Source organism: Bombina bombina, chromosome 2 (genome assembly GCF_027579735.1).
Source record: "Bombina bombina isolate aBomBom1 chromosome 2, aBomBom1.pri, whole genome shotgun sequence".
Classification (NCBI taxonomy): Eukaryota; Metazoa; Chordata; class Amphibia; order Anura; family Bombinatoridae; genus Bombina; species Bombina bombina.
This window is the reverse complement of record NC_069500.1, coordinates 100002586-100290943: the sequence shown is the minus strand read 5'-3', so window position 1 is coordinate 100290943 and position 288358 is coordinate 100002586. Positions and strand designations below refer to the sequence as shown.

The following is a 288358-nucleotide window of genomic DNA, read 5'->3' as shown; positions in this document are numbered from 1 at the left end:
GAAAGCAGGGATTTTCACAAGGTTGATAAAGCTTTTTGGGATAAGTTGAAAGTTAAATTAATCAAATATAATGGCAAGAACCTCGTGATTGCAGGTGACTTCAATATGACAATGGGCCTACAGCTCAATAGGTTTATCGTATACAAGGTAGAGTAGATAATAGATCCACTCAGGTTCTTAAACACTTAATTTCTAATTTAAATCTCCATGATATCTGGCGACTACAAAACCCAGATCAAATGGTTTTTTCTTGCGAGTCCAAAACTCACGGTTACTTCTCGCGGATAGATTTGTTTCTTCTTTCAGGCGCTCTTTTTCGTCAAAATATAATATCAGACATCAAGAATATTGTTATCTCTGGACATGCGGTCATATCCCTACAATTATCTCTAGATAGGTATTCTTGTCCCAGGTTTTCAAAAATTTTCTTTCCTAAATACTTGGTAAATAATGTCCACTTCTCAAACTGGTTAATTGACAAATGGCATCAATAGTCAGCTATTAATAAGGCATATAAAGCAAGACCTGAAATTTTAAGAAGGTGAAATCTTGACTTACCTGTGTAAGTAGAAAAAGAAATCCAAAGCTAGAGAAATACAACTTGCAAATCAAGTCCGAAACAGTTATGAAGCCTATATAGCAACTCCAATTAAAAGTAAATGGGAAGAATACCTCAGGCTTTGACAAGAGAGGGATCTTTTCCTAAAATATAGAACTTCCCAATAGGACTTAAAACAAAAGGCTACATTTTCTGGTAGGTTTGGTAAGTCCGCCAAGTATCGGGCAATTTTAATTAAGAATAGACAAACCAATAACGCAGTTAAATCGTTGAGGAAAGATGACAGGATAATCACAGACCTTAAGGATATCAGGAAAGCTTTCTTTGATCATTATAAAGATATCTATACTAAAGACAATATAAAATCTCCAGAATAAAAATCTTTTTTGGACTAAACTTACAACTCCTAAAATCTCCCACCAAGACCTTGAGGAACTAAATTGGCCTATTTCACGGGAAGAAGTTTCCAGACATATTAAAATAAGTAAGAAGTAGCCAGAATCCTTGCACTCAAATGGATAGGTCTGGGTAAGTGCCAAAAAAACCAACCAGCACCAAATAGCAATAAAAACGCTCCTTTATTAGATAGCACATAAAAGGCATACACGCCAACACAGAGTACAGGTCAAACGCGTTTCGTAGTTCTCACTTCCTCAGTGACCTCTAGCCAAACCTGTAAACTTACCCTTAATAAAGGCAATAGCCACTCCCCTAATACAGGTGTTAAAGGTAAGTCAGGTGAAGCAAAGAAAAGGAGGGTGATTCATTTCAAACAATAAATCATGAATGAGCAAATGTAAATACAGAATATACAGAGAGATATTACACAAAAATAATAATAATAATAGTAAATATAGCTGAAATTATATGGGGTTAAGGATATACTCTATGAGTCAATTAGCTGACTTAAGTTAATTTAAAGAGGTTCTTTTTCCTTTTGAATCACCTATGAAGCCATAAAAGCTCAACATATATATATAAAATATCTAGTAGAATTCCAAAAGATACCTAGTAAATAATAAAGCCTGATGTTAAATGTGATTATTGTATTACCAACACAGAACTATTGTTTAGCATACCATTATAGACCTATAACTTTTTAGTAAGCAAGATGAAACTTAGGTTTCAATAATGACTTCTCCACTATTACATTTTGCCAGGTTTTGCAAGGCAATGGAATTATAGTTAGTTTGCTAAACTCCAACCATTGTATAAATTCAATCCACATAAAGTTTAATGTCCCAATCCGAGTTTAACCCTCTAGGGACCCTGGTATTCAGTTGGAAAATCCAATATACCTCTTTGACTCAGGAGTTTTAATCTATTGCCTCCTCTTAATGGTCTTTTCACATGCTGAATGCCCTGAAAGCATAGTAATTTACTATTGCCATTGTGTTCAGTCTTGAAATGTAAGGCAACTGGAGTGTCCGAGTCCTCATCACTGATGGATCTCAGATGCTCCAGGAACCTTGTTTTGAGGGGTCTGGTCGTCTGGCCAACATATTTAATGTTACATTGTTTGCACGTGAGTAAATATATCACGTAGGATGTATTACAATTTATGTATTCTTTTATCTGAAACGATTTTTCATTATCTGTGGATTTAAAAGTATCCCCCAGCGTGGCATAGGTGCACGAAGTGCATCTTCTACTGCCACAGTGGAAGAAACCTTTCTTCAGAGTTAACTAGTTTTCCCTGGTAACTGTAGGAAGCATAGATGGGGAAAGAATGTTGGCCAAAGTTCTAGATTTTCTTGTTACAAATTTACATCCCCCTTCCACTATCTTATCCATGGTGTCATCTACCCTAAGTATGGGGAGGGATTTCTTGATTATTTGACAAATATTGTCATATTCTTTACTATAGGCCGTAATGAATACTGGTTTCTGTTGATAGTTAACCCTTCTCTGAGTTTTATATGTGCTATTTGGTGCTGGTTCATTTTTTTTTGGCACTTACCCAGACCTATCCATTTGAGTGCAAGGATTCTAGCTACTTCTTATCTTGTTATTTTCTCAGGGAATCTGGTGAAATTTCCCTGTATCGTCTGTTTGCACCTGTTGAACCGGAACTTTCCCTTCTGGCCACAGCTCCCGTGGGGAGCGCTGAAGAGGGAACACAGAGCGGTGCTGCAGAGACAGCAGTAAAGACAACGCGGCACATCGGGTGAGTGCATCCACATACTACACGGAAGCGTTTACCGAAGGAATTTGCATATTAAAATAAGTAAATTAAATAAAGCTCCAGATCCTGACCATCTAATTGCAGAAATCTATAAGATTTGTATAGATCACATTTCAGTAAACTTAGTTGATTTGTATAATCTGTATTTTGTTAAAAATGAAAAGCACTCACAATACTTCAAATTCTATAATTACTCTGATTCCTAAAAAAATATCCCTTCATAACAACGATTACAAACTTTTAATGTCTATCATCGCAGATAGACTCAAAAAACATTTGGGTTTACTAATCCATGAAGATCAGACCGGTTTCATGACATTAGATTATTTCTGGAATCAAAGTAAGAGAAAGGGTAAAAGTTATAAATCGGACCTTGCTATTTTATCGGTTGATGCTAAAAAAGCATTTGATCCAATTGGGTGGGATCATCTTTTTTTCTTCCTTAGAAGCCTTTGGTTACCAGGGGAATTTTCTTAACCCGATAAAAACTTTATACAAAAATCCAGTAGCAAATCTTTTTATTAATTATGAATTTACAGACAAGGTTGCCCACTATCACCTCTGCTTTTTAATTTAGCTCTTGAACCATTTGCAATTCTTCTTCGTGAGGAACTAGCAGGTATTCTAGTGGGACAGGTTAAAACAGTATTTAGCCTTGTTAGGTTTATGACCTGTTATTATTTTTAAGTAATACAGAATAATCTAAACAATTTTTTGCATTAGCAGAGCAATTTGGCTCATTTTCTGGCTATAAAATTATTCTCTAAAATTTGAGATTCTATGGATTACAAATTGTAAATCTCCAGACTCCCCATGCCCATTTAAAATTGTAGATACAATAAATTATTTAGGGTTTAAGATAAATAAGAATCCAACCAAATGGTACAAGCTTAACTTTGCCCCTTTCTTTACTAATTACAATAAAAATTTAAAATTTAATTTACCAATTAAAACTATATTCTTTCCCCAGATTCTATATCTCCTACAGAATCTTCCACTTATTATTTATGCTAAAGATTTAGTTTTCTTTAATCGAGTTTCGGACCAATTTTTATGACAACAAAAGAGAATACATCTTTCTCTTGATAAATTGACTACACATCTCAATGCTGGCGGCCTTGCATTCCCTAACCTTAGATTTGATAATTTAGCTGCACTGGTTAAGTTTGTGGTGGACTGGATAACAGAGAAAGAACAAGTATCTAGTTTAAAATTAGAATCCACAATGGTGGCACCTTTTTCCCTGCAGGCAAAAATTCACTGCTCCAAAAACAGTATACCTAATCAAATCTTTAGTCTGTCTATATTCAAGTACCCTGTTATGGCATGGCACTATTACTGTAGGGATCTTCACATTAACAATCAATTATCTAAATCGTTGCCTATCGTAGGTAACCCAAAATTCATACCAGGACTTTCCTCCTCTTTCTTTAACCAGTAGGCCCTTTTCTAGGTCTTAAATACGTGTTTCAAGTTATGTATGAGGGTCTAGAATATATCAAATCCTTTAGGGTACTTTGTCTGGAGTGCTTTCTCCACAAACATGTTTTTTTCGTATTTACAACTGACACATTACCTTACTGAGTTAATGACAAAAATGGGGACTAGGAGATCTGGAATCTGCTAAAAGGCTCTATAAGCAAGGGAAACACTCCATCTCATGCCTCTATAATGTCTTGATAAATGGCCTGGATCAAAAATATTTGTATATGCTTCCTTATCATTGGGGAAAAGACTTTCCTTTGATCTCTTTGGAAGTGATACAGAAAAGTTTTGGGCTGCAAGGAATGCCTTTTTAAATCGGTTGCATGGAGAGAATCCCATTGTAAACTTGCAAATGAGATATCTGACCACCTTCCAGATAAGTAAATGGTTTCCAAATAACCCTAGTAAATGTCCCAAATGTAGTAATATTCAAGCAAATGTAGTCCACTGTTTTTGGTTATGCCCAAGAATCAAGCAATTCTGGGCTGAAATTAACTTCTGGTTGAAGACAGCATTGGATCAAGAAATGTAATCAGATTGCCAAGATATATATTTTTTTTATGTAATCCAGACAGATATAGGAATTCTATAACTATTTACATGTTTATTCTAGCAGGGCAAAACCGGGTTCTTTCCAATTGGAAGGCTAAGAGAGCTCCCTCCTTTGTATCATTCAAGAAAACAATTTAAAAATGAATAACTTTGGAAGCACTTTCGTTTCCCAATTGCTCTGATAAAAACTATTTGCATAAATGGGAATGTATTATTATAACCTATCTGCTGGAAGTTCAGCTACAATCGATTGCTGCTTTAAAAAAATCAAACATAGTTAACCTCCTGATCCTGACCTTTGGAGCGGGCTAGTAGCTGGGGGGGGAGGTAAATCGAGAGATTTCTAGATTTTTTAAAAAAAAAATTCAGTTCTTGTCTGTTTGATTGTATGATATATGAAGCTATTACTCTAAAATCTGGGCGGGAACAGATGCAACTGCATGTTTTATTTTAATAGCTATGCATGTTTTGTTTTCTGGTATTACCTACTGTTGTAAACATTTAGGGTTTTGGTATATATGAATACAAAGCGGTTCTCTATAATCCCACCAAGATTAAGAGGGCTGATTAAATAAATATATATATATTTTTTTTTATTTATTTTTTCCCTAGCTCTATTGATAAAAATAAACCAAATATTAATTTCATCTTCTTTAAAAATAACAATCTAAATACAGCATAATTTAGATCTTGTTAATATGCAGATTTGACTGATATAACCTGTTGTATAAGTAACACAGGTTTTTTCTGTAATTGTGTTTGTTACACCATGATGTGTTGCTATATGACAAATGTAAGTCTGTTTGTTATACTTTTTTCTTTATTGAGTGTTGAATAATAAAATAAAAAACCTCAAGAGAACTATTGCTAGGCAGATATTGCTATGTATGTATTATAGCTTAATCAAGCGACCTGGTACAATAATGTATATATTATTAGCTTTATAACATATTTAAACCAAGGTTTGCAAGCTGGCCAACTAGGGTTTAACAACACGCATATTGTTAAACATATAAAAGCAAATGTTCAGTGTGATGTAAAAAAACTAATAATAAAAAGTATATCTACCGTATCATAATCACTCTGAGAATCTCCAAAAGTAGGGAATTCCTCAATATCATCATCTTTTTTGCCTTCCGTTTCCTCTTTCACAATCATTTCAAAGAGGTGTCGGTAAACTGTATAAAATCCCTAATAAAAAAAAAAAAAAAAAAAAAAAAAAAAAGAGTTAGGATTAGTACAAATGCTTTAAAAGTGATCATCAAATAATGTATTCTGCCATTTGGCATAACTCTCAGAATGATTGAGAGAGCAGTCTAACTGTTGAATGCCGCAAATTGAGAAGGTGTGAGTGATTTTTATTTTTTGTTACACTCCCTCATAAAACAATTTATGCCTACATAAGTGTGAGGTTTGCAGAATCTTCATAGTTTAAATGCTGATAACCATGTATAACCATACTGTTGGCTACGTGTTTTACAGGAAAGCACTTCAATATAACACCATATGGTCTAACAGTTTAGTATGTAACAAAGGGGCAATATGGTCTATACAGTTTAGTATGCAACAAAGGGGCAATATGGTCTATACAGTTTAGTATGTAACAAAGGGGCAATATGGTCTATACAGTTTAGTATGCAACAAAGGGGCAATATGGTCTATACAGTTTAGTATGTAACAAAGGGACAATATGGTCTATAGAGTTTAGTATGTTATAAAGGGACAATATGGTCTATAGAGTTTAGTATGTTATAAAGGGGCAATATGGTCTATACAGTTTAGTATGTAACAAAGGGACAATATGGTCTATAGAGTTTAGTATGTTATAAAGGGACAATATGGTCTATACAGTTTAGTATGCAACAAAGGGACAATATGGTCTATACAGTTTAGTATGTAACAAAGGGACAATATGGTCTATACAGTTTAGTATGTAACAAAGGGGCAATATGGTCTATACAGTTTAGTATGTAACAAAGGGGCAATATGGTCTATACAGTTTAGTATGTAACAAAGGGGCAATATGGTCTATACAGTTTAGTATGTAACAAAGGGGCAATATGGTCTATACAGTTTAGTATGTAACAAAGGGGCAATATGGTCTATACAGTTTAGTATGCAACAAACGGGCAATATGGTCTATACAGTTTAGTATGTAACAAAGGGACAATATGGTCTATAGAGTTTAGTATGTTATAAAGGGACAATATGGTCTATACAGTTTAGTATGTAACAAAGGGACAATATGATCTATAGAGTTTAGTATGTTATAAAGGGACAATATGGTCTATACAGTTTAGTATGTAACAAAGGGGCAATATGGTCTATACAGTTTAGTATGTAACAAAGGGGCAATATGGTCTATACAGTTTAGTATGTAACAAAAGGACAATAAAGTCTACCAAGAGAAATAAGCAAATTTAATTTAGTAAAAGAAATACAATTGAAAATGATCTTACATTGCTCTATCTGAATCAAAGAGTTTTAATTTTGACTTTACGCCCCTTTAAATAGAAAAGCCTATAATCAATTAATTAAAAGAGATAATTTATATGAACAATGGGTTGTGTTTTAGCTCTAACTACTGCATTACATTCTACAAACAAACTCTTTACACATCACAGCCCTTATAAATACTGTTGTTGTTTTTTTTACCTTTTCATCATCTCCATATCCAGAGTAACAAGTCACAGTAAAATACTGGAGCAGATCCAAGCTGTCATCCTGGTATTCCCCATCTACACCTCCTTTCAAAAGGGCATCCCTGTGGTTATCATACCTGAAAAGCAATTATAGATCTACTTACAGGGAGAGACTAGGTGTACTGGATTAAGAACCATATACTAAATATGTTACAGAAGAGAAGTATCTTTATACTTAAAGGATTTACCATCACTAAAAATAAAGTGGACTTTCAGTGATCACTTAATAAAAAAAGGGTGCTAAACTCACCATTTCTGTGCCACAGCTCCTCGCTTAAGTCAGTGCCTCCAGTCGCACACGGCACAGCACTCTTCTCTCAATGAGGTGACGTTTTCACCTCTAAACCAATAGCCGTGTGTGTCATCTGACACTGTTCTGTATGCTAGCACGGCTGTTGGTTTAGAGGTGGAAACATCACCTAATTTAGTAAAGAGCGCTGACATTAGTGAGGTGCCGCAGCACAGATAGGGTGAGTTTAGCACTCTTTTTTTACTGTTATCACTGAAAGTCCACTTTATTTCTAGTGATGGCAAACCCTAGCGTTGCTTACTGTGAGAGCATACTGAGAGAGACTCAACAGTGTTTACAATAATGTTTCTAATAATGTTATAGATACGCTCCTAAGTCTACCAAGAAGGTAAATTTGTTAAAAAGAAAAAATCCAATATACAACTTATTAATAGTACACTATCTGACTCAATACTAATTTTCAATTGTTATCTCAGAAACAGATAAGGAAGCCAGATAGGGAAAGATATGTAGGGGGTTAGCGTTGAGAAGTCAGCAGCGTGCATTTCCAGCTCTAAGAATGATAAAATACATGATTTTCAGAGATAAATTACATGAAAAGGGGACAAAATAATGTCTATATGATATGGTCAAGTGATGAACTTCCACCCAAGATGGAACTGAAGTCTCATAACCAGCAGCTAATGGCTCTAAAGATTGTGAGTTGAAAGGCACATTAGTGTCCAAGTGACAGCATCTGAGAACAGCATTCTATAGTTCAATTAATATTTACGCATCAGGATTTTTCCCTAAGTGTTTAAAATCACACTGGCAGAAGTATAAATCAGAGGACCAACTGTGTAATAAACCGAAAACAGTAACTCACCATGCTCTTTCCTGAGGATCGCTAAGCACATCATAGGCTGCTTGGATTAATTTAAACTGTTCTGCAGCTTCCTCTGAGTTGTCTAAGTTCTTATCTGTAAAATAAATCTACAAAGCTCAGTAAACAAAAAAAAAATTGTATTTAAATTTACATTCATAAAGATGTATTACCCTAGAAAAACTAGGAGCACTATGCTAAACCTTTAGAAAACAGAACCAAAACAATAGCATAGTTATACATTACCTAAAGCTGATGTGGATAAACAATTAAGAAACATCTAAAATCAGGGATTAATAAATATATATGAAACTTAGGAGCCAAACAAAATATTGATGAGCCAGATATCCATAAAAAGTCAGGGAAGAGATATATATAGATATATATATATATATATATATATATATATATATATATATATATATATATATATATATATATATATATATATATATATATATATATATATATATATATATACACACACATACATGCATACATTTATATACCCTTAAAGTGAAGGTGAATTTTCATGTGAAAGTGCCCAGTTTTCATTCATGAAAATTGACAAAGCACCGTATTTTAAAAATACTTACCTTTTTCTTCTGAAACGCCGGATCGTCGTTCTGAAACGATGCCCCGCCTGCTTCTTCCTGGTTTACTTACCCAGCAATGACGAAATCTGCTTCTTCCAATCACGGCATTGCCTCAGGCAATGATTACCCCGGGGGGAAGCCATGATTGGAGGATGTCGGAATTGTCATTGCTGACGTATGAAGAGGCTTGCGACGGGCTGGTGAAGCACTGGAGCGGCTTCAAGAAGAAAAGGTAAGTATATTAAAAAAAACTGCTGAAATGTCAATTTTCATGAATGAAAGTGCCCTTGTTTTTAATAGTTGTTTTTAAAAACCGAGCACTTTCACATGAAAATTGACCTTCACTTTAAACATGGTGAACACAAGACCTATATTTATCCCCCAACCATTGGTACTTAAAACAATAATCCAAAAAAAGAAATAATTTTGTATCATTTGTATAAAAAGCAAGGCTGTTACAAATTATTATAAACCAAGAGCCGTGGTTCCTAAAATTATAGTTCTTATCTATAACTGTTTATAACTTAGGACCTTACATTGCTGTTTTTTCAATTAAGGATATAAAGAGAAATAAGAAAAATCGATAAACAGGAGTAAATTAGAAATTTGCTTAAAATTGCATGCTCTATCTGAACCATGAAAGAAAAAATTGGTTTTCATATCCCTTTAGGGACATGAGGTGGGGTTGAAATTTCATTAAGCCTTTTGTACTCCAAAAATTATCTAAGCTACCTTTTGCCCTTCTTGATTTTCTGAGGCTGTTAACAGTTATCTTCCTGTGTTCAGGACAGACCTGATGCTCATATCTTATCTATGTGCGTTCAATTGTCAAGGGGAACATGACACTGTTTTCTATTGCCTGCCTTACTGTGCCCAAGAGAGACGCAAGACAATATGTATTATCTATTTGTGACAAGGCAGAATAAAGGGATGATCTCTATTACCTTCAGGGGACAAGAAACTAATTGCTAATACTTTCATGTGACCAGAGATGCGAGGCAACTCTGGAGTAGAAGTTAAGCTGGGCTTCCATTACTTCCCACCTCTGAGTTTAAACTTGATGCTGCAACATATGATTAGAGTAGATGTGAGATTTTATTGCATTACTGGGATTGCAATATGATGTTGCAGTCTATTGCCTTCTTCTAATTGGGTAAATGTGAAGCTGTCTACCATCTTCCAATGAGTGAAGCTGTGCTCTACTGCTTCATTGTGACAGAAGGAAAAAAAAGACTTTATTTTATTGAGTCCCTATGATTGGTATAAGTGTGAGGCTATGGTCTATTTCCTCCTTTTAGACATGAAGAGATGTGAGGTTATTGTCTCCCTGTGACTGGGACAGATGCCAGGTTGCTGTCCATCACTTCTAAAAGACTAGGGGTAGAGATGTGGGGCTGCTGTCTGATGCCTTAGTATCCCTGGGTAGATGTAGAGATGTGTTTTATTGTCTCCCCATGCCTGTGGTAGATGTGGGGCTGCTGTCTGATGCCTTAGTATCCCTGGGTAGATGTAGAGATGTGTTTTATTGTCTCCCCATGCCTGTGGTAGATGTGGGGCTGCTGTCTGATGCCTTAGTATCCCTGGGTAAATGTAGAGTTGTGTTTTATTGTCTCCCCATGCCTGTGGTAGATGTGGGGCTGCTGTCTGATGCCTTAGTATCCCTGGGTAGATGTAGAGATGTGTTTTATTGTCTCCCCATGCCTGTGGTAGATGTGGAGCTGTTGTCTGATGCCTTAGTATCCCTGGGTAGATGTAGAGATGTGCTTTATTGTCTCCCCATGCCTGTGGTAGATGTGGAGCTGTTGTCTATTACCACCCAATGACTGGGATAGATGTGGGGTTGTTGTGTTTTGATTACCTATGATGAAGGAACGTGTTAAAATCTACTGCCATTCTATAACCAGAGTAGATGTCAGACTGTTGATTATAATCTCACTATATGGATAGATTATTGCATATTGACTTCTTACCACTAAAGGAACTTGTAAATCTCTAAAAAGTGGACAAGATGTGAGATTGCAATCTATTCTGTTCTTATGACCGAGGTAGATGTCAGGCTTAGGTAAACATGAGGCTGTTGTTTATTGCCTCCACGTCAGTGATAGTTGTGAGGTTGCGGTTTGTTAGGTGAGCGGACAGTCAATAGGTTAACGCGATAATAGTATCTTCCTTTCGCTTACCCGGGTGCCACCTCAGGGCCAGCTTCCTGTAGGCCTTCTTGAGATCATCGTCAGTGCATTCCCTGCGAACACCGAGCATCTCATAGTGACACTTCATAGCTGAAACCCTGAAGCCGGTTGACCCAGCACACGTGCATAGGGCACCCGGAAGAGAACACACTAGGCGGAACTCTAGTGACGAAACTTGCCCCCTTCCTGACACCAGCACTGTTACCAAGACAATCACAGCTTCCTGGTGTCGTCTTGGACGTAGTGACGTAAAACGTACATACTCAGCTCTCCAGACGTGTGTCAGGACGCAGGCGTGGGTAGGTAGTGCTAAAAGAAACTGCGCTAGAGAACGTTATCATTGCTCTGTTGCTTGCAAATAATCTCGTGCTTAGATATAAAGGGGTTTAAACACATAGTTCAAGTCAGCTCCAGAGTAGCAATGCACTGCTGGGAGCAATGACAAGAGGAAAATGTGTGTAGCCAACAATCACCAGCTAGCCTCCCAGTAGTGCATTACCGCTCTTGAGCCTAACAGTGTTTTTCAGAAAAGGGTACCAAGAGAAAAAACAAACTAATTTTGATAATAGAAAAGTCTCTTAAAATTGTATGTTATACTCATGAAAGTTTTATTTTGACTTTCATGCCCATTTAAAGGACATCAAATTCAGCATTGCATTTCTGCCTTTGCTTAGTTCACAAGCTCATTTTTTTTGATTCAGTGATAACTTTCCTAACACGTTGGGGTTGCACCTCAATCATTTAGAAACCTTAAAGTGATGGTAAATCCTGGCGTTTGTGAAACTCTAGGATTTACCAGTGGAACAAATAAAGGGGACTTCCAGTCATGAAGTATAAAATACTTCATGTTGAAAGTTCCTTTATTCTGAAGCGTTCACCGCACTAAACTTCTCATGCCACCCACGGAAGAACACTTTTTTGCTGTGAGGTGACATTTCCACCTCTTAGCCAATAGCTGTGCGGGCCAGCTGGCGTCATGCCAGATAGCTAGCACGGTATTGGCTAAGATCACCTCACAGCAAAATAACATTCTGCCGTGGGCGGCATGAGGAGCTCAGTGCGGCGAATATTTCAGACAAATAAAGGAACTTTAAGCATGAAGTATTTTATATTCCATTGGTAAATCCTAGTGTTTCACAAAACCTTGGATTTAGTTTGTAAGGTTATTTTTTGCAGTAATGTATAGATTACTCTCCCAGCTCTCTTGTCTTCTACCTCCCCTTTAATGGTCACCACCATCTTAGGTAGTGGCAGACAGTCTGCCAGTAAGCATTTTAGTTTTTTTTGTTTTTTTTTAATAATATATTTATTTATTTCTGTCCTGTAGGGGACCCCCCACTCACTGCATGCCACCATATTTGTTACGGGCAATTTGTCTTTTTTTGCTTAATTTTTAAAATATTTTATTTAATTTTTTCTGTAGTGTTTTGGCACCCCTTCCCCTCCAAGATAGTTTTCTGTAGTGTAGGGCCCCCTTCCTCCCCTCCAGCTTTATTTGCCATCGTGTAGGGCCCCATCCCTCCATCTCCCCGGCCTCACATTTTTTTATGTAGCATAGGGAATCCCGCTCCATCACTCCCACCACCCACTTGCCTTGATCATTTCCCACCTGCCACTATCCCAGCCCTTTACCCACGGCAGTATCAGATACAGGCAGTGACATTGCCTGTATCGAATCTGGCGTCATATGGTAACGGTGCACATTCAGTGCTCCATATGGCTTCTGCCCCCCTAGTTGCGGTTCCCACAGTTTTTGGATTTAGGTACGTCAACACAATACGTCCATTTGGCACATGGGGTTAAAGGGAAAGTGTACCCTAATTTTTTCTCCCCTTTTGTTTCCTCGTAATTATCCGTTTTACCTGCTGGAGTGTACTGTTTACTTATATATCTTATTTACCTTTATATCAGCATTTGAGATAGCTGCGTTTGCCTGTCATATCCCTACCTATACTGAACGTTTCTATACTTAAAGGGACAGTAAACACCTTTAGATTTGCATATAACATGTTTAGTAATGCAGGGCTCGACAAACCCTGGAGCCTGGGAGCCACTGGCTCCTAGAATTTTACCCCTGACTCCTAACCTTTTGGGTTATTCTCCATATATCTATATACAAATACCACTGTCTGGCTCCTAACATTTTAAGTCTCTCTCTCTCTCATATTCTTACTGGCTCTTACATTTTTAACAGATTTGCCGACCCCTGTAGTAATGTATAATGAAACAACTTTGCAATATAATTTCATTATTTATTTTCCCCTATTTCATGTAAAATAGATCTGAAAATTAAGCAATTTTAATTCTAATTTCTAAGAAGTTACACTGCACCCTGCTGACTTCTCAAGCCTAAGTCTGCTATATAGCTTTCCCTAATTGGCTTTATGTAATAAATGCTAAACTATGCACTCTATACGAACATTATAGCTGGGGCTAACCTTGTAGTCTGCCGACTACAGACCAGATTGGTTTCTCCAAATGGCAAATAGTGGGTAGAGTTTGGCTATTGATAAATAATGGCAGTAAAAATTATGTTAATGTGTTTTAAAAACATTAAGACTTGGCTGATATGTTGCTCTATAGCAACACAGCATAAATGTATTGTAATTAAAAGGTGTTTACTGTCCCTTTAAGTATAGGCTATAAAAAAGCTGTGTAAACGTAGCCACCAGAAGAGATTACACTCCCAGTGGTGGTTAGGATTGATAAGTAATACAATTTTATTTTTCAACCGTTCTCTCTAATTACTGGGCTTTGGTAGACAGACAGAGATAATATAAAGAAGCATGTGTGTGAACAGAAATAAATAAATACACATAATACAAATAATAAAACCAGCTATTTCATTTAAAAATAAACCTAAATAATCATTTTTCTCGTGTTTTATACTTTGCAGCTGATATAACAAACCATTGGAAGCACATCAAGGGAAAACAATTTTACAGTACACTGTGCTTTTCAGTAATCAGCCAAATGCACTGGTTGATGCCATGCATTTAATGTTTCTTTAAAGGGAAATGAAACAAAGAATGTGTATAAAACGTAATACTATTAGTAAATGTTTTAAGCGCTAGTATAATTGCTGAATGAACAATGACCCAAAAACACATAATCTCACCTGGTTCTAAGCCAATTTAAATGTACCTTTCATTTATTTTTTATTGAGAGGCATATTACTAATAGTTCTATGTGATCAGCACAACCTGTAGTATTATTATTATTATAATACTTTATTTATAAAGCGCCAATATATTCTGCAGAACTGTACTTTATATTTATGTCTCTATTTGTGTCTCTGATCAAACAGGTCTTAAACATGCCTTTCCTGACACAAATAGAATCTGAGGAGGATCAGTATGTTTTCACTTGCAGCTTGGACAATGTAAGGAACCTTTCAAATATCCTAAAGGCCATTCATTTTAAGGACCATGCTTCTTGTTTTGCCACTAATAATGGACTCAAAGTCACGGTTGAAAATTCAAAGTGTCTTCAAGCAAATGCCTTCATCCAGGTAATACTGCTTAGTCTTATGCAACCTTATTTAACACTGCTTAGTCTTATACTACTTTATTTAACACTGCTTAGTCTTATACTACTTTATTTAACACTGCTTAGTCTTATGCTACCTTATTTAACACTGCTTAGTCTTATGCTACCTTATTTAACACTGCTTAGTCTTATGCTACCGTATTTAACACTGCTTAGTCTTATGCTACCTTATTTAGCACTTCTTAGTCTTATGCTACCTTATTTAATAATGCTTAGTCTTATGCTACCTTATTTAACACTGCTTAGTCTTATGCTCCCGTATTTAACACTGCTTAGTCTTATGCTACCTTATTTAGCACTTCTTAGTCTTATGCTACCTTATTTAACACTGCTTAGTCTTATGCTACCTTATTTAGCACTTCTTAGTCTTATGCTACCTTATTTAATAATGCTTAGTCTTATGCTACCTTATTTAACACTGCTTAGTCTTATGCTACCGTATTTAACACTGCTTAGTCTTATGCTACCTTATTTAGCACTTCTTAGTCTTATGCTACCTTATTTAACACTGCTTAGTCTTATGCTACCTTATTTAGCACTTCTTAGTCTTATGCTAGCTTATTTAATAATGCTTAGTCTTATGCTACCTTACTTAACACTGCTTAGTCTTATGCTACATTATTTAACACTGCTTAGTCTTATGCTACATTATTTAACACTGCTTAGTCTTATGCTACCTTATTTAACACTGCTTAGTCTTATGCTACCTTATTAATTCCGCACATGTTGTATTGCAGAGCTCGGTGATCTGTACTGATGTTTTCTAACAGTTTTAGGCCATTCTACATATTTATATACAAAAACTCGTGGTGATTGATATCAGTTTCTCATGTTCTAGTTTCACAAACCAATTAAACGTATATGATTCAGATAGAGCATGCAATTTTAAACAACTTTCCAATTTACTTCTCTGATCAAATTCACTGTATTCTCTTGGTATCCTTTGGTGACTAAAAGGTGATTAGGTACCTGGTTAGGTGTTGTGGAATGGATTAAATAGCGAGTTTGGCCTTTAAGCCAGGCAGCTGTTTTGTAGATTAGTAAACCTATTCTCCTGGATAAGTACGATTTTTGGATATTTTCCAGCCCTGGTTATAGATAATCTACTACTTTTCTGTTAATCTGTTTTACTTATATACAATTCTTTTTTTATAGTAATTAGGATATTACCACTGGGTATGAAAATATTTTTTTATATATAATGTAATTTCCATTTAAATATTTTTAAACAAACTTTAATTTTCAGAAGATATTTTATTAAAAAAAAAAAAGCTGTATATTCAAAACTTCTACTGCATGTTTTTTTTTCTGTAATGATCTTTGAAATATTATGCATTCCCTACGCTACCTACAGGGACTAGATGATGGAATTATCCAGATATTGTGTATTGAGGAATGCTGTAGTGAGTATTAAATCTCCCTTTAGAGCAGCCTCTGATTGGCCACAACAAATGAGACCAGGAACACAAATTCCATTGAGTTTTTCCCTGGACTGTTCCGAAATGGCAAATCCTTGCAAGTTCTTTTAACAAAATGACAAATTTTTAATGCTTTTAAAACATATTTTATATGTGATCATAAAAATAATTCAATGTCCTTTTAACTATGATAGTTTGTATCTTCATGTACATCAGGCTGGAATCTTTCAAGAATTCAATGTAAATGAGGAATCTGTTGTGTTTCGGATCAACCTGACTGTTCTTCTGGACTGTTTAACAATTTTTGGTGCAAGCTCAGTTCCAGGTATGAAATCACATCCCCAAAATACATATTTTTTTCTGAAATATATCCTGGTTTGTAAACTGTTTGTGTGCAAAAGATGCAAAATACTATGATACTCCAGATATTCATTTCTGAATGTTTCAAGGCCACATAGAACACAGATAAAGCATTTAGTGCCAATAAACCCATAGAGCGCAGGCATCCAGCACCGCTCACCCTTGTATAGATACAGCACAGTGATCCAGCTCAGCTCACCCTTGTATAGATACAGCACAGTGATCCAGCGCAGCTCACCCTTTTATAGATACAGCACAGTGATCCAGCACAGTGATCCAGCACAGCTCACCCTTGTATAGATACAGCACAGTGATCCAGCACCACTCACCCTTGTATAGATACAGCACAGTGATCCAGCACAGCTCACCCTTGTATAGATACAGCACAGTGATCCAGCACCGCTCACCCTTGTATAGATACAGCACAGTGATCCAGCACAGTGATCCAGCACAGCTCACCCTTGTATAGATACAGCACAGTTATCCAGCACCGCTCACCGTTGTATAGATACAGCACAGCTCACCCTTGTATAGATACAGCACAGTGATCCAGCACCGCACACCCTTGTATAGATACAGCACAGCTCACCCTTGTATAGATACAGCACAGTGATCCAGCACAGCTCACCCTTGTATAGATACAGCACAGTGATCCAGCACAGCTCACCCTTGTATAGATACAGCACAGTGATCCAGCGCAGCTCACCCTTGTATAGATACAGCACAGTGATACAGCACAGCTCACCCTTGTATAGATACAGCACAGTGATCCAGCACAGTGATCCAGCACAGCTCACCCTTGTATAGATACAGCACAGTTATCCAGCACCGCTCACCGTTGTATAGATACAGCACAGCTCACCCTTGTATAGATACAGCACAGTGATCCAGCACCGCACACCCTTGTATAGATACAGCACAGCTCACCCTTGTATAGATACAGCACAGTGATCCAGCACAGCTCACCCTTGTATAGATACAGCACAGTGATCCAGCACAGCTCACCCTTGTATAGATACAGCACAGTGATCCAGCGCAGCTCACCCTTGTATAGATACAGCACAGTGATACAGCACAGCTCACCCTTGTATAGATACAGCACAGTGATCCAGCACCGCTCACCCTTGTATAGATACAGCACCGCTCACCCTTGTATAGATACAGCACAGTGATCCAGCACAGCTCACCCTTTTATAGATACAGCACAGTGATCCAGCACAGCTCACCCTTTTATAGATACAGCACAGTGATCCAGCACAGCTCACCCTTGTATAGATACAGCACAGTGATCCAGCACAGCTCACCCTTGTATAGATACAGCACAGTGATCCAGCACAGCTCACCCTTGTATAGATACAGCACAGTGATCCAGCACAGCTCACCCTTGTATAGATACAGCACAGTGATCCAGCGCAGCTCACCCTTGTATAGATACAGCACAGTGATCCAGCACCGCTCACCGTTGTATAGATACAGCACAGCTCACCCTTGTATAGATACAGCACAGTGATCCAGCACAGCTCACCCTTGTATAGATACAGCACAGTGATCCAGCACAGCTCACCCTTGTATAGATACAGCACAATGATCCAGCACAGCTCACCCTTGTATAGATACAGCACAGTGATCCAGCACAGCTCACCCTTGTATAGATACAGCTCACCCTTCTATAGATACAGCACAGTGATCCAGCGCAGCTCACCCTTGTGTAGATACAGCACAGTGATCCAGCACAGCTCACCCTTGTATAGATACAGCACAGTGATCCAGCACAGCTCACCCTTGTATAGATACAGCACAGTGATCCAGCGCAGCTCACACTTGTATAGATACAGCTCACCCTTGTATAGATACAGCACAGTGATCCAGCGCAGCTCACACTTGTATAGATACAGCTCACCCTTGTATAGATACAGCACAGTGATCCAGCGCAGCTCACCCTTGTATAGATACAGCTCACCCTTGTATAGATCCAGCACAGTGATCCAGCACAGCTCACCCTTGTATAGATCCAGCACAGTGATCCAGCGCAGCTCACCCTTGTATAGATACAGCTCACCCTTGTATAGAAAACGTGTGTGTGGTAGACCGAGCGCTAGTATTTTACAGCCTTATGCTCACTGGCAAAAGTCCCCTAGTGGACTTGGGATGTGACTACAATTGTGTGATATAGTGAGCGCTGGGAAGCTTAAAAGGACTGTGAGGTATGGATATGTTAAAAATGGAATGTATTTATTACAGTTAATATACAATGAAAATACAATATAATACATACAAATTAAAAAGCTTCTAAAATTCTTCCTAAAATCTCTATGGATCCATGAGATATAAGTCTTAAGGATATAGTGTTACCTATATCTGTGGTGTTGGAACAAATATTACGTTAGCTCCGACAACAGTCTAAGACCATAGTATTATGGTCTATAAAGTGCAGTTTAAGCACAGATATTTACAAACAGCAGATGTGACGTAAATGGCCAAAATTGGCGTAGTACAATGTCAATAATACAGATGTCAACAATACAGATGCAGTATAAAAGTATAAGTGATAGAAATACAATATAAATAAAAGTGTAGGAGAAATCCAATTGTGTAAAAATGGAAATAAAATTTGTTGAAAAAATGAAGAAATTTATGTCTCTCAAATAGTTTCTTAAAAAATGTCTCTTTGGAAAATCACAGTGTTCCAAAAAAAAAAAAATATATATATATATATATCAGAGTGTTCCACAAAAATTGCAAAAGTGTTCCACAAAAATTGTAAAAAATGAATCCACAAATAAATATCAAAGTGTTCAAAAAATATGGTGGGTAAGTGCGTTCAAAGAAATCCTATATGATTAACTTCCAAAATAAACTCCAATAGCTGTGGTAGACATGAAGGAGATTATAAGAATGCAGAATATAAAAAATATATAAAAAATGTAGAATATAAAAATGCAGAAGAAAAAAAAGTACAATAATGTGGCGCAGCTCACCCGTTTATAGATACAGCACAGTGATCCAGCTCAGCTCACCCTTGTATAGATACAGCACAGTGATCCAGCTCAGCTCACCCTTGTATAGATACAGCACAGTGATCCAGCTCAGCTCACCCTTGTATAGATACAGCACAGTGATCCAGCGCAGCTCACCCTTTTATAGATACAGCACAGTGATCCAGCACAGTGATCCAGCACAGCTCACCCTTGTATAGATACAGCACAGTGATCCAGCACCGCTCACCCTTGTATAGATACAGCACAGTGATCCAGCACAGCTCACCCTTGTATAGATACAGCACAGTGATCCAGCACCGCTCACCCTTGTATAGATACAGCACAGTGATCCAGCACAGTGATCCAGCACAGCTCACCCTTGTATAGATACAGCACAGTGATCCAGCACCGCTCACCGTTGTATAGATACAGCACAGCTCACCCTTGTATAGATACAGCACAGTGATCCAGCACCGCACACCCTTGTATAGATACAGCACAGCTCACCCTTGTATAGATACAGCACAGTGATCCAGCACAGCTCACCCTTGTATAGATACAGCACAGTGATCCAGCACAGCTCACCCTTGTATAGATACAGCACAGTGATCCAGCACAGCTCACCCTTGTATAGATACAGCACAGTGATCCAGCGCAGCTCACCCTTGTATAGATACAGCACAGTGATACAGCACAGCTCACCCTTGTATAGATACAGCACAGTGATCCAGCACAGCTCACCCTTGTATAGATACAGCACAGTGATCCAGCGCAGCTCACACTTGTATAGATACAGCTCACCCTTGTATAGATACAGCACAGTGATCCAGCGCAGCTCACACTTGTATAGATACAGCTCACCCTTGTATAGATACAGCACAGTGATCCAGCGCAGCTCACACTTGTATAGATACAGCTCACCCTTGTATAGATACAGCACAGTGATCCAGCGCAGCTCACCCTTGTATAGATACAGCTCACCCTTGTATAGATCCAGCACAGTGATCCAGCACAGCTCACCCTTGTATAGATCCAGCACAGTGATCCAGCGCAGCTCACCCTTGTATAGATACAGCTCACCCTTGTATAGAAAACGTGTGTGTGGTAGACCGAGCGCTAGTATTTTACAGCCTTATGCTCACTGGCAAAAGTCCCCTAGTGGACTTGGGATGTGACTACAATTGTGTGATATAGTGAGCGCTGGGAAGCTTAAAAGGACTGTGAGGTATGGATATGTTAAAAATGGAATGTATTTATTACAGTTAATATACAATGAAAATACAATATAATACATACAAATTAAAAAGCTTCTAAAATTCTTCCTAAAATCTCTATGGATCCATGAGATATAAGTCTTAAGGATATAGTGTTACCTATATCTGTGGTGTTGGAACAAATATTACGTTAGCTCCGACAACAGTCTAAGACCATAGTATTATGGTCTATAAAGTGCAGTTTAAGCACAGATATTTACAAACAGCAGATGTGACGTAAATGGCCAAAATTGGCGTAGTACAATGTCAATAATACAGATGTCAACAATACAGATGCAGTATAAAAGTATAAGTGATAGAAATACAATATAAATAAAAGTGTAGGAGAAATCCAATTGTGTAAAAATGGAAATAAAATTTGTTGAAAAAATGAAGAAATTTATGTCTCTCAAATAGTTTCTTAAAAAATGTCTCTTTGGAAAATCACAGTGTTCCAAAAAAAAAAAAAATATATATATATATATATCAGAGTGTTCCACAAAAATTGCAAAAGTGTTCCACAAAAATTGTAAAAAATGAATCCACAAATAAATATCAAAGTGTTCAAAAAATATGGTGGGTAAGTGCGTTCAAAGAAATCCTATATGATTAACTTCCAAAATAAACTCCAATAGCTGTGGTAGACATGAAGGAGATTATAAGAATGCAGAATATAAAAAATATATAAAAAATGTAGAATATAAAAATGCAGAAGAAAAAAAAGTACAATAATGTGGAGCAGCTCACCCTTGTATAGATACAGCACAGTGATCCAGCTCAGCTCACCCTTGTATAGATACAGCACAGTGATCCAGCGCAGCTCACCCTTTTATAGATACAGCACAGTGATCCAGCACAGTGATCCAGTACAGCTCACCCTTGTATAGATACAGCACAGTGATCCAGCACCGCTCACCCTTGTATAGATACAGCACAGTGATCCAGCACAGCTCACCCTTGTATAGATACAGCACAGTGATCCAGCACAGCTCACCCTTGTATAGATACAGCACAGTGATCCAGCACCGCTCACCCTTGTATAGATACAGCACAGTGATCCAGCTCAGCTCACCCTTGTATAGATACAGCACAGTGATCCAGCGCAGCTCACCCTTTTATAGATACAGCACAGTGATCCAGCACAGTGATCCAGCACAGCTCACCCTTGTATAGATACAGCACAGTGATCCAGCACCGCTCACCCTTGTATAGATACAGCACAGTGATCCAGCACAGCTCACCCTTGTATAGATACAGCACAGTTATCCAGCACCGCTCACCCTTGTATAGATACAGCACAGTGATCCAGCACAGCTCACCCTTGTATAGATACAGCACAGTGATCCAGCACCGCTCACCGTTGTATAGATACAGCACCGCTCACCGTTGTATAGATACAGCACAGCTCACCCTTGTATAGATACAGCACAGTGATCCAGCACCGCACACCCTTGTATAGATACAGCACAGCTCACCCTTGTATAGATACAGCACAGTGATCCAGCACAGCTCACCCTTGTATAGATACAGCACAGTGATCCAGCACAGCTCACCCTTGTATAGATACAGCACAGTGATACAGCACAGCTCACCCTTGTATAGATACAGCACAGTGATACAGCACAGCTCACCCTTGTATAGATACAGCACAGTGATCCAGCACAGCTCACCCTTGTATAGATACAGCACAGTGATCCAGCACCGCTCACCCTTGTATAGATACAGCACCGCTCACCCTTGTATAGATACAGCACCGCTCACCCTTGTGTAGATACAGCACAGTGATCCAGCACAGCTCACCCTTTTATAGATACAGCACAGTGATCCAGCACAACTCACCCTTGTATAGATACAGCACAATGATCCAGCACAGCTCACCCTTGTATAGATACAGCACAGTGATCCAGCACAGCTCACCCTTGTATAGATACAGCTCACCCTTCTATAGATACAGCACAGTGATCCAGCGCAGCTCACCCTTGTGTAGATACAGCACAGTGATCCAGCACAGCTCACCCTTGTGTAGATACAGCACAGTGATCCAGCACAGCTCACCCTTGTATAGATACAGCACAGTGATCCAGCACCGCTCACCCTTGTATAGATACAGCACAGTGATCCAGCACAGCTCACCCTTGTATAGATACAGCACAGTGATCCAGCACCGCTCACCCTTGTATAGATACAGCACAGTGATCCAGCACAGTGATCCAGCACAGCTCACCCTTGTATAGATACAGCACAGTGATCCAGCACCGCTCACCGTTGTATAGATACAGCACAGCTCACCCTTGTATAGATACAGCACAGTGATCCAGCACCGCACACCCTTGTATAGATACAGCACAGCTCACCCTTGTATAGATACAGCACAGTGATCCAGCACAGCTCACCCTTGTATAGATACAGCACAGTGATCCAGCACAGCTCACCCTTGTATAGATACAGCACAGTGATCCAGCACAGCTCACCCTTGTATAGATACAGCACAGTGATCCAGCGCAGCTCACCCTTGTATAGATACAGCACAGTGATACAGCACAGCTCACCCTTGTATAGATACAGCACAGTGATACAGCACAGCTCACCCTTGTATAGATACAGCACAGTGATACAGCACAGCTCACCCTTGTATAGATACAGCACAGTGATCCAGCACAGCTCACCCTTGTATAGATACAGCTCACCCTTGTATAGATACAGCACAGTGATCCAGCGCAGCTCACACTTGTATAGATACAGCTCACCCTTGTATAGATACAGCACAGTGATCCAGCGCAGCTCACCCTTGTATAGATACAGCTCACCCTTGTATAGATCCAGCACAGTGATCCAGCACAGCTCACCCTTGTATAGATCCAGCACAGTGATCCAGCGCAGCTCACCCTTGTATAGATACAGCTCACCCTTGTATAGAAAACGTGTGTGTGGTAGACCGAGCGCTAGTATTTTACAGCCTTATGCTCACTGGCAAAAGTCCCCTAGTGGACTTGGGATGTGACTACAATTGTGTGATATAGTGAGCGCTGGGAAGCTTAAAAGGACTGTGAGGTATGGATATGTTAAAAATGGAATGTATTTATTACAGTTAATATACAATGAAAATACAATATAATACATACAAATTAAAAAGCTTCTAAAATTCTTCCTAAAATCTCTATGGATCCATGAGATATAAGTCTTAAGGATATAGTGTTACCTATATCTGTGGTGTTGGAACAAATATTACGTTAGCTCCGACAACAGTCTAAGACCATAGTATTATGGTCTATAAAGTGCAGTTTAAGCACAGATATTTACAAACAGCAGATGTGACGTAAATGGCCAAAATTGGCGTAGTACAATGTCAATAATACAGATGTCAACAATACAGATGCAGTATAAAAGTATAAGTGATAGAAATACAATATAAATAAAAGTGTAGGAGAAATCCAATTGTGTAAAAATGGAAATAAAATTTGTTGAAAAAATGAAGAAATTTATGTCTCTCAAATAGTTTCTTAAAAAATGTCTCTTTGGAAAATCACAGTGTTCCAAAAAAAAAAAAAATATATATATATATATATCAGAGTGTTCCACAAAAATTGCAAAAGTGTTCCACAAAAATTGTAAAAAATGAATCCACAAATAAATATCAAAGTGTTCAAAAAATATGGTGGGTAAGTGCGTTCAAAGAAATCCTATATGATTAACTTCCAAAATAAACTCCAATAGCTGTGGTAGACATGAAGGAGATTATAAGAATGCAGAATATAAAAAATATATAAAAAATGTAGAATATAAAAATGCAGAAGAAAAAAAAGTACAATAATGTGGAGCAGCTCACCCTTGTATAGATACAGCACAGTGATCCAGCTCAGCTCACCCTTGTATAGATACAGCACAGTGATCCAGCGCAGCTCACCCTTTTATAGATACAGCACAGTGATCCAGCACAGTGATCCAGCACAGCTCACCCTTGTATAGATACAGCACAGTGATCCAGCACCGCTCACCCTTGTATAGATACAGCACAGTGATCCAGCACAGCTCACCCTTGTATAGATACAGCACAGTGATCCAGCACAGCTCACCCTTGTATAGATACAGCACAGTGATCCAGCACCGCTCACCCTTGTATAGATACAGCACAGTGATCCAGCTCAGCTCACCCTTGTATAGATACAGCACAGTGATCCAGCGCAGCTCACCCTTTTATAGATACAGCACAGTGATCCAGCACAGTGATCCAGCACAGCTCACCCTTGTATAGATACAGCACAGTGATCCAGCACCGCTCACCCTTGTATAGATACAGCACAGTGATCCAGCACAGCTCACCCTTGTATAGATACAGCACAGTTATCCAGCACCGCTCACCCTTGTATAGATACAGCACAGTGATCCAGCACAGTGATCCAGCACAGCTCACCCTTGTATAGATACAGCACAGTGATCCAGCACCGCTCACCGTTGTATAGATACAGCACAGCTCACCCTTGTATAGATACAGCACAGTGATCCAGCACCGCACACCCTTGTATAGATACAGCACAGCTCACCCTTGTATAGATACAGCACAGTGATCCAGCACAGCTCACCCTTGTATAGATACAGCACAGTGATCCAGCACAGCTCACCCTTGTATAGATACAGCACAGTGATACAGCACAGCTCACCCTTGTATAGATACAGCACAGTGATACAGCACAGCTCACCCTTGTATAGATACAGCACAGTGATACAGCACAGCTCACCCTTGTATAGATACAGCACAGTGATCCAGCACCGCTCACCCTTGTATAGATACAGCACAGTGATCCAGCACCGCTCACCCTTGTATAGATACAGCACCGCTCACCCTTGTGTAGATACAGCACAGTGATCCAGCACAGCTCACCCTTTTATAGATACAGCACAGTGATCCAGCACAACTCACCCTTGTATAGATACAGCACAATGATCCAGCACAGCTCACCCTTGTATAGATACAGCACAGTGATCCAGCACAGCTCACCCTTGTATAGATACAGCTCACCCTTCTATAGATACAGCACAGTGATCCAGCGCAGCTCACCCTTGTGTAGATACAGCACAGTGATCCAGCACAGCTCACCCTTGTATAGATACAGCACAGTGATCCAGCACAGCTCACCCTTGTATAGATACAGCACAGTGATCCAGCGCAGCTCACACTTGTATAGATACAGCTCACCCTTGTATAGATACAGCACAGTGATCCAGCGCAGCTCACACTTGTATAGATACAGCTCACCCTTGTATAGATACAGCACAGTGATCCAGCGCAGCTCACCCTTGTATAGATACAGCTCACCCTTGTATAGATCCAGCACAGTGATCCAGCACAGCTCACCCTTGTATAGATCCAGCACAGTGATCCAGCGCAGCTCACCCTTGTATAGATACAGCTCACCCTTGTATAGAAAACGTGTGTGTGGTAGACCGAGCGCTAGTATTTTACAGCCTTATGCTCACTGGCAAAAGTCCCCTAGTGGACTTGGGATGTGACTACAATTGTGTGATATAGTGAGCGCTGGGAAGCTTAAAAGGACTGTGAGGTATGGATATGTTAAAAATGGAATGTATTTATTACAGTTAATATACAATGAAAATACAATATAATACATACAAATTAAAAAGCTTCTAAAATTCTTCCTAAAATCTCTATGGATCCATGAGATATAAGTCTTAAGGATATAGTGTTACCTATATCTGTGGTGTTGGAACAAATATTACGTTAGCTCCGACAACAGTCTAAGACCATAGTATTATGGTCTATAAAGTGCAGTTTAAGCACAGATATTTACAAACAGCAGATGTGACGTAAATGGCCAAAATTGGCGTAGTACAATGTCAATAATACAGATGTCAACAATACAGATGCAGTATAAAAGTATAAGTGATATAAATACAATATAAATAAAAGTGTAGGAGAAATCCAATTGTGTAAAAATGGAAATAAAATTTGTTGAAAAAATGAAGAAATTTATGTCTCTCAAATAGTTTCTTAAAAAATGTCTCTTTGGAAAATCACAGTGTTCCAAAAAAAAAAAAAAATATATATATATATATATATATATATATATATATATATATATATATATATATATATATCAGAGTGTTCCACAAAAATTGCAAAAGTGTTCCACAAAAATTGTAAAAAATGAATCCACAAATAAATATCAAAGTGTTCAAAAAATATGGTGGGTAAGTGCGTTCAAAGAAATCCTATATGATTAACTTCCAAAATAAACTCCAATAGCTGTGGTAGACATGAAGGAGATTATAAGAATGCAGAATATAAAAAATATATAAAAAATGTAGAATATAAAAATGCAGAAGAAAAAAAAGTACAATAATGTGGCGCAGCTCACCCTTGTATAGATACAGCACAGTGATCCAGCACAGCTCACCCTTGTATAGATACAGCACAGTGATACAGCACAGCTCACCCTTGTATAGATACAGCACAGTGATTCAGCACAGCTCACCCTTGTATAGATACAGCACAGTGATCCAGCACAGCTCACCCTTGTATAGATACAGCACAGTGATCCAGCACAGCTCACCCTTGTATAGATACAGCACAGTGATCCAGCACAGCTCACCCTTGTATAGATACAGCACAGTGATCCAGCACAGCTCACCCTTGTATAGATACAGCACAGTGATCCAGCACAGCTCACCCTTGTATAGATACAGCACAATGATCCAGCACAGCTCACCCTTGTATAGATACAGCACAATGATCCAGCACAGCTCACTCTTGTATAGATACAGCACAGTGATCCAGCGCAGCTCACCCTTGTATAGATACAGCTCACCCTTGTATAGATCCAGCGCAGTGATCCAGCACAGCTCACCCTTGTATAGATACAGCTCACCCTTGTATAGATACAGCACAGTGATCCAGCACCGCTCACCCTTGTATAGATACAGCACAGTGATCCAGCACCGCTCACCCTTGTATAGATACAGCACAGTGATCCAGCACCGCTCACCCTTGTATAGATACAGCACAGTGATCCAGCACCGCTCACCCTTGTATAGATACACTACAGTGATCCAGCACCGCTCACACTTGTATAGATACACTACAGTGATCCAGCACCGCTCACACTTGTATAGATACAGCTCACCCTTGTATAGATACAGCACAGTGATCCAGCGCAGCTCACACTTGTATAGATACAGCACAGTGATCCAGCACAGCTCACCCTTGTATAGATACAGCACAGTGATCCAGCACCGCTCACCCTTGTATAGATACAGCTCACCCTTGTATAGATACAGCACAGTGATCCAGCACCGCTCACCCTTGTATAGATACAGCACAGTGATCCAGCACCGCTCACCCTTGTATAGATACACTACAGTGATCCAGCACCGCTCACACTTGTATAGATACACTACAGTGATCCAGCACCGCTCACACTTGTATAGATACACTACAGTGATCCAGCACCGCTCACACTTGTATAGATACAGCTCACCCTTGTATAGATACAGCACAGTGATCCAGCACAGCTCACCCTTGTATAGATACAGCACAGTGATCCAGCACAGCTCACCCTTGTATAGATACAGCACAGTGATACAGCACAGCTCACCCTTGTATAGATACAGCACAATGATCCAGCACAGCTCACACTTGTATAGATACAGCACAGTGATCCAGCACAGCTCACCCTTGTATAGATACAGCACAGTGATCCAGCACAGCTCACCCTTGTATAGATACAGCACAGTGATCCAGCACAGCTCACCCTTGTATAGATACAGCACAGCTCACCCTTGTATAGATCCAGCACAGTGATCCAGCGCAGCTCACCCTTGTATAGATACAGCTCACCCTTGTATAGATACAGCACAGTGATCCAGCACAGCTCACCCTTGTATAGATACAGCTCACCCTTGTATAGATACAGCACAGTGATCCAGCACAGCTCACCCTTGTATAGATACAGCACAGCTCACCCTTGTATAGATCCAGCACAGTGATCCAGCACAGCTCACCCTTGTATAGATACAGCACAGTGATCCAGCACAGCTCACCCTTGTATAGATACAGCACAGTGATCCAGCACAGCTCATCCTTGTATAGATACAGCACAGTGATCCAGCACAGCTCACCCTTGTATAGATACAGCACAGTGATCCAGCACAGCTCACCCTTGTATAGATACAGCACAGTGATCCAGCACAGCTCACCCTTGTATAGATACAGCACAGTGTAGGTAAATGTGCCAAAGAGGAAAGAACTCCCACAAGCATAAGTATCAATATTCTTGAATGGCAAAATGTTGCAAATAATATAGGCTGAGATAAAACACTATGCACAAGCACCTTTATAAAACAATTGTAGAAAATGTATTGGATATGTGTTAAAAGTCCACACAGAAACTGTGTATATACACACTCACGGATAACTGAAAGACAAGGATAGGGGTGACGTCATCTGACGCGTTTCATGCCGGTTGGCGCTTTTCTGAAACTGTCACAATGGCATTATGCTGTCATGCTTGGGGTTCAATGACATTAGTTCTTTTAGAGCACTTAGGGAAAGTGTTTTTATGCACTTTTGTGTTCATGTCTAATGCAGATTAAACCTATTCCTTTCCTAGTGACAGCCACCGCACTGAAGCTGTGTTACCATGGGTATGGCCACCCTCTCACATTGTTTCTAGAAGAAGGAGGGGTGGTAACAGTTTGCAAAATAAACACTCAGGAACCTGAGGAGACACTGGACTTTGATTTCTGCAGCACCAATGTTGTCAACAAAATAATCCTGCAGTCAGAAGGGCTCAGAGAGGCGTTTGCAGAATTGGACATGACCAGCGATTTCCTACAGATCACTATGTCTCCAGACAGACCCTATTTCAGGTATCTGTTGTTCTTCTATAGACTTCTTTGGCTGTAGATAGCGGAAGTGCTTTAGCATTATTATAATAATTTGCGATGTTTTTCTTTTTTTTTTAAGTGCTGGTTTTAAACTAAAATTATATATAAAGTGGATTTATCTCAGTATATGGAAATAACAAAAATTAGACTAGGTACAATGTTTTGTATTCACAGCACAATCTGGTTAAAGGCAGCAGCATCCCTAGTAGACTATCTCGTAATAAATTTGTATTGAATTATTCTTGAATTTTGAAAAGAGATATTACGTTTAGTATCTCTTTAGCATAGTTCCACAATACCATTAAAATTTGTGTAGCTTTAGTTCATTATAAAAAATAAAATAACACCTGATTTTGAAGCTATTATCTGTTCTTTTGCTATGACTTTTTATTTTAATTATACAAGGACAGTAATACGATGTCATCTGATAGTACAATTGCTAGTATTTATGTGAGGGAGACTGCACTTGTGCACAGCACATCAGCCTCATGAACCTTTAATAATAGTGTGTTCTATTTTTTGTAACATTTTATTATTTTACATATACTCAATAGTAACTATGTGTTAGTCCAGCTGGAAAAATACCATTACACCAGCACCAAACGAGCAGAAGAATTTCATAACATAACATTCTTATGGGAAGAATATATAAATACCTAATAGCAATCTACTCCCTTATACACTTTGACCAATTGACCACAGAACAATAACTTCACACGCAACTTCTCTACACCTAGAATGTAATCATACCGACAAAGTAGAGTTAACCTATAACAATCTGGAGGAGGTCATTGTTACTTTCAGTTATCTTCACTTGTTATTTTCACTACTATTTTAACCCATAGATAACTTTCAATTTTGAGTGTTGGCTGATTGGCATCTGTCACCTAATCCAACAGTAATAGTTAACCTCGAGTCTTACAGATACGAGCCTAAATGTGTAACTGTAACAAACTTTCATTTATTGTAACAATTGATGTAAATTTGAAATTTTATGTTTCTCTATGTATATCTTGGAAATATCTCAATAAAAGAATAAAAAAAAAGAAAGAAAAAAAAGTAACTATGTGTTAGATCCCTACAGGGGTAAAAATATATGCAATGTCATACTCAAGAGCCACAATGTATTGCCACTCCTGAGCAGGACATGACTGGTAAACCAATCAGGAGCAGCATACACACGTAACCACCAATCAGCATATAAATGTATCCGCAAATAACTTGTCTTGTCCTCCTCAGGGCTGGCTTAGGCTATCACCTGTTGCACAAAGTAACCAGTGAACATTCATACAATAATACATGCTATTATTGCATTAGAATGTCTCTTTAACCAAATCGAGCATATTGGCTCTAAATGTTCATTCATACGTACTTTCCACTTGCTTTTCTAGATTGTCCACATTCGGAAATGCAGGAAGTGCTCATCTAGATTACCCCAAAGATTCAGATCTGATAGAAGCGTTCCACTGCAGTCAGACTCAGACAAACAGGTAATGTGGGGCTGAGTAGTTATTTTGTGTTGGATGGGAGTTATTGTAACCGCACAGTATGACTACAACACAATAGTGCAAATAGCAGCATCTGGTTAATACATGGGGGTAGAAAATAAAGCAAGAAATATAATACTCTCCTACTAAGTCTCCAATCCTGTTTCTGTAAACTTCATAGTCCAAAACAGGGGAACACTCAGTCTTCACTGGCGCTTATAAGAAAGCTGTGGTGCAATGAACACCAGTATCCAATTTACAGCTTCATTCATTTCTACCGGTTCAATGCTCCTCGTGAAGGTAACAAATAACTGTAGCTTAATTTAAGAATATGCTTTATTGAATGTAAAAGTCTTGTTCAGAATTCAGATTACTTCAATGCGTTTCAGTGTAACAACTATCTTTCTCAAGGGTGTAAAATGATAAAAAGGTGTCAAGATCCCTGTTTTGGATTAAGGAGATAATCTAAACTATAACTAATAATATAATATATAATTATTTTCTTTTTTATGAGACTTGTAGCACAGAATATGCAGTTTGAAAGGGCTTTTGTTTTGTATAAATAATGCTAAAATCAAATAGGGAAAAGCCTTAAAGGGCTAATGAAGTCCAAATTAAACGTTCATGATTCAGATAGGACATGTCATTTGAAACAACTTTCTAATTTACTTTTATCATCAAATTTCTTTGTTCTCTTGTTGTTCTTAGTTGAAAGCTAAACCTATGTAGTCTCATATACTAATTTCCAAACCCGTGAAGGCCGCCTCTCATCTGAATACATTTGACAGTTTTTTACAGCTAGAGGGCGTTAGTTTATGTGTTTCATATAGATCACTCTGTGCTCATGCATGTGAAGTTATTTAAGAGTCTGCACTAATTGGGTAAAATGCAATTCTGTCAAAATACCAGATATGAGGGGGCAGTCAGCAGATGCCTAGATACAAGGTAATTACAGAGGTAAAAAGTATATTTCTATAACAGTGTTAGTTATGCAAAACTGGGGAATGGTGAATAAAGGGATTATCTATCTTTTTAAACAATAACATTTTTGGTGTTTACTATCCCTTTAAAGTCAATGGTGATTTAAGATTGCTCTATGTTAGGCTGTTGAATGGGTATTGTCCTTGTCACAGTGATCTAATGTGCCTACAATGACCTGCTCAAAGCATTTAGAAATTGCAGCGGACAAGTAAAAAAAATTCCCTATCTTTAACATCACTTTTCTCCTCTGACTAGTAAACTTTAGTGATATATTTTAACCATTGCGTATAAAACCTTACATTCTTAATGGGATTTGAAACACAATTTTTTTTTTAATGATTCAGAAAAAGCATGAAATTTAAAGCAATTTTCGAATTTACTCCTATTATCAATTGTTCTTCGTTCTCTTGGTATCTTTATTTGAAAAGGCAGGAATGTAAGCTTAGGAGCCGTCCCATTTTTTGTTCAGCACCTGGGTAGTGCTTGCTTATTGGTGGCTACATTTATGATTTAAAAATTACTGTTTTATTTGTGTTAATAGCATCAAGAGGGCTAATCATCATAGTTTAGTATCATGCTGGCAACAAATGAATTTAATATATGTGGAACATGTAACATGTTTATAGATAAGGTGTAGTATAATTGTCTCTGTCTCTTCACAGTTTAATTAAATCTTAATTTTCAGAATGTGTGTGTAAGAATGATGTAACGTTTTAGATAAATATGTAGAAGATATAATTTAACACTAGTCTATGTAGTGTATTGATGGCATTTAGTTAAATACAGATTAATAGTTCCCGTTAACCCCTAATATTCATTTTATTTTTTATTTTTAGTGTTTGCAGAGTACAGTATTTTCACATACACTAAATGGGACATTTCTTAGTTTACCTTAGTGATACTAAGTGCATCTGGAAAGTCACAAGTGAATGATATATTTCTCTTTATTATATGATACGTAACCTTTTTTTTTTCTTCCAATCAGATATAAAATCTCTCTGCTGAAGCCATCAACAAAAGCACTTGCATTGTCCTGTAAAGTGTCTATCAGGACAGACAACAGAGGTTTCCTTTCCTTGCAATACATGATCAGGAACGAGGACGGACAGATCTGTTTTGTTGAATATTACTGCTGCCCTGATGAAGAGGTGGACACTGCAGATACATAGACTTTATAGTGGACACTTTGTAAGCAGTTTATGGCCACAGATGCAAGAAATGAACTCACATTAAAAAAAAAAATTATTTCACTAAACTATAGAATAAACTGGTCAATTTTGGAAGCAGTAAATCCTATTGGTCAAACTAGTTACATCATCTACTGCATAAGAAAACATTCACTCTACTTTATAATGACCGGCTTACAATGTTGCAATGTTAAATGAGTATTTTCAGGGGCGAGCTACTGAGTAGTATCTCATAGATGTCTGATTTTCTCAGTCCCATTTCTTACAACTGACTATAAAGTAAAAAAGAATGAACTATGTACTGCAATGTTGTCTCTGTCATATAATATTTTTGTATTCCTATTTTTATGTTTTTGTACGTAGCTGTGAATAAAAATGTTTACGATAAGAGACTTTTATTCATTAAATAAATCTTAAATAAACAGACCATTACAAAGTAATTAATATGCATAAATCCCCTTTAATCCTTGAAGATGGAATTTCTTTTTAAAGGGAAATATTACTTAATTATTTAGAGCATGTAATTTTACCCTACTGTGTATTAAAGCGCTGCAAAGGTATTAAACACACAGTAAAAGTGCTATTTGGGACCTGCAGAGCACTGCTGGTCTCAAGCGGAAGCCACTACATCCAATCATCAGCGCTAGTCACACGACTCAGCTGATGATTGGATTCAGCAGAGCACTGCTGGTCCCGAGCAGCACTTTTACTGTGTATTTAACCCTTTTGTAGAGGTTAAACACACAGTAGTGTAGGGTCGTTAGTCTTGAATTGACATCCTCTCATCTGACAACCTGTCCACTCAACCCTTTTCCTTCACAATGTCTTCCCTTTCTATCTGCTTCTTTAACTCCTGCCCTAACTCATCACTTTAACCAGTCTCTCACCACTGGTATACATTCTGATACATTCAAGCTACGTTAATCACGCCAATCTTAAAAAAGCCCTTGCTTGACCTCACCACCCCTGTTATCAGCCAGTCTGCATACTTCCCTTTTGCTGCCATATTATTAGAACTATTATTCTATAATCACCTAACAAATTATCTGCTGCTTTCAACACAGTTAACCATCCTCTCCTCTTACAAATACTACGTTCTTTTGGTCCTAGACTTAGCCCTCCTGGTTTGCTTCCTATCGCTCAAACCGCTCATTTACAGCATATCCTCTGATCCTTTACCTCTTTCAGTAGGAATACCACAAAGCTCTTTCTTGGGTTGCTTGCCTTTTTCTATCTAAACATCTTTCCTTGGACAATATATATTAGATATGCAATATATTTGTTTGTCAAATGAATACCGAATATGGCTGTGGGTAGCAGCATTTGTCTATTTTCGGTGCTGGATATATTAGCGTTAAAGTTCCCTCTCTCACCTCCAAGACTTTGCATGCACTGCTCCTGTCCTCTGCAACTCTCTAACCCATTCAGTAGGACTGTATTCAACCTTGTATAGTTTCAGGTGCTCTTTGAAACCTGCCTATTCAGCGAAGCTTACCGTATCTCCTGTAACTGTTTTTCATCCTAACTAAAATAAATATTGAACTGCCTTGACTTGTGGCTGCAACTACAATCCACATGACCAGCTACCCAAACCTTATGTCTCTGCATCCTCAACCTATAGACCATAAGCTCTTCAGAGCAGGGCTCTTGTCGTCCTATACTATTTTTGTTTAGTCTGTTATGTATTTGTATCTTACACAAATCTTTGTTATTGTATGCCCCCTTCCTTTGTACCCAGCGCTAAGTAATTTTGCGTTATTATACAAAAAGATTATAATGATAACAATCTGGCCTCATAATCTGTTGATTTTTTTTGAGCCGATATAAATATCTTGAGGGCTATATCTGTATTATCAAAACTTTCCTGGTGTGGTAGGCCATAACCCCCCCCCCCCCATTCCCTGTACGTGGGGTAAGCAATGTATTTTCACTGCCTAATCCAATCTGTGATATACCTTTAAATCTCCACTTCACAAGCACTTCCTTCCTATTTAAGGAAGCACTCTAGCCTCATTCTGGGCCTGAAAATTGAAGTTATTTCGTCACAGTTCACTTTGACTCCTGTGAAATAACTTTGCTCTTAGACTTTACTAGGTCTTTCAGGTCCTTAAGCTCATTTCTTACTATATGCGCTGCATATTCTGTTGCTGCCTTTACTCTACCGGAACCAGCCTCCCGGATTACTACGCTTACCGGAACTACTTACTTCAGACGCCGAAGTCGCGCTTACACTGAGCGGTCACCGGAGCTCAAACTGCCTGCCTGTCAGCTCCTCAAAGCTCTCCCATACCCACGCTGCTTCAACCTCCCTGCTCACAAGCTAAGTACCGCTCTCCACGCACAAATACTTACCTCAATATTTCTGCAACTATCCTGCATACGTTTGCTTCTGTGTATATAAACCTGTCATCTGGAAAAGTACTTATGAATCGTATTTGGGATAAATGAGAGTGTGTCTGGACTGTATATATTTTATTGATTGCTTGTGTGAGTGCGTGAAAACCTTGCTTAAACATAAAGCAACAACTTTGCCTTGGATATTACTGAACTGCCATATGAGTAATTTAACCCATTTATTACTCACATATTCTCTGAGGTTTTCCTTGTTATATCATTCTTATATCAGTGCCTTTTCCACATTTTCTTATGTGTTATTGCAAGATATAGTTTCATATATATTAAATCAATTACTAAACTAAAGCCTCACCTTATATAACAAGTTGAATAAGTGATTTCTTCTTGCTTATTATAAGAAAAGAGCAACAAAACCTTTATTTTTGTCATATATATTTGTATTCAGCATTAAAAGTGATTGTGAGTATCACAGAATTTTCAGGCCACATAAACTATAAGGACATAACCTCTAATAATAAAAATGGATCCCAGTGAAATAAAGAATGAAATCACTAATATCAATCAAAAATTGGAATACTTAGCTAGGGCTTTAACTGAATTACAAACTGAAAACACGGCACTTAAAACACTAGTTAAAGAATGTTTACCTGTGAAAAGTTTAGACACACCTGAACCACACATTAATTACCCACAAACCTTCACTGGTAAACGAAGTGAATATAGAGACTTCAAAAATGCTTGTAATCTACTTTTCTCACTTAGGCCTAAGACCTATCATTCTGAAAGAATCAAAGTGTGCACCACTATCTCTTTCCTCCAGGGGGAGCCCCGCTCATGGGCTAATAGATTTTTTGAGAATAACCATCCAATTCTTTATTCTTTGGAAGAATTTTTTCTAGCAATGACATCCTTATATGAGGACTCTCACACCCAGATCACTGCAGAAACAAAATTAAGATCTCTAAAACAAGGAAAAAGGAACGTAGAAGAATACATCACTGAGTTCCAAATGTGGATTGATGATTCCAAGTGGAATGAAATAAGCTTAAAGAACCAATTCAGATTGGGACTTTCTGAAGCCTTAAAAGATGAGTTGTCCCGCTTGGAGATGCCTGAATCTTTAAACGGTCTCATAAAATTGAGTACAACTCTGGATCGTAGACTGCGTGAAAGGAAGGCTGAAAGGGCTTCTTCTGATGGAACACCGCAACGTTCATATCCTTACACTCCAATCCAGGAAAAGGGTACATCAAATCAAACTCCAATGGAGATTGGAGCTATAAGGGGACCCCTTACACCCGAAGAAAAGGCCAGGCGTAAATCTGAAAACCTTTGTTTATATTGTGGGCAAAAGGAACATTCCGTCTCAAATTGCCCAAATCTTCTAAGGCAAAAAAAGGGTAAGATGCATATAAAGCATAATATTTTACTGCTAGCACAAAACCCTCAACTGACTGTTGATCTTTCTTTACAGTGGGATCGGAAAAACGTACGATCTAAAGCGTTGATCGATTCTGGGGCAGCCGGAAATTATATTGATATTTCTTTTGTTAAATTAAATAAAATCCCTATTGTTTGCAAGGCACACCCAGTATCTGTTAAACTCATTGACGGCACACACATACAACATGGTCCCATTACACATCAAACAATACCACTTTTAGTGACTACTGATAAAGGTCATACTGAATATCTGTCCTTTGATTTAATTACTATCCACATGCATACTCTTATTTTAGGATTTTCTTGGCTACACAAACATAATCCCAGCATTTACTGGTCAAACACACAGGTAACTTTAGAATCACCATTCTGCTTAAATACCTGTTATCCATTTCAGCTAATCTCAACCATAGAAAAAGAACTACCAGAAATTTATCAGGATCTGGCAGAGGTGTTTGACTTAAAAGAAGCAGAAAATCTCCCTCCTCATAAGGAGTTTGACTGTCCTATTGATATAATACCAGGGTCTCAAATACCTCACGGTAAAATATACCCATTATCACAAGAAGAGTTAACTTACTTACGCTCTTATCTCGACGACAACCTCAGAAAGGGTTTTATATCACATTCAACATCACCAGCATCAGCTGGAATGTTTCTAGTACGTAATAAAGACAGTACTATAAGACCTATCATTGATTATAGAGCATTAAATGAAATAACCATTAAAAACAGATATCCTCTACCACTTATACCTGAATTACTAGAACGATTGAATGAAGCAACTATCTATTCCAAACTTGACCTTAAGGGGGCTTATAACCTCATACGTATGAAAGAAGGTCAAGAATGGAAAACCGCCTTTAGAACCCGTTACGGGCTTTTCCAATATAATGTGATGCCGTTTGGTCTGAGCAATGCTCCCGCAACCTTTCAGCATTTTATTAATGAAATTTTCCATGATCTGATGGACATTTGTGTTATCATATACTTAGATGACATCTTGATATATTCCAAATCTCCCTCTGAACACGAAAAGCACGTAAGATGGGTACTTACTCGTCTAAAGGAACACAAATTATATGCAAAATTAGAAAAATGCGTGTTCCATGTTTCTAAGATAAAATTCTTAGGTTATATACTCACTCCAAATAAAATACAAATGGATCCTGAAAAGTTATCTGCTATTATTGATTGGCCTATTCCCACCACTGTAAAATCACTACAACGCTTCATTGGTTTCGCCAATTTTTACCGGAAGTTTATTAAAAATTTCTCTTCAATAGTCAGACCACTAACCCAATCAACCAGTGTTAATCAAAAATTCAAGTGGTCTGACAAAGCACAAGAAACTTTTGATACTCTTAAAGAACTATTCACTACTGCTCCAATACTATCGCTCCCCAATTTTGAAGCTCAATTCCAACTCAAAGTGGATGCCTCAAACACAGGCATAGGAGCAGTACTTTCTCAAAAACAAGGTGATGATGGTGAAATTCACCCAATCGCTTTTTTCTCCAGAACATTAACTAGTGCTGAAGGTAACTATAGTGTGGGTGATAAGGAACTTCTGGCTATAAAGAGTGCTCTAGAACAATGGAGACACCTCTTAGAAGGATCAAAGCTTCCCTTCATAATATTTGCTGACCATAAGAATCTTGAATATTTGAAGAAGAACAAAACTTTGACAGCCAGACAAGCAAGATGGTCATTATTCTTAGACCGCTTGAACTTTATCATCACTTACAAACCAGGAAGTCAAAATACGAAAGCTGATGCTTTATCTAGAATATCAGAAACTTTACCCCATGATCCACCTAATTATACCATCTCACCTGAAAAGTTCATTGGTGTCCTCACACCTATAGAACAAGAAGTACATAATGCCTTAAAAGAAGATACAATACCTCACCAGTATTGTTCCAAAGACCCTCAATCCGGCCTATACTATCATAACAATCAATTATATGTACCTGAGAGTATCAGATCATCAGTCCTCTCACACACCCATGATGATATCATTTCTGGACATCCGGAAATCCAAAAAACCATTGACCTCACCCGACGTAATTTCTGGTGGCCAGGTATGAATAAATACATCTATGAATATGTATCCGGGTGCGAGAATTGTGCTTGAAACAAATTAGTTCACAAAAGACCAATTGGTTTACTCACACCTCTGCCTATCCCGGATAAACCATGGAGTACCATAGCAATGGATTTCATTGTTGAATTACCTCCTTCACAACAAAATAACACGATCATGGTAATAGTGGATCATTTAACCAGACTAGCTCATTTCATCCCTCTCAAGGGATTACCTACAGCTATGACAACTGCTAGAGTTTTTCTTGACCAAGTAGTTAGATTACATGGTTTACCGACCAACATAGTTACCGACAGGGGAACCCAGTTTACTTCCTCTTTCTGGAGATCTCTATGTAAACTGTTAAAGATTGATCATCGTTATACGACTGCTTTCCATCCCCAGACAAATGGACTAACAGAGAGACTGAATCAGACCATAGAACAATTCTTACGTTGTTATATATCACATCTTCAAGATGACTGGTCAGTTTATCTCCCCATGGCTGAATTCACATATAACAATTCATTAAGCGCCTCTATCAAAACATCCCCCTTCCACCCAAACACTATATCTCTCTCTAGTAAAGCAGTAAATTCCCCTGTAGCTACAGAATTTACATCCAATCTCCAAGAAAGACTAAATGTACTGAAGTTACATCTGAAGGAAGCAAAAAATTATCAAAAAAGATATTATGATCTAACTCATAGACAAGGCCCTGATTACAAGATTGGGGACTTAGTACTCCTTTCAACTAGGAATCTCAAACTTCATGTTCCAAGCAAAAAACTTGCTAATCAGTTTTTGGGTCCTTTCCCAATCGAACAAGTGATCAATTCCAATGTGGTAAAACTTAAATTGCCTACAGATTATAAGATTCATCCATCTTTTCATATCTCTTTGTTGAAACCATATCCTGTCAAAGTTCGCACTTCTGACTCTCCCCCACCTCCTGTTATGGTGGATAATCAAGAGGAATTTGAGGTAGAATCCATACTAGACTCTAGGATAAATAGACATAAATTGGAATATCTCATTAAATGGAAAGGTTATGGCCCAGAAGATAATTCCTGGCTCATTTATTCTGCAGTTCATTCACCCCAGTTGGTCAGGGCTTTCCATAGGAAATACCCCCTCAAACCACATCTGGAATCCCCAGGGTGATTCCCTGAGGGGGGGGACATGTGATATACCTTTAAATCTGCACTTCACAAGCACTTCCTTCCTATTTAAGGAAGCACTCTAGCCTCATTCTGGGCCTGAAAATTGAAGTTATTTCTTCACAGTTCACTTTGACTCCTGTGAAATAACTTTGCTCTTAGACTTTACTAGGTCTTTTAGGTCCTTAAGCTCATTTCTTACTATATGCTCTGCATATTCTGTTGCTGCCTTTACTCTCTACCGGAACCAGCCTCCCGGATTACTACGCTTACCGGAACTACTTACTTCAGACGCCGAAGTCGCGCTTACACTGAGCGGTCACCGGAGCTCAAACTGCCTGCCTGTCAGCTCCTCAAAGCTCTCCCATACCCACGCTGCTTCAACCTCCCTGCTCACAAGCTAAGTACCGCTCTCCACGCACAAATACTTACCTCAATATTTCTGCAACTATCCTGCATACGTTTGCTTCTGTGTATATAAACCTGTCATCTGGAAAAGTACTTATGAATCGTATTTGGGATAAATGAGAGTGTGTCTGGACTGTATATATTTTATTGATTGCTTGTGTGAGTGCGTGAAAACCTTGCTTAAACATAAAGCAACAACTTTGCCTTGGATATTACTGAACTGCCATATGAGTAATTTAACCCATTTATTACTCACATATTCTCTGAGGTTTTCCTTGTTATATCATTCTTATATCAGTGCCTTTTCCACATTTTCTTATGTGTTATTGCAAGATATAGTTTCATATATATTAAATCAATTACTAAACTAAAGCCTCACCTTATATAACAAGTTGAATAAGTGATTTCTTCTTGCTTATTATAAGAAAAGAGCAACAAAACCTTTATTTTTGTCATATATATTTGTATTCACCATTAAAAGTGATTGTGAGTATCACACAATCTAAGTATTAGTGACAAAGGGTCATAATGGAGATGGAGGATTTAATTACATAAGTTTCCTATCTCTTGAGACAATACTGATGCTGATTCATGGAAGAGATACAGGAGGCATTTAGACCTACCTAGCCCACTTTGACTGGGACAATGATGGGGACAGCATCAGGAAGCAAAATTTTACCCCGTAAAGCATTGGAGGCAAGTAACAACCTAAGCAGCCTGTATAATAATGGTTCACACAACATAAGTACCGCAAAACCAGTTACCCAGCCTGAGAAAGGAGCCTCTTATACAAGAATTCAAGGTTATTATTACGTTGATGCAGTAAATGTTTTGAGCATAGATCTATGTCCTTCTTGTGTTAAAGTGGAGCCTGAAAAATTATATTCTTTAGGGATTAATCAACTTTCATATAAACTGGAGGACCTAAACTATATCCCTGACCCTTTTGCTACTTAAACAACACCAAACAGGCTCCGGAAAGAAGCAATGGTTGTCAAAATTCTTCTAGATCAGTCAGCAATTTTTCTGGATCAGTCAGCAACTGGACCTGCCGTAACCCCTGGGGTAACTTACTCTCTCAGTGGTCAACTACAATTTCACTTGACTGTACAAATTTGTCTTACTGGCATCAGCTAAAAGTAGCATTCCTTTATTGGCCCTTCATCAAGTGCCTTGCTTCAATACAATTTCCTGTTTAAACTTTTAAAAAGACAACCCCTTGGTCTGATATATTATGCAATTTGTTATTATTTTTAACTTCTAATGCAACAAGGAGTTCTGCTGGCTAACTTTGTTTTATGAAAGGGCAGATCTTTATATTCATTTGCATTTTATTAGCTTGAAACCATGTCACCAGCAGTTAGAATATAAATATAACAGTCCAGGTTGCAAGTAGCCTATTTTTTTTATGCAAGTTCTCATTTTTACCCTTCATTGACCTATACGATTTGGCACAGTAAAGAGTTTCCTATATTTCACCAATGTTTTATGTGGTCAGTCTCTCAATAACACTAGCAATGGGTTGTAGTTTCACAAATACATTAGGCTATGACAATATATAATTTATAAGCAATATGTTCTTGGATGTGATAGATGTCTATGATTTGGCTATTTTTAAAGTATTAGACATATGTTAACAACACATAGCACTGTGGAATTTGTTGGTGCTCTACAATTAAATGATGATAATAATAAATGTTTCCAATTTATGTTTGAAGATCTATGTCTGTGTCACACTACTCGAGTAATGTCAAAGTCAGAAATACCCAGAGACTGAGGTAGGATAGAGATAAACCACACAGAGGGCTCTGGACAAGTCCTGGCAAAGACTGGACAAGTAGAGTGCAGAATAAACAATAGCACAGTATCTGAAAAAGGGACTTCTCCAATCAAGATGAGGAAGACAACAGAATTCGGAAGCAGAAGGATAGAAGAACCAAGGACTGTGGAAATGTCGATACCAGACCAGGATCCAGACCAAATTTGCCAGAAAACAAAATGGAGTTAGAGTAGCCAAGGTCAGTGTCCAATCCATATTCAGAAAGCGAGAAACCTTGATAATCACAAAGGAAACAGGATACTATACTTGTTAGGTGTTATTTTCAGGGGGGAGTGTATCAGTCAGCACTTGGCCTGGATCATACACTGTCACCTGGAAATGAATGGGTTACTTGATGGGATATCCCAGAGAACAGGAATCAGACCACACAGCAATCAGTATAACATCTGTTCTGTTTATTAGAAGATGCACAACACTTCTTATAGGCAATAATTACAGCATATTTCATGAACAAAAGAAGCTTATTAAAATAATTGGGTAAGGGGGGGCGGAGTTAGCCACTGAACTGTGCAGACGTGCATGTGCTGAGCTCCTGAGCCCTAAAACCATAAAACGCTATATAAGGATTTATTTTTTGGGTTCCTTTGCCCAACTTGCTATCAGTAGCACTGTGGACACTAAATAGGGGCAAAATATTATACCCAAATTGACCTTTTGGGCTCCCCTACGCAGAAACTCTCTGCTGCACCGCTGCGGTACACAGACCAGCCTTTCACCGCTCATTGCCGAACTTGCCAGAGAGGTACCCCGAGTGAGACTGCCGACTCCCTTACCACCCAGACCAACTGGCCTGCCTCTCGTGCCACTAACGCCACGTACCACCAGCAACGGACAGACTTCTAACTGGTCCCGCAGCTAGTGCGGCAGCTCTCCACCTACTCCGGAGGGTCGGGGCTCCGCTCCGGAGTAACAGCTCAACCCGCCTTAGCCTGCCCAGCCTCTGATAGAGCCTCATCCTACCGCATCACTCCGGAGGGTCGGGGATCCGCTCCGGAGTGCTTCGCTGCTGTTCTCTCCCACGCGAGTGGGGCTGCCCGGCATTTGGGAGCTCTCCTGAACTACCTCTGAAATACCTGAAATTACCGGACCTGTGGTTGACCGCTATACTGACCATCCTTACCTCCCGGTGGGTCCGGTGACCCTGAAGATCTGTCAGATTTCTGTGGTCCCTGGGGACCAACCGCAATCCTTTTCCAGCAGGCCTTAAGAAAAGGCGCGAAGACCCGCCATCTTGGGGCCCTCTCACCTTTACGGCTCCTCCGCAGAGTGCCCGGCGGTTTACACGGCTCACGGCCCCTGAGATATACTATCCATCAGCTTTTTCATAAGTGCCCCACTGCAAGACCGGGTAAGAACTAGCTTGCTCAGCTGACATCCTTCTCTATCTCCTCTGATCCCGGTGAGTAGCCAGCATACATGTAACTTTGTCACACGGCAGCAGATACAATAAGAAGCACCCCTGTTATAGAGACTTTTCTCTCAACCATTCCTTCCCAAAGAAAGTAACTTTGTTGGGACTTACTCATTACCCACGCTAAACGGAACTTACATCTGCCACACATTTCATACTGATTGCTTGCTGGGAAAAGTTGTACTCTCACATACACCTAAGGCCACACTTTATGCAGAAGAACTTCCAACTATCAGTGTATTGTTGTTGTTCATTTATTGCTGCTGCGTCAGCACAGGTGTCCTTGAGCATCAGCTTAAGGTGGAGTGTTATTTTAATCTGCCTAACAACCTTAATCCTTTTCAGGCCCTCAGACATCGTAGATATACTGGGCACACAAAATTGCAACTAATCGCTGCTCTGCCTTACCGCTTGCCTAACTGCTATTTTTCCTTACAGGTTGCTCTCCTCATAATTAATTTGTATTGTGTTTAGATATATACGTATAGCTGAGCTAGAGAAATCCCTCAAGACTCACCCTTTCCGGCCTGGCTTGTCCAGGCTGGTCACCTCCACTTCCCTTTTCCCCTTCCCTTGGGTCGTATCCCTCTTCCCCGAGTCGAGAGGGAATATTGATTTCTGGTGCAGTTAGCCCCACAACATTGCTGATGGAGTAGTGTATGCTAACTACCCCTCATAGCAGCACAGGCCACAACAATTCTGTTTTGATGTAAAATATCCTTTAACTATGTAGGTAGCTCCTTGATGCCGTGACCCCAGTCAGCCTGATTTAAGCAGACCACTATAGTGCTATCACTATCCTCAATTTTGCTGAATGTCCATGCAGAGCCGAAAAATGCCCCAAACTTTCAAAAGAAAACAAAAGCCCTCTAATACACCTAAACGTACAGTGGTGGATCATTTCAGTAAACCCCTCTCTAGTTCCCTAGCTGGCACAGATGAAGAACTCACAGATGTCAGTGATTCTGCTGAAACCCCTAATGAGACTGCCCTGCTCCAATCAGTGGGGCGATCCCTACGCACTGGTCAAGAGGTTAACAACAACCTTATGGATTCTATTACCACACTCTTGGCCTCTCACCACGACTCCCTCTCTAAGAAATTCGAGAAGAGCCATGCAGATCTGAAACGTGATATAGCTTCTATTGGAGAACGCACTGACACCATTGAACGTAAGCAAGAAGATTTAATGATTGACCATACCAACCTGCTTGGCTACTCTCAGTGCCTAGCTGAACAAATTTCCGATCTAGAGGTCAAGCTAGCCGACCTCGAAGACCGCACCCGACGCAATAACATCCGAGTGAAGGGTATTCCGGAGTCTGTCCTCCCTCAGGACCTAGACAAATACCTACGAGAGTTTTTCACCACTATTGTTGGCCCAGAGGAAGGTCAGGAAATGCTGATTGATAGGGCACACAGGGCACTGAGACCCAGGTCAGCAGAAGGAGATAAGCCGAGAGAGGTTGTAGCGCGGCTACACTATTACACCTTTAGAGATAAACTACTCCGAGCATTAGTAGGTGGCAGAAACCTCCCAGAACAGTACTCTGACCTACAAGTCTATCAAGACCTCTCCCCACACACTCTCCAACTAAGGCGCCACTATCAGCCCTACACTAGATTGTTGAGAGACAAAGCCATAAAATATAGATGGGGATTTCCTGTTAAGCTTCACGTCACTAAGGATGGCCACCAATATACAGTATCCACTCCACAACAAGCTAGAGAACTCATGCAGAGGTGGGAATTGTTACCACCAGATCCGCCTGGAGATCATCACGACAAAGATCCCACCAGAGGACTGAGAGCCTCGGCCCCTGAGTGGCGGCCCCTTCCCCAGAGACTAAACAACACCCAGAAGAAACATCAACAGCGATCGGGCCAGACCCCGTCTACCAGTAGTGCCACTGATGAGCCTCACATAACTTAAGATCCCCTTTACTAAGCTCTTCCTCCCGCACCCTGTGTAGGGAGTTACTGCACTTTCCTTTGAGAGTTTAGATATCCCCTCTAGGGGCTATCTTCCCCCTCTAAAGCCACCTTCACGACTGCTCATGGATAATTTCAGCAAAATTTTGTTTATCAGGTTTCTCTACCTTCATATTTCAATTACTACCTTAGAGTGTCAAAATGATATCATTGCTATTGATTGTGGATTGTTCCCTATTTTGATAATATATTCAAACATACTGACATTTTAGAGAGTTTGCTTTCCCTAAGCTTTGCTCTATCCGCAAGTTGACTGCCACGCATCGTAGGCGATGTGGGGCCTGGGGTGTAATTAGACGAAGCTTGACTATAATTTAGTCGTATCACCACCTAACTTCGTCCTCCCCATGCTCCCCTCGCCACGCTGAAGTGTCACCCAAGTGTTGATCTGTTGGGATACTACCCCTGCGTTGATTGTTATGTATTTACAGTTTTACCAACCGGTTCAAAAGTAACGTAATTTGCTATTATTCAGGATGTCTTTACCGCCACTGTTTATGGCTTTTTCGCCATTCCCAAATGCATATTCAGAGGTCCTGAGAACTTTGTAATGTCACTATTGTTTGTTTTTCTTTTTTTGTCATTTTATGTTTCCTTTCTCTAGGAATTTTGCTCTTGTCATCTGAGGGCTGCCACACACTATGGGTGGTGGGGAATGCGGGGGGTGATCAGACGAATTTGGACTTCGATCCACCGTTTGTTACTATCTGACTTCGTCCTCCCCGCCCTCCCTTCACCACGTTATAGGGTCTTGCATGAGCTCCATTCTTATCATATTACCTTTACCAATGATTGTTATTTGTTTATAGTTTGATTGCCATGTTTAGGTATATTGAATTTCACCAATGCTCGACCTATCTTGAGTTATGTATTTACTATGCTTGAGCCATCACACACTCCAAGTAATAAGATTTATTAGACACCGGTAGAAGAACCCCAATGTTAGTTTAGATCAGAAGCACGAGCCACAAATGGCTGACTGGGGTTAGGCCTCACACTTGGCCTCCCCCCCCACCTTGATAGTTGTGTTTCCTTGCTATCACTAGCAAGAGCACTCATTGAGATAGTGTAATATACACATCACACTAAGTCTTGACAGTCTTTTTGACACTATACATTACCCTTAAGTAGGAGAGCGAAGCTTATCTTCCTTTCAACACCTTATCTACCTCCTTCCCCACAACTACTCCCCCTCCTGCAACCTGCTTTTCCCTCCTTATCCCCCCTCCCTTCCCCTTTACCCAAAAGAGACCTCTACTCTGCGAACCCTATGGCTCCTATCACTATAGCCACCCTGAATGTCCAGGGCTTAAATTCCCCTACTAAGCGAAGTCTCCTGTCCAATTTTTTGAATGCCCATAGATTACACATTGTTTTTCTCCAAGAGACACACTGGAATAAAGAACTTAGACCTTATCGTAACCCAGCTCACTATCCCATATGTGAAACTGCATCTTTCACTGAAAAAAAAAGAGGAGTAGCGATCCTACTTCACAGAGATGTCTGCTGTACTACGGAGTACATAGAACGCGACCCCGAAGGTAGATATCTGATTTTGATTTGTACCCTAAATGGTATCTTATATACCCTGGCTTCAATCTATACCCCAAACGTTAAGCAGATACCCTTTCTGAGAAAGTTTCTAAGGAGATTGAGTGAAGTTAGGAGAGGCCACCTGTTGATAGGAGGGGACCTGAATTTGGTTTGGGACCCCATCTTAGACAAAAAGACTCCTAAAGCTTATCCTACTGACCGCAACCTTAATACTCAATCCAATGCACTGCGCAAGCTCATGTACCAACATGGTCTCTACGACATCTGGCGCTGCCTCGCCCCAACTGACAGGGACTACACCCATCACTCTAAACCACACAACTCCTACTCCAGGATTGATTACTTGCTTTGTGACTCCTGGACGTTAGACCAATTCTGCACCCCACGTATACGACCGTGCCCATGGTCTGACCATGATTTGGTAAGTGTTGGATGCTTGGAGTTGCGCCCCCCCGACAGTAGGCCCTCCTGGAAACTCCCAGACCACTTTCTCTCTGAAACAGAAATTCCTCAAATTATTGAGACCGTCTCAGACTTTCTAAGACTCAACGACACGGGCGACACAAGTCAGGAAATACTGTGGGCCTCATTTAAAGCCTATCTTAGGGGTCACTTTATTAAAATGAGCTCAATCCAGAAGGCTAAAAACAAACTCCCCCTTGCAAAATTATATGCTGAATTGAGGCAAACCGAATTGAGTAACAAAAATGCTCCTTTGCCTACCCTAGCTGAACAGATAGGTTCCATCAGAGAACAAATCAACAAGAGAGAGCAGCTTCGGGTCCAAGCCAATCTAGTGAGACTTAAACAGTTATATTTCTACAAAGGGAATAGAGCTGACAGGTTACTTGCCCGTAAACTTCGAGACCGTGCGGTTCAAGCTAGAATCCCCCGGATAACCACACCTGCGGGCGTAGTTCGTTCTCCAAAAGCCATAGGGAAGGCATTTGCTGCCTATTACACATCCCTATACAATTTAAAAAATGAATCCTCAAGGATTGAGGTAGACAGACTGGCTATCCAGCAGTTCCTGGCAAAATTAAACCTCCCTTCTTTGAATGTAGAATCAGTTGATGATCTACTCGCCCCGTTCGACATAGAGGAGGTAAAGGCGGCTATCCTCGCTTTGAAGCCTCATAAAGCACCTGGCCCCGATGGGTTCACGGGTCTATTCTACCGTAATCTTGTCCACCTCTTATCCCCGGTTCTACTACGCCTCTACCAGGAAGTTGCAGAAACTGGAACTTTCCTTCCCGAATACCTGGAGGCTAGCATTCTGGCCATTCCCAAAGATGGGAAAGATCCCTCGTTCTGCGAGAGCTACAGACCAATTTCGCTAATTAATGTCGACGTCAAGGTCTATGCCAAAGTCTTGGCAACTAGATTTGGAAAACATCTACCCTCACTTATCCATTTGGACCAAGTGGGATTTATCCAGGGCAGGCAAGGTACTGATAACACCCGTAGACTCCTAAATATATTTATGGAAGCAGCTGATATGGAATTGCCCCTCCTCACCCTGTCCCTGGACGCAGAAAAAGCGTTTGACAGGGTGAGGTGGGAATACATGTTCTGCACTATGGAGCGTTTTGGGCTCCCCAGAGTGTTCCAGACTGCTGTCGCAGCCCTCTACACCTGCCCGATGGCGGTGGTTAAAGGATTGGGTTTCTGTTCACCTAAATTTCCCATTAGCAACGGGACCAGGCAGGGGTGCCCCCTGTCCCCGCTTCTTTTCGCCCTAGTTATGGAGCCGCTAGCAGAGGCAATTAGGGAAAATATAGGAGTCCAAGGCCTTCAGATACATGATACCCTGCAGAAGGTAGCGCTTTTCGCCGATGACCTCACCCTCTTCTTAACAAACCCGCTAGACTCTTTGCCCCCTCTCCTTGAAATTATTGATACCTTTGGTAAAATATCAAACTACAAAATTAATGTCGCTAAAACAGAGGCCTACACGATATTTGTTGGAGAGAAGGAACAGAGACATCTTAGGAGGTCTTATTCATTTAAGTGGTCTACGATCGGTATCAAACACTTAGGGATATTTCTGTCCCATGTAAAGGACACAGTGATACAGGAGAATTATGCAACTCTACTAAAGAGATTAGACCCTAAGCTGAAGTCTAAGAAATACGAGGAAATCTCATGGATGGGCAGAATAGCTGCCCTTAAAATGATGATCCTCCCCAAATTAACCTACATCATGAGGTGCATCCCCATCCCAGTCCCAGAACGGATCTTACGTGGTTTCCAAACCTTATTCAACTCATATGTTTGGGAAGGCAAGAGACCGAGAGTAGCGGCAGCCACGTTGCAGGCCCCAGTAACCAGAGGTGGACTGGGCCTACCTAACGTTCAGCTATATCATCAGGCGGCCATGCTTACGCATGTCTCAGCGTGGGGGCCTACCTTACCTCCTACTAGGTGGAGGGAACTAGAACAAGCTTCCCTCCCGGCATACATTGATCTTTCAGACCTACTCTGGGTCCCCCAACATTTAGCTACTCGAATACCAGTCTCAAACCAGCTTATCAAAGGTTGCCAAACAACTTGGTTCCAACTGAGACACAACCAATTGATAGCCCCGCATCCGTCCCCCATTCATCCTGTCCTGTCACTCCTACGGGAACTACCTAATGTCAAGCTAGCTCTCTGGAGAACCCATGAGATTGCCTCCCTGGGTGACTTTTACCAGAATGAAACCCTCCTCACAAACCAAGATATGATAGCCAGATTTGGCATCCCTCGTCAGCTAGACTTTGACCTCACGAGACTTAGATCTCTTATGAAGGCTTGGGGATTTCTGACTGACAAGATTAGGACCCCCACCATCTGGGAGATAAGATGGAAAACTAACCAACAACTATACAAACCCCTGACTGCTCACTACCAATCTCTTCTAGGGCTCCCTACCCTTGTAAAGACAAGGCATATGATCTCCTGGGAAACTGAATTGGGCTTGACCTTCACTCCGTTGGACTGGTCTAGGGCTATACAACTAACCAAAGCTGCTCTCCATTGTGTCACTCTATACGAACTTTACTTCAAGATCATTACCAGATGGCACCTGGTGCCGACCAAGCTTCGCACTATATACCCTAGCCACTCTCCCCTGTGTTGGAGAGAATGTGGCGAGATTGGCACACCACTACATGTGTGGTGGTCGTGTGATCGACTGAGACCGCTCTGGTCTAAGACCTCTGCGATTTGCGCAGCACTGGAGCTCCCGACACCTGATGCCCCGAGCCTAGCCCTTTTACATATAGGGATAAAAAAGATTCCGAAGTATAAGAGATATCTGTTGGTCTACCTGCTGACATCTGTAAAGATGCTGATAGCCAGAAACTGGAAGAAACAACAGCCCCCACGATGGCAAGCAGTGGTTGACCATTTGCAATACATCAAATCAATGGAAGACTATGTCTTCCGCATACACAACCAATCTGCTATCTTTAGTCAGATATGGGAACCTTGGGAAACACTCCTTAAATTGGCTACGTAGCTCCCCCCTCCCTTGGCCATTGTTGGCCTGTTCTGGCTGGGTCCCTAGTCGTCCTGCGGGATGTGCCCCGCTGTTACTGAGCTGAGATACCAAGACACAAAATTTCCCCCCCCCCTCCCACCTCTGATTCCTTCTCTTTCCCCTACCCCCCCCCCCTTTTCATGTGAGGTTATATAGAGTAGATCCTCGCTCTCCACCTATCATACATATTTATTATGAACACCTATTAGTTTTCGCATATGACTGTCAGACATCTTAAGTATGGCATACACTGCAATACTTTAATTAAAATATGAAACTTTAATGGTTCCTTAGAATGACCAAAACATCACAACAGATTTATTCGGCACGCATTAGGCAATATCTTTATTATGTTCATGAGTTTTATCCTAGATGCATTGTTCCTGATTGTAACTCATTCCTCCTCTACTTGACAGCGTGTAACCTCATTTCGATTTATGTCAAATGCTATTTATGTTGTTTTTTGGTTTATGTACCCTACTTATCAATAAAAACTTATTTAAATAAAAATAATTGGGTAAAAGAGGAATGTTAAGGAGTATTTCTAGAAAAATAATAAAAGGAAATCTGGGCGCACAACTCAGCCCAAAGCAAGGCCATTTGGGCATCTTACATAGATAACAGGCTTCCAGGTGCATCGCCAGGAACATTCACAAGGCCATTCTAGCTATGCAAGTCTCACTAACATCAGTATATTTCTCACTGCATAATAAACTGTTATAATAAACCATTCTTAGACAAAATGGATGCCCAAGACAAAATGGCAACTAAGACAAGATGGCCTTGGTAATGCTAACATATCCTAACATACCACCCTTTTATTCTAACAGAATAACATAAAATAGAAAAGCACAGAAAATTTGTAAATCCTTTAACAACAATATAAGCCTAATACTTTGGTATAACATGAATCTATGTGAGAATACTGTAGAGAAATGTATTCACATTTACTGCTATAATTTTATAGGCCAATAGGGCACAATTTGTCACTGCACATAAGTATGGCCCCTCCAATACTCTCCGTCTACCTCCCAGCATCCTCAAACTACTGGTCTATCTGCACAAAGACCCAACCAGCCCCCTATCTACCCCCAAACAACGCTGCATCTTTGTTTCTCAACCTGCATAGCTAGCACCCCCCAATATTTCCAACAGTTTCCTGCTCTGTACACTCTCCACAGTGAAGCATGACATGGGAACAGCTCAAGTGTCTCTGGGTGGCCTCTGATCACTTTAAGAACAGTCTTTGTCCTCTTAGAGCTCCACCTTTCTCAGACACTTCTTCAATACCATGCTTCAATACCATAGTCCATTTGAAGTAGGGGTGCTTATCCAGTGTTCTTCTGTAGGTAGATGCTGGAAGTCTGATGTTTTTTTCATGGGGTAGACAAGGAAAGCCAGTGGATCCCCATAGCAAGCAGACACTTGAGTCAGAAGGAGTCTAAGAAGGAAACAAAACAGCACAAGATGAGCACACACCCTGATACAATCACAATCATGTCCAAATAAAACTTTTTTCACCTTTTTGTAAGCATCACCATTCCTTTAATAGCTTAACTTATCCTATGTCATTTAAAACCAGGAAAACATTGTGGATATATAATACAAATTAAATACATTGAAACTTTTACAGAGAATAACTCACAGCTTCTCTATACAATTTAAATGATACTTCATGAATACTGAGCAAGTAAAAACTGCTAGACTTCATCAAGAGGCTGTATGGCTATGCTAAGTAACTTATGCTAAGGCCGGCCCTGCAACCAAAATGAAAGTCAATAAAAATATTTTCTTTAAAATTAATTTCTTCACACTTTTTCTTTGAATTACTAAAAATAAAATAACCTAGTGTTGCTTTATTCTTCAAAGCTACTATCTGTAATGTTTATAATTCTCCAACTATGATCTTAATAGTCAGCAGTCTCGTCTAATATTAACACTGCTAGTTTACTAATTATTTTATGCAAACTAAATTCTCTCACACTCCTGTATGAGGAAAGAATACAATCATAACATTAAAACTACAAAATCTTTTAAAGGTAAACACATCTTTATGGTAAGATAATTCCTTTAATTGAAAAACATCTGGAATTACAAAAGTCAAATTGCAGATACCATACCAATTAATAAAGGGAAAAAATAAATTTGCTTACATAACACAGATCCAATAAGAGCAATTGTAGGTAGAAAATATACCATCAATATAACTATAATTATGCTACTCCCTAAAAACATGGGTGAGCCTTCTGTGTTCTACAATGGTGAAGGGTCTAGAATATTCTGATATATTGCAGCATTATCTTTAAACTATACAGGTGCAAACATATTCTCTATACTCAGTGGGCAATTCAATAGGTTACAATACTGCAAGGTTTAGAGTTACACTTATCTAGAGGGTTACTTTGTTTAAGTACATAAACTACAATGTGTACTAATACAAATAAGGCATACTTTTCTGCAGACAAAACTATATGACTTCTTATAACTAATATGATCAACAAAAATAACACAGTTACAAGAGAATACAAAACAAGCAATATAAGTAAACAAGTTAAAACAATACTCCCCTAATTTAACTGTGGATGACTCTGTAACAGCGTAACAGGTCCTCAATTCCAACAGGCAAGGCATAGTCCAGAGAAGGATAGTCTTTATGTTCTGAAGACACATAGGAAAAAGTCATAGATTACCCAGAGTCCAGTTCTGGGGCTGGTACCAGCATGCAAAGCAAAGAATGGATTCAAAGATAGTTCAGCTACTTTTACTGCAGTATGGTGGTTAAAACAAACTTGACAAAAGGTCTATTATCTTCTTTTTTTTCTTTTCTTCACCTAGTCACCAAGCATTTCTTTATTTAAAGGAACACTGAACCCAAATTTTTACTTTTGTGATTCAGATAGAGCATACAATTTTAAACAACTTTCTAATTTACTCCTATTATCAATTTTTCTTCGTCCTCTTGCTCTCTTTATTTGAAAAAGAAGGCATCTTAGCTATTTATTGGTTCAGAACCATGGAAAGCACTTGTTTATTGGTAGGTGAATTTACCCACCAATCAGCAAGAACAACACAGTGTGTTCACCAAAAATGGGCCGGCATCTAAACTTACATTCTTGCATTTCAAATAAAGATACCAAGAGAATGCAAATAATTTGATAATAGGAGTAAATTAGAAAGTTGCTTAAAATTGCATGCTCTATCTGAATCACGATAGAAAACATTTGTGTTCAGTGTCCCATTAAAAGGTTTACTTGCATTCAATCTTTCAATCTTTTGGAGAGTTTTTGCTCTCTGGATACAGCTTCATGATCTCATCCTGCAAATACAAATATTGTGTTAAGAACAAAATAGAAAAATAAAAACATTTTAGGTTAATTGTCTTACCTAAAACAATCACCCAAATCACATAAAGATACTCATCAATACTTCCCCCTTTGTTCGCGTGAAACACCCTATGTGTCACGCAAACACAATATAACAGCAAACTAAAAGACAATTCATGCACTCCGTAGTATACTATTCTTAACATCAGGCAAAATCAAATACACCTCAATATTCAATATTTCATTCATACAGCACCCTTCCAAACACATTCACTAAAAATAAAAACATAACATTCTCTTAGAAAACACTTAAAACCAACTATCCATTCCACAAAACAAAACATTAACAGCCGGCACAAACTTTTAACAACCAAAATCAACCTGAAATTCAACACATATACTTACATTCACTGAAACACAGCACTAGCAAAACACTACAAATAATTACAATTCTATAACAACTTTCTATGCCCTAGATTTGCAAATTCTACCACAATACTATGAGATCACACTAATAATGCAATCACTTCAGAAGATCAATAATCTCTAGTTGCATATTTACAAATAAAATCCCTAACCATAACTTTACAAAGGAACACACTACATATAAGTACTATATTCTGGGAAAGGTCAGATAATAATGGAACAGCCACTGTTCTATATAGCCCCTGCTTGCATGCACAGTGCAAACCCACTATTAAATAAATCATGTTTGTCACAAATAATTTGTGAAAAGATTTTAATAAATACACAATTATTTGATTTAATTTATTTTTTATATAATTTGATATTCACTATTTTGCAGCTCTCTGACTAAATATAACAATTGTATACAACAACGAACTTTCTAAAAAGAATAATAATAATTTACACTAATAGATTAAAAGGACAGTTTGTCCAAAAATGTCCCCTTTAAATTGTTCTTAATAATCCATCTCACCTGATGGAGTGCCTTTAATTGTTTACAAATAGCTCAGTTTTCCAGACAAATATGAGATAAGGACAATGAGATATGTTATAACCTGAAATTTAACCCATTGTAATAGGCTGTGATTTAAAAGCCCAAAAGCAACTACTTCATATATACAAATAAACCTGAAAATACAATTTCTCCTACTTTTTTTTATAGTACACAGCTGAAATAACAAATCATTGAACTGTCCCTTTAAGGACTGACCATTTATAACATGTATATTACATATATATATATATAACCTAGCTATGATTAAGACGCTTATTTACCATTAAAATTCTACTTCTTTACTGTATCATAACCTGCATATTTAAATGAGAGCCATCACAGCATAAATAATATTACACAGTAATATGTTACCCATTTATATTAAAACTTCTACTGAATTAATCTACTTGCAACAGAAACAGACCCAAATACTTTAGATAAATTTAATAGCATACAGCGTATAGTCTTTTCTATTCTCCTGTTTTAACTCCTTGCATAAATCTTACATTACGCCCACAACATACTTGAATCAACCTGTTAATCTTTTTCATTTACCAGAACATGACTGAAAGTCACACAAACATCCGCACATTTACAAATCCCTTAATTAGTTCACTTGCAAAAACAATATATTTCTCTTGTAAGGTGTATCCAGTCCACGGGTTCATCCATTACTTGTGGGATATTCTCCTTCCCAACAGGAAGCTGCAAGAGGACACCCACAGCAGAGCTGTCTATATAGCTCCTCCCCTAACTGCCACCCCAGTCATTCTCTTGCAGCTCTCGACAAGATAGGAAGTATCAAGAGATATGTGGTGACTTAGTGTAGTTTTACCTTCAATCAAAAGTTTATTATTTTTAAACGGTACCGGCGTTGTACTGTTTTACTCTCAGGCAGAAATTAGAAGAAGAGTTCTGCCTGGAGGTTGATGATCTTAGCGGTTTGTAACTAAGGTTGCTGTTCTCACACATAACTGAAGAGTATGGGACAACTTCAGTTGGGGGAACGGTCTGCAGATTACCTGCTTTGAGGTATGTTCAGTATATTTATTTCTAGAAAGATGAATGAGTTCTAGAAAATGCTGACAGAGCCTTGTGTATTTGAGGTAAGCCTGATGCAGTGATTTAACAGCGACTGGGATCATGCTTACAAAACAGGGTAATACTCTTATTACTTAGTGACAGTTAAACGTTTACATGAATTAAAAAATAGGACGTTTTTTCTCTGAGGGAGATAACTCTTTATTTGGGGCCTAGTTTCCACATGGCTAATCAGATACTCCTAGGAGTATTTTCTTAAGGCCCCTCTGGCATCCAGTACATGGTGGGTGGGGCCTATTTTAGCGCTCTAAATGCGCAGTTTTAATTCAGACTGAGACATCCAGCTTCCCTAGAGGAGTCCTCTGGCACCTGAGGACCATTATAAGGGGTTTATTTCTGCACAAAATCATACTTGAGGGCAGGTAGGATCCTCAGCAGAGCTGTGGCAGGGTGCTTAACTGTCTTGTAACGTTTTTTAACGTTTTTAAATCCGTTTTGGGACCTAAGGGGTTAATCTTCCATTTGCAAGTGGGTGCAATGTTGCTTTAGTCCCTTACACACACTGTAAAAATTTCAAAGACTTTACTATATTTTTACACTGTTTTGCAGTTTAAGCGTTAGTTTTTTTCTCTTAAAGGCACAGTAACGTTTTTGTTTAATTGCTGTTTCACCTTTATTAAAGTGTTTTCCAAGCTTGCTTGTCTCATTACTAGTCAGTTAAACATGTCTGACATAGAGGAAACTCCTTGTTCAATATGTTTAGAAGCCATGGTGGAACCCCCTCTTAGAATGTGTACCAAATGTACTGAAATTTCTATAAACTATAAAGACCATATTATGGCGCTTAAAAATTTATCTCCAGGGGATTCTCTGACTGAAAAAAGGGAGATTATGCCATCTAGCTCTCCCCATGTGTCAGAACCTATAACTCCCGCTCAAGTGACGCCAAGTACATCTAGCGCGTCTAATTCTTTTACCTTACAGGACATGGCGGCAGTTATGAATGCTACCCTCACAGAGGTATTTTCCAAACTGCCAGGGTTACAAGGAAAGCGAGACAGCTCTGGGGCTAGAACTAATACAGAGCTTTCTGACGCTTTAATGCCTGTGTCCGATATACCCTCACAATACTCAGAAGCCGAGGCAGGTGAGCTTCTATCTGTGGGCGACATTTCAGACTCAGGGAAGGCGTTGCTTCAGTCTGATTCTGAAATGACAGCGTTTAAATTTAAGCTTGAACACCTCCGCTTATTGCTTAGGGAGGTTTTAGCGAATCTGGATGATTGTGACCCCATTGTTGTTCCAGAGAAATTGTGTAAAATGGACAAATACTTTGCAGTGCCTGTTTACACTGATGTTTTTCCAGTCCCTAAGAGGTTTTCGGAAATTATTACTAAGGAATGGGATAGACCAGGTGTGCTGTTCTCTCCCCCTCCTGCTTTCAAAAAGATGTTTCCCATAGATGCCGCGGTACGGGACTCGTGGCAGACGGTCCCTAAGGTGGAGGGAGCAGTCTCTACCCTAGCTAAGCGTACAACTATCCCCGTCGAGGACAGTTGTGCTTTCCTAGATCCTATGGATAAAAAATTGGAGGGTCTACTTAAGAAAATTTTTATTCATCAAGGTTTTATTCTCCAGCCTCTTGCATGCATAGCCCCAGTTACTGCTGCAGCCGCTTTTTGGTTCGAGTCTCTTGAGGAGGCTCTGCAGGTGGAGACTCCGCTAGACGACATTCTAGACAGGATTAAAGCTCTTAAATTAGCTAATTCCTTTATTTCTGACGCCGTTTTTCAGTTAACCAAACTAACGGCTAAGAATTCAGCTTTTGCCATTTTGGCGCGTAGGGCGCTATGGCTTAAGTCCTGGTCAGCAGACGTTACTTCAAAGTCTAAGCTTCTTAACATCCCCTTCAAGGGACAGACCCTATTCGGGCCCGGTCTGAAGGAGATCATTTCTGATATTACTGGAGGAAAAGGTCACGCCCTTCCTCAGGATAGGTCCAATAAGAGGACCAAACAGAATAATTTTCGTTCCTTTCGAAACTTCAATAGTGGCGCAGCCTCAGTTTCCTCTAATGCAAAACAAGAGGGAAATTTCGCCCAGTCCAAACAAGTCTGGAGATCTAACCAGGCTTGGAACAAGGGGAAGCAGGCCAAGAAACCTGCGGCTGCCTCTTAGACAGCATGAAGGAGTAGGCCTCGATCCAGGACCGGATCTAGTAGGGGGCAGACTTTCTCTCTTCGCCCAGGCTTGGGCAAGAGATGTCCAGGATCCCTGGGCGCCAGAGATTGTTTCCCAGGGATATCTTCTGGAATTCAAAGGTTCATCTCCAAAGGGGAGATTTCATCTCTCACAACTATCTGTAAACCAGATAAAAAGACAGGCATTCTTACGTTGCGTTCAAGACCTACTGGTTATGGGAGTGATCCACCCAGTTCCAAGAGAGGAACAGGGGCTGGGTTTTTATTCAAACCTGTTTATAGTTCCCAAAAAAGAGGGAACTTTCAGACCTATCTTGGATCTCAAGATCCTAAACAAATTTCTCAGGGTTCCATCCTTCAAGATGGAGACAATCCGAACCATCCTCCCTATGATCCAGGAGGGTCAATATATGACTACCGTGGACTTAAAGGATGCTTATCTCTACATTCCGATTCACAGAGATCATCATCAGTTCCTCAGGTTCGCCTTCCTAGACAGGCATTACCAGTTTGTGGCTCTTCCCTTTGGGTTTGCCGCGGCACCAAGAATCTTTATGAAGGTTCTAGGGTCCCTTCTGGCGGCTCTAAGGCCGCGGGGCATAGCGGTAGCCCCTTACCTAGACGACATTCTGATTCAGGCGTCGACTTTTCAAATTGCCAAGTCCCATAGGACATTGTTCTGGCCTTTCTGAGGTCTCACGGGTGGAAAGTGAACATAGAAAAGAGTTCTCTCTCTCCTCTCACAAGAGTTTCCTTCCTAGGAACTCTGATAGATTCAGTAGAAATGAAATTTTTTCTGACAGAAGTCAGGATATCAAAACTTCTAACTTCTTGCCGTGCTCTTCATTCCACTTCTCGGCCATCAGTGGCTCAGTGTATGGAAATGATCGGCCTAATGGTAGCGGCAATGGACATAGTTCCGTTTGCCCGCCTACATCTCAGACCACTGCAACTTTGCATGCTCAACCAGTGGAATGGGGACTACACAGATTTGTCTCCTCTGTTAAATCTGGATCAAGAGACCAGGGATTCTCTTCTCTGGTGGTTATCTCGGGTCCATCTGTCCAGGGGAATGAGTTTCCACAGGCCAGAGTGGAATATAGTGACGACAGATGCCAGCCTTCTGAGCTGGGGCGCAGTCTGGAACTCCCTGAAGGCTCAGGGTTTGTGGACTCAGGAGGAAACCCTCCTTCTGATAAACATTCTGGAACTAAGAGCGATATTCAATGCTCTTCAGGCTTGGCCTCAACTAGCTGCGGCCAAGTTCATCAGATTTCAGTCGGACAATATCATGACTGTAGCCTATATCAACTATCAGGGGTGAACAAGGAGTCCCCTGGCAATGATGGAGGTTTCCAAGATAATTCTATGGGCAGAGGTTCACTCTTGCCATCTCTCAGCTATCCATATCCCAGGAGTAGAGAACTGGGAGGCGGATTTTCTAAGTCGGCAGACTTTTCATCCGGGGGAGTGGGAGCTCCATCCGGAGGTATTTGCCCAGCTGATTCAACTTTGGGGCAAACCAGAACTGGATCTGATGGCGTCTCGTCAAAACGCCAAGCTTCCTTGTTACGGGTCCAGGTCAAGGGATCCCCAGGCAGCTAGATGCTAGATGCTCTAGCAGTGCCCTGGTCCTTCAACGTGGCTTATGTGTTTCCACCGTTTCCTCTCCTCCCTCGTCTGATTGCCAAGATCAAGCAGGAGAGAGCTTCGGTGATTTTTATAGCACCTGCGTGGCCACGCAGGACTTGGTATGCGGATCTGGTGGACATGTCATCCTCTCCACCATGGACTCTGCCGCTGAGGCAGGACCTTCTACTCCAAGGTCCATTCAAACATCCAAATCTAATTTCTCTGCATCTGACTGCTTGGAGATTGAACTCTTGATTTTATCAAAACATGGTTTCTCCGAGTCGGTCATTGATACCTTGATTCAGGCTCGAAAGCCTGTCACCAGGAAAATCTATCATAAGATATGGTGTAAATATCTTCATTGGTGTGAATCCAAGGGTTACTCATGGAGTAAGGTCAGGATTCCTAGGATACTATCTTTTCTCCAAGAAGGATTGGAGAAGGGATTGTCAGCTAGTTCCTTAAAGGGACAGATTTCTGCTCTGTCTATTCTTCTGCACAAGCGCCTGGCAGATGTTCCAGACGTTCAGGCGTTTTGTCAGGCTTTAGTTAGAATCAAGCCTGTGTTTAAACCTATTGCTCCGCCATGGAGTTTAAATTTAGTTCTTAAAGTTCTTCAAGGGGTTCCGTTTGAACCCTTGCATTCCATAGATATCAAGCTTTTATCTTGGAAAGTTCTGTTTTTAGTAGCTATCTCTTCGGCTCAAAGAATTTCAGAGTAATCTGCCTTGCAGTGTGATTCCCCTTATCTGATCTTCCATGCAGATAAGGTAGTTTTGCGTACCAAACCTGGGTTTCTTCCTAAGGTAGTATCTAATAGGAATATCAATCAGGAAATTGTTGTTTCGTCACTGTGTCCTAATCCTTCTTCAAAGAAGGAACGTCTGTTACACAATCTTGACGTGGTTCGTGCTTTAAAGTTTTATTTGCAAGCTACTAAGGATTTTCGTCAAACATCTGCATTGTTTGTCGTCTACTCTGGAAAGAGGAGAAGCCAAAAGGCTTCGGCAACTTCTCTTTCTTTTTTGCTGAGAAGCATAATCCGTTTAGCTTATGAGACTGCTGGCCGCAGCCTCCTCAAAGAATTACAGCTCATTCTACTAGAGCGGTAGCTTCCACATGGGCTTTTAAACATGAGGCCTCTGTTGAACAGATTTGTAAGGCGGCGACTTGGTCTTCGCTTCATACTTTTTCTAAATTCTACAAATTTGATACTTTTGCTTCCTCGGGGGCTATTTTTGGGAGAAAGGTCTTGCAGGCAGTGGTGCCTTCTGTTTAAGTGCCTGCCTTGTCTCTCCCTTCATCCGTGTCCTAAAGCTTTGGTATTGGTATCCCACAAGTAATGGATGAACCCGTGGACTGGATACACCTTACAAGAGAAAACAAAATTTATGCTTACCTGATAAATTTCTTTCTCTTGTGGTGTATCCAGTCCACGGCCCACCCTGTCACTTTAAGGCAGGTGTTTTTTATTTTTAAACTACAGTCACCACTGCACCCTATAGTTTCTCCTTTTTCTTGCTTGTCTTTGGTCGAATGACTGGGGGTGGCAGTTAGGGGAGGAGCTATATAGACAGCTCTGCTGTTGGTGTCCTCTTGCAGCTTCCTGTTGGGAAGGAGAATATCCCACAAGTAATGGATGAACCCGTGGACTGGATACACCACAAGAGAAATAAATTTATCAGGTAAGCATAAGTTTTGTTTTATATGCCGCAACAGGTGGACAGTCTTTATTTGCATAAAACAAATATCACTTAAAACTAAAAAATGGTATTAATAACACACATACTTAAGAACATACATATGACTTTAAATCAAGTTACAACAATAACACTTTAAAATACCTCATTACAACGTCCAATTTCTTAGCTAAGAAACTAGCCTGAATAATTACCATTCAGAAAGAAAAATGCACCAAGGTCATTTTTACAGCGATACACACACAAGCTCATATCAACTTGCAGACCATAAATTCACTCCCAACCTTTATTCTAAAGCAATTTCAACATACATCAAACTTTTAGTGACAGAGAAAACACATTAACATTCTCTCTCTTTCAGGAAAACATATATTTCATAACATACCAAAATCATTTAGGAATACAATAAGATTAACTTTCCACCAAATTTAAAATGTATCTGAAAGTGTCCGAATTTGCAAGGAATGGCCATTTTCCCAACAGATTGAGACATAAACAAATTTTAAGCAGGATAATACATCCTCAGATCTTTTGGTGTAGAGTAAATCTAAGTAAGTCATACAAGACACAGTGAGAAGTGACAGACCAACACTTATTACACAGCACTGGCTCCCCCTTTCTCTACTCATAACTTTTCTGAATGCAGGAGAAAACTTCAGCATGCACAGCTCCCTGCCTTGAAATGAAACTGTTAACATCTTTGTAGACATTAAATATGTAATAACATTCTCCTTTTCTCTGTACATTATTTAAGGCAGCCAGCTCAGCTCAGCACAGCACAGCACAAATGATATGGCAGTAAAAGCAAAGCGATCAAGCAAAAAGTGACTGCTACAACTTGTGGTAGCAGGTCGGCTGTCCATTATAGCTTTTGAATGGAAATGTGCTTCATAATGCGCCGTAGCACTAGAACCAACTGGCCCTAGAAGAATAAAAACATAACTTTAATGTGGCTAAATATTGTATAAACTAAGAATAGTAGTTTTAGTATCTATTTCGCTAACTGCAACTATGGGGGCTGGGGCAATTATCACATCAGTATGCAGATTAGAGGGACTGATATGGGTTTAAACAAGCAGGTGTCCCAATACTATTATGCATGTCCTGGTAGATAAATTCTTTGGAAATTGCCACCAATTCACAGGGCCCCATTCCAGAAAAGGGGAAAAAAACAGGTGCCATCACGCCAGGTGGCGTATGGAGATCTGTTCATGTAATTCGATCACTGCTCACAGGTGTGTTTCTAGTTGAGGTCTTGCTTCTTTTATGATAGGAAACCTGACTCCATTCTTGTCGCTGTGTTCTTGCTTCCTGAGGTGGACGAGAGATGTCCTGAATAGAGGGCAATGTTGGGGGCCTGATACCCAGTTGAGAACAGAATGGTTCTAAGTCCTCCAGTGATTTATAAGTTACAGTAACATTATCCTTAACCACCTTAAGGCAAAAGGGGAAACCCCAACGGTATGGAATTTTGAGTTCTCTTAAGTGCAGTGTAAGAGGTCTAGCCTCCCTTCTCTTGGATAAGGTCATTTGGCTCAGGTCCGCAAAAAATTGTAAGGCATGGCCTACAAATGTTATAGGTGCCTGTTTCCTGGCTGCCGAAATATATTTTCTTTTTCCTTAAAATTTGTAAACTTCAATATAATATCTCGAGGTGGAGCAGATTCTTTTGGGAGAGGCCTTAGGGCTCGGTGATATCTATCCAGCTGATATTCGGTGCCATTGCCATCTTGATCTCCGTTATTTGTGAGATTATGAAACAACTTTTGAAGAAAAGGCAACAGGTCAGCAGATTTGATGGATTCAGGAACTCCTCGGATTCTGATATTTTGGCGCCGGCCCCTGTTATCCAGGTCCTCGACCTGATCTTGCAGTTGCTGGATAATGTTAAAGTTATAGGTAGTGTGTTGAATTTGCTGGTCTAGCAGTCTATCTGTGCTCTCAAGGCCTTCCTCCAAGTGTTCTATTCTGTTCCCTATCCACTAATTTCTTTTTTAACCTCAGACAAGCTTGATTTAATCATTAAGCTCACTTGAGATATAAAGTTAGAAAAATCCTCCTTTGATGGGAGGGCTAGTATGTCTGCTTTAGTGAGAATAGTGTTTTCCTCTGACACTGCTCCCGTTTCAAGATGTAATGGAGGTGATTTGGATGGTGAGGGAGGTGTGCTTGTTATAGGGTTCTCCATAGCTTTGAAAAAGGAGTGCACTTTAGGTGTAGCTGCTGATGCTCCTTTACTGGGTCTGTCAGTTCTGGCCCCTTTCCTAGAAGCCATGTATGAGCAGAATGTGGTCACAATTAGCAATGTTCAGCAAATCAGGAATTCAGAGGAACAACAATTGCACCTTGCTGTTTGTTATAGGGGGTAGGTCTGTGGTTGATAGCGGCCCCTGTGCGGTTGAGCCAGAGAGAAAGGCCTCTGCTTAACTTGTCAGCTCTAAGAGAGATCCACGTGGGTATGTGCTTAAAATGGCGCCTAGTTATAATATAAAACTTGTCAGGTGTGTTCAAATCCCCACACTGTGGTATTACGACATAGATCTCTTGTGAATATTTTAATCTGCTAATGAGCCTGCTGATTATGGTTGGGTTTAGACTATAGTGAATGGCGAGTTGGGGGTGTCTTGAGCTCGCCCTCTTTAAGGCCAATTCAGTATGGTATACTGTACATATAATAATAATGTAATGTATTTTTATCCCTTTAGAAAAATTTTTTTTTGTATATTTATTAAACCAAAAATGTCCCAATGTTTTCACATTTCGGGAGCTCAGGGTTGGAACAGTATAAAGTCATGGCTTTCTAATATCTCAAATATAAAAACATACTGAACATTTACTTTCCTCTTACTTAATTACTATGCTTCAATATCCAAACCAACACTCCAAAAGTTAAAAGAATCATCGATAGAAGAGAGAGAAACCTTAATACAAGATGTAAACATAGTCATAGACATGCATTAACATCACCTGAATATAAATAATGCCAAGTACAATCTAATTGCCTTATTTTAATGACTTTATTAACCCCCTTAGAAAAGGCTCTATATACAGTTTAATTAATAAAGTACTATGACAAATTTTGAACATTATAATATCTCAACGTTATAATATCATATGTGATCTGTAAGACAGGTTTCAAATTAAATTAATGACGCTACAGATAGTACGTAAAATATGTAATCATGGGCTAATGGTGAACCTCATTTAAGAGACACCCAACTCACCCAACCGTTAATTTAACTACATTTTTCCATTTGAGATTAATACCGTTAGCATTAAAAAGACATGAAAATTATAATTAAACTTTCATGATTCAGACTTAGGATGTAATTTTTAACAACTTTCCATTGCTGGTATTCTTCGTTGACGAGCATACCTAGGTAGGCTCAGAAGCGTGGGCGTTTGAACACTATTTGACATCTGTGTTTGCTTAAAGGGACACTGAACCCAATTTTTTTCTTTCGTGATTCAGATAGAGCATGCTATTTTAAGCAACTTTCTAATTTACTCCTATTATCAATTTTTCTTCATTCACTTGCTATCTTTATTTGAAAAAGAAGGCATCTAAGCTTGTTTTTTGTTTTAGGACTCTGGACAGCACTTTTTTATTGGTGGATGAATTTATCCACCAATCAGCAAGAATAACCCAGGTTATTCATCAAAAATGGGCCGGCATCTAAACTTACATTCTTGCATTTCAAATAAAGATACCAAGAGAAGGAAGAAAATTTGATAATAGGAGCAAATTAGAAAGTTGCTTAAAATTTCATGCTCTATCTGAATCACGAAAGAAAAAATTTGGGTTCAGTGTCCCTTTAACATGATATGCTCTTTAATAAATAATACCAAGAGAATTATGTAAATTTGATAATAGAAGTAAATAGCAAAATTGTTTAAAAAGAAATTAATTGAATTGTGAAACTTTAATTTTGATTGTTTTGTCCCTTTAATAGCTGTATACTGGGGTGTCACTGGGGTGTCAGAATAGTAGCCCTGTTGGTATATGAAACACTATCTGGGAATATTATCTGTGTCATAATGTTCTTTATTTCCTTATTTAAGAATATAATCTTGTGATTGGAAATAAACAACATTTATGAGTTACAGGTAAAGTATATTTATCTTATAAATCTTGCTAATAGAGCATCTGTTTTGACTGCTTATTTACTAAGTAATGTATAGTATTGGGACCCCGGTCCCTCATCTCCACCACTGACTGTCTATGTGGTCAAGCCTGGGAGGAAAGCCAGATTATCATGCAAAGAAAAGAATCAAGTCCACTCAATTAATTCTACGTGACTTTCCCTGGGCAATTAAAGTATCCTTAAACAATAAATAATTCAAAATCTCAGCTAGGAGAGAGTGGAAATATGCACGTGAAAGGGGAAAAATAACTCTCTAGTACAGGGGTGTCAAACTAATTTGAGTCATGGGCCATTTTCCATACAAGTGCACCTACATAGCTTGACATTGCTAACCAAAACAGTGGCAGAACTTCAGATTTCTGCAAATCATTCTGAAATGTATATACAATATTTTTTCACAGCAGACAGAGAAAGTGGGAGAGACAGAAAGAGGGGGACACAGAGAGAGGGGAAAACAGAGAGACACCACTGAAGGGGAGGAGAGATCACTGAAGGGGGAGAGACACCAGTGGAGGGGGGAGATCACTGAAGGGGCGAGATCACTAATGGGGGCAGAAATAACTGAAGGGGGGAGATCACTAACGGGGTAGAAATCACTGAAGGGGGAGATCACTAAAGGGGGGAGAAATCACAGAAGGGGGGAATGTTCACTGAAGGGGGGGAGACACCACTGAAGGGGGGAGATCACTAAAGGGGGAAGAAATCACGGAAGGGGGGAGGGCCACCACTGAAGGGGGGGTGTTCACTGAAGGGGGAGACACCACTGATGGAGGGGAATGTTCACGGAAGGGGGGGAGACACAACTGAGGGGGAAGGAGACACCACTGAAAGGGGGGATGTTCACTGAAGGTGGAGAGATACCACTGAAGGGGGGAATGTTCACTGAAGGGGGAGAGACACCACTGAAGGGGGGAATGTTCACTAAAGGGGGAGAGACACCGCTGAAGGGGGGAATGTTCACTGAAGGGGGAGAATACACCACTGAAGGTGGGGAATGTTCACTGAAGGGGGAGATACACCACTGAAGGTGGGGAATGTTCACTGAATGGGGAGATACACCACTGAAAGGGGGAGATCACTAATGAAGGAACGCAATGTCCACTGAAGGGGAAGAGATCACTAAAACCAAAACAGTGGCAGAACTTCAGATTTCTGCAAATCATTCTGAAATTTATATACAATAATGTTTCACAGCAGACAGAGAAAGAGGGAGAGACAGAGAGAGGGGGAGACAGAAAGAGGGGGAAACAGAGAGACCCCACTGGAGGGGATAAGAGATCAGTGAAGGGGGGAGACGAGACACCACTGGAGGGGGGAGATCACTAACGGGAGGAGAAATCACTGAAGGGGGAAGTTCACTAAAGGGGCGAGAAATCACAGAAGGAGGGAATGTTTACTGAAGTGGGGGTGACACCACTAAAGAGGGGGACACACCACTAAAGGAGGGGAATGTTCATGAAAGGGAGGAGAGACACCACTGAAGGGGGAGAGACAACAATGGGGGGATGTTCATTGAAGGGGGGAGAGACACCACTGAGGGGGGGTGTTCATTAAAGGGGGGGAGAGAAACCACTGAAGGGGGGATGATTACTCTCTAGTACAGGGGTGTCAAACTAATTTGAGTCATGGGCCATTTTCCATACAAGTGCACCTACATAGCTTGACATTGCTAACCAAAACAGTGGCAGAACTTCAGATTTCTGCAAATCATTCTGAAATGTATATACAATATTTTTTCACAGCAGACAGAGAAAGTGGGAGAGACAGAAAGAGGGGGACACAGAGAGAGGGGAAAACAGAGAGACACCACTGAAGGGGAGGAGAGATCACTGAAGGGGGAGAGACACCAGTGGAGGGGGGAGATCACTGAAGGGGCGAGATCACTAATGGGGGCAGAAATAACTGAAGGGGGGAGATCACTAACGGGGGAGAAATCACTGAAGGGGGAGATCACTAAAGGGGGGAGAAATCACAGAAGGGGGGAATGTTCACTGAAGGGGGGGAGACACCACTGAAGGGGGGAGATCACTAAAGGGGGAAGAAATCACGGAAGGGGGGAGGGCCACCACTGAAGGGGGGGTGTTCACTGAAGGGGGAGACACCACTGATGGAGGGGAATGTTCACGGAAGGGGGGGAGACACAACTGAGGGGGAAGGAGACACCACTGAAAGGGGGGATGTTCACTGAAGGTGGAGAGATACCACTGAAGGGGGGAATGTTCACTGAAGGGGGAGAGACACCACTGAAGGGGGGAATGTTCACTAAAGGGGGAGAGACACCACTGAAGGGGGGAATGTTCACTGAAGGGGGAGAATACACCACTGAAGGTGGGGAATGTTCACTGAAGGGGGAGATACACCACTGAAGGTGGGGAATGTTCACTGAATGGGGAGATACACCACTGAAGGGGGGAGATCACTAATGAAGGAACGCAATGTCCACTGAAGGGGAAGAGATCACTAAAACCAAAACAGTGGCAGAACTTCAGATTTCTGCAAATCATTCTGAAATTTATATACAATAATGTTTCACAGCAGACAGAGAAAGAGGGAGAGACAGAGAGAGGGGGAGACAGAAAGAGGGGGAAACAGAGAGACCCCACTGGAGGGGATAAGAGATCAGTGAAGGGGGGAGACGAGACACCACTGGAGGGGGGAGATCACTAACGGGAGGAGAAATCACTGAAGGGGGAAGTTCACTAAAGGGGCGAGAAATCACAGAAGGAGGGAATGTTTACTGAAGTGGGGGAGACACCACTAAAGAGGGGGACACACCACTAAAGGAGGGGAATGTTCATGAAAGGGAGGAGAGACACCACTGAAGGGGGAGAGACAACAATGGGGGGATGTTCATTGAAGGGGGGAGAGACACCACTGAGGGGGGGTGTTCATTAAAGGGGGGGAGAGAAACCACTGAAGGGGGGATGATTACTGAAAGGGGAGAGACACCACTGAAGGGGAGGGATGTTCACTGAAGGGGAGAGACACCACTGAAGGGGGAGAGACACCACTGAAGGGGGGGAGATCATTGCTGAAGGGGGGCAATGTCCACTGAAGGGGGAGAGAGATCAGTAAAACCAAAACAGCGGCAGAACTTCAGATTTCTGCAAATCATTCTGAAATTGATATACAATAATTTTTCACAGCAGACAGAGAAAGGGGGAGAGACATAGAGAGGGGGAGACAGAGAGAGGGGAAACAGAGAGACACCACTGAAGGGGGAGAGACACCACTGGAGGAGAGGATGGATCACTGAAGGGGGAGAGACACCACTGAAGGGGGAGAGACAACAATGGGGGGATGTTCATTGAAGGGGGGAGAGACACCACTGAAGGGGGGATGATTACTCTCTAGTACAGGGGTGTCAAACTAATTTGAGTCATGGGCCATTTTCCATACAAGTGCACCTACATAGCTTGACATTGCTAACCAAAACAGTGGCAGAACTTCAGATTTCTGCAAATCATTCTGAAATGTATATACAATATTTTTTCACAGCAGACAGAGAAAGTGGGAGAGACAGAAAGAGGGGGACACAGAGAGAGGGGAAAACAGAGAGACACCACTGAAGGGGAGGAGAGATCACTGAAGGGGGAGAGACACCAGTGGAGGGGGGAGATCACTGAAGGGGCGAGATCACTAATGGGGGCAGAAATAACTGAAGGGGGGAGATCACTAACGGGGGAGAAATCACTGAAGGGGGAGATCACTAAAGGGGGGAGAAATCACAGAAGGGGGGAATGTTCACTGAAGGGGGGGAGACACCACTGAAGGGGGGAGATCACTAAAGGGGGAAGAAATCACGGAAGGGGGGAGGGCCACCACTGAAGGGGGGGTGTTCACTGAAGGGGGAGACACCACTGATGGAGGGGAATGTTCACGGAAGGGGGGGAGACACAACTGAGGGGGAAGGAGACACCACTGAAAGGGGGGATGTTCACTGAAGGTGGAGAGATACCACTGAAGGGGGGAATGTTCACTGAAGGGGGAGAGACACCACTGAAGGGGGGAATGTTCACTAAAGGGGGAGAGACACCACTGAAGGGGGGAATGTTCACTGAAGGGGGAGAATACACCACTGAAGGTGGGGAATGTTCACTGAAGGGGGAGATACACCACTGAAGGTGGGGAATGTTCACTGAATGGGGAGATACACCACTGAAGGGGGGAGATCACTAATGAAGGAACGCAATGTCCACTGAAGGGGAAGAGATCACTAAAACCAAAACAGTGGCAGAACTTCAGATTTCTGCAAATCATTCTGAAATTTATATACAATAATGTTTCACAGCAGACAGAGAAAGAGGGAGAGACAGAGAGAGGGGGAGACAGAAAGAGGGGGAAACAGAGAGACCCCACTGGAGGGGATAAGAGATCAGTGAAGGGGGGAGACGAGACACCACTGGAGGGGGGAGATCACTAACGGGAGGAGAAATCACTGAAGGGGGAAGTTCACTAAAGGGGCGAGAAATCACAGAAGGAGGGAATGTTTACTGAAGTGGGGGAGACACCACTAAAGAGGGGGACACACCACTAAAGGAGGGGAATGTTCATGAAAGGGAGGAGAGACACCACTGAAGGGGGAGAGACAACAATGGGGGGATGTTCATTGAAGGGGGGAGAGACACCACTGAGGGGGGGTGTTCATTAAAGGGGGGGAGAGAAACCACTGAAGGGGGGATGATTACTGAAAGGGGAGAGACACCACTGAAGGGGAGGGATGTTCACTGAAGGGGAGAGACACCACTGAAGGGGGAGAGACACCACTGAAGGGGGGGAGATCATTGCTGAAGGGGGGCAATGTCCACTGAAGGGGGAGAGAGATCAGTAAAACCAAAACAGCGGCAGAACTTCAGATTTCTGCAAATCATTCTGAAATTGATATACAATAATTTTTCACAGCAGACAGAGAAAGGGGGAGAGACATAGAGAGGGGGAGACAGAGAGAGGGGAAACAGAGAGACACCACTGAAGGGGGAGAGACACCACTGGAGGAGAGGATGGATCACTGAAGGGGGAGAGACACCAATGGAGGGGGGAGATCACTGAAGGGGGTAGAAATAACTGAAGGGGGGAGATCACTAACGGGGGAGAAATCACTGAAGGGGGAGATCACTAAAGGGGGGAGAAATCACAGAAGGGGGGAATGTTCACTTAAGGGGGGGGGGAGACACCACTGATGTGGGGGTGTTCATTGAAGGGGGGAGAGACACCACTGATGGGGGGAATGTTCACTGAAGGGGGAGAGACACCACTGAAGGGGGAGATCACTACTGAAGGGGAACAATTCCACTAAAGGAGGAGAGAGATTACTAAAACCAAAACAGTGGCAGAACTTCAGATTTCTGCAAATTATTCTAATATTGATATACAATAATATTTCACAGCAGACAGAGAAAGGGGGAGAGACAGAGAGGGGGAGATAGAGAGAGGGGGGAACAGAGAGACACCACTAAAGGGGGGAGAGACACCACTGGAGGGGAGGAGAGATCACTGAAGGGAGGAGAGACACCACTGGAGGTGGGAGATCACTAACGGGGGGAGAAATCACTGAAGGGGGGGTTAACTAATGGGGGGGGAATAACTGAAGTGGGGAGTTCACTAAAGGGGGGAGAAATCACAGAAGGAGGGAATGTTCACTGGAGTGGGGGAGACACCACTGAAGATCGGAAGTTCACTGAAGGGGGGGAGAGACACCAATGAAGGGGGGATGGTCACTGAAGGGGGGGATAGTCACTGAAGGGGGAGAGACACCACTGAAGGGAGAGAATGTTCACTGAAGAGGGGGGGGGGGGCACCACTGAAGGAGGGGAATGTTCATGGAAGGGGGAGAGACACCACTGAGGGGGGGATGTTCATTGAAGGGGGGGAGAGACACCACTGAAGGGGAGGAATGTTCACTGAAGGGGGAGAGACACCACTGAGGGGGGATGTTCATTGAAGGGGGGGAGAGACACCACTGAAGGGGGGATGGTCACTGAAGGGGGAGAGACACCACTGAAGGGGGGGAATGTTCACTGAAGGGGGAGAGACACCACTGAAGGGGGGGAATGTTCACTGAAGGGGGGAGACACCACTGAAGGAGGAGAATGTTCACAGAAGGGAATGAGACACCACTGACAGGGGGGTGTTCATTGAAGGGGGGAAGAGACACCACTGAAGCAGGGGGGTGGTTACTGAAGGGGGAGAGACACCACTAAAGGGGAGGGATGTTCACTGAAGGGGGAAGATCACTAACGGGGGAGAAATCACAGAAAGGGGGGAATGTTCACTGAAGAGGGGGGGGGGGAAACACCACTGAAGGGGGGAAGTTCACTGAATGACGGGAGAGACACCACTGAAGGGGTGGATGGTCACTGAAGGGGGAGAGACACCACTGAAGGGGGGGCACCACTGAAGGAGGAGAATGTTTACAGAAGGGGAAGAGATACCACTGATGGGGGGTGTTCATTGAAGGGGGGGGGCACCATTGAAGGGGGGATGGTCACTGAAGGGGGAGAGGCACCACTAAAGGGGAGGGATGATCACTGAAGTGGGGGAGAGACACCACTGAAGGGTGGAATGTTCATTTAAGGGGGAGAGACACCATTGAAAGGGGCAATGTTCACTAAAGGGGGAGAGACATCACTGAATGGGGGGGATGTTCACTGAAGGGGGGAGAGATTCCACTGAAGGGGGAGAAACACCACTGAAGAGGGGGGGGTGTTTACTGAAGGGGAAGAGACACCACTGAAAGGAGAAATGTTCACAGAAAGGTAGAGACACCAATGAAGGGGGGGACCCCACTGAAATAGGAGAATGTTCACAGACGGGGGAGAGACACCACTGAAGGGGGGATGGTCACTGAAGTAGGGGAAACACCACTAAAGGGGAGGGGATGTTGACTGAAGGGGGGAATGTTCATTTAAGGGGGAGAGACACCACTGAAGGGGGGAATGTTCACTGAAGGTGGAGAGACACCACTGAATGGGGGGGATGTTCACTGAAAGGGGGGAGATACACCACTGAAGGGGGGGAATATTCACTGAAGGGGGAGAAACACCACTGAAGGGGGGGGTGTTTACTGAAGGGGGAGAGACACCACTGAAGGGGGGGATTGTTCACTGAAAGGAGGAAGGCACCACTGAAGGAGGAGAATGTTCACAGAAGGGGGAGAGACACCACTGGCGGGGGTGTTCATTGAAGTGGGGGAGAGACACCACTGAAGGGGGGATGGTCACTGAAGGGGGAGAGACACCACTAAAGGGGGGAATGTTCACTGAAGGGGGAGAGACACCACTGAAGGGGGGGATCACTATTGAAGGGGGGCAATGTCCACTGAAGGGGGAGAGAGATCACTAAAGGGGAGGGGAGACCACTCAGTAGGCTCCTACCCTTGTGAGCTACGGCCCAGGCCAGTACAGAGGTAGTCTTACTTGCTTGCAGATGGTACTCCTGCAGTCTGCACTTCACTGGCTCAGTAATGGCAGCGAGTAGCCTGGTTGTAATGGCGCCTTTTTCTGGGTTGGTGGAGCATCAGCACGCACAATATGCACTCCACCAACCCTTCCCCCAGCCACTAATCTGCGCACTCCTATCGCATACGTGCGCTACACACCATCCCCTCCACCCAGCTTCAACACTAGCATGCGCTACACCAACCGATCCCCCAGTCTCTGGAGTCTGGACATTAGTGCATACATGCACTCAACCAACCCTGCATTCCTGTAGTGGCGGCGCCGAACGTTAGTTTGACACCCCTGCTCTAGTACATGGATCATAAAGGGACATTAAAGGGTCATAATAGTCAGAAAATGACATGATCTAATTTGTTAGATACTGTAATTTTAAGAATATCGACATTACACTACCGTGTGTTTAACCCCCACAAAGAGGTTCAATACACAGTAAAAGTTCTGCTCAGGACCCGCAGAGCACTTCTGGTCTGGAGCAGATACCAAAGTTGACCCAATCAGCAGCGCTACTCCCACAACTCAGGTGTGTAACTAGCATTGCTGCTTGGATCAGTGGTGTTTTAAAGGGATATGAAACCCAAATGTTTTCTTTCATGATTCAGATAGAGTATGTGATTTTAAATAACTTTCTAATTTACTTCTATTATCAAGACTTCTATTATGAAGGGGGAGATCACTACTGAAGGGGAACAATTCCACTAAAGGGGGAGAGAGATTACTAAAACCAAAACAGTGGCAGAACTTCAGATTTCTGCAAATTATTCTAATATTGATATACAATAATATTTCACAGCAGACAGAGAAAGGGGGAGAGACAGAGAGGGGGAGATAGAGAGAGGGGGGAACAGAGAGACACCACTAAAGGGGGGAGAGACACCACTGGAGGGGAGGAGAGATCACTGAAGGGAGGAGAGACACCACTGGAGGTGGGAGATCACTAACGGGGGGAGAAATCACTGAAGGGGGGGTTAACTAATGGGGGGGGAATAACTGAAGTGGGGAGTTCACTAAAGGGGGGAGAAATCACAGAAGGGGGGAATGTTCACTGGAGTGGGGGAGACACCACTGAAGATCGGAAGTTCACTGAAGGGGGGGAGAGACACCAATGAAGGGGGGATGGTCACTGAAGGGGGGGATAGTCACTGAAGGGGGAGAGACACCACTGAAGGGAGAGAATGTTCACTGAAGAGGGGGGGGCACCACTGAAGGAGGGGAATGTTCATGGAAGGGGGAGAGACACCACTGAGGGGGGGATGTTTATTGAAGGGGGGGAGAGACACCACTGAAGGGGAGGAATGTTCACTGAAGGGGGAGAGACACCACTGAAGGGGGGGAATGTTCACTGAAGGGGGAGAGACACCACTGAAGGGGGGGAATGTTCACTGAAGGGGGGAGACACCACTGAAGGAGGAGAATGTTCACGGAAGGGAATGAGACACCACTGACAGGGGGGTGTTCATTGAAGGGGGGAAGAGACACCACTGAAGCAGGGGGGTGGTTACTGAAGGGGGAGAGACACCACTAAAGGGGAGGGATGTTCACTGAAGGGGGAAGATCACTAACGGGGGAGAAATCACAGAAAGGGGGGAATGTTCACTGAAGAGGGGGGAAACACCACTGAAGGGGGGAAGTTCACTGAATGACGGGAGAGACACCACTGAAGGGGTGGATGGTCACTGAAGGGGGAGAGACACCACTGAAGGGGGGATTGTTCACTGAAGGGGGGGCACCACTGAAGGAGGAGAATGTTTACAGAAGGGGGAGAGATACCACTGATGGGGGGTGTTCATTGAAGGGGGGGGAGACACCATTGAAGGGGGGATGGTCACTGAAGGGGGAGAGGCACCACTAAAGGGGAGGGATGATCACTGAAGTGGGGGAGAGACACCACTGAAGGGTGGAATGTTCATTTAAGGGGGAGAGACACCACTGAAAGGGGCAATGTTCACTAAAGGGGGAGAGACATCACTGAATGGGGGGGATGTTCACTGAAGGGGGGAGAGATTCCACTGAAGGGGAGTGTGATGATAGCAGGATGTGATGTCACTAGCATGTGGGCGGGGCTTAGGTCCGGTGTCTGTGTCGCAGTTAGTTTAGTACAATCAACCTGTCTGGATGTGTATTGCTATGCTCTGTAATAAAATAGAGTTGTACCATCATTGCTGTGTCCTGCATATGTCCTGCATCTCATGACATGGTGTCAGAAGTTCTGGACTACGCTTCTGTTTCTGATGATGACGATGTCAAAGTTTACCCCACCTGAGCCTTTTGACTTTTCTCAGCCTGCAGCTTGGCCCACATGGCGTCAGCGGTTTCAGCGCTTCAGGATTGCATCCAAACTGAACAAGGAGAGTGGTGAAGTACAAGTTAATTCTCTTTTATACTCTATGGGGAAAGATGTAGAGCCAGTGTTCAATGCTTTTACTTTCCAAGAAGGGGAAGAAGTTAACTTTGATATAGTTATGGATAAACTCAGTGCCCACTTTGTGCCCAAAAGAAATGTGATTCATGAGAGAGCTTGTTTTCACAAACGTAATCAGCGTGTGGGAGAATCTGTGGAGTCATTTTTGCGCAGCCTGTATGAATTAGCTGAATTCTGTGAGTTTGGTGTTGCTAAAGAAGAGCAAATCAGAGACAGAATAGTTATTGGAATTGCAGATGCTGAAGTCTCCCTGAAGCTGCAGTTAGAGCCTGATTTAACATTAGACGGGGCTATTAGGATGGCCCGCCAGAGTGAACTGGTGAAACAGCAAAGTGCTGATCTGAGGTCTGAGAGTATTGTGGATGAAGTACAACAGTCTAGGAAAATTGCTAGTGAAAGGCACAGTGTGAGCGGTAGATCTAAAGTACTGGAAAGGCCTAGAAGTGGATGGGCGCAACATGGCCGATGCACACGGTGCTACCGGGCTCATGATCAGAGTGCTATATGCCCGGCCAGAGATAAAAGATGCAGAAAATGTAACAGAATAGGCCATTTTGAAGTGGTGTGTAAAACGGAATACATTAAGGAGATGCAGGTGGACAGTGACCAGGAGGGTCAGGAAGTGTCTTTTGTGGGGTCTGTTGTGGAACGGACAAGCTCAGAGGAAGATTGGAAAGTTACCTTTACTGTAATGGGAGCCAATGTTGATTTTAAGATTGACACAGGAGCAGATATCACTGTAATGTCTTTTGCTGAATTTATGAGACTGCCTCGACAGCCCCAGCTGGCGAAGGTTACTACAAATGTTCATAGTCCTGGTGGCCGCATTGATTGTGTGGGGAAATTTCTTGCCAGCTGTGAGTACAAACAAAGGAAGTTCACCATGTGGGTGCATGTGATCCGAGGTCAGTGTGTTAACAGTTTATTGAGCAGAAAAGCAGCCTGTGACTTGGGCCTCGTGGCCAGAGTGAATGAGATCTCTGAAGATATGTTTGGCGAGTTGGGCCTACTGAGCTGCAAACCTGTCCGTATAGCACTTAAAAGTGACGCAGTCCCGTACAGTATTTCTACTCCTCGTAGAATTCCGTTCCCGCTCATGCCTCAAGTGGAGAAAGAGCTCATGCGCATGAAGTCTATGGGGGTTATTGAAGAGGTTGTTGAGGCAACTGATTGGTGTGCCCCCATTGTTCCAGTTGCAAAGAAAAACGGAAAGGTGCGCATCTGTGTGGACCTGAAAAGGTTGAATGAGGCAGTGAAGAGGGAGAGATTTGTGCTGCCGACACTGGAAGATATAGCCCCGAAGTTGGCTGGGGCGAAGTTCTTTTCCACATTAGACGCTTCTAGCGGCTTTTGGCAGATCCCCCTGGATCCAAAGTGCCGCAAACTGACTACCTTTATCACTCCGGTAGGTCGGTTCTGTTTCTGCAGACTTCCCTTTGGGATATCCTCCGCTCCTGAGATCTTTCAGAGGGAAATGAGTTCTCTCCTGAGTGGCCACGTGGGCACAGCAGTCGTCATGGACGACATTCTAGTGTATGGGTCTACAGTGGAGGAGCATGATCAGCGTTTGAGTTGTGTGCTGCAGGCTATCAAAGAGTCTGGGCTGAAGCTGAATAAAGAAAAATGTCATTTTAGGAAAACTGAATTATGCTACTTTGGGCATATCATCAACGGGGATGGCATCAAGCCGGACCCCGAGAAAATTCGGGCTATCGAACAGATGAAAAGCCCTTCTGATGTACATGAGCTGAGACAGATATTGGGCCTAGTAAATTACGTGGGCAAGTTTCTTCCAGATTTATCTACAGTTTTGCACCCTATCACAGAGTTGCTTAAGAAAGATGTTGCCTGGGTCTGGGGACCCTCACAAGAAAAAGCGTTCCTGCATGCTAAGTCCCTGCTGGGGTCTGCCCCAGTGCTGGGGTTCTACGACCCTTCAAAAAAGACTGTGGTTAGTGCTGATGCAAGCAGTTATGGGTTGGGGGCTGCACTCCTGCAGCTGAATGACAACAAACTACAGCCCATCGCCTACTGTTCCCGCACACTGACGGCTGCGGAGTCAAAATACGCTCAAATTGAGAAAGAGTGCCTGGCTGCAGTTTGGGCCTGTGAGCGCTTTCAGCGTTATCTAGTGGGTTTGGAGAAATTTAGTCTGGAAACTGACCACAAACCGCTAGTCCCTCTTATCAATTCTTATGACATCGACAAAACACCCTTGAGATGCCAGAGACTTTTAATGAGACTGCTCAGGTTCAATGTTCAGTGCATGTGCCGGGGAAGCAGCTGGTTGTGGCAGATACACTGTCCAGGCTCCCGCTGGCTGCTGCTGAAGAATCCTCTACAGAATCGGATGTAAAAGTGTATGTTGATTCAGTTCTGGCCTCTAAGTCCATTTCTTCAAGGAAACTGGAAGAGATAAAGAAAGAGACATATTTGGACACAGATCTGCAAGAAGTTATAAGGTACATAAGAGATGGCTGGCCCGAGAGCCGGGCAGCCTGGATGTCTTTAAATGCTTACCAGCCAGAGAGGTCACAGCTCACGGAGCTGGAGGGGTTGGTGCTGTTCCAAGACCGTATTGTAATTCCTGTCAGCATGAGGAAGGAGATGTTAAACAGGATTCACGATGGCCACTTAGGCATTACAAAGTGCAGAGAAAGAGCAGCTACAGCTGTGTGGTGGCCTGGGATCAGCTCCGACATTGCAAATCACGTGTCTAAATGTGCCTTTTGCCGGGAACGCCGGCCTACTCAGAGAAGGGAGCCCTTAATGTCTACTCCGCTGCCTGCGGGGCCGTGGCAGAAAATAGCTGCTGATTTGTGCGAACTGCACGGGAAAAAGTTTCTTGTTGTTATCGACTACTATTCCAGGTATTTGGAAATAGCACCCCTGAATGATATCACAAGTCAGGCCGTTATCATTCGCCTGAAGAGCTTGTTCGCCCGCTGGGGCATTCCAATGGAGCTGGTGAGTGATAATGGCATGCAGTTCGCTTCTACAGAGTTCAGTGCTTTCAGCAGGGAATATGATTTTGTACATTCCACGTCAAGTCCACATTATCCGCAGGCCAACGGAATGGCTGAAAGGGCAGTTCAAACAACAAAATTCATTCTAAAGCAATCTGAACCGTACCTAGCCCTCTTGTCATACAGGGCGACGCCCATTCAAGCCACCGGGTTTAGCCCGGCACAGCTGATGCTAGGACGCCAGATTCGCACCACTTTACCCTCAGTGGGTGTCTTCAAGCCGCCTGGCCCTGTTCCTCGGGACGAAGTCCTTAGGAGGGATGAAGAGGCCAAAAAGGGTTATCGTTTCTTCTACGACAGGAGACATTCTGTCAGGCCTTTACAGGAACTGAAAGCGGGCCAAAGTGTCAGAATTAAACTGGATGATGAGAAGAAATGGAAGACGCCTGCTACGGTAGTGGGCCGCTCTCCAGAACCAAGGTCTTACGCAGTCCTTACAGAGGGAGGGACGGTTACACGCCGTAACCGAAGACATCTTCAGCCTGTACCTGAGAGTCTGGAACCGGATACCTCAGTACCACCGCCGGTGGGATCTCCTGTTCTAAGAGAGGTGCCTTCCCCTCAGCAAGATCATAGCGGGGATATATCTTTGCCTCCAGCAGACTCTTGTTCACCATCTTCTGTATCAGAGGACAGTTCATGCAAAGTTACATCAAGCGGAAGAGTGGTGAGGCTTCCGGCCCGATACAGGGACTGACTTTAGCTAGAACAGTGACCGGAAGTATGGGCAGAATAATCCCATGGTCACTGTGGACTAGGGTAGTCTACCCCGATGTCCAAGTCAGGATGTAATTTATTTGTTCATGTTTTCTAATCTATCTGTTTCTATAATGTTCTAAAACAAAATGTTGTTGTATACCCTGTTGGTGTACCTTGTTATTTAATATATGCAAATGTATGCTTTGCCTTTGAAAAAGGGGAAGATGTGATGATAGCAGGATGTGATGTCACTAGCATGTGGGCGGGGCTTAGGTCCGGTGTCTGTGTCGCAGTTAGTTTAGTACAATCAACCTGTCTGGATGTGTATTGCTATGCTCTGTAATAAAATAGAGTTGTACCATCATTGCTGTGTCCTGCATATGTCCTGCATCTCATGACAGGGAGAAACACCACTGAAGAGGGGGGGGGGTGTTTACTGAAGGGGAAGAGACACCACTGAAAGGAGAAATGTTCACAGAAAGGTAGAGACACCAATGAAGGGGGGGACCCCACTGAAATAGGAGAATGTTCACAGACGGGGGAGAGACACCACTGAAGGGGGGATGGTCACTGAAGTAGGGGAAACACCACTAAAGGGGAGGGGATGTTGACTGAAGGGGGGAATGTTCATTTAAGGGGGAGAGACACCACTGAAGGGGGGAATGTTCACTGAAGGTGGAGAGACACCACTGAATGGGGGGGATGTTCACTGAAAGGGGGGAGATACACCACTGAAGGGGGGGAATATTCACTGAAGGGGGAGAAACACCACTGAAGGGGGGGGGTGTTTACTGAAGGGGGAGAGACACCACTGAAGGGGGGGGATTGTTCACTGAAAGGAGGAAGGCACCACTGAAGGAGGAGAATGTTCACAGAAGGGGGAGAGACACCACTGGCGGGGGGTGTTCATTGAAGTGGGGGAGAGACACCACTGAAGGGGGGATGGTCACTGAAGGGGGAGAGACACCACTAAAGGGGGGAATGTTCACTGAAGGGGGAGAGACACCACTGAAGGGGGGGATCACTATTGAAGGGGGGCAATGTCCACTGAAGGGGGAGAGAGATCACTAAAGGGGAGGGGAGACCACTCAGTAGGCTCCTACCCTTGTGAGCTACGGCCCAGGCCAGTACAGAGGTAGTCTTACTTGCTTGCAGATGGTACTCCTGCAGTCTGCACTTCACTGGCTCAGTAATGGCAGCGAGTAGCCTGGTTGTAATGGCGCCTTTTTCTGGGTTGGTGGAGCATCAGCACGCACAATATGCACTCCACCAACCCTTCCCCCAGCCACTAATCTGCGCACTCCTATCGCATACGTGCGCTACACACCATCCCCTCCACCCAGCTTCAACACTAGCATGCGCTACACCAACCGATCCCCCAGTCTCTGGAGTCTGGACATTAGTGCATACATGCACTCAACCAACCCTGCATTCCTGTAGTGGCGGCGCCGAACGTTAGTTTGACACCCCTGCTCTAGTACATGGATCATAAAGGGACATTAAAGGGTCATAATAGTCAGAAAATGACATGATCTAATTTGTTAGATACTGTAATTTTAAGAATATCGACATTACACTACCGTGTGTTTAACCCCCACAAAGAGGTTCAATACACAGTAAAAGTTCTGCTCAGGACCCGCAGAGCACTTCTGGTCTGGAGCAGATACCAAAGTTGACCCAATCAGCAGCGCTACTCCCACAACTCAGGTGTGTAACTAGCATTGCTGCTTGGATCAGTGGTGTTTTAAAGGGATATGAAACCCAAATGTTTTCTTTCATGATTCAGATAGAGTATGTGATTTTAAATAACTTTCTAATTTACTTCTATTATCAATTTTTCTTTGCTTTCTTTGTATCTTTTGTTGAAAAGTAGTGACGTAAGCTTAGGAGCATTTCTGAAGCACTGTAGTATTGCAGCAGTTTTGTAACAATGTTTTCCACTAGCAAGAACACTAGAGGGCAGCACTATTTCCTGTCATGTAGTGCTCCAGATGCCTACCTAGGTATCTCTTCAACACAGAATACTATGGGAACAAAGCAAATTTTATAATAGAAGTAAATTGGAAACTTTTTAAAAAAAATGATGCTCTGTCTGAATCACAAAATATTTGTTTGGGCCAGCACTGCACCATGTGTACTAACGGCACTTCTGTGTGTTTGCAGGGGTTAAATACACAGTAGTGTAGGGTTGATAGTCTTATGTCATTTTTAGACTATTATTGCCCTTTAAAGTTTAAAAACCTATTGCTTTTGTGTGAAAATGTGTGATTTGTGTAACATTCTCTACAGAAACCAAAGAGCAAGTTTTGTAATTTAGGATTTTTATAAATACAATATTCCTTTCCCTTCTTATAATGTGAAGTCCAATATTCTTACTTTAGCAGAGAAAAGAAGGATAGTGTTTAAAATGTAATTTTAGGGTTAAAATAGTAAACTAATTTTTATAATTACAACATTCTAGACTTCAAAGACCAATGTAATTATGTGAGCATTTTAGTGTCCAATTTACTTTGGAAATAAATATTTTCATTCACCAGCAGGGGGCGACAACATAGCAAACAACTTGTAGTAATAGAGTTGGGAATTGAGTGGCTAGTTAGTATGCTGTAGACCATAGAGTTGCAGTTTCGTGAGTAGATTGTCTTCTCACACACACTTCCGGTAAGTGAGAAACATGGGTGCGTACCGGAGAAAACGTGGTTCGGCTAGGGAGCCTATGGTCGTTAGCAAGAAGGCCAAGCTACAGCCAGAGGAGAGAGCTGCGGGAACCGGAGAGGAGTATAGCGTTCCACCGCCTGTGTCTGAGGTATTTTATATAGTGTGATCTGTGCACACAGACAGCCAACCTGGTATATAATGTGATCTGTTCACCCAGACAGCCAGCCTGGTATATAATGTGATCTGTGCCCACAGACAGCCAGCCTGGTATATAATGTGATCTGTGCCCACAGACAGACAGCCTGGTATATCATGTGATCTGTGCCCACAGACAGACAGCCTGGTATATAATGTGATCTGTGCCCACAGACAGACAGCCTGGTATATAATGTGATCTGTGCCCACAGACAGACAGCGTGGTATATAATGCGATCTGTGCCCACAGACAGCCTGGTATATAATGTGATCTGTGCCCACAGACAGCCTGGTATATAATGTGATCTGTGCCCACAGACAGACAGCCTGGTATATCATGTGATCTGTGCCCACAGACAGACAGCCTGGTATATCATGTGATCTGTGCCCACAGACAGACAGCCTGGTATATAATGTGATCTGTGCCCACAGACAGACAGCCTGGTATATAATGTGATCTGTGCCCACAGACAGACAGCCTGGTATATTATGTGATCTGTTCACCCAGACAGCCAGCCTGGTATATAATGTGATCTGTGCCCACAGACAGCCAGCCTGGTATATAATGTGATCTGTGCCCAGACAGCCAGCCTGGTATATAATGTGATCTGTGCCCACAGACAGCCAGCCTGGTATATCATGTGATCTGTGCCCACAGCCAGCCAGCCTGGTATATCATGTGATCTGTGCCCACAGCCAGCCAGCCTGGTATATCATGTGATCTGTGCCCACAGCCAGCCAGCCTGGTATATTATCATGTGATCTGTGCCCACAGACAGCCAGCCTGATATATTATCATGTGATCTGTGCCCACAGACAGCCAGCCTGGTATATTATAATGTGATCTGTGCCCACAGACAGCCAGCCTGGTATATTATAATGTGATCTGTGCCCACAGACAGCCAGCCTGGTATATTATAATGTGATCTGTGCCCACAGACAGACAGCCTGGTATATTATAATGTGATCTGTGCCCACAGACAGCCAGCCTGGTATATAATGTGATCTGTGCCCATACAGCCAGCCTGGTATATTATAATGTGATCTGTGCCCATACAGCCAGCCTGGTATATTATAATGTGATCTGTGCACACAGCCAGCCTGGTATATTATAATGTGATCTGTGCCCATACAGCCAGCCTGGTATATAATGTGATCTGTGCCCATACAGCCAGCCTGGTATATTATCATGTGATCTGTGCCCACAGACAGCCAGCCTGGTATATTATCATGTGATCTGTGCCCACAGACAGCCAGCCTGGTATATTATCATGTGATCTGTGCCCACAGACAGCCAGCCTGGTATATTATAATGTGATCTGTGCCCACAGACAGCCAGCCTGGTATATTATAATGTGATCTGTGCCCACAGCAAACTAGTTCAGGAGTGAGCAGGATTTATCAAAGCAATTCTAAAATTGTTCCTATAAATCTGTGCCCACAGACCCGGTACATAGCGTGATCTATGCCCACAGACCCGGTATATAGCGTGATCTGTGCCCACAGACCCGGTATATAGCGTGATCTGTGCCCACAGACCACCAACCTGGTATATAGCGTGATCTGTGCCCACAGACCACCAACCCGGTATATAGCGTGATCTGTGCCCACAGACCACCAACCCGGTATATAGCGTGATCTGTGCCCACAGACCACCAACCCGGTATATAGCGTGATCTGTGCCCACAGACCACCAACCCGGTATATAGCGTGATCTGTGCCCACAGACCACCAACCCGGTATATAGCGTGATCTGTGCCCACAGACCACCAACCCGGTATATAGCGTGATCTGTGCCCACAGACCACCAACCCGGTATATAGCGTGATCTGTGCCCACAGCAAACTAGTTCAGGAGTGAGCAGGATTTATCAAAGCAATTCTAAAATTGTTCCTATAAATCTGCATACTACTGAATCCTCTGATTTAATCCTCTGGTTCGCAGAAGTTCAATAGCTTTGCATATCCATATCACTTCATCTCATCTGAAGACAATTAGGGAGATATGTGGCAGGGTTAATCTTGTGAAGTTTTCAGTGTGCACTTACAGTTCTCACAACTTGAAAACCTACAATTTTCAGACTCTGATTACAGGAAAAGGGGACAAAGTATAAAATTAAAGTATATTACAAAATTGTTTTACTATGTATTATTAAACATTTTATATTACACAACTAAAAGTGGTCTTGCAAGCATAAAAATTCAAATATTTGTTTTAGCTTTCTTTCAGAGCAGGATTTGACAAATTACTTGAGGTAGGAATCCCTGGCTTCTATAATTCTGAGTTTTGCTCCTCTTATGTGTACAGTCATTTGCAGAACTATTCCATTGCTTCTAATAAATGTATGGCCGAGTCTTCAGTACTGGTTGCAGTTAAAGGGACAGTATACTGTAAAATTAGTTTTTCCCTTAATGTATTTACAATTGCTTTTTTTACCAACTGCAGAGTAAAAAATGTATGAAAATTAGCTTTTTAAGGCTTATTTCTGTATATTAAAGCTCTGATTTTGTGTTTTGAAGCCACAGCCTAATAAAATAGGTTGAGCTTGTAGGTATAATCAGATCTCATTACTGTATCACATTGTGCACATATACCTGCTTCTTTATCTTATATATGTCCTTAAAACAATCACCAATACTTTGAGAGAACAATGGAAAATCAACATTTTATTACCTTATCTCTGCTTTATCACACTGGGAGTGTAATTTCTTCTGCTGGCTGTGTTTACAAAGCTTATCTATAGCTGGTACGCGCGGCCACAAACTTTCAGAATAGGTGGGGATACCACATGCTAAATTAACTATTTCAAATGCCAATATAAGGGTAAAGGAGCTACTTGTAAACAATTTAATACACTCCAGCAGATAAAGTGGATCATTGGGAACAAATTAGAGGGGAGAAAATTTTTGAGTAAACTGTCCCTTTAAGTTTCAATACATTAGCTGATCCTTGTTTTAGAGTTAAAAAAAAATCACTCCTGTGGTTACCTCCTTATAGTCATATTGATTAAAGCAGCCACATTAGTCCAGTGATTAAAGGGACATTGTACACTAGATTTTTTTTTTTGCATAAATGTTTTGTAGATTATTTATATAACCCATAAAGCCCCAAAGTTTTAGGATACCGACGTATACCTACTCCAGCTTGCTTCTGCTTGTGTAAAGAGTCTGTTCATATGCAAAGGAAGGGGGAGTGTCTGCTTTTTCCCACTTGCAGTGGGTGTTCAAGTAACCTTTTAAACAGACCTAAACTGGAAGCTTCCAAGTAAGTTTTTAAACGGTTTTATACTGGATTTTTATATCAGTATATGGGGGGAATTGCAATTTTTTTTAATTTAAAAACGCGATTGCGATTTAATCGCGATTTTATTAAAAATTACTATAACACCTTAATTTTTAAATAAAACCTTTATTTAACACTACAGAATCTTACTGTACATGTTTCTCAATGTCCAGTACACTCTTGGAGCATAAAAATACAAACCAAAAAATTGTTTTTTTTTTGTTTTTTTTAAAAAGAGTCAGTAAGGCTCTTTAAAGTTTTTGGACAATACCCACTTTATTGCTCACAACTTTTGAGCTGTCCCACCGCCACACCACTCCCAGATGACTCCCACACACTCTTCAATCTATTCCAAAATGGCAGTTTTCGCGGGCATTCTCAGGTCCGCCTACGGCTGCACACTGGTCCGCCTCTCATCCTCCCTCTCCGCCTCCGTTTTCATGACGATCTAAATATTTATTTATTTTTTAATTTGCGTACTGTTGCGTTTTTTAAACCTCCGCGTTTAATCGCTGTTTAAAACCGCATCCACGATTAATCGTGCAGCCCTAGTGCATATTCTTTATAGTAGGGTCTATTACATGCACTTACAGGGAGTGCAGAATTATTAGGCAAATGAGTATTTTGACCACATCATCCTCTTTATGCATGTTGTCTTACTCCAAGCTGTATAGGCTTGAAAGCCTACTACCAATTAAGCATATTAGGTGATGTGCATCTCTGTAATGAGAAGGGGTGTGGTCTAATGACATCAACACCCTATATCAGGTGTGCATAATTATTAGGCAACTTCCTTTCCTTTGGCAAAATGGGTCAAAAGAAGGACTTGACAGGCTCAGAAAAGTAAAAAAAAGTGAGATATCTTGCAGAGGGATGCAGCACTCTTAAAATTGCAAAGCTTCTGAAGCGTGATCATCGAACAATCAAGCGTTTCATTCAAAATAGTCAACAGGGTCGCAAGAAGCGTGTGGAAAAACCAAGGCGCAAAATAACTGCCCATGAACTGAGAAAAGTCAAGCGTGCAGCTGCCAAGATGCCACTTGCCACCAGTTTGGCCATTTTTCAGAGTTGCAACATCACTGGAGTGCCCAAAAGCACAAGGTGTGCAATACTCAGAAACATGGCCAAGGTAAGAAAGGCTGAAAGACGACCACCACTGAACAAGACACACAAGCTGAAACATCAAGACTGGGCCAAGAAATATCTCAAGACTGATTTTTCTAAGGTTTTATGGACTGATGAAATGAGAGTGAGTCTTGATGGGCCAGATGGATGGGCCCGTGGCTGGATTGGTAAAGGGCAGAGAGCTCCAGTCCGACTCAGACGCCAGCAAGGTGGAGGTGGAGTACTGGTTTGGGCTGGTATCATCAAAGATGAGCTTGTGGGGCCTTTTCGGGTTGAGGATGGAGTCAAGCTCAACTCCCAGTCCTACTGCCAGTTTCTGGAAGACACCTTCTTCAAGCAGTGGCACAGGAAGAAGTCTGCATCCTTCAAGAAAAACATGATTTTCATGCAGGACAATGCTCCATCACACGCGTCCAAGTACTCCACAGCGTGAATGGCAAGAAAGGGTATAAAAGAAGAAAATCTAATGACATGGCCTCCTTGTTCACCTGATCTAAACCCCATTGAGAACCTGTGGTCCATCATCAAATGTGAGATTTACAAGGAGGGAAAACAGTACGCCTCTCTGAACAGTGTCTGGGAGGCTGTGGTTGCTGCTGCACGCAATGTTGATGGTGGACAGATCAAAACACTGACAGAATCCATGGATGGCAGGCTTTTGAGTGTCCTTGCAAAGAAAGGTGGCTATATTGGTCACTGATTTGTTTTTGTTTTGTTTTTGAATGTCAGAAATGTATATTTGTGAATGTTGAGATGTTATATTGGTTTCACTGGTAAAAATAAATAATTGAAATGGGTATATATTTGTTTTTTGTTAAGTTGCCTAATAATTATGCACAGTAATAGTCACCTGCACACACAGATATCCCCCTAAAATAGCTAAAACTAAAAACAAACTAAAAACTACTTCCAAAACGATTCAGCTTTGATATTAATGAGTTTTTTGGGTTCATTGAGAACATGGTTGTTGTTCAATAATAAAATTAATCCTCAAAAATACAACTTGCCTAATAATTCTGCACTCCCTGTATATAAAAATTGGTGTATACTGTCCCTTTAAAATGCCAAAGTAGCAAAAGCGCTTTTTTCCCCTCTAAACGGTGAATTCAAAAATAATGCGCCTTTGAGATTCTCCTTTCTTGGATTTGTGATAATCTACAACTTCCATCCTATTGTTCAGTATTGCTTCGTACCTAGGAAAATAGCTTTCAGTCTTATTTTTTTTTTAATGTATTCGTTCAATAACAATTTAGTACCACTAACTGCACGACACTTGTTTTTATACGGAAATATAAAGTATAGATTAATTTTATGTATACGAAGATCACCTGTGACATGGTTAGTTTGACCACGCTTTAATACTATGTTGTAACATTTTAATTGTCTCTTCATTTTTCTACACATGGCCATATGTATAAAATGATCTATTACCGTGTAGTATAAAACAAAGTTCACTAAATTACTTTTTATCATAACCCGCAGGGCAAATGGAAGAACAAGGAGAGAGTGCTCATTTTTTCCTCCCGCGGCATCAATTTTCGCACAAGGCATTTGATGCAAGATTTAAGAACATTAATGCCACACTCTAAAGCAGGTACGATTTTTGCTGTAGTCAGTTTTGCATTAAATAAAAATAGAGTATTTGTAAAGCTAATCTGTTCTGCAGATTTGCATAGTGAGTTAGTTACATTGCAGTAAGATGTTACAGTATGTTTGCACCCCAAGTATAATAGGTTACTATATACAAAATATAGATTTGTGCTCCTCATTTTGTCTTATTTCATTCTCTCTTATTTCATTCTCTCATTTGCAGATACTAAAATGGACCGTAAAGATAAGCTTTTTGTGATAAATGAGGTAAGAATTGTAATTCATTTAATATCATTTACCAATTCATTTTTTCAGAAAAACTTCACTTTTATTGTCTAATGTAAGATGTGTATTGTTACGTCATTTAAAGGGACAGTATACACTAATTTTTTATATAACTGCATGTAATAGACACTACTATAAAGAATAAGATGCACAGATACTGATATAAAAATCCAGTATAAAAATGTTTAAAAACTTACTTAGAACCTCTTAGTTTAGCTCTGTTGAAAAGGTAGCTGGAAAGCCCACTGCAAGTGGGAAATAAGACACTCCCCCCTCCCCCTTCTTTTGCATATGAAAAGACCCTTTACATAAACAGGAGCAAGCTGGAGAAGGTAGCTGACGGTATTCAAATAATACTTTGGGGCTTGGTTAGGAGTCTGAAAATCAGAGCAATGTTATTTAAAAATAAGCAAAACTATACATTTATTTAAAAAAAAAACTTTATGGGCTATATAAATCATCTACAAAACATTTATGCAAAGAAAAAAATGTGTATAATGTCCCTTTAATGACCTCCTTTCTCTGTGTTGATAGTATATCCATTAGTCTTTAATCATATATTTGAGGTGGATAATTACTCCTATTATTAATTTTTTCTTCATTCTCTTGCTATCTTTATTTAAAAAGCAGGAATGTGATGCACAGGAGCCGGCCCATTTTTGGTTGAGAACCTGGGTTATGCTTGCTTATTGGTGGGTAAATGTAAGCCTCCAATAAGCAAGTGCTATCCATGGTGCTGAACCTAAGATGGTCTGGGTGCTAAGATTTACATTCCTGCTTTTAAAATAAAGATATCAATAGAACAAAGATAAAATTAGTAAATTAGAAAGTTGATTAAAATTGTATGCTCTATCTAAATCAGGAAAGAAACAATTTGGGTTCAGTGTCCCTTTAAATAAAAACGGGGGTTCATGTTCCTTTAAGAGGAAACGTTGAGGGGAGGGGGAATAATGATTATTAACCTCTGCACTGTTTTTGAGGTGCAATCTAGTATGTAAAATATAGCTAGTTGTTAAGAAAGCAAAATTATTTTCTACAAAGAGGAGTTACAGTGTAAAGACTATAACATAAAGTAAGCTTTAGTTCTATATTGTTTAGAATAATTTGTAGGTTAAATGCAGTTAATGTAGATCTAGATAAGCCAATGTTACTCTTGCAGATTTATTTAGATATAGAGAACCAGCACCCCCCCACCCCCTCAATTACCAGGTCAAGATCATTATCAGGTTTCATTATGCAGACGTGATTATTCAGTTGTGAATATACAGAAGTATACTTGCTTAGATAGTTGAGTGGTCTGGCTTTGGAAGATGTCAGTCTAGTGTGGGTCTCTGACTGGCTAACGTCTTTCTTTGTGTCATCAGATTAGCCTTGTTTTGCTTGGGATGACGGTGAATTCTCTCTCTCTCTGGTTTGTGGATCCTGTATTTTATATATGTCTTGTAGTCATGTTGCTGATCGATTAGAGACAAGTATCCCAGCGCCAGTGAGTTGTGTATCCTCTGTTGATCAAGGCTAATTAAACCATAAGATTTAGTTGAACATAATTACCACAAATTATGGTCAGACATCCACAAATCTTTACAAAATTGGTCTTCCAAAACATTGTCATGGAGGGGATGAATACAAGCAATTTAAATATACAATCTTACCTAAAAATCCTCCTGTATTATGTAAGCAGTACCTATTCCCCTGTCACCAACTTTATCTTCATTAACTCCAAAAAAGTATTAATAACTTTTGAGGAATAGGCAGGAATTAGATCAGGTAGCAGGAGCAGTATTTTAATCTTGGCTTAAATTCGCACAAATCCAACATTTTTTACACACCTCACCTAACAAAGATGACCTACTTAGGACCTCAACAGAATTTGAGAAATGGTACTTGTTGGAGGCTCCAATGAGAAGATCCTTAGCATTATCCAGGCGTCTCTTGAGTGGACTCCATGGGAGGACTTTGTCTACAAGTTTTTGGAATGGGGTGCTGGGTGATAACTTGGAAGTGAAAACTTGGTATAAAATTTACTGTAGGACACAAAAATCCTCAGTATCGCCTCGGATGTTAAAAATACTTTTGCAGTGGTTTTTAACAACAACCCATATTTACCCAGGTCAAGAGGGCCTTTGTTGGAGGAACTGTAGGGAGAGGGGGTATTTGACACATTTGATGGAGTTGTCAGTTTCTACGTCCTTTATGTCGAGAAGAGGCTTTGGGAAGACTTTATTTGGCACTCAATTCATTTTACAGCCCAAACAATTATAAACCTATATGCTCCTGCAAAAACTCTGATTAGCAATCTTTCAAATAGTTATCAATCGTGCAAAATCCTTGATTGTTAGATCGTGGAGAGATGTCCAAGTCCCTACCAGAGAGAGATTCATTAATTTTAGGAGGTAGGGTTGCCACCTCAGCCATGTTTCCTGGACACTTATGAGTTATACATGCTGCAGGGTATGTAGGTAGGAACATGAATTTCACTGCTGGACAGCTCACAAATAGTGACACTGAACAGCACTATTCTTGTTGCTCTCTGCAAACCCTGCAGCATGTATAACTCATAAGTGTCCAGGAATTAATGGCTGAGGTGGCAACCCTATTTAGAAGGTTATGGTTATAAAAGACCAAATATCAACTTTTTTCTAAATGAAATTTTTTATTGGGATCAATTCAAATCTACTTATACACTTCTTTTCCCACCCTTCCATTACTAACCTCTCCTTTATACTCCCCCTTTTTACTTAGACGTTTAATCCCTCATATTCATATATATCGTATATCTTTCACTTTCATTCCTTAGATCCAGATTAAAGTAGAAATAGGGCTTAATTCTTTTAAATAAATACCTTAGTTATAACATCCTGTTATTACCTGGATATGAAACTGACTTTTTAAAGCAATGTCTTTTGTGACCTGAAGATTAAATTGCTTCTTTTTTTGGTTTATATACTTAAAGGGATAGTAAAGCCATTTTTTTCTTTCATGCTTCAGATATGGGCATGCAATTTTAAACAACTTTATAATTTACTCCTATCATCAATTTTTCATCATTCTCTTAGTATCTTTATTTGAAAAAGCAGAAATGTAAGCTTAAAAGCCAGCCCACTTTTGATTCAGCACCCTGAATAGTGCTTGCTGATTGGTGGCTACATTTACTCACAAATCAGCAAGAGCTACCCAGGTGCTGAACCAAAAATGCGCCGGCTCCTAAGCTTAACATTCCAGCTTTTCAAATAAAGATACAAAGAGTATTAAGAAAAATTGATAATAGAAGTAAATTAGAAAGTTGCTTAAAATTACATGCTCTATCTGAATCAAGAGATCATTTATTTTTTTTAATCCCTTTTAAGACTTTTAAAGAGTTTTGTTTGCCATGACGTTATCTGAACTTGATGTATGATTATAATCTTTTTCTGAGTTTGATTTTACATTAATAAAGTTTAATTGAGGGGGGAAAACAAAAAAAAAATAATAATTAACTGACCTTCCAACCTTTGTTATGTGTAATCAACTATTAGCTGGTGTTTGTATGATATCAAGTAGAATACATTTCTTTGTACTTGAAAGCCAGTAAAAAGTACTTTAAAGTTTATTTATTTTATCTACACACAACATGGAAGGTATCCACTTTCATTGATCACAAACTAAAGCCTATCGTCATTACAAATTACCTTTATGTATTAACACTATTCAACTGTATTTATCTGAATTCTTATTGGTCTAGTACCTTCTTGGAAGGTGTTTAGGGATATAAACGTGTTTTCCTATTCTCTTCAGGTTTGTGAAATGAAAAACTGCAACAAATGCATCTATTTCGAAGCCAAGAAAAAGCAGGATCTATACATGTGGTTTGTATATCTTTCTGTTTTTATATTTCACTTCCGGTTGAGAGATAGAAAAAAAGTGTTTGATATAAAATAAATGATCTATTGGGCAGCTGTATTACTACAACTCCCATGGTTCTTGGATAAACTAAAAGTGATGTCACTTCCTTTTATGGATGAATGGAAGTTCCTCCACCAAATTACTATATAAAGAGGGTACAAATAACAGCTAACTAATCTTGAGAAAGGCCTAATACTAGGCTGTAACAAGTTGACTATTAGCTGTTTTTTGTTTTTTATATATTCCTTTTTTTTGTATTTTGGCATTTTTTATTGTTGCATTTACAACTGTGTTCAGTCTGTATTTTTGATTATCTACTGTATATACATTTTGGAATCTGGATCCATTATAGGGATTTGTTTGTAGAATACTTTGTCTATTTAATTACAATTTTACACAGTCTACTTAAAAATGTTTTATTGTTTAAAAGAAAATATTTATTATCACCCATTCCCCAGTTATGCATAACCAACAGTTATATTAATATACTTTTTACCTCTGATTACTTATATTTAAGCCTCTGCAGACTGCCCTTTATCTCAGGGCTTTTTACAATCTTGTATTTTAGTAAATTGGTGCTGGTTCTTATATAACCATTATCATTCTCCACAGGAGAGAGCACAATATTTATATGGGACACATGAACTAGCACTGTCTGTTGTGCAAGATAGAAAAAGCACTGAGATAAGGGGAGCCGGGAGGGGCTTAGAAACGGGCAAAAGGAGAGGTTATAAAGTATCAATTCGACTGTCCCTTTTAATTATGTGATTGTTTTATCTGTTACTATAGCACTTACGATGTTAGCACTACAGTTTAGTTTTTTTGTTTTTCTCCTGTTACTTGTTTTAGACTGTGAGTTAGGAGTCTAACAGTTGAGTTTGTGCTTTTTGTAGGTGTGTGCTTAGTCTTACCTTCTATTGCAATATTTCAAATGTCTCCCTTGTTGAAACTTATCTGCTTTCTATTAGAGCATGCTGAGGTATGCTCTGGAGCGTGCTTGTGTTTCTAAACTATATATTTATATTTATTTATATTTGTTGCTGGCTCTACTGCTTATGCACATGCACACTTTCTTTGTATAGTATGACAAATATCTGTATAGAACATCTTTTTAATATCGGATCCTTTCTTTTTAGGTTATCAAATTCTCCTAATGGACCATCAGCAAAGTTCTTGGTTCAGAATCGTAAGTTAATTAAAGATTATTTAAATTGTAAAAATCCACTGGAACATGTGCAGTGTCTGCTGATACGGATATATAACACAACTGCTTATCAGCGCTAGTTGCACGACTCTGCTGTGTAACTAGCGCTGCTGATTAGATCAGAAGCAGTGCTCTGCAGGTCCCGAGCGGTACTTCTACTGTGTTCAACCACTTTGCGCCACCCCTTTTGTTGTAGGCTTCTCTTGAAGTACTTGCCCGCTCTTACCACGTTTTTATTGTTTTAGTTCATACACTGGCAGAACTGAAGATGACAGGAAACTGCTTAAAAGGATCTCGTCCTATTCTCTCATTTGACCCGGTCAGTATATTCATTCTCTGTATCTGTCTTTGTTGGCTATTTATGGTTTTTCAAAACCTCTAAATATGTCATGCATAGCTTATCATGTAATTGTATTTTAATAAGGTAGGGTGGTCAATATGCCTTAAACTCTGTTTAAAGAGCCTTGATACTGTTTTAGAATATAAATCATATTTAGATTTATCAGATAAAGGACCAATACACTAGAATATGCTTTACTTTGAGGAAGACTTGGAACCTAAAGCATTATATTTAACCCCTTAACGACCGAGGACGTGCAGGGTACGTCCTCAGAAAAAAGGCAGTTAATGCCTGAGAACGTACCCTGCACGTCCTCGGTTTGGAAAGCAGCTGGAAGCGATCCTGATCACTTCCAGCTGCTTTCCGGTTATTGCAGGATGCCTCAATATCGAGGCATCCTGCAATAACAATTTTTACCCCTCCGGTGCAGAGAGAGCCACTCTGTGGCCCTCTCTACACCGGACATCGATGGCCGCAATCGTTGGTGGGTGGGAGCTGCAGTGGGAGGCGGGTGGGCGGCCATCGATGGTTGCTGACACACAGAGGGGGGCGGGATCGGGGGCGGCAAAGTCAGGGGCGCGCACAGACACGCGCGCGTGCACGGGGGGCGGCGGGCGCGTGCACGGGGAGGGAGCGGGTGGGAACCACTTACACTACACTATGTAAGTGGGAGGAAGAGGGGGAATACATGCCCCAAAAAAAGTAATCTAAGGGATCTGGGAGGGGGTGGGGGTAGGGGTTGGTCGTGGGGAAGCTACACTACAGAAAACCATAGAAAAATAAAATAAAAAACAGAAAATATATTGTAAACTGGGTACTGGCAGACAGCTGCCAGTACCCAAGATGGCCCCCAATAATGCAGAGGGGGGGTTAGAGAGCTGTTTTGGGGGGGATCAGGGAGGTTGGGGGCTAAGGGGGGATCCTACAAAGCATATGTAAATATGCTAAAGATTTTTTTTTATTTTTTTTTAAAAAAAAAACACGTTTATTTTAGTACTGGCAGACTTTCTGCCAGTACTTAAGATGGCGGGGACAATTGTGGGGTGGGGGAGGGAAGGGAGCTGTTTGGGAGGGATCAGGGGGTCTGATGTGTCAGGTGGGAGGCTGATCTCTACACTAAAGCTAAAATTAACCCTGCAAGCTCCCTACAAACTACCTAATTAACCCCTTCACTGCTAGCCATAATACACGTGTGATGCGCAGCAGCACTTAGCGGCCTTCTAATTACCAAAAAGCAACGCCAAAGTCATGTATGTCTGCTATTTCTGAACAAAGGGGATCCCAGAGAAGCATTTACAATTATTTGTGCCATAATTGCACATGCTGTTTGTAAATAATTTCAGTGAGAAACCTAAAATTGTGAAAAATTTAGCGTTTTTTTTAATTTGATCGCATTTGGCGGTGAAATGGTGGCATGAAATATACCAAAATGGGCCTAGATCAATACTTGGGGTTGTCTACTACACTACACTGAAGCTAAAATTAACCCTAGAAGCTCCCTACATGCTCCCTAATTAACCCCTTCACTGCTGGGCATAATACATGTGTGGTGCGCAGTCGCATTTAGCAGCCTTCTAATTAGTAAAAAGCAAAACCAAAGCCATATATGTCTGCTATTTATGAACAAAGGGGATCCCAGAGAAGCATTTACAACCATGTATGCTATAATTGCATAAGTTTTTTGTAAATAATTTCAGTGAGAAACCTAAAGTTTGTGAAAAAGTTAACAATTTTTTTTATTTGATCGCATTTGGCGGTGAAACGGTGGCATGAAATATATCAAAATGGGCCTAGATCAATACTTTGGGATGTCTTCTAAAAAAAAATGTATACATGTCAATGGATATTCAGGGATTCCTGAAAGATATCAGTGTTCTAATGTAACTAGCGCTAATTTTGAAAAAAAGTGGTTTGGAAATAGCAAAGTGCTACTTGTATTTATGGCCCTATAACTTGCAAAGAACATGTAAACATTGGGTATTTCTAAACTCAGGACAAAATTTAGAAACTATTTAGCATGGTTTTTTTTTGGTGGTTGTAGATGTATAAAAGATTTTGGGGGTCAAAGTTAGAAAAAGTGTGTTTTTTTCCATTTTTTCCTCATATTTTATAATTTTTTTTATAGTAAATTATAAGATATGATGAAAATAATGGTATATTTTGAAAGTCTATTTAATGGCGAGAAAAACGGTATATAATATGTGTGGGTACATTAAATGAGTAAGGGGAAAATTACAGCTAAACACAAACACCGTAGAAATGTAAAAATAGCCTTGGTCCCAAACGGACAGAAAATGGAAAAGTGCTGTGGTCATTAAGGGGTTAAAGAGATAGTTTAGTCAAATTTGAAATTCAGATAGGGCATGGAATTTTAAACAGCTTTCTAATTTACTTTTATCATCAAATTTGTTTTGTTCTCTTGGTATTCTTTGTTGAAAGCTAAACCTAGGTAGGCTCATATGCTAATGTCGAAGCCACTGAAGGCCGCCTCTTATCTCAGTGCGTTTTGACAGCTTTTACACAGCTAGACAGCGCTATTTCACGTGTGCCATATAGATAACATTGTGATCACTCCCGTGCAGTTATTTATGAGTCAACACTGATTGGCTAAAATGCAAGTCAAGGGGGCAGTCTGCAGAGGCTTAGATGGTAATCACAGAGGTAAAAAATGTATTAATATAACAGTGTTGTTTATACAAAGCTGGGGACTGGGTAATAAAGGGATTATCTTTTTAAACAACATTTTTGGAGTAGACTGTCCCTTTAATATAATATACAATGTACTGGTAGTAGCTCTGATCATATTGGCTACTTTTTTTTAATGTTCACAGCTGTATATTAAAAATTTTGAATGGTACCTCCCATTTTTCAGTAAATTACATTCTATAGATAATCGTTGTTACTATGCTGTCCAATGTGCCTAATGTTTCTGTCAGTGCAACATACACAGATTCATTTGTGCCTCCTGAGCTAGTTTTATGAAGTCACATCAAGCCATAGTTACGTAAAAATTTGTTTTTCAGGTCTTTGATCAGGAACCTCAGTATGCTCTATTAAAAGAGCTCATTACACAGGTAATTAGATTTGTGTTAAATGTATTTGCTTAAATATGTTCTCAATCTCAACTATGTTCATCCTGAAACTGTTAATATCTTAAAACAGATTTTTGGAACCCCCAGATATCACCCTAAAAGTCAACCTTTTGTGGATCACGTATTCACTTTCTCAATAGCAGACAACAGGATCTGGTTTAGAAATTATCAGGTGAGTAAAGTAATGCTTGTAGACACTTAGTACAAGTTATTCTGTATAAAATGGTTGCTAGGTGATTTATTGGATTAACAATGTGTAGTCTACAATAATTTCTTTTGTATAACCTCTTGTGTTTCATCATTGTGCCAGCAAAAGTGTGTGAACTGAATACATTCCTCTGATGTGCTTAGTACCCAATAGTGCATTGCTGACTTTATATAGTTATATGGAAACAACATTGCAATAACAAAAATACCATAACACAAGTATTTTCTTTTGCCACTTTTAAGTCACTTTAACTGGGCAGTAAACCAACAAAATAATGTTCTATAATTCTACAACAAAGTATTACAGAGCTATTTTACTACGAAGTTCAGTTTTGCAGCACGCCACTCCTGGCTCTACTGAGAGGGTCTGTTTTTTTTTTTTTTTTTCTTATCGCATCACGGCACGCTTTCTGGTCACAACGGGCCCGCGTCGTGCCATTAAACTGAATGTAACTCAGTCTGGTAACGGGAGCGAGCTACATTCAGTTTAATGGCGTGACCAGACAGCGTACCCGCGATGCGCTTAGAAAAAAACAGACCTGCTCAGTAGAGTCAGGAGCGGCATTCTGCAAAACTGAACTTGGTAGTAAAATAGCTCTAATACTTTGTTGTATAAAGTTGGCGCTCAGCTAATGTTACATAATTCTGCACTGTGTGCAGAATTTTATATAACATTATTTTGTTGGTTTACTGCCAATTTAACTATTTAATTGCAATTTAACTTTTGGTAAACCTTTATATACCTGTCTGTTTGCAAGAATAATTATAAAATGTAATCTTTATAAGCACATTTTTAGAGATGACTTTCGAATTATTGCAGTTATCAGTTGCCATTCATTTATACGTATATATAAGTTATGCGGTATGATAAACAAAGTACTGCATGAGATATATATATATATATATATATATATATAAGTTATGCGGTAAGATAAACAAAGTGCTGCATGACATATATATACGTCCTATTGGGTTAAGGAGTAACAGCCTCACTTAGTCATATGTGATTAAAAATCTATAATGGGCTTGAAACATTGTTCCTTCTATTGTTTGATCCTCACACCTATATTGCAATAAAGTTCATATTATTGATGCAGCTCAGTTTGTCTGCTTTTTATTTATAAAACTTCAGTATTTTGAAGTTAATAGTATAACGGGTGATTTGGACGCTGTCCTTATATTTTTCTAATTGACAGATTATAGAAGAAGATGGTTCTCTTGTGGAAATTGGACCTCGTTTTGTTTTGAATTTAATTAAGATTTTCCAGGGAAGCTTTGGAGGACCAACATTATATGAGAACCCCAGATATCAGTCACCTAACATGGTACAGTATTTATTATTTTCTTGGAAATATAAAATCTATAAAAATATGCCGCTGAATTCAATAGAACATCTCATTAAAGAGATATTATAATCAAATGTGCATGAGTGTATTTCACCTTTGATTAGAAGCCATTTTGCAATACATTTATATTGGCAAAAATGTTTCTAGTAAAGACTACATCTGTGATATCAAAGTATTAAATTAGAATTGACTTAAATGTATTTTAAGCATTTGTAAATTGCTAATAGTACAGTCTTCCCCATGAAATTAACTCTCTATGATCTTCTGATGAGGTTTTCTAACATGCTCCACGGAACATAACTTATAAGATTAATTAAATACAAAATGTTTTTTTACCTGATAAATTAATTTCATGGTGGTGAGAGTCGACGAGCTATTACTGGGATTTAACTCCTGGCCACTAGAAGAAGGCAAAGAGGGCCTAATCTCTAAGAGCACTTAATCCATCACAACTCTCTGGTATTGTAGTCTGACGTATAGCCAAGACAAGTGGGTAAGGAAAGGACAAAGTAGGGAAAATAAGTTGCAAACTAGAACTTCCGACAGAACGATTTAGTGTAGTTGGGAGCATACTGAATTGTAACTTTGATCCCAGATCTGTTATAGACAGCTGCATTGTCACAGAGTCTATAATGACTCTTAGAAAAGAGACTTTTGATAAATGAGAAAGAACTCTTAAATTAATTCTTCATCCATGTCTGCTTAGAAAACAGTAGACTGTTGGTATGAAATACAGCTTTTGGAAAAAATGGAGCCTGAACCAATATGTCATTGAGGTGTAGAGCCACTGAACTACAGGAGTTCTTCTTACAAAAAGAAGTCCCTATAACCTTTGTAAAAATTCTGGGAGCTGTATGTAGACCAAATTGAAGATCCACGAACAGAAAATGTATTGTCCTGAAAGGTGATTCTTAGAAACTGGAGATGGTCTAGGAAGAAGATGGAATGCATCCTTCAAATGTTGAAATAAATTGATCCTTTTTAATAAGGGATAGTATTGTCCAGATTGTTACTAATTTGAAAATAGGAACTCTGAGAAATTTGTTTAAAGTCATTAAGTTCAGAATTGGTCCACAAATTCCCTCTTTCTTGGGAGTAATGGAAAAGGATGGGATAAATTCCTTGGCCTTGTTCCAAAATTTAATCTACAGCTTATAAAATTTGTGAAGTCTATTGAAACATCAGACAGAACACACCTTTCCTTAACGAGATATGAAACTCAATTTATTTCATCATTCAGATAGAGCATGCAATTTGAAGCAACTTTATTCCTATTATCAATTTTTCTCGGTTTTCTATGTATCTTTATTTGAAAAGCAGGAATGTGAGCTTTGGATCTCGGCCCATTTTTGGTTCAGCGTCTGGGTAGCGCTTGCTGATTGGTGGCTAAATGTGATTCAGGAATTACAAGGCTGAACCGGTAATAATTCTGCAAAATAGAAAATAAGTGTGCATACTTGGAAGCAGCATAGCCACCAAAGCTACAGAGTGACAATCCTTTAAAACCTGGAGCAAAATCTAAAGCACTCCCCTGTTATGGAGGAAACCGAAGGAGTGATGATTCCTTTAGAGGCAAGAGTAGCATTAGACTGTTACCTAATGTGACCCATTCAGGAATTGCAAAGCAGCAATTATAGAAAATGCAATTGTTATCAGTGGATCTACTCTCTAAAGGATAGTGTAAGGTAGTGGGGACAAATGTCAGTATGCTCCATGAAAGCACACACACAAAATAAATAAAGACAACCACAATTGTTTTTTTTTATTATATTTTTTTTTACTGTAAATGAAACTAAAAGAGTAAACAAATTGTCATGAAACAATGTAACTGGCACTTTGTAGAATAAAGTCTCAGACAGATAATCTTGGGCCATAAGTATTAAATGGAAAACCCTCCTTGCGTCATAATAGTGAATTATAGTAATGTACTTCATAAAAATCTAGCCCGGCATAAAAATGAATCAAAATATCTTACCCTTTAGTAATAAGACATTTGAAAAATGGGAATAGCCCTGTTACTAACTATATAAGTTAGTGCACAAAAAACATAAAATACCCATAGACTCGCTCTCACTTTGCCAAACGGTTAAATCATTTTTACTGTGTGTATAATAGAGGTTATAAGGTTGCATTGAGATGTAACTCCCTGGTGAATTCACTGAATATTAAATAGCATGTATTACCACATAATAATGTTTCCATAATTACTAGACTAAGTATGAAAACTGTAAGTAATAAAGGTAGAATGTATTTACTAATAGCCTGTGGGCTATGTGAGTGCAAGAAATGGCTGCACTTACATCAGATGCACCCACTCCAGCGTTCACACTGGCTGTAGAAAAGACTGCTTCCAGTAGAGAGCCCATCCAGCGATGTGTATGTCACAACAGAGGATCTATGTGTGGAGTATATTAGACGCAAGAGGAGGAGGCTAAGAGACCATTCCCCATGACACCTGTGGTAGGCTTGGGACTAACTCCTCACTGGGTGTAATTGTGCCTCTGCCCAATATTCCAATCTCCCCTCAGTCTCTCAGTAGCAGCTCTCTGAGGGTGAAAATGGGCCTGAAATCGGTCTGAGGACCCTTCTCAACAAAGAATCTGGAACACCTCAATTCTTCACCTTCCTCCTGTGAGGCAAAGAAAAGACTAGAATACCAGAGAGGTGGGAGTGATTAAGTGCTTTTAGAACTTTGGGATATGGCCAGGAGTTAAATCCCAGGAGTAATGGCTCGTGGACTCTTACCACCTTATGAAAGAAAAGACGATGTCAAAGCAACTGTAATTTTTTTGTTCTCCCCTTAACGTTTCCAGTGCTTTGTTATCCCAGCTGCAGAGTATTAAATGTACTAGAAATTGATTTATTCTTGCAATCAAAATAGCTGTTTTTGGGCTTTGAAACCATCACCTATAATGAAAATGTCAGCAACTATTTGCCTTTGTGTAGTGAAAGAGGTAAGATAAGCATATCTGCTCTTTCTGCAGGCTCAGGTCATTTGAATTGGCCTGTTCTTGAGTAAAATGGGATGTGGTTTCAATTAACAAAAGCAGCTGCTTCGATTGCAATAATAAGCTTTAAAGTGATGGTAAAGTTAGCTTCAAGTCGATGAAGTATATCATTATGCGTGACAAATAAATATAAGGTTCATTCATCATTTTCTATATATTGTAAGAATAATAACGTAATTACCTTTATAAAGTTATTTCATAACGTTAGTTAATTCAACCCGTATATATTTTTTTTTCCCCCCCCCTTGATCACGTTTTTTTTAAGCCAATTGATTTTCTGGCCGTTAGGCGGCCGTCATTCGTCATCCGCCCCTATATTTATCTGCGCGTGCGCTAGTTACTTATTCTAAACCTAGATAAACAGGCTCGCTCCAGTTTTGCGCATGCATATTAATTCTAGCTTGTTAACCATTTATTCATCATCTGCATAATATACGGATCGCATGCGCAGTGAAAAAAGCCTCGGCGAATAGCGCATACGCATTGGAAGTTTGACTCGTGAACAAGCTTTTTAGAGGGGTGGAGAGTGTGGGTGGGACCTCTGAAGAGCTCAATACTTGAGGAAGATGGAAGTATGGTTTGGGAGGAGTCAGGAGACGAATGGTATGAAATTTCAACTAAACTTTTTTTGCAGAAATAAATCGATAATTGCCAAAAAAACTTAGCGACTACATTAAGGAGAGATTCATAAATGCTAGGTTGTCTTCATAACAGCATCATTTTACCTTCACTTTAAGGATTCATTTCTTGCCTACTTTGTTTTTTTTTATACAAAAAGGAAAAATTGAAGGGAAAATGATTTCTTCACCGCATACCTGACATTTGTTTAATTTGTAATGAATATGCATACCAGACGGAAAAGGCTAGGCATGTAAAAGGAGAATAAACCCAAATAACAAATGGGAAAGTTTGGTCAATGCATTGTTTAGTGCAATATATTGTCACTCAAATATATAAATTGTGCATGTGCATCAGTTATCTTTTCTCTGTGTTCTAATTGGCATAAGGTAATATTTTGTTTCAAATGAATAATTTGACTTAAAGTGATTGTAAACTTTACTGAATTAAAGGCCATTATTAACAGGGGTATTTTAATTCATTACTTTACAACAACGTTTTTTTTTTTTAAATACCTTTGCGTTATGGTAAACGTGTGCCCGCATCTCCTGCTGTATTTAGCATATGGATGACGAATCTGGCTTCCTGCAATCGTTGCCTGCCCCACGAGCTGGGCGACAAAGGGGGCATAGAACGATTGGAGGAAGCTGGATTTGTCATCAATCTTCTAAAGAAAGCAGGAGATGCGGGCGGAGGATCGGCATTATGTTTACCATAACACGAAGGTAAGTATTTTAAAAAAAATAAGCGTCTTCGTAAACTTCAATGAATTAAAGTGCCCCTGTTTTTAATGGCCTTTTAATTCATTAAAGTTTACAATCACTTTAATATGTTTGAAAAAGTTTATTTTACCGCAAAAGGTAGAATTATGCTTTTTCTGTTAACGAGTACGGAGTTTTTGTGTGTTTTTTTTTCTTTCCTATGGCATGGAGAGTCCACAATTTCATTCCAATTACTAGTGGGATATTTAACTCCTGGCCAGCAGGAGGCAGCAAAGAGCAACCCAGCAGAGCTGTTAAGTGTCACTTCCCTTACCCATAACCCCCAGTCATTCTCTTTGCCTTTATCACGGGAGGATGTGCAACAATGGTGTCTAAAGATATTAATCCTTTAATGGGTACTTTTCCCTGCACTCAAGGATGGGGGCTATGCTGTGTCCATGTCAATCTCTTTAGTAAGAGTAATGGTGGCTTTTAGCAGTTAGACGGCAAAGTAGTCTTTGCTTAACTTCTAACATTATTGCTACCCCTATATAGAAAACCAGGGTTGGTTACTCTGTTTTTTTTCTTTGACTGCAGGTCCCTATCAGAGATTGCTGACTCTGTCACACTTGAAGTTGGTGAGAAGAATGAAGACTTTTAACCGTGACTCCCTGTAGCCCTGCTCCCATGGCTTGTAATTAAATTTGGCATTAAAGTGATGGTAAATTTTTTGCTATATAAACATACATTCTTATAGCTTAAGTCATAACTTTCTAAATCGCTATGTTTTTTGTTTTTTTTGGTTATCTAAAATGTTTGATTATAATTTTTATTAGAATTTACTAACGTCATGGGTCTTTGCTCCACCCACGGCATTCCTTCCTGATCAGACGTAGAGAGCGTTACCGCCCGCTCTTTACGTCGCTCTATGGGCATCTCTTTCTTCAACCTCAGCTTTGCGCATGCGTTACATTCTTTATACAATACTCTGTAACATGTATTGCATGCGCATAGATAACGTGGGCGTGTTTGGTTATATCTGTGTCACCGACTGGCCTGGATTTAAAAAAAACCCACAAAAAACGTGACTTCAGAAAATCAAAGGCGGCAGTTGCACGGGTGGACGAACGGAGGTGAAATCAACAAAATATTTACAAATACAGACCAATTGTGGCAGTTTCATCAATTAAACAAGTTATTTTTTAATTTTCTATTATAGGATCGCATGTTCACTTCAGGGTTCCTTCCTCCTCCCTAATCTAGATTCTCTGAATCTTGTCTCTCTGGTGTAGCTTAGTGGCTAGCTCTTCTGCCTAGGAGGCAGAAGGTTGGAAAATCAAATGCACCCTCGGTTGGTGGCCCTTTTGTGTTGTGACTTGTTTCAGTGTACTTGGAAATAATTTGCAGGTTCCCTTCTAGAACAGATTTAGACTGCTTGAACCTAGTCTTCGTCTGGCTTTGTTATTTTCTGATAAGGTTATTTATACTATGCTTCAGGCTCGTAAGCCTGTTTCTTGTAACATTTACCATCAGGTTTGGAGTATATCCCTGTATTGGTGCGAATCAAAGGGTTTTCTCTTGAAGTTGGTTGAGAGTTCCTTGCAGTCTGTCCTTTCTTCAGGAGGGTCTGGAGAAGGGTTTATCAGTCAGTTCTCTGAAGGGTCAGATTTCTGCACAAATGTCTGGCAGATCTGCCAAATGTTCAATCCTTTGTTCAGGCCCTGGTCAGAATCAGGCCTGTGTTTAAACCTATTGCTCCTCCATGGAGCCTTAACCTTGTCCTTAGAGTTTTGCAGCAGGCTCCATTTGAGCCTATGCATTTGTTTGATATTAGGTGGTTACTGTTGAAGGTTTTGCTTCTAGTTGTTATATTTTCTGCTCGCAGAGCTTCTTTTCTTACAACTCTGCAGTGTGATTTTCCCTTACCCTATTTTTCATGTGGCTAAGGCGGTTCTTTGTACTATATTGGGGTCTTTTTCCCAAAGTGGTATCGGATCGCAACTTCAATCACGGTATTGTTGTTCCTTCCTTTTGCCAAATTCCTTCTTCTAAGAAGGAACGTCTGTTACTTAACCTGGATTTTGTACGTGTTTTTAAATCTCTTCCACCCTGTTTGTTGTTTTTCACTGGTAAGCCTTAGGGCCAGAAGGCCTCTTCTCTTTCTCCTTGGTTGAGAAGTGTTATCCGGTTAGCTTATGAATCTGCTGGATAACAGCTTCTTGAGAGAATTACGGCTCTTTCTGCTAGAGCTGTCTCCTCTTCCTGGGCTTTCTAAAGTGGTTTTTCTGTGGAGCAGATTTGCAATGTACCCAGATGGTCCTCTTTGCATACGTTTTACAACTTCTACAAAATGTGATACTTTTGCCTCGGCTGAGGCTTCCTTTGGGAGAAAAGTTCTTTTGAGCGGTGGTGCCTTCTGTTTAGGTCTGCCTGTCTTGTTCTCCCTCCCTTTCATTCTGTGTCCTCTAGCTTGGGTATTGGTTCCCACTAGTAATTTGAATGAAATCGCGGACTCTCCATGCCATAGGAAAGAAAACAAAATTTATGCTTACCTGATAAATTTCTTTCCGGGCATGGAGAGTCTACGACCTGCTTTTATTTAATTTTAAGACAGAAGTTGTTTTGTACAAACCTCAGGCACCTCTCTACCCTTGTGTTATCTTCTCTTTCCGTTTCCTTCGGCCGAATGACTGGGGGGTTATTGGTAAGGGAAGTGACACTTAACAGCTCTGCTGGGTTGCTCTTTGCCTCCTCCTGCTGGCCAGGAGTTGAATATCCCACTAGTAATTGGAATGACATTGTGGACTCTCCATGCCCGGAAAGAAATACATCTATAAGGTAAGCATACATTTTTGTATTTTTGTTCGTTTTTTAAGTTAACTAAATGTTGTGGTAGGGCCAGATAGCACCATTTGTTACTTGGATTTTGTGTAGAAGACTTATATAGGCAGTAAGCAGTAAATCATATTAAATCTGGGTTCTGAATATTCTAATCATTTGGAGACACTGCTGAAAAAAAATCAGGAAACCCAATGTTATTTCTACAGCCCCCACATTCTTTGCTAATGTTTATGGTAATCATTTTTAATCTTATTTTGCTAACTTAGCATCGCCGCATGATCCGGTTGGCTACAGCTGCAAAGGTCAAAGAAAAACAGAAGATGAAGGAGTTGCAGAAGATAAAGAAGACTGAGGAGAAAGAGATTCTCCCCCGCGATCCCACATCAGAAGTCTTCCAAACCCCAGCTGAGGAGAAACCCCAAATCATTGAAATGGAACCACCTCCACAAAAACCCAGTGTTAAGAAGAAAGGCAAAATGTTTAAACGGCACAGAATGGTGCAGAAAAAAGTTTGAACTGTGGGGGTTTGGGAATGTTTTATTTAGCTTTCAAGAAAGAAAGGTTATGTTTGTTTTATTACAATCATTAAAACTGATCTTTTCCACTTGCTTTGTCCAACAAGAAATCCTTCTACAATCTGCGTTGGCGTCAGGTAAATGTCATGACTGCAGCTTGTTTGTTTAACCGTTTATATACAGCAACTGCTGTCCATTTTGTGTATAATGTTCACAGATTTTTCCATATGTGTAAAAGTAAATCATTCTCAAGTAATAACACGCTAGTCCATGTTTCTGTGGTTTAATATTAAAATCAGTCATTTGAAAAACTTGTGTACTAAATAGGGCAAATTGAAAACTAGAATCGGTAATGTGTGGTTAGTTGTATGTAGTTTACGCTGGAGACTAAAAATATTTAACCCCATTCCTGCCCAGACTTATTTGTCTACATCCCGGAGGCTGGGACTGTTAAAAGTGTATCTTCCGAGTCTGCAGCCTCCCTCGACCACCTTGATTCTAAAAGCCATTCGCTGGAAACTGCCTATGTTAAAAACAGGTACTTATACCGGACAACTTCAGGAGACCTAAGCATTCACGTCATCCGCTCCTTGTATCATACTGGACTGCCCTTATTACTGATGTGACACAAGATCACCAGGACTTTACTATAGCATATATCGTTATGCTCACAAAATCTTGCGGTTAAGAGACAAGGATACTCTGCAGTACAAGCCGTTTAGCAGAAAGTAGTAAAAGACCCAAATATGGTAGTATGTTTAGACATTGCTGGCTTAGAATCAAACTTATACGGACTGGTTGATGTTTTTTTTGTAAATTAAAATGTATTATATCATATTCTTTAATTGTTTGAAACCTATAGTTTATATGTTTTGGGCTAAACAGCACATTAAGAAAAGTTTGTTTCTCAAAATGGTGGCCCAATTGTTAGAAGTCCTGGTTCCAGAACTCAACTCTTGTATTCCAGTCAAACCTATACTCCATACCATTATATCTCAGTAGGCTAGGGACTATAGATGTGAAGTAACAATCATCTAACACATATACAGTATAATTTTCAATAGAAAGTCTGTTGCATGTAGGGTTAGACTTAGATTTAGGGGTTAATAAATTTAGTGTTGGGGCGGCAGATTAGGGGTTAATAAATGTAGGTAGGTGGCGGCGATGTTAGGGGCGGAAGATTACGGGTTAATTAACTAGTGTTTGCGAGGCAGGAGTGCGGCGCTTTAGGGGTTAATATGTTTATAGTGGCGGCGATGTCGGGAGCGGCAGATTAGGGGTTAATAATTTTATTTTAGTGTTTGCGATGCTGGAGGGCCTTGGTTTAGGGGTTAATAGGTAGTTTATGGGTGTTAGTGTACTTATTAACACTTTAGTTATGAGTTTTAAGCGACAGCTTTGTAGTGTAAATAAAACTCATAACTTCTGACTTTAGAATGCGGTACGAATCTTGACGGGATAGGGTGTACCGCTCACTTTTTGGCCTCCCAGGACAAGCTTGTAATACTGGTGCTATGGAAGTCTCATTGAAAAAAGACTATACGCAATTTTCCTAAGTTAATTTGCGGTAAGGCCAAAAAAGTGTGCGGTGCCCCTAAATCTGCAAGACTCGAAAAAGCAGCGTTATGAGGCTTAAAACGCTGCTTTTTTACTCATAACGCAAGACTCGTAATCTAGCCGATATTGTTGTAAAGTGTAACATGAACCCTCATTGCTTATCTGTATGTACTTTCTTATGTTCTCAATAAAAAAAAATTGAAATCACACGATAGCATGATAGAACGCGTGATTTAAATTTTTACTTATTTGTTTACATTGAACCTTTGATGGAATCGTGTCAGGGGGAAGTGCCTATGACACTAGGCAGCCCCTCCAGCCTGCAATCCCATTCAGGAAGTGCCTGTGGCTTCAGTACAGCCAAACGGCTAGGACGTTCTATGACGTCCTAAGGGTGCTAAAGTCCAGAGCAGTTAGAACGGCATAGAACATCCTAAGCGAGGGAAGTGGTTAAACGGACATTATTCACTGTATTTATACATAATTACCTAGTATATAACAGCATTGGGTAAGATCCACATAAAACACAATTTTAAAATCATTTAAAGGACCTTAAAGTCTTTCCCCATTGCAAATAGTTAAAGGGACACTGAACCCAAATTTTTCTTTCGTGTTTCAGATAGAGCATGAAATTTTAAGCACCTTTCCAATTTACTCCTATTATTTTTTTTCATTCTCTTGGTATCTTTATTTGAAATACAAGAATGTAAGTTTAGATGCCGGCCCATTTTTTGTGAACAACCTGGGTTGTTCTTGCTGACTGGTGGATAAATTCATCCACCTATAAAAAAGTGCTGTCCAGAGTCTGAACTAATAAAAAAGATGCCTTTTTCAAATAAAGATAGCAAGAGAACGAAGAAAGATTGATAATAGGAGTAAATTAGAAAGTTGCTTCAAATTGCATGCTCTATCTGAATCATGTCCCTTTAATAAACTGTGCACATTTTGCTAACAAACTACTTGTAAACCTTGGTGAGTGTTTATATCTCTTGACTGTGGCCAGTTAGGGCTAGCTGTAAATGTGTTTTCTTTGTTTTTCTAAGCAATCACTTTGTAGCATGTAGCTGATTCAGGCAATCCAGTCTCTCTCTTCCAGCTTCTCTACGGAGTATAGGGCAAGTTTTACAGCTAAAGCAATGTGTTTAAAGCAAAATGATGTGTAATGCAATGTTCTTTATTTTCATTAAATCATTTTAATTAGCCTTACTGTCTGCAGATTCAAGCATGGATTGGCTCCTTCAATAAAGGCAAGTGGTGGGTGGAGCTTGGCTATTGAAAAACACATGCAGCAAATGAGATGTTTATTTGTTTGAAACATTCTTAGACGTGTCTGATATGTTCTATAGCAACACAACATCCATGTCTTGTAATTACAAGGTTTTCTTTTTTTATGACATGATGAGTCCACGGATCATCTTAATTACTAATGGAATATTCACCTCCTGATCAGCAGGAGACGTCAAAGAGCACCACAGCAGAGCTGTTAAATAGCTCCTCCCTTCCATCCCACTCCAGTCATTCTCTTTGCCTACGTTAGTGATAGGAAGTGGTAAAGTGAGGTGTTGGATAAGATTCTTCAATCAAGAGTTTATTATTTTTAATTGGTGGCTTTAGAGCAATGTGAACTTGTGGGACATAATTCTCACTGCACATCCCATGTATTTCATGCTGCCCTATATCCTATAGTCTGAGGTGAAGATTACTCAGCACTTTATTTCTCCACAGGTCGATGTGAGGGAGAGGACCTCTCAAGCTTGTGAGCTGTCAGGCAGACTTTCAAGGTAAGTGCTAACTTTAATACTTTCTGGGGACATAAAAACACTCAGAAGTGAGCACTACATTACTGAACAATCACATAATCAAGGGCTAAGATAACAAATAGGGCTCTTTATTGTGATGGAACACGTAAACTCTTCTAGATGGAGAGGACTATTGGCAGCTATTTTTATGCAGGCACTGGGGCAGGACAGGAGACAATGTTAGTTTATGGCTCTGAGGGTATCTCCCGGCGGTTTTAACGTAGAAATATACCGACTGGTAGATGGTTCCGTTATTGGCTACGCCCACGTTGGGCGGATCTTAGTGCTGCGCGCCACTTTCTCTGCGCTTAGATTGTGAGACTCAGGAATCCATCTCGGGTGATTATAGTCATCTGCCCTAATAAGGAACAGCGTTAGCGCATAGACAGGCTTTGCTAGAACCGGAGGAACGGTTCAAGGATCACAGGTTCCTAAGATTTGCCTTTCTGGACAAGCTCTTCCAGTTTGTGGCTCTTCCTTTTGGTCTTGCCACAGCTCCCAGAATTTTCATAACTTTCTTGGGAACCATAATAGATTCTGTATCAATGAAGATTTTTCTGACAGAAGTCAGGAAATCAAAGATTATCGATACTTGCCTAGTCCTTCAGTCCACTCCTCGGCCATCAATGGCTCTGTACATGGAGGTAATCGGGCTGATGGTGGCGGCAATGGACATCATCCTGTTTTGCTCGGTTCCACCTCAGACCTCTGCAGTTAAGCATGTTCAGGCAATGGAACAGAGATTATGCAGATTTGTCTCCTCGAATACTACTGGAACAGGAGACAAGGGATTCTCTTCAATGGTGGTTGTCTCTGGATCATCTCTCCCAGGGAGCCTGCTTCCGCAGACCATCCTGGGTGATCGTGACAACAGACACCAGCCTTCTAGGATGGGGAGCAGTCTGGGGCTCCCTAAAGGCTTGGAGTTTGGTCTGAGTCTGTTCTTCCTATAAACATTCTGGAGCTGAGAGCGATCTTCAATGCTCTTCTGGCCTGGCCCCAGTTTATCAGGTTCCAGTCGGACAACATAACTTCAGTGTCTTACATCAGGGAGGAATGAGGAGTTCTTGAGCAGACAGACCTTTCATCCCGAGGAGTGGGAACTCCATCCGGAAGTGTTTTCCAGGCTGATTCTCAAGTGAGGTCAGCCGGAATTAGATCTCATGGCATCTCATCAGAATGCCAGGCTCCCGAGATACGGATCGAGGTCCAGGGACTCCCAGGCGGAAATGATAGATGCTTTGGTTGTTCCTTGGACCTTCAGTCTAGCATACCTATTTCCTCCATTTGCTCTTCCTCGAGTCATTGCTTGAATCAAGCAGGAGAGGGCATCAGTGATCCTAATGCACCAACTTGGCCTCGCAGGATTTGGTATGCAGATCTGGTGGACATGTCATCTCTGCCACCTTGGAGACTTCCGTTGAGGAAGGACCTTTTAATTCAAGGGCCCTTCCTTCAACCAAATCTAATTTCTCTGAAGCTGACTGCTTGGAGATTGAACGCTTAATTTTATCCAAGTGGGGCTTTTCTGAATCGGTCATTGAGACCATGATTCAGGCTCGTATGCCTGTAACTAGAAAGATTTACCATAAGATATGGTGTAAATATCTATATTGTTGTGAGTCCAAGGGCTACTCATGGAGTAGAGTTAGGATTCCTAGAATGTTATCTTTTCTTCAAGAGGGTTTGGAGAAAGGATTATCAACAAGTTCCTTAAAGAGTCAAATATCTGCCTTATCCATTTTGTTACACAAACATCTGGCAGATGTTCCAGATGTACAATCATTTTGTCAGACCTTGGTCAGGATCAGACCTATGTTCAAGCCAGTTCTCCACAGTGGAGTTTGAATTTAGTTCTTAAAGTTCTTCAAGGGGCTCCGTTTGAGCCTATGCATTCCTTTGATATTAAATTGTTATCTTGGAAAGTTTTATTTCTTGTTGCTATTTCTTCTGCTCACAGAGTGTCAGAGCTCTCGGCATTGCAGTATGAGTTCCCTTACCTTATTTTTCATTCTGATAAGGTAGTTTTATGTACTAAATTAGGATTTCTTCCTAAGGTTGTTTCTGATCGGAACATTAATCAGGAGATTGTTGTTCCTTCTTTGTGTCCTAATCCTTCGTCTCAGAAAGGACGACTTCTGCACAAGTTGGACGTGGTCTGTGCTTTAAAGTTTTACCTGCAGGCGACTAAGGACTTTTGTCAGTCTTCTTCTTTGTTTGTGATTTTCTCAGGAACACGTAAGGGACAGAAAGCTACGGCTACTTCTTTCTCTTTGGCTGAAGAGTATCATACGTTTTGTATATGAAACTGCTGGACAGCAGCCTCCAGAGAGAGTTACAGCTCATTCCACGAGGGCCGTTTCTTCCTCATGGGCATTCAGGAATGAGGCTTCTGTGGAACAGATTTGCAAGGCTGCAACTGGGTCCTCTCTTCACACTTTTTCAGTTCTATAAATTTGACACTTTTGCTTCGGCTGAGGCCGCTTTTGGGGGAGAGGTTCTTCAAGCAGTGGTGCCTTCCGTTTAGGTTCCCTGTCTTGTCCCTCCCGTATTATCTGTGTACTCTAGCTTGGGTATTGAATCCCATTAGTAATTAAGATGATCTGTGGACTCATCGTGTCATAAAAAAGAAAAGAAAATGTTATGCTTACCTGATAAATGTATTTATTTTTTACCATGATGAGTCCACGGCCTGCCCTTTTCTTGTAGACAGGTTGTGGGTTATTGTAAACTTCAGACACCTCTGCACTTTAGTTTTTCCTTTGTTTCCTTAACTTCGGTCGAATGACTGGAGTGGGAGGGAAGGGAGGAGCTATTTAACAGCTCTACTGTGGTGCTCTTTGCCGCCTTCTGCTGACCAGGAGGTGAATATCCCATTAGTAATTAAGATGATCCGTGGACTCATCGTGTCAAATAAGAAAGAAATTTATCAGGTAAGCATAAATTTTCTTTTTATTGTCCATTTTATAAGGACATAAACATTTTAAATTTTTTTCTTTGCAAATCAAAACGGCAAATAAATATGATTTAATGTGGGGGGGTTGTTAGTTTAAATTGATAATGAAAAAACTAAATGTATGTTTGTGTGCAAGTGATGTTCAGTGATCAGAATCTCTAGCAGCTGTATTCGCCTTCACCAGTAAGAACAAAAAGTAGGTTTATTAACCACAGGAATTACATGCATTGAAAAGTGTGTATTTTTTTTAATGGAACATACAAAAATGACATTAATATAATCACACTGCCACTACAAACCTCATACAATCTAAACTACAGTGGTAAATTTCAACATCAGTAATCAAATGATTTATAAAGCCAGACAGTCATTTTGATAAAACTAGTGATACTGAAATGTGTTATAGAGAGAGAATATATTTGTTATTCAGGCATGTAAGACCTGACCTTGTAAACTAGTGGCAAGCATAACATTGAATTAAAGGGGCCAAACCCTCTGGCAAGTGGGGGGCTACTGCTTCTAATAGAGATACATTTTCATTATGAAGTTATTGGTTTAACATAAAATATCTGCAGCAAAGGGAGATTTTATAAAAATCTATGCCCTCTCACTGTTCTGTTCTAGCCTGCACTGCACCATTGCCCCTTATTCTAGGCTGGAGAGTGTTGGTGTGAGATCACGTACGCCCCCCGCCTCCAGTTGCCGTGACACAACATGGCAGTCTCATTTAAAGGTTGTGGTGTTTTCTGCAGCAGCGCCTGACCTACAAAAAAACAAGATCAGTGTTATACATGAACTATTAGCCTAAAATAGGGATTCCCAACTAGGATGTCGTATACGGTTTGAAATGGTTTGTGGGATCTTTCTTTATAAGGCCTTTAGCTATATACCTTTTCTAATAATGCTTATTTATATTCCTTACTTAAACATAAATTGATCTAGTTGCACTACATTAAAAGGATATTGTAGTGTGAAAATGAGTTGCTCTAATTGTAATTGTGGAACTTTGCAGAGGTTAAATACATAGGTAAAGTCCCTCACAATACAGCTGGTGATTGGAAGGGTTTTGTGACTGCTGTTATTTGGGTCACTAGATGTCTTCTTGGGACCAGGAGTTCTTTGCGACTCTTAAGCGCATATAGTTCCATAAGGAAGTAGTGCTAGTGAATTACAGTCTGTCATTTTGGCACTACATTGTCCCTTGATGAAATGTTTTAATGTCATTGGCATCTAACCAAATTACAGTCAAGACATTTAAATATAAACTAAGGGCGTCTTAAAGCAAAAGAAAAAAAGAGTGAAAACAGTTCTCTTTTATAAATTAATTGGGATTTTGTCCATAAAAACTCAAATGTAGAACATTTTAGTAGATAATGGGATACACAAGTGTGTGTTATTTTATTTTGAGGTAGCATAACAATGAAACTTACTTTTGTAATTTGTGGAGAATGTTCTGAGTTCCTTTAGTTTTACTGTGCTGTGATCCGTAAACTGCACTCTGGATCTCCAAGCACTAAAAAAAAAGTTTTTTTTTTTTATCACAGGTGGTGCAAAATAAATGTTTAGTTGTTTTAAATAAAAATATATATATATACCGCAGTCATGTAAAACAAGATATTTCAGAATAGAAGACACAATTACCTGTATATTCTACAACTCTCAAGAAACATGTTTCATGGCTCAGTCTCATCTTACTAACTTAAGTTCTCAACCTGCATTCGGCCCTCTACTGAGCATGGGCAAGAATTTGACTTACTGTTCAGTGAATGCTGTGTGTGGTATGTGTGTGTATATGTATGTATATATATATATATATATATATATATATATATATATATATATATATATATATATATATATATATATATATATAATGCAGCATTCTCTATATTTTAGTGTGTTATACTTTTCTTTCTTTTTTTTTATTGATGAAATATATATCTGTGTGTATGTGAAGAGGAGGTATTTTCATCATTGCCACAGGATTTTTGCAGTAAAAGTCCTACTGAGCATGGGCTGACTAGCTAGTGTATGTCTCCTAGCAACCACTTAGAAAGGGGAAGGTCCTCCCTTGTTTTTGTGTAGAGGCCACAGCCTCCCAGAGGGGCTGTAACGAGAAGTAATTGACACTACACAAATTAAGTTTAAAAGAAAAAAAAAGAGAAATTGGGTAAAATTATTTTTAAAATTATAATACATATTGCAATGCTTTCTATTAAGTATTACCCAGTGCTTAGTATTTTTTTATTACAACAATGAAACAGATTGTTTTATATCCATTTTAAATAAAGAGGGCCTCTCCCACAATGGTCAGTATTCTTTAAGGAAGATATCGTGATAGACTAACCAGAAATGTGAATTGTTTTCTAAAGGCGAAGATAAGGTTTCTTGCAAGAATAAAGAAAAAAAAAGATTGTATCTGGAAAGGGGATTCATTTGGGGACCCAACTTTTCGGTGAAGATCCCAGAAGTCTTATGCTGGGCAGTTGTCACCATAAGGAATGTACAAAGAAGGGATTTCTTGTGTATGGGTGCCCATGGGAAGATCCTTATGTTAGAACAAGCAATTATGGAGATAGACACGTTTTGTGGGAAATAGGAGCTGGCGGTGAAGGGGATGGGTCACAAGTGGTTAGGAACAAATGAGGTGGCAGCGTAGTGTGTACTGCGACAGTGGAAGAGTTTATGCTGGTATCAGTATGACTGCTGTGTTCATTTGCAACCAGCACAACATTTAATACTAGTTCTTATCGGCTTTACCTACACTAATATGACCTTGTGTGTAAAAAATACAGATGTTTCAAGATATGCAAACTTAAAGGGACATTCGGTCAAAATTTAAATGCACATAGATTAATTACATCTTTGAATAGAAACATATTTGTGCTATAATGCTGTGCTTGTGCAGTGTTTAAAATGCTGGTGCACGGTGCATACTTAAATACACTTTTGAAAAAGCTATAACTTTTTTTTGTAGCATTTTTACTAATTCATGTATATTACAAAAATACTTCTATTCAAAACTGAAATGCATCCATGTGGATTCCAATTTTGGCTAGAATGTCCCTTTAAGAATTACACACAAATGGAAAAGTAGATCTCCAACCAGATTATCAGGAATTTTGAAATCCACCTTACATCAGGTATTCCCACTCATTTTGGAGAAAAGACACAATCTCTACAGCAGCTCTAACGATCAAAATATAATTAAAAAAAGACAAAGGAAAAATTCTATAAAATATATTGGAAAATGTAATGTAAAATTAGTATTGACACTGTTTTACTAATCCTAAAGTTGTGTACACATCATCCAAACCAAAATGAATACAATTTAATTTACAAGAAATTAAATGTTACCTTCTTCAACAGTTGGCAGCCTTTTAGTATCTTCCCATCTGAAAGGCATATGCTGCCCATTATACTAAATATCTCAGCCACTATTTCGTTGAATTCTGTCTCAGAGCTCACTGCTCTATGTAGCTGTGTATAAGCTTCCTGTGAAAGACACGTAATAGAGATGAGTCTCACATTGCCACTGGAATACTATATAATATTTAGAAGAGTTTGAATCTTTGAAATCATATTAACTTTTACATAAAGTCATTATTATTATCAGGTACAGGTGGCCCTCGTTTTACAACGGTTCAATTTACACCGTTTCAGAATAACAACCTTTTTTTCCAGTCATGTGACTGCTATTGAAAAGCATTGAGAAGCAGTGCATTTATTAAAATAGCAAGTAGGTGGAGCTGTCTGCTGGTGTTGCAGCAAAGCCAAGCAAGCTGAAATTAATCAGTTTAACCAGACCTGAGCTATCGAGCAGATTTCAAAGGAACAAGATCTTCCTGTCTATAAATCAGTCCAGATTGGAATGCATAGAAAGAACTGTTTGCAGAAAAATGCAAGTGAAGTCTGTGTTGTGTGATTATTTTATTATGTTTATAATGCTGTTTAGCAAATGTTTTTGTTAATTTAAATTAGTTTAATTATAAATTCTGTGTTGTGTGATTATTTTATTAGGTCTATAATGCTGTTTAGCATTTAAAGTCTTCATTTCAAAGCTTTAAAAATAATGTATGAGGTGTTACTTATGACAATTTTGAGAGGGGCCTGGAACCTAACTCCCTCACTTCCCATTGACTTACATTATAAACTGGGTTTCAATTTACAATGGTTTCGATTTACAACCATTACTTCTGGAACCTAACCCCGGCGTAAACTGAGGGCTACCTGTATTTGTAGAGCGCCAACAGATTCTGCAGCGCTATAAACATAGGCGGCATACAGGATAACATTTATAGGGATCAAATGGGTAGAGGGCCGTGCCGAGAGTTTCACTGTTGTAGTCGGCTCTTATGAAGGTGATCTGCAAACAGCTGGGCTCATAGGCTTACATTCTAAGGGGTTCAAGGGGAAAGCAATGTAGTTAGGAAAAGTTAGTGTAGGTTGTATACATCCCTGAACAGTAGAGTCTTTAGGGAGCGCTATAAAGTGAATATTAAAGTTGCAGCTTTCATAAAATCAAGACAAATGTAGCTTTTCCCCTTTAACCCTTTGAGTGCTAATGACGGCTTTGAGCCGTCACAGAGTTTCTCATTCTGGTGCTAATGACGGCTCAGAGCCGTCATGAGCACTCTCCCACCTTGAGGGAGATCTGGGGGCTCCTTACTGCTTCTACCCCGGCGATTGTGCCTGTAGAGTGACAGGCATCGCCGGGGCTTCACGTGATGCGCGGTGACGTCACAAGCAATTACGTGATGACGTCACCGCGCAACTTTATTTATACTTAACAATGTTAAGTATAGGAGGAGGGGGCATGCTACTTAGAAGCCTGTATCTCGGGCATCTAAGCAGCTACAGACCCACTGTTGGAAAGGTAATCGCCTAACCTTTTCAACAGTGTAAGTCTTGGGGTCTGTAAAAAAAAATAAAAAAGTTAAAAAAAATGTTTTCAAAAATAAAAAAAATAAAAGAAAATATTAGCACCCAGGTGGGAAATGACTTAGCAGCCAAAGGGTTAATACAATTTTGTAACCAAAAATAAATTGACAAAGGAATGGAAAATTCCTGCATTAAAATAATTTAAAAAAGCAATGAAACAACATTGTTATATATGTATTATTTATTTTGTCCCCCTTTCATGTAATTTAACTCTGTTGTGGATTTCCCAAGATCTCAGAACTTGAAAGGCACCCTACTGACGTTACAAGGCTAACTCTGCTACACATAGCTTTATCAGAACACAACTGCAAAACAATGCACTTTATACTAACATTATGACAGTGGCTAGCCTAGTGGTCTGTGGACTAAAGCCCAGATAGGCTCCTCCAAATAAGTCAAATAGTGGCTGGAGTTTGCCTATTGAATAATAATTGCAGTTAATTTGTTCTAAAAATGTTGACTTGGCTGATATGTTATTTTATATCAACACAACAGAAATGTCTTGTGTTTACTGTTCCTTTAACTTAAAGGAACGGTGTACAGTAAAAACGAGTTTCTCCTTAATGTGCTCCAGCTGCAGAATTTAAAATGTATTAGAAAATCTTTATTTTTTTTTTTTTGATATATGAAATGGCTGCTTTTTCTATTTGAAACCATAACCCAATACAATGGGTTGAGCTTGTCTAATTATATACACAAAGTCTTTCTTATCTTATTTATCACTGTTTAAACCAAATACATAGAAAAAACAAAACAAATGGATAATTAACATTTTAGAACCTTTCTGTCACAGCCCCCACTAGTAGCATTATTTCATCTAAAACTTCTTGTTTATATAAGTTTTTTGTAACCAGTGTTACAGAAATGCTTAGTATACTATAGGGGGATACAATGGACAACATCAGCTATTTCAAATGAGAAAATAAAGATAAAGGAGTCATTTGTAAACAATTAACTACACTCCAGTCTATAAAAAGGATAATTGGGGACACAAAGGGTAAAACATATTAGAGTACACTGTCCCTTTAACACACAGTGATCTTTATCAATATCCATTTTATTCTACTTTTCTTTAAAGAAGTGTGCAACTTAAACCCTGATAAAAGGGCATTTTGCTTTTGCCTTCTCTAGGGAGCGTGGGACAAAGCTCAATTTGTACACAAAAATATATATAAATCATTGTTGGTTGATTTGGCTGTGTGCTTAAAGGGACAGTCTAGTCAAAATTAAAATTTGTTCCTTGGGTATTCTTTGTTGACAGCTAAACCTAGGTAGGCTCATATGCTAATTTCTAAGCCCTTGAAGGCTGCCTCTTATCTCAGTGCATATTGACATTTTTTTTTTTTTTACAGACAGTGCTAGTTCTTTTTTAGACATATAGATAACATTGTGCTCACTCCCGTGGAGTTATTTATGAGTCTGTACTGGTTGGTTAAAATGCAAGTATGTCAAAAGAACTGAAATAAGGGGGCAGTCTGCAGAGGCTTTGATACAAGGTAATTACAGAGGTAAAAAGTATATTAATATAATCGTGTTAGTTAAAGGGACAGTCTAGGCCAAAATAAACTTTCATGAATCAGATAGAGCATGTAATTTAAACAATTTTCCAATTTACTTTTAGCATCAATTTTGCTTTGTTCTCTTGGTATTCTTAGTTGAAAGCTTAACTTAGTTTAAAGCTTTTCGTAGACCTTGAAGGCCACCTCTTTTCAGAATGCATTTTAACAGTTTTTCACCACTAGAGGGTGTTAGTTCATGTATTTCATATAGATAACACTGTGCTCGTGCATGTGAAGTTATCTGGGAGCAGGCACTGATTGGCTAAACTGCAAGTCTGTCAAAAGAACTGAAATAAGGGGGCAGTCTGCAAAGGTTTAGATACAAGATAATCACAGAGGTTAAAAGTATATTCATATAACTGTGTTGGTTATGCAAAACTGGGGAATGGGTAATAAAGGGATTATCTATCTTTTAAAACAATAAAAATTCTGGTGTTGACTGTCCCTTTAAAGGGACAGTATACACTCATTTTCATATAACTGCATGTAATAGACACTACTATAAAAAATAAGATGCACAGATACTGATATAAAAATCCAGAATAAAACTGTTTAAAAACTTACTTAGAAGCTGTCAGTTTGGCTATGTTGAAAAGGTAGCTGGAAAGCTCACTGCAAGTGGCAAATAAGACACTCCCCCCTCCCCCTTCTTTTGCATATGAAAAGACCCTTTACACAAACAGCAGCAAGCTGGAGAAGGTAGCTGACAGTATTCACAAAAAACTTTGGGGCTTGGTTAGGAGTCTGAAAATCAGAGCAATGTTATTTAAAAATAAGCAAAACTATACATTTATTTAAAAAAAAACTTTATGGGCTATATAAATAAATCATCTACAAGACATTTATGCAAAGAAAAAATGAGTGTATAATGTCCCTTTAAGCAAAACTGGGGAAAGGGTAATAAAGGGATAATCTATCCTTTTAAACAATACAATTCCTGTAGTAGACTGTCCCTTTAAGACCATTTTGTTAAATGGTGAAATTCTCCATCTTTAGATTTTTTATATTCTGAGCTTTTCAGTTTCCCTGTTTACCTGACCAGAGTGTTGTTCTGCACTGAAGAGAAGCAGCCCCACTGTACATACTGGGTTGTTTAGGTGATTAGCTATGTTGCCCTTGAGCCAATCCCAACCTTTGGAACTAAAACCAGGAAGTTCAACCATACCCTAAGATATTTAACCACACAGGTTTGGGTAAATGAAGATGTCTACATGCTCAGATTTGTGGAGAATATGCAGAAAGGTTATATTTTATAGGAAGTGGAAAGATACTTTTATAAATGCCTGCAACTTTTTTAAAGGGATGTTAAACAGTCTGTTGTTGTAATAAAAAAAGCACTACGCAGTGTCTAATACTTAATAGAAATCGTTGCAATATGTATTATTAATCTATTTAAATGGATTTTACCTTATATTTTTTTACACTACATTTGTGCTTCCTGTCACAGCCCTACAAGGAGGAGGAGGCCTTTGCAGGAAGTTTTATCTTAGCCTGATGTCATAAGACTTCTAGGCTTGTGAATAGACTAAATAACAGGGAGTCAGATTTGCTCGTGCCCACAACTGACAGAATAAAAACTTTGGTTTTGAAAATTCTCTGCTCTTACAACACCGGGGGCAGAGGCTACAACTGAGAATTTGTAAGTGCTAATTTTGCAAGAAAACAAGTAAGTTTGTTTCTACCAAAGGAGTACTGTTTAATATCCCTTTTAAGTTGCCATTGGCCTCTTCTTAGTTTTCTTGATGACCTTTTTCTTTACCAATATAATTTGATGTGATCCTCTTATGTTTTTAATATCCTGTTTGTTTCATATGTTTTCACTTCATGTTCCTCCTTATAGTGTTCCATAATATGAAATGCCTTGTCCCTCTCCAGATATAGAGACATGTAAATAATGACATTAAGGGGATATTAAAAAGCAAATGCATGCTAGACATAATGATGTATTCAAAGCAAAGAGTAGCCTTAGAATAATATGTAGATACAATTACATTAGTTGTTAATATTGAAGTGTAATGGGCATTGCCATGTTTGAACTAGTTTTCTATTTATCTTTGTGCAAACAAAGCTAAGTGCAATCCCTTTTTTGGACAGTCTCTTTTATTGCCTGTTTTATTTATGTCCCTAACTGTCAACTTAAGGGACAACTGAATAAAATTAATAATGGAAACATATTTCACATTTTTCTTTCACTACACATAATTAGGAACATCTTATTTGCAATCTCACAATGTTTTATATCCCTTTAAAGGGATTACTGGAAGGCTTGTGCTCTGAAAAAAAAGCTGAAGGGCTTCCATCTAGACCGCAAAATGCATTTATGAACTTGTAAAACTTTATCCTCCTTTGGCTTCCAGTACCACTTTTATGCTGACATCTCTCCATCTTTACTTAACCAGATTACCAACTGTCTCTCTGCAATTTTCTCTGCAAAGTCAAGCTCTCCAAAACTGAGCTGCTTCTCATTCCCTCCTTTTTGAGACATCCAGCCCCTTACATTTCTCTGACGATTGCAGATTCTATTCTCAACACCGCACCCCCAGGTCTGTTGGCTTGAATCTGAACTCACATATATACAAGTGCCGTGCACACCTACGCAACATCTCCAGAATCCAAACCTTCCTTGCTCAAGAAACTACAAAAATAATTCCATTATTTTGTCACGCATTGACTACTGCTATCTACCAAATACTCCCCGACATATCCTCTTTAATCAACCTCTGACCTACGCCTCTCCACTCCTATCGTGTCCCCCTCTTGCTGCCAAGACTTTGCTGCTCCTGTCTTCTGGAACTCTACCCCGCTCCATCAGACTGTCTCCAACCTTGTATAGCTTCAGGCCCTCTTTGAAAACCCACCTATTCAGAGAGGCTTTCCATCTCTCCTCTGCATTTCATCCTGACCAAAATAAATCTTAACGTGCCTTGACTCACTGCTGCTACTATAATCCGTGTAATAAGCTACCCCAAGCCTTATGTATCTGCACCCTCAACCTGTAGAGTATAAGCTCTTCAGAGCAGGGCCCTATTCCTCCTGTCCTAAATCTGTATAGTCTGTTATGTTTTTGTATCTTATCAATAACCCTTGTCATTGCATACCCCTATCTCTGTACCCAGCACTACAGAATACACCTCACATTTTTCAGTTTTGTAAGGTTTCCAAAGACCGATGCACATTTCAAAATTTGGCCAATTAAATTAATCATATGCAAAGCTCTAATAATCAGGATTATAATAGATAACAGACTCATTGAACTGTCAGTATAATTACTTGATAGTGGAAGACAAGAAAATCCACAATATTCTCTCACCTCTTTGTCTCCAATCTGAATGAGCCATTTACTGTATTCCACACATGTACTAAGTGTTTGAGAGTCATCTGGTCCCAGTACGGTTTGGTAAATACCAAGACTTTCTTTAAAATATTTGTCTGCTTCATCTGTTAACAAGAATTGAACATAAATGCAATATTTAGTGTGGTTTAAACTTAGACCTGTGCATTTGTTAGTACTCAAATGCGGAAGAAGGCAGGCGCTCTTGGCATTTAACTCTTTTCAGATCCTGAAAACTCTTTTTCAGACCTAAGAGTGTTTAATTTTCACAAGAATAAATCCGGCAACGAAAAGAGCTAAATGTCATGAGTGTCAGCCTTCTTCTGCATTCAGACCCTAATGAAGGGTCCGAAATGCACATTTCATGTTTAAATAAGTGCGGCGCTATTTAATGCTCCCGCTCGAGCATTAACTGCGTCAGAAGTAAGCTTTTTGTGTGTGTCGGGTTGCGCTCATATTATAAGTTGAAAATAAACTGTTTTCGCTTGCACGCTAACCCGACGAGCACAAAAAGCTAAACTTAGAATATAGCACGCTCAATAACCTATTCCCCATAGAAGTCAATGGAGCAAAAAAGTTGAAAAAACATAATTTATGCTTACCTGATAAATTCCTTTCTTCTGTTGTGTGATCAGTCCACGGGTCATCATTACTTCTGGGATATTATCTGCTCCCCTACAGGAAGTGCAAGAGGATTCACCCAGCAGAGTTGCTATATAGCTCCTCCCCTCTACGTCACCTCCAGTCATTCGACCAAAGACCAACGAGAAAGGAGAAGCCAAGGGTGTAGTGGTGACTGAATTATAATTTAAAAAAAAAAAAAATATTTACCTGCCTTAAAAAACAGGGCGGGCCGTGGACTGATCACACAACAGAAGAAAGGAATTTATCAGGTAAGCATAAATTATGTTTTCTTCTGTTATGTGTGATCAGTCCACGGGTCATCATTACTTCTGGGATACCAATACCAAAGCAAAAGTACACGGATGACGGGAGGGATAGGCAGGCTCATTATACAGAAGGAACCACTGCCTGAAGAACCTTTCTCCCAAAAATAGCCTCCGAAGAAGCAAAAGTGTCAAATTTGTAAAATTTGGAAAAAGTATGAAGCGAAGACCAAGTTGCAGCCTTGCAAATCTGTTCAACAGAGGCCTCATTCTTAAAGGCCCAAGTGGAAGCCACAGCTCTAGTGGAATGAGCTGTAATTCTTTCAGGAGGCTGCTGTCCAGCAGTCTCATAGGCTAAACGTATTATGCTACGAAGCCAAAAAGAGAGAGAGGTAGCAGAAGCTTTTTGACCTCTCCTCTGTCCAGAATAAACGACAAACAGGGAAGAAGTTTGGCGAAAATCTTTAGTTGCCTGCAAGTAGAACTTGAGGGCACGAACTACATCCAGATTGTGTAGAAGACGTTCCTTCTTTGAAGAAGGATTTGGACACAAGGATGGAACAACAATCTCTTGATTGATATTCCTGTTAGAAACAACCTTAGGTAAGAACCCAGGTTTAGTACGCAGAACTACCTTGTCTGAGTGAAAGATCAGATAAGGAGAATCACAATGTAGGGCTGATAACTCAGAGACTCTTCGAGCCGAGGAAATAGCCATTAAAAATAGAACTTTCCAAGATAACAATTTTATATCAATGGAATGAAGGGGTTCAAACGGAACACCCTGTAAAACGTTAAGAACTAAGTTTAAACTCCATGGCGGAGCAACAGTTTGAAACACAGGCTTGATCCTAGCTAAAGCCTGACAAAAGGCCTGGATGTCTGAATTTTCTGACAGACGCCTGTGTAACAAGATGGACAGAGCTGAGATCTGTCCCTTTAATGAGCTAGCCGATAAACCCTTTTCTAAACCTTCTTGTAGAAAAGACAATATCCTAGGAATCCTAACCTTACTCCAGGAGTAATCTTTGGATTCACACCAGTATAGGTATTTACGCCATATTTTATGGTAAATCTTTCTGGTAACAGGCTTCCTAGCCTGTATCAGGGTATCAATAACCGACTCAGAAAAACCACGTTTTGATAAAATCAAGCGTTCAATTTCCAAGCAGTCAGCTTCAGAGAAGTTAGACTTTGATGTTTGAATGGACCCTGAATCAGAAGGTCCTGTCTTAGAGGTAGAGACCAAGGCGGACAGGATGACATGTCCACTAGATCTGCATACCAAGTCCTGCGCGGCCATGCAGGCGCTATTAGAATCACTGATGCTCTCTCCTGTTTGATTTTGGCAATCAATCGAGGAAGCAGCGGGAAGGGTGGAAACACATAAGCCATCCTGAAGTTCCAAGGTGCTGTCAAAGCATCTATCAGAACCGCTCCCGGATCCCTGGATCTGGATCCGTAGCGAGGAAGTTTGGCGTTCTGGCGAGACGCCATGAGATCTATCTCTGGTTTGCCCCAACGTCGAAGTATTTGGGCAAAGACCTCCGGATGAAGTTCCCACTCCCCCGGATGAAGAGTCTGGCGACTCAAGAAATCCGCCTCCCAGTTCTCCACTCCCGGGATGTGGATTGCTGACAGGTGGCAAGAGTGAGACTCTGCCCAGCGAATTATCTTTGATACTTCTATCATTGCTAGGGAGCTTCTTGTCCCTCCCTGATGGTTGATGTAAGCTACAGTCGTGATGTTGTCCGACTGAAACCTGATGAACCCCCGAGTCTTTAACTGGGGCCAAGCTAGAAGGGCATTGAGAACTGCTCTCAATTCCAGAATGTTTATTGGCAGGAGACTTTCCTCCTGACTCCATTGTCCCTGAGCCTTCAGAGAATTCCAGACAGCGCCCCAACCTAGAAGGCTGGCGTCTGTTGTTACGATTGTCCAGTCCGGCCTGCTGAACGGCATCCCCCTGGACAGATGTGGCCGAGAAAGCCACCATAGAAGAGAGTTTCTGGTCTCCTGATCCAGATTCAGAGTGGGGGACAAATCTGAGTAATCCCCATTCCACTGACTCAGCATGCACAATTGCAGCGGTCTGAGATGTAGGCGTGCAAAGGGTACTATGTCCATTGCTGCTACCATTAAGCCGATCACCTCCATGCATTGAGCTACTGACGGGAGTTGAATGGAATGAAGGACACGGCATACATTTAGAAGCTTTGTTAATCTGTCTTCTGTCAGATAAATCTTCATTTCTACAGAATCTATAAGAGTCCCCAAGAATGGAACTCTTGTGAGAGGCAAGAGAGAACTCTTGTTTTCGTTCACTTTCCATCCATGCGACCTTAGAAATGCCAGAACTAACTCTGTATGAGACTTGGCAGTTTGAAAGCTTGAAGCTTGTATCAGAATGTCGTCTAGGTACGGAGCTACCGAAATTCCTCGCGGTCTCAGAACCGCTAGAAGGGCACCCAGAACCTTTGTGAAGATTCTTGGAGCCGTAGCCAATCCGAATGGAAGGGCTACAAACTGGTAATGCCTGTCTAAGAAGGCAAACCTTAGATACCGGTAATGATCCTTGTGAATCGGTATGTGAAGGTAAGCATCCTTTAAATCCACTGTGGTCATGTATTGACCCTTTTGGATCATGGGTAAGATTGTCCGAATAGTTTCCATTTTGAACGATGGAACTCTTAGGAATTTGTTTAGGATCTTTAAATCCAAGATTGGCCTGAAAGTTCCCTCTTTTTTGGGAACCACAAACAGGTTTGAGTAAAACCCTTGTCCTTGTTCCGACCGCGGAACCGGATGGATCACTCCCATTAATAATAGATCTTGTACACAGCGTAGAAACGCGTCTTTCTTTATTTGGTTTGTTGACAACCTTGACAGATGAAATCTCCCTCTTGGGGGAGATAATTTGAAGTCTAGAAGGTATCCCTGAGATATGATCTCTAGCGCCCAGGGATCCTGGACATCTCTTGCCCAAGCCTGGGCGAAGAGAGAGAGTCTGCCCCCCACTAGATCCGGTCCCGGATCGGGGGCCCTCGGTTCATGCTGTCTTAGGGGCAGCAGCAGGTTTTCTGGCCTGCTTGCCCTTATTCCAGGACTGGTTAGGTTTCCAGCCTTGTCTGTAACGAGCAACAGCTCCTTCCTGTTTTGGTGCAGTGGAAGTTGATGCTGCACCTGCTTTGAAATTCCGAAAGGGACGAAAATTAGACTGTCTAGCCTTAGCTTTGGCTTTGTCTTGAGGTAGAGCGTGGCCCTTACCTCCTGTAATGTCAGCGATAATTTCTTTCAAACCGGGCCCAAATAAAGTTTGCCCCTTGAAAGGTATATTAAGTAATTTGGACTTAGAAGTTACATCAGCCGACCAGGATTTTAGCCACAGCGCCCTACGTGCCTGAATGGCGAATCCTGAATTCTTAGCCGTAAGTTTGGTTAAATGTACTACGGCCTCCGAAATGAATGAATTAGCTAGTTTAAGGACTCTAAGCCTGTCCGTAATGTCGTCCAGCGTAGCGGAACTAAGGTTCTCTTCCAGAGACTCAATCCAAAATGCTGCCGCAGCCGTAATCGGCGCGATGCATGCAAGGGGTTGCAATATAAAACCTTGTTGAACAAACATTTTCTTAAGGTAACCCTCTAATTTTTTATCCATAGGATCTGAAAAAGCACAGCTATCCTCCACCGGGATAGTGGTGCGCTTAGCTAAAGTAGAAACTGCTCCCTCCACCTTAGGGACCGTTTGCCATAAGTCCCGTGTGGTGGCGTCTATTGGAAACATCTTTCTAAATATTGGAGGGGGTGAGAACGGCACACCGGGTCTATCCCACTCCTTAGTAACAATTTCAGTTAATCTCTTAGGTATAGGAAAAACGTCAGTACTCGCCGGTACCGCAAAGTATTTATCCAACCTACACATTTTCTCTGGTATTGCAACAGTGTTACAATCGTTAAGAGCCGCTAAGACCTCCCCTAGTAATACACGGAGGTTTTCCAATTTAAATTTAAAATTTGAAATATCTGAATCCAATCTGCTTGGATCAGAACCGTCACCTACAGAATGAAGCTCTCCGTCCTCATGCTCTGCAAGCTGTGACGCAGTATCAGACATGGCCCTAGAATTATCAGCGCACTCTGTTCTCACCCCAGAGTGATCACGCTTGCCTCTTAGTTCTGGTAACTTAGCCAAAACTTCAGTCATAACAGTAGCCATATCTTGTAATGTTATCTGTAATGGCTGCCCAGATGTACTAGGCGCCATAATATCACGCACCTCCCGGGCGGGAGACGCAGGTACTGACACGTGAGGCGAGTTAGACTGCATAACTCTCCCCTCGCTGTTTGGTGAAATTTGTTCAATTTGTACAGATTGGCTTTTATTTAAAGTAGCATCAATACAGTTAGTACATAAATTTCTATTGGGCTCCACCTTGGCATTGGAACAAATGACACAAGTATCTTCCTCTGAATCAGACATGTTTTAACACACTAGCAATAAACATGCAACTTGGTTACAATCTTATTTAACAAAAAACGTACTGTGCCTCAAAGAAGCACTAAACGATTAAATGACAGTTGAAATAATGAACTGAAAAACAGTTATAGCATCACTCTTTAAAAACAACACAACTTGTTAGCAAAGGTTTGTTCCCATTAGTAAAGTAACACTAATTAAATTTTAAACATAAAAATCACAGAGCAACGTTTTAAAACACAGTCACTACATAAGTCTCACAGCTCTGCTGAGAGAATCTACCTCCCTTCAAAGAAGTTTGAAGACCCCTGAGGTCTGTTAGAGATGAACCGGATCATGCAGAAAATACAAGAGTAACTGACTGGAAATTTTTGATGCGTAGCAAAGAGCGCCAAAAACGGCCCCTCCCCCTCACACACAGCAGTGAGAGAGAAACGAAACTGTCATAATCAAAACAAGCAAACTGCCAAGTGGAAAAATAATGCCCAAATATTTATTCACTCAGTACCTCAGAAATGCAAACGATTCTACATTCCAGCAAAAACGTTTAACATGAATTAAATACCTATTAAAAGGTTTAATGTACTTTTACAGAGTAATTCCGGTGAAATACCATCCCCAGAATACTGAAGTGTAGAGTATACATACATGTCATTATAACGGTATGGCAGGATTTTCTCATCAATTCCATTCAGAAAATAAAAACTGCTACATACCTCAATGCAGATTCAACTGCCCGCTGTCCCCTGATCTGAAGCTTTTACCTCCCTCAGATGGCCGAGAAACAGCAATATGATCTTAACTACTCCGGTTAAAATCATAAGAAAAACTCTGGTAGATTCTTCTTCAAACTCTGCCAGAGAAGTAATAACACGCTCCGGTGCTATTGTAAAATAACAAACTTTTGATTGAAGTTATAAAAACTAAGTATAATCACCATAGTCCTCTCACACCTCCTATCTAGTCTTTGGGTGCAAGAGAATGACTGGAGGTGACGTAGAGGGGAGGAGCTATATAGCAACTCTGCTGGGTGAATCCTCTTGCACTTCCTGTAGGGGAGCAGATAATATCCCAGAAGTAATGATGACCCGTGGACTGATCACACATAACAGAAGAAAAACCCACTTGCACGCAAACGCAATCCCATATTCTCAAGGGCGCTAATCAGTAAACGAAAGACGCTCAAACCCACAGGCCGCATGAAGGTCCGGGCACCAGCCGATGACGTCAGATGCCAGCAGCAACTACGGTAAGAGTAATATTACACAAAGGCAGCGTGCAATGCCGGCTCCAAAACAGCAAACCAACTGTATCCAACATGAGAAAAATACAACGTCAAGCAACACAGCAGTGGGTAAAAAGAGAAATTTATTACAACAGTTTAAAATTGGAGTACAAAAATTGGACAAAAAGGTCTGGCGTCTTTCGCGCCCCCTAGTGGCGCTTTTACCCACTGCTGTGCTGCCGGACGTTGTATTTTTCTCAAGGGCGATAACCTGGCATAAAAATATGAATATTTCACAATACAATGTTCTTCACAAAGAAGAATATGTTATATTTAATCATAAATACATATTTCTACATATATATGATTTTTTTATACAATATATATATATGATTATATATAGGTAGAAGTATATACAGAAATATATAGGAATATCTATGTATAAATACTTAGAACATATTCTGCTATGTGCAGGACATTGGAATGGGAAATATTTACAGTAAATACATAGTATAACACTTAATTAAATATGAATGTTGCATAAATATTGTTTTTCATGTTTTCATCTACTTGACAGCAAAGGGCTCCATTGCACTTTTATATATGTGTATATGTGTGTACATATGTATTTATGTGTTTATATGTGCATATATGTCTGTAAATACATATATAAACATATAAATACATATGTACACAAATATTGACATATATATATATATATATACACATACATACATATACATCTTTAGACATGTATATGTATGTATCTCAATGTTAAAGATCTTTGTCTTTTTTTCAACTGAGACCTTATATCTTTGAGACCTTATAAACTTTTTTGTGTGCAATTTTTTTTTAATAATTTTTATTAGATAGTGTTGTTATGAGTGTAACTATACTTGTGTTTTGTGACACTTTTTTGTTTCGTTAAACAGTTACCCAGAGCTCTGAGGACGCTCTAACCCAACGGGCGTTAACTACAATTGTGAAAACGTGAAAACCCAATATCACTCGCGTGCAAACTATAGCGCTTCACTCGTAATATGCCTCAAAATGTTTTTGATTAAACCATTTTATTTTATTTTAAAAATCCTCTTTTTTTGTGTGTGAAATAGCACCACTCCCTATTCATGTAAGCAATATACACAGTCTGTTATAGTGAAAATAATACTTAAAAAAATAAGTCTTTAACCAGGCTTGGAGGACAAATTGGGATGCTCCTCTAAAATACTCAATTGAGTATTAGCAAATTTATATGTGACCTGCTACAGGGACATGAAACCCATTTTTTCCATTCATGGTTTAGATACAGCATGTATAATTTACAGTAAATACATAGTATAACACTTTATTAAATATGAATGTTGCATAAATATGGTTTTTAATGTTTTCATCTACTTGACAGCAAAGGGCTCCATTGCACTTTTATATATGTGTATATGTGTGTACATATGTATTTATGTGTTTATATGTGCATATATGTCTGTAAATACATATATAAACATATAAATACATATGTACACAAATATTGACATATATATATATATATATACACATACATACATATACATCTTTAGACATGTATATGTATGTATCTCAATGTTAAAGATCTTTGTCTTTTTTTCAACTGAGACCTTATAAACTTTTTTGTGTGCAATTTTTTTTTATAATTTTTATTAGATAGTGTTGTTATGAGTGTAACTATACTTGTGTTTTGTGACACTTTTTTGTTTCGTTAAACAGTTACCCAGAGCTCTGAGGACGCTCTAACCCAACGGGCGTTAACTACAATTGTGAAAACGTGAAAACCCAATATCACTCGCGTGCAAACTATAGCGCTTCACTCGTAATTAACTGCAAACTATTTTCAAATTTACTTCTATTATAAAAGTTTTTTATTTTATAGTTATCCTTGTTTTTTAAGCATACCTAGGTATGCTCAGGAGCAGAAATGCAATTGCTGTTCATTTAACAAAGGATAATAAGAGAATGAAGCAAATTTGATAATATATGTAACTTGGAAAGTTCTTTAAAATGAGTTCCATCTCCGTTTAATGCAAGAAACTTACTACACCAACTGGGACAATAAAGCTTAGTTTACAGTAGAATGTGCCTTTAAAATGATACGTAATTAGATTCTGACTTAACAATAAGTGGTACAAGATATATCGGCCCTTTTATCTTTTCTGCTAATGTTTGGCACTGATGGATGTTACATTGAATAGCTTTAATTATAGAAGACTTACACTTTCCTTACCGTGATATTCATACTTCCCAGAGGTAGCATATGCCTTCGCAAGCAACAGGCCAGTCTGAGCAGCCTCGACACTGACATTTTTATATTTTTTTTCAGCAATTGAATGAGCCTAATAAATAAAAATAAATAAATACAATGCTCAGAAACTATTAACAAATGCAAATCACTATACAACGTTATTACATGTTAAAGTTTTTTTTTCTGTTTTTTTTTTTTTTATAATGTTGAAGCTGATTACAGACACATGGGAAATGTGTATACAGCACTTCTCAAAGGTATATACTTAATGTATTTTCAAAATGTATGTGGAAAATTTTTTGAAGTTGCCGTGACTGTAAAATTCCCCTTTAATTCTAAAATGTGCAATTGGATGTGTGGAGCAACTAATTAGCATAACCTTGTTTACTATGGCAGCAGATGTGGGTCAATATTAATCAATAGAAATGTATTATAATGCTTTTTGAGAAAAAAATACATTCTCCATGAAAAGACTCCAGTCAGCCTGTGATATTCAAGTAGAAATACATGAGTGAGCCATACTAAGGAAATCTTGCATGAGTTATGGCAATTTTCCCTTATTCAAAATGGCCACGACAGTTTCCCACATACGCAGATCATTTGATAGACACAACAAAAAGAAATAAGTAACATTTCTTCTGTAATGGTGGGAGCCCCTACTAGAGTTCATAAACCCACCCTCTATAACTATACACACTGTTACATCCATTAAAGTGATGGTAAACTTACTGTTCCTTAAATTTATGCTTACCTGATAAATTTCTTTCTTTCCGGGCATGGAGAGTCCACGATTTCATTCCAATTGCTAGAGGAATTTTAACTCCTGGCCAGCAGGAGGAGGCAAAGAGCACCCCAGCAGAGCTGTTAAGTGTCACTTCCCTTACCTATAATCTCCAATCATTCGGCCAAAGGAAAATGGAAAAAGAAGATAACACAAAGGTATAGAGGTGACTGAGGTTTGTACCAAAAAATGTGCCGTCTTAAATGTAAATAAGGGCGGGTGGTGGACTCTCCATGCCCGGAAAGAAAGAAATTTATCAGGTAAGCATAAATTTTGTTTTCTTTCCTATGGCATGGAGAGTCCACAATTTCATTCCAATAACTAGTGGGATCCAATACCCAAGCTAGAGGACACAGAATGAAAGGGAGGGAGAACAAGACAGGTGGACCTAAACAGAAGGCACCACCGCTTGAGGAACTTTTCTCCAAAAGGAAGCCTCAGCAGAGGCCAAAGTAACAAATTTGCAGAATTTGGAAAAAGTATGCAATGAGGGCCAAGTGGCCACCTTGCAGATTTGCTTCACAGATGCTTTAATTTTGAAAGCCCAGGAGAAGAGACAGCCCTAGTGAAAAGAGCCATAATTCTTTCAAGAGGCTCTAGTCCAGCTGTCTCATAAGCAAACCGGATAACACTTCTCAACCAGAGAGAAAGAGAAGTTGAAGAGGTCTTCTGATCTTTACTCTTACCAGAGAAAATAAGGAACAGAGCAAATGATTGCCGAAAATCTTTTAGTTGCTTAAAGGAAACAATTTATAGTACGCACAACAGGAGTTTCTTCTTGAGAAGAAGGATCAGGAAAAATAAAGGAACAACAATTTTTTAGTTAGATATTAAGATCCGATACTACCTTGGGAAGAAATCCCAACTAGTACAAAGAACTGCCTACTACAAAATATGGAAAGAGGATCACACTGCAGAACCGAAAACTCAGAACTCTGCGAGCTGAAGAAACAGCAAGAAGAAACAAAAATCTTCCAATATAACAATTAAATATCAACTGCATGCATAGGCTCCAATGGAGCCTACAGCAGAACTTTAAGAATAAGATTAAGACTCCAAGAGGAAGCAACAGGTTTAAACACAGGCCTGAATCTGCCAAGCTCTGCATAAAAGATAGAACATCTTGCTGATCCACCACACGTGTGAGCAAAAGATAGACAGATAGGGCAGAAATCTGAACCTTCAGAGTACCGTCTGACCGATAAACCTTTCTCCAGGTCATCCTGAAGAAAAGACAAAAATCGGGGTACCCTTATCCCTGCTCCAAGAGAAACCCTTCTATTCACACCAACAAAGGTATCTACGCCATACCTTATGGTAAATCTTACGAGTAACAGGCTTACGAGCCTGAAGCATATCATCAATGACCTTCTCAGAAAAACCATGCCTAGTAAAACTAGACATTCAATCTTCAAGCAGTCAGCTTCAGAGAAACTAAATTTGGGAGGAGGAAGGGACCATGAAGAAGAAGGTCCTTCCTAAAAGGCAACCTCCAAGGGGAAGATATGATTCCTTTAACAAATCCGTGAACCAGATCCTACGAGGACAGGCAGGAGCTATTATAATCACTGACACCCTCTCCTGCTTGACAGGACCAATAACTCAAGAAAGAAGAGCAAACAGAGGGAACAAGTATGCAAGACTGAAGTTCAAGGCACCATCAGAGCGTCGATCAGAGCGGCTTGTGGATCTCTTGAACTTGAACCGAACCTTAGAAGCTTGGCGTTTAGGTTGCGACGCCATCAGATCCAACTCTGAAACCCCCCACCTGAGGGTTATTATTGAGAATATTTCCTGGTGGAGAACCCACTCTCTGGGGAAAAAGGTCTACCTGTTCAGAAAAGCTGCTTCCCTGTTGAACACCCCTGGCAGAGTGGAAACAATCGTGAGACTCTGCCCACTGGAGAATGCGAGTCACCTCCTCATAGCTAACAAACTCCAAGTTCCTCCATGGTGGATAATGTATGCCACTGAGGATGTTGTCTGATTGGAATCAGATAAACCGGACCAAACCTAGTTGAGGCCAGGCTGATAGAGCATGAAGATTGCTCTCAACTCTAGGATGTTTATGGTAAGAGAAATCTCCTCTCGAGTCCAAAGACCCTGAGCCTTTAAAGAACCCCAAACTGCTCCCCAGCTTTTCAGGCTGGCATCTCAGGAAGCATGTACCCTGAGACAGATGGTCTTGTGACATCCACCAAGATAGAGAGACTCTTGTTAGGGGGTCTAGAGCTATCCTCTACAAGAGAACCAAGTGGTCCCCGTTACATAGTCTGAGCATGCATAAAGGTAGAGGTCTCAGATGGAAACTAGAAAAGGGTAAAATAAACATAGAAATAAAGGCTCTTTATTCCTATATTTATTGTCCCTTTCCGGCATCCGTAGTCCTGTAACCTAGTGGTAAATCCAAAACTGCAACATAGCGGACACTTTGTACAAGACCGCTTCCTGCACGCTACTGAAATAGAATATACGGATGCTTTTGGATCTTTGCCGGTCGATTCAAAGGACTACCTGTTGCGAACCAAAGCGAAATCCCAGTGTAAGTACTTTAAAGCACCTTAGATTTGGGTTTTCTTCCCATTTTGATTGGTATCTTCTTTCTAATGTCAGCATCTTCCTAACATTTGGAGTCCACTCACCACATTCAAGCCTCCTTTTGTGGGATTTGTCCCTTTCGTTGATATTGTCAGGGTTTTTTCCCTGCTTTGTTTGCCATGTGCTGCTGGCAGCCATTTTCTTGCTGACTCTGGTGCATAGTGTGTGATGCTGCTCATTTCCTGAATGCCCTTTTATGGCCAGACTGGTGTACATCATCCATGTGAGACAGGTTGCAGTCTCAGAATTGTGATGTCATCACTTATTATTTAAAGGGCCTCTGTTCAGTATGCTTTGCCCTTGCGTAGTCTCAGACCTGTTTGTGAGAGTTCCTGTGTATTAAATGGCTGTCTCACGTCCCTCCTGGTTCCTGATCCCTGGCTTGTTCCTGACTCTGCTGTTCTCCTTGTTCCTGATTCCGGTTCGTCTGACTACTCGCTTTGGCTCCTGACTCGGCTCGTCAGACTATTTGCTTTGGCTCCTGACTCGGCTCATCTGACTATTCGCTTTGGCTCCTGACTCGGCTCGTCTGACTACCAGCTCTGGTTTTGACTCGTGGACTTTTTTTTTATTATTTTTTGCGATTAATAAAGGTGTGATTATTTTTGCACTTCTCGTCTCAGTCTGATTCCTGGCACCCTGACAGATATGAACTTTATTAGTTTCATTATGTTATTTTAACCAATTGTGTATTCTTTTTTATTAATTTTTTATTTTATTGAGGTAAAGTTTGGTATACAAAGTATTAAAGTATTCCACAATTGCTTTCAAAGGAAACATATTACAGAGCTCATCATACATTACTAGCGTTGCTAGTAATGTCAACTTTCAACAGAAGGCTGCCTGTAATAGAAAAGACCTCTCATGGATCTTATTATGTTTACCTCAGGTTTTAAATTGTTATATTGCCATAACTGGAATTTTAAAATACAAAGACACAAATATAATGGGCTCAAACACCTACCATTCAATTAAGAGATAGTTAAAGCTTGGATTTTGCTAAAAGAAACTATAGCTCAGGAGATCCCTCATACTATAAGGATGGGGGAAAGGCAGTCGAATTAAAAGTTAACTTGAGGTGGTGTGTTACTTGATGTAATTGCTCAGGAGGCAGGTTGAGGCTACTTTAGATTCACAGTGTATGCAATAGGGCTCATATTTTAGATCTGAGGCTAAAATGTACAGGACTTAATGAGTGATAATTTCTCCTTCAGGTAAGACTATAGGTGCAACAAGGTTCAGTGAATCGCATATTAGCTGTGTTGCTAGGACTGAAAAAGCTATAGTGGTGTACCAATGCCAGTAAGGAGATATTTGTTTGCTAGAGCAAGAAGTGCACTAGAGAATACAATGTGCTATACTAGTACTGTGTGTACTAATAGTAATTTAGCTATATCCACTAAAATTCCAACTGTGGGGAGTAAATCAAACCAAGTGTTATACCGGTTCGTAGTCTAACCCACTAATTCTATTCATTAAAGCTATGTGTGTAAAAGCCCATGCTAAGTTAGTCTACTCTATAGGCACAAATAACGTTCACTAGTGACTTAAGGGGCAATAGCTGAATAACCACTTTTATCTTCCCCTCAGGATACTAGCATAAATGCAGGACCAGCCTGCACTAAAAGTGTGACAAATGTATTGAAAAGAAAAGGTCTCATGTCATAATATAGTGGACAGCACAACAGTAACATGTAGGATTATCAGAGTATATTGTTAAAATGGAGAATAGCATTACAAGTTAAATTCAAAAGTAACCTTTGTATGATTAGTATGCAACTACAGTATTGATTAAAATGGAACTAATTACACACAGTATTGGTCTGTAGGTTTAAAGCTTACAAGACTAAATCTAGTTCCTAAAGAGAAAAACAGTGTAAGCGATATTTATTGTAAGTTTAATGTCCATACATTTGTGCTCATCAGCTTATATTTAGGGAGCTGGGTGACACATCTGAGAAGGTAAATGCCCAAGTATTCAACTTGCTTTTAGTGTCAGAGCAAGTAGGCTGTACCATGGTGCGTCCCAACCAACAGACCTCTAATTCCCATCTACAGGGGGTAAACAAGCCGTATAGGAGACAGTGATGGAGTACTAGCCTCTGAGCAGCCTCCTGGTCCCGGAGGTCAAGCGTATCTTACAATTACATCCAAGAGAGATGAACCGTCCGGATCCCACTTAGGGAACTGTGAAGCTGTGTGGATGGTCTCAAAAAACACTGACGCAACGGTAGGGAGGCATGGGGCATGTAAGTTTCCATCACCATGGTCAATTTTTTTTTGCTGGAGAAACTTGCGTGTTACAATTGATGGTCTCTTGGTTTTTTGGTAAAACAAGGTGAGTCATTTCGAGTGCAGGATCGGAGGATTGGAATATAATAATGCAGCTCTCTGAAGCATTTTATGGTTGCCTCGTCGGCTTCTCATTAGTCCTGATTGCAGGTTCCGTATCACGGTGATTCAGGTCTTCCATAGAAGCGCTGGTAGTAGGTAGCGGGTGCTGGGGCCCCAGAACACCACCACCCTCACACCCCGCTCCGTTAGGCCTGGATTGGTAGGGTTGCTAAAGTAAACCAGTGCTGCTGCCTTTGAGTGTTGTGACCAGCGTTTCAATAGCCGCATGGTGTCTAGTAAGTAGGCTGCATAGCTCCTCAAAGAAATGTGCAGGGATCTCCATAGCAGAAACTTAGTAAAAGGCGTTAGGCAGGTGTAATGAGCACAACTGTGATGAAAATTTGCGTTGTCTTATCACGGAATGTTCTTGCAGTACCTTGCGGGGAATCACTGCCTTTTAACGATAGGAGCACCTGAGTGCCCTACCGGGGGGTTAGATGATAAACCGGAACCTCTGTATTACTCCGGCATGCTGAGTTCAGTATCAAGACCAACAATAGTGGTATTATGTGAAAAAGCTTACTTTGGTGATGAATCTTTGGTCAAGTAGGATGCACAATGTAGTGTTAGAAAGAGGATTTTAAGTAGATTTGTGCTGAAGTTTGAAGAGACTAACACTCTTGCGACCTGTCATGGCCGCCGCCCGGAGGTTCCCCCCAATTGTGTATTCTGGTTTGTATGTGATTGTTTTTTATTCTATATATATCTTTTATTGCATATATTTTATTTCTGTTTCATTTTATTATTTTTTTGATACTACATTATTATTTATTTTATTTATGGTCTCCTTCTCCCAGGAGACTTTAAAGCTTTGTTTTTTTATTATGTCTATGATTAAATTCAATTTTATTATATACTTATTTCTGTCATGCATTGCCAATTAAGCTGTCTTGTACAGAGCTACAGTTTTCTTTCCTTTTAAGATTTTCCATTGTGTAAAAATGATCCCTGTAAAACAAGGGTAAAATGGAACAAATAATCTCCATTTTGAAGGACAGAACTTTAAAAAAATTGTTGAGACACTTGAGGTCCAATATGGGTCGGAAAGTTCCCTCTTACTTGGGAACCACAAAAAGGTTTAAATAGAATCCTAGACCCTGTTCCGCCACAAGAACTGAAACAATCACTCCCAGAGAAGATAAGTCCTTTACGCAGATTAAGAAGGTTTCTGATAACCTTGACAGGATAACTGTATCCCTAATAAACTACTTCCACCGCTGGAAGATCTGGGCCATCGCGGATCCTAGCCTGTGGAAGGAAAGAAAACCTGTCCCCTACTTGATCCAAGAGAGGATTTGGGGCGGTTCCTTCATGCAGACTTAGAATCAGAGGAAGGCTTCTTGGACTTTTTGCTCCTATTCCAAGGTTGGCTAGACCTCCATGAAGTCCTAGATTGCTCAAGCTTGGAAGAAGAGGAGAAGGACTTTTGTCCCTAACAGTTACAAAAGGGATAAAAAGATAAAGACAAAGGTTTGCACTTGAATGTTACATTCACAGACCAAGACTCTTAGTCATGGAACTCTGCGAGAAGAACTGCAAAGCTAGACATATTGGCTCCCAGCGTAACAACTTGCATGCTGGCATCACAGATAAAATATTAGCCAGCTGTAGATCCTTGATCCTATCCTGGATCAACTCTATGATAGTCTCCTCAGAAATGAGGTTGACAAGGAGTCGCACCAATAAGAGGACCCTGATGAATATACATCTTTCTAAGCTTCCAGTTTCTTATCCATAGGGTCCTTGAAAGAGGAACTATCCTCAAGGGGTAATAGCAGTTCTCTTGTTTGAGAAAATAGCACCTTAGACACAGTGAGCCACGAGTCACGCACAGGAAATATCTTGTTAAAAACAGGGGACGGGGATAAAAAAATCCCCGGATTTTCCCATTCCGGAGTTAAAAAGTTTGACATACAGTCTGAAATGGAAATACTTCTACAGATGTAGGAGAGACATCAAATACTCTGTTAAGCATGAATACTTTTTAGGAGTCTCTGAGATAGAGTCAGAGTCCTCCATTGTAGTTATAACCTCCTTAAAGAGTAAACGGAAGAGCTACAGCTTAAATCTAAAATTAACCTCCTCTGTGTCTGCTATACTAGCAACAGGAGTCTCAGAATCAAAGATCTTGCCCTCAGAGCCACTGAGGAATGACCCTCTTCAGATAACTGAGAAAGGCTGACAATCACAGACCTAGCGTAGTCAGATTCTTTGTTTTAGATAAATTCTTAGTTTTCCTCTTTCTCTTCCCAGTAATGGGAAAGGCTGTCAAAGCTGCAGAAAACTGTAAAAGTAAATTTATGCTTACCTGATAAATTCATTTCTTCTATGGTACGACGAGTCCACGGATTCATCCTTTACTTATGGGATATTATCCTCCTGCTAACAGGAAGTGGCAAAGAGCACCACAGCAGAGCTGTCTATATAGCTCCTCCCTTAGCTCCACCTCCCAGTCATTCGACCGAAGGTACAGGAGGAGAAAGGAGAAACTAAAAGGTGCAGAGGTGACTGAAGTTTAAATCAAAAAAATATAATCTGTCTTAAAATGACAGGGCGGTCCGTGGACTCGTCGTACCATAGAAGAAATTAATTTATCAGGTAAGCATAAATTTACTTTTCTTCTATAATGGTACGACGAGTCCACGGATTCATTCTTTACTTGTGGGATACAATACCAAAGCTATAGGACACGGATAAACGGGAGGGACAAGACAGATGCTTAAACAGAAGGCACCACTGCTTGAAGAACTTTTCTCCCAAAAATAGCCTCCGAAGAAGCAAAAGTATCAAATTTGTAAAATTTGTAAAAGGTATGAAGCGAAGACCAAGTCGCAGCCTTACAAATCTGTTCAACAGAAGCATCATTTTTAAAAGCCCATGTGGAAGCCACCGCTCTAGTAGAGTGAGCTGTAATTCGTTCAGGAGGCTGCTGTCCAGCAGTCTCATATGCCAAACGGATGATGCTTTTCAGCCAAAAAGAAAGAGAGGTAGCCGTAGCTTTTTGACCTCTACGCTTTCCAGAATAGACAACAAACAGAGAAGATGTTTGACGGAAATCTTTGGTCGCTTGCAAGTAAAACTTCAAAGCACGAACCACGTCCAAGTTGTGCAACAGACGCTCCTTCTTAGAGGAAGGATTAGGACACAAGGAAGGAACAACAATTTCCTGATTAATATTCTTAATAGTAACAATCTTAGGAAGGAATCCAGGCTTGGTACGCAAAACCATCTTATCAGAATGGAAAACAAGATAAGGTGAGTCACATTGCAATGCAGATAGTTTAGAAACTCTTCGAGCTGAAGAGATAGCAACTAAAAACAGAACTTTCCAAGATAGAAGCTTAATATCTATGGAATGCATAGGTTCAAACGGAACCCCTTGAAGAACTTTAAGAACTAAATTCAAACTCCATGGCGGAGCAACAGGTTTAAACACAGGCTTAATTCTAACCAAAGCCTGACAAAACGACTGAACGTCTGGAACATTTGCCAGACGCTTGTGCAGTAAAATTGACAAAGCAGATATCTGTCCCTTTAGGGAACTAGCTGATAACCCCATCTCCAATCCTTCTTGGAGAAAGGACAAAATCCTAGGAATCCTGATCTTACTCCATGAGTAGCCTTTGGATTCATACCAATAAATATATTTACGCCATATCTTATGATAAATCTTCCTAGTGACAGGCTTTCGAGCCTGAATCAAGGTATCTATGACCGACTCAGAGAATCCCCGCTTGGATAAAATCAAGCGTTCAATTTCCAGGCAGTCAACAGCAGAGAAACTAGATTTGGATGCTGGAACGGACCTTGAATGAGAAGGTCCCGTTGCATGTGGTAGTGTCCATGGTGGTAGAGATGACATGTCCACCAGGTCTGCATACCAAGTCCTGCGTGGCCACGCAGGTGCTATCAAAATCACCGAAGCTCTATCCTGTTTGATTCTGGCAATCAGACGAGGGAGGAGAGGAAATGGTGGAAACACATAAGCCAAGTTGAACAACCAAGGTACTGCTAGAGCATCTATCAGTACCGCTTGAGGATCCCTCGATCTGGACCCGTATCAAGGAAGTTTGGCGTTCTGACGAGGCGCCATCAGATCAAATTCTGGTGTGCCCCATCGATGAATCAATTGTGCAAACAACTCCGGATGGAGTTCCCACTCCCCCGGATGAAAAGTCTGACGACTTAGAAAATCCGCTTCCCAGTTCTCCACTCCTGGGATATAGATTGCTGATAGATGGCAAGAGTGAGTCTCTACCCATCAAATTATTTTGGTAACCTCTATCATCACCAGAGAACTCTTTGTTCCCCCCCTGATGATTGATATATGCTACAGTCGTGATATTGTCCGACTGGAATCTTATGAATCTGGCCGAAGCCAGCTGAGGCCACGCCTGAAGCGCGTTGAATATCGCTCTCAATTCTAGAATATTTATCGGGAGGAGAGCCTCCTCCTGAGTCCACACACCCTGTGCTTTCAGGGAAATCCAGACTGCACCCCAGCCCAATAGGCTGACATCCGTCGTCACTATGACCCATGCTGGCCTGCGGAAACACATTCCCTGGGACAGATGATCCTGTGACAACCACCAAAGAAGAGAGTCTCTGGTCTCTTGATCCAGATTTATCTGAGGAGATAAATTTGCATAATCCCCATTCCACTGTTTGAGCATGCATAGTTGCAGTGGCCTGAGATGCAAGCGAGCAAACGGAACTATGTCCATTGCCGCTACCATTAGTCTGATTACCTCCACTGAGCCACTGACGGCCGAGGAATGGAATGAAGAGCTTGGCAGGTGGTTAAGATCTTTAATTTCCTGACCTCCGTCAGAAAAAATTTCATGTCTACCGAATCTATCAGAGTTCCCAGGAAAGGAACTCTTGTGAGAGGGGTAAGTGAACTCTTTTTTACATTCACCTTCCACCCGTGAGATCTTAGAAAAGCCAACACGATATCCGTGTGAGATTTGGCTAGTTGGTAAGTTGACTCCTGGATTAAGATATTGTCCAGATAAGGCGCCACTGCTATGCCCCGCGGCCTTAGGACAGCCAGAAGGGACCCTAGCACCTTTGTGAAAATTCTGGGAGCTGTGGCCAACCCGAAGGGAGGGGCCACAAACTGGTAATGCTTGTCCAGAAAGGCGAACCTGAGAAACTGATGATGATCTTTGTGGATAGGGATGTGTAGATACGCATCCTTTAAATCCACAGTGGTCATATATTGACCCTCCTGGATCATTGGTAAAATAGTCCGAAGGGTCTCCATCTTGAAGGATGGGACTCGGAGAAATCTGTTTAGGATCTTGAGATCTAAAATTGGTCTGAAGGTTCCCTCTTTTTTGGGAACCACAAACAGATTGGAGTAAAAGCCCTGCCCCTGTTCTGTTTTTGGAACCGGGCAGATTACCCCCATGGTATATAGGTCTTCTACACAGCGTAAGAACACCTCTCTTTTTGTCTGGTTTACAGATAATCGAGAAAGATGGAATCTCCCCCTTGGAGGGGAATCTTTGAAGTCTAGAAGATACCCCTGGGTCACAATTTCCAAAGCCCAGGAGTCCTGAACGTCTCTCGCCCAAGCCTGATCAAAGAGAGAAAGTCTGCCCCCTACTAGATACGGTCCCGGATCGGGGGCTGCCCCTTCATGCTGTCTTGGTAGCAGCAGCGGGATTCTTGGCCTGTTTACCTTTGTTCCAAGTCTGGTTAGGTCTCCAGACTGACTTGGATTGAGCAAAATTCCCCTCTTGCTTTGCAGCAGGGGAGGAGGAAGAGGGACCACCTTTGAAGTTTCGAAAGGAACGAAAATTATTTTGTTTGGTCCTCATCTTACTTGTCTTATCCTGAGGAAGGGCATGGCCTTTTCCTCCAGTGATGTCTGAAATTATCTCTTTCAGTTCAGGCCCGAATAGGGTCTTACCATTGAAAGGAATGGTTAAAAGCTTAGATTTTGATGATACGTCAGCAGACCAGGACTTAAGCCATAACGCTCTACGCGCTAAAATGGCAAAACCTGAATTCTTTGCCGCTAATTTAGCCAGTTGAAAAGCGGCATCTGTAATGAAAGAATTAGCTAACTTTAGAGCCCTAATTCTATCCAGAATATCATCTAATGGGGTCTCAACCTGAAGAGCCTCCTCTAGAGCCTCAAACCAAAAAGCAGCTGCAGTAGTTACAGGAACAATGCACACTATAGGTTGCAGAAGAAAACCCTGATGAATAAATATTTTCTTTAGGAGACCCTCTAATTTTTTATCCATAGGATCTTTGAAAGCACAACTGTCCTCAATAGATATAGTTGTAGGCTTAGCCAGGGTAGAAATAGCTCCCTCCACCTTAGGGACCGTCTGCCACGAATCCCGCATGGTGTCAGATATGGGAAACCTTTTCTTAAAAGTAGGAGGGGGAGAAAAGGGAATACCTGGTCTGTCCCACTCCTTAGCAACAATGTCCGAAATCCTCTTAGGGACCGGAAAAACATTAGTGTAGGCAGGAAACTCAAGATATCTGTCCATTTTACACAATTTCTTTGGAACTACAATAGGGTCACAATCATCCAGAGTCGCTAAAACCTCCCTGAGTAACAAGTGGAGGTGTTCTAGTTTAAATTTAAAAGCCGTCATATCTGAGTCTGTCTGAGGGAACATCTTTCCTGAATCAGAAATCTCTCCCTCAGACAGCAAATCCCTCACCCCCAACTCAGAACATTGTGAGGGTACATCCGATATGGCTAATAAAGCGTCAGAGGGCTCAGCATTTACTCTCACACCAGACCTACTGCGCTTCCCCTGCAATCCAGGCAGCTTAGATAAAACCTCTGTGAGGGTAGTATTCATAACTGCGGCCATATCTTGCAGGGTGAAAGAATTAGACGCACTAGAAGTACTTGGCGTCGCTTGTGCGGGCGTTAATGGTTGTGACACTTGGGGAGAATTAGATGGCATACCCTGATTCCCTTCTGACTGAGAATCATCCTGCGACATACTTTTATCAGCTAAAATATGTCCTTTGCAATTTATTGCCCTTTCAGTGCATGAGGGACACATTTTAAGTGGGGGTTCCACAATGACTTCCAAACACATTGAACATTGGCTTTCCTCAATGTCAGACATGTTGAACAGGCTAGTAATGACCACAAACAAGCTTGAAAACACTTTATTTAGTGAAAAAATAAACATCTTAAAAAAATGGTACTGTGCCTTTAAGAGAAAAAAAGCATACACGTTTTGCAAAACTGCTTTAAAATACACCAATCGTTTAAATTTTTTGATATGATATACAAATAATGCAGCTGAGATTGCCCCACAAAGAAAGGAACAGTTAACCCTTTACTGTGCAAAACCGGATCGTTAATAAGGCCTAAATCCGGACAAAACACCCCCTGCACCTCGCCACAGCCCTGCTGTGGCACCTACCTGCCCTCAGGGATTGGAAAAATGGAGTTAAAGCTTAGATTTAGCTCAACACTTCCACAAGGGCCCACCGGAGTTGGAGCTTGCTCTGCAATTACAACTGCGCAACTGAGCCGCGAAAATAGGCCCCGCCCATCTCACTCGATGTTTTTACAGCCTAAAGGAACCGCACCAGAGCGGTTCCAAACTAGCCATGTGGGTTCTGAAACCCCAACCAGAAGCCAAGTGTACCCTCAATAAAGTCACAAAAAAACGTTATTGAAATGATCTCTTTCAGTTCCCCAAAAACGTTATCAGCACTCCCAGTTCACAAAACGTTTGCCCACAAACATTCAAACTCAGTGTCAACCATTTTTTTATTAGCCCCTTATGCAAGCTTAGTAATACCCCTCTATATCTTTTAGGATTACTGCTTACCCTCTCCCTCATGGGGATACTGTCAGCCAATTCTGAAATACCACAGTCTCTCCAGAAAAAAATGACTGAACATACCTCACTGCTTACAGCATGAAAGGGTTCCTCACACTGAAGTTTCTTGTACTCCTCAGCCATTCTGTGGGAACTGCTCTGGATCTTAGTGACAAATGCTAAGATCATCAGCCTCCAGGCAGAAGTCTTCATCCATCTGCTGCCTGAGAGTAAATAGTACACACCGGTACGATTGAAAATATAAAACTCTTGCTTGAAGAAATAAAAAACTAATATTTTATCACCTCTTTCACTTTACCCTTCCTAGTACTTAGAGTAGGCAAAGAGAATGACTGGGGGTGGAGCTAAGGGAGGAGCTATATAGACAGCTCTGCTGTGGTGCTCTTTGCCACTTCCTGTTAGCAGGAGGATATCCCACAAGTAAAGGATGAATCCGTGGACTCCTCATACCATTATAGAAGAAAAGTTATTTGCGCTGCAAGAACTACTGGTAAATAAACACCCCCAGGAACTAGATGAGAAGAACTGCAGGGCACTGCATGTGAAAAAAACTGCTAAAGTCTGGGACTTTTGAGGGGAAAGTTGAGGCATGGCATGGGCAATATTAACCCGAGAGATAGATGGCACTGATATAGTATCAGATCCTTTAGACTAGGGTGACCAGACGTCCCTGATTTCCGGGGACAGTCCCCGGATTGAGGAGACTGTCCCCGGACAAATTATGTCCCCGGAAAAAAACCTAAAAATAATATGGGATGCTCTTTGCCTCCTCCTGCTGGCCAGGAGTTGAATTCCCACTAGTAATTGAAATGAAATTGTGGACTCTCCATGCTCTATCTGAATCATGGAAGAAACAAATTCATATCCCTTTAACTTCATAAGGGTTTCATATCCCTTTAACTTCCTTATCACTGCAGTTATTTTTCAAGAGCCAAACTACACCCACCATTTACCTTATTTGGAGGAGACAAAATGGGCTTTAGTTCAGACAATAATGCTAGTCACTGTCATAAAGTTAGTACATTGTTTTGCAATTATCTAATTAAGCCAATTAGGAACAGATATATAGCAGAGTCAGCCTTGAGAAGTCATGCAAATTAGAAATTGTTTAATTTGTAGTGTTAATTTAATTGGAAAGGGGGGCAAAATAAATAAAAGTACATTGCAAAGTTGTTTCTTTGCATGTAACTAAACATTATGTATAAAAATCTCAACGGTCCTTTTAAACCAGCATACCTGCAGTAGGTGTTCAATCGCATGATCATGATTTTTCTTCAGCTGCATGGTTTTGGCCAGTTCCTGGTAAATATTTATCATCTCTGGAGCGCTGTCCCCATCAGATGAAATGACAAAATCTATAGCTTGCTCAAAATAATTGCTTGCTAAACTAAGTTTGTTTTGCAGCAGACAAGCCCTTAAAAACAGGAACACATAGATATAGATTTTGTTTAGAAAGTGTCACATTATAAAAAAACATGAACAATAATGCTGTCTTCATATGCTGTGGACTATATAGCAGAGGTGGTAAATCTGGTTGCAGTTATCAAGTTTAATAACTATTTATGAATCCATGCTATATATTAGCAATAAAGCATTAATTGTATATGTATTATTGATCTAATAGAAAATAAAACTATTATAATGTTTCAGTAATCCCTCTTTACATTTTAAAAAGGTACCAAAAATATTATGTTTACATTTTAATGATGTTTTTCCACTATTGCTAATACACAAGCTCACATTATAAATCACAAAAATGATTTATCACATACTAGTGGGAAAGCCTGCCCATAGGGCAGTCTATTGTGGTGACGGAACCACCGAACCACCCTGCCATTTTCAGAAGGGCAGTCTATAGTGGTGACAGAACCACCCTGCCATTTTTGGAATCCACCTGGATGCAGCTTACGCTGCATCCAGGTGGATTCCGAAAATGGCAGGGTGGTGAAAGAATCCACCTGGATGCAGCGTAAGCCCCTCTCAGTCTGTGTTGTTAATAAAAAAAGAAAATTGAACTACAGAAAAAAATAAACCGATTAAACCTAATCCCTATGAAAATAAAAAAGCCCCCCCCCAAATAAAAACACCCCCTAATCTAATGCTAAACTACCAATAGCCCTTAAAATGGCTTTTTGTAGGGCATCACCCTAAGTTAAACAGCTCTTTTGCAGTTACCAAACATTCTAAGTCCCCCCTAACAGTAAAACCCACCCCCCACCAAACCCCCCAAAATAAATAAACCTAAACTATCCATTGCCCTGAAAAGGGCATTTGTATGGGCATTGCCCTTAAAAGAGCATTCAGATCTTTTGCTGCCCATCCCTAATCTAAAAAAATATATATATATTTAAAAAAAAACAAAAAACCTAAGTCAAACCCCCAAAATTTAAACCTAAGTTACAGAAAATAAAAAAACAAATTACCAAAGTTTACAAAATTAAACCTAATCCCTATGAAAATAAAAAAGCCCCCCAAAATAAAAACACCCCTTCTCTAAGAATAAACTACCAGTAGCCCTTAAAAGGGCTTTTTGCAGTGCATTGCCCCAAGAAAATTGGCTCTTTTACATTAAAAATACACAGTCACCCCCAACAGTAAACCCCCCACACACAAGAAAACCCCCCCCAAAATAAAAGAACCTAACACTAAAAAACCTAAACTACCCATTGCCCTGAAAAGGGCATTTGTTTGGGCATTGCCGTTAAAAGGGCATTTAGCTCTTTTACTGCCCATCCCTAATTTAAATAAAACAACCCCCCCCCCAAAAAAGAACCTAAGTCTAACCCCCAGGTTGGTACTCCTGAAGTCCGGCGGAGAAGGTCCTGTTCCAGGCGGTGAAGTCTTCTTCCAAGCAGCGACCTCTTCTTTCTTCTTCCAGGAACAATCCGGCGCAGAGCGGAGGGCAGAGCTGAAGACCGATGGCCGCGGAGCTGAAGACTGGCGACCCTGGAACTGTAGACCGGCGACCGCGGAGCCATGGAGCGTGGAGGATCCTCTTCGTACGATCGCAGCCGTACACCTCCGCTCAATGCAGGATTGTTCCTGGAAGAAGAAAGAAGAGGTCGCTGCTTGGAAGAAGACCTCACCACCTGGGACAATACCTTCTCTGCCGGACTTCAGGAATGGTGAGTACCAACCTGGGGGTTAGACTTAGTTTTTTTTTTTGGGGGGGGGGGGATTTGTTTTATTTAAATTAGGGATGGGCAGTAAAAGAGTTAAATGCCCTTTAGGTTCTTTTATGTTGGGGGGTTTGGTGGGTGGGGGGGGTTTACTGTTAGGGGGGACTTTGTGTATTTTTAATGTAAAAGAGCTGTTTATCATGGGGCAATGCCTTGCAAAAAGCACTTTTAAATGCTACTGGTAGTTTATTCTTAGAGAAGGGGGTGTTTTTATTTTGGGGGGGTCTTTTTTATTTTCATAGGGATTAGGTTTAATTTTGTTAACTTTGGTAATTTGTTTTTATATTTTCTGTAATGTTAGCTTTTTTTATTTTTTGAAATCTTAGCTTTTTTGTTGTTGTAACTTTAGTATTTTTTTGTTTAGTTATTGTGTATTAATTTAGGGGGTGTTAGGTTAGGGGGCTTAGTAATTTAGTTATTTGCATTGTTGGTTTTGGCAGTTTAAGGGGTTAATAGGTTAATTAGGTTTATTGCGATGTGGAGTTTTTGCGGTTTAGGGGTTAATGGGGTAAATAGGTTTATTGCGATGTGTGGGTTTAGGGGTTAATAGGTTAATTATGTTCCAATGTGGGGGTTTTGCGGTTTAGGGGTTAATAGGGTAATAAGGTTTATTGCGATGTGTGAGTTTAGGGGTTAATAGGTTAATTATGTTTATTGCGATGTGGAGGTTTTGCGGTTTAGGGGTTAATAGGGTAATTAGGTTTATTGCGATGTGGGTGGTTGACGGTTAAGGGGTTGATTACTTTATTATTTTGCAATGTGTGGGTTTTGCGGTGTATGTTTTATTTTGTTATACTTCGTGCAGGCAGTGTTTTTTGTTTTTGTTTTTTGTAATGCTCAGTTTGCCTTTGCTGCATCCCGGTGGATTCAGAAAATGGCAGGGTGGCACCACGCATCCTCAATGGAATGTTGGCAGCGCGAGGCAGCCAACAGAATTTTGGCTGGGCGCGCAGCCAAAAGAATTCACCTGGATGCAGCAAAGCTGTATCCCGGTGGATTCCGAAAATGGCAAGGTGGTGAAAGAATACACCTTTGCGGTGGATTCTTTCACCACCTTTCCATTTTCGGAATCCACCTTTTTGGCTGCCTCGTGCTGCCAACATTCCATTGAGGATGCGTGCGCAATTGCCTATGGCGACGGACATTACAAACGCAATTATAGTATAGATATGGAATTATTATATTGACCAATGAGAGTCCATCACTTTATCCACAACTTTCCTCTTCAATCAAGTACAATCATTTTCCAATTGTACATAGCTTTTCAATGGAGACAAATGATTACATATACCCAGAAGCTAACCATAAATCAGTCTTCTGTGCAAGCTTCAATTCACTTAGGTTAAAAAACAACAGAAAGTAGACAAATATCAGCAGAAAGAGTCACTTATAACAATGAAACATACATTGGATCCAAGAAGAGTGTGTACAAAACAGGAACGGGTGTGGCTAAGAGTTTATGGTGCACACAGAGACAAAATACAAAGAGATTAATATCATCCAATGCCTTCCGCCTTGTACACAAACAGCAGTGGTTTTGTACAAAACAGGAAAGGGCGTGGCTAAGAGTTTATGGTGCACACAGAGACAAAATACAAAGAGATTAATATCATCCAATGCCTTCCGCCTTGTAAACAAACTGCAGTGGTTTTGTCATCTTTACTTGCAACTAGCCCAAAGTAACTTTAATGTGCACTTTATATTTTTTAAATATTTTAAAGATTAACGGCCAGATTAGAAGTGGAGCGCAAAATATCACTTTCACTAGGGTGATATTTGCGCTCCACTTTCTGGTATTACAAGTTAGGTGAAATGTGAACTCGACTTCACATTCGCATTGCACGGAAGCATTGCGCTCACGAGAGCACAATTCCATAGGCTCCAATGGGAGCCTTGTTCTCATGCCGTCAGACACGGCATGAGAATCTAGCGCAACAAAGGGGGTAAGTCGCGCAGCGATGGGCAGCAAATTTAAATGTATATGAATATATACATATATATTTATGAGTTAACGTGTATATAAAGAATTTTTCGGGTTCTGACAAGATTGAGCCATATTTTTAGCGCCTGGATGTGAAACAATAATTTCTCTCCTTTGGGAAGCTACCTACAATTGAAACATTATTGCATCAAATGGTGTTTCTCTTCTTTTTGAGGAAATCTCAGCAGGAAATTGTAGATACAATTTTACACTGTGTGATATATCCATTTTGTGATTATTGCTGCAAAACATATTTTATTGGTTTGTGATTCTATACCTACTTTATTTTATCGTTGTACTCAAGCTCACATGTATAAATGACTCATGTAGAGAGAAAGATATCTGTGATGGTTACTGTGTATCTGATATAGAGAGAAAGATATCTGTGATGGTTACTGTGTATCTGATGTAGAGAGAAAGATATCTGTGATGGTTACTGTGTATCTGATATAGAGAGAAAGATATCTGTGATGGTTACTGTGTATCTGATGTAGAGAGAAAGATATCTGTGATGGTTACTGTGTATCTGATATAGAGAGAAAGATATCTGTGATGGTTACTGTGTATCTGATGTAGAGAGAAAGATATCTGTGATGGTTACTGTGTATCTGATGTAGAGAGAAAGATATCTGTGATGGTTACTGTGTATCTGATGTAGAGAGAAAGATATCTGTGATGGTTACTGTGTATCTGATATAGAGAGAAAGATATCTGTGATGGTTACTGTGTATCTGATATAGAGAGAAAGATATCTGTGATGGTTACTGTGTATCTGATATAGAGAGAAAGATATCTGTGATGGTTACTGTGTATCTGATATAGAGAGAAAGATATCTGTGATGGTTACTGTGTATCTGATATAGAGAGAAAGATATCTGTGATGGTTACTGTGTATCTGATGTAGAGAGAAAGATATCTGTGATGGTTACTGTGTATCTGATATAGAGAGAAAGATATCTGTGATGGTTACTGTGTATCTGATGTAGAGAGAAAGATATCTGTGATGGTTACTGTGTATCTGATGTAGAGAGAAAGATATCTGTGATGGTTACTGTGTATCTGATATAGAGAGAACGATATCTGTGATGGTTACTGTGTATCTGATATAGAGAGAAAGATATCTGTGATGGTTACTGTGTATCTGATGTAGAGAGAAAGATATCTGTGATGGTTACTGTGTATCTGATATAGAGAGAAAGATATCTGTGATGGTTACTGTGTATCTGATGTAGAGAGAAAGATATCTGTGATGGTTACTGTGTATCTGATATAGAGAGAAAGATATCTGTGATGGTTACTGTGTATCTGATGTAGAGAGAAAGATATCTGTGATGGTTACTGTGTATCTGATGTAGAGAGAAAGATATCTGTGATGGTTACTGTGTATCTTATGTAGAGAGAAAGATATCTGTGATGGTTACTGTGTATCTGATGTAGAGAGAAAGATATCTGTGATGGTTACTGTGTATCTGATATAGAGAGAAAGATATCTGTGATGGTTACTGTGTATCTGATGTAGAGAGAAAGATATCTGTGATGGTTACTGTGTATCTGATATAGAGAGAAAGATATCTGTGATGGTTACTGTGTATCTGATGTAAAGAGAAAGATATCTGTGATGGTTACTGTGTATCTGATATAGAGAGAAAGATATCTGTGATGGTTACTGTGTATCTGATGTAGAGAGAAAGATATCTGTGATGGCTACTGTGTATCTGATATAGAGAGAAAGATATCTGTGATGGTTACTGTGTATCTGATGTAGAGAGAAAGATATCTGTGATGGTTACTGTGTATCTGATATAGAGAGAAAGATATCTGTGATGGTTACTGTGTATCTGATATAGAGAGAAAGATATCTGTGATGGTTACTGTGTATCTGATATAGAGAGAAAGATATCTGTGATGGTTACTGTGTATCTGATGTAGAGAGAAATATATCTGTGATGGTTACTGTGTATCTGATGTAGAGAGAAATATATCTGTGATGGTTACTGTGTATCTGATGTAGAGAGAAAGATATCTGTGATGGTTACTGTGTATCTGATGTAGAGAGAAAGATATCTGTGATGGTTACTGTGTATCTGATGTAGAGAGAAAGATATCTGTGATGGTTACTGTGTATCTGATGTAGAGAGAAAGATATCTGTGATGGTTACTGTGTATCTGATATAGAGAGAAAGATATCTGTGATGGTTACTGTGTATCTGATATAGAGAGAAAGATATCTGTGATGGTTACTGTGTATCTGATGTAGAGAGAAAGATATCTGTGATGGTTACTGTGTATCTGATGTAGAGAGAAAGATATCTGTGATGGTTACTGTGTATCTGATGTAGAGAGAAAGATATCTGTGATGGTTACTGTGTATATGATGTAGAGAGAAAGATATCTGTGATGGTTACTGTGTATCTGATGTAGAGAGAAAGATATCTGTGATGGTTACTGTGTATATGATGTAGAGAGAAAGATATCTGTGATGGTTACTGTGTATATGATGTAGAGAGAAAGATATCTGTGATGGTTACTGTGTATCTGATGTAGAGAGAAAGATATCTGTGATGGTTACTGTGTATCTGATGTAGAGAGAAAGATATCTGTGATGGTTACTGTGTATCTGATATAGAGAGAAAGATATATGTGATGGTTACTGTGTATCTGATATAGAGAGAAAGATATATGTGATGGTTACTGTGTATATGATGTAGAGAGAAAGATATCTGTGATGGTTACTGTGTATCTGATGTAGAGAGAAAGATATCTGTGATGGTTACTGTGTATATGATGTAGAGAGAAAGATATCTGTGATGGTTACTGTGTATATGATGTAGAGAGAAAGATATCTGTGATGGTTACTGTGTATATGATGTAGAGAGAAAGATATCTGTGATGGTTACTGTGTATATGATGTAGAGAGAAAGATATCTGTGATGGTTACTGTGTACAGTATATGATGTAGAGAGAAAGCTATCTGTGATGGTTACTGTGTATCTGATGTAGTACTAAATGCTGAACACATCTTGCAGTTTAAGAAAATAGAGGAGCAGTCTTCCATTTTTTTGGCTAAACACATTTAACAGTTGTAATTAGCACTGGGTCGGTTAGCTTTACTGACATTTTAATACGAAATTTACAGTAATAGATAAAGAAAATATCCTTTGTGATCACAGGAATACAGAATAAAATGTAAAAGTAAATTCTGTCAAGCAATCTTATAATGCTATGCACTAACCTTTTATGAAATGTCATTAGTGCTATTATTGTACAACAATGTCTCCTGACAAAATATGCCAGCTCTATAAGAATAATTAAATGCCGCTGCTATCTGATGATTTACTGAACAGGAAGAGAAAGGAAAATATTTTTCAGTTGCTACATTTTGTATTAAATTCACATTCAACCGTTATAGTTTAGGTTGTAAACTCTCATTAAAACTGATCAAATTGAACCCTGTGGTGAGTAAAGCCCTTGGGGGACAAGGTACAAGGAAGTGGTAAGTTAAATATAATGTATTTTTGTATATTTTTCTGTCGTGAAAATACTCTTAAGATCTTTATAAAATTAAAATCACCTTATCCTACTAGCTGATTTCAATTTTCCAATCAACTAATAGTATCAATGACTATTCCTAAAAAAACTTTAGCCAATAGGAATGTGTTTGGAGCTTGGTGTGTTTGTGCTGGGGGTCCACACTACAAATGTCTTAAGTTAGGGGTCAGTATAGGTAAGGGACGTATTGGAATCTTTTTAGATAGGGGTAATTTTAGGTGGGGTTAAAAAGTTTTGTTTTTTTTTGTATTCGGGTTGTGATAGTTTTGGTGGTAATAATGCTTAGGGGTTTTTAGCTATGGGGGGGGCGCAATAGGGTCTATTTAACTAAGGGCTTGAATAGATTAAGAGTGGAGTGCTATCGTTAGCCCAAGGAGTGTAAACGCGATCGTGAGATTGCGGTGTTCTTTACATTCAAATCTATATTACAAGTGGTGTGCTGTTAAAATTACCTCCATTTTGCTTGCGCAAAACAGTTGCACTAAACTACTTAACCCCTAAACAGCCACACACTCCATGTAACTTTCTACACTTAAAAAATCATTTAAAAAAAATTACAAATAATAAAAAAAAAACACCCCAAAATAAAAAAAACCTATTCTAGCACTAAACTACAAATATAGCCCTTAAAAGGGCCTTTTTTTCTTGTTGTTTTTTTTTTTTTTAAATAAAGGAGTTTAGATGAAGGGAGGGGATTCTGGTCTCCCCACATCCAGCTCTATTTGTGCTAGATTTCTGTGACAGCACCATGCACATATACAGCAGTGTAACTGACATTACTTAATACACTACTGACTAAAGTGTAGGGTTCCCCATAATCTACATCAGAAGAGAGGCAGCCAGAATGATACATTGTTTCCATTTTATAAATAAAGCAGACAACAAGAATGTGTAGTTGCTTGCAGTTCTAGGGGTTAAAAGGACATTAAACAACGTTGGTGTAAAACCTGCGCTTCTCTTACACTCCCTAGGACAGGGCTCAACAAACCCAGGAGCCAGGGAGCCACTGACTCCAAGGGCGCGATCCGATATCGATCGCAGTTTGCGGCGCAAGCGAGGGAACCGGTGTCGCCCGCAGTTTCAGCTCGCAACTCGAGCCATCCCATATAGGTCGCCGTCAGATGCTAACGTGCCGTAAGTCTCACAAACCAGCGATGTCCAGAAATCTGCGTAAGTACAAATTTCTGGCGTCGCCAGTGACTTGCGCCACGTTAGAAACTGCCGGCGCCTATAAAACCTGACTAAAGTTTAAAACACCCGCACTGTCTAACACGCCTCCCTAACATAGCCCGACAAGTCTAACACGCCTCCCTAACATAGCCCGCACTGTCTAACCCTCTATCCGCTATCCCCCCTCACTAGCCTAACAATAAAAATGCTATTAACCCCTAAACCGCCGCTCCTTTACCCCGCAGCAACCTAATAAAATTATTAACCCCTAAACCGCTGCTCCTTTACCCCGCCGCAACCTAATAAAATTATTAACCCCTAAACCGCCGCTCCCGTACCCCGCCGCCAGCTATATTATATCTATAACCCCCTAAAGTGAGCCCCTAACACCGCCGCCATCTATATTAAAATTATTAACCCCTAATGTAAGCCCCTTACACCGCCGCCATCTCTATTAAAATGATTAACCCCTAATTTAATCTACCTACCCCGCCGCCAGCTATATTATCTATAATAACCCTAAGTATATTATAGTTAATATAGGTATTACATTATATATATTAACTATATTAACCCTAATTATATTAGGGTTAATATAGTTAATATAGTTACTATAGTATTTATATGAACTATATTAACTCTATCTAACCCTAACTAAATTTATATTAAATTAATCTAATTCATTTATAAACTAAAATATTCCTATTTAAATCTAAATACTTACCTATAAAATAAACCCTAAGGCCTAGATTTAGAGTTCGGCGGTAAAAGGGCTGTTAACGCTCCGCGGGTTTTTTTCTGGCCGCACCATAAATTTAACTCTGGTATCGAGAGTTCAAACAAATGCTGCGTTAGGCTCCAAAAAAGGAGCGTAGAGCATTTTTACCGCAAATGCAACTCTCGATACCAGAGTTGCTTACGGACGCGGCCGGCCTCAAAAACGTGCTCGTGCACGATTCTCCCATAGGAAACAATGGGGCTGTTTGAGCTGAAAAAAAACCTAACACCTGCAAAAAAGCAGCGTTCAGCTCCTAACGCAGCCCCATTGTTTCCTATGGGGAAACACTTCCTACGTCTGCACCTAACACCCTAACATGTACCCCGAGTCTAAACACCCCTAACCTTACACTTATTAACTCCTAATCTGCCGCCCCCGCTATCGCTGACCCCTGCATTACACTTTTAACCCCTAATCTGCCGCTCCGTAAACCGCCGCCACCTACGTTATCCCTATGTACCCCTAATCTGCTGCCCTAACATCGCCGACCCCTATGTTATATTTATTAACCCCTAATCTGCCCCCCACAACGTCGCCGACACCTGCCTACACTTATTAACCCCTAATCTGCCGAGCGGACCTGAGCGCTACTATAATAAAGTTATTAACCCCTAATCCGCCTCACTAACCCTATCATAAATAGTATTAACCCCTAATCTGCCCTCCCTAACATCGCCGACACCTACCTTCAATTATTAACCCCTAATCTGCCGACCGGAGCTCACCGCTATTCTAATAAATGTATTAACCCCTAAAGCTAAGTCTAACCCTAACACTAACACCCCCCTAAGTTAAATATAATTTTTATCTAACGAAATAAATTAACTCTTATTAAATAAATGATTCCTATTTAAAGCTAAATACTTACCTGTAAAATAAATCCTAATATAGCTACAATATAAATTATAATTATATTATAGCTATTTTAGGATTAATATTTATTTTACAGGCAACTTTGTAATTATTTTAACCAGGTACAATAGCTATTAAATAGTTAAGAACTATTTAATAGTTACCTAGTTAAAATAATAACAAATTTACCTGTAAAATAAATCCTAACCTAAGATATAATTAAACCTAACACTACCCTATCAATAAAATAATTAAATAAACTACCTACAATTACCTACAATTAACCTAACACTACACTATCAATAAATTAATTAAACACAATTGCTACAAATAAATAAAATTAAATAAACTATCTAAAGTACAAAAAATAAAAAAGAACTAAGTTACAGAAAATAATAAAATATTTACAAACATAAGAAAAATATTACAACAATTTTAAACTAATTACACCTACTCTAAGCCCCCTAATAAAATAACAAAGCCCCCCAAAATAAAAAATTCACTACCCTATTCTAAAATACAAATATTACAAGCTCTTTTACCTTACCAGCCCTGAACAGGGCCCTTTGCGGGGCATGCCCCAAGAATTTCAGCTCTTTTGCCTGTAAAAAAAAACATACAATACCCCCCCCCCCAACATTACAACCCACCACCCACATACCCCTAATCTAACCCAAACCCCCCTTAAATAAACCTAACACTACCCCCCTGATGATCTTCCTACCTTGTCTTCACCATGCCAGGTTCACCGATCCGTCCTGGCTCCAAGATCTTCATCCAACCCAAGCGGGGGCTAGACATCCACTGAAGAAGTCCAGAAGAGGGTCCAAAGTCTTCCTCCTATCCGGCAAGAAGAGGACATCCGGACCGGCAAACATCTTCTCCAAGCGGCATCTTCTATCTTCTTCCATCCGATGACGACCGGCTCCATCTTGAAGACCTCCAGCGCGGATCCATCCTCTTCTTCCGACGACTAGACGACGAATGACGGTTCCTTTAAGGGACGTCATCCAAGATGGCGTCCCTCGAATTCCGATTGGCTGATAGGATTCTATCAGCCAATCGGAATTAAGGTAGGAATTTTCTGATTGGCTGATGGAATCAGCCAATCAGAATCAAGTTCAATCCGATTGGCTGATCCAATCAGCCAATCAGATTGAGCTCGCATTCTATTGGCTGATCGGAACAGCCAATAGAATGCGAGCTCAATCTGATTGGCTGATTGGATCAGCCAATCGGATTGAACTATATTCTGATTGGCTGATTCCATCAGCCAATCAGAAAATTCCTACCTTAATTCCGATTGGCTGATAGAATCCTATCAGCCAATCGGAATTCGAGGGACGCCATCTTGGATGACGTCCCTTAAAGGAACCGTCATTCGTCGTCTAGTCGTCGGAAGAAGAGGATGGATCCGCGCTGGAGGTCTTCAAGATGGAGCCGGTCGTCATCGGATGGAAGAAGATAGAAGATGCCGCTTGGAGAAGATGTTTGCCGGTCCGGATGTCCTCTTCTTGCCGGATAGGAGGAAGACTTTGGACCCTCTTCTGGACTTCTTCAGTGGATGTCTAGCCCCCGCTTGGGTTGGATGAAGATCTTGGAGCCAGGACGGATCGGTGAACCTGGCATGGTGAAGACAAGGTAGGAAGATCATCAGGGGGGTAGTGTTAGGTTTATTTAAGGGGGGTTTGGGTTAGATTAGGGGTATGTGGGTGGTGGGTTGTAATGTTGGGGGGGGGTATTGTATGTTTTTTTTTACAGGCAAAAGAGCTGAAATTCTTGGGGCATGCCCCGCAAAGGGCCCTGTTCAGGGCTGGTAAGGTAAAAGAGCTTGTAATATTTGTATTTTAGAATAGGGTAGGGAATTTTTTATTTTGGGGGGCTTTGTTATTTTATTAGGGGGCTTAGAGTAGGTGTAATTAGTTTAAAATTGTTGTAATATTTTTCTTATCTTTGTAAATATTTTATTATTTTCTGTAACTTAGTTCTTTTTTATTTTTTGTACTTTAGATAGTTTATTTAATTTTATTTATTTGTAGCAATTGTGTTTAATTAATTTATTGATAGTGTAGTGTTAGGTTAATTGTAGGTAATTGTAGGTAGTTTATTTAATTATTTTATTGATAGGGTAGTGTTAGGTTTAATTATATCTTAGGTTAGGATTTATTTTACAGGTAAATTTGTTATTATTTTAACTAGGTAACTATTAAATAGTTCTTAACTATTTAATAGCTATTGTACCTGGTTAAAATAATTACAAAGTTGCCTGTAAAATAAATATTAATCCTAAAATAGCTATAATATAATTATAAATTATATTGTAGCTATATTAGGATTTATTTTACAGGTAAGTATTTAGCTTTAAATAGGAATTATTTATTTAATAAGAGTTAATTTATTTCGTTAGATAAAAATTATATTTAACTTAGGGGGGTGTTAGTGTTAGGGTTAGACTTAGCTTTAGGGGTTAATACATTTATTAGAATAGCGGTGAGCTCCGATCGGAAGATTAGGGGTTAATAATTGAAGGTAGGTGTCGGCGATGTTAGGGAGGGCAGATTAGGGGTTAATACTATTTATGATAGGGTTAGTGAGGCGGGTTAGGGGTTAATAACTTTATTATAGTAGCGCTCAGGTCCGCTCGGCAGATTAGGGGTTAATAAGTGTAGGCAGGTGTCGGCGACGTTGTGGGGGGCAGATTAGGTGTTAATAAATATAACATAGGGGTCGGCGATGTTAGGGGTAGCAGATTAGGGGTACATAGGGATAACGTAGGTGGCGGCGATTTGCGGTCGGAAGATTAGGGGTTAATTATTTTAAGTAGCTTGCGGCGACGTTGTGGGGGGCAAGTTAGGGGTTAATAGATATAATACAGGGGTCGGCGGTGTTAGGGGCAGCAGATTAGGGGTACATAAGTATAACGTAGGTGGCGGTCGGCAGATTAGGGGTTAAAATTTTTAATCGAGTGGCGGCGATGTGGGGGGACCTCGGTTTAGGGGTACATAGGTAGTTTATGGGTGTTAGTGTACTTTAGGGTACAGTAGTTAAGAGCTTTATAAACCGGCGTTAGCCAGAAAGCTCTTAACTCCTGCTTTTTTCAGGCGGCTGGAATATTGTCGTTAGAGCTCTAACGCTCACTGCAGAAACGACTCTAAATACCGGCGTTAGGAAGATCCCATTGAAAAGATAGGCTACGCAAATGGCGTAGGGGGATCTGCGGTATGGAAAAGTCGCGGCTGTAAAGTGAGCGTTAGACCCTTTAATCACTGACTCCAAATACCAGCGGGCGCCCAAAACCAGCGTTAGGAGCCTCTAACGCTGGTTTTGACGGCTACCGCCGAACTCTAAATCTAGCCGTAAGATAGCTACAATATAATTAATAATTACATTGTAGCTATGTTAGGGTTAATATTTATTTTACAGGTAAATTGTTAATTATTTTAACTAGGTATAATAGATATTAAATAGTTATTAACTATTTAATATCTACCTAGTTAAAATAATTACCCAATTACCTGTAAAATAAATCCTAACCTAAGTTACAAATACACCTACACTATCAATAAATTTAATAAACTACTAACATCTATCTAAAAATACAATTAAATTAACTAAACTAAATTACAAAAAAAAACAAACACTAAATTACAAAAAATAAAAAAAAGATTACAAGATATTTAAGCTAATTACACCTATTCTAAGCCCCCTAATAAAATAATAAACCCCCAAAATAAAAAAAATTCCCTGCCCTATTCTAAATTCAACAAATTTCAAAGCTCTTTACCTTACCAGCCCTTAAAAGGGCCTTTTGTGGGGCATGCCCCAAAGAATTCAGCTCTTTTGCATACAACAAATACATTACCCCCCCCCCCCCCCATTACAACCCACCACCCACATACCCCTATTCTAAACCCACCCAAACCCCCCTTAAAAAAGCCTAACACTACCCCCCTGAAGATCTCCCTACCTTGTCTTCACCACACCGGGCCGAACTCCTGATCCGATCCGGGCGATGTCTTCCTCCAAGCGGCAAAGAAGAATTCTTCCTCCGGCGATGTCTTCCTCCAAGCGGCAAAGAAGAATTCTTCCTCCGGCGACGTCTTCCTCCAAGCGGCAGCAAAGTCTTCATTCTTCCGGCGGCATCTTCAATCTTCTTTCTTCGCTCCGCCGCCGCGGAGCATCCATCCCGGCCGACTGCTGAACTTGGAATGATGTACCTTTAAATGACGTCATCCAAGATGGCGTCCGCCGAATTCCGATTGGCTGATAGGATTCTATCAGCCACTCGGAATTAAGTTAAAAAAATCTGATTGGCTGATTGAATCAGCCAATCAGATTCAAGTTCAATCCGATTGGCTGATCCAATCAGCCAATCAGATTGAGCTCGCATTCTATTGGCTGTTCCGATCAGCCAATAGAATGCAAGCTCAATCTGATTGGCTGATTGGATCAGCCAATCGGATTGAACTTGAATCTGATTGGCTGATTCAATCAGCCAATCAGATTTTTTTAACTTAATTCCGATTGGCTGATAGAATCCTATCAGCCAATCGGAATTCGGCGGACGCCATCTTGGATGACGTCATTTAAAGGTACCTCATTCCAAGTTCAGCAGTCGGCCGGGATGGATGCTCCGCGGCGGCGGAGCGAAGAAAGAAGATTGAAGATGCCGCCGGAAGAATGAAGACTTTGCTGCCGCTTGGAGGAAGACATCGCCCGGATCGGATCAGGAGTTCGGCCCGGTGTGGTGAAGACAAGGTAGGGAGATCTTCAGGGGGGTAGTGTTAGGCTTTTTTAAGGGGGGTTTGGGTGGGTTTAGAATAGGGGTATGTGGGTGGTGGGTTGTAATGGGGGGGGTATTGTATTTGTTGTATGCAAAAGAGCTGAATTCTTTGGGGCATGCCCCACAAAAGGCCCTTTTAAGGGCTGGTAAGGTAAAGAGCTTTGAAATTTGTTAAATTTAGAATAGGGCAGGGAATTTTTTTTATTTTGGGGGTTTATTATTTTATTAGGGGGCTTAGAATAGGTGTAATTAGCTTAAATATCTTGTAATCTTTTTTTTATTTTTTGTAATTTAGTGTTTGTTTTTTTTTGTAATTTAGTTTAGTTAATTTAATTGTATTTTTAGATAGATGTTAGTAGTTTATTAAATTTATTGATAGTGTAGGTGTATTTGTAACTTAGGTTAGGATTTATTTTACAGGTAATTGGGTAATTATTTTAACTAGGTAGATATTAAATAGTTAATAACTATTTAATATCTATTATACCTAGTTAAAATAATTAACAATTTACCTGTAAAATAAATATTAACCCTAACATAGCTACAATGTAATTATTAATTATATTGTAGCTATCTTAGGTTTTATTTTATAGGTAAGTATTTAGATTTAAATAGGAATATTTTAGTTTATAAATGAATTAGATTAATTTAATATAAATTTAGTTAGGGTTAGATAGAGTTAATATAGTTAATATAAATACTATAGTAACTATATTAACTATATTAACCCTAATATAATTAGGGTTAATATAGTTAATATATATAATGTAATACCTATATTAACTATAATATACTTAGGGTTAATATAGATAATATAGCTGGCGGCGGGGTAGGTAGATTAAATTAGGGGTTAATCATTTTAATAGAGATGGCGGCGGTGTAAGGGGCTTACATTAGGGGTTAATAATTTTTATATAGGTGGCGGCGGTGTAAGGGGTCAGATTAGGGGATAGATAAGGTAGATGGCGGCGGTTTTAGAGGCTCACAGTAGGGGGTTAGTTTATGTAGATGGCGGCGGGGTCCGGGAGCGGCGGTTTAGGGGGTAATAACTTTATTAGGGATTTCGGGGGGGGGGGGGATCGCGGTTGACAGGGAGATAGACATTGCGCATGCGTTAGGTGTTAGGTTTATTTTAGCAGATCGCGGTTGACAGGGAGATAGACATTGCGCATGCATTAGGTGTTAGGTTTATTTTAGCATATCGCGGTTGACAGGGAGATAGACATTGCGCATGCGTTAGGTTTATTTTCTAGTTAGTTTAGGGAGTTACGGGGCTCCAATAGTCAGCGTAAGGCTTCTTACGGCTGCTTTTTGTGGCGAGGTGAAAATGGAGTAAGTTTTCTCCATTTTCGCCACGTAAGTCCTTACGCTGCATATTGGATACCAAACTGCGCGGGTTTGGTATACCTGCCTATGGCCCAAAAAACTGCGGGCGACGGCAGAAATATACGGGCGTAACTTCTAGGTTACGCCGTATATGTGATACCAAATCCGCGCAAATATTGGCGTCGCTGGCTTTTGCGGGCGACGATTTATATCGGATCGACCCCCTAGAATTTTACCCCTGGCTCCTAACTTTTTGAGTTATTCTTCAAATATCTATACACAAATACCACTTTCTGGCTCCTAAAAGTAAGTCTGGCTCCTAAATATTCTTACAGGCTCCTAAATTTTAAACAGATTTGTCGACCCCTGCCCTAGGACACCAAAAAAAACAAATTCAGTAACCTGCAAATCGCCAAATCATCACCTCAGGTCACAGGATTTGCTTTTTGGTCTCTCTAGGGAGTGTGGAACAATGCACTTTTTTCACACAAAACCAAGAGGTATTTATTTATTTTAATAATATCATATCACAGTTAAATAACAATAAACTTGTGTCATACTTTCCCAGCGCAATAGCAATGTCCTTCTCAGAGATTTTTGATGTCACAACTTGTCTCTCATTTAGCTCCTGCAGCTCTTCAACAATTTTTTCTACCTTCTGCAAGTTAAGAAAAGCTTCCCTTCCAGTTGCACAATTAAGGAAAAAAACATAGTGAAGTGATTACTCTGTATTAAAAATGCTGGAACTTTGTAATGTAAAAATACAGTTTTATAATTTTATTTTTAAAGGGACAGTAAACACTTTGAGATTGTAAAAAATATAATAAATTGCTTCTTTGAGTTTATATTTGTATATGAAATAGCATTTTTGTTTATTTTTTTGAAACCACAACCATTAAGGGGTAGATTAAAAGTGAAGTGCTAAAGTTTGCATATATAGAAATATCACGCTCAGGCTAACTTGCACTGATATTGCAAATTGAAAGAAAACACATTCGCTTCAGCGCAATCCTTTTCAATGTGCAATTGAAGACCTTACGTAAAGGGTTAGGGAAAAAATAAAATTGCACTAAACACAACATAAATACATTACAATATACTGTTATACTCAAACACATCTGATAAAACTAATCATATAAATATTCAGAAATATTTTTTATAAGGGTTTAAAGGTGTATAGTATATGGCCATGTATTTGACTGCAAAGGGCCATAATAAATATATGTGTCTAAATAATAATTCTATATTAATACTTAATAATGTGTTTTACTGTGTATTTACAGTAAATATTTAACATTCCCATGTTCTTCACATACATGAAGTTATTTTTTTATTATTATTCATTCCTATATCTGTATACCTGTATATATTCCTATAGATATATTGGTATACATATATATTTTACATTAACATTATCAGATGTATATAGAAATATTTAATAATAAAAATTACGTTTTTTTCTATGCTAAGAATATTGGAATGTAAAATGTGTAAAACGCTTCGGGTTTCACTCTTTAGGTCTAACACGTGTTAGGTTAACACACATGAAGAATGAATTATCTTAAGGAGCGTTTTGTAAAATATTAAATACAGAATATTAAATAATATTAATAATTACAGATACTTTAATGGTGTAATGTATATTATATGGATTATTTAGAATGTTATAGTACATCTATAATAATTATTTACATGAATTAATATTTTTCAATATTTAATAAATAAATAATGCACCTTAATATAACTCTTGTTGGATTAGTGCACATTAATAATTAGTGTACTCCTGTCGAGTTTCTTATAATAATTATTAATAATTAATGTTACTATTTTAAATTTAATATTTTACATAACGTGTCTTAAGATAACTCCTTCTACATGTGCGCTAACCAGAAACACCGCGTTAGACATATGCGCGAAACCAAAAGCATAGATTTTTTTTTTTAATTATTATTAAATATATATTTCTATATATATCTGATGTTAATGTAAAATATAAATATTTATACCTATATATCTATAGGAATAGATATATGGATATATATATATATTAATAAAAGTAAAAATTTTCCTGTATGTGAAGACATTAGAATGCGAAAAATGAATAATTAATAAGCGATAAGTGTTTTTTCTTCTGAGCTCTCCATTGAAGTCTATGGGGAGAATAAATCAGCGCTATAGTGAAATACAATCCTTTATTTAGATTGTGTCGGGTTTTGATTACATGCAAAACTTTTTTATTTTTAACTTTTAATCCGTGCACTACGCAACGGGCACAAAAAGATTACTTCTAGCGATGTTAAAGGATATTTGTTCTGCAGTAGATGCGCCATCCCCAGAGTATAGTATATAGTAATCAGAGTCTCAAGAATTTCCCTTTTGTCTTCCACAGATTTTGTCACATCGACACCTCGGAGTAGGATGTTTTTTGCAGATTCAGAGTGCTGTTTGGCCTGAGCTGGCAGAGCTAACAGATACATGGAAGACAGTGAGGATTAATTACCTTTCATTGTAACAGACCTCTCATTGGCTTCAAGAGAAATGGGGTAATATACAAGCTTTGTATAAACCATAATATAGAAATGCTCATTAACCAGAGGTCTCATCTCAAGGGTAGAAATTACACTTCAATAAACAGGGCAGTATTTAGCAATAAATGTATCTTACTGAGTAGAGCATAGTTCTCAGTATATCTAGGCAGGAAATGATAAAAATGCCCCAGACTAAATTCACTAAAGTGGTAGCAATTGTTAGTACTCAAGGGCTTACGCTGTGGCACCTGCAGCACAGATGCTCTTTTTTTTTTTTTTTTTTTTTTTTTTTTGAAGTTTCCATATTTTATTGCATATTTTACAGGGTTATTCCACATCTCAAAAAAGACAAAATACTATACATATGAATTATTTCCTGAGCTGGTGCATTTTAAAGGGTAGTAAAAATACAGTACATATGTCTGTGTCATAACTATAGTTTTTGACAGATATAAATAAATTAGGACTAAAAGTAAACAACAATTATTCATATTAAACTATTGTAATTAGCATACTTTATAATTACTATAGTATGCTAAACAATAACATTGGAAATTATAAGTAAAAAAAAAAGTAAAGTATAACCAGGAAGCTCTACACCCCTGAGTAATGAAAATATTGGAAATATCATTGTGTAAGACACCCATGAATATGCACCATAGTGATAAACATCGCCATGAATGCACAGAATATATATCTATTGCAGGTTGTTAGAAAGTAATGTGAAGAAAGGGTGACTATTCTCTGAAGACAAATACTTCTTCTTTCGAAAAACCAAGATCCTGAAGTAGCCTTAGTCCTTGATCGACAAACCCATTTGGGCCACAAATGCAAATTAACACTTTGGATTCTTTTTTACTCCTTGTAAGTGACTCTGAAAGTAGATGATGTGAAATCTGACCCTGGCTTCCAGTCCAAGTTTCAGTTGGTTCGGAAAGGACAAACTGAGATTCAAATCTCTTATCAGCTAAACACAGCTGTTCAATTTGTTCTCTCCATAAAATATCATCTTCTGTTTTGTTGAAAAAAATTAGTTTCAGCTTCCTAAGGCTATAAACATTAGTTAAAATGTGCATCAGCAGCTTAACCATTGGCGTTAGACCTGTTCCAGCCGCTAAAAGAAAAACATCCTCCAGCATTGCAACCTTTGATTTCTGAAAATCACCCTGAGGATTGCTTAAATAAATATAATCACCGATTTCCAAATGATCAATGTGTGGGGTAAAACTTCCATTTGGATACATTTTGATCATCATGTAAATACACTTTTCAGTATTGCACTGTGAAGAAAGAGTGTCCGGAAGTAAAGAGCTTAACACTGGTGTGTATGGCTTCACAATATCTGTCCCTGAAATGTTGAGCTTGAGGTATACATGATATCCAACTGGTACATGAAGATGACATCCCTGAGGAAGCTCAAAGCAGAACAGTTTGGTATTGTGATTTATATCTGTTTTTGAAACTAGTCTGCATTTCCTATAATAAAATCCTCTGCTGCTGATTTTAACAAATGTCTTATGGCCTTCCAATGGCTGTCCCAACATCTTCCAGACAAAAGGATCCTCTTTCAGCAACACAAGTTCAATCTTTCCAGTTTTTCCTGTACAGTGGACTGTAATTTCCTTCGTCACTACATGGTTTAACTCAAGAAATAGAAGATATGAATAATTCACCAGCATGCTCTCTACTCTCAGGATATTTTCTTGATGATCCACAATTACAGATTCTGAGAAAATGTTCTTTTGTTTGGTGTAGATTACAACTGTGACTGTAGAATCTGTTTGGAACCAGTCATATCTAGGAGTTAGCTCTGTTCCATTAAATTGTTCGTTCTTGGTTTCTGATACTGTTCCTTTTGATGCAGAAACAAGTTTTACAGCCATTCTTCCAATAAGACATTCTTTTAACATTGATTCGTAATTAACCCAACGGTGAACCTGATCAAAGAGGTCTGTTCCATCTGTACCAGCTGCTCTCATTAACTCCTCTTCACCACCAGGATGATATTCCATGTACGGAGTGATATTATACACCATTCCTCTAATACACATCCAGCAATCATCCTTTTTATTGTGTTTTGCAAGCTCTTCTTCTGACACTTCAATTAACCTTCCTTTCAACCCTGTTAGGTCTTTTCCACTCTTTGTCACTCTGATCCAGTCCATAAGACTCCTTCCAGGCTTCAGAGGAACCTTACTTCTGGCACCTGCGGATACCCTCTGCTGGGAACTGGGGACTGGGAATGAGGCGGATGGAACGTTCAGCATCCTGACCAGCAAATTCAGTTATAAGATGTATAGAGATGATAAAGCTGCTGCACATAGAGGGTCTGTGTACTACGTCTGTTACAGATAGGTAAAAATATGACAGCAAGGGCGATAGTATTCTGGTTTTAATCTTCTGCAAACTATCTGTATCTGTTTGATATGGGTTTCTATTGTCATTGGTCACTGTCAGAAGCCAGAATGTGTTTATAGAAGAACTATGTACTGCTCAGTGACAGTCTTCATGTGTGACTGTTACTACAAGAGAACTACAGAGCAGCACCAGTGTATCGGCCACTACTCTCACAGATGCTCTTTTTTAACCCATAAAGTAACTTTACTCCACTCATCTTTCCCTTCTTTTAGAGACATTAAACTCAATATTTAATTCCACTAAAAAACATCAACATTTGCTGTGTACTTTCATGTTGCATATTTTTAGGTTGCCTGGTTTTCCTGTAATTTAACTTTGAAAATGGTGTGTTTTTCAGTTGCCCTAGAGAAGCTGGAGTGCATCCTTCAGCATTCGGAAATCTGACCGCACAATAATATACACAGTGATTGCTCGACCAATGCAGGAGCTCATTTACATATTGGTGCATAATTGACCACAACAACAAAAATGAAACACACTCAAAGCTTTTTAACAGCCATCTTAATTGACCACAGAACAATGCAAATGTTGCTAAGTTTTAAATGCTAAAAAAACATTTATTTTGCAGACAGATATTTTTCAAAACAGCCATTGATTGTAGATTTATACTATATATTTATAAAGCAATGAGTCTTATGTCCCTTTTATGCACTCTCCCCTATAAATATAGTACATGTATATTTAAATGCTGTAGATGTGGGACCAAAGCAAGGGTTAAAAGTACAACGTAAGGGTAAAAACTACAATGCAAGGGTTACAAGTTACAATGCAGCCTTTCTGAGTGATATGATTTCATCTCACTAAAACATGTGGGATACAAAGCTAATTACACACTAATGACTTTATTAATTAGAGCTGGAAGAGTATCAATGTGAGATCAAAGTCACAAGCTGTGTATAAACATCAGCCCATCACTAACCATTGAATATAAGGGGTAAATTAGGGGCACATTGTAAGCAAATGGCTATTTCATGGCTTTCAATATGGATTCCTACCTATAGGGCCAAGAATTGCAGGTTTGGGTACAACCTATTCAAATCTAAGTTTTTCACTAGCGGATAAGGACGATCCCATAACTCTATTAATAGACATAGACAATACTAACAAATAGTCCCTCTCTTTACATCTCCACATATGAGATAATCGTTGATGAGCTACCATCTATAAGCCTAATAAATAAGACCCAGCTTACTGAATACAGGCATACCTCATTGCATTGCGCGTCACTTAATCGTGCTTTGTAATTATTGCGTTTTTTACAAATTGAAGGTCTGTGGCAACCTTGCATTTAGCAAGTCTATCTGCACCATTTTTCCAACAGCATTTGCTTACTTCGTGTTTCTGTATCACACTTTGGTAATTCTCGCAATATTTCAAACTTTTTCATTATTATTATTATATTTGTTATGGTGATATGTGATGATGATTTAGCATTTTTTTTAGCAATAAAGCATTATTTTAATTAAGGTATTTTTTGTTTACTGCACACTTAAAAAACTTGTTACTAGTATAGTGTAAACTACAAAGACTACTGTATAGTGTAAACTATATGGGAAACCAAGATATTTGTGTGACTCGCTTTATTATAATATTCCCTTTATTGTAGTGGTCTGGAATTGAACCTGCAATATCTCCGAGGTATGCCTGTACAGAATATTATTGGAACGCACAGTATAATTGTTGTTTGCAGTTTTTTCCACTAGATGGCAATACAGCACTTTTTACAGCGGTACAGCAGACTAACTACACAGCTGTCACCATATGCAAATAGGATTACTGTTTCAGATTTTGTGAGACGGTAATTTTGCTTTTTACCATCCATCATATTCATGTTTGTTTAAATCTGCAAGTCAGTACTGACTAATAGTAAATTTAGTTAATATTATAAATTAGTAAACATCAAGAGCTCTGTAGCTAACAGTAAAGCTGATATTATTTAAACAAAAACTCAAGTGAAGACTGACAGTTTTGTTAAACACAATTTCTGAGCTTTAAGATTTGCTACTAGATGAAGAAATAAAAACAGGCGCTGTTAGCACATCAAAGCAGGTCATATAGCAGCATACAGATGTCTTTAATAGTAATTAAACCTAAAAGCAAAAACTAAAAGGACATAAAAATCTCAGAACATTTACTTGTTGCACTTTTACTTGCATGGGGCTTATTACAATATTGCATTTGTTATTATTGCGTATGTTGGGCTAGATTACAAGTGGAGCGCAAAATATAGCTTTCACAAAAGCAATATTTGCTCTCCACTGAGTAATACCAGTGCACACAAATGTGCGCTGGTATTACAAGTTAGCTTGCGTTCGCGTTGCTGCGAAGCATTGCGCTCACAAGCATACACTTCCATAGACTTCAATAGGAGCCTTGTTCTCATGCCGTGTCTCACAGCAAAGGGGGTAAGTGGCACAGCAATGGCAGCAAAATGTAAATATATATCAATATGCTTATATACATATATATCTACAGGGAACACACAGTCTTTTCAGTGACTTTTTTTTTTCTAACACCTTAGAGGCACCAACTCTAGCCCCCAAAAACTGCTAAAATGCTACTATCTTTATTTTTTAAATAAAGTATATTAGACTTGATTTTGGGGGCCATTTATAAAATTAACCAGAGATCTGAAGCGCTAATTGCTACCACGAGCTCACAGTAGCAATAACCAGCTACTTGTAATGGCTGGTTATCGCGTGCCTGCAAACGGGCAAATTTGCCCGTTTGTGGGTGTGTGATATATTAGCGCTCCACTTTTAATCAAGGCCGTTATTTGCAGATAATGATTTTGGAACTTCGGTCAGCATTGTCAGTGTATACAGTAATCACAATTCCAGAATGCTTCTGCCATTAATACCCCTGTAGCTCAAAATAGTTGCCTTCCGAAAACAACACAAAATCATTTTGTGTATCATTAATCTCACAAATTCATAAGAAAAAAATAAACACACACCATAAACGATAAACAAAATGGCAATTTGGGGGTTTAGCGATTACATCACAAGTTCAATGACCTCTCTGTTGATTGATCATTTTTTTGGTGCTAATAGGTGACGTGTGCAATAAACCTGTAAAAAGCCAGAGATGTGTGTACAATAAGGTCATTGAACAAGAGCATTATGGGTAAAGTATACTATGATCTTATTATTCATTTTGTAACATTATTGATAAAGCAGGAAGCATTTGTATCTGTTTAGTGACGGTGGAGGTCATTTCAGTATGTTTTACCCATGTATAAAATCAATGTTACATTCAAACACTTTTGTGGTACTCGGTAATAAAAAGTGTTGTCCTTTTATCTATAGAAGTTAATAAATAAAATTGGTTCCATAAATTTGTTAAGTATTGAGGATTTGGATAGTGGTTAGGACTGGTACTATCAAATGGGCCACTTTTTTATTGGCTCATCAGCCGCCATTACCATGCTGATAATTACCAAATGATAGCAGTGGAGGCTCCTCCATATGTGCACTGTCGCACGTGAACCCCCAGGGGGCAGAGGAGGGGGAAAAAAAATGAGCATTTAAAAAAAAAAAAAATGAGAAAAAAAAAATTATGAAAAATTTTAATTTTATTTTTTATTTATATTATTTAATATTATATGTATTAAATAATGCTTTACTGGCACTGCTGCTTAGCTTATATACCCTGCTATTTAATCTATTATCATTCTCATCACTGACTCGCCACTGAGTGTTCATTAACAGACACTGTATATTTATTATCAGGCTCAGGCAGGAGGCAGGAGCTAGGACCGGGTGGACTACTCAGTGTGCTGACGTCCGTGACGTCACACCACACACCACCACGGCGCACTGCCTGCTGCTGCTGCCTGAGGCTGAGCTGAGAGAGGCTGATTGACAGTCCAGGGCAGGCTCCAGTCTCCACCCCCCACTCGCACGTGCGGTAAGGAGCTCTATATGCCTGCACAGTGATCGCAATGTATTCACTGTGCAGGCGTAGAGCTCCTCCCCAGCCTCATGCCTATAGAGGCATAATCGCACAGGCTGAACTGTGCGGTCGTTCAGCCTGTGCTCTGTCTCCTCCCCCAGCCTCTTGATCCGGACTCCTCAGACTCTGTGATAGGCTCCATGGCTCACGTGATGGCCCCCACGAGGCTCCTCCCAGCTCAACGGCGCGAAAATCTTTGTGGAGATAGCCGTTGAGCTGAGAGGAGTGTTTTTGCATAGCTCTGTGCAAAAATTGTTTACAACAAAACTATATATTTTTTGCTGCCTGCTGGCAGCCATCAAGCATCAACAAGTTGATTGAACAGTGACAGACAGTCAATATTTGCTGCTGTGTGCTGACTCAGTGTCTGCTGAGCTGCAGTCAAGTAGTGTGCAAAGAAATAGCCAGGGCCCAGGAGCAGGCTAATAGACAGTTAGATAGTTAGCCAATAGCCATTATAATTATTATTAATTACATTAGGCTTAGCTTAGCAGCAAATTAGTTTAGAACTGTAGATTCACAGTCACTACTAGTAGTATTCAGATTTTCTAGTTATCTATATCTATATAGAACTTGAAGATACTTTAGTTAACTTAATTTATACTAGTAATATATTATTAGTTTAGTAACTTTGTGGGCAGATATTTTAATGATTTTTGCTGCAGGCCTGCAGTTTTTTATATAGAGTAACTGAGTGAGTTGAGTCTTGAACTAGTGTTAAAAAAAAACAAACCTTTTTTTTCTATTTGTAATTTAAACAACAGATACAGTCTGAGTCTGAGATTGCTTTTTAGATAGAGTGAGTTGAGTCTAAGTTGAACTTGAATTAGTGTTAAAAAAAAAACATTTTTATTTTTCTACTTGTAATTTAAACAACAGATACAGTCTGAGTCTGAGATTGCTTTTTATATAGAGTAACTTGAGTCTTGAACTTGAACTAGTGTTTACAAAAAAAAAACATTTTTATTTTTCTACTTGTAATTTAAACAACAGATACAGTCTGAGTCTGAGATTTCTTTTTATATAGAGTAACTTGAGTTGAGTCTTGAACTTGAACTAGTGTTTAAAAAAAAAAACATTTTTATTTTTCTACTTGTAATTTAAACAACAGATACAGTCTGAGTCTGAGATTGCTTTTTATATAGAGTAACTTGAGTCTTGAACTTGAACTAGTGTTTACAAAAAAAAACATTTTTATTTTTCTACTTGTAATTTAAACAACAGATACAGTCTGAGTCTGAGATTTCTTTTTATATAGAGTAACTTGAGTTGAGTCTTGAACTTGAACTAGTGTTTAAAAAAAAAAACATTTTTATTTTTCTACTTGTAATTTAAACAACAGACACAGTCTGAGATTAGCAAGTTTAGGAGTATACTGGATTTTTAGGGAGTTCTTTAACAATTTAGTTCAACTTCTAGTTGATATTTTCTAATAGCTGCAGAGCAGCAAAGCTACCTACCTACAAGTTATATATTACATAACAACCGCCAAACTATTAAACTATTACTTCAAGTTGAGTTGTATATTTTCTAACAGCTGCAGAGCAGCAGAGCTACCTACCTACAAGTTATATATTACATAACAACCGCCAAACTATTAAACTATTACTTCAAGTTGAGTTGTATATTTTCTAACAGCTGCAGAGCAGCAGAGCTACCTACCTACAAGTTATATATTACATAATAACCGCCAAACTATTAAACTATTAAGTTGTATATTTTCTAACAGCTGCAGAGCTACCTACCTACAAGTTATATATTACATAACAACCGCCAAACTATTAAACTATTACTTCAAGTTGAGTTGTATATTTTCTAACAGCTGCAGAGCAGCAGAGCTACCTACCTACAAGTTATATATTACATAACAACCGCCAAACTATTAAACTATTACTTCAAGTTGAGTTGTATATTTTCTAACAGCTGCAGAGCAGCAGAGCTACCTACCTACAAGTTATATATTACATAATAACCGCCAAACTATTAAACTATTAAGTTGTATATTTTCTAACAGCTGCAGAGCTACCTACCTACAAGTTATATATTACATAACAACCGCCAAACTATTAAACTATTACTTCAAGTTGAGTTGTATATTTTCTAACAGCTGCAGAGCAGCAGAGCTACCTACCTACAAGTTATATATTACATAACAACCGCCAAACTATTAAACTATTACTTCAAGTTGAGTTGTATATTTTCTAACAGCTGCAGAGCAGCAGAGCTACCTACCTACAAGTTATATATTACATAATAACCGCCAAACTATTAAACTATTAAGTTGTATATTTTCTAACAGCTGCAGAGCTACCTACCTACAAGTTATATATTACATAACAACCGCCAAACTATTAAACTATTACTTCAAGTTGAGTTGTATATTTTCTAACAGCTGCAGAGCAGCAGAGCTACCTACCTACAAGTTATATATTACATAACAACCGCCAAACTATTAAACTATTACTTCAAGTTGAGTTGTATATTTTCTAACAGCTGCAGAGCAGCAGAGCTACCTACCTACAAGTTATATATTACATAATAACCGCCAAACTATTAAACTATTAAGTTGTATATTTTCTAACAGCTGCAGAGCTACCTACCTACAAGTTATATATTACATAACAACCGCCAAACTATTAAACTATTACTTCAAGTTGAGTTGTATATTTTCTAACAGCTGCAGAGCTACCTACCTACAAGTTATATATTACATAACAACCGCCAAACTATTAAACTATTACTTCAAGTTGAGTTGTATATTTTCTAACAGCTGCAGAGCAGCAGAGCTACCTACCTACAAGTTATATATTACATAACAACCGCCAAACTATTAAACTATTACTTCAAGTTGAGTTGTATATTTTCTAACAGCTGCAGAGCAGCAGAGCTACCTACCTACAAGTTATATATTACATAACCACCGCCAAACTATTAAACTATTAAGTTGTATATTTTCTAACAGCTGCAGAGCTACCTACCTACAAGTTATATATTAGATAAGAGCAAAGGACTGTTCTTTGTGTGTAAACTAACAGTTAAGATGGCACTTAGTAAAATTAGTGTGTCTGAGCTAAAGCAATTACATTTTTCAACGTTGCCCATTGAAAGAAAAATGGAAATTAAAATGCTCAGGCCAACACCTATGCTTAACCTTACCCAGGTGACAAAATGTAAAACTAGAGATTACAAAAGAGAATTCAAACCCGAGGTATATGATAAATATCCATGGATTTGTGGTTGTGAATTATCTAACAGGCTCTTTTGTTTTTATTGTCTCCTGTTTGCAAAACAAAGTGGGGATTCAAGCTGGGTGAGTTATGGTGTCGCCGATTTATCACATTTAAGTCAAAAAACCAATAAACATAATTGCTCCCAATCACATTTAAACTCCACATTAGAGTTTAATTTGCTAGGAAGGGTTGATATTCGGCAACAACTTGACAGTGCATATCGTTTGAATATTAAAAAACATAATGAGCAAGTAACGAAAAATCGCTATGTTCTTTCCAAAATAATTAATTGTATTTTATTTTGCGGCGCATTTGAGCTTGCACTTCGAGGACATGACGAACGCGATGATTCATTAAATCCAGGCATTTTCAGAGGTCTTATAAACTTCTCAGCAGAGCTTGATGCATCTCTAAAAGAACATCTCGCTAGTGCCACTGTTTTTAAAGGAACGTCAAAAGAAATTCAAAACGATTTATTAGACTGTATGCTTACTGTTTGCCAGAACCAAATAAAGAAGGAAATCTCAAATGCAAGTTTTGTAGCAGTGATAGCAGATGAAACTACTGATGTTTCATCTGCCTTCCAATTGGTTGTTGTTTTTAGATACATTATAGGTAACGGACAACCGGTTGAGAGATTCTGGGAATTCACTAATCCAGCTGGACATGATGCCGAATCTTTAGCTACGTGTATTCAAGCTACTTTGGAAAAAGTTATAGACAACCCAGAGAAACTGATATCGCAGAGTTACGACGGTGCAAGCGTGATGAGTGGTCAGCATGCAGGTGTTCAGGCTATAATTAAACGTACCTACAAGAATGCACATTTTGTGCATTGCTACGCACATCAGCTCAATTTAATTGTCAGCCAAGCAAGCAGTCAAAATCAACAAGTTCGAGTATTTTTTTCAAATCTAAGTGACATTACTAACTTTTTTAGTAACTCGCCACAAAGGATAGCTATTCTAGATGAAACTGTTAGAAGAAGGATACCTCATGGTTCAGCCACCAGGAGGAATTTCAAGAGTCGAACCGTCAATACAGTTTTTGAAAACAGGGAACAGTTAATTGAATGCATGGAAAAAATAGAGTCAACATCGAAAAAAGAAATAGCTATAAATCAAGCAGGGGCTATTCGGCGTATGTTACAAGACTCGGTATTTGTGTTTTGGCTTACAGTTTTTCACAATATTATGCCACATGTAGATGTGTTATACAACCAACTTCAGAAAACACAAACAGATGCGGCACTTATTAGAAAACATATTAACACTTTCCAGCAGACAATGGAAAACGAAAGGAATAGAATGGACACAGTGACCATGACGATATCAGAAACAGAGGAAACATCTAGGAAAAGGAAGAGAGAAAATATTCACATTGCTCAGACTGTGGCAGCTAAAGAGATATGCGATGTTATCACAAATCAAGTAAAAGATAGATTTTCTTTTATAACTCACTACTCGGCTGTTTCTCTCCTCCAAGCGGAAAAATTTGCGGATTACGAGAAAATTTTTCCAAATCAGCTTCTTGAACAAACATCAGCGGTTTATCACACATTACAGAAAGATCGCCTGAAAACTGAACTAGGAGTAATTTACAGAAGACCAGATTTCCGAAATATGAATGGTGCCATCAGTCTTCTACAGTTTGTAATAGAAAATAACTTGGACAGAACTTTCTCTGAGACCTACAAACTGTTGCAAATTATTTCGACTATTCCCGTGACAACTGCTGAGGCTGAGAGATGTTTCTCAACTTTAAAACGAGTTAAGACATTTCTAAGGAGCACCATGACTGAGGAAAGACTGACTGCTCTAGCCATGCTCACAATTGAAAAACAATTGATCAATGACATGCCTACATTCACCGAAAATGTTATTGATTTATTTGCCTCAAAAAAAGACAGGCGGATTGACTTAATTTACAAAAATTGTACTTGAGTTAACAACATTCTGTTTTAATCTTTACTGTTGAAGTTAATTATTAAGCACTAGTGTAATAGAAATAATCTTCTTTTGTAGAAAGTAAAATGTGGGTGTATTTATCTTCATGTTGCCAAGGCCTTTGGCTGCATTGCCTTATATCGAACACTGGGGGCTGGGGCAACAGTAATTGAAATGTGGTTGTATTTCTCTATAAAGTGGAAGGTTCTTTAAATCCAGGAATATATATGTTTTCATGAATGTACATTCAACATTCTTATTATTTTGCAGCTTTAATTAATCATTTGGTTAATATATATATGTTATTATATAATTTAACTGAGCACCATCATGTATATTTTAAGACTAGACATGGGCAGGTAGTGTAGGCTCCTCCATTTGTGCACTGTCGCACGTGAACATGGCTGTACTGAAGAGTATGCATTCATAGATTTAAGATGTCTGTGTCCACTATGAGGAACACAGTGAGCAATGCATGGTGAGGATATGGAAGACCACAGGCACAGTTCTTGTTAAGGCCAGAAGTGGCAGGGCAAGTAAAATATCAGAGAGGGCCAGAGGCAAAGGCAAAGGATGGTGAGAACGGTCAAAAACAGCCCACAGACCACCTCCAAAGACCTGTACTACTGGGAATATTGTTGAGGGTCTCATGGATTCCACTCAATATCAGCAGATACTTGAGAATAATGTTGAGGAATCAGTCACAAACTTCAGTTGAAGTTACCCCCAGGCCGGGGCTGGATATTTCAAGAAGACGATGACCAAAAACACTGCTGGTTCAAATGGGTGGGGCCATTTGAGGGGCGTGACTTTCACAAAGGGGTGTGGCTTTTAAAATGGGCGTGGCTTATTAAAGGGGCGTGTTTTTCAAAAGGGGCGTGGTTTTTCAAAGGGGCGTGGCTTTCTAATAGGGGGAGGGTCTTGTGCACCCCCATCCTAAAAATTCACCAGCCGCCACTGAATGATAGATTGTGATGAATCCTTATATGCATAACCCTGGCAAAAGGCTTAAACACATAGTAGTCCCACTCCAGAGCAATAATGCACTACTGGGACCAAGCTGAACACATAGGGCCCTATTCATCAAAGCTTCAACTTCTAGACAATAATTTGCTCCAATGTTCGATTTTGACATTTATAAAAAATACGGCTTAATTCGCTTGCGTTAACGAAGCCGTGAGGATCAGCGGTCTGTTGATAACTTTAAAGCAACAATGAAAATTTTATAAGAATCTCTTAACATTTTGCACTATTGTATTTTGTGGGTAAAAAAATAAAATATAATAGCATATACATTCTTGAGTAACTTTGAGGTATTGATATACAAGAGGAAGACTATTGACAAATTGCTAACATCTGCATGTCATTAGCATCTTATTGATTCCTATGGAGTTTGCTAGCTCAAAGCTAGCGGATTAGGAATCTGGTCCAACGCACCTTTCAAGACGCAGGCGTATAAGTTGAAAGTATCATAAATCTTAAATCAATCAAATCTACCTCTAGATACGATGAAGTTTGCACAATTCTGATGAAATTACGGAGTAATCGAGTTTTAGCGAAAGTTGATTGCTGCAGTGGAAATTTAATTGTTTTGGACAATGTATTTTTATAAAATGACAACTTGATAACTTTGAGTAGTAAAAGTAATTTGATGCTTAATTATAGCGAGTTTTCAGTTGAAGCTTTGATAAATGGGGCCCCTAGGGTGAGCCAATGACAAAATGCATGTGTGTAGCTACCAATAAAGTTAGCTTCCAGCAATACATTGCAACTCCTCAGATTACCTAGATATACTTCTCCACAAAGGATAACAAAAGAACAAAGTAAATTTGACAATAAAAGCAAATTGAAAAGTCAGTTATAATTTCATGGTTGAATTATGTATTTCATGAAACTTTAAGGATCTGGTAAGTATCAGAACTTACCTCTGAGGGTCAGGTAGCCATGAGCAAGATTGGCAAACGCTTTGGCAAGTCGCCAATGTCCGTCACCATGAATGATTTTAGTTAGGGCCACACAGCGGATTAACTCATTGTTTGCCAATATTACCTGTTAAAAATAAGTACAATTTAAAATTACTGTTTGTTTTTTTTTAAACTGTGTCTCCAGATGATTTATGTGAGACGACCTTGAATAAAGCACAGCAAATGCACAAAAAGATAACCTGCATAATAATCATAAAGTGATTTTCTTGTTTCCATTCATCAGTGAATGTTGTGTAGATTGTAAGCTCTTTGGATCAGGGCCCGTCTCTTTTTGCATTTGTTTATGCATCAGGATTTCTTTTTACCAAGAATCAGTTTAATTGTGTAGCACTAAGCATAGTTTATCTGCCACTAATGTACCACGCAAGTGCTAAACCAAGAGGTCATGCTTATTGCATAGTTGAAAATATACTTAGAAATAAGGTGCAATAAATTATACTGAATAAAATGTGGTGGATACAAGAAATAAAAAAAATACTGTAACATTTGTAATCCTAGTTTCTTCCAAATTATCACCTTGGCTTTCCTCCTTTGTCAGTTCTGCCCTTCCTATGCTCATTATGAGAGCCATATAATATACCCTTTTACATAGGAAAATACTATCATGTAATCCTGGTTACAAGGACAATTAGTGTCATTTTCCTGTGTTACATCTATAAAAGAACATTTTAAAAAATATTTTCCTAATATCCTAATTTTTTTTTTTCTGCATCACTGGCCACCAACAAAGTGCCAGATTACGAGTGGAGTGCTATTTAGCGATTTTGCTAGAGCGCTAATTGCGCTAGAAGTAAACTTTTTGTGCGTGTTAGGTTGCGCTCGTATAACGAGTTGAAAGTAAGAAGTTATCACTCTTGTGCTAACCCAACACGCACAAAAAGCCAAACTTACAATATCGTGCGCGATAACCTATTCCCCCATAGACGTCAATGGAGCAAAAAAAGTGGAAAAACACCTACTTGTGCGCAAACCCGATCGCATATTCTCAAGTGCCCTAACCTGACATGAAAATATTAATATTTCACATTCCAGTTTTCTTCACATAGAAGAATAGGTTCTATTTATTAATAAATACAAAGTTTTACATATATATTTATACCTATATATATATATAAAGGTATATACAGATATATATAAATGAATATCTATTTATAAACACTTTATTATATATGACTATTGCAAAAATATACTTTTACATGTTTTCATCTACTTAACTGCAAATGGCTACATTGCACATATATATATATATATATATATATATATATATATATATATATATATATATATATATATATATATATATATAGTATATATATGTGTGTATATATATTTGTATTCATAGGTGCTTATGTATTTATATGTGTATATATGTATTTACAGACATATATACATATATATATATATATATATATATACACACACACATACATATACATATTTAGACATGTATATATACGCATCTCTATGTTAAAGCCCTTTTGCCTGCCTTTTGTTTTCTAACACCTGAGACCTCATATATTTGAGCCCTTATAACTTTTTTGTGCAATATTTAAAAAAGTTTAACTAGATGGTGTTATTATGAATGTAACTATACTTTGTAATGTATTTTTCATGAGTTTTGTGAGATTTTTTTTTGTTTCACAAAACAGTTAACCAAAGTTCTGAGGATGCGCTAACCCGATGAGCTTTAACTTGATTTGCGCTCAAGCACTCGCGTTTACTTTCAACTTGTAAAACCAGCGCAATTTAACCTGAACGCAAACGATCGCGAAAACCCGATATTGCTTGCGCACAAACATTTGCGCTCCACTCGTAATCTGGCCCAAAGTTGTTGGGAGTTGTTCTTATCAGCAAATGAACTTCTATCGCACAGATCAGTTGAGCATAAACATTTACTTCCTGCTTTTAAATTACATGTATGGCTTAAACTTAACCTTTTTCATGCCAGATAAAAAAGAAAAAAGTTTTTATCATGTTTAAATAGTGTTTTTTTTTCATTATATAGATATGGAGTTTAAAGGGAAATGAAACTCAAAATGTTGCTTTGATTTTGTGCAATTAGAAAAAAATATCTTGGTATCCTTTGTTGAAAAGTAGGCAGGTAGGCTCAGGAGCATGCAGGCGGTCTGGAACACTGTATGGCACCAGCTTTACAACAATACTTTACACCTCATTATCCTCAGGCATGGTACCCCAGGATTAGCGTAAAGCTGATGTGGTGCCACTCTTCAAAAAGGGAAGCAGGGATGATCCAGGAAGCTATAGACCAGTTAGTCTGACATCAATAGTGGGGAAGATATTTGAAGGGATTATAAAGGATTATATTGATGAGCATATTCGTGCAAACAAGGTTATGAGTTCAAATCGGCTTGGTTTTATGAGAAATAGATAATTTCAAAGTAATCTAATTAGATTCTATGAGGAAGTAAAAATATAGATAAAGGGGAATCAGTTGATGTGATATACTTAGATTTTGCAAAGGCGTTTGATACATGGCCACATGAGAGATTAATGCACAAAATAAAGGGACTGGGAATAGCTGAAAATGTTAGCTCATGGATAAATAACTGGATAAAAGATAGGGAGCAACGAGTAGTAGTGAATGAATCATACTCAGATTGGACAAAAGTAATCAGTGGAGTCCCCCAGGGATCAGTACTGGACTCTGTTCTTTTTAATATTTTTATTAATGACTTGGAGCAAGGATTAAATCGACATCTCTATTTTTGCAGATGATACAAAGTTAAGTAAGGTCATTAGGTCAGAGCAGGATGAACTTTCGTTACAAAAGGATCTGCAAACATTATGTATGGGTAGGTAAATGGAAAATTAGATTTAATACGGGAAATGCAAGGTTCTACATTTTGGAAGTAAAAATAAACAGGCAATGTATTATTTAAATGGGACAAGACTTAGGCAAACGGAGGAGGGAAGGGATTTGGGAGTAGTAATAGATAACAAGCTAGAGATGGGTGCACAATGCAGGGCAACGGCTTCAAAGGCTAATAAGATACTAGCATGTATTAAAAGAGGCATGGATTCAAGGGAGGAAAGCATAATTGTGTCACTATATAAATCCCTGGTAAGACCTCACCTTCAGTATGAAGTGCAGTTCTGGGCACCGATCTCAAAAAAAGCTAATAAGGGGAATGGAGAATTTAAGCTATGAGGAGAGGCTAGCCAAACTGGGCCTGTTTTCTCTAGAAAAAAGGCGCTTGAGAGGTGATTACTTTATATAAATATATTCAAGGCCCATATACAGAGATGTCAGAAGCTCTGTTTATTCCAAGAGAATTGTTTGTGACAAGAGGTCACAATTTAAGGTTGGAGGAAAGGAGATTTATTCTCCTGCAACGGAAACGTTTTTTGACTGTAAGAGCAATAAAATGGTGGAACTCATTACCAAAGGAGGTAGTGAATGCCAATACCCTAGATACATTTAAAAATTGTTTGGATACATTTCTGGCTAGAAAGAGAATTCATGGATATGATTGCTTGTGTTAAATGGGTCACCTTTTAGTGGGATTAATTTAAGCTGAACTGGAGCTTTTGGTAAGTATATTAGATTTGTATAGGTTGAACTCGATGGAGTTCGGTCTTTTTTCAACCTCATCTACTATGTTACTATGTTACTTTGAACACTAGATGGCAGCAATATTTGCATAGCATATAACATTGTTAAACGTTTTGTTGTAAAGCTGCTGCTGTATAGTGTTCCACACACATGTCCTCCTAAGCCTACCTACCTTTCATGCTTTTTTAACAAAGGATACCAAGATAAAAAAAAATATTACATGTGCTAAATCATTAGCAAACAGTGATTTTCAAATCATTCATCCTGGTTTCATTGTTTTAAGTTTTTTTATATTTCACACCATTCTTCTGCTCCTCCATGTAAAGTTTTCTAAACTTCGGATCATACATGTTTTATGCATAGTATAACACTGCAATAGTTACAAATATACTTGCATTAAAGGGGCAGGAAAATCCAAATTAAACTTTCATGATTTAGATAGAGCATTCCATTTTAAACAGCTTTCCAATTAACATTCTGTTATCTGATTTGCTTTCTTCTCTTTGCATCCTTTATTGAAAAGCATATCTAGGAAGGTTCTGAGTCAGCAATGCACTACTGCGAACTTGCTGGTGATGTGTGACTGCACATATAGCCCTCTTGTCATTGGCATACCTGATATGTTCAGCTAACTCCAAGTAGTTTGCTGCTCCTTTAACAAAGGATACCAAAGGGAATGAACTCACTGGAAAGTTGTTTAAAATTGTATGCTCTGTCTTAAAGGGACAGTCAACGCCAAAAATGTTACTTTTTAAAAAGATAGATAATCCCTTTATTACCAATTTTTTACCCAACACAGTTATATTAATATACTTTTTACCTCTGTGATTACCTTGTATCTAAGCCTCTGCAGACTGCCTCATTATCTCAGATCTTTTGACAGAATTGCATTTTAGCCAATCAGTGCTGAGTCATAAATAACGACACGGGCGTGAGCACAATGTTATCTATATAACACACATGACCTAACGCCCTCTAGCTGTGGAAAAACTGTCAAAATGCACTGAGATAAGAGGCAGCCTTCAAGGGCTTAGAAATTAGCATATGAGCCTACCTAGGTTTAGCTTTCAACTAAGAATACCAAAAGAACAAAGCAAATTTGATGATAAAAGTAAATTGGAAAGTTGTTTAAAATGACATGCCCTATCTGAATCATAAAAGTTAATTTTCGACTTTACTGTCCCTTTAATCATAAAAGAAAAATGTTGGGTTTCATGTGCCTTTAAATACACTATTTAGAATCAGGCACACAGGCCATGATAGTATGAAATACTAGAGGCTGGCTATGAGAATTTGATAAACTTACAATTATCTCTGGATTATAGCAACATCCTTTGCTAATGATGTTATAAATGGTTTCATGGGGTGTTGCAGAATTGAATGATACCAGTTTTATTTGGTTTTCTGAAACCCACACTCAACACCCCCCCCCCCCCCCCAACCAGTCATCCGGGTAGTGCAGTCAGTGTTGGACCTCTGTTATGTGCCAAATCCATTTGTTGTGTTTATGGCTAATATGGCTAATATGGAAGGAACTGTGTGCATTGCAGTGTGTTAAACACCTGAATCCTGGGACAATATAACTTTGTGACCTACACATGAAAATTGCGGCAGTTTTGCAGAGCACCCTTAGTCCTCCAGCAATTTGAAGCCGAGCTGACACAGACTATCAGGCCCATTTATCAAAGGGCTTGCGGACCTGATCCGACACTGCGGATCAGGTCCGCAAGACCTCGCTAAATGCGGAGAGCAATACGCTCTCCGCATTTAACATTGCACCAGCAGCTCACAAGAGCTGCTGGTGCAACGCCGCCCCCTGCTGACTCGCGGCCAATCGGCCGCCAGCAGGGAGCTGTCAATCAACCCGATCGTATTCGATCGGGTTGATGTCCGGCGATTCCTGTCCGCCTGTTCAGAGCAGGCGGACAGGGTTATGGAGCAGCGGTCTTTAGACCGCTGCTTCATAAGTTGTGTTTCTGGCGAGTCTGAAGACTCGCCAGAAACACGGCCCTTCAAGCTCCGTACGGAACTTGATAAATGGGCCTGTATAACTGATCCTGCCTTTCTCAGTGTTTATCCAATGACAGGAGCCTCTCCAACTGTAGCCCACGTTGTATAAAAGTGTATCTACTATTGCCTGTGCTTAAGGGCAGGGCTCTCCTCTCCTTTAGTGGAAGATTTCAATATAAGTATTTTAAGGGATTTGTGTGTTGTTTGTTAAGAAGTTTGTGTAATCTACCCTTGTGTAACCTATCATTGTAAATCTTGTACTGTTTGTACCCATATGAATGGAATGTAGCTTTGTATAAAATAACTCATAATAATAAAGTTCTGGGACTGACTGGCTTCTGCAATGGAGGACTGGCGTTGGGTAAGATGTCAGTGACTCATCCTATTGGTCGCTAGACATGGGACATCGCTGGCTTATCTGGGAATGGTTTATACCTTAATTTTAATCCGGATCTCTGACTTGCTGGACTGCTTCTGCTAAAAGTATGTAGCTGTCTAATGCAGCTTTGTGTGGATTTTTTTTCCTTCTTTTTCTGTTTTTTCTTCCACACTTTATTTGAAGTAATGTATCCCCTAATTATGCACTAACATACGATAATGCCCACTGTCACGTTGTGTGCAATTTATTTAAAGTCAGTGCTATTGCTATGTGGAAAAGTTCATTAGAACTCAGACTGCTTATACAGACAATCGCTTTAGAGCAATAATTCCTAGGTCTCCTCGTTTATATAAAAGAACCTAAATAGATATTCTTGCCTGTCATGTTAACAAGATTGTATGCACTGTCTCTATTACTTCTGATAGTGCTGACTAGGTTTTATGTTGAGGCATGACTAGGGTCAAAAGGGTTCATTTAGAACTTATATATTTGTTCTAGAACCTAAATGTAGAAATTGACCCTTTTACGCTATTAAGGGGGGGGGGGTATGACTTAAAGGGACAGTCTACTCCAGAATTTGTATTGTTTAAAAAGATAATCCCTTTATTAACTATTCCCCAGTTTTGCATAACCAACATTGTTATATTAACTTTTTACTATTGTGATTAACTTGTATCTAAGCCTCTGCAGACCCTTATCTCAGTTCTTTTGACAGACTTCCATTTTAGCCAATCAGTGCTGACTCATAAATGACTCCACGGAAGTGAGCACAGAATATATATATATATATATATATATATATAAAACATGGAAGGGAACTGCACTCCAAGACCGGACCAGGTACACATCATGTGACTCAGCAGCATCCAGCCCTGGGTGCTAAATAGCACTCCAAAAAAGCTGTGATGTCACCAGAGCCACAGGCAGTTAACCCCAGTCCGGAATGGGTATATATATATATATATATATATATATATATATATATATATATATAGCACACATGAACTAATACTGTCTAACTGTGAACAACTGTTAAAATGCACTGAGATAAGAGGCAGTTCAATGGCTTACAAAATAGCATATGAGCCTACCTAGGTTTAGCATTCAACAAAGAATGCCAAGAAAACAAAGCACATTTGATGATAAAAGTAAAATTAGAAAGTTGTTTAAAATAGCATTAAAGTTTAACTTTGACTAGACTGTCCCTTTAAACTTGCTAAGGTTACATAGATTTTCATAATAAAGGTGCCTGGTAAATTTGTTAAGAGCTATATCCTTCCTATGTATTGCATATAGCAGAGAGGTCCAAAAGTGGCCTCTGATTTCTCATAGGAACATTCATGTAATAAGGAGCGTCTATTGCTTTTTGTCAACTGTTATATAATTTACAATATTCTTATATACATTGTACTTCAATAAAAGTGACTGGGGGGGGGCAAATTTTGCATTTAAAAAAGACAAACTTTAAACATATGCAAAGGTGATTTCAGTGTTTTTTTTTATGTATTTAAAGAGAAAGTAAAGTCATTATTATACTTTTACGATTCAGATCAAGCATGCTATTTTAAACAACTTTTCATTTTACTTCTATTGTCTAATTTGCTTTGTTCTGTTGGTATCCTTTGTAGAAAAGTATACCTAGGTAGACTCAGGAGACTAGAAAGAAAACAGTGAGTGCTATATGCAGCGTGATTCATTATTACATTGTTAATGTGCCAGTAAGGGCATAATGTGCGTCATGAGTGAAGTATCTGCCCAGAGAGGACGACACAGCAATCGTATTTACACTACTGTGATTTTTACAGCATGCAATTTATTTATAAAAAAATATATATCAAGTTTACTGTCCCTTTAAGAATAGAGAAACAGAGTTTTTAATTTGTTAAAGATCAAATTTACACATTAAAGAGTGGTCACATTGGTAAAAATCTAAAAATACAAAAAAGAAATGTTAGAAGATTTTAACTATTGCAGTACTGCTAGCATACAACTATGCGAAGAGGATAAATACATAGTTAAAATTGGCTTCAGAGCAGCAATGCCCTACTGGTAACTAGCTGAAAACATCTGGTAAGCCAATGAAAATAGACATATATGGGAACAGTTATCTCCCAGTAGCAGTTATATCGAAAAGTCTCTTAAAATTGCATGTTTTATCTAAACCATGATAGTTTCAGTTAGACTTTCATGTCCTTTCAATAAAGCATAGCAACTGTATAGTTTTATGTTCGGGTAAAATAGCACCATTTAGAAAACAATGGCCTAAAATGAATTCAAATCAGTTTTTGCAGCAATAAAATTCACCTGTCACAAAGTGGTTACAGTTTTTTGAATTCCTGTTTCTTTTGATGAGTTATTCAGCCATAAAAACACAGAACATTGGCCGTAATTAAATTTATGCAATAAACAAATGAGTTTAGTCCGAGTAATCAAAGAAAGTCATTTCAGCCCTTTATAATGTGGTGTGAGATAAATAGCCAGCAGGGCTTGCCTGAAACAAAACTAGGTTCCCTCTCACCTCATTTTCTTTGATTAAGTTTGCTGCCATCATCTGCGCTTGGGATAATTTTTCCATCGGAGATGAAACGCTCTCGGCGTAAAAGCTTCTCTCTGTTGGTAATGGGAGAAATTCTTCAACGCAGCTTATAGTGCTGACCTCTTCGTAAACCTCGTCAGCTTCATGATGTATGTTTGCTGTTTTAGGGGTTCTGAGTAATAGGGAAACATTTTGACATTATTTTTATGTGTTTACATTTGTGTTTGGAGCATTTTTCCAAATAGATTTACAAAGTAATTTAGAAAATAACAGAAAACCAGGGTCTAGTCTAATGGGCTCCTAAGCAGCGATGTGCAGTTCTAATGTATTCTCTGAGCAGAGAAAAGCCATAGTATTATGCACAACCTAATCACCTAAACACATTTGGAAAACAATTTAAAACTTCACAAAACTGCATCGCACATATACAAAATACTAGGTAAAATACACTATAATATGTGCCATTTAAATAGATATATTAATGCAAGTATAAAAACAGAATATTTAAAGGGACAGCCAACACAAAAATTGTTATTGTTTAAAAAGATAGATAACGCCTATACTACCTATTCCCCAGATTTGCATAACCGACATTGTTATATTAATATACTTTATACCAGTGGTTGCCAACCGCGGTCCTCAAGGACCCCCAACAGTCCTGGTTTTCATTATAGCTGAACCAGTGCACAGGTGAAATAATCAGCTGATGGATGAGAGCAGGTTGGTTACAGATCAGCTGATTACTTCACCTGTGCACTGGTTTAGCTATAATGAAAACCAGGACTGTTGGGGGTCCTTGAGGACCGCGGTTGGCAACCACTGCTTTATACCATTTAAACCTATACATTTCTGACTGTTTCTAAGCCACTATAGACAGCCTCTTATCACATGCTTTTTTATTAGCTTTTCTCAACAGGAGACTGCTAGTTCATGTGGGCCATATAGATAACATTGTGCTCACGCCCGTGGGTTGTGGATGTCACTGTACTAATTGGCTAAAATGCAAGTCAATAGATAATAAATAAAAAGTCATGTGATCAGAGGGCTATCAGAAGAGGCTTAGATACAGGGTAATTACAGAGGTAAAAAGTATATTTCTATAACAGTGTTGGTTATGCAAAACTGGGGAATGGGTAATAAAGGGATTATCTATCTTTTTAAACAATACATTTTTTAGAGTTGACTGTCCCTTTAATTATTACTCAAGTTCCCCATGGTAACTGTGTATTTAATCCTAGAAAATACAGTTAAACCCATAATGGACATTATAGTCAGAAACAAATTCAATATCTGAAAAATGAATGACACAAATAGTATCAGAGCTAATAGTATTGTTTCCGGATCTGCAATGTTCTGTAATTCACAAGTGGGGAGTTGCAAAGCATTGCAAGGAACATTAAAGGGATATGAAACATTTTTCTTTCATGATTCAGATAGAGCATGCGATTTGAAACAACTTTCTAATGTACTTCTAGTAACATTTTTTCTCTTGGTATTTTTCTCTTGGCATTATTTGTTGAAGAGCAGGGACATATGCTTTGGAGCCTTCCCATTTCTGGAACACTATATGGCAGCAGTTTTGCAAGAATTGTATCCATTTGCAAGATAACTAGATGGCAGCACTATTTCCTGCCATATAGTGCTCCAGATGCTCTTAAACACAGAATATCATGGGAACAAAGCAAATTTGATAATAGAACTAAACTGAAAACTCTTTCATATGGTAAGCTCGTAGTTGCCAACAGTCCCTAATTTCCAGGGACAGTCCCTGAATTGTGTTGTATGTCCCTGGATTTTTTTTGTTCCTGGAAATGTCTTCTCCAGGAGATTTGGAGGGCTGCAGCTGAGCTGGGGCATTTGTGACTCAATGTTATGCACCTTCTCTAAGAAAAGAAAAACACTTACAGCTCCTCTACACTAACTAAAGAGCTGTGCTGATTTGTTGTAAAAAAAAAGGGGGGGGGGTTACCTTGCTACGATCTACTATTGTAGATAATTTATTGTTTGCATCTTTGCATTATTTAGTCTGACAGTAATCTTCATTATTTATATGAAATTTGCTGTCAGACTAAATAATACAAAATCCATTTGCCCCCAACAACTCACACAGTCCAGTGCTTTGCATAATCACACAGTATGATCAGCTGAACTGAGTGTTGTCTTCCTAATTTTGATGCTGAGTTGTAACAATAACCATATGCCCAGGATGTGTTCCAGAGACTGGTATTGTCAATATTATAGGGTAGGTGTAGGAGCTTGGTGCTGTAATCTGTATAATAAGATAGGAATAAGCTTTAATTATACTATTACTATCAAATGTGTGTCTTTTGATCACAGAAATGACTGGACGGAGCAGTTGAACAGTAGGTCGTCAATACTTCGGTAACCCGGTTGCTTGATCTGCTGTAGAGTGTCCCTGGAATTGTTTTTGAAATGTTGGCAACTATGTAAGCTCTGTCTGAATCACAATACAAAATGTTTGGGTTTCATGTCCCTTTGATTCAAAAATAGCATTTTATTTTTACAGCACCAAGCCATTTTAACTTTATGCTTCTAACATACATTATTAAAACTAACAAGACATTTAGCCGGTAGCAGCACGTGTTATGATTTTGCTAGCTATTTTGTAATACTTACGTGCACTGTGATTTCATCCCTGAATGTGTAGAGTCTGTAGGAATATATATTGGGGCAGATTTCATATTTTTCTCCAAATCTGCACACCCTTTACAGTTTCAATATTAATACCTAGAAAAAACGTACATGTGGAACACTTTCAGGTTATTTGTTTGATTAGATGCAGATAATAAACCTAGTAACATTCATAGGTGCATATTATTAACACACTCTATTGCAGATAATTTCACATTTTTATATAAAATCTGTAACGCAGTAATTAAAAAAAGTATTTCATACAACATTTTTACTATGAAAAATCTTGTAATAGGATTTGGTAAACCGATAAGGCCAATTATTTGATTCATTATATATACACATTAAAGGGACACTCAAGTCAAAAGTAGATTTTCATTATTAATTTCATGCCGTTTTAAACAAGTTTCCAATTTCCTTCCATTAACAAAACATGCATAGACTTTTTATATTTACACTTTTTGAGTCACCAGCTCCTACTGAGCATGTGCAAGACTTTACAGAATACACATATATATGCATTTGTGATTGGCTGATGGCTGTCACATGATGCAGAAGGAGTGGAAATAGACATACATTTAAAATGTGTCAGAAAAGTGCTATTGCATTGTCTTTTCATCATGCATTTGTTGACTATGCAAATCTACTGCATTTACTGGTCCTTTAACAAAATCACAGTACCTATACATAGATATTTATTAAGCATTACATATGTTTTTTACAGGGGCTACATAGAACATAGAGGTTATCCCAGTAAGCTTCTCAACACAAGCCTCGGCTCGAAGTAGCTGTGTACTGCAACTCATATGCAAAAACTTTCCCCAATATTTCTTCCACGCTTGGAGTGCCTGTACAGCGGCAGATCAATCCGCAAATTGTTCCAGGACATAGAAAAAGGTACGGTGTTCTAATAGATCAGCCAATTCCTCAGATTAGACGCCGTTCATAGCCATAGAACAAGCTATTATGCTATTGTTCGTTCCCAGGTTGAGTGCGTCTCTCTTTTTATTTATGCAAATTATGACTCTTAGGGAAGTCTCCCTTAGCGTGATGCGGGAATCCAGACGTGAACCCGTTGCTTAGTGTGCCTAGAGGGATATGGCTGCACCTCACTGACGAGGCCCACAATAGGCCGTAACGTATGTCTGGGGTTTTGTCGTTTCTCTCGTTCAGAGAGGGATTGCCTGGTATTTTGGGGCTGGACTGTACTGTGAAGTCAGGATCAGACTGATATGCTTCAGGAACGTTCTTCTCTGTGAAAGGCACATGTTGAGCAAAAAGAGGCTGCTTCTTGGGTGGTAACTAGCCATAGAACAAGCTATTATGCTATTGTTCGTTCCCAGGTTGAGCGCTTCTCTCTTTTTATTTAGACGCCGTCCGCGTCTGCTTAGTAACCTTTTTTTTTTTTTTTTAAATGTCTGAGTAAATTCAATTTTTAATATATTACACCTAGCAGTGCTGGTGTTCTGGTAGATCAGCCAACTCCTCAGATTAGGCAATTACGTCACTTCCGGAGATGTGAAATCAGTTGCCTGACCACAGATTCCCTCACTACGCATGCGCTCCACTGCGTCACCACATTCTCCAGCGCATCACCACATTCCAATTGCCGCAAGTCTATCAGATCATTCAAGTCTGACTAAAAATGTACCCACTGCACATGCGCTCCACCAGGTTGCTAACCAGACATATATATGATGCACTGCAATCCCCCCATCTTCACTAAAAAAAATTTGCCTCCGTCTGGGGGGTTAAAGGGGGGCACCCAACTGATTGTCTGGCATCCACCCCAAGTGAACCTTGGGGAATGAGGGCCCCCTTGAACCCCCCCAGGTGTAGGCTAATAAGATAGTGAAGATGGGGGAATTACAGTGCATCGTATATATGTTTGATGCAGTGACTCGATGAAGCACATGCGCAGTGAGTGAATTTGCAGTCAGACAGCTGATTCCATGTCACCGGAAGTGACGTAAATGCCTAATCTGAGGAGTTGGCTTATCTGACAGCACTGCTAGGTGTAATATATTAAAAATTCCATTTACTCTTATATTTAAAAGACAGGTTACCAAGCAGACATGGATGGCTGACACATTTCGTGCCCCCTAGTGGAGCTTAGTCATAAACTATCCATCATTGGTTACAAATTCATTATATACACAAGCAGGAAGTATAACCCTTTAAACATAGTTTAAACAACATATAAAAACTGGGAATTACTTATTCAGAAATTGGGAAAAACATTTTTTAGTTTTTTTATTTAATTTGGCTTGCTCAATTATTGTATTAACTCCTTTATAGTCAACATTCAAGCATGATCTATCAAACATTATATATTATTTCATATTAGTAGTAAAAACTGAATGAATACCCAAGTGGTACAGATATTCCTGAATGAACAGGACAGTATATAATCTTTCATCACAATTATTTTAACATTTTTTTTAAATTTCTACAGCAGGAATTAAATATGGAATTCACAGTAAGAAATTATATTTGTGAGGTACTCCAATTCCTACTATCTCACAATTTCTTCATGTTTGATGAATAGTTCTATTTAGAAACATGTGGCACGGCAATGGGGGAAACATTTGCTCCTGCCTTTGCCAATGTATTTGTGGCACGGTGGGAGTTGGAGTACACCTATGTCCTGTTATCCCAGTAAGAACTGCACTCCTGAAGTTTGCTTATATTACATTATATTTATTAATTAGATTATAGATATCAATCTGTCAATAACACGCAGTACAAAAAGTAAAAAGCTAATTAGTTTTCTATATACCAGCAAATACAACATTCGCACTAACCCCAGGTCGTGATTACAGACGAAATTCGAAAGAAGGGACAAGCATCACTTACTGTAACATTGTTGGTCTCCATGGTGACCGAACGCTCCACTCACTATCACCCTGGTAACGGAGGCTGTACATCCGTTTAAAATTAGGCGGTCTTTCCGCCATGTTTGTTAAGGGAATCTGTAAGAAGCGTCGTCTAGCTGGTAGTCATTTTATAGAAGCTGGGTGATTGCAGTTTGTCTTGTAATCAATTTGCTCCGTTCTTACTGTGATTCTCAAAGCCTAACTAAATGTGTAAACAATAGCAATACGTTATTGTAACCTTCAGACTTTGCACAAATAAGGTTTCTCAAAACAATTACATATATTTATGCTCACTGGCTCTAAACGTTTATTTATTTGTAACAAAAAGTTTATATATTTCATTTGTTAAAAAGGTGTTTGATACTAATTGGTTTTATGTACAAATACGTTTTTAACAATGCAATAAGGGGTTAATTTTACTAGCTTTAATATCAGGTGTGGGAAAAATGGTATGAATTAGCGAGGATAACACCCTAACAACTATATGTATGAAACGTTTTTATGTTACTAAAATGTATAGAAATGTATTGATACTTGTCATTTGTAAGTCATGTCAGTTCCTCTGTTCTAATTCTGCTTCCATATAGAAGACTTTACATTTCCCCAACATGAACACTGCAGAGCTGCTGACAAGAGATGAGTGTGACACTGTCTCAGTTTACTGGGCGAGCCATGCAGATTGCAAAAATTAGTGTTTCTCAAACTTTTTTTTTAATAAGTGAGTATCCCTACAAACATACACCTGTTTGCTGTGTACCCCCCCAAATGCAACATAAATGGTATTGATTTCACATGTAATTATAATTTAATCTATCAGATCTATTAAAGGGCCATTGAACTGCTGGGTACATCTATAATAGAATGGTTACTAGTTACTATGTTATTGGTTTTTCCTCCTGTGCCATCAGCTCGCTCTTCAAAACCATTAACTATTTTGAAGGGACAGGAAATGTAGGAATTAATGTCACATAATTCTGCTAATAAGGGCCGATGATCTAAAGGTCTCTGGGCTTGCGAGAATATTAAAGAAAGCTCGCCAGTCCTATTTCCCTGGTGCTGGAATGATCTAAAGCCACTTTTTACCCTGAAAACAGGGTGTCTCGCTAAGGGGCGTATACTGCATTTTTGTATAAAAAGTGCACAATAAAATGTGTATTTTAAACATAGAACAAAAAAAGAAGGCAGTCCCGCTGGGTAGCTATGATTACGGCTCAGCTTTGAAACATGTAAGCCGTTTGGTGCTACGCTCTCCAAATTTTGTTTTGCACTGCCTTGGACCCTACCTGGCTGTCATTTTAACTTTTCTTTAATAAACCAAAGTTTTATTATACCCAGCGGGAGTGCCTTCTTCTTTTGTTCACTGAACTTCACCAGCATTAATCCTGCTTTCCTCAGTGATTTTGAAAGCCCTGGGCGAAGCAAACCCTCACCTCTCCCATTCCGTTACGTCACGTCTGACATCATCTCCATGGAGCCAAGCGCCGCTGGCCGAAATCAAATAGAGGCACGACCTGGAGGCAGCAGTGGATGCTTGCTGAGCAATCTCTCAGCCCGTAAGGGTTACGGACTCTCCGGATGTTGAGGAGACCTCTGACGGCAGACTCAGGCAGTGAAAACCAGGGAGTACACAGTGATTTCTGGCTCAATCTGATGCTGTTCTACACGCTGTTTGAAGGGGTGAGTTTTATTCCTGAAACCCGGACACTGGAACAGTGAGCAGTTTTTCTTATAACTTCACACTTAAGGGATTTACTACATTGACTTAATTTTTTAAACATAGAAAACAAATAATTGAACCATTCAAACAAAAATACTCAGGGAAAAACTGTATTGTTAAGGTGCAACAAAAATCGTATTTTATCAAAAAACATAAAATTTGTATGTAAATTACACATGAATACATCTCATTAATTATGCACAGTGTAAATCGTAATTTAGTTCAATGGCACAATTTGGTATGCTGTAATTAGACAGCAAACTCATAAAAAAAAAAAAAAAAAGCAGAGCAGAAGAGCACAGCAGTGAAGATAAGGTGAGTATACTTTTGGGTGTTAAAGGGACATTCCAGTGAAAATTTAAATGCACATAGATTTATTACATCTTTGAATAGAAACATATTTGCAATATACATGTATTGGCAAAAATGCTTCTAGTAAAAGTTATCACTGTTTTAGTGTTAACATTTTTCTCTGCACGTGCATGTGAAGCATAGCTACATATACTCAGTGCATCAGCATTTTGAATACTGCAGCTGCTCAGAGTGCTAGTGGGTCATTACCAGATGGCACAAGCACCTTAGGCTTTCTGAGCAAGTGCTGTGTTTAAAATGCTGGTGCACTGCATATTTAAATACACTTTTGAAACAGTGTATTTAAAGCATTTGTGCTAATATACTGTATGTATGTTACAAAAATGCTTCTTTTCAATACTGAAATGTATCCATGTGGACTTTAAAGGGACACTGAACCCAATTTTTTTTTCGTGATTCAGATAGAGCATGCAATTTTAAGCAACTTTATAATTTACTCCTATTATCAAATTCTCTTCATTCTCTTTGTATCTTTATTTGAAATGCAAGAATGTAAGTTTAGATTCCGGACCATTTTTGGTGAACACACTGTGTTGTTCTTGCTGATTGGTGGATTAAATTCACCCACCAATAAACAAGTGCTTTCCGTGGTCTGAACCAAAAAAAATTCTTAGATGCCTTCTTTTTCAAATAAAGAAAGCAAGAGAACGAAGAAAAATTGACAATAGTAGTAAATTAGAAAGTTGCTTAAATTTGCATGCTCTATCTGAATCACGAAAGAAAAAAATTTGGGTTCAGTGTCCCTTTAATTTTGTCTAGAATGTCCATTTAAATCATTATTATTATTTGTTTCACAGGTTCTGCACATAGTGCAGAATTCTATAAAATTATTTCCTACTTTCTTTCCGATGGCATGGAGAGTCCAGGAAAGAAAATAATTTATCAGGTAAGCATACATTTTGTTTTTTCTCTCCCTTTGACACCTTTAAGGACCTTTTATAGAAAAAAACATTACATAGTCTAATTCCTTAGATGTAGATTTAGTTTTAAGTCTAGTGACGTTATAATGGTATGTGTTTTATACCCACAACAAATATATATATATATATATATATATAATTTGTTGGACTACTTGCAAACCATAGACCATAGTTATTGTAAAAACTTTAAAATGCCTCCAACAAATTTGTATAGCTAAATACACTGTTCCATGCTCGAATGCTGCATTTGTCTTCTAATAGTTATAGCACAACCTGCAAGTACCTGATTTTAAGAGTAAATTAACATGGAACTACATAAAGGACATTAACTACCTCCTGCTTTTTAGTAAAAATTGTGCTTTGACCTAAAAAGAAAGGCTAAATAGCAAAATATGTAATCTAGGTTTTCAACCTGCATTAAAGGGTCAGTAAACTCAGAGGAAGTAAAAGCTAACGCTAACTTCCTCTATATCCTTACAATATAACCGCATTGTTAAATTTGACAAAAACAAAATTATAACATGTTTTATTAAATCATAAGTTTTGCAGCCTAACCGTTACTCTATGTCCGTTCTCCAACCCCTCCACGGCATCTCCAATGTGGGAGGTATAGACCGACTCTGTACTTCCCACATGCAAATGATGTGACGCACATTTATCCTCCCACTAAAGCTCGTTCACGCTCCTGTGTATACCATATTTTTTTTTACAGATAATGCTACTGCGCATGCGTCTAGGTCGCATATGTACATCGTAAATAGATAATATATATATTCCGCCCTTAGCGAAGGTAAATCACTACCGGTTTTACATTGATTAATTTTCGGTGCATTTTATTTAAAACAAAATTAATTATCTTGTATTTACATTAATTAATTATTTTCATTTCATTATTTAAACATCTTGGAAGTATCGAACGCTTGAAGTGAACATATGATTTTGGGCATGCGCAGAACTCTGAATAGCGGAAACCAGAAGCAGACGATGTCATTGTGCGCGCGTTCGCATAGCAGGTACATAGCGCAACCGATATCAAGACTATACGATGAATGGTAATTCTTCAAATATAGTGAAAAAAAGCGGCGGTCATGGAGGCGGACAGTGAATACACAAGTGGTACAAGTTTGACTATAAAATAGATTAGAAAAAAACTGTTATTTTAAATTTTGATGAATGAAACGTTGGTTAAATACATGTTGCACATGTAGTTTTGTTGGTTGAAATTCGGAGTATACTGTCCCAAAACACAAATTTTACACAAAAGTTTACATGTATACCACATGGTGGCAGTATTTACACTCTGGCCAAAAATTTGTAAGGCCACATTTTCCATGGTATGAATATTGTAAGTTGGTACTTTTTTTATTTTTAATTATGTTTTTATTGAGGTTATAGAATTTATAAACAAAAGCAAGGTTACAATACAGTTATGGACATGAGCATATGTCTACACATCAGTAGGATTGTCAATAAAGTACATCATATATACCAAGATTTTAACCTGTTTGAGTGTGAAAAGCATAATAGTGAAGAATATCAACAATACACCTCTAGAACATTATAGCATAAAAATGGACATAATATTTTTAAACATAGGCACATCTAGTTGGAAGTAATAATCCTATATAATCAACGTCCAACCTCTTATATTTATAAAGGGCTATTTCCCATTTTAATAGGTGGTCACTCTTGGACCGGGAACATTAAAAACATGAATACTTGGGAATAGTGTTATCTAGATCAAGGGGGTAGGCGATATATATGTTCAGAAGCATGTTATAAAATTATTTTTGTGGTATCAGGTGGCTTAAAAATGATAAAGTCAAGTGGTATGTGTCTTATAGATTGTTCTGGCAGTGTCGCATAGTAAAGTTGAAGTGCCTCTTATGCCCAAACTAAAAAGTAGAGCTTATTTCTTAACTACATATTGCTTTGGTATCTGGAATGGGGTATCAGTTGGGTCTACTACTATGCGGGTCCACTATAGACTAACTGAACACCTGGAAAGGGAGGAGTCCCTTTGGTTGTTTCAAAAATAGAACATATATGGTAATGTTTAGGGGGAGTAGGTCATAGGATAGATTTTCCCGTGTTTAACAGGTAAACTATAGGGGGAAGGCGGAGCTAGCATTGAAAACGAATTGGAATGTTTAGGAGGATAGGAGTGATTAAATAAGTTGTACTTATTACATTTATTAAACAAGTTTATTTTGTGACATAATGAATGTTATTAAAGCATCATTTAAATACTATGGATACATATATTCATGATTTTTTTGAGTAATATTCAAAGAGTCAAAATATGGAAACAAATCAACATTAGCTACTGGGAAATATAAAAAAAAATCTATATAAATATATTAAGTGTGTGAAAATGATGAAGACAACCTTTTATGTACTTACAGATTTATGCTGAAGCATGTGACAAACATCCCTTTTACTGGCCTTGAGCATTATGTTTTTGTGTTAGTTGCTATCAATACGAGCCAACTATTAGCCAGTGTTAGTGCTGGGGGCGCTATTCAGCTACATTCATAACCATGAAACCCCTAAAGTTTCAAAATGTAGTTGATCAGAGCCAACTGTTTCTCATGAGGCGCTGCAGCAGAATAATTTTTTTCTTTAAGGGCTAGTGAACACATTTTTATCAAAGACTAGTGAGATTAACATACATAATCAGAACTCCCAATTCTCCTGCATTGTGTGTGATTGTCATAAGCCACACCACCAACCATCCCAGACTCTGCAGCAGCATGCCATGACTCCGCCCCTGCTCCACTATGACTCCATGCACAAGACTCTCAAACTCAATCCTTAGCCTCTTGGTCCCGTATACTCTGCAGAAAATGCTGAGGTCTGATATTGATAAGCAGCATCTGTTAATTTGTGAAATAAATATAAAAAATAAATAAAAATTCCCCCATTTATTTATAAATTCAATACTTAAAGGGAAGGTAAAAGTAAAAAAAAAAAGTGTTAAATATGAATGTGCAATTCTTCTTGTTTATGTTCTCTTGCCACATGGCTAGCACAGCGAGCAAACTTGCAACATGGCATAGGACAGCGTAATCATGGCGTTTTATTTTTGTTCATGACGTAAATCTTTTTAAAAAATACATAGATGGTTAAATTTTCTTTACATTTCTTCACCTACGTATTGTAGCATGTACCATAATACTGCTTGCAAGATCAATATTAACCATCCACGTAACAGCAGAGCAAAAATGCAAGCGGTATAGACGGTCGATATATTGCACTCCAACGGTGATAATGCTACATACCACTTATATTCATGTAATCTAGGCCAAAAGTTGTTATATCCTCACGCACTGAACTTTTTCAAACATGAGGGAAAAAAAACTGTAAAAGGGACAATAAACCCTTTCTAATTACAAGATATTTCATAATAACGTATTGTCCAAGTCTAAACATTTTAAAACAAATTAACATCTTGTTTAAAGCAATTTCAATAATCAAACTCCCCCCACCATTTGACTTATTTGGAGGAGCCCATCCAGGCTTGAGCCATGGTAATAATGTTAGTGTAACGTGCATTGCTTTACAGTTGTTATCAGTTAACACCAATTAGGGAAAGATATGTAGCACGGTTAACCTTGAGAAGTTAGGGTGCATTTCAAGTGCTATGCATTAGAAAGACCACATTTTTCAAAGCTAAATTACCCGAAAAGGGTCACAATAAATAATGAAAGCACATAGCAAAGTTGTTTTACTATACATAACTAAAGATTTTATATTAAAGAGGCACTAAATACAGTAAAGTGCATAATAAAAAGCAATTGCATTTATTCTGAATTTTAAATGAGCAGTAGATAGTTTCTTACAAACTTCTAAATTTACTTCAGTTTGCCCACCCTGTACCATGTGACAGCCTTCTGCCAATCAAAGACTCATATACATATGCACTGTGAACTTTTGCACATGCTCAGTAGTAGCTTGTGCCTCAGACAATGTACACAAGAAATTGTGTGCATGTTGGATAATGGAAGTAAATTGGAAAGTCTATTAAAACTGCATGCTCTATCTGAATCATGATAGTTTAATTTTGACTTTAGTGTCCCTTTAAAACTTCAAGGTGTTTACAAGAAATATGAGAGATTTACTTCCCCCACAGAGGGTATAATTGCAGGTAGGGGACCTGAAGAAAAAGCATGAGGAACCCACCAGGTTGTATTTTAGCACACCTACTTATTACAGTCTTGCTGAGCAATATGTGCTTGCTCAGTTTCTGTATATCTTGGCTTGCCATACTCTATATTAACTTGATTGCTTTGGCATATTGCCCAACATTTCCAGGAGGCTTTCCAGGACAAGGAGCGGGGGGGATCACTTGTGGGTGGTGGCCACGAGTGAAGGTGGAGCAGTGGTTTGTACGATAGACAGGATTGGCTGTGCTGTGGGCGGAGTCAGGAGAGGCAGTGAGCGTAGCCAGGACAGTACTTGGTTTCACTTTGGAAGCCACTAGATTTGCCCTGAAGGAGAAGCTGCTGAAGGGACAGAATGGCAGAGCTCCTAAACTGTGACAATCCCGCAATATGTGAGACTGTTGGGTACTGTGGTTCCTCCTTGGTACCTTCACAAATAGACTTCTCAAGTGTTGTTGTAAAGGTGGTAGTAACAGCAGTGGTTTTAGGGTAGTAAAGGAAGTGCTGTGCACCTGTATTCATTACTGTAGCACCAGAAAATTCAAAAGTGACAGATGCCCTGAATTTTCAAGGTTTTGCTTTACATATCCTGTTCTCTACACAGAACAAAGAGCAAATTAAAGGAGGGAAAAAGGGGACTTAAAAAAAATAAAACTAGGAAACAATAGTAGAATATGATGCCCTCCACAAGTGCCCCTGAACCCTTCACATTTAGCTTTGGGGGGTCAACATTTTGGATCTGAAAATGAATGGCTTTAGACCTCCCCTACTTACAGACCAACTTGGAATAATAGGAGCATCTGTTGCTTTTTTAAAATGTATTTTTAATTGTGTTCATATAACAAAAGGGAAAAATATGAACTTAAAGGGACAGTAAACATGTTGAGATTGTTGTATGAAATGATTATGCATAGTAAGACACTTTGCCATATAATTTTTTTTCATTATTTTCTCCCCCTTTCCTGTAATTTAAAGGGACAGTCAAAGCAAAATTAAACTTTCACGATTCAGATAGGGCATGCAATTTTAAACAACTTTCCAATTTACTTTTATCTTCAAATTTGCTTTGTGTTCTTGGTATTCTTTTTTTGCAAGTGAAATTTAGCTAGGCTCAAACTGATTTCTAAGCCGTTGAAGGCCGCCTCTTATATCAATAAATTGTGACCGTTTTTTTACAGTTAGACAGCGCTAGTTCATGTGTGCCATATAGATAACACTGTGCTTACTCCTGTGGAGTTATTTAGCACTGATTGGCTAAATTGCAAATCTATCAAAAGAACTGAAATAAGGTGGCAGTCTGCAGAGGGATTAGATACAAGGTAATCACAGAGGTAAAAAAGTGCATTAATATTACAGTGTTATAGCTATACAAAACTGGGGAATGGGTAATAACTTAAATTATGCTTACCTGATAATTTTCTTTTCTTCAGATGAAAAGAGTCTACAGCTGCATTCATTACTTTTGGGAATTTAGAACCTGGCCACCAGGAGGAGGCAAAGACACCCCAGCCAAAGGCTTAAATACTCCTCCCACTTCTGCCGAGGATCAAGGAACAGTAGAAGAAATATCAGGGTGAAAAATGTGCCAGAAGAACAAAAATAACAGACGCCCCACAGGAAAAATACGGGCGGGGAGCTATGGACTCTTTCCATCTAAAGAAAAGAAAATTATCAGGTAAGCATAATTTAAGTTTTTCTTCATAATTGGAAAGAGTCCACATTCATTACTTTTGGGAAAACAATACCCAAGCTATAGAGGACACTGAATGCAAAAAACGGGAGGGTACAAGAGGCGGCCCATTCTGAGGGCACCAGGCCTGAAAACCCCTACCCAACAAAATCGTGCTTTTTCCGAAGCCGAGAACAACTTTGACAAAAGGAAAAGGCCCAAGGACACTGACTCGCAGATAGTCCACAGCCTTGCTAGAGACCGCAGGAACTAGACTCAAGTCAACAGCCTCCAAGAGACACCATTGCCCAGCAGTTGGTTTCCAAACAACCCACCCCTTACTACAGAAAGGGAACAAACTACCGTATTCTTCCACAAAGAAGAAAAGGCACGGAGAAAACATGATTGTACTTGTAAAGCGCGGCTAATCCCCCTTAAGGGACTCAACGCGCTGCTCATTTTATCAACCTTGAAAGGAGGAAAGGCTGAGTAGACCTCGCCGGGATCGAACTTGCAACCCTCGGTTTGCTACAGTGCAGAGTAGCCACAGTGCATAAGTATGCTAAACTAGCTGTCCAGCTAGCATAAGGAACTCCAGAAAAAAAACCTAAAAAGGGCACAAACACAGAGCAAAAAAACAGAGAAACCAGGTCAGGCTAACAGAGACCCAACCAGTCTCATAGAAACAAGCGGAGGCAACACCCAGACCCCATAAATACAGAAACCACTGGATAAGGCCGGGAGTTTGAAAACAGAGAGATGATCTTCCCCTAACACAGTGCAACTGCACTCAAGAAAGCAACTAAAGACGAAGGTCCCCAAGATAGCTCAAAATACCAAAATATTCAGAAACGAAACCTCGTGCAGCAAGCTCAGATAGGTCTACCGAACAACATCTGAAGCATGCTGCAGTCATCTAAAAAAAAAAAAACTTAAATCCTTGCAGGGCAAGTAGAAAGCAGCTGAAGATAGGATCCTTCAAATTGCTAATTATCCACTAACCAGCGGATAACGTCGCAGGCTATCTAAGAGCCGCCAGTCCTTCCCATAAATCTTGATGGAGAAAGGAGAAACCTCAAAGAGGCTTACCGTACCTCGAATGCTCCGAGGTCTCAGATCTGCTGGAGACCTGCTCCAACACCGGACCAGCCCAAGCGACAGACATGTCTGATAGACAGGGGGGACAGAAAGACCCCAACCACAAGCCCCCAGGGAATGGAAAGAAAAAGGGGGGACTTACCCACCCCAACAGAGCTCGGGTACCAATCCAATCCGCTCCTCCAAAATAAGGTACTCCCAAGGAGAACCCCCTAGGACCTGGAACAGAAAAAAGTGCAATAGATTCGTAAGAAGACCTGTCACAACTCTCCAAGACAGTCTCTACGTAGGTGGAACAGAGCCCACAGAGCAGCAGATGCTGCCCCTTACAGAAATAAGCCACCTGATCCAACCTCCTACACACAGGGCAGGACAATGATCCTCCAGAGAGAGGAAACCCCAACTCATAAAGAAGACAAACTATCCCCTCAAAAGGGAAGGGCACAGATTAGAACAGCGTACATGTCCACAAGACATGAAGCCATAATATGATCAAAACACGGAACAAATGCAAAAATGATCCAGACACCACTGTTGACCCAACAGAGAAAAAAACTCTCCATGAAAAGGAGTACACTCCGCCCGAAGGACAAGTCAGGCCTTAAAGTTTATAACCAGTCCCCGAAGGTGGATGTGAACTCTGGCCTTCCTGCTTGCAAGCCCAATGAGCTAGCTTCTATGTCGCAACATAGGGTCCCTGAAAAAACTGGGTCGTCCTGAACCAGTCCACAGGATCATAAGTCTCCAAACATCCAAGAAGGATCCAAGACAAGAACCCAGGACCCAGAATTGTCCTAGAACGAATGCCACCCCCAGGGAACACAATATACCCTATCTGAAGCAATCAGACCTCACAGACGATGATAACCGGGGAACCCGGAAAATGGGTACAGAACTCACTCATAATTCCCAGCCCAAAGGTAAGAGAACACCCTTGGCCGGAGGTCAACCCCCCCCAACAAGGTGCTAGGCCGGGACAAAGTCACGCAATTTCTCTAGAGCCCAAAGGCCTCAAGGGCAACAAAAGGTAAATGAGAACGAGAACAGAGTCACCCGAAAGAGAGAGTAGAAAGGAAAGGCTAGTCTCCATAATCCTTTCAGATTAACGTTCTAGAGGACCACACCCAAGGGAGAAGAATGCAAAGCATCCCAAACCCAGGCAGCCGAAGGAAGACAGAGCCTCACTGCCTTCACTTCCTAATTAAGTGGCCAAAGCCGCCAGAAAAACCGGATGAAGTCCAGAATGTCTCGACCCAAAGGAAGAGAACCTCTAAAAGGAACAAGTCCTAAAAGGACACTTCCAAAGAGACCATGAAAGGCAAAATCGTATGAAGGACCTAAATCCTCCAAGCCTCCAACCCACAACGGGAAGGAACACTCTAGTTCCCTGAAAAATCAGAAATGACTGAGCATGTCGCCACGGATCTCAACGGAGTCCCGACCCACTAGTTTGAAAGGCGAATGAGGACTGAACCAATCCTCCATGCCCCTAAGAAACCACGGACCCTCAAGTCCTCTCAGGATGCTAGTTGAAGCTTGTAAAATAAAACAAGAAACAACAAAAATCATATTGTGATCACTAGGCGCCCTCACCGTACCAACCGGACATAAAAAGGTACCAAGTGTCTGAATTAGGGCTCAAAGACAGAAGGATTTGTACCCAGTCAGGACCAGCCTGAAACCAAGGGCCCCAGCACTGTCAAGGCCACATAGAGTCTCCCCCGAGATGGAGGGATAAAGAACAGTCAGACAGACTTTTGTAAACAGTGCGACCACAAAATCACGAGTATCAATTCCAGAGAAGAAAGTTCCTGAAGGAAACATCACACCACAACCTGAGCTTTAGACCAAATAAAAATCATCCTCACCAGATGAAAATAAAAGATAAGGCAACCTGTAGGTTATCGCCCAGTAAGGACCGACCCACAGGACCTGCCCAACGGGTCTGAGACTTCCAAGCTCAGAACTGGAAAAGGATACACAAATAGCAAAGACTATAAGAAGATGACTTCATCCCCTTATGTCTATGTATGCAAGCCAGTTGAAGAGTAAGAGTGAGAATCCCCAGACCCATTAAGAGTGGGATCCTTCAGCAATGCCAAAAACGTGCCTTAGTAGAACACAAAGGCGCGCCAGTCTATAATGAAAGGCTCAACATACCTCCGCCGGGAGAAAAGAAAACACCGGCCCCGAAGGTTGACCCCCTGAGGCCTCAGGGGCAGTCGCTCCCCCGGAGGGCTGAACTGGACCAGACGATCCCACGCCTGACGAGCCCCGGTTAAAGAAACACGGACAATATCATAAGCACACTCCTGGGAGGTGCAGATGCGCCAGTGCCAAAGATATGGCCATGTGGAACCGTGTCGTAACCTCCGGTGGGAACAGGCCGCACTCCCTAGAAGGATAAGTAGCGTTTGGGTTACATGCATGCGTAGTAAGAGTTGGTGGTAGGGAACTCGCCTCGTGAGAAATAGAATCCCCAGAGGCGGATGGCTCAGTGGGCACCCGATTCCCCGATCCCGAGAAGCAGAGCACTCTAAAACGGCATTCGGAACATACCTGATGGGCATGTATTACCCGGGCCAATTCATATTCTTCGCAAGAAGTAGAGTCTGAATCAGAGACATCCGTCTTCAAAAAATCAGAATCCTTCATAACTGGGAAACTGCCACCTCCAGAGAACCAAACACCAGCGGACCGGGATTTCTCCGTCACCACACGGTCAGGAAAGCGGAAATGGAGTCACAAGGTAAACCGTGCAGTCCGTGCAAAAGCGCGTCCGACCGTAAAGGGCGTGTCAGTAGACATAGGCCGTTATGTTCCAAAATAGCCATGAGCCGAAGCAACACTACACAGTAGCAGACAGAATCACATAACAAACATGATTATAAACCCCCCTGTTTAATAATCCCCCTCAGGAGATATTAACCCTTGATTTCTAGATACAAAAAGGAGCCTCACTGAGACCCTATGTTAAAGTTATCCCCGAAATGTTGTAGCCCCTCTCGGATAAACAGTTGTAATTACAAAACATCCATGATGAAAGTAAAATGAAAGATCTTACCAGAATCTACACCGTGGAACAGGAACACGGCCCTTTAAGTGTGACAGATAGTAGCGTCGCTTCTGCCATGGACTTGAGAGAAAAAAGCAGGCAGGGAAACTCGTCAATGCTGATTGCTTGTGGAGCTGTTAATATGAGTCGAGATGGTTTTGCAGAAAGACTCTCCCTGCATCTCTAGACTCTAACTTTCAACCATGCTCTCACTGAGAGGCTGACAGGACTACTTAAAACTCCAGTCCCATGCCGAAGAGTACTACCCTCCATAAGAGACTATCAAAAACTTCTAAAACTTCTCTACCAACCTCCTGGGACAAAAGGCAAAGAATGACTAGGGGATGAGGGAAGTGGGAGGAGTATTTAAGCCTTTGGCTGGGGTGTCTTTGCCTCCTCCTGGTGGCCAGGTTCTGAATTCCCAAAAGTAATGAATGCAGCTGTGGACCCTTTCCATTTATGAAGAAAAAAGGGATTATCTATCTTTTTAAACAATAAAATGTTTCAAGTAAACTGTCCCTTTAAGTCTGAAAATTAGGAATTTTATAGTCCTGAAAACTGAAAAACCACATGGTAGACTTCACAAACCTAACTTTGCCACATAATTTGCAGTTTATCTTATCTTTTCTGTTGAAAACAAACAATAGACATTTTGTTAACACAATGACAACAGTAAGCCCAGTTTTCTCTAAATTCATGTTTGGATTGGTGCCTTAAAAAAGAAGAAAATGGTGGATGTAATTTCATCATTGAAAAACAGCTGCAGCAAATTAAGTGTTAATCTGTTGTAATAATGTTCAGACTTTGCATATATCTTAATATATTATATCTTAATATATTGGAAGACTGCAGTCCCTACAGAAAGTGCAAAAAAAATAATCAAGAATAGCAAATACAAAACTCTAATCCTCAGTATAACAAGTGTTATAAATCTCTTTCATTAGTACAACCAGTGACTTGGTTTATATTATGGTAGGGGCTTTGCTTCACCATAGGAACTCCCAATGGATAATTCCTGAAATGGATATTTTATGGATTAATCTCATGTGTCTCCTCCAACCACCAGTTAAATTAAGCAGAAATTATAGCATATGCCATCTTGTCTAATGACAAAGACATTATACTTAGGAGGCTCATCTGTTCTTTACTGTGACCTGCATTGTCCTGGCACAGCTTTTCCAAAATAGCCATCCAGACATCAGATGGCATTTTTCAGATTCAGATATACTGCAGTGTTGCTTTTAAGAGTTCATTACCAGCTTGTGATCCCTTCTGGCTTAATTAAAGAGAAAGAAAAATCAATTGCTTAATTTTAGTCTTCCTTTACAGTGCACTGACTAACAGTATACTCAAAGATATCTATAGCATTTAGTTTTTTTACTGGTCTTATATAAAAATACTCATGCTATCCTTTATTGCAAATCGGATCTGTAGGTTGGAAGGATTCCAGAGCACACACTAAACATACATGTTTGTTATGTTTTATGAAGAACAATGGACGAGCATGGGGTGATTATGCGTCTGCGTTCCCTCCTGGAGCTTTGTTGTCTTTTACGGACAATGAGGTCAGCAAAGCCTTTCCAATAAATTATGTTGTGATTCAGACACAAAAGAGCCCCATCTGCTAAGCTCTATTCTACACTACTCAATGGATTTATGTGTTCAGCACTGCTAGATATGATTTCTAACTCCTTATGGAGACACTGAAGATAAAAGCCATGTCATCCTATTTCACTGCCCATTTAAAACTGATTTATGAAGCTGAACAGAGATTCCTTTGAGTTCCCATTTAAAGGTACATTTTAGTGTTTTTTACACAAAATCATTTTTACTGCATGCTTAGCCCCTTGTCCCGGTGCACTGCATTGCCACTCCAGATAAAGATACAGCTGGTGAGCCAATCAACGCAGTATATATCGGTATATCATTCTCCACAAAAATGTTGGCAGCCAGCTGAGGTCAGTGTAAGTCTCTGCAATATTATAACATTTTCTATTATTTATAAATGTTACGTAAGCTAACCAAAGTACAAATTAATTGCATAATTTAACATAAATTGAGGTAAATGTGGAGTTTAGCGTCCCAAATTATGTGACCATGTAATAAGGGAAAGAGAAGGGAACCCTGCCGTGGGGGCAAATTATGTAACCATGTTATAAGGGAAGGAGAAGGAAATCCTGCCGTGGGGGCAAATTATGTAACCATGTTATAAGGGGAGGAGAAGGAAATCCTGCAGTGGGGGCAAATTATGTAACCATGTTATAAGGGAAGGAGAAGGGAATCCCGCTGTGGGGGCAAATTATGTAACCATGTTATAAGGCAAGGAGAAGGAAATCCTGTCGTGGGGGCAAATTATGTAACCATGTTATAAGGGGAGGAGAAGGAAATCCTGTTGTGGGGGCAAATTATGTAACCATGTTATAAGGGAAGGAGAAGGAAATCCTGCCGTGGGGGCAAATTATGTAACCATGTTATAAGGGGAGGAGAAGGAAATCCTGCAGTGGGGGCAAATTATGTAACCATGTTATAAGGCAAGGAGAAGGAAATCCTGTCGTGGGGGCAAATTATGTAACCATGTTATAAGGCAAGGAGAAGGAAATCCTGTCGTGGGGGCAAATTATGTAACCATGTTATAAGGGGAGGAGAAGGAAATCCTGTCGTGGGGGCAAATTATGTAACCATGTTATAAGGGGAGGAGAAGGAAATCCTGTCGTGGGGGCAAATTATGTAACCATGTTATAAGGGGAGGAGAAGGAAATCCTGTCGTGGGGGCAAATTATGTAACCATGTTATAAGGGGAGGAGAAGGAAATCCTGTCGTAGGGGCAAATTATGTAACCATGTTAAAAGGTGAGGAGAAGGAAATCCTGTCGTGGGGGCAAATTATGTAACCATGTTATAAGGGGAGGAGAAGGGAATCCTGCAATGGGGGAAAATGTAACCATGTTATAAGGGGAGGAGAAGGGAATTCTGCCGTGGGGCAAATTATGTAACCAAGGGGTAAGGGAAGGTGAAGGGAATCCCTCCGTCGTGGGGGGGGGGGTGGCGTGAATAAGTTACCTGCCCCGGGCCTTGCAACTGCCTCTGGGAACCTATAAGTGGTCTCCGCCCCCCCCTTACGTTGTACCTTTCTGAAGTAATTCCCACATCCGGCCAATGAACTGGTAACCAGGTAAAGTAAATTTATGTAATTGCAATGGCAGGTAGACCAAAAGGATGAACACAACTAGTTTGTTTAAATAAAATATACCATGGTGAAATAAAATATAACATGGTTACATAATTTGGGATGTTAAACTCCACATTTACCCAAATTGATTAAATGATAAACAACAAACATTGAAGAAAAAAAAATATATTATTAGCTAATTGTAGCATAATATTGGTTTATATTTTAGCCAGGTGCTCAGTAAAATCAGCCAGCCCATTAAAAAGGGTTCTGGGGAGAACATGGGTATACTCTAATCACTGACCGAATCCTAATCTACTAAAGCTTTTCAAGGTTAGTAAAATAAAAAAGGTTTTATTAAATAAAACATTTTTAAACAAAGAGTTGTATTTCTTTTTAATCTAGAACACTCTTTTAGAAAAAAGAAACAATATAAATATAAAAAGAGATATCAGTTATGATAGCCTTTACTTTATGGGTTTCTATAACCAGTTACAATCTGCAAATGTTAAAGTTTTTTTTAAGAACCTTGGTAGAACTTTTTAAGTATTTTTAGCAAACACTTCTACAGCATAATGGGGGTTTGCTGCTGGTATGTTTACATTTTCTGTATATTAGAGGTCCGGGCATATTTCTCACATTACATTTTACCACGTTTGTTGTTTTTTTTTCTTATAGATGGAAAATACAAATATTAGAATTCAAAATGTTGTTGAAATTGATGGTATAATAAAATGTTTCACAAAACAAGCAACTGTAGTTTATAGCCAGCTAAAACAGATTGAATTACTGTTTGTTGTGCTCAGTTTACAGAAACCTACTGGAGCTGACTCTGAAACCTCTCATCTGTAACACATAAATTAAAATACATTTATTTGTATGGGCGTTCCCTTATATGCCTAATGTGATGAACTGCATACTTGTAAAGCATTTTTGTATATATATATATATATATATATATATATATATATATATATATATATATATATATATATATATATATATATATATATACACATACATATATATATATATAAAAAAGTCTGTGCATCTGGGTTTTTGACTTTTAGACAGCTCATAAAGCCTGTGCTGAGTATGTATCATGTCACAATATATGTGACATACAAATCACTGCCAGTTCACTGAGAATGTATGGTGTTTGAATGTGGGTGCACTGGGCATTGCAGCATATGTACATATACCCCTGAATTAGTAATAATGCTTACAAGAGGGATTTTTGCTAATACAAATATATTCCAAAAAAAAAATTATATTCAAATTAAAATAGTCAAGTACATTTGAGTTTTTGCTAGTATATCCCTTTAATTAGTAGCTCTTTTTTTTTTTTTTTTTTTTTTTAGATTGGTTCACACGTGCTAAAGAATGGAAATCCTTAAATTCCATGCAGTTATGTTTGACAAGAACTGATAATACACAGATATTTTAGTAAAGTTTACAAATATGCATGTGTGAATGTTGGAACAATTGCATTCAAATTGTTAACATATGTTCCCCTTAACATTCTGTTCAATTCTGTATGGATTCCTATAGAGCTACATTAAAGGGACATAGAACCTTTTTTTCTTGTTTCATGATTCAGATATAACATATAGTTTTAAATAACTTTCCAATTTACTTCTATTATCAAATGTTCTTTGTTTTCTTGTTATCCTTTGTTGAAAAACAGGAAGGTAAATTCAGGCGTGTGCACGTGGCTGAAGCACTATATGGCAGCAGTTTTGCAACAATGTGATACCTTAGCAAGAGCACTAATTGACAGCACTATTTCCTGTCAAGTAGTGCTCCACACATGTTAACGCTACCTATTTAGATATATCTTCAACAAAGAATAAGAAGAGAACAAAGCAAAATTGATAATAGAAGCAAATACAATTTTTTTTTATTATTGTATACTCTATCTGAATCAGGGTTTCATATCCCTTTAAAATCTTTGAAGATCAAGAACATTTGAATGATGATGTATGAATACTCAAAACTTTTTCTTCATCTGATGAAAGCTGAATGTTTTACACAAATTTGAAAGTTAATGATGCCAACATTAATTTTTAATTAGTGTGAAAAAACATGTCCCTATATCTATTTAAGTAGATTCTATGTGGAAGAGATAGTGCCCAATACCTGCTTTTACATAAACACATTAATAACCACCTTCTAATGCTGGCACAGGTTATTCCAGTTGAAAAACATAATTTATGTAAGAACTTACCTGATAAATTCATTTCTTTCATATTGGCAAGAGTCCATGAGCTAGTGACATATGGGATATACAATCCTACCAGGAGGGGCAAAGTTTCCCAAACCTCAAAATGCCTATAAATACACCCCTCACCACACCCACAATTCAGTTTAACGAATAGCCAAGTAGTGGGGTGAAAAAGAAAGGAGTAAAAAGCATCAACAAAGGAATCTGGAAATAATTGTGCTTTATACAAAAAAATCATAACCACCATAAAAAAAGGGTGGGTCTCATGGACTCTTGCCAATATGAAAGAAATTAATTTATCAGGCAAGTTCTTACATAAATTATGTTTTCTTTCATGTAATTGGCAAGAGTCCATGAGCTAGTGACGTATGGGATATCAAATACCCAAGATGTGGAACTCCACGCAAGAGTCACTAGAGAGGGAGGGATAAAAATAAACAACAGCCATATGCTGAAAAATTAATCCACAACCCAAAATATAAGTTATTCTCATAAAGAAAAGAAAAACGTAAAACATCAGCAGAAGAATCAAACTGAAACAGCTGCCTGAAGAATTTTTCTACCAAAAACTGCTTCTGAAGAAGCAAATACATCAAAATGGGAGAATTAAGTAAATGTATGTAAAGAAGACCAAGTTGCCGCTTGCAAATTTGATCAACTGAAGCTTCATTCTTAAAAGCACACAAAGTGGCGACTGATCTAGTAGAATGAGCTGTAATTCTCTGAGGCGGGGCCTAACCCGACTCCAATAAGCTTGAAGAATCAAAAGCTTTAACCAAGAAACCAAGGAAATAGAAGTCTTTCTGACCTTTCCTAGGACCAGAAAATATAACATATAGACTAGAAGTCTTCCTGAAATCTTTAGTAGCTTCATATAATATTTCAAAGCTCTCACCACATCCAAAGAATGTAAGGATCTTTCCAAAGAATTCTTAGGATTAGGACACAAGGAAGGGACAACAATTTCTCTACTAATGTTGTTAGAATTCACAACCTTAGGAAAAAATTGAAATGAAGTCCGCAAAACCGCCTTATCCTGATGAAAAATCAGAAAAGGAGATTCATAAGAAAGAGCAGATAGCTCAGAAACTCTTCTAGCAGAAGAGATGGCCAAGAGGAACAATACTTTCCAAGAAAGTAGTTAAATGTCCAAAGAATGCATAGGCTCAATATGGAGGAGCCTGTAAAGCCCTCCAAACCAAATTAAGACTCCAAGGAGGAGAGATTGATTTAATGACAGGCTTAAATACAAACTAAAGCCTGTACAAAACAGTGAATATCAGGAAGTTTAGCAATCTTTCTGTGAATAAAACAGAAAGAGCAGAGATTTGTCCCTTCAAGGAACTTGCAGATAAAACCTTATCCAAACCATCCTGAAGAAACTGTAAAATTCTTGCACTCTAAAAGAATGCCAAGAGAATTTATGAGAAGAACACCATGAAATGTAAGTCTTCCCAACTCGATAATAAATCTTTCAAGAGACAGATTTACGAGCTTGTAACATAGTATTAATCACTGAGTCAGAGAAACCTCTATGACTTAGCACTAAGCAATCAATTCCCATACCTTCAAATTTAATGATTTGAAAATCTGATGGAAAAACGGACCTTGAGATAGTAGGTCTGGCCTTAACGGAAGTGGCCAAGGTTGGCGGCTGGACATCCGAACAAGACCCGCATACCAAAACCTGTGAGGCCATGCTGGAGCCACCAGCAACACAAACGATTTTTCCATGATGATTCTGGAGATCACTCTTGGAAGAAGAACTAGAGGCGGGAAAATATAAGCAGGTTGATAACACCAAGGAAGTGTCAGCGCACCCACTGCTTCCGCCTGAAAATCCCTGAACCTGGACAGGCATCTGGGAAGTCTCTTGTTTAGATGAGAGGCCATCAGATCTATCTGTAGAAGACCCCATATCTGAACAATCTGAAAAAACATATCTGGATGGAGGAACCACTCCCCAGGATGTAAAGTCTGACGGCTGAGATAATCCGCCTCCCAATGTCTTTACCTGGGATATGCACCGCAGAAATTAGACAGGAGCTGGATTCCGCCCAAGCAAGTATTCGAGATACTTCTTCATAGCTTATGGACTGTGAGTCCCACCCTGCTTGTAGAGATCATAGTCCAGGTTAGCCGAACAAAGAAGCCCCTTGAACTAAATGCTTGTGATTTACCACCACGTCAGAGAGTGTCAAACATTGGGATTTAAGGAAATTAATTGTGATATCTTAGTATAATCCCTGCACTATGGATTCAGCAAACAAAGCTGGAGAGGTCTCATGTAAGAATGAGCAAAGGGAATTGCGTCCAATGCTACAGTCATGACAACCTAAATTTTCCATGCACATAACCACTGAAGGGAATGACTGAGACTGAAGGTGCCGACAGGCTGCAACCATTTTCAAACGTCTCTTGTCTGTTAGAGACAGAGTCATGGACACTGAATCTATCTGGAAACCTAAAAAAGGTGACCCTTGTCTGAGGAATCAAAGTTTTTTGGAAAATTGATCCTCCAACCAGGTTTCCGAAGAAACAACACTAGTTGATTAGTGTGAGATTCTGCAGAACGGAAGGACTGAGCTAGTACCAAGATATCGTCCAAATAAGGAAACACTGCAATACCCTGCTCTCTGGTTTCCATAAAGCAGGGCACCAAGAACCTTTAAAAAAGATTTGAGTGGTTTCTAGTCCAAAATGGAAAAGCAACAAATTGGTAACGCTTGTCTAGAAAAGAGAATCTCAGGAACTGATAATGATCTGAATGAATCGGAATATGAAGGTATACATCCTGTAAATGTCCTTGCTGAGTAAAAGGCATAACAGTCCTTAAAGTCATCATTTGAAAATTGGTACTCTTACATAATGATTCAAAATTTTCAGATCCAGAATTGGACAGAATGAAATTTCCTTCTTTGAGACAATGAATAGATTTGAATAAAACCCCAGACCTTGTCCCTGAAAAGGAACTGGCATGACTACCCCTGAAACTCCAGGTCTGAAACACACTTCAGGAAAGCCTGAGCTTTAACTGTATTTGCTGGGATGCGTGAGAGAAAAAAATCTTCTCACAGGAGGATTTACTCAGAATCCTATTTGAAACCCCTGAGAGACAATACTCTGAAACCATTGATTTGGACCGAATTTATCCAAAACATTCTTGAAAAAAAAACTTAATCTGCCCCCTACCAGCTGAGCTGGAATGAGAGTCGCACCTTCATGCAGACTTAGGGGCTGGCTTTTTGGTTTCTTAAATGGGTTGGATTTATTCCATTTAATGAAGGTTTCCAATTGGAAACAGATTCCATAGGGAAGGATTAGGTTTTTGTTCCTTATTTGAAAAAAAGAACAAAAACGATTTAGAAGCTTAATATTTACCCTTAGGTCTCTTATTACCTTGGAAAGAAAGAGATAGCAATCTAGACTTAAAAAGTCATAAGTTTCCTATCTAAAAGAACTTAAGTACTATCTTCCATAGGAATAGAAGTACGTTCAGCAAAAGTAGAAATAGCCCCATCAAGTTGAGGATCTTTTCCCAAAACTCTATAGAAATTGCTGGTAAAAGGATACAATTTTTTAAACCTTGAAGAAGGAATAAAATAAGTACCCGGCTAATTCCATTCTTTAGAAATCATAAGAGAAATAGCATCAGGAACGGAAAAAAAACCTCTGGAGTAACCACAGGAGGTTTAAAAACAGAATTTACTAGTTCTAATAACAAGGGGACGAGTTTCCATGATACAGATATTGCCAGTTCCAGGGATAATATTACTGTAGGGGTGACCCCAAAGGATAATACTCAGGTTTTTCGTCCGGCTTTAAAACAAATAGCAGGGGGGGGGGGGGAAGGGCCCCATGCATGTACAGGACAGATACACCCTCAGGGACAGCAAGAATGGCAGCAAGCCCAAGTAGGTAGTGTGGTGAATTTATCAGCACATATACTTACAAAAGCAGAGTATAAAGTGCTAAACTATGGTCTAGGATTTTGTCCTAATAACAGCTTTAATTTGTTTAACACTATTCATTGACTAAGTTTATTAGAAAGCTCACTTTGGATAAACACTTCTCTTTGGACACAGAGAGTAATATTACTATGACCCCAATAATAAATGAAGCTGCTAATGTAACATCAAGTAATGTCAAGGAAAATATTAATTTTTCTGACACTTGTGATATTGTTACTCTGGAAAGTCTCCAGTCAGATACCAACTACAGTGAAAGTCCCAATCTCATTAACTTTCCTAGATTTAAGGGACAGTCAACTTTTTATCCTATACATAGTCGTGGAAAATCCCTTGAACTGTTCCACAAACGTGTAGTGGAGGATCTCACATTGTTACATCAGTCAAAAAGTGTAAAAAAACATAATTTAACAGTAAATGAAAAATTGGCACTGAATAGTCTTAAAAGCAATGAGTCCATTGTCATAAAGAACTCTGACAAAGGCGGAAGTGTTGTCATTATGGACAAAGCATCATATATTTCAGAGGCCAAAAGGCAACTAGAGGATCCCAACACATACATTACACTGACATGTAACCCTACTGTTAGGTTTCAAAAAGAACTTTACAGTTTATTGGATGATGGTGCACAGTATGGCATTCTAGATGGTGAGACGCTGAAGTACCTCAATGTGGTGAATCCTATTACTCCAGTGTTTCACCACTTGCCTAAAGTGCACAAAGGCCTCACTAATGTAAAGGGGCGTCCAATTGTCTCAGGCATTGGCTCTCTTCTTGAGCCATTGTCTGAGTGGTTGGACGCCATCTTTCAGCCCATTGTCCTTGGTTTACATAGTCATATCAAGGACACGACTCACGTTTTGCAAATTTTTGATGACTTTACATGGACTGCTGACCACAGTTGGTTAACGGTAGATGTGATATCTTTATACTCCAGTATTCCTCAGAGTCTGGGTGTTAAGGCCATAAAGTATTTTTTGGAGCTGTACTATAACATTGAGGAATATGTAATGGAATATATACTCAGGGTTACAACTTTTTTATTAAAACATAAATATTTCCTTTTTGAGGGTACTTACTATCTGCAGAGACAAGGCACAGCAATGGGGGCCAAGTTTGCCCCCTCTTATGCCAACATTTTTATGGGATGGCTAGAAAGATGTTTTGTCTATGCAGATAGTAATCCCTACAGGGAACACATCAGCCTATATAAACGCTTCATTGATGACCTGCTTTTGGTATGGACATCTAGTGAAGCACAGGCTGAAAGTTTTGTGCGTTACCTCAATGAGAGTGACAATGGTGTCAATTTCACCTTTGAATGGAATAGAAAGACGATTAATTATTTGGATATCTCCCTAGAGAGAAAAGTTGATAGGGGAAGAGTTGTTACCCGCCTTTATAGGAAACCTGTTTCTGGTAACACACTCTTGCACAGCAAGAGTGCTCACCCCAAACATGTTTTCTGGGGAATAGCCAAAGGACAGCTTTTACGGACAAGACGAATCTGTAACACGGACGCTGACTTTAAAAAAGAGAGCAAACACATGGTAGGCAGACTGATTGAGAGGGGATACCAGCCTAGCATGGTCAATAATGTGGCTAAGGAAGTGGATAGTGTGGACAGATGTGATACCCTCACTTCTAGACCAAATAAAGGAGATGACAAGAGACCTCTTTTCATTACGCAGTATTCATCTGAATACAATGAAGTTTGTAACATCATAAGAAAATATTTCCCAATACTACATGGGGACAAGGCCTTAAAAAGAACTGTGGAAAAGGGTTTCAAATGTGTTTATTCTAGAGGTCTAACCCTAGGTAATATCTTGTCTCCTTCCCTTTTACCACAAAAGGAAACATCAGCCACATGGTTAGCCGTAAATGGCACTTATAAATGTAGTAATTGTAGATGTAAGGCCTGTGACTACATAGTAGAGGGAAGAAACTTTTATTCTTATGTTACCAATGAAACATTTGACACTAAAGGGTGTATTAGATGCTCTACTCAATTCGTCGTGTACCTCATTGAATGTACTCTGCACCGTCGGCAATATGTAGGTATGACCACTAGGGATGTCCGTACGAGAGTACGCGAACACCTGGGCTATATCAAAAATGAGAAAACAGTTTCGGCCTTGTCGAGGCATTTCATAGAGGTACACGAGGGAGATGTTAGAGCATTTAATTGGAGGGCAATTGAACAGGTGAAGCAACCACTAAGGTGTTGAAATAAAGAAGAAATTCTAGCCAGACAGGAAGCTTTTTGGATTTTCAAACTCCAAACCCAGGTACCAAAAGGCTTCAATTCTGAGTTTGACCTTATAAACCATTGGCATTGATGTGTGCCCCTGTCTTTTGCTCCCATATATGAGAAATAATGTACATGAGTGTACTCTATGCATATGTACACATGTTCTTTGATCTTGTAACATCTTTGAGGGTACTTCTCTAACCCACTGGTACCACACTGTTACCCTTTACGTATTGTTTGCATGCTGGGCTGGTACCCTATTAGTCATTTTCTGGTCGGTCTCTTTGCCATGTCAGCAGTTCTCATTGATTTTTTGTCATAACAAAAATGAAATCTGCTTTGGGTTGATTGCATATATTTAAGCATACTAGGATATACATCTATGCATGCCCCTTGGGAACATGTTGGTGATTTTGTTTATACATATATGTGTATTGATTTGGGCATAGTTTCCTATGTTATCTGAGAGATATACTATAGGCACACCACATGAGCTAAAATACACAGTTCTAATAACTAAAAATCTTGATTATTTGCTTTGAACCTAGGCATAGGTAGCTAGAGATATCCATAAAAAGAGAGAAAGAAAATATATATCATTATTTTTTTGTAATATGATTGTTCTTCTTGGATCTTTAAACAGCTACTTAAATGAGGGTTCTAAGTATCCTAAAGAGTTAGAAACTTTGTCTATTTATGTATTTATTTATGTATGTATTTATCATATAGCTCATTGTAGTTATTATCCCATTGTTGCCATATATATGTATTCATTTATATATTTTTATACTAGTGTGAATTTATGTTTTTCCCCATATTTATGCTATTTTCTCCATATATATGTGTTTGCATGTATATACATATTCTTATTATCTATGGTCATTTTGTGAAAGTGTTTTTACCTATCAATATATATCCAAGGTAATTTTTGAGCCTTTAAATACTGACTGATTGTTTGTGATCAATATATCCTATGGTCTCAGACTATGTATATATAGTTAAATTTCTGAATTAATTGTAGTCTCATAAATGTAAGAGGTTAATATGTGGGGGAGTGAATGTATACTCCCATCAACATTGACCAATCACTGTGTTTGAAAACCCCTTTAAATATGTACATTTTTAAGTGATTGCAGGATTATGATTACGGCACTTTGCTGAAACTAGTCAACCAGCCTGCACTTTTTTACCCTTTGCTGTGATGTTTTAATCGACAAATAAAGATTGGACTTTTATTCATTCATGGAACGACTGCTGCCTCATCTTTTCATTTTCTATCTAAAATAATTAACACTTCTTAAACAAAGAACAAAAATACTTCATTTTAAATAAATAAGTAGATTTGTTAGTGTTAATATCTGAGGAAAGATCTTCTGAATCAGATAGATCCTCATCAGAAGAGGATAATTCATTATGTTGTCTGTCATTTGAAATTTCATCAACCTTATGAGAAGTTTTAAAAGACCTTTATATTAATTAGAAGGCAGAATAGCAGACAAAGCCTTCCGAATAGAATCAGTAACAAATTCTTTAAATTTCATAGGTATAACATGTACATTAAAAGTTGAAGGAACAACAACAGAAAAAGTACTATTAACTGATAGACACAATATCTGCATGTAAAAAGTTAATCATGATAACCAATACAATGATATTCGGAAATATAATGCACTTAGCTTTAGTAGAACCGAAATCAGGCAGCAAAGTTCCAACAGATACTTCTGAGGCAGGATCAGATTGAGACATCTTGCAAAATGTAAAATAAAAAATAACATATAAAGCAAAATTTGTCAATTTCCTTATATGACAGTTTCAGGAATGGGGAAAAAATGCAAATAGCATAGCCCTCTGACATAGAAAAAGGCAAGAGGCAAAAGCAATGGGGCAAATAAATAATGAAAAAAAATTATCGCCAAGTATGACGCACAACGTAACTGAAATTTTTTTTGGTGCCAACCATGTCAGGAAATGACACACTCGCGTCACTAACGACGCAACCCTGTGTGAACCTGTGCATCAATTACGAAGCTGGAAATGACGAACTTGCGTCAACGAACGTGCCTTTCACGCCAAGAATGACGCAATAAAGTGTAGCATTTGGCGCACCCGCGAGCCTAAGTCAACCCGCAATTTGAAACAAAGTAGTCAATTGAAAAAAAGACTAAACCCCAGGTAAGAAAAATATTTCTTAATATTAACTTTCCCCAAATATGAAACTGACAGTCTGCAAAAAAGGAAATACATGAACCTGACTCATGGCAAATACCCCCGCATGTCAACGTAGAAATCTTAGCACAAATTTACTTCACCACCTCCATAGGAGGCAAAGTTTGTAAAACTGAATTGTGGGTGTGGTGAGGGGTGTATTTATAGGCATTTTGAGGTTTGGGAAACTTTGCCCCTCCTGGTAGGATTGTATATCCCATACGTCACTAGCTCATGGACTCTTGCCAATTACATGAAAGAAAGCTTATCACATAAAATATATTCAACGCTCCCTTAAAGGGACAGTCAACTCCAAAAATTATTTAAAAAGATAGATAAATCCCCTTATTACCCATTCCCTAGTTTTGCACAGCCAACATGGTTATATTAATATACTTTTAACCTCTGTGATTACCTTGTATCTAAGCCGCTTCTGACAGCCCACTGATTACATGGCTTTTTATTTATTATCTATTGACTTGCATCTGGCATGCACAATTTCACAAGAGTGAGAAAGCACAATGTTATCTATGTGGTCCACATGAACTAGCAGTCTCCTGTGGTGAAAAGCTAATAAAAAAGCATGTGATAAGAGGCTGTTTGTTGTGGCTTAGAAACAGGTTATAAAGTATATTAATATAACAATGTTGGCTGTGCAATGCTGGGAAATGGGTAGTAAAGGTGTTATTTATCTTTTTTAAGGAATAACAATTTTGGTGTTGATTGTCCCTTTAACTTAAAGGGACAATAAACACTAAATAAATGCTAGATAGAATGATGCATTCAATGAAAATATTAGTCTTAGAATAACATGTAGATGTATTTTTAAAGTTTCATTAACGGTTTAAATATTGACAAAATAAGTGTAAAGTTGCCATGTTTTAACTTAGGTTACCTTCTCTGCTGTGGCCAATTAGGGACAGTTATAAATAGGTCACTACAGTGTGCAGCCAATGGCTGTGTGGCATATAACAGTGTTCTGCACTTCCATTTCTAACAGGAAGTGAAAAGCTCACAATTTCAGAATGGAATTACAGGAAAAAGGGGACAAAATAAATAATGAAAGTATATTGCAGAAGTTTTTTTATATACAAGATTTATCATTTTATATTACCATCTCAAAGTGTTTAATGTCCCTTTAAGTCTTTAATACAGAAATCTTAAGACATTACGGTTTATAAATTGTTCAAATGTACATAATCTACTGGATGGCAACAAACAAAATGCACGCATACTGAGAAAAAAAAAATCAGACACGAAAACAACCACTGGAACATATTAACCAATTTTATTAACTTTCCATTGAAACACTGTAATCATCAGTACACTGTATACATTGGCAGGGGAGTTCTTATTCTTAAAAGGACATTGTAGGCAAATTGTTATAGCAAGTATATAAAAGAGTATAAATTAAATGTTAAAATATTTCTACTTGGAAAAAGATCACGATAAAGGTAAATTTAAACCTGCAGGTAAAGTATATTTGTGCACACATAAATAATACATTGTTCACTGGTTGACAGGGACAAACCCTCCACAAGGCTGACAAAACAATGTACATTTTAATCAGCTTAGAAACATGCAGTGGAAAAAAATAAAATAAATACAACACATTTTTTAAATACTCTCTTTCAATTATAACAAATGTTAAGCACAATGTCTATTTAAGTGCCAGAAACAGACGTACTGTCAAAAAATATATCCCTAACTTAGCAAAGGCTGATTAAAAAAACATTGAATTGAACTATTGAATGAGCCCTTGATCACTCTTCCTGGATATCCTGTTTTTGTCTGCGTATTCTGGCAGAGACAGGGAGTACATTGTAAACTTTAACATATTTAAATGATTTTAATAAATATCAACAAAAATAAATGAATTCTATAGATTACATAGACTATAAACCATTGTTTTCCATAATATTGCAAAATATATTTTTGCTATGAAAAAAAGTTAACGAGGAAGAAACAGTTCTGTTGCTACAATATTACCATGTAAAAAATCTCTTTAAAAATGTTGAAATTTTAAAAAGATTTACCAAAAAATGTATTAAGTTCTGAGATATTTTATTATTTGATGGTAAAGAAACATATTACACTTAAAATGTTATTCCTATAAAATGTTTATGCATAGAAAAAAGAGTCACTTTATCTTGCCAACTTTTTATATTTGCCTTTAAACATAGTGTGTGTGGGGGGGGGGGGGGTTGACAGTGATTGCTTCACCAATGCAAGTTTTGCTAACAAGTTAAAAGCTTTTCAAACGTTTATTTTGTATGCACATGTTTTGTAATTCAGAACTTGAATGCTGATATATATCAAGCTAATTTATTAGAGGGCAAATTAGAGTCTGCAACTGATTCTTATGAACCGGAGGGTTTAAACTAATTTACGCCTATTATCAATTTGTATTCGTTCTCTTGGTATCTATTTGAAAAAGCAGGAATGTAAGCTTATGAGCCGGCCCATTTTTGGTTCAACACCCTGGGTAGTGCTTGCTGATTGGTGTCTTCATTTAGACACCAATCAGGAAGTGCTACCTAGGTGCTAAACCAAAAATGGGCCATCTCCTAAGCTTACATTCATGCTTTTTCAAATAAAGACACACAGAGAACAAAGAAAAAATTATAATAGGAGTAAATTAGAAAGTTGCTTAAAATTGCATGTTTCTAAAAGGAAGCATGCTTCTTGATGCCACCTGGGTAAAAGACATGCTGCACTACAGTCTGCTTCCCATGACAATGAGCAGTCAATAGCGTGCTCCCATTCCGACTATCACTGATTCAGGTAGGGTTGCCACCTTTAGTACAGGCCAAACACTCTTGCACCATGCAGAGTACACACTGTATAATAGCACATAAAACACAAACTCGCACATAGATATTCACACGTTTACACTCTCTCAACACACTAACACACACTCACACACAAGTACACATTTACAAAGGCACTCACATATTGACTCATACTCTCACACACACTCTCACACTCATACACATTCTCACACACACACTCAAATGCACTCTCACACACACAGACACTCAAATGCACTCTCACACACACAGACACTCAAATGCACTCTCACACACACACAGACACTCAAATGCACTCTCACACACACACAGACACTCAAATGCACTCTCACACACACAGACACTTACACACGCAAGAGAGAAATGACTGTAGGCATGTGCAGTATGTTGCAAATGCACAGTCTCCTTTTTGTCTTTTTCCCACCATATCCTGACCCAGCTTCAAACCCTGACACACAAATGGAAACCTGAGCTGTCCGGGTCATTACCAGGTAGATGGCATCCCTAGGTTCAGGGTTTATTTATTAAAGGGACATAAAACAGGTTGAGATCTGTGCATATCCTAAAAGAGCTGATTAATTAAAAATAGTTTGCATAAAAAAATGGTTTACAATTTTTCAAAAATAAGCCAAATGAATTACATAGCTAAGCTGCCTGGAGCAGTCAACTCCACCCCACCTTATCAGTGTTTAGACACAGGCATTGTATTTCAACTGAGTTCACAGCTTCTAGGCAAGCTCCAGCAGATAATCCCTATGCATTTTCGTATTCTACCAAAGCAACAATAGATATAGATACAGCCATAAAAGGAATTGTGTGGGGGGAGTTAGAGCTTTACAATTCAGAAATTAAAAAGAAAGGGTTAATGGCGAGGCACTTCATTCTAGCTCACCCTTTAGTCACTATTAATAGGAAATATTCTATAGTCTGATCCTTCAGAAAACCTTATGCAATTACTTTTTTTCTTTTTTTTACAAAATAGGCAATGGAAGTATATGGGAATTATAGTAGATAAATAATTTCACAAGATATTCTAAAGGATTAGAGTTTACCCCATTCATATATTTTTTCTCAAGCTCTCTTTTCTTTCTCTTTTTTTTTCTATCATTCTTGTTCTCTCCTCTACCTATTTCTATATAATTCTTTCCACGTATATCACTTTTCTTGCTTCCTGTTCTACTCTGTTCACTTCTCTTGTTCCATCTTTCTCTATCAGTCTATTGTCTTTTTTCAAACATTTCCTGTATCTCACTCTGTTCCACCTACAGCGCAGCATACTAAAACTCTTATTGGCTAGTGTAGACTCTCTGCTGTCTAGTGGTCATTCCCACTTCTTTTTTTGCAATTTTTACTGAGATTATCAAGTGTTCTACATTAAAGGACAGATCAAAAACTGACCAGCATGGATAGAAATCACACAAAATCTTTTGGGGGCTTTTTAAAAACATTATATTGTAGTAATGTATATAATTCTCTTTTACATTCAAAACAATATAAACAGCTCTTTCTACAGGGACCTCACAATACTGATAAGACTTTTTTAGATCATCTCACCAGAATAGAGAGCTTCAGATCATCGGGCTGATATCTCATGTCTCTGTGTGAAGAATCAAGATGGCAGCAAACACCGGTGCCATAGAGCGCTAAAGACGCATGCATGCTTCTGATGTCCTATAAGCCTTCTTAGGTTTACTCTTCAACAAAGAATGAGAACAAAGCAAATTGTGTTTTTCTTCTTCTTCACAAATATTAGTTTCTTTTGAATACTTTGTGTCTAAATGATTTACATTCTTGTGTAAGATTCCAGTATATTTGCTTTAATACTCATGGCTAATAATTTCCATGGCAATTAATTTACAAGTTAGCGTTAGGAAATGCATCCTGTAATACAGACAGTAAAGTGAGTGATGCAGATTTCCAAGCAGGCGTTTTATTTTGTTCAGCTTGGCTCTTATGACGTTCTAAAAAACACTATGAAAAACATAATTTATGCTTACCTGATAAATTCCTTTCTTCTGTTGTGTGATCAGTCCACGGGTCATCATTACTTCTGGGATATTATCTGCTCCCCTACAGGAAGTGCAAGAGGATTCACCCAGCAGAGTTGCTATATAGCTCCTCCCCTCTACGTCACCTCCAGTCATTCGACCAAAGACCAACGAGAAAGGAGAAGCCAAGGGTGTAGTGGTGACTGAATTATAATTTAAAAAATATGTACCTGCCTTACAAAACAGGGCGGGCCGTGGACTGATCACACAACAGAAGAAAGGAATTTATCAGGTAAGCATAAATTATGTTTTCTTCTGTTATGTGTGATCAGTCCACGGGTCATCATTACTTCTGGGATACCAATACCAAAGCAAAAGTACACGGATGACGGGAGGGATAGGCAGGCTCATTATACAGAAGGAACCACTGCCTGAAGAACCTTTCTCCCAAAAATAGCCTCCGAAGAAGCAAAAGTGTCAAATTTGTAAAATTTGGAAAAAATATGAAGCGAAGACCAAGTTGCAGCCTTGCAAATCTGTTCAACAGAGGCCTCATTCTTAAAGGCCCAAGTGGAAGCCACAGCTCTAGTGGAATGAGCTGTAATTCTTTCAGGAGGCTGCTGTCCAGCAGTCTCATAGGCTAAACGTATTATGCTACGAAGCCAAAAAGAGAGAGAGGTAGCAGAAGCTTTTTGACCTCTCCTCTGTCCAGAATAAACGACAAACAGGGAAGAAGTTTGGCGAAAATCTTTAGTTGCCTGCAAGTAGAACTTGAGGGCACGAACTACATCCAGATTGTGTAGAAGACGTTCCTTCTTTGAAGAAGGATTTGGACACAAAGATGGAACAACAATCTCTTGATTGATGTTCCTGTTAGAGACAACCTTAGGTAAGAACCCAGGTTTAGTACGCAGAACTACCTTGTCTGAGTGAAAGATCAGATAAGGAGAATCACAATGTAGGGCTGATAACTCAGAGACTCTTCGAGCCGAGGAAATAGCCATTAAAAATAGAACTTTCCAAGATAACAATTTTATATCAATGGAATGAAGGGGTTCAAACGGAACACCCTGTAAAACGTTAAGAACTAAGTTTAAACTCCATGGCGGAGCAACAGTTTTAAACACAGGCTTGATCCTAGCTAAAGCCTGACAAAAGGCCTGGATGTCTGAATTTTCTGACAGACGCCTGTGTAACAAGATGGACAGAGCTGAGATCTGTCCCTTTAATGAGCTAGCCGATAAACCCTTTTCTAAACCTTCTTGTAGAAAAGACAATATCCTAGGAATCCTAACCTTACTCCAGGAGTAATCTTTGGATTCACACCAGTATAGGTATTTACGCCATATTTTATGGTAAATCTTTCTGGTAACAGGCTTCCTAGCCTGTATCAGGGTATCAATAACCGACTCAGAAAAACCACGTTTTGATAAAATCAAGCGTTCAATTTCCAAGCAGTCAGCTTCAGAGAAGTTAGACTTTGATGTTTGAATGGACCCTGAATCAGAAGGTCCTGTCTTAGAGGTAGAGACCAAGGCGGACAGGATGACATGTCCACTAGATCTGCATACCGAGTCCTGCGCGGCCATGCAGGCGCTATTAGAATCACTGATGCTCTCTCCTGTTTGATTTTGGCAATCAATCGAGGAAGCAGCGGGAAGGGTGGAAACACATAAGCCATCCTGAAGTTCCAAGGTGCTGTCAAAGCATCTATCAGAACCGCTCCCGGATCCCTGGATCTGGATCCGTAGCGAGGAAGTTTGGCGTTCTGGCGAGACGCCATGAGATCTATCTCTGGTTTGCCCCAACGTCGAAGTATTTGGGCAAAGACCTCCGGATGAAGTTCCCACTCCCCCGGATGAAGAGTCTGGCGACTCAAGAAATCCGCCTCCCAGTTCTCCACTCCCGGGATGTGGATTGCTGACAGGTGGCAAGAGTGAGACTCTGCCCAGCAATTATCTTTGATACTTCCATCATTGCTAGGGAGCTTCTTGTCCCTCCCTGATGGTTGATGTAAGCTACAGTCGTGATGTTGTCCGACTGAAACCTGATGAACCCCCGAGTCTTTAACTGGGGCCAAGCTAGAAGGGCATTGAGAACTGCTCTCAATTCCAGAATGTTTATTGGCAGGAGACTTTCCTCCTGACTCCATTGTCCCTGAGCCTTCAGAGAATTCCAGACAGCGCCCCAACCTAGAAGGCTGGCGTCTGTTGTTACAATTGTCCAGTCCGGCCTGCTGAACGGCATCCCCCTGGACAGATGTGGCCGAGAAAGCCACCATAGAAGAGAGTTTCTGGTCTCTTGATCCAGATTCAGAGTGGGGGACAAATCTGAGTAATCCCCATTCCACTGACTCAGCATGCACAATTGCAGCGGTCTGAGATGTAGGCGTGCAAAGGGTACTATGTCCATTGCTGCTACCATTAAGCCGATCACCTCCATGCATTGAGCTACTGACGGGAGTTGAATGGAATGAAGGACACGGCATGTATTTAGAAGCTTTGTTAATCTGTCTTCTGTCAGATAAATCTTCATTTCTACAGAATCTATAAGAGTCCCCAAGAATGGAACTCTTGTGAGAGGCAAGAGAGAACTCTTCTTTTCGTTCACTTTCCATCCATGCGACCTTAGAAATGCCAGAACTAACTCTGTATGAGACTTGGCAGTTTGAAAGCTTGAAGCTTGTATCAGAATGTCGTCTAGGTACGGAGCTACCGAAATTCCTCGCGGTCTCAGAACCGCTAGAAGAGCACCCAGAACCTTTGTGAAGATTCTTGGAGCCGTAGCCAATCCGAATGGAAGGGCTACAAACTGGTAATGCCTGTCTAAGAAGGCAAACCTTAGATACCGGTAATGATCTTTGTGAATCGGTATGTGAAGGTAAGCATCCTTTAAATCCACTGTGGTCATGTACTGACCCTTTTGGATCATGGGTAAGATTGTCCGAATAGTTTCCATTTTGAACGATGGAACTCTTAGGAATTTGTTTAGGATCTTTAAATCCAAGATTGGCCTGAAAGTTCCCTCTTTTTTGGGAACCACAAACAGGTTTGAGTAAAACCCTTGTCCTTGTTCCGACCGCGGAACCGGATGGATCACTCCCATTAATAATAGATCTTGTACACAGCGTAGAAACGCGTCTTTCTTTATTTGGTTTGTTGACAACCTTGACAGATGAAATCTCCCTCTTGGGGGAGATAATTTGAAGTCTAGAAGGTATCCCTGAGATATGATCTCTAGCGCCCAGGGATCCTGGACATCTCTTGCCCAAGCCTGGGCGAAGAGGGAGAGTCTGCCCCCCACTAGATCCGGTTCCGGATCGGGGGCCCTCGGATCATGCTGTCTTAGGGGCAGCAGCAGGTTTTCTGGCCTGCTTGCCCTTATTCCAGGACTGGTTAGGTTTCCAGCCTTGTCTGTAACGAGCAACAGCTCCTTCCTGTTTTGGTGTAGTGGAAGTTGATGCTGCACCTGCTTTGAAATTCCGAAAGGGACGAAAATTAGACTGTCTAGCCTTAGCTTTGGCTTTGTCTTGAGGTAGAGCGTGGCCCTTACCTCCTGTAATGTCAGCGATAATTTCTTTCAAACCGGGCCCAAATAAAGTTTGCCCCTTGAAAGGTATATTAAGTAATTTGGACTTAGAAGTTACATCAGCCGACCAGGATTTTAGCCACAGCGCCCTACGTGCCTGAATGGCGAATCCTGAATTCTTAGCCGTAAGTTTGGTTAAATGTACTACGGCCTCCGAAATGAATGAATTAGCTAGTTTAAGGACTCTAAGCCTGTCCGTAATGTCGTCCAGCGTAGCGGAACTAAGGTTCTCTTCCAGTGACTCAATCCAAAATGCTGCCGCAGCCGTAATCGGCGCGATGCATGCAAGGGGTTGCAATATAAAACCTTGTTGAACAAACATTTTCTTAAGGTAACCCTCTAATTTTTTATCCATAGGATCTGAAAAAGCACAGCTATCCTCCACCGGGATAGTGGTGCGCTTAGCTAAAGTAGAAACTGCTCCCTCCACCTTAGGGACCGTTTGCCATAAGTCCCGTGTGGTGGCGTCTATTGGAAACATCTTTCTAAATATTGGAGGGGGTGAGAACGGCACACCGGGTCTATCCCACTCCTTAGTAACAATTTCAGTTAATCTCTTAGGTATAGGAAAAACGTCAGTACTCGCCGGTACCGCAAAGTATTTATCCAACCTACACATTTTCTCTGGTATTGCAACAGTGTTACAATCGTTAAGAGCCGCTAAGACCTCCCCTAGTAATACACGGAGGTTTTCCAATTTAAATTTAAAATTTGAAATATCTGAATCCAATCTGCTTGGATCAGAACCGTCACCTACAGAATGAAGCTCTCCGTCCTCATGCTCTGCAAGCTGTGACGCAGTATCAGACATGGCCCTAGAATTATCAGCGCACTCTGTTCTCACCCCAGAGTGATCACGCTTGCCTCTTAGTTCTGGTAACTTAGCCAAAACTTCAGTCATAACAGTAGCCATATCTTGTAATGTTATCTGTAATGGCTGCCCAGATGTATTAGGCGCCATTATATCACGCACCTCCCGGGCGGGAGACGCAGGTACTGACACGTGAGGCGAGTTAGACGGCATAACTCTCCCCTCGCTATTTGGTGAAATTTGTTCAATTTGTACAGATTGGCTTTTATTTAAAGTAGCATCAATACAGTTAGTACATAAATTTCTATTGGGCTCCACCTTGGCATTGGAACAAATGACACAGGTATCTTCCTCTGAATCAGACATGTTTAACACACTAGCAATAAACATGCAACTTGGTTACAATCTTATTTAACAAAAACGTACTGTGCCTCAAAGAAGCACTAAACGATTAAATGACAGTTGAAATAATGAACTGAAAAAACAGTTATAGCATCACTCTTTAAAAACAACACAACTTGTTAGCAAAGGTTTGTTCCCATTAGTAAAGTAACACTAATTAAATTTTAAACATAAAAATCACAGAGCAACGTTTTGAAACACAGTCACTACATAAGTCTCACAGCTCTGCTGAGAGAATCTACCTCCCTTCAAAGAAGTTTGAAGACCCCTGAGTTCTGTTAGAGATGAACCGGATCATGCAGAAAATACAAGAGTAACTGACTGGAAATTTTTGATGCGTAGCAAAGAGCGCCAAAAACGGCCCCTCCCCCTCACACACAGCAGTGAGAGAGAAACGAAACTGTCATAATCAAAACAAGCAAACTGCCAAGTGGAAAAAATAATGCCCAAATATTTATTCACTCAGTACCTCAGAAATGCAAACGATTCTACATTCCAGCAAAAACGTTTAACATGAATTAAATACCTAATAAAAGGTTTAATGTACTTTTACAGAGTAATTCCGGTGAAATACCATCCCCAGAATACTGAAGTGTAGAGTATACATACATGTCATTATAACGGTATGGCAGGATTTTCTCATCAATTCCATTCAGAAAATAAAAACTGCTACATACCTCAATGCAGATTCAACTGCCCGCTGTCCCCTGATCTGAAGCTTTTACCTCCCTCAGATGGCCGAGAAACAGCAATATGATCTTAACTACTCCGGTTAAAATCATAAGAAAAACTCTGGTAGATTCTTCTTCAAACTCTGCCAGAGAAGTAATAACACGCTCCGGTGCTATTGTAAAATAACAAACTTTTGATTGAAGTTATAAAAACTAAGTATAATCACCATAGTCCTCTCACACCTCCTATCTAGTCTTTGGGTGCAAGAGAATGACTGGAGGTGACGTAGAGGGGAGGAGCTATATAGCAACTCTGCTGGGTGAATCCTCTTGCACTTCCTGTAGGGGAGCAGATAATATCCCAGAAGTAATGATGACCCGTGGACTGATCACACATAACAGAAGAAATATAAAACACATGCACATAATTTATTTTGTAGATCTCACTTTCAAGACCATACCTGTTGGTGTGTCAAATGATTTTATACATTTGCACAATTTTTAGTCAAGTAGTATTTGCAGGAAAATTGTATACAGGGGCATTTAACTGTATGGTATGCTGGGACATTATAAAACCAAAAGGGAAGGAGAACAGCACACCTGTTTGTGGGGCACGGAGTAAGATTTGCCAAATCTTGTCAATCCAACTAGTCATACATCCAAAGCGCTCCAGCCACCAGAAGAAATCTTTGTTTAAAAGACCTTTATTTTCATTAGTTGGGTCCAAAAGTTTACAGGAACAACGTTTCGAACAGGCTCTTAGTCATGTTAGTCATTATAAAACCACCATGCTGTTTAAAGGGATATCAAAATCCCTTTTGTAATATATCTATTTAAACTGGTAACTGTATTATATACCTCAATTTTGGCAGTTAGTACTAGTTGTAAAATGAGTTTGCCCACTGCTTTAAGCAATTGCTGTCTATTATGTAGCTGGTTTAGGCAATATGCGGCTTTTGAAGGAAGCCTAGGTTACAGAATTTACTTTTTGGCCTCTTTAGAGTATGTAAAAAGCACATTTACATAAAGGAAGAAGTATTTTTTACAGTCTAAGCAACCAAAATAAATAATGAACGTATATAGCAAACAATCTTTACTATGCATAATTAAACATTTTATATTACAATCTCAATATGTCTTTATGTTTTAAAAAAAAAGAAAAAAAAAGAAAACTTAGTAAAATACATGGTATTTAAAAGGCAGTTTTACCGCCTTTTACATGGTATAAATCTCTGAATAGAAGGAAGCCATACATTATGCATGCACTTCTCTGTCAATCAATAGAGAGTTAAATGTATAAGCACTAATCAGTGGTTGTGTATACTCCAAGATCAGCAGTGGCGTATGCAAAAAAAAATGTGATCTAGACCAAAATGTGATCTTTTTTTAAACATTAAAGGAACAGCCTAGTCAAAATTAAACTTTCATGATTCAGACAGGGCATGCAATTTTAAACTACTTTCCAATTTACTTTTATCATCAAATTTGCTTTGTTCTCTTGGTATTCTTTGTTGAAAGCTAAACCTAGGTAGGCTCATATGCTACTTTCTAAGCCCTTGAAGGCCGCCTTTATCTAAATGCATTTTGGCAGTTTATCACAGCTAGACAATGTTAGTTCATGTGTGCAATAATGATAACGTGTTCACTCCTCTGGAGTTATTTATGAGACAGTACTGATTGGCTAAAATAAAAGTCTGTCAAAAGAACAGAAAATGGGGTAGTCGGCAGAGGCTTAGATACAAGGTAATCACAAAAAGTGTATTTATATAACTGTGTTGGTTATGCAAAACTGGGGAATGGGTAATAAAGCCAAGGGATTATCTTTTAAACAATAAACATTCTGGAGTAGACTGTCCATTTAAGTATAAACTGGTATGCTAGGATGGTACAGCCCCAACATATTGTACAGTAGGGATGGGCGAATGTTTTGCAACATTCAAAAAATGAAACACATTAGTTTGCTAATTTCGAATGTTTGTACAATATTCTAACCGTCGTTTAATGTAATAGTATTTCTAATGCTTTCTTTAAATGTAATATTCGATTTGAATTATGCAATATTTGAAAAATTCAAATCTATATATTCGTAATAGTATTTCTAATGCTCTCTTTAAATGCAATATTCGAAATAGAAACATTCTAATTGATATAATTGTATCTATTATGTATCAATTTACTAAATTCCCTACGACATGAACTTCTAAATAGTATTTGTTAAACTGAATATTTAATTCAAAATTTTGAATGTGGATATTCATTTTAATTATGAACATTCGAAAACGAAAGTAACATTCAATTACCGAATTTTAATGGATTTTCATTCTTATCAACATTGTTCAAAACAAATGTCCACATGACTATTCGTTCTACCAAAACGAATTACACTTTCAGCACAATCGCCCATTCATAGCGTACAGTAGCATGTCCTTTTTGGTTGGAAAGCACACCAACATAAATATGCAGAATTGCAGCTGTTTTGAAAAGTACTTCTATGGAAGACAAAAGATGACAAAAGATGGGGCTAAAGATTGCACTTTAAATGCGATATGCAAATACACTGAAAAGTATGTATAGCTGTAGCAAAAATGTATCCTTTCTTCAAAAGTCTTTTATAGGGCACTGGTGGTTTTATCCAGTAGCACTGCCTACAAAAGGATGGGCATATTAGAGTGTTGTAGCACCTGTCTGAGAATGTCCCACGGTGGAGATAAGTGTGACACTCTGTAAGAGATGGTTTAATAGTAACACTTCATCTCCAATATTGCAGGAAGATACTCTACTGGAAACCTGGGGTTGCCCAGACCCAACACAAAATGCCCAAGCCCTACCAAAATAAAAAAAAACACTGGCCCTAGATTACCCACACTTAAGACTCCGCTCCCTTACACCTGTTTCTGTGTATAGTTTTACAACAATTTGGAATGTCTGTAACAATAAAAACAGCATAATTAGTATATAATCACTTCTTCATTGTTTCATTTTAACCCCTTAAGGACCAGCGACGTACCCTGTATGTCGCTGGCCTTTTTTTGGGACTTGATTGTTTTATATCGCGGTCTTGCCACCAGTATTGAGACTGCTCTATTCCACAAAGCCTGCTGGAGGGAGGGCATTAATAGCGTGTTCATGCTAGACTTGTGCTATTATGTCCGGAAAAAACCCTTAATGACCAGTGACATACAGGGTACATTGTGGTCATTAAGGGGTTAAGTTTAAATTGTGTAATTCATTTAGGTTTAATCCTACCCTAGACAGAAAACATTATTATGTTACACCCTATTCTTTCTCTACAATGTATAGTATGTTAGGATTTTGCACAAACAAATGAGATATCAGTCATAGTGGGTAATCCAGGTGGAATCAGAAGGGATAAGTTATGCAAATATCTCTCCCATGATTGGTGTCTCACCACCTCTTGCTGCCCTAGGCCCATGCCTTGTTTACCTCTAAATAAATGAATTCTTACTACAGATCCAAGTACAAATATATCAAACGACTAAACTAATCCTTGTAACAGTTTTTCAAGCTTTTTAATTTAAGAAATAGAGCAGAGTTTTGCAACTTTCAGGAGGCAGTGAGCCAAAGTTCCTCTATTTCTGGACTATTCTACATATACATTACTCAAACGGCTGTATAAGCATTAAGATAGCTTCTAGATATTTTATCTGCCTACCAAATTTCATTTAAATGTATCAACCCCTGATCTGGAGAAATTTGTACAATGCATATTGTAGATAAACTACAATCATACTATAACAAAATAAAAAATATGTTGGTGTGCTTCCAGAGTATTTTAGTTTTGGTTTTCACTGTTTTAATGGCTTGAATTCATTGAATAACTCGTTAGACTATCCATATATGCACATTTATCCTGCTTTTATTTTATTTTTTTCTTGATCAATAGTTTCCTGTTCCAACTTATTAAGTAATACTTAAAACAAATTTATACCAGACTGGTCTGATAACTATAAATAAAATTACTTTAATAAAAAAAAAGTTTTCTAAAAGGATCACATATGTAGACAGGTATTTGTAAGATTTATATTAAAAAAAAGGCACCTTTGCAATAAAAAAAGATGCAAATATGTAATTGTTTGATTCATTACACTAATCTAAAACTAAAATTAGTAATGTTGTTGAAATTGCTACACACATTTTTCTAAATACAAAATCTACAATGTTCCTGTAATATTAATATACCATCATATTTCTAAAGAGTTCCTGAACATTTGATCCCTTGAGGATCCATGTTAAACGTTCAATTAAAAACTATGGTTTCACAGAAAAGGTTAGCAAATTTTTGGTCTCTTATCAAAAAAAATATAAAATACATAATTTTCTGATACAGAAGAACTCAAAAGTTTTGATATCCAGCATATTTAGATACGTTTCCTGGAAAGATAATCTGCATATAATACTAAAAGGCAGTGCTGTAGTGCATCCATCCATTTGGGAATTTCATATTTTTTGAGACTGACTTTTGCACATAGTCAGTATCTGCTTCAAAACTTTCTGAACATCTTCATCCATTTGCCCCTGGAAAACAAATAAAGGATGAATGAAAATTGTCCCTTTAAACTGAAGCATTTATCAAAACATAAAATGACTATACACATTCATTCCACTGTTATATAATTCATTGTATTCATTTAGGGTAAGAAAAATAAATATATTTAAATTTGACCATTAACATTAAAGGGACAGTCTAGTCAAAAATTAAACTTTCATGATTCAGATAGGGCATGTAATTTTAAACAACTTTCCAATTTACTTGTATTATCTAATTTGCTCAATTCTTTAGATATCCTTTGTTGAAGAAATAGCAATGCACATGTGTGAGCCAATCACACAAGGCCTCTATGTGCAGCAACCAATCAGCAGCTACTGAGCATATCTAGATATGCTTTTCAGCAAGTGATATCAAGAGAATGAAGCAAATTAGATAATAAAAGTAAATCAGAAAGTTGTTTAAAATGACATGCTCTTTTTAAATTATGAAAGAAAAAAATTGGGTTTCATGTCCCTTTAATAATAAATAAATACATATTTTTAATTTCGGCTATATTTTTTCAGAATGACTTCTTAAGGGGAAATTTCCTTCTTTTAATAAAAGGGAACGTGTGTAAATTTTTAAAGATAATTCAGATTAAGCGCCAATAGTATACCTCAAAGCTAGTACACAGAAACCCCCTAGCTGGTTCCAATATGAATAGATCAGATAGTATATTGTATACAGCGCCAAAGGCAGAGGTATTAATGGTGTGGATTAAGGATGTAGGATACTCTTAGATGAGATGATAATAAATTATCTAATTTATTACATACAAGTAGGTTAAAATAGGTAAAAAATAAGTTAAAAAATACAAATATAACAATATATGAAATTAACACATGTGTAGGTAAAACATAAATAGAGATAGTATGAATATATCTTGATCAAGATGTCTGATAATATATATTGAATACAATAAATGATGATAAATGAACAACAGTAGTAGAGACCAAACAGGGATACAAACTGGGGAATATTATCTCATATACCGTGTAATGAAAGTCCAGCACATATAAAAGTCCAATACAAAAAATCAGTGTCTGTGGTGTCAATAAATCCTCAAAAGTGTGTAGTGTTCAGGTGATTTTCCAAATACAAATGGTGAAAAAATGATGAAAAAATAATGAAAAAATGAAATTAAAATTTTTAGATTTTTTTGTGTGAAAAATTAGTGATTTGTGAAAAAACAAAAATTGTGTACACAAACATGTATATTTTGTAGAGTAAAACAAAAAAACGGTGATGGTAATTTCTCCAATGGGGTCCTGTGGTAATCTGACTTCTTTATTGCAAAAGTTAAAATGTTTTAAAAAATCCTAGATAAAACAGAAACATAGTGTAGATGTACCAAAAAACATATAATCTAAAGGAAAGGCATTTGAATTCCTATATGAATATATAACCATATTTTTAGTCGGTATCCCCGCAAAAGATTCATATCAGAAACAACAAGTGAGCAATACCGGAAGTGACGTCACGCCTACTTCCGGTTTCGCGATTTTTTAATATACATTTTTTACACTTTTTAACAATTCTTTTTGGCCATAACAGAACCCTCTAAGAAGGGCATCTGTTTTCCCATATAAATGTTTATACATATGTTTAGCTGTTACTCATCATACTACCCGGTAGATAGCCCCGTAAAAGATTGATACCGGAAATAGATAGTGAGCGATACCGGAAGTGACGAAATGTTCACTTCCGGTTTCGCAATTTTCTAACACCAAATGTTTTTTTTAATAAATTGTTGCCAGGATATTATTATATGGGGCACACTGTACCCATAAGATAGAATTATGATTTTGAATTTGCCTATGGATTTATTAGGGCTATAATTACATTTCCACAAAAATGTTGAAACCGGAAGTGATCTCTTATCGAAACCGGAACTTTTAAATGTTTGTTGGTTTCTGAAACGATTCTAAACGGTTTAAAGCAGATAAAGTACATACATCTTGATGACCTTTACATATTAATGTTAATATTATTATATTACCAATTATACATTTATAAAAAAAACATTTATTCGTTTTTTAAATTTACCCACAATACAAATTGTCAGGAAGTGGGTGGCCCTTGATAATTTTGGCGCCCAAACACTACAAGACTTACCATATAAAAGGCCACTTTAGAGTTATACTCACTACTGTCTTGAAAAAGGCCTTACTTAGGCCGAAACGCGTCAACAATTGGTAAGCAGATTTCCTTTAGATTATATGTTTTTTGGTACATCTACACTATGTTACTATTCTGTTTTCTCTAGGATTTTTTAAAACATTTTAACTTTTGCAATAAAGAAGTCAGAGTACCACAGGACCCCATTGGAGAAATTACCATCACAGTTTTTTTTGTTTTACTCTACAAAATATACAATTTTGTATACACAATTTTTGTTTTTTTTCACAAATCACTAATTTTTTTTTTAAAAAAATTCAAACATTTTTCATTTAATTTTTTCATCATTTTTTCACCATTTGTATTTGGAAAATCACCTGAACACTACACACTTTTGAGGATTTATTGACACCACAGACACTGATTTTTTGTACTGGACTTTCATTACACGGTATATGGGATAATATTCCCCAGTTTGTATCCCTGTTTGGTCTCTACTACTGTTGTTCATTTATCATCATGTATTGTATTCAATATATATTATCAGACATCTTGATCAAGATATATTCATACTATCTCTATTTATGTTTTACCTACACAGGTGTTAATTTCATATATTGTTATATTGTTATATTTGTATTTTTTAACCTATTTTTTACCTTTTTTAACCTACTTGTATGTAATAAATTAGATCATTTATTATCATCTCATCTAAGAGTGTCCTACATCCTTAATCCACATCATTAGTACCTCTGCCTTTGGCGCTGTATACAATATACTATCGAATAAAAGGGAAAGTCTAGTCAAAATAAAACGTTCACGATTCAGATAGAGCATGCAATTTTAAGCAACTTTCTAATTTACTCCTATTATCAATTTTTCTTCGTTCTCTTGGTATCTGCCCATTCTTGGTTCAGCATCTGGGTAGCGTTTGCTGATTGGTGTCTAAATTTCAAATCCCTTTTTAAAACATAATATTCAGCTATAGGATGTAGGATTTTATTATTAAAGGGACAGTCAACACCAGAGTTTTTGTAGTTTAAAAAGAAAGATAATCCCTTTATTACCCATTCCCCATTTTTGCATAACCAACAGTTATAATAATACACATTTTACCTCAGTAATTACCTTGTATCTAAGCTTCTGCTGACTGCCCCTTTATTTCAGTTCTTTTGACAGACTTGCATTTTAGCCAATCAGTGCTCATTCTTAGGTCACTTCATGTGCATGAGCTCAATGTTATCTATATGAAACACATTAACTAATGCCCTCTAGTGCTCAAAATGCATTCAGATTAGAGGCAGTCTTCAAAGTCTTAGGCCTAGATTTAGAGTTTTGTCGGTAACGACCCGCGTAGCTAATGCCGGCTTTTTTCTGGCCGCACCATAAAAATAACTCTGGTATTGAGAGTCCACATAAAGGCTGCATTAGGCTCCAAAAAAGGAGCGTAGAGCATTTTTAACGCAGCTTCAACTCTCGATACCAGAGTTGCTTACGCAAGCGGCCAGCCTAAAAAACGTGCTCGTGCACGATTCCCCCATAGGAAACAATGGGGCTGTTTGAGCTGAAAAAAAACCTAACACCTGCAAAAAAGCCGCGTTCAGCTCCTAACGCAGCCCCATTGTTTGCTATGGGGAAACACTTCCTACGTCTGCACCTAACACCCTAACATGAACCCCGAGTCTAAACACCCCTAACCTTACACTCATTAACCCCTAATCTGCCGCCCCCGCTATCGCTGACCCCTGCATATTATTATTAACCCCTAATCTGCCGCTCCGTAAACCGCTGCTACTTACATTATCCCTATGTACCCCTAATCTGCTGCCCTAACATTGCCGACCCCTATATTATATTTATTAACCCCTAATCTGCCGCCCCCAACGTCGCCTCTACCTACCTACACTTATTAACCCCTAATCTGCCGAGCGGACCGCACCGCTATTATAATAAAGTTATTAACCCCTAATCCGCCTCACTAACCCTATAATAAATAGTATTAACCCCTAATCTGCACTCCCTAACATCGCCAACACCTAACTTCAATTATTAACCCCTAATCTGCCGACCGGAGCTCACCGCTATTCTAATAAATGTATTAACCCCTAAAGCTAAGTCTAACCCTAACACTAACACCCCCCTAAGTTAAATATAATTTTAATCTAACGAAATTAATTAACTCTTATTAAATAAATTATTCCCATTTAATGCTAAATACTTACCTATAAAATAAACCCTAATATAGCTACAATATAAATTATAATTACATTGTAGCTATTTTAGGATTAATATTTATTTTACAGGCAACTTTGTAATTATTTTAACCAGGTACAATAGCTATTAAATAGTTAAGAACTATTTAATAGTTACCTAGTTAAAATAACAAAAGTACCTGTAAAATAAATCCTAACCTAAGTTACAATTAAACCTAACACTATACTATCATTAAATTAAATAAACTACCTACAATTACCTACAATTAAACCTAACACTACACTATCAATAAATTAATTAAATACAATACCTACAAATAACTACAATGAAATAAACTATCTAAAGTACAAAAAATAAAAAAGAACTAAGTTACAAAAAATAAAAAAATATTTACAAACATAAGAAAAATATTACAACAATTTTAAACTAATTACACCTACTCTAAGCCCCCTAATAAAATAACAAAGACCCCCAAAATAACAAAATGCCCTACCCTACCCTATTCTAAATTACTACATTTCAAAGCTCTTTTACCTTACCAGCCCTGAACAGGGCCCTTTGCGGGGCATGCCCCAAGAAGTTCAGCTCTTTTGCCTGTAAAAAAAAACATACAATACCCCCCCCCCAACATTACAACCCACCACCCACATACCCCTAATCTAACCCAAACCCCCCTTAAATAAACCTAACACTAAGCCCCTGAAGATCTTCCTACCTTGTCTTCACCCTACCAGGTTCACCGATCCGTCTTGAAGAGCTCCTCCGATGTCCTGATCCAAGCCCAAGCGGGGGGCTGAAGAGGTCCATGATCCGGCTGAAGTCTTCATCCAAGCGGGAGCTGAAGAGGTCCATGATCCGGATGAAGTCTTCTATCAATGGCATCTTCAATCTTCTTTCTTCCTGATCCATCTTGCAGACCTCCGACGCGGAACATCCTCTTCTCCCGACGCCTACTAGCCGAATGACGGTTCCTTTAAGGGACGTCATCCAAGATGGCGTCCCTCGAATTCCGATTGGCTGATAGGATTCTATCAGCCAATCGGAATTAAGGTAGGAATATTCTGATTGGCTGATGGAATCAGCCAATCAGAATCAAGTTCAATCAGATTGGCTGATTCGATCAGCCAATCAGATTGAGCTTGCATTCTATTGGCTGTTGGAATCAGCCAATCAGAATCAAGTTCAATCCGATTGGCTGATTCGATCAGCCAATCAGATTGAGCTTGCATTCTATTGGCTGTTCCGATCAGCCAATAGAATGTGAGCTCAATCTGATTGGCTGATTGGATCAGCCAATCGGATTGATCTCGATTCTGATTGGCTGATTCCATCAGCCAATCAGAATATTCCTACCTTAATTCTGATTGGCTGATAGAATCCTATCAGCCAATCGGAATTCGAGGGACTCCATCTTGGATGACGTCCCTTAAAGGAACCGTCATTCGGCTAGTAGGCATCGGGAGAAGAGGATGTTCCGCGTCGGAGGTCTGCAAGATGGATCCGGAAGAAAGAAGATTGAAGATGCCGTTGATAGAAGACTTCATCCGGATCATGGACCTCTTCAGCTCCCGCTTGGATGAAGACTTCATCCGGATCATGGACCTCTTCAGCTCCCGCTTGGATGAAGACTTCAGCCGGATCATGGACCTCTTCAACCTCTTTATGGGTGTTAGTGTACTTTAGAGCACAGTAGTTAAGAGCTTTATGAACCGGCGTTAGCCCAAAAAGCTCTTAACTACTGACTTTTTTCCTGCGGCTGGAGTTTTGAACGCTCACTTCAGACACGACTCTAAATACCGGAGTTAGGAAGATCCCATTGAAAAGATAGGATACGCAATTGACGTAAGGGGATCTGCGGTATGGAAAAGTCGCGGCTGAAAAGTGAGCGTTAGACCCTATTTTGAGTGACTCCAAATACCGGAGTTAGCCTAAAACCAGCGTTAGGAGCCTCTAACGCTGGTTTTCACGGCTAACGCCAAACTCCAAATCTAGGCCTTAGAAATTAGCATATGAACCTCCTAGGTTTAGCTTTCAACTAAGAATACCAAGAGAACAAAGCAAAATTGGTGATAAAAGTAAATTGGGAAATTGTTTAAAATTACACTATTTGAATCATGAAAGTTTTTTTGGGACTTGACTGTCCCGTTAAATATAATATTTTAATATTCTTAATGCAACATTTAAAGGCTGATTCTCACCAACCTCAATGTAAGTGTAGGGGAATCAATAATCAAACATATTTGACTAGTAACATGCAGTATTGGCTTGTTATATTTCGCATATGAATGTTAACATCTGAGTAACAGAGAAAATGCCAAGGGGAACATTTGTGCTATAGTTTAAATGTCAAAACCTCAAGATTTAGCCATCCATATAGTATAACTAAAAGGTGCTAAGTAAAAGTAATTCATAAGGCTCCTTGACAAATATATTCAGAAGACTAATCATCATAAACAAAAAGAAAATAGATGACTAATATACACATGCAATACAAATAGCTTATAGTTTAATTGGGTTCTTCCTTCTCTTTGTATTTTTATTTGAAAAGCAAGAATGTAAGTTTAGATGCCGGACCATTTTTGATGAACAACCTGGGTTGTTCTTGCTGATTGGTGGATAAATTCATCCACCAATAAACAAGTGCTGTCCAGGGTTCTGGACTTTCTTATTCAAATATAAATAGCAAGAGAATGAAGAAAATTGGATAATAGGAGTAAATTAGAAAGTTGCTTAAAATTGCATGCTCTATCTGAATCACAAAATAAAAAAATTGAATTGGATTTTTTTAATGTGTTTTTTGCACACCCAGTGTACTTAAATTACGATATACGCTGTGCATATTTTATACAATTTATTTGTGTGTAATTTACATACAAATTTTACATTTTTGAGAAAACAACATTTTTTGGTGAACAATTGTTACGATTTTTTTATGCTCCATAACAATACAATTTTATCCTGCGTTTTTTTTTTTTTTTTGTATGAATGATTAAATTCATTTCTTTCATGTAGTTAGCAAGAGTCCATGAGCTAGTGACGTATGGGATATACATTCCTACCAGGAGGGGCAAAGTTTCCCAAACCTTAAAATGCCTATAAATACACCCCTCACCCACCCACAATTCAGTTTTACAAACTTTGCCTCCCATGGAGGTGGTGAAGTAAGTTTGTGCACGGAATTCTAAATTCTTCCCCAAGTAACATGTTTATAATTGGAGGTTTTCTTCATTCAATTTAAGCCATTTAAATGCATGTAGGTGCAGTTCTTATTCCAGCTTAGCTGATAAGGGGCAGGTTAAGACTTTTTAAAAAATTTGTTTGGTTCAATTCGGTCCAAACTTCTTAGATTTGGATACAGAATAGGATTCAGAGTAAAACCGTCTGTGAGATGTCTTTTTCTCTATCATATTCCAGCTATTCCAGTAATGCTCACACTTTCCTGAAGTGTGTTTCAGTCCTATATGTATTGGGTACTTGTGAAGTGCGGCTGGTCACCCGTTGGGGCTCAAGGCGCTGCTCAGACCTGGAGTTTTCTGGGGTATTTATACCAGTTCCTTTTTAGGAACAGGGTTTGGGGGTTTTATTCAAAACTATTCATTGTCCCAAAGATAGAAAATATTTTTGAATTGTCATAAGTATACCATCTTTTAGAATGGTGTTTATATGGTCTATTCTGCCCTTTTGGTCAGTAATGGCATTATTTGTTCACAATAGATACAATAGATGCATATCTTCATTTTCGGTTTTCATTCAGATTATTTTCATTTTCTGAGATTCTCTTTTTTTGACAAGCATTACCAATTTGTTGCTTTTCCTTCTGGTCTAGCGACAGCTCTAAGAATCTTTTTAAGGTTCTCAGTGTTTCCTTATTTGGGCGGTCTCGTGGTACTGGCTCAGTCTTTTCGTTCTGCGGAATCTCATATGATTCAACTTTTGTTGTTTCTTCAAGACATGGTTAGAGGATCTTTTTTATCAAAAGCTCCTTGATTCCAAGGAGACAAGAGTCACCTTTTTTTTTTTTTTAGGTTTCCAGATAGATTGTGTCAATGTCTTTGTCTCTAGCAGACAAGTGACAATTTTTTTGGGTTCCGTTTGTCGGAACCTTCAGTCTCTATTATTTCCTTCATTTGCTATATGCATGGAAGTTTTTGGTATTATGGCTGCAGCATTGGATTCGATTCCCTTTGCTCATTTTCATAAGAAACCTTTCCAGTTTTTTATACTGAATTAATGGTGCAGGGATTCTAGGATATCACTTTTTATATCTTTGAATCCCAATGTTCAACTATCTTTGATTTGGTGGTTAGATCACCATCATATAGTTCTACGGGTCTCTTCGGTTCATTCAACCTGGACCATGATCACTACAGATGCGAGTCTTTTAGGTTGGGAGGCTGTCTGGGGATCTCTGTCAGCACAAGGGGCTTGGAAATCTCAGGAGGCGAGATTACCAATCGATATTTTGGAACTCTGTGCGTTTTTCAGAGTTCTTCAGTTTTGGCTTATTTTTGAAGAAAGAGACGTTTATTGTTTTTCAGACAGACAATGTCACAACTGTGGCGTATGTCAATCATCAGGGTGGGACTCTCAGTCCTTAGGCTGTGAAAGAAGTATCTTGGATACTTGCTTGGGCTAAATCCAGCTCCTGTCTAATTTCTGCGGTCCATTTCCCAGGTAAAGACAATTGGGAAGCAGATTATCTCTGTCAATCAAGCTTTACATCCGGGAGAATGGTCTCTTTACCCAGATGTGTTTTTTCAAATTGTTCAGATGTGTGGGCTTCCAGAAATAGATCTGATGGCATCTCATCTAAACAAGGATCTTCCCAGGGGCCTATTCAGGTCCGGGGATCCTCTGGCGGAAGCAGTGTATGCATTGACACTTCCTTGGAGTTATCAATCTGCCTATATTTTTTCGCCTCTGGTTCTTCTTTTTAGAGTGATTTTCAAAATCATCAGGGAGCAATCTTTTGTGTTGCTGGTGGCTCCAGCATGGCCACACAGGTTTTGGTATATGGTTCTTGTTCGGATGTCCAGTTGCCAATCTTGGTCACTTCCATTAAGGCCAGACCTTATATCTTAACATTCATTTTTTCCATCAGGAACTCAAATTATTAATTTGATGGTATGGAGATTTAACGCTTAGTACTTAGTCATAGAAGTTTATCTGACTCAGTGATTAATACTATGTTGCAGGCTCGTAAATCTGTGTCTAGTAAGATTTATTATCGAGTTTGAAAGATTTACATCTCTTGATGCTCTTTTCATAAATTCTCTTTGCATTCTTTTAGAATTCCTAAGATTTTATAGTTTCTTCAGGATGGTTTAGATAAGGCGTTTTGTCTGCAAGTTCCTTACAAGAACAAATCTCAGCTTTTTCTGTGCTGTTTTCACAGAAAATTTTGTTAATCTTTCTGTTATTCATTGTTTTGTTCAGGCTTTGGTTCGTATCAAGTCTGTCATTTAAGCCAATTTCTCCTCCTTGGAGTCTTAATTTGGTTCTGAGGGCTTTACAGGCTCTTCCGTTTGAGCATATGCTTTCTTTGGACATTTAAATTACTTTCATGGAAAGTATTGTTCCTTTTAGACATCTCTTCATCTAGAACAGTTTTTGAATTAGCTGCTCTTTCTTGTGAGTCTCCTTTTTCTGATTTTTCATCAGGATAAGGTGGTTTTGCTTACTTCTTTTCAATTTTTACCTAAAGTTGTTAATTTTAACAACATTAGTAGAGGAATTATTGTCCCTTCCTTGTGTCCTAATACTAAGAATTCTTTTGAGAGATTCTTACAGTCTTTGGATGTGGTTAGAGTTTTGAAATTATGTTGAAGCTATTCAGATTTCAGAAAGACTTCTAGTCTATTTGTTATCTTTTCTGGTTTTAGGAAAGGTCAGAAGGCTTCTGCCATTTCTTTGGCATCTTGGTTAAGCTTTTTGATTCATCTTGCTTATTTGGAGTCGGGTTAAACCCCGCCTCAGAGGATTACGGCTCATTCTACTAGGTCAGTTTCTACTTCCTGGACTTTTAAGAATGAAGCTTCTGTTGATCAGATTTGCAAAGCAACGACTTGGTCTTCTTTGCATACTGTTACTAAATTCTACCATTTTGATGTTTTCTCTTCTTCAGAAGCAGTTTTTGGTAGAATAGTACTTCAGGCAGCTGTTTCAGTTTGATTCTTCTGCTTATAACTTCAGTTTTTTTCATTATAAAAATTTAAACTTTTGATTTTGGTAGTGGATTAATTTTTCAGCGGAATTGGCCGTCTTTATTTTATCCCTCCCTCTCTAGTGACTCTTGCATGGAAGTTCCACATCTTGGGTATCTGCTATCCCATACGTCACTAGCTCATGGACTCTTGCTAATTACATGAAAGAAAACATAATTTATGTAAGAACTTACCTGCTAAATTCATTTCTTTCATATTAGCAAGAGTCCATAAGGCCCACCCTTTTTGTGGTGTTTATGATTTTTTTGTATAAAGCACAATTATTCCAATTCCTTATTTTTTATGCTTTCGCTCCTTTCTTATCACCCCACTTCTTGGCTATTCGTTAAACTGAATTGTGGGTGTGGCGAGGGGTGTATTTATAGGCATTTTAAGGTTTGGGAAACTTTGCCCCTCCTGGTAGGAATGTATATCCCATACGTCACTAGCTCATGGACTCTTGCTAATATGAAAGAAATGAATTTATCAGGTAAGTTCTTACATAAATTATGTTTTTGTACGATTTTATCGTATAGGCCCCTTAGCGAGACTTTATAGAATTCCACCAGAGAAACAGAAAGACTGGAGAGCATTCTTATAGAATCTCACCAGCCCAGAGAGCTTTAGATAATTGGTCCTTTAGTGACTCGGCAGGAATTGTGAGCTTTAAATCATCAGTCAATTAGCGACTAGAAAGGAATTGTGAGATTTGTTCTAAAAAGGCTACAAACATTTTTATTGGATACTGTACCTGAACTGCATACAGAAGATGCATCCTGTAAACTGACACGATCTCCTGGTGTTGCTTTTTGGTCTCCTACAAGAGAAACACAAATTAGCAAGTCTATGGATGTGATCTTGATTGTGTCTGAGCAGCAGTATAACATTTAGCCAGGGATTCTCATTATATGGCTATTAAGATCTCACTTTTATAATAACAGCATCAGTGGTTTTATGTAATTTTGTGCTACACTATATAGTAGCAATGGAAAAATCAATTGTTAAACTTATAGTTCCACCAATATACTCAATGTAACAGCAACTAGAAAACAATCTGCACCACCTCACCAGATCTTCATTTAACAAGAGAAAATTAAAATGTTATGGTACGCATGTGAATACAACATGAACACTTTTTTTTGTCTTTTCCTTAGTTGTTTAAAAAGATATATAGCAAACACAAATGTCCACTAGCTATACAACGCAATGCAGTCATAAGTTTAAAGAGACACTAAATGCTACCTTTATCACCACAATTTATGGTTTAAAATGCTGGCACACGGTGCATACTTAAGTACACTTTTGAAATAGCTATAGCTTATATTGCAAAAATGATTCTATTCAAAACAGAAATACACCTGTGTGGATTCCAGTTTTAGCTGTAATGTCCCTTTAAATAAAAATGCTGAAATTAGACTGTAGGACTATAAAAATAATGTGAAAATCCCATTAGAAATATGTTTAGCAACTCTGCAGGCACTTGCTAACCAATATGCACAGGCAGCCATTCTCTTTGGCTATTTTTCCTCTTTTTTTTACAATACAGCTAATCCAAAAATATAATCATAACTGTGGTTATTTAAAAAAAGAAATCAAGGAAAATTTTCACTTTCAGAAAATAATTTGTGATCCACAAAGTGTTTACATCTGCCCTTGCGTAGAGTGCAACTACAAAATATTACCTTCAGATATATTTCCCATTAAAAGTTAATAAAATAAGTCCCAAAATGGTTTTAAATTAAAACCAAAAATACACACATTTAATTTTATGTACAGCATTCAGAGTGTGTATGTAAAAATTGTTTATGTCTAAAAATTACATTACAACAATTATGTGCGTGTCTGAGAGTGATGTGAACAAAATGCTATGAACTGTGAGCAAAGGAAAATAAATATTCCATATTTTTCATGTAATAGTTGAAACTCGGCCTACATGTCTCCATGATGGAATAACCGTTAAAGGGACAGTCAACACCAGAATTTTTGTTGTTTAAAAAGCTAGATAATCTCTTTATTACCCATTCCCCAGTTTTGCATAACCAACACTGTTATAGAAATACACTTTTTACCGCTGTGATTACCTTGTATTTAAGCCTCTGCAAACTGCCCCCTTATTTCAGTTCTTTTGACAGACTTGCATTTTAGCCAATCAGTGCTCACTTCATGGTAACTTCACGTGCATGAGCTCTATGTTATCTATATGAAACACATGAACTAATGCCCTCTAGTGGTCAAAATGTATTCAGATTAGAGGCAGTCTTCAATGTCTTTCAACTAAGAATACCAAGAGAACAAAGCAAAATTGGTGACAAAAGTAAATTGGAAAGTTGTTTAAAATGACATTCCCTATTTAAATTATAACAGTTTTTTTTGGACTTGACTGTCCCTTTAATTATTTGCTAGAATCGCTACTAATAATATACTCCGTTAATGTAATAAATAAAAATATACACATTTGGTTTTTTTTCTCCTTTGTAAGATCGGCTTCCTTAGCGAAAACACTTTGAAAACGTTTGGGCATTATTTTTTGGCTTGTTGAGGGAAGTATTTCTGAAGGCAATAATTTACCATTGCATTACATGCTAATACCAGATGCAGACATTATGATGATGCTCTTTGTAAAAAGAACTTATGCCACAACTTGAATTCAAATTACAGCTGACATGTTACCAAAGTACCATCTTTTCTGGGTGTTGTCAATCAGGACAATATATTCATGTGTTGGTTCATGGAGGTTTAATAAGAAATTGGGCTATATATGGTCCATATTGTTCTGTCTTACATTCCTCACTCTGTATATAGAAGTATTTTTGGTCCATAAAGACATAATGTAACCATGCACTGCCATCAGCTCGTAATAAATATAATACACATTATATATCTAACAGTCTAAACAACAAGTGATGATTTTATTTATATTTTACTTACAGAGTTTAACAATTGTTCATTTAGAGCACAAACGTGTTACTTGACATGATTACTTTATAATTCTAAATCCCATGCCAAGGATATGATATACGTGTAACAATCTATGGACTCTGCCAAATGCCATGGGCATTAATATACCGGGAAGCTGATAAAAAGGCTAAGGTAACGCTACTACTGTGGTGGTTCTATGCAGGTGCACTCTGCTGGGCTGAGTAGGAGGGTAAACATTGCACCTCACTTTCACCTTATGCTTGGCCACACCACTGGACCAACTCTCTACAAACCAAATAATCTAGCTATGCCCCAAAGACAGCCCAGCTCTGCCAACTGAACATCCATAGTTCTGTCAGCAGAAGACTTGTGTCTTCATGAAATATTCACTATCTACATTTACATTCACAATTATCTAAGTTTTAATTATGTTATCAAATGTACTTGATTATCTTGGTATCCTTTGTAGAAGAGCATACCTGAGTAGGCTCAGGAGCAGCAATAAATTATTTTCAGCTAGCTGATGATTGGTTGCTACACACATATGCTTCTTTATATTGGCTCAGCTAGCTCCAACTAGTGCATTGCTGCTCTGGTGCTGCTTTTGAGGGTGTGTTTAACCACTTATCAGGGGTTACACACACAAGGGTCGATCACAATCCTTTAGAAAAGTTTATCTAATGATTTGTTTTTAAAAAAAAATTTAAATCACCTTTAAAGTCTACTGGGATTTTGCAGCTAAATCATTTGATAAACATTTTCTAAAAACAAGTAAAGGTGTAATAATAAAAGGCTCCAACACATATGTAAAACTAAAACTTAAAGGGACATGAAACCAAAAATGTTCTTTCATGATTCAGATAGAACATACAATTTTAAACAACTTTCCAATTTACTTCTATTATCTAATTTGCTTCATGCTTTAGATATTCTTTGTTAAAGAAATAGCAATGCACATGGGTGAACCAGTCACACAAGGCATTTATGTGCAGCCACCAATCATCAGCTACTGAGCCTTTTTAGATATGCTTTTGAACAAAGTATATCAAGAGACTGAAGCAAATTAGATAATAGAAGTAAATTGGAAATCTGTTTTAAATTGTATGTTCTGTCTAAATCAAGAATGAAAAAAATTGGGTTTAGTGTTCCTTTAAAATAATAATCATAGATTTTAAGGGAGTACTTGAGATGGCTACTGTATGATACTGAGTTACAACTGTGTTTGGCCGCCAAGGGGTTACTCATAGCATCATTTTAAATTGATAATTCTTGGTTCAGTTCATCTTTTAGTTTTACTACATTTTTCATCATTTGTCCCATAGCCGCATAACTATTGCTAATTGTTCATTATAAATCTATAAGCACAGTAATTAGAGAGGCTGTGTATTTCACACTAATGCTCATTAGGTCACGCACTTACCACCAGCTGATTCTGCAACTGCTTCACCTGCTGCTGCACAGCTTCCAGCTGCTGACTCTGCCTCTTGGATGTGTTCGATGAAAACGAAAGTTGTGAAAGACTGTTCAGCGCCTCCTTTAATTTGCTGACTTCCTTGGATAACTCATTTATCTAGAAAAGATTTGTGAAATATATTAATTTGTCTGGATAAATATAAAAAAAAATATTGTATGACTGATAAGAACACTGATATGTTCCAAACCAATTTCAAAGAAGATACACTGTACTGCACTACATTTAGAGAAAAAACATAATTTATGTAAGAACTTACCTGATAAATTCATTTCTTTCATATTAGCAAGAGTCCATGAGCTAGTGACGTATGGGATATACATTCCTACCAGGAGAGGCAAAGTTTCCCAAACCTCAAAATGCCTATAAATACACCCCTCACCACACCCACAAATCAGTTTAACGCATAGCCAAGAAGTGGGGTGATAAGAAAAAAGTGCGAAAGCATAAAAAAATAAGGAATTGGAATAATTGTGCTTTATACAAAAAAATCATAACCACCACAAAAAGGGTGGGCCTCATGGACTCTTGCTAATATGAAAGAAATGAATTTATCAGGTAAGTTCTTACATAAATTATGTTTTCTTTCATGTAATTAGCAAGAGTCCATGAGCTAGTGACCTATGGGATAATGAATACCCAAGATGTGGATCTTCCACGCAAGAGTCACTAGAGAGGGAGGGATAAAATAAAGACAGCCAATTCCGCTGAAAATAATCCACACCCAAAACAAAGTTTAAATCTTATAATGAAAAAAAACTGAAATTATAAGCAGAAGAACCAAACTGAAACAGCTGCCTGAAGTATTTTTCTACCAAAAACTGCTTCAGAAGAAGAAAACACATCAAAATGGTAGAATTTAGTAAAAGTATGCAAAGAAGACCAAGTGGCTGCTTTGCAAATCTGATCAACCGAAGCTTCATTCCTAAATGCCCAGGAAGTAGAAACTGACCTAGTAGAATGAGCTGTAATCCTTTGAGGCGGAGTTTTACCCGACTCGACATAAGCATGATGAATCAAAGACTTTAACCAAGACGCCAAAGAAATGGCAGAGGCCTTCTGACCTTTCCTAGAACCGGAAAAGATAACAAATAGACAAGAAGTCTTTCGGAAATTTTTAGTAGCTTCAACATAATATTTCAAAGCTCTAACTACATCCAAAGAATGCAACGATCTTTCCTTAGAATTCTTAGGATTAGGACACAATGAAGGAACCACAATTTCTCTACTAATGTTGTTAGAATTCACAACCTTAGGTAAAAATTTAAAAGAAGTTCGCAACACCGCCTTATCCTGATGAAAAATCAGAAAAGGAGACTCACAAGAAAGAGCAGATAATTCAGAAACTCTTCTAGCAGAAGAGATGGCCAAAAGAAACAAAACTTTCCAAGAAAGTAATTTAATGTCCAGCGAATGCATAGGTTCAAACGGAGGAGCTTGAAGAGCCCCCAGAACCAAATTCAAACTCCAAGGAGGAGAAATTGACTTAACAGGTTTTATACGAACCAAAGCTTGTACAAAACAATGAATATCAGGAAGACTAGCAATCTTTCTGTGGAAAAGAACAGAAAGAGCAGAGATTTGTCCTTTCAAGGAACTTGCAGACAAACCTTTATCCAAACCATCCTGAAGAAACTGTAAAATTCTAGGAATTCTAAAAGAATGCCAAGAAAAATGATGAGAAAAACACCAAGAAATGTAAATCTTCCAGACTCGATAATATATCTTCCTAGATACAGATTTACGAGCCTGTAACATAGTATTAATCACAGAGTCAGAGAAACCTCTGACTGAGAATCAAGCGTTCAATCTCCATACCTTAAAATTTAAGGATTTGAGATCCTGATGGAAAAAAGGACCTTGCGATAGAAGGTCTGGTCTTAAGAGTCCACGGTTGGCAAGTGGCCATCCGGACAAGATCCGCATACCAAAACCTGTGAGACCATGCTGGAGCCACCAGCAGAACAAACAAGCACTCCTTTAGAATCTTGGAAATCACTCTTGGAAGAAGAACTAGAGGCGGAAAGATATAGGCAGGATGATACTTCCAAGGAAGTGACAATGCATCCACTGCCTCCGCCTGAGGATCCCTGGATCTGGACAGATACCTGGGAAGTTTCTTGTTTAGATGAGAAGCCATCAGATCTATTTCTGGAAGTCCCCACATTTGAACAATCTGAAGAAAAACCTCTGGGTGAATAGACCATTCGCCCGGATGTAACGTTTGGCGACTGAGATAATCCGCTTCACAATTGTCTATACCTGGGATATGAACCGCAGAAATTAGACAGGAGCTGGATTCCGCCCATACCAGTATTCGAGATACTTCTTTCATAGCCAGAGGACTGTGAGTCCCTCCTTGATGATTGACATATGCCACGGTTGTGACATTGTCCGTCTGAAAACAAATGAACAACTCTCTCTTTAGAAGAGGCCATGACTGAAGAGCTCTGAAAATTGCACGGAGTTCCAAAATGTTGATTGGTAATCTCACCTCCTGAGATTCCCAAACCCCTTGTGCTGTCAGAGACCCCCAAACAGCTCCCCAACCTGTCAGACTTGCATCTGTTGAAATCACAGTCCAGGTCGGAAGAACAAAAGAAGCCCCCTGAACTAAACGATGGTGGTCCGTCCACCACGTCAGAGAGTGTCGTACAATCGGTTTTAAAGATATTAATTGAGATATCTTTGTATAATCCCTGCACCACTGGTTCAGCATACAGAGCTGAAGAGGTCGCATGTGAAAACGAGCAAAGGGGATTGCGTCCGATGCAGCAGTCATAAAACCTAGAATTTCCATGCATAAGGCTACCGAAGGGAATGATTGAGACTGAAGGTTTCGACAAGCTGAAACCAATTTTAGACGTCTCTTGTCTGTCAGAGACAGAGTCATGGACACTGAATCTATCTGGAAACCTAAAAAGGTTACCCTTGTCTGAGGAATCAATGAACTTTTTGGTAAATTGATCCTCCAACCATGTTCTCGAAGAAACAATACAAGTCGATTCGTATGAGATTCTGCTAAATGTGAAGACTGAACAAGTACCAAGATATCGTCCAAATAAGGAAATACCACAATACCCTGTTCTCGTATTACAGATAGCAGGGCACCGAGAACCTTTGTAAAAATCCTTGGAGCTGTTGCTAGGCCAAACGGCAGAGCCACAAACTGGTAATGCTTGTCTAGGAAAGAGAATCTCAGAAACTGATAGTGATCTGGATGAATCGGAATATGCAGATATGCATCCTGTAAATCTATTGTGGACATATAATGCCCTTGCTGAACAAAAGGCAGGATAGTCCTTATAGTTACCATTTTGAATGTTGGTATCCTTACATAATGATTCAATATTTTTAAATCCAGAACTGGTCTGAAGGAATTCTCCTTCTTTGGTACAATGAAGAGATTTCAGTAAAACCCCAGCCCCTGTTCCAGAACAGGAACTGGCATAATTACTCCAGCCAACTCTAGATCTGAAACACATTTCAGAAATGCTTGAGCCTTCACTGGATTTACTGGGACACGGGAAAGAAAAAAATCTTCTTGCAGGAGGCCTTATCTTGAAGCCTATTCTGTACCCTTGTGAAACAATGTTCTGAATCCAAAGATTGTGAATCGAACTGATCCAAATTTCTTTGAAAAATCGTAATCTGCCCCCTACCAGCTGGGCTGGAATGAGGGCCGCACCTTCATGTTGACTTGGGAGCTGGCTTTGGCTTTCTAAAAGGCTTGGATTTATTCCAGACTGGAGATGGTTTCCAAACTGATACCGCTCCTGTAGGGGAAGGATCAGGCTTTTGTTCCTTATTGTGACGAAAGGAACGAAAACGATTAGTAGACCTAAATTTACCTTTAGATTTTTTATCCTGTGGTAAAAAAGTTCCTTTCCCCCCAGTAACAGTTGAAATAATAGAATCCAACTGTGAACCAAATAATTTATTACCCTGGAAAGAAAGGGAAAGCAAAGTTGACTTGGAAGACATATCAGCATTCCAAGTTTTAAGCCATAAAGCTCTTCTAGCTAAAATAGCTAGAGACATATACCTGACATCAACCCTAATGATAACAAAGATGGCATCACAAATAAAATTATTAGCATGTTGAAGAAGATTAACAATGCTATGAGAATTATGATCTGTTACTTGTTGCGCTAAAGCTTCCAACCAAAAAGTTGAGGCTGCAGCAACATCCGCTAAAGATATAGCAGGTCTAAGAAGATTACCTGAACATAAGTAAGCTTTTCTTAGAAAGGATTCAATTTTCCTATCTAAAGGATCCTTAAAGGAAGTACTATCTGCCGTAGGAATAGTAGTACGTTTAGCAAGAGTAGAGATAGCCCCATCGACCTTAGGGATTTTGTCCCAAAACTCTAATCTGTCAGATGGCACAGGATATAATTGCTTAAAACGTTTAGAAGGAGTAAATGAATTACCCAAATTATTCCATTCCCTGGAAATTACTTCAGAAATAGCATCAGGGACAGGAAAAACTTCTGGAATAACTACAGGAGATTTAAAAACCTTATTTAAACGTTTAGATTTAGTATCAAGAGGACCAGAATCCTCTATTTCTAATGCAATTAAGACTTCTTTAAGTAAAGAACGAATAAATTCCATTTTGAATAAATATGAAGATTTATCAGCATCAACCTCTGAAACAGAATCCTCTGAACCAGAGGAATCATTATCAGAATCAGAATGATGATGTTCATTTAAAAATTCATCTGAAAAATGAGAAGTTTTAAAAAACCTTTTACGTTTACTAGAAGGAGGAATAACAGACATAGCCTTCTTAATGGATTTAGAAACAAAATCTCTTATGTTAACAGGAACACTCTGAGTATTAGATGTTGATGGAACAGCAACAGGTAATGTAACATTACTAAAGGAAATATTATCTGCATTAACAAGTTTGTCATGACATTCATTACAAACAACAGCTGGAGGAACAGATACCATAAGTTTACAGCAAATACACTTAACTTTGGTAGATCCAGCATCAGGCAGCGATTTTCCAGAAGTATCTTCTGATTCAGGATCAATCTGAGACATCTTGCAATATGTAAAAGAAAAAACAACATATAAAGCAAAATTGATCAAATTCCTTAAATGGAATGGGAAAAAATGCCAGTGAACAAGCTTCTAGCAACCAGAAGCAAATAAACAATGAGACTTAAATAATGTGGAGACAATAATGACGCCCATATTTTTTGGCGCCAAAAAAGACGCCCACATTATTTGGCGCCTAAATGCTTTTAGCGGCAAAAATGACGCCACATCCGGTACCGCCAACATTTTTGGCGCAAAAACGTCAAAAATGACGCAACTTCCGGCGACAAGTACGACGCCGGAAATAACAAAGAAAAATTTTTGCGCCAAAAAAGTCTGTGCCAAGAATGACGCAATAAAATGAAGCATTTTCAGCCCCCGCGAGCCTAACAGCCCACAGGGAAAAAAGACAAATTTTAAGGTAAGAAAATTGATTATTCAAATGCATTATCCCAAATAATGAAACTGACTGTCTGAAATAAGGAATATTGAACATCCTGAATCAAGGCAAATAAATGTTTAAACACAAATATTTAGAACTTTATATAAAGTGCCCAACCATAGCTTAGAGTGTCACAAAAATAAGACTTACTTACCCCAGGACACTCATCTAAATGTAGTAGAAAGCCAAACCAGTACTGAAACGAGAATCAGTAGAGGTAATGGTATATATAAGAGTATATCGTCGATCTGAAAAGGGAGGTAAGAGATGAATCTCTACGACCGATAACAGAGAACCTATGAAATAGACCCCGTAGAAGGAGATCATTGAATTCAAATAGGCAATACTCTCTTCACATCCCTCTGACATTCACTGCACGCTGAGAGGAAAACCGGGCTCCAACCTGCTGCGGAGCGCATATCAACGTAGAATCTAGCACAAACTTACTTCACCACCTCCAAAGGAGGCAAAGTTTGTAAAACTGATTTGTGGGTGTGGTGAGGGGTGTATTTATAGGCATTTTGAGGTTTGGGAAACTTTGCCCCTCCTGGTAGGAATGTATATCCCATACTTCACTAGCTCATGGACTCTTGCTAATTACATGAAAGTAATATACACTGCACTGCTCTTCATTTGGAGAAAAATATACACTGTACTGCACTTCATTTGGAGAAAAATATACACTACACTGCACTTCATTTAGGACAAATATACACTGTACTGCACTTCATTTGGAGAAAAATATACACTGTACTGCACTTCATTTAAGAAAAATATACACTGTACTGCACTTCATTAAGAGAAAAATATACACTGTACTGCTCTTCATTAAGAGAAAAATATACACTGTACTGCACTTCATTTAAGAAAAAATATACACTGTATTGCTTTTCATTTAGAGAAAAATATACACTGTACTGCTCTTCATTTAGAGAAAAATATACACTGTACTGCTCTTCATTTAGAGAAAAATATACACTGTACTGCTCTTCATTTAGAGAAAAATATACACTGTACTGCTCTTCATTTAGAGAAAAATTATACACTGTACTGCACTTCATTTAGAGAAAAATATACACTGTACTGCACTTCATTTAAGAAAAAAAATGGGATTACTTTTGCCTTTTTACATAAACTTATAGATGGTGATTATTTAAATATTATAAAAAAAAGTTTACAACTTCAAATATTTACAGGATTAGAAATATTTTTTATAAAAGGAGTAAACACATATTTGATCACAGGAATGCAGGTTACACTCTGTATTTCACCACTGTACCCGCAGATATTGTGCGCAGGAACACAGGATACAAGAATTCCTCATTAAGCAGCAGCTGGTGAAAATTTTATATTAAAATATTATAGAGGTACAATGGTTATTTCAAAACTTACAAAGGGTTTGTCAAACAAACAAACAAACAAAAAAAAAAAAAAAACACACAGCTTTTGTGAATTTATGTTAACAAGATATTTTGGCATTAATAAATGCTGAATATTTAAAAGATTTGTTAAAAAATTATGTGCCATGTTATTTTTGAGTTTTTTTTATAATATGGTATTGTGTTCTGCTTGTGTATTGAACATAAATTGACAGGATTTTATCAGCCTAAATATATATTAAATTGTTGTAATGGCCTTGTATAAAATAATTAAAAGGACAATACATTCTGTAACTTTTAAAGTATGGGATAATCTTATATTAAAATATCATATCTCTTCCAAGTATTCACCATTAACACAGTTAACTGACAAATAATTTGCCTGAGCTATTGAAGATATTATATACAAAAGACACATAGAACGATAATGATACCAGTATATCAATTAGGTTGTGAGGAAAGGTTATGCACAATTAAATAATTAACAGATAATGGATTACCATTTTTTTTTTATAACATCAATGTATCTCCTATATAACCAAACATCCAGAAGAATTTCCTCTGACTGCTCACTCCCTATCAGATATTGTGTACCATCCCCTATTCCTTTGAAACATACTCTCTCCTTAAAGGGACAGTCAACACCAAAAATGTTGTTGTTTAAAAAGATAGATAATCCCTTTATTACCCATTCTCCAGTTTTGCATAACCAACACTGTTATATTAATACACATTTTACCTCTGTCATTACCTTATATCTAAGCCTCTGCAGACTGCCCCCTTATTTCAGTTCTTTTGACAGACTTGCATTTTAGCCAATCAGTGCTTACTCCTAGGTAACTTCACGTGCGTGAGCTCAATGTTATCTATGTGACACACATGAACTAACGTCCACTAGCGGTGAAAAACTGTCAAAATGCAGTAACATAAGAGGCAGCCTTCAAGGTCTAAGAAATTAGCATATGAGCCTACCTAGGTTTAGCTTTCAAATAAGAATACCAAGAGAACAAAGCAAAATTAGTTATAAAAGTACATTGGAAAGTTGTTTAAAATTACATGCCCTATTTGAATCATAAACGCTTATTTTGGACTTGACTGTCCCTTTAACTTATTCATTATTAAAACAAACTGCTCCAGGGTTGGTTTGTCCCTTATTATAAAGAATGTTGGAGTGGTGAAGGATAATAAATTCATGTGTCAAATTTTGCGTTATAGGAAAAAATCTAAGTAATATAAACACATTAATAATTTTACCCACTGTATATTAAAGGGACACTCAATCAAAATTAAACTTTCATTATTCAGGTAGAACATGCCATTTTAAACAACTTTCCAATTTACTTCCATTAACAAAATGTGCACAGTCTTTTTATATTTAAACTTTTTGAGTCACCAGCTCCTACTGAGCATGTGCAAAGATAAGTGTGTATGCATTTGTGAATGGCTGATGGCTGTCACATGGTACGTGTATGCATTTGTGATTGGCTGATGGCTGTCACATGGTACAGGGGGAGTGGAAAAAGACATAACTTTTAAAATTGTCAGAAAAAAATCTACTACTCATTTGAAGTTCAGACTAAGTGCTATTGCATTGTCTTGTTATCTTGCATTTGTTGATTATGCAAATCTACTGTGTTGACTGGTCCTTTAACTGTAAAAACATATTTTTCCACTGCCCCTAGAGAAGCCAGAGTGCATCCCATATGATCCAAAACCCTCACCCTGCGTAATCAGTGCAGCAGTTCATTTACATTTTTCTCTAACTGGTAAAACAAAGATAAAATGTCCATTTAATCGCTCACCTTTTTATCTTTGTCTTCATCTAATCTTAAAGTATTTTCTGAAGATTTCTTCATCTCATTCAGAGCTTCCAGAGCCTTATCATATTTCAGACGGTATTCATTAACTTCTTGTTCTTTTGCTTTAAATTGGGATTGAACAGCATCACTTTCACCTTTTAACTGTAAAAGCTCCTGTTTAACATGTGCATTGTCCATAGATAGCTTTTCTTTTTCCGTCATCAGGTCTTCCAGTTCAGTAGACAGCATGCTTATTTCCTTTTCTAGGGATGTCTGCAGTTCTTCAAATGACTTTTTAGTGACCATTGTTTCTTGGATAATAGATTTTTCTTCTATTAAATCCTCTTGCAAACTCTTAACCTTAGATTCCTGGATAGACAGGTGTTCTCTGAGGTTATTTCTTTCTGCTTCCAGGTCATTAATGGTGCTTTTTAAAGTTGCAACAATTTGCATACTGTCTGATGCCAACTTCTCATCATCTAATTGTTCCTCCAGATTATGCACTTCCTGTAACGTTACTGCATATTTTTCCTTCAAGTCAGTGAAATCCATCTCCACTTTGTCTTTGCATTCCATAATCTCCTGTACAATTTGATTATGCTCATCTTTATGGATAAAGTTGGATGTGATATCTTGTGAAGCCTGTTGAGTCTTACTTATTTCAGTCTGGGCTTCATTGTACAATAACGTCAGCTCGCTTACTTGTTTGTTCAACTGCTCAATAGTTTTGGCCATTGCTTCATTTACCTTCACGTCATCATCTGATACATGTCTCTCCTTCCGACTTTCTAATTCTTTCTGTGATCTTATTTCTTCCAGTTCTTCTTTATATTTAGTTTTCTCTTCGTTAATTGTTTCTATCATAGTATGATAGGACTTTTCCATTTCCTTAAGTTTTTCCATGGATACCAGGTTGACCACGTTTTGTTTCATAACATCAATTTGATGTTGTAGATCTTTTATCTCCTTCTCTTTCCTTTCATTTGCTTCTAAGACAACCCCATACTCTATTTTTAGTAATTTAAGCTCTTCAGTAATTACATTTTCTTGACTCGCTTCTGTATTGTCATTGTTAGCCTGACACACTTCTGACATTTGTTGGAAATTCTGCAGTGTGTCTTTATTTTCTTTTACTGGTTCTTGAACACTTTGGGCCAGATCTGAAGGTTCATCTACAACCTCTTCACTTAAAGATTGACAAAGGGATGTAGAAACAGGCTGGATCTGGGCATCTAATTTCTTTCTCTCTGCTTCAGAAAGGTCCAATTTAATCTGCAGGTCTTCTATAGTTTTCTCAAGCTGCATTACTTTAAATTCACTGCTTGCTATTTCAGGCTGAGACTCAAATGAAAGATCTGAATTATCTGAGGCACCTGTAGGTGATATTTCATCTTGGGGTTTGGCAGCAGATACATTTAAATCTGTGTTCGTAGAATGATACGAGTCACAGCTAATATCCATTACTGCTTCATTACTGGTCTTCTCCTGTGGATAAACACCATATAAATGTATTGCTTTATATCACGCAAAAATACACAAATAGTAATATGCATTTGTGTAGAATGTATATGTAGAAAATCCTCCAGGAACCCTTACAATATAATGACTTAAAGGGATATGAAACCCGAAAAAAATGCTTTTGCGATTCAGATAGAGTATACAATTTTAAACAACTTTCTAATTAATTTCTATGATCAATTTTTCTTGGTTCTCTTAGTATCTTTTGTTGAAAAGTAGAAACATAAGCTCAGGAAACTGTCCATGTCTGGAGAACTATATGGCAAGCAGCTTTGCAAGAATGTTATCCATTTGCGAGAGCACAATTTCCTGCCATATAGTGCTCCAGACACCGACCTAGGAATCTCTTCAACAAAGAATATCATAGGAACTAATCAAATTAGAAGATAGAAGTAAACTGAAATTTTTTTTTAAAATGGTAGGCTCTGCCTGAATAACAAAAGAAAAAATTTGGGTTTCATATCCCTTTTAAAACATTTTAATATGTGTGGTACTAATCAATACTGTGATGTTACTCACTTCCAACCTTATACTAGATTTGAAGAGTGGTCTTTTGATGGTAGTTGCCTTTAATTGTATAATTCGATCAACACAATTGTTTAAAATATATATATACTGTATATGTTCATGCACAACATGAAAATTATACACATTCCACATACCTTTAATTTTTCTTGCAATTCCTTATTTTGTAACGTTAGAGCTGCGAGTTTTGCCTGTAGCAGTGAGACCGTATCTTGGTGCTCAGCTTCCAAACTAACATCCAGCAGACTGTCTGTCCCTGAAATAATAACAATTCTTATATTACTTTCATTGCTCTTGTGTATTCACATAAATAGCACAATTAAGGTGTGGATTTTAATGGAAATAAATATTAACACGGTGTATAGCAAATAGCTTAGAATAATAATTAAAAGAATAATGGGCCATATCAATCGTTTGTAGCAAATTGCACTAAGCAGAAAGACAGAATCCATTTTTTTTTTTAAATGCTGAGATTGGCACATCAACAGTGGTGATATCTACACTAACACAGGCACAGATTGGTTAAAACACGAGCCAATCAGCACGTTTAAAATCTTCCTTAAAGGGAAATTATGCACCAATTTTCATATAAATGCATGTAATAGACATTACTATAAATAATAATATGCACAGATGCTGATCTAAAAATCCAATATGAAACCTTTTAAAAACTTACTTAGAAGCTCCCAGTTTAGCACTTTTGATTAGGTTGACTGGAACACCCAGTGAAAGCAGACGCTCCCCCCTCCCTCCCCTGCATATGAAAAGACCCTTTACACAAACAGGACTCCTAAAACTTGATTATTCAAAACCTTCCATCTAGCTAAGAGCCTTGTATAACACATAAATACTGCAAGAGTTCTCTATGAGATTGGAATATTGGCAGTGAATTTTTTTTTACTCAAAATGATGTACAACATATCAGGGTACATCTCAAGATACTGGTAATGTCCAGGTAAAACCAGGATAGGTGCTGGTACCATGACATGCCAAGAACTGAGAGATAGTTTTCTTAATAGCGCTTTTCAAATATAAAATAGTTAATCTCAGAGGCGTAACTAGAAACCACAGGGCCCAGGTGCAAGAATCTAAGTTGCGACCTCTGCACCCCCTGTAGTTCCGTCCCCGGATAATCTATCCATTTTTTACTATTCTATTTATTCATCCACACCTACAATTTCACTTTGGAATTCATTCTCATTATGGACCCGATTCTCAAAAACTCAACAGCACTGCACAATATGTTTGGCTTTACATAAATAAAAAAGTTATTCAATGTATTTATTTGTAGCGGTTTAAAAATTCAAATATGATCTTTATCGCCTAAAGCATTATATATGTAAGGAATGAAATGTCAGTATTAATTAGTAATAGCTTGCTTACCTGTGCTGTCACTTAGTCTGTCCTTATATTCTCGCTGGTAAGTATTCTCGTCCTGGGAAAAAATATTATATTTTAGTAGTCAATAAAAATAGGTTTGGGCCATTCACTTACATCTGGGTCAGGTTAAAAAACTTCCTCTGACCACATGGCTGGCATAAGAGGAGTACATCATATTACTATGGGATGAGTTGAGTAGCAGCCCTTACTGGCAGTCTATGGGTTAATATGGACACCAAGTTTCGCTGGAATTCATTGGCTTCTATTCTAAAAGATCTATATCACTTGCTGCCCAACACAATCCAGCCCTAGATGTTAAATTATGTTCTAATCCTAGATTCAATAGCCCTAAATCTCTTACGCTTAACAGGCTTAAAGGGACATTGTGCTGAATGTTTAATTTTCTCCTACTAGAAGATTCTTTGAACATTAATAGATTTTTTTTATTTTTTATTGCAAATGTTAAATTAGTCTTTTTATTATGCTCTTATTGGCTATGCAATTCTAGTATATTGAATGGTCCGTTAACATGAGATTACTTCAAGCAAATACAAGTTTAAAAAACAAACAAACAAAAAAATTATGCGGTGTATATATATATATATATATATATATATATATATATATATATATATATATATATATATATATATGTCAAGTCAAAAGAGGAAATTAGTAACTCTTAATCCAGCACATAGGGATAAGTAAAGAAAATAAAGTACAATAGATTAGTACTACCTATAGAAAACACAGTCAATTTACAGGTCAAGTTATAAATCACTTTATCCAAAGATCCAAATCAAAAGCAACAAAACATAGTATACATAATCAAAATCATTGTGGCAACAAAATTAAATTAGCTGAAAGTCCCTTTTAGAACTGTGAGTCGTATTAAGGAACCCTATATAGAGGCCTCTATTCCAGGGTATATATAAGAAATGCTTCCTGGATAACTTGTGAGACAACTACGTCCCATATATAGGTCTCCATTATTCTGAAAACGACCTGCAAGTAGTAAAAGTCTGTTTGAGGAGACAAGTAATGTGAACAGTTCCGTTGTTAATATCAAATTTTCACCACAGTGGTAATCACAGTGTTAACCATTAACCCAAGATCGACTTAGGATTAATTGTTGCAAGACAGGTAATTTTACAGTGTTCAGTAATATCGCTACTTACACAGCAGCTACTGCGGCGGTCAGTTGGTCCCAGGTATCATGTTGAATACAACTCCGCTAAGTCGATCTTGGGTTAATGGTGAACACTGTGATTACCACTGTGGTGAAAATTTGATATTAACAACGGAACTGTTCACATTACTTGTCTCCTCAAACAGACTTTTACTACTTGCAGGTCGTTTTCAGAATAATGGAGACCTATATATGGGACGTAGTTGTCTCACAAGTTATCCAGGAAGCATTTCTTATATATGCCCTGGAATAGAGGCCTCTATATAGGGTTCCTTAATACGACTCACAGTTCTAAAAGGGACTTTCAGCTAATTTAATTTTGTTGCCACAATGATTTTGATTATGTATACTATGTTTTGTTGCTTTTGATTTGGATCTTTGGATAAAGTGATTTATAACTTGACCTGTAAATTGCCTGTGTTTTCTATAGGTAGTACTAATCCATTGTACTTTATTTTCTTTACTTATCCCTATGTGCTGGATTAAGAGTTACTAATTTCCTTTTTTGACTTGACATTCAATTTATTAACTCTCCGTGCACAGGTGGAAGGTGTATAATTTTGGGGGTTTCCCCATTAGCCTTCCATTTGTGGGAAGTAATTACATATAAATGGAGTGCTGATGCATTATATTATATATATATATATATATATATATATATATATATATATATATATATATATATATATATATATATATATATATATACAAAACACGGAAGGGGACTGCACTCTCATACCGGACCGGGTACACATCCCATGACCCTGCAACATGCTCAGCCCTGGGTGCTCACCAGCACTCACAGAAAGCTGTGCTGTCCCCAGAGTCCAAGGCAGTTAACCCCAAACAGGTCTGGGTGCAAGAACCATAGGGAAAATTACAAAACAAATTAATACAACACACAGAGAAAGTCCAGCACTCACTTACAACCTCTCAGCTAAGATTTTAAAGCAAAAATGGAAAGGTTAGTTTCCGCATCTGGCCAAAAGGGACAAGCTCAGGTACCACATCAAGGTTAACTGCCTGTGACTCTGGGGACAGCACAGGTTTCTGTGAGTGCCGGTGAGCACCCAGGGCTGAGCATGTTGCAGGGTCATGGGATGTGTACCCGGTCCGGTATGAGAGTGCAGTCTCCTTCCGTGTTTTGTATATGTCTAGGGTGATTACATAAGCCTGTGCACCCTTCCCTTGTTCTCAGTTTGTTTGGATTTGAGAGCTTGCATTGTGTGGCTGTTTTAGTGTCCCAGGTATTGGAAGGGACCTTGACGTGGTACCTGGGCTTGTCCCATTTGGCCAGATGCGGTAACCAACCTTTCCATTTTTGCTTTAAAATCTTAGCTGAGAGCATGTAAGTGAGTGCTGAACTTTCTCTGTGTGTTGTATATGTATATATATATATATATATATATATATATATGTGACGTGCGGTGACCTCAGATGCTGGTGAGGCACTGGCTGTGATACCCCCAAGAAACACACACACATATATATATATATATATATATATATATATATATACATATACATACACAAAAATAGTATATATATTAATATAAACCAATTTACTTTTATTTATTTTGCCCCCTTTTCCTGCATTTAACCCTTTAGTGACAGGGTCAATTTGTCTACAATGGAACAACGTTCCGATGTAGACAAATTGAAATCCCGCAATTGTGCACGTGATCACAAGATTTCAGTAATGGGATCGGGTCAGGGGGCGTCCCTATGACACTAGGCACACCCACCAGACCGCAATCAAATACAGTAAGTGCCATTGGCTTCAGGACAGCCAAAGGGCTAGGAAGTTTTATTCCGCCCTAACGGCGCTAAAGCCCAGCACGGTTAGGACGGAATAAAACGTCATAATGGCCCTAAAAGGTTAAACAATATAAAAAAAAAAATACTATATAATACATTTTATTATCAGGCAAATATTTGAATACATCAGTTAGCAATAATTTGTGATCATCGTGTAAATGCTTCTGCTGTTAAACTAGCTAATCAACAATTAAGCTGCTGTTTTAGCTTGCATCTTCTAATATTGGACCTGATGATTAAAAGCATAAAGAGAAATCTTGCAAAATCTTTGGGGGCTTTTTTTTAGCATTATATTGTAACGTATGTGTCCCTCCTTCATATCCCAAATCCTGCACTGCTAGATAAACAGCTCTCAGGCTACAATTTGTCTTTCTAAACATTTTTGAGACACCTTGCAGTACTAACGAGATGTCTTAGATGATCTCGCCAGAGCGGAGTGCTTAAAGGGACACTAAACCTAATTTTTTTCTTTCATGATTCAGATAGAGCATGCAATTTTAAGCAACTTTCTAGTTTACTCCTATTATACAATTTTCTTCATTCTCTTGCTATCTTTATTTGAAAAAGCAGGAATCTAAGCTAAGGACCCGGACCATTTTAGGTTCAGCACCCTGCTGATTGGTGGCTACATTTAGTCACCAATCAGCAAGCGCAACCCAGGTGCTGAAACAAAAATGGGCCGGCTCCTAAGCTTACATTCATGCTTTTCAAATAAAGATAGCAAGAGAATGAAGAACAATTTATAATTTGAGTAAATTAAAAAGTTTCTTAAAATTGCATGTCTGAATCATGAAAGAAAAAAGAAAATTTAGTTTAGTATCTATTTAAATATACCAGCCCATTGTGTCTTCAGGTTAGTTGGTCAATTTCACAGACACACAAAAAAAAATCTGCATTAATTTTCTAACTTTACCTTGCTTGTGTGCTCTGGAAAAAAAACCTGGCTTTTTGCAGACAGTGGAGTAGAAGTGGATGACACAGGAGAGGACAGATCGCTGAGCTAAAAGGAAACAAATATGATTTGATGATTATAGTAATGCACACACTTTGAACAAACAGCTACTTCTGAGGCCACAGCTGTGTGCCAAAGCTTTACAAATATGCCAAAGAATTTGATCTGCTTTCTTAAAGGGACAGTAAACCTACAAAATAATGTTATAAAATTCTGCACACAGTGCAGTATATAACAATAGCTTAGCGCAAACTTTATACATCAAAGTATTACAGAGATATTTTATCACAAAGTTCAATTTTCCAGAACGCCGCTCTTGGCTCTACTGAGCGGGTCTTTTTTTTCCTAAGCGCATCGCGGGCACGCTGTCTAGTCACAGCGCGCCCGATTGCGCCATTAAACTGAATGTAGCTTGCTCCTACTCTGGTCTGGTAGCGGGAGTGAGCTACATTCAGTTTAATGACTAGACAGCGTGCCCGTGATGCGCTTCTGGAAAATTTTACTTTGTAATATAATATCTCTGATATACTTTGATGTATAAAGTTGGCACTAAGCTAATGTTATGTAATTCTGCACTATGTATATATTATTTTGTAGGTTTACTGTCCCTTTAAGAAAATTTGATAAAAATTATTACATTTTCTTTTTTTTATAAAACTAAATACTGAATTCAATTATTTTTACTTTAAAGGGACATTCTAATGCAAAAATAACATGCTCTGTTATGTTAGAATGTGACGTTTTAGCTTTAGTGGCCCTAGATAACTATGTTTAATTATTACAAAGGAGTGATTGACAGCTAATATATTATTTACTAAAACAAATTACATACCTCTTGTTTTTGTGTAAAAATTGTGTTTGTCCCAAAAAATGAATGGTAATAAAAATTATAGATGGGCAGAAATGACAGTGGTAAGCCCCATCTGGAAGCAGCAGTAGTACCATGGGCTGTTAAAGGGATATTCCGGTCAAAATGTAAATGCATGTAGATGAATTACATCTTTGCATAGAAACATATTTGCAATATAAATGTATTGGCAATAATGCTTCTAGTAAAAGTTATCACTGTTTTAGTATTAACATTTTTCTCTGCACGTGCATGTGAAGCATTGCTAGATATTCTCAGTGCGCCAGCATTTTAAATATTGCAGCTGCTCAGAGCGCCAGTGTTTTTTTATCATATCAGCAATTAACAAATTGAGTCATTACCAGATGGTACAAGCACCTTAGGCTCTCTTAGCAAGTGTTGCGTTTAAAATGCTGGTGCACGGTGCATACTTAAATACACTTCTGAAACAGCTATAGCTTTTATTAGAAGCATTTTTGCGAATGTATATTACAAAAATGTTTCTATTCAAAACTGAAATGTACCCATGTGGATTCCAATTTGTCCCTTTAAGTCATCAGCTTCTGGAGTAGCAAAGCTACATGATCCTTAAACCTTTGCCTGACAAACAGACACATTGCCAATGTCACCCCCCCCCCCCCATCTAGCTATAAAATGGGTACTTGTCCCATTTGGAGCCATATTATAGGTAGAGACGGGAGCACTCGAGCCCTTTGTGTGTAACAGAACCTTGCAAACTGACAGAACTGAGGAAACACAGAGATTATCTTGTTAAAGTTATACCTCAGTTTATTTCTCCTGAATACCATAATGTTACAGCTGCAACTGCTTGTTTAATGCTATTTGGTGTAAATTGTAATAGATATCAAAAAACATTTTTACTAACACCATGCTATCTAGGTATGTATTATCATGCAGTTAATCTTCAGCATCACAAAATATATATAAAGTATGTATATATACAGTAAATATATATATATATATATATGAAATGTTTTAATCAACAGGAGAAATCCAGGAGAAATCAACCAGGATGAAGAAAGACAGGGATTTCAGCACTCTTTTTGAAAAATATTATTTTTTACTAGCACAATAATAGAAATAGATAACAAAGGAGTTGGTGTGGAGGGCCCCTCCCCCCACACACACAGTACGAAAAGTGGAATATATACAAAACAATTATTCAAATCAAATTGCAACAATAAATATATCACAATAGTAGTATCAGATGTATCAAATCTAATACACTAAACCTGACCGATCAGGGGATGTGCGGGTTGAATTGCCCGAGAAATGTTTATGTCTACAAGTAAGAAAAAGGCAACATGAATATGGTGATAAGGCACGTCATTCTTTCTACACCCTGCTGCACACAGCACCCCATTTTAGTGGTCTCAGCTGGGCAGGTAAATGGCAAGTGGGATCTAAGAAAGAAGTGACAGTCTTAAAAATACGGTACAATAATATCAGGCATACCAGGTAATTGTGTACACATAGAATCTTATATACAGAGGGAACGTGTACTGCAAAGATCAACTACACCCTGCTGCTACCGACGCCTCACCAGCTGAGGTATATATTGCCGGGCAGGTTATGAAAGTGGCATCTAAGTGATCAATGCTGAAACACCCTCAGGATATGTACAAAAGTGTATGAACGTAACACTCAAATTTACATATAGTATGTACAAATCGTCACACACAATCTGGATATAATAATATAAGCGGTCATATGTTAGGTTTAGAACAGTAATTTTCAAGCGATGATATAAGCACATGCAGTTAGAGCAAGCAAGCAAGCGTATTAGTGCTTAAAATAAATCCATTCATTTGTATGCAGGCCTGAATTTCTGTTCTTTAGTTTAAAGTCCTTTATTATTCCTGAATGAATCTGAACGCCCTCTCGACAGAGCAGCGTTTGCCAAATATTAGTGCACAGTGTTACCAACAGTAATCCAAAGTTTCTTTAGAATGCCTGGAAAGTGACCATAAAGACGTGCTGGAAGTTACTTTCACCAAGGCACAAACACGAAGCCCGTTGTTAATCTTGGACGCACGGGTGAAACGCGCATTGGCATAGGTCCAGCCGACCGGATCATGTGATGTGCGTGTTTGTGCCTTGGTGAAAGTAACTTCCAGCACGTCTTTATGGTCACTTTCCAGGCATTCTAAAGAAACTTTGGATTACTGTTGGTAACACTCGCCGCGGCTTTAAAGAAACTTGGCATGGCTGAATAAGTATCTGGACACTGACTGCATCTTTCAGGTCGTATGGTTCCTTATTATTACCTTTTGCTCTCAACTGTGCTAATCAGCTTTAACACTGTGCACTAATATTTGGCAAACGCTGCTCTGTCGAGAGGGCGTTCAGATTCATTCAGGAATAATAAAGGACTTTAAACTAAAGAACAGAAATTCAGGCCTGCTTACAAATGAATGGATTTATTTTAAGCACTAATACGCTTGCTTGCTTGCTCTAACTGCATGTGCTTATATCATCGCTTGAAAATTACTGTTCTAAACCTAACATATGACCGCTTATATTATTATATCCAGATTGTGTGTGACGATTTGTACATACTATATGTAAATTTGAGTGTTACGTTCATACACTTTTGTACATATCCTGAGGGTGTGTCGGCATTGATCACTTAGATCCCACTTTCATAACCTGCCCGGCAATATATACCTCAGCTGGTGAGGCGTCGGTAGCAGCAGGGTGTAGTTGATCTTTGCAGTACACTTTCCCTCTGTATATAAGATTCTATGTGTACACAATTACCTGGTATGCCTGATATTATTGTACCGTATTTTTAAGACTGTCACTTCTTTCTTAGATCCCACTTGCCATTTACCTGCCCAACTGAGACCACTAAAATGGGGTGCTGTGTGCAGCAGGGTGTAGAAAGAATGACGTGCCTTATCACCATATTCATGTTGCCTTTTTCTTACTTGTAGATATAAACATTTCTCAGGCAATTCAACCCGCACATCCCCTGATCGGTCAGGTTTAGTGTATTAGATTTTATACATCTGATACTACTACTATTGTGATATATTTATTGTTGCAATTTGATTTGAATAATTGTTTTGTATATATTCCACTTTTCGCACTGTGTGTGGGGGGGGGGGGGGGGGAGGCCCTCCACACCAACTCCTTTGTTATCTATTTCTATTACTGTGCTAGTAAAAAATAATATTTTTCAAAAAGAGTGCTGAAATCCCTGTCTTTCTTCATCCTGGTTGATTTCTCCTGGATGATTTCTCCTGTTGATTAAAACATTTCATATTTGTATAAGGGTCTGCACCACCATTAAAAAGAGAAGGTATAGCAGGTTGAGGCCACCTCTGGAAAAATAGCCTATAGCAAATGCTTCTCTCCTGTACATATTTCTTGAGATTATATATATATATATATATATATATATATATATATATATATATATATATATATATATATATATATATATATATATATATATATATATATATAGTGTAGTGATAATTAGCATACTGTGTCACTCAGGCTTAAAAGGGACAGTCTAGACAGAATTAAACTTTCATGATCCAGATAGGGCATGTCATTTTAAACAACTTTCCAATTTACTTTTATCATCAAATTTGCTTTGTTTCCTTGGTGGTATATTTCAAAAGCTAAACCTAGGTAGGCTGCTTTCTAAACCACTGAAAACCACCTCTTAGCTCAGAGCATTTTGAAAGTTTTTCACAGTTAGACAGTACTAGTTCATGTGTGTCATATAGATAACATTGTGCTCACTCCCATGGACCTATTTAGGAGTCTGCACTGGTTGGCTAAACTGCATGTCTGTCAAAAGTACTAAGATAAGGGGGCAGTCTGCAGAGGCTTAGATACAAGGTAATCACAGAGGTAAAACATATATTAATATAACTGTGTTGGTTATGCAAAACTGGGGAATGGGTAATAAAGGGATTATCTATCTTTTAATCAATAAAAATTCTGGTGTAGACTGTCCCTTTAAAGGGACATGAAACCCAAACTTTTTTTCTTTCATGATTCAGAAAGAGCATGTGATTTTAAACGACTTTCCAATTTGCTTCTATTATTTAATTTGCTTCCTTGTCTTGTTATCCTTTGCTGAAAGGTTTAAATAAATATGCTCAGGAGGAGCAAACAACCGAGGTTATAGCTGCTGATTGGTGGCTGCATATATATACAGATTGTCATTGGCTCACCCATGTGTTCAATTAGAAACCAGTAGTGCATTGCTGCTCCTTCAACAAAGGATACCAAGAAAATGTAGCAAATTTGATAATAGAAGTAAATTGGAAAGATGCTTAAAATTGGATGTTCTACCTAAAACACGAAAAGGAAATTTATGCTTACCTGATAAATTTATTTCTTTTACGATATGACGAGTCCACGGATTTCATCCTTACTTATGGGATTACGCCTCCTGTTAAGCAGGAAGTGGCAAAGAGCACCACAGCAGAGCTGTATATATAGCTCCTCCCTTCCCTCCCACTCCAGTCATTCGACCGAAGTTAGGAAGAGAAAGGAAAAGCCAAAAGGTGCAGAGGTGACTAAAGTGTAACAAAAAATAAGTAAATACCCGTCTTAGAAATGACAGGGTGGGCCATGGACTTGTCATATCGTAAAAGAAATGCATTTATCAGGTAAGCATAAATTTCCTTTTCTTTTACAAGATATGACGAGTCCACGGATTTCATCCTTACTTATGGGATACAATACCAAAGCTATAGGACACGGATGAAAGGGAAGGACAAGACAGGAACCTAAATGGAAGACACCACTGCTTGAAGAACCTTTCTCCCAAAACCAGCCTCAGAAGAAGCAAAAGTATCAAATTTGTAAAATTTGGAAAAAGTGTTAAGAGACAACCAAGTTGCAGCCTTGCAAATCTGTTCAACAGAAGCATCATTTTTAAATGCCCATAAGGAAGCCACAGCCCTAGTAGAATGAGCCGTAATTCTTTCAGGAGGCTGTTGTCCAGCAGTCTCATACGCCAGACGGATGATACTCTTCAGCCAAAAAGAAAGAGAGGTAGCCGTAACTTTCTGGCCCCTACGCTTTCCAGAAAAAACAACAAATAATGAAGATGATTGACGAAATTTCTTAGTTGCCTGCAAGTAAAACTTCAGGGCACGGACCACGTCCAAGTTATGCAACAGACGCTCCTTCTTAGAAGAAGGATTAGGACATAATGAAGGAACAACAATTTCATGATTAATATTCTTATATGAAACAACCTTAGGAAGGAAACCAGGTTTGGTACGTAAAACCACCTTATCAGAATGGAAGATAAGATAAGGCGAGTCACATTGTAACGCCGAAAGCTCAGAAACTCTACGAGCAGAAGAAATAGCAACCAAAAATAAAACTATCCAAGATAACAACTCCATATCTATGGAATGCATGGGTTCAAACGGAACCCCTTGAAGCACATTTAGAACTAAATTCAAACTCCAGGGTGGAGCAATAGGTCTAAACACAGGCTTGGTTCTGGTCAGAGCCTGACAAAAGGACTGAACGTCTGGAACATCTGCCAAACGTTTGTGTAGTAAAATCGACAAAGCAGAGATTTGTCCCTTTAAGGAACTTGCTGATAACCCTTTCTCCAATCCTTCTTGGAGAAAAGATAGAATCCTTGGAATCCTAACTGTACTCCATGAGTAGCCCTTGAATTCGCACCAATAAAGATATTTACGCCATATCTTATGATAGATCTTTCTAGTAACAGGCTTACGTGCCTGAATCAAAGTATCAATGACCGAATCAGAGAACCGCCGCTTAGATAAAATCAAGCATTCAATCTCCAAGCAGTCAGTTGCAGAGAAACTAGATTTGGATGTTGGAAGGGTCCCTGAATAAGAAGGTCCTGCCTCAATGGAAGCTTCCACGGCGGCAGAGAGGACATGTCCACTAGATCGGCATACCAAGTCCTGGCGCAGGCGCGATCAGAATTACTGAAGCCCTCTCCTGTTTGATCCGAGCAATCACCCGGGGAAGGAGAGCAAACGGTGGAAACACATAAGCTAGGTTGAACAACCAAGGCACTGCCAAGGCATCTATCAGTTCGGCCTGAGGATCCCTTGACCTGGATCCGTATCTTGGGAGCTTGGCATTCTGACGAGACGCCATCAGATCCAATTCCGGTCTGCCCCATCTGAGAATAAGGGTGGCAAAGACCTCCGGATGGAGTTCCCACTCCCCCGGATGAAACGTCTATCTGCTTAAAAAGTCAGCTTCCCAGTTGTCCACTCCTGGGATGTAGATTGCTGACAGATAACAACAGTGAGCCTCCGCCCACCGAATTATCTTGGATACTTCTGTCATCGCTAAGGAACTCCTTGTTCCTCCCTGATGATTGATGTAAGCCACAGTCGTGATGTTGTCCAACTGAATACGGATGAATTTGGCCAAAGTCAACTGAGGCCAAGCCTGAAGCGCATTGAATATTGCTCTCAATTCCAGAATATTGATTGGGAGTAGAGACTCTGACCGAGTCCACACACCCTGAGCCTTCAGGGAATTCCAGACTGCACCCCAACCTAGTAGACTGGCGTCCGTTGTCACTATCACCCATGAGGGTCTGCGGAAGCATGTCCCTTGGGACAGATGATCCGGCGACAACCACCAAAGAATAGAGTCTCGTCTCCTTATCCAGATCTATCTAAGGAGACAAATTTGCATAATCTCCATTCCACTGCCTGAGCATGCTCAGTTATAGCGGTCTGAGATGAAAACGAGCAAACGGAATGTCCATTGCCGCCACCATCAATCCAATTACCTCCATGCACTGAGCCACTGATGGCCGAGGATTGGACTGAAGGGCTCGTCATGTATTCAGAATCTTTAACTTTCTGACCTCTGTCAAGAAAATTTTCATGGATATGGAATCTATTAGAATTCCCAAGAAGGGAACCCTGGTCTGTGGAATTAATTAACTCTTTTCTAGATTCACCTTCCACCCGTGAGTCCTCAGAAAGGACAGAACCATGTCTGTATGAGATTTTGTCAGATGGTAAGACGATGCCTGGATCAGAATATCGTCTAGATAAGGCGCCACTGCAATACCCCGTGGCCTGAGAACCGCCAGAAGGGACCCTAGAACCTTGGAGAAGATCCTTGGTGCTGTGGCCAACCCGAAGGGAAGAGCCACAAACTGAAAATGTTTGTCCAGGAAGGCAAATCTTAGGAACTGATGATGATCCTTGTGGATAGGAATATGAAGATATGCATCCTTCAAGTCCACGGTAGTCATATATTGACCCTCCTGGATCAATGGGAGAATTGTTTGAATAGTCTCCATCTTGAAGGATGGGACTCTGAGAAACTTGTTTAGACTCTTGAGATCTAAAATGGGTCTGAACGTTCCCTCTTTTTTGGGAACCACGAAAAGATCTGAGTAAAATCCCTATCCCTGTTCCAGTATTGGAACGGGAAGGATTACTCCCATAGTAGAGAGGTCTTTTACACAACGTAAGAACGCCTCTTTTTGTCTGTTCTACAGACAATCGTGAAAGAAGAAACTTCCCCCTTGGGAGAGAATTTTTGAATTCCAGTTGATACCCTTTGGACATGATTTCCAGTGTCCAGTAGTCCTGAACTTCTCTTATCCAAGCCTGGGTAAAGAGAGAAAGTCTGCCCCTACTAGATCCAGTCCCGGATCGGGGGCCGCCCCTTCATGCTGTCTTGGGATCAGCAGTGGGCTTCTTGGGTTGTTTACCTTTGTTCCAAGCCTGGTTGGGTCTCTAGACAGACTTGGCTTGAGCAAAATTTCCTTCCTGTTTAGCAGATGAAGAAGCAGGGACTCCTTTGAAATTCCGAAAGGAACGAAAATGATTTTGTTTACCCCCAGTTTAGCTGCTTTATCCTGAGGTAGGAGATGACCCTTACCTCCTGTAATGCCAGAAATGATTTCTTTCAAGTCAGGCCCGAATAGGGTTTTCCCTTTGAAAGGAATAGCCAAAAGCTTTGACTTAGATGACACATCAGCAGACCAAGATTTTAACCATAACACTCTAAAATGGCAAATCCGGCATTCTTAGCCGCCAATTTGGCAATCTGAAAGGTGGCATTAGTAATAAAAGAATTAGCCAGCTTAAGAGCCTTAATTCTTCTTAATAATTCCCGAGATTCTCTTAGGAACCGGAAAAACATCAGGGTAAGCAGGCACCTCTAAGTATTTGTCCATCTTACACAATTTCTCTGGTGGCACCACAATAGAGTCACAGTCATCCAGAGTCGCTAAAACTTCCCGAAGTAACAGGCGGAGGTGTTCAAGCTTAAATCTAAAGGACATGATGTCCGAATCCGTCTGAGGTAACATACTTCCTGAATCGGAAGTTCCCTGACTCCCAATTCAAATCCCTGTGAGGGTACATCGGAAAACAGAATTTATGTTTACCTGATAAATTACTTTCTCCAACGGTGTGTCCGGTCCACGGCGTCATCCTTACTTGTGGGATATTCTCTTCCCCAACAGGAAATGGCAAAGAGCCCAGCAAAGCTGGTCACATGATCCCTCCTAGGCTCCGCCTTCCCCAGTCATTCGACCGACGTAAAGGAGGAATATTTGCATAGGAGAAATCATATGATACCGTGGTGACTGTAGTTAGAGAAAATAAATCATCAGACCTGATTAAAAAACCAGGGCGGGCCGTGGACCGGACACACCGTTGGAGAAAGTAATTTATCAGGTAAACATAAATTCTGTTTTCTCCAACATAGGTGTGTCCGGTCCACGGCGTCATCCTTACTTGTGGGAACCAATACCAAAGCTTTAGGACACGGATGATGGGAGGGAGCAAATCAGGTCACCTATATGGAAGGCACCACGGCTTGCAAAACCTTTCTCCCAAAAATAGCCTCAGAAGAAGCAAAAGTATAAAATTTGTAAAATTATGTAAAAGTGTGCAGTGAAGACCAAGTCGCTGCCTTACATATCTGATCAACAGAAGCCTCGTTCTTGAAGGCCCATGTGGAAGCCACGGCCCTAGTGGAATGAGCTGTGATTCTTTCAGGAGGCTGCCGTCCGGCAGTCTCATAAGCCAATCTGATGATGCTTTTAAGCCAAAAAGAGAGAGAGGTAGAAGTTGCTTTTTGACCTCTCCTTTTACCAGAATAAACAACAAACAAGGAAGATGTTTGTCTGAAATCCTTTGTAGCCTCTAAATAGAATTTTAGAGCACGAACTACATCCAAATTGTGCAACAAACGTTCCTTCTTTGAAACTGGATTCGGACACAAAGAAGGCACGACTATCTCCTGGTTTATATTTTTGTTAGAAACAACTTTCGGAAGAAAACCAGGTTTAGTACGCAAAACCACCTTATCTGCATGGAACACCAGATAAGGAGGAGAACACTGCAGAGCAGATAACTCTGAAACTCTTCTAGCAGAAGAAATTGCAACCAAAAACAAAACTTTCCAAGATAATAACTTGATATCAACGGAATGTAGGGGTTCAAACGGAACCCCCTGAAGAACTGAAAGAACTAAATTGAGACTCCAAGGAGGAGTCAAAGGTTTGTAAACAGGCTTGATTCTAACCAGAGCCTGAACAAAAGCTTGAACATCTGGCACAGCCGCCAGCTTTTTGTGAAGTAAAACAGATAAAGCAGAAATCTGTCCCTTCAAAGAACTTGCAGATAATCCTTTCTCCAAACCTTCTTGAAGAAAGGATAGAATCTTAGGAATTTTTATCTTGTTCCATGGGAATCCTTTAGATTCACACCAACAGATATATTTTTTCCATATTTTATGGTAGATTTTTCTAGTTACAGGCTTTCTGGCCTGAACAAGAGTATCAATGACAGAATCTGAGAACCCTCGCTTAGATAAAATCAAGCGTTCAATCTCCAAGCAGTCAGTTGGAGTGAGGCCAGATTCGGATGTTCGAACGGACCTTGAACAAGAAGGTCCTGTCTCAAAGGTAGCTTCCATGGTGGAGCCGATGACATATTCACCAGATCTGCATACCAAGTCCTGCGTGGCCACGCAGGAGCTATCAAGATCACCGATACCCTCTCCTGTTTGATCCTGGCTACCAGCCTGGGAATGAGAGGAAACGGTGGGAACACATAAGCTAGGTTGAAGCTCCAAGGTGCTACTAGTGCATCCACTAGAGTCGCCTTGGGATCCCTGGATCTGGACCCGTAGCAAGGAACCTTGAAGTTCTGACGAGACGCCATCAGATCCATGTCTGGAATGCCCCACAATTGAATTATTTGGGCAAAGATTTCCGGATGGAGTTCCCACTCCCCCGGATGAAATGTCTGACGACTCAGAAAATCCGCTTCCCAATTTTCCACTCCTGGGATGTGGATTGCAGACAAGTGGCAGGAGTGAGTCTCCGCCCATTGAATTATTTTGGTCACTTCTTCCATCGCCAGGGAACTCCTTGTTCCCCCCTGATGGTTGATATACGCAACAGTCGTCATGTTGTCTGATTGAAACCGTATGAATTTGGCCTTTGCTAGCTGAGGCCAAGCCTTGAGAGCATTGAATATTGCTCTCAGTTCCAGAATATTTATCGGGAGAAGAGATTCTTCCCGAGACCATAGACCCTGAGCTTTCAGGGGTTCCCAGACCGCGCCCCAGCCCACCAGACTGGCGTCGGTCGTGACAATGACCCACTCTGGTCTGCGGAAGCTCATCCCTTGTGACGGGTTGTCCAGGGTCAGCCACCAACGGAGTGAATCTCTGGTCCTCTGATCTACTTGTATCGTCGGAGACAAGTCTGTATAATCCCCATTCCACTGACTGAGCATGCACAGTTGTAATGGTCTTAGATGAATTCGCGCAAAAGGAACTATGTCCATTGCCGCGACCATCAAACCTATTACTTCCATGCACTGCGCTATGGAAGGAAGAAGAACAGAATGAAGTACTTGACAAGAGCTTAGAAGTTTTGATTTTCTGGCCTCTGTCAGAAAAATCCTCATTTCTAAGGAGTCTATTATTGTTCCCAAGAAGGGAACTCTTGTTGACGGAGATAGAGAACTTTTTTCTACGTTCACTTTCCACCCGTGAGATCTGAGAAAGGCCAGGACAATGTCCGTATGAGCCTTTGCTTGTGGTAGAGACGACGCTTGAATCAGTATGTCGTCCAAGTAAGGTACTACTGCAATGCCCCTTGGTCTTAGCACCGCTAGAAGGGACCCTAGTACCTTTGTGAAAATTCTTGGAGCAGTGGCTAATCCGAATGGAAGTGCCACAAACTGGTAATGCTTGTCCAGAAAGGCGAACCTTAGGAACCGATGATGTTCCTTGTGGATAGGAATATGTAGATACGCATCCTTTAAATCCACCGTGGTCATGAATTGACCTTCCTGGATGGTAGGAAGAATTGTCCGAATGGTTTCCATTTTGAACGATGGAACCTTGAGAAATTTGTTTAGGATCTTGAGATCTAAGATTGGTCTGAATGTTCCCTCTTTTTTGGGAACTATGAACAGATTGGAGTAGAATCCCATCCCTTGTTCTCCTAATGGAACCGGATGAATCACTCCCATTTTTAACAGGTCTTCTACACAATGTAAGAATGCCTGTCTTTTTATGTGGTCTGAAGACAATTGAGACCTGTGGAACCTCCCCCTTGGGGGTAGCTCCTTGAATTCCAGAAGATAACCTTGGGAGACTATTTCTAGCGCCCAAGGATCCAGAACATCTCTTGCCCAAGCCTGAGCGAAGAGAGAAAGTCTGCCCCCCACCAGATCCGGTCCCGGATCGGGGGCCAACATCTCATGCTGTCTTGGTAGCAGTGGCAGGTTTCTTGGCCTGCTTACCTTTGTTCCAGCCTTGCATTGGCCTCCAGGCTGGCTTGGTTTGAGAAGTATTACCCTCTTGCTTAGAGGATGTAGAACTTGAGGCTGGTCCGTTTCTGCGAAAGGGACGAAAATTTGGTTTATTTTTAGCCTTAAAAGACCTATCCTGAGGAAGGGCGTGGCCCTTACCCCCAGTGATATCTGAAATAATCTCTTTCAAGTCAGGGCCAAACAGCGTTTTCCCCTTGAAAGGTATGTTAAGCAATTTGTTCTTGGAAGACGCATCCGCTGACCAAGATTTTAGCCAAAGCGCTCTGGGCGCCACAATAGCAAACCCTGAATTTTTCGCCGCTAATCTAGCTAATTGCAAAGTGGCGTCTAAAGTAAAAGAGTTAGCCAATTTAAGAGCGTGAACTCTGTCCATAATCTCCTCATAAGAAGAATCTTTATCGAGCGACTTTTCTAGTTCATCGAACCAGAAACACGCTGCTGTAGTGACAGGAACAATGCATGAAATTGGTTGTAGAAGGTAACCTTGCTGAACAAACATCTTTTTAAGCAAACCCTCTAATTTTTTATCCATAGGATCTTTGAAAGCACAACTATCTTCTATAGGGATAGTAGTGCGTTTGTTTAGAGTAGAAACCGCCCCCTCGACCTTGGGGACTGTCTGCCATAAGTCCTTTCTGGGGTCGACCATAGGAAACAATTTCTTAAATATAGGGGGAGGGACAAAAGGTATGCCGGGCCTTTCCCATTCTTTGTTTACAATGTCCGCCACCCGCTTGGGTATAGGAAAAGCTTCGGGGGGCCCCGGGACCTCTAGGAACTTGTCCATCTTACATAATTTCTCTGGAATGACCAAATTGTCACAATCATCCAGAGTAGACAACACCTCCTTAAGCAGAGCGCGGAGATGTTCCAATTTAAATTTGAATGTAATCACATCAGGTTCAGCTTGTAGAGAAATTTTCCCTGAATCTGAAATTTCTCCCTCAGACAAAACCTCCCTGGCCCCCTCAGACTGGTGTAGGGGCATGTCAGAACCATTATCATCAGCGTCCTCATGCTCTTCAGTATTTTCTAAAACAGAGCAGTCGCGCTTTCGCTGATAAGTGGGCATTTTGGCTAAAATGTTTTTGATAGAATTATCCATTACAGCCGTTAATTGTTGCATAGTAAGGAGTATTGGCGCACTAGATGTACTAGGGGCCTCCTGTGTGGGCAAGACTGGCGTAGACGAAGGAGGGGATGATGCAGTACCATGCTTACTCCCCTCACTTGAGGAATCATCTTGGGCATCATTTTCTCTAAATTGTTTGTCACATACATCACATCTATTTAAATGAGAAGGAACCTTGGCTTCCTCACATACAGAACATAGTCTATCTGATAGTTCAGACATGTTAAACAGGCATAAACTTGATAACAAAGAACAAAAAACGTTTTAAAATAAAACCGTTACTGTCACTTTAAATTTTAAACTGAACACACTTTATTACTGAATATGTGAAAAAGTATGAAGGAATTGTTCAAAATTCACCAAAATTTCACCACAGTGTCTTAAAGCCTTAAAAGTATTGCACACCAAATTTGAAAGCTTTAACTCTTAAAATAACGGAACCGGAGCCGTTTTTATATTTAACCCCTATACAGTCCCTGGTATCTGCTTTGCTGAAACCCAACCAAGCCCAGAGGGGAATACGATACCAAATGACGCCTTCAGTAAGCTTTTTCTATGTATCTGAGCTCCTCACACATGCATCTGCATGCCTTGCTTCCCAAAAACAACTGCGCATTAGTGGCGCGAAAATGAGGCTCTGCCTATGATTAGAGAAGGCCCCCAGAGAAAAAGGTGTCCAATACAGTGCCTGCCGTTTCTTTAACATAATTCCCAAGAATAAAATAACTCCTCAAAGCTATAAACTATTAAAAATGCTTATAAATCAATCGTTTTAGCCCAGAAAAATGTCTACCAGTCTTTAAAGCCCTTGTGAAGCCCTTTATTCTTATTTAATAAAAATGGCTTACCGGATCCCATAGGGAAAATGACAGCTTCCAGCATTACCAAGTCTTGTTAGAAATGTGTCATACCTCAAGCAGCAAAAGTCTGCTCACTGTTTCCCCCAACTGAAGTTAATTCCTCTCAACAGTCCTGTGTGGAAACAGCCATCGATTTTAGTAACGGTTGCTAAAATCATTTTCCTCTTACAAACAGAAATCTTCATCTCTTTTCTGTTTCAGAGTAAATAGTACATACCAGCACTATTTTAAAATAACAAACTCTTGATTGAAGAATAAAAACTACATTTAAACACCAAAAAACTCTAAGCCATCTCCGTGGAGATGTTGCCTGTACAACGGCAAAGAGAATGACTGGGGAAGGCGGAGCCTAGGAGGGATCATGTGACCAGCTTTGCTGGGCTCTTTGCCATTTCCTGTTGGGGAAGAGAATATCCCACAAGTAAGGATGACGCCGTGGACCGGACACACCTATGTTGGAGAAATAGCCAACAAAGCATCAGAGGTCTCAGTATTCAAATTGACTTCTGTCCTGCTGCGTTTGCCCTGTAACACAGGCAACTTAGCTAAAACCTCTGTAAGGGTAGATGACATAACTGCAGCCATATCCTGCAGAGTAAATGAAGCAGACGCGGTTGAAGAACCCGACGTCGCTTGGGTGGGCGTTAAAGGTTGTGACGCTTGGGGAGAAAGTAGCGGTATACCCTGATTCTCATCAGACTGAGAAGCATCCTTAGACACACTTTCCTTAAAGAAAATCTGCTCTTTACATTGTAAGGCCCTTTCAGTACATGAGGGACAAAAAGTAAGAGGGGATTCCACAATGGCATCTAAACACATAGAACAAGTATTTTGCTCAAGTTCAGACATGTTAAACAGACTAGCAATAATAGTCGTTTTTTATTTTATATATTGAGCTCTGAAGTCAAATTACATAGACAAAAATTTTGACCTAAAAAAGTGTACTGCGCCTTTAAATAATAAAAGCCTACCTGCCCCTGGATTGCACTGATCCTCCAGAAGAAGCGCTCCCAAGTCTCTCTGTACCAACGATTGCAAACTGACCCACTGGAGCCTCAAGACTCTGCTGCCATTCCGGAATAGTACTGCGCTGTTGAGCACGCGGAAATAGGCCCCGCCCATCGCGGGCGTAACTCGAGCCGTACAGAGACCCGCATGGGACGACAGAATAACATGTCGGTCTGTCTATATTATACTAAAGAAAGCCATGTGCCCCTCTATACACGCACTTCACCTAATAATAGTGCAACAGCAATCTCTGTCAGCCAGTTATGAGCCATAATAATGTTAGCCCTGACATAGCAAACCGCATCTCCCAGCGTCAGCCCACACAAATATTTAAAGTGAAACACCAAACACACTATTAAATGAGCAAAATAAAAGGGATTCCAGGTACACCATTTTTTCTTATAGTGCATACTGATTACCCCTCCCCCGTTAGGGAATAATGTCAGCCTGTTCTGATCTATCTAGTCTCCCCAGAAACAAATGACTGAACATACCTCAATGCTGCTTGTAGCATGACACGGTTCTCCACACTGAAGATATTTCTTTACACTACCTTCAATCGCTCTGTGGGAACCAGCAGGATCTTAGAAAATGTTTGCCAAGATCATCAACATCAGGGCAGAAAATTTAGATGTCTCCACTCCTCTTGGGAATTGACTGACAAATTTCTCCCTGAGAAAAATAGTACTCACTGGCACCATTTTAAAATAAAAATCTTCTTGATTGAAGAATCTAAACTAACACCTCACTTTACCTCTTCCTATCACTAACACAGGCAAAGAGAATGACTGGAGTGGGAGGGAAGGGCGGAGCTATATATACAGCTCTGCTGTGGTGCTCTTTGCCACTTCCTGCTGACCAGGAGACGTAATCCCATAAGGATGAAATCCGTGGACTCGTCATATATTGTAAAAGAAATACATTTTTTGGGTTTCATGCCCCTTTAACTGTATAACAGAACTAACCAGTGTGAGATGTATAAAAACCATGTGCCACTTTACAGACATTAACCAGATAACATGCAGATTAGATATTGCAAGCACCAGTTTATTCTCATCGGAATAAAAGCGAATTAGATGCTATAATACTATATACCTTACGCCTTATTTTTCAGTTCACCCATATAAACACACAACACCAATGTTAAGGTTTTCTTTACCTGTAAGGGACTGATAGGAGGAGGAGGAGGAGCTTTGCGTTTTTTTGGAGTTCCACTTCTTTCTGAACTTAACTTAGTCACTTGGTCATGCTGAAAGTGTTTTAGGCCAGAAAAACGGAGCCATGTTAGTTGTGTTAGTAAGTCAGAGCCGAGCAGTATGTAAACAGTTACGCAACTATACACTAAATAGCAAATTCCTACAGAGTGCTGAGAAATGCTACTACAGCTTTATACCTAGAGTCTATTACATAGAAGTGTTGTAGCACGCTAACTAATTAAAGGGACAGTAAACCTATTTCATGTTGGCAATGGTGCCGTGGTACTACAGTGAGTAGAGTAGAATGTGTATGTATGAAGGCAAGTTTCCAAACCTGATCAAAAGTCATATAGATATAGAAAGTGTTGTTTAGCATTTGTTTATCACACTCAACAACAATACTCTAATTATAGGAAAGCTTTAGTTGAGGAATATATTAAAGGGACAGTAAAGTCAAAATTAAACGTTTGCGATTCGGATAGAACATGCAATCTTAAACAACTTTCTTATTTACTTCTGTTATCAAATTTGCTTCGCTCTCTTGGTATCTTTTATTGAAGAGTAAAACTAGGTAGACTCAAAAGAGCTGAGGCGTGTGCTCGTGTCTTTAGCACTCTATGACAGCAGTGTTTTGCAACACTGTATAACAAAGCTACAAATAATGTTGCAAAACACTGCTGCCATAGAGTATTAAAGATACGTGCACACTCCTGAGCTCTTATGAGCCTACCTAGTTTTACTCTTCAATAAAAGATACCAAGAGAGCAAATAAAATTTGATAACAGAAGTAAATTGGAAAGTTGTTTAAAATTGCATGCTCTTTTTGATTTTTTATATTTATACAATATACCAATGTGTACTGTATTTTTAGTAGGACCACTTTATATACAACTATGTGAGTATTTTGTTATTGCAAATTAACCAATTAGTATTGTGTACCTCCACACACACCCATAGGGGTGTGTCCTTGTTCACTATTGGTCAAAGTTTAGTTTAAATGGATAGTCAGTTGGAACGTTCATTATGCCTGATGAAACAGCCCATGCTGGGGCAGAGAAACGCGTTGCATTTTAAACCACTGCTTGTTTATGTTTTTAATATTTGTTTTTAGTAAATTAATTTGTATGATACAAGCTCTGGTCTACCTTCATCTATAGCAGACTATACTGCTGCAACTGACCTTCCATCCACCATCTGGGATAGCAGGATTCTCCTGCTTCGACCTACCTACACCTGGAGAGGGCTAGCTGGTATACCCCAAACTACTAGCCTGCACCTACTAGTACATAAGTGTACTTGGGTCAAATGTGAGTACCCACTTGGCTTTTTAATTGTTATAACTTGGTTTAGCATATTGAATCAACAAACGAGGCGCCCCTCTTGTCTTCTGTCTATCACTTTTAAATTTTAACCTTCCTTTCCCTTTATGATATATGTGAAGAGGTTTTAGAGGACAGGATGATAAGAGGGAGCCAGGGCAATCCCTGTAAACCGGACATTTGCACTGACCGGAGAAACTGCAGGAGCTACAGTGAGCAGATCTCCCAATCCATTACAATCCAGGGAGCGAGTAGCCAACCCACATATAGATGCAATTAGCGCCACAACAGTTTCTAATAGTCAATATTATCTGGCATATTTTTTAACCTTTCTTTACATATTAATTGGGTTAATTGTATTTCCTCCCAGTGGGAGTGTCGTTATTTCTTTTTTACTTGTGTGTTTTTGTGGTATTGTACGTGACTGTTATAAGTAAGTACGTAAACGATACTTCCTCTCTTTTACTCTTGAAATGATTTGAAGTTTTTGTTTGTATCATGCACCCCCCCCCCCCTCACTATTAAGTTATGGAGTTGGTTCCCTATAATAAATGGTTAGTAGGTTTATGATATGATCATAATACCACATCGATACTTTTGTAGTAAGTTCTAAAATCACAAGGTAGTTTCACTGCCCCGAAGCTGCTTAATTACATTTTTTTAATAACTTTGAGGCTGCAGGTGATACAGCCAATCACAAGCTTTGTCACGTGCCCCATAAAGAAACAGAAAATTGCACTTGTGCAAAACTGCTATAGATGAATAGTTCAAGTGAATGACGGCAAAGCTATGCTACACAGACAGTTGCTAAAACTATATATACAGTACACTCAGATTGGAAGACATGCCTTCAGACATACATATACTACAGAAATAAAAAAGGTGCAGAAATAATATAGGTTTAAAGGGACATTCCAGTCAAAACTTAAATGCACATATACATCTTTGAATAGAAACATATTTGCACTATACATGTATTAGCAAAAATGCTTTTAGTAAAAGTTATCAGTTTTATCATTAGCAGTTTTCTCTACACGTGCATGCAAAGCATAGCTAGATATTCTCAGTGCGTCAGCATTTTAAATACTACAGCTGCTCAGAGCCCCAGTGGGGTTTGTATCATGTCAGTGATTAACAAATTGAGACATTACCAGATGATATAAGCACCTTAGGCTCTCTGAGCAAGTGCTGTGTTTAAAATGCTGGTGCACGGAGGCTACTTAAATACACTTTTGAAACAGTTATTTTACTAGAAGCATTTTTGCTAAGACATGTATATTATAAAAATTATTCTGTTAAAAATTGAAATTCCCCCATGTGTATTCCTATTTTGTCTGGAACTGTCCTTTAAGGTAAAAAAAACCTACAGTGTTTAAGTTTATTTTTTAACACTTAAAGGGGAAGTAAAGTAAAAATAATTGTTTCATTATTCAGATAGACCATGCAATTTTAAACAACCATCCAATTAACTTCTTTTATCCAGTTTGCTTCATTTTCTTGGTATTCCCTGTTGAAAAACATACCCCTAGTAGGCTCAGGCGCAGCAAGGAACAACTGGGAGCTAGCTGCTGATTGGTGAATGCATATATATGACTTGTCATTGGCTCACCAGAGCTTTTCAGCTAGCTCCCAGTAGTGCATTTCTGCTCTTTCAACAAAGGATACCAAGAGAATGAAGCAAATTTGATAAAATAAGTAAATTAGAAAGTTTTTTAAAATAGTATGTTTTATCTGAATCATGAAAGGAAAAAAATGGGTCTATACCCCTTTAATATTGCTGATCGTTTTGTATCTCTCTTATTTTTCTGTTATAATGTTTTCCATACATGCAAATAACCAAATCTCTTAATAAGGGAGAATTATTTGTCCCAAAGTCATATTATTATGCTTTGTTTTTTTAACAATATAAACATTTTCCAAAGCATTAAAGTGCAAGTGCAGTTGCAGCCACAATCTCGCCGCTGCTTATAGTAAACCGTGAATCTCCCTGTCAGTAGCAATTCACTGTTTACAGCAGCACAGAAGACAGTGCTAAAGAATCACCCCATAGGCCGCCACCCCCCTCCCCAAACGTGCTTATAATCTAAGTATCTGCAAACAAAAGTGCTTTTACTTAAAAAATGATTACCGCGCCTTTTTCACCACTGCTGTAAACGGTGACAGGGAAATTCACTGTTTACTATAAGCAGCGGCGAGATCGTGGCTGCAACTGCACTTGTGCAGTTGAAGTTCTGCTAATGCCATTTAAAACTCTTAGCATGGGAGCGTGCTAATACCAGATTTACATAGGGCGTATGGTGCAGTCCCGATTGGATGATGCCCCTGTCAATCAAATAGAGATTTCTGAAATTCTAACAGGGAGGCAGTCGGGAAGCAGGTAACGGAGCACATTTATAAATGAAGATTTTGTAAGAAAAAACGTTTATTTAAAAACAAAAGCATCACTGTGCTTATATTGAGTAATACTTCCAAAATATAAACTCCAGCATAGTTACATTTACCATAACTTTAATATAAGATCTTAAACTTAGACTGTGGAGAATTTTTGTGTATTTGTCCCTTTAGCAAAAAGGGCAAAATTATACTTAATACATTCTGTAATCACAGATAAATATATTGATAAACAAATAGGTACAGATACCTGGGCTGGCTGTGTTGGAGTCTTTGGCCCTGTAAAAATAAATAAATGGAGATTTAGCCACTTATTATGGTGATACTCATGAGTCAAAGTCAAAAATAAACAAAACCTCAAAATTATCTTAATTTATTTGTTTAACATTACAGCTATATGCCAGCGTAAAGGGATAGAAAACCCCAACATTTTTTTCTCGATTCGGATAGAACATAACGTTTTAGAAAAACGTATCAAATTTGCTTCATTCTCTTGCTTTGCTGAAGGAACATCATTGCACTACTGCCAGTTAGCTGAACACATCTAGTTAGCCAATCACGAGACAAATGTGTGCAGGCACCAATCAGCAGCTAGCTCCCACTAGTGTGGGATATGTGCATATTATTTTTTAACAATGGATACCAAGAGAACACAGCACGTTTGAAAATAGAAGTGAATGTAAAAGTGTCTTAAAAATATATGCTGTATCTGAATCATGCAAGTTTTATTTTTTACTTTCCTATCCCTTTAAGATTGTATGCCTTACTGTAGCTCTATTTGGTTAACAACCTTCCTCCAAATATTGAACCATTTGTACATGTTAAAATATAATCAAGAAGTGCCAATTCTTCGCTGGCTGATAAACAGAACACTTACTGCTTAATTGCTTCACAAACGTAACACATTTGTTTGTTTTTTTCATTACATAAACATTTTACAAAACAAGAAAAAAAACTGTAAAACATTTTTTTAGGTGCTCCAACGAAAAGAAAAAATATATACATTTATGTCCCTTTAAAGCGAAACTAACCCCAATTTTTTTCTTTCATGATTCAGATAGAGCATGCAATTTTAAGCAACTTTCTAATTTATTTAAAAAGCAGGAATCTAAATCTTAGGAGATGGCCTATTTTAGGGTTGGCACCCTGGATAGTGCTTGCTTATTGGTGGCTACATTTAGCCACCAATCAGCAAGTGCAACTCAGGTGCTGAACCAAAAATGGTCTGGCTCATAAGCCTCACATTCCTGCTTTTCAAATAAAGATAGCAAGAGAACAAAGAAAAACCGATAATAGGAAAAAATTAGAGCATGCAATCTTAAGCAACTTTCTAATTTATTCCTATTATCAATTTTTCTTTGTTCTCTTGCTATCTTTATTTAAAAAGAAGGAATTTAAAGCTTAGGAGCCGGCCTATTTTAGGTTCAGAACCCTGGATAGAGCTTGCTTATTGGTGGCTACATTTAGCAAGCATAACCCAGGTTCTGAACCAAAATTGGGCCGGCTCTTAAGCGTTACATTTCTGCTTTTTAAATAAAGATAGCAAGAGAATGGAGAAAAATGTATAATAGGAGTAAATTAGAAAGTTGCTTACAATTGCATGCTCTATCTGAATCATTAAAGAACAAATTTTGGGTTTAGTGTCCCTTTAATGACCGAAGACGTGCAAACACAAAAAGTGTCAGTGACCAAGGACGTGCCTGGCACGTCCTCTGGGGTTTCAAGTGCTGGAAGCGATCGTGATCGCTTCCAGACGCTTTCAGGGTATTGCAGTGATGCCTCGATATTGAGGCATCACTGCAATACCCTTTTTAAACACACCGATGCAGAGAGGGTCCCTCTATGAATCGGCCAGCGATGGTGCCGATCGTTGGTGGCGTGGGAGGGATACAAGGGAGGCGGGTGGGTGGGCGGCCCATCACTGGTTCACTTCCTTTCAGCTGGGATCAGGTTGCGGAAGTGCGGCAAGGTCGTCGGGAGCGCGTGTATGTGCGCTACTTATTACATAGTCCAGTATAGTGACTATAGTATACCGTGAAGGAGAGGGGAAAATAAATAATACATTATTGGGAAAGGGATCTGGGAGGGGGTAGCG

The 288358-nt window shown here is 39.1% G+C and overlaps 6 protein-coding genes across 8 annotated transcripts in view; 2 read left to right on the top strand and 4 right to left on the bottom strand.

Annotated features, from left to right (window-relative positions):
- Positions 1-11605, bottom strand: part of DNAJC21 (DnaJ heat shock protein family (Hsp40) member C21) — a 73377-nt gene extending 61772 nt beyond the window's left edge. The window contains exons 1-4 of the mRNA XM_053701198.1: positions 11372-11605; positions 8599-8692; positions 7437-7560; positions 5850-5972 (exon numbers count right to left, since the gene is read on the bottom strand). Of these exons, the coding sequence (XP_053557173.1) occupies positions 5850-5972; positions 7437-7560; positions 8599-8692; positions 11372-11468 (438 nt within the window). The 5' untranslated portion in view covers positions 11469-11605. The remainder of the gene's footprint in view (positions 1-5849; positions 5973-7436; positions 7561-8598; positions 8693-11371) is intronic.
- A 41-nt stretch (positions 11606-11646) lies between these two features.
- RAD1 (RAD1 checkpoint DNA exonuclease) lies at positions 11647-33882 on the top strand. Its single transcript, XM_053700421.1, has 6 exons — positions 11647-11679; positions 14688-14891; positions 16564-16672; positions 29563-29821; positions 31231-31329; positions 33293-33882. Exons 2-6 carry the CDS (start codon positions 14697-14699, stop codon positions 33474-33476), a joined length of 846 nt encoding a protein of 281 aa, XP_053556396.1. The 5' UTR covers positions 11647-11679; positions 14688-14696; the 3' UTR covers positions 33477-33882.
- A 48631-nt stretch (positions 33883-82513) lies between these two features.
- Positions 82514-107018, top strand: BRIX1 (biogenesis of ribosomes BRX1). The gene is made up of 10 exons (XM_053701197.1): positions 82514-82676; positions 88613-88724; positions 88944-88987; positions 92780-92850; positions 94024-94073; positions 94337-94410; positions 97455-97505; positions 97594-97695; positions 98927-99055; positions 106511-107018. The coding sequence occupies exons 1-10, from the start codon at positions 82545-82547 to the stop codon at positions 106757-106759; spliced, it is 1014 nt and encodes a 337-aa protein (XP_053557172.1). The 5' UTR covers positions 82514-82544; the 3' UTR covers positions 106760-107018.
- Positions 107019-113319: 6301 nt separating this feature from the next.
- Positions 113320-200774, bottom strand: TTC23L (tetratricopeptide repeat domain 23 like). Its single transcript, XM_053699668.1, has 12 exons — positions 200548-200774; positions 198762-198965; positions 187535-187724; positions 178994-179117; positions 165300-165456; positions 163553-163678; positions 146611-146788; positions 131746-131854; positions 122882-123009; positions 116429-116566; positions 114502-114584; positions 113320-113834 (listed from the first exon to the last, which is right to left on the bottom strand). Exons 1-12 carry the CDS (start codon positions 200772-200774, stop codon positions 113795-113797), a joined length of 1704 nt encoding a protein of 567 aa, XP_053555643.1. The 3' UTR covers positions 113320-113794.
- LOC128648492 (cytochrome b5 reductase 4-like) lies at positions 166224-167959 on the bottom strand. Its single transcript, XM_053701196.1, has one exon. The coding sequence runs from the start codon at positions 167785-167787 to the stop codon at positions 166258-166260; it is 1530 nt and encodes a 509-aa protein (XP_053557171.1). The 5' UTR covers positions 167788-167959; the 3' UTR covers positions 166224-166257.
- Positions 200775-230849: 30075 nt separating the features above from the next.
- RAI14 (retinoic acid induced 14) overlaps positions 230850-288358 on the bottom strand; it is a 484372-nt gene continuing 426863 nt past the window's right edge. For 2 of the 3 annotated variants that reach the window (XM_053701194.1, XM_053701193.1), the window contains 9 exons: positions 286514-286542; positions 282517-282606; positions 265650-265736; positions 261733-261784; positions 260487-260605; positions 258310-259791; positions 249587-249736; positions 245999-246064; positions 230850-234699 (listed from right to left, as the gene is read on the bottom strand). In XM_053701194.1, the coding sequence (XP_053557169.1) occupies positions 234622-234699; positions 245999-246064; positions 249587-249736; positions 258310-259791; positions 260487-260605; positions 261733-261784; positions 265650-265736; positions 282517-282606; positions 286514-286542 (2153 nt within the window). In that variant the 3' untranslated portion in view covers positions 230850-234621. The remainder of the gene's footprint in view (positions 234700-245998; positions 246065-249586; positions 249737-258309; positions 259792-260486; positions 260606-261732; positions 261785-265649; positions 265737-282516; positions 282607-286513; positions 286543-288358) is intronic. The other variant, XM_053701195.1, reaches the window with a different exon arrangement.

Bases quoted from the DNA above. Each gene is read 5' to 3' on its own strand.
- RAD1 (XM_053700421.1), top strand. From the start codon at position 14,697: ATGCCTTTCCTGACACAAATAGAATCTGAGGAGGATCAGTATGTTTTC. The intron at 14,892-16,563 runs GTAATACTGCTT...CATGTACATCAG, and splicing joins AAGCAAATGCCTTCATCCAG to GCTGGAATCTTTCAAGAATT. The intron at 29,822-31,230 runs GTATCTGTTGTT...TTGCTTTTCTAG, and splicing joins CCAGACAGACCCTATTTCAG to ATTGTCCACATTCGGAAATG.
- BRIX1 (XM_053701197.1), top strand. From the start codon at position 82,545: ATGGGTGCGTACCGGAGAAAACGTGGTTCGGCTAGGGAGCCTATGGTC. The intron at 92,851-94,023 runs GTTTGTATATCT...CTTTCTTTTTAG, and splicing joins AAGCAGGATCTATACATGTG to GTTATCAAATTCTCCTAATG. The intron at 97,696-98,926 runs GTGAGTAAAGTA...TCTAATTGACAG, and splicing joins TCTGGTTTAGAAATTATCAG to ATTATAGAAGAAGATGGTTC.
- LOC128648492 (XM_053701196.1), bottom strand. From the start codon at position 167,787: ATGCTGAACGTTCCATCCGCCTCATTCCCAGTCCCCAGTTCCCAGCAG.
- TTC23L (XM_053699668.1), bottom strand. From the start codon at position 200,774: ATGAATACAGGTGCACAGCACTTCCTTTACTACCCTAAAACCACTGCT. The intron at 163,679-165,299 runs ATATCCTTTAAC...TAATTGTGCAAC, and splicing joins GCGCATCTACTGCAGAACAA to TGGAAGGGAAGCTTTTCTTA. The intron at 113,835-114,501 runs GTAAGTTTCATT...GTTTTTTTGTAG, and splicing joins ATTCTCCACAAATTACAAAA to GTCAGGCGCTGCTGCAGAAA.